At 37.5% G+C, this 288358-nt stretch overlaps 10 protein-coding genes and 4 long non-coding RNA genes across 20 annotated transcripts; 11 read left to right on the forward strand and 3 right to left on the reverse strand.

Annotated features, from left to right (window-relative positions):
- The first annotated feature begins 13073 nt into the window (after positions 1 to 13073).
- LOC148971026 (uncharacterized) lies at positions 13074 to 16998 on the forward strand. Of its 2 annotated transcripts, none has more exons than XR_016147159.1 (5): positions 13074 to 13204; positions 16139 to 16192; positions 16272 to 16388; positions 16479 to 16506; positions 16594 to 16998. It is a non-coding gene; the product is annotated as an uncharacterized LOC148971026 (long non-coding RNA). The 2 variants fall into 2 exon arrangements; XR_016147160.1 differs by having other exon boundaries at positions 16278 to 16388.
- A 3386-nt stretch (positions 16999 to 20384) lies between these two features.
- On the forward strand, positions 20385 to 42592 carry vstm4b (V-set and transmembrane domain containing 4b). Its single transcript, XM_039655339.2, has 8 exons — positions 20385 to 20499; positions 22716 to 23114; positions 33713 to 33769; positions 36467 to 36574; positions 36687 to 36720; positions 38482 to 38603; positions 38687 to 38751; positions 38867 to 42592. Exons 1-8 carry the CDS (start codon positions 20448 to 20450, stop codon positions 38990 to 38992), a joined length of 963 nt encoding a protein of 320 aa, XP_039511273.1. The 5' UTR covers positions 20385 to 20447; the 3' UTR covers positions 38993 to 42592.
- A 4977-nt stretch (positions 42593 to 47569) lies between these two features.
- Positions 47570 to 52489, forward strand: lrrc18b (leucine rich repeat containing 18b). The gene is made up of 2 exons (XM_039655369.2): positions 47570 to 47894; positions 50665 to 52489. The coding sequence occupies exon 2, from the start codon at positions 50670 to 50672 to the stop codon at positions 51435 to 51437; it is 768 nt and encodes a 255-aa protein (XP_039511303.2). The 5' UTR covers positions 47570 to 47894; positions 50665 to 50669; the 3' UTR covers positions 51438 to 52489.
- Positions 52490 to 61165: 8676 nt separating this feature from the next.
- On the forward strand, positions 61166 to 98059 carry arhgap22b (Rho GTPase activating protein 22b). Its single transcript, XM_039655294.2, has 10 exons — positions 61166 to 61445; positions 70462 to 70661; positions 77060 to 77147; positions 84994 to 85116; positions 86733 to 86940; positions 87026 to 87158; positions 90028 to 90101; positions 90185 to 90306; positions 94236 to 95079; positions 97389 to 98059. The coding sequence occupies exons 1-10, from the start codon at positions 61403 to 61405 to the stop codon at positions 97609 to 97611; spliced, it is 2058 nt and encodes a 685-aa protein (XP_039511228.2). The 5' UTR covers positions 61166 to 61402; the 3' UTR covers positions 97612 to 98059.
- A 1888-nt stretch (positions 98060 to 99947) lies between these two features.
- On the reverse strand, positions 99948 to 167476 carry mapk8b (mitogen-activated protein kinase 8b). 5 transcript variants are annotated; one of them, XM_089121765.1, is made up of 12 exons: positions 167345 to 167476; positions 113414 to 113592; positions 113175 to 113304; positions 111386 to 111444; positions 111054 to 111192; positions 109793 to 109958; positions 108992 to 109063; positions 107098 to 107280; positions 105495 to 105619; positions 105336 to 105399; positions 105086 to 105163; positions 99948 to 102368 (listed from the first exon to the last, which is right to left on the reverse strand). In XM_089121765.1, the coding sequence occupies exons 2-12, from the start codon at positions 113533 to 113535 to the stop codon at positions 102220 to 102222; spliced, it is 1287 nt and encodes a 428-aa protein (XP_088977891.1). In that variant the 5' UTR covers positions 113536 to 113592; positions 167345 to 167476; the 3' UTR covers positions 99948 to 102219. The 5 variants fall into 5 exon arrangements, with proteins under 5 accessions (XP_088977891.1, XP_088977893.1, XP_039511245.2 ...); XM_089121767.1 differs by lacking the exon at positions 108992 to 109063 and adding an exon at positions 109314 to 109385; XM_039655311.2 differs by lacking the exons at positions 108992 to 109063; positions 167345 to 167476 and adding exons at positions 109314 to 109385; positions 119122 to 119308.
- frmpd2 (FERM and PDZ domain containing 2) lies at positions 126565 to 171676 on the forward strand. The gene is made up of 29 exons (XM_089121768.1): positions 126565 to 126685; positions 126774 to 126937; positions 129937 to 130002; positions 130608 to 130781; positions 132897 to 132966; positions 133087 to 133156; positions 133956 to 134094; positions 135944 to 136015; positions 136123 to 136297; positions 137287 to 137422; positions 138861 to 138999; positions 139969 to 140121; positions 141271 to 141456; positions 144270 to 144429; positions 144523 to 144700; positions 146320 to 146405; positions 146484 to 146561; positions 147488 to 147595; positions 147702 to 147818; positions 154789 to 154967; positions 156128 to 156226; positions 160871 to 160964; positions 161158 to 161243; positions 163075 to 163261; positions 167367 to 167578; positions 167757 to 167823; positions 169357 to 169504; positions 169892 to 169992; positions 171593 to 171676. The coding sequence occupies exons 1-27, from the start codon at positions 126565 to 126567 to the stop codon at positions 169404 to 169406; spliced, it is 3366 nt and encodes a 1121-aa protein (XP_088977894.1). The 3' UTR covers positions 169407 to 169504; positions 169892 to 169992; positions 171593 to 171676.
- A 401-nt stretch (positions 171677 to 172077) lies between these two features.
- On the reverse strand, positions 172078 to 174232 carry LOC148971027 (uncharacterized). The gene is made up of 3 exons (XR_016146955.1): positions 173807 to 174232; positions 172607 to 172716; positions 172078 to 172347 (listed from the first exon to the last, which is right to left on the reverse strand). It is a non-coding gene; the product is annotated as an uncharacterized LOC148971027 (long non-coding RNA).
- Positions 174233 to 184956: 10724 nt separating this feature from the next.
- LOC120491911 (uncharacterized) lies at positions 184957 to 188301 on the forward strand. The gene is made up of 4 exons (XR_016146956.1): positions 184957 to 185269; positions 185704 to 185771; positions 186046 to 186097; positions 187752 to 188301. It is a non-coding gene; the product is annotated as an uncharacterized LOC120491911 (long non-coding RNA).
- Positions 188302 to 216761: 28460 nt separating this feature from the next.
- Positions 216762 to 225212, forward strand: gdf10b (growth differentiation factor 10b). The gene is made up of 3 exons (XM_039657657.2): positions 216762 to 217175; positions 218501 to 219372; positions 222603 to 225212. Exons 1-3 carry the CDS (start codon positions 216818 to 216820, stop codon positions 222792 to 222794), a joined length of 1422 nt encoding a protein of 473 aa, XP_039513591.2. The 5' UTR covers positions 216762 to 216817; the 3' UTR covers positions 222795 to 225212.
- On the reverse strand, positions 222650 to 245363 carry LOC148971028 (uncharacterized). Its single transcript, XR_016146957.1, has 3 exons — positions 245266 to 245363; positions 243884 to 244184; positions 222650 to 222784 (listed from the first exon to the last, which is right to left on the reverse strand). It is a non-coding gene; the product is annotated as an uncharacterized LOC148971028 (long non-coding RNA).
- gdf2 (growth differentiation factor 2) lies at positions 222652 to 231020 on the forward strand. 2 transcript variants are annotated; one of them, XM_089121769.1, is made up of 3 exons: positions 222652 to 222790; positions 225723 to 225989; positions 227260 to 231020. In XM_089121769.1, the coding sequence occupies exons 2-3, from the start codon at positions 225758 to 225760 to the stop codon at positions 228105 to 228107; spliced, it is 1080 nt and encodes a 359-aa protein (XP_088977895.1). In that variant the 5' UTR covers positions 222652 to 222790; positions 225723 to 225757; the 3' UTR covers positions 228108 to 231020. The 2 variants fall into 2 exon arrangements, with proteins under 2 accessions (XP_088977895.1, XP_039513596.2); XM_039657662.2 differs by lacking the exon at positions 222652 to 222790 and having other exon boundaries at positions 225575 to 225989.
- On the forward strand, positions 235829 to 239305 carry irbpl (interphotoreceptor retinoid-binding protein like). Its single transcript, XM_039657641.2, has one exon. It carries the CDS (start codon positions 236373 to 236375, stop codon positions 239097 to 239099), a length of 2727 nt encoding a protein of 908 aa, XP_039513575.2. The 5' UTR covers positions 235829 to 236372; the 3' UTR covers positions 239100 to 239305.
- On the forward strand, positions 241181 to 244169 carry rbp3 (retinol binding protein 3). Its single transcript, XM_039657643.2, has 4 exons — positions 241181 to 242637; positions 242710 to 242900; positions 243022 to 243164; positions 243844 to 244169. The coding sequence occupies exons 1-4, from the start codon at positions 241450 to 241452 to the stop codon at positions 244167 to 244169; spliced, it is 1848 nt and encodes a 615-aa protein (XP_039513577.2). The 5' UTR covers positions 241181 to 241449.
- A 3359-nt stretch (positions 245364 to 248722) lies between the features above and the next one.
- Positions 248723 to 288175, forward strand: antxr1c (ANTXR cell adhesion molecule 1c). Its single transcript, XM_089121770.1, has 18 exons — positions 248723 to 249384; positions 262961 to 263032; positions 263144 to 263215; positions 263291 to 263372; positions 263455 to 263485; positions 263564 to 263637; positions 263718 to 263786; positions 265684 to 265764; positions 267186 to 267246; positions 268750 to 268848; positions 268950 to 269019; positions 270795 to 270873; positions 273579 to 273674; positions 273959 to 273997; positions 276382 to 276480; positions 277377 to 277544; positions 277633 to 277713; positions 284167 to 288175. Exons 1-18 carry the CDS (start codon positions 249239 to 249241, stop codon positions 284419 to 284421), a joined length of 1674 nt encoding a protein of 557 aa, XP_088977896.1. The 5' UTR covers positions 248723 to 249238; the 3' UTR covers positions 284422 to 288175.
- The last annotated feature ends 183 nt before the right edge of the window (positions 288176 to 288358 follow it).

Here is a 288358-nt window from a genome sequence, read left to right on the forward strand (position 1 = left end):
TAGAATGTGTAACTGAAATATAAACAGATTAGGGCTCTGTTCGAGGACAAGTAACTAAAACCAATGCGACATGATGAATGTTTGTTTCCCAAACCATCTCAGAGTAACAGCTTACTTTTCTTTCTTACTATATTCTTTCTTACTATAAACTGTGCTGTAGAGCTTGTATCAGTCAAAGCAGGGTTACATTTTGCATGTCCTGCACAATAAACCTAAAGGCACCAGGGTGGCGGTGCCACCGGCTTCATATATATATATGTATATATACAGTATATATATATATATATATATATAGCTGTGATCCGCGATGAAGGGCCAAAGCCAGTGGCATGGCCACCCTGGTGCTTTTAGGTAACTAAGGAACCGGGGTTGCGGTGCCACCGGCTTGGGCCCTTCATCGCTGCTCGCAGCTATATTTATTATTATTATTATTATTTATACGACTATTCAGGCACTTTTGGGGCCCTTAACATGCTCAAAAACTCTTGAAACTTTGCACACGGGTCAGAACCCGCGGCCATCAGGGCCGGGCTGAAGATGGTACCCGGGCGTGGCAGGGGGGCTAGACAGCGCCCCCTGGAACGGGGTCCGAACACTTGGTCCATAAATCAAACACGCTTGCATGTAATAATATGAAACTCGGTACACATGTTGATCTCATCGTTTCATCTATACCTCGTGCTTTTACTTTTTACCCCAGCCCAACAGGAAGTCGGCTATTTAGGGTTGTTCGTAAAACACTCGCAATGGAATTTTTAATACTCCTCCTAGAGCTTTCATCCAAATTCGACGAAACTCGGTCAGCGTGAAGTCAAGACATTGAGGATGAAAGTTTGCGAGGGGATTTTTGATATCTCGAACGGTTTGGCCGTGGCGAGGAAACAAAATTATGGCGAGAAACGTGAAACAGGAAGTGTATCATAACTTCAGCACACATCAACCGATCTTGATGAAACTTCAGCAGTGTGTTCGTTGTAAGAGGACGATCACATGGATGTGACTATTGTGAGTCAAAGTTATAGCGCCACCAACTGGCAGCAGGAAGTGTGTCATTTTCAAAATGCTTTGAAATCACCCTCTAATTTTAACTCGATTTGCTTCAAACTTCATCTGTATAATGCAAATACATGGCAGATGAAGACCTGTAAATGGATTCTTGATATCTTTGAAACTGTTGCCGTGGCAACGCATCAAACTTTACCATTCTTTTAGGATGCTTTTGAGACTCTTAGCATGCTTCAAATTGCATGAAACTCGACAGACACATCACATTTATTAGCCAGTAGACATGTGCAAAGTTTCAGAAACGGGCGTGGTGAGGGCTCAGTAGCGCCACCTTTTGACAAAAGTGGGGTTGTTAGTTTTATCTACAGTTACAAAAATCAGTATGTATATTGTACTCCTCGAGCCGGACAACTTTCTAATTGACACTCATTAGCTAGGACCCACAGAAAGTCAGATATGTTTGTTTGAATGTAGAGAAAATCTCAGAATTTTGCCAGTGTCTCAGTGTCTCTCTGTGTGAGTGAGAGGAGGGGCGCCTGTCAGGTTAATTTTAACCCTTTATTTGCTGTGTGCAACTTCTCTGGCATTTTCGGGGGCCTTAACATCCTCTAAAACTCTTGAAACTTTGCACACGGGTCAGAACCCATGGCCATCAGGGCCGGGCTGAAGCTGGTAACCGGGCGTGGCAGGGCGGCTCGACAGCGCCCCCTGGACTGGGATTCAAAAATTTGTCCATAAATCAAACACACTTGCATGAATTAATATGAAACTCGGTACAATTAAAGATCACATCAGGCCAAACAACTTTCGTGCTCTAAGTTTTATGACAGTTCAAATGGAAGTTATTTATGAATTATGAATTATGGGTTGTTTGAATAATTGTCCTAGGAGATATACATCAAATCACAAGGCATGTGTTTACCAATCACAACCAAACTCGGTGTGCATGAAGTCAAGACATTGAGGATGCTCAATTCCGGACGGATTTTTGATATCTCGAACGGTCTGGCCGTGGCGAGGAAATGAATTTTATGACTAAAAAAGGACACATAAAGTGTGTTATAACTTTGCTCAATTTACCTACAGTTACAAAACTTACCACGTATATTGTTCTCGTCAAGCCGATCAACTTTCCAATTTAAAGTCATTCGCTCTGAGCAACAGAAAGTCAGATATTGTAGTTTGAATGGATTTATTTCCCCTGCGATTCTCTCTCTCTCTCTCTCTCTCTCTGTGTGTGTGTGTGTGTGTGGGTGTGTGTGTCTGTGTGGGGAGGGGAGGGCTGTTGTCTGTGTTTATGTGTGTGTGTGTGTGGCTGGCTGCGATTTTTCCTACAAGTCCTTGTCTCTAAGTCCTTGTCTTTTTGCTTAACAATTTTGCATAACAATATTTTTAAATGACAAAATAGGCATATAACCCCCATCTTTTAAATGTATAGTTTGCTTTAAATAAAAGTAAGATTGTATTTGTAATTGAAGTTGAATGAATTTAAAATTCATGTGCTATATTTCAATATATTTGTTTTCCTTAAGATTTTAAAACACTAACTTCATTCTTATCTGAATTACAAATATTTGTTTCTGTATAAAATAATACTCTGACTAAAAACACATTTGATGTTTTTTTTTTGGATTTTAATTTACATGTATTTATGTGTGTGTGTGTGTGGTGTGTGTGTGTGTGTGTGTGTGTGTGTGTGTGTATATATAAAGTGCAGGGGTTTTTTTAGATAAAGTAGAATTTCTATAACTATGTGTTGAACTAATAAATCACTCTTGTGTGTGTTAAACACAATCTACTTAATACAGACAACTTCATTATAAAGATAAATAACAAATCCAAAAAATATATGATTATAATCTATGACAAAAAAAGCCATTACAAACTATATTAATGGAAAATACACATTGCTCTTTGTATTGTTGTAAAATATTCATGAAAAACAAGATAACAAAAATCAAAAAGATAAATTATTTTAGATATAGCCATGTTTTAAATGTATAGCAGAGATGTTAATTGAGGCAGCAACATACAAACTTTCTAGAACAACATGGACCTGGATAGCTGGTTTTTATGGAGGACAGTGAAGAGGAAGAGGGTGCAAATCAAACAGCTCATTCTCAGACTACACAGCAAACAGCTTAAGTTTTTAGTGCTTTGTTTGAGGTTTTTAGTGCTCTGTCCTATCTATTATCAACATATAATAGATAGAACAGAACAAGAAAGGCAATTGATAATCTGTCATTGCGTCACTGCATTATGATATGAAAGGCTCAGTACAGTGTGGCACAAAACGCTTATGCGCATCCCGAGTGGAGAATGATGCGCTTGAAGCCACATGGAGTTACAGCGCACAGCGCATCGAGTCCGCATTGATGCAAGCTCTACAATACACTTCTTTTTGATAGTCAAAGCGGGGGTTACGTTTTTACACGTCGTACAGAATAACCCTAAAGGCACCAAGGTGGCGGTGCCACCGGCTTTATATTAAATATAAATATAGATGTGAGCAGCGATAAAGCGCCAAAGCCGGCGGTACCACCATCCCGGTGCCTTTGGGTAACTAAAGGCATCGGGGTTGCGGTGCCACCGGCTTGGGCCCGCAATCGCTGCTCGCAGCTATATTTATTATTATTATTATTATTTATACGACTATTCGGGCACTTTTGGGGCCCTAAACATGCTCAAAAACTCTTGAAACTTAGCACACGGGTCAGAACCCGCGGCCATCAGGGCCTGGCTGAAGATGGTACCCGGGCGTGGCAGGGGGACTAGACAGCGCCCCCTGGAACGGGGTCCGAAAACTTGGTCCATAACTCAAATACGCTTGTATGTAATAATATGAAACTCGGTACACATGTTGATCTCATCGTTCATATATACCTCATACTATTACTTTTTACCCCAGCCCAACAGGAAGTCGGTTATTTAGGGTTGTTCATAAAACACTCGCAATGGAATTTGAAGTACTACTCCTAGAGAATTCAAACACACGGCACGAAACTCGGTCAGCATGAAGTCAAGGCATTGACGATGAAAGTTTGCGAGGGGATTTTTGATATCTCGAACGGTTTGGCCATGGCGAGGAAACGAAATTATGGCGAGAAACGTGAAACAGGAAGTGTGTTATAACTTCAGCATACATTAACTGATCTTGATGAAACTTCAGCAGTGTGTTTGCTGTAAGAGGACGATCACATGGATGTGACTATTGTGAGTCAAAGTTATAGCGCCACCAACTGGTAGCAGGAAGTGTGTCACTTTCAAAATGCTTTGAACTCACCCTTTTATTTTTACCCGATGTGCTTCAAACTTAATCTGTATAATGTAAATACATAGCAGATGAAGACCTGTGAATGGATTCTTGATATCTTTGATACTGTTGCCGTGGCAACGCATCAAACTTTAAAATTCTTTTTTTTATGATTTTGAGACTCTTAGCGGCTTTTGGGGCCCTTAACGGGTTTGAAAACTCTTGAAACTTTGCACACAGGTCAGATCCCACAGCCATCAGAGCCGGGCTGAAGATGGTACCTGGGTGTGGCAGGGGGGCTAGACAGCGCCCCCTGGAACGGGGTCCGAACACTTGGTCCATAAATCAAACACGCTTGCATGTAATAATATGAAACTCGGTACACATGTTGATCTCATCGTTTCATCTATACCTCACGCTCCTACTTTTTACCCCAGCCAAACAGGAAGTCGGCTATTGAGGTTTGTTTGTAAAACGCTTGCAGTGGAATGTGCAATACTCCTCCTAGAGAATTCAAACACACGGCACGAAACTCGGTCAGCATGAAGTCAAGGCATTGAGGATGAAAGTTTGCGAGGGGATTTTTGATATCTCGAACGGTTTGGCCGTGGCGAGGAAACAAAATTATGGCGAGAAACGTGAAACAGGAAGTGTGTTATAACTTCAGCATACATTAACTGATCTTGATGAAACTTCAGCAGTGTGTTCACTGTAAGAGGCTGATTACATGGATGTGACTATTGTGAGTCAAAGTTATAGCGCCACCAACTGGCAGCAGGAAGTGTGTCACTTTCAAAATGCTTTGATATCACCCTCTTATTTTTAACCGATTTGCTTCAAACTTCATCTGTATAATGTAAAAATACAGCAGATGTAGACCTGTGAATGGATTCTTGATATCTTTGATACTGTTGCTATGGCAACAAATCAAACTTTAACATTCTTTTTTGATACTTTTGGGACTCTTAGCATGCTTGAAATTGCTTGAAACAGATAGATACAGATAGCTCGACAGATACATCACATTTATTAGCCAGTAGGCATGTGCAACTTTGGCAAAAGATTAAAGTAATGTCAAAAAAGTAAACACTAAAAGCCTCATATCTTCTAAAAATGTAATTATACATCATTTGTTTCTAAATTAAATTATACAAATATTATAATTAAAGCAGTTTTTCCCTTTTTTTCATTTAAGAATTATGTTTACGTTCAAAAACAGCCAGGTTGTAAAATTCAGAAGAAGAAAAAATAATCTGAGTCATACGTAGTGCTATACTGCCCTCTTGTGTTCAATATCAGTTAGGCCTATTGTGTATATTCCCACCGGTTAATCAACGTGTGACTCCGCTGGGACTCGGGAACTTTTAAATCGCTTACTTAAAACCGAAAGTCAAAATACAGATATCCGCACAAGACATTAATGTTGTGGAGTAGAGCAAGCATTTTAAATAAATTCCTATTAAGTAGGATTGAACTAAACAGAATGAACGTTCACTCTGTTCTGCTGGTTCCTCGCTGATGGCGCGCACAGTTATGAATGCTTGTGCAGCCATGAGTTTTAGTTTAATTTTAAAATTAGCGCAATTTCGGGATTTGTAGGCTATTATTTGAATTTATTTTTAAAAAACACAATGTTGAGTTTTATTGTAACACTGTTTAATCGCGCCCACGGTTATATTTTGTATATTATATATAATTATAATGTATTTCTGTATAAAATAATACTACAATAAAAAACACATTTGTGACCGACCTGATCCAGCAAAATTAGTCACAGTGACCCAAATTTAAAAATTGAGATTTTGATATTAATGGAAAGAGGACACTGTACGCTTTCAAATGATACCTTGGTCATACCTTGAATGGTTGTAAAGATATACAGATTTGAATTCTGGTCGTCTGCCCTTTTTTTCCAATTGAAAACCTAAGAAAATCGCTTTTAAAGTTTTTTTGCCCGTTTTTTTTTTTTTTTTGATAGGCCCTATCTTTCAAAATCCATAGCATTTTAAGGGATAAACTATTTATTTTATATAGCTTAATTTGACCAAATAGATTAACATATAAATGCAATTTAACGAGGCTGAAACTCAACTTATTTTTAATTTTTTTGAAATAAATAATTAAAAAGTCACTTTTACAAAAATGTTCTAAAATCAGAAAGATTGAAGAGGAGTCAGAGAGAAATTCAGTTTTAGCCCACATAAGCAGAGAGCAGTCTGTTTTCTTTCATTTTGAATGGTTGTCTTTAAAAGTAGACATTTCAATATATATGTCTGTGAGGATACCTTATACGCTGACTTTCGGTTCATGAGACTTCGTCTCCGCGTCGTGATTAGGCCTAGCCTATTGTCTGCAATTTATTTCTTATTATTAAATCCTAGTAATTGGTTGATGAAACATTGATTTAAATTAAGATAATTATTTTAAAACGAAATTTACTTTAAAGAAAGGCTTTGTGCTTGCATGTTTAAGCTATGTGAAAGTTTTAGTGCTGCTTCCAGAGAACGGTCACGTTCGGATTGTTTTTCCTCATAAATGCGAACACGGAAAATAAAATAAAGATTTTATGTTCTGGAGAGAGTCAACCCTTCTTCATCCGGTGAGTATTACTTTTGGTTTGTGCAGTGTGGTTCACATAGGCCAATTTATTAAACTATTTAATTATCTGGGAATTGGATCTCCTCCATAATGCTGAAATTGCCCAATTTTAAAAAATTTAGTAATAATTTAAGTTTTGTGGTGTAAGTCTACGTATTTTATAATGTTAACTTCAAATAATACTAATAGTAATTTAAAGATGTTGTCTAGCATTGGGTCTGGGCGTGAAGGATAACTTCGGGAGTTGAAGGGACGTGTCGGTGTCGTGATTCTGTCTTCTCACACCGCGACACAGGTTCGTGGATCTGAGTGTCGCGATCGTTACAGCCTTACATAGGCTATATTCTTCTTGCAGATAAATATACTCACGCAGTTTAGGTTAGAAGCCTCCAGTGAGTTCAACGTTTCAGGGGATACCCGGGAAATGCTCAGAGGTGACGAGGGGAGTTGAGAAGAGCAATGTTTATTTCAGCGAATTTAAAGCTTTGACAACTTTAATCGTTATTTAAATACCTTTACTCAATTATCTCGACTACGAAACCCTGTGAGATTATTTTTGAATGTCTGTTCTTTGAAATTAGCAAATATATATATATATATATATATATATATATATATATATATATATATATATATATATATTTTTTTTTTATTTCATGGTTTTTCCACATAATCGGCCCATATCTTAAAATGGAAGGTTGCAACTTCCAACTCATTTCGCCAGAGCGGGTCACATTTGATTTTTATTTTTTAAACAATGTAATGTGTAACCTAAAAATAAACAGATTATTTGATAAATGGTATATTTAAATCTGCATATTGTAGCCTAATCTGCAGGGCAGCCTAGTCTTAATAAATGTATGCTTCATTTTCCATTAGTAAATTTGATCAATAAATTCAATAATTTAGAATAATAAGACACTATAGGGCTGTTACCCTAGGTAAGGCTGATCAAATTAAATCGGTTACACAATAATGTTACGAGATTGGTTTAACAGGAGTCAATTAAAAATCGCTGTAAAGAACGATACTTTTAAACATAACCCTAAATCACCATAAGGTGTCGCCAGATGACCGTCTTAATGAACGAGTCATGGATTCAAAATGCTGAGACCCCGTTTACACCTGGTATTAAAATGCGATCTGTATCCAGATAAGTTATCCGGATAATAAGTACTGATTCCATTTACACCTGGCCACATAAATGTGTTTTTGCAAAACGGATATAAATCCGATCTTCACCTCCTGCGTTATATGCAAATTTATTGGATTGCACGCCACCAAAAGCAACAGATCTGAGCGGCATTTTATTGATCATCAGCTAATTTCCAAATCAGAGACATCAATAAGAGAGAGTGGCAACAGGCCTGGTAAGATAATTTCGTTTCTTTACTTGAAGATATGTTAACTGCGTCTGTGACTTACTTTCACTTTTATTTGCGATGTTTGCACGTTGAATAGACGCTCAGCTGCTCATCTGCGGTGATGCGTGTCGCGTGTCGCATCTGACTAGGCTATAACATGACATATAGCCTATATAACACGCTCTCACTCGTTTATTTTTTAGCATTTTTGGGAGGAGTAAAATATACATATGTGGTTTCAACAACCAGATTGCGTTTACACCTAGTAAAGATCCGGACACAATGCGAGCCAGACTACCTCCAGATGTGGTCAGGCAGATCCGATCGCGATCCGATCACAACGCGTTTACACCTTGCATTAACATGCGTTTTTTATTATCCGGATAACTTATCTGGATACAGATCGCATTTTAATACCAGGTGTAAACGGGGTCTCAGTAATGAGAAAACACATTGCTTTGAGGTCGCTGTGATCTTTGTTTAACTATTTTCTCTGCTGAAACAGAAAAAAGTCAATATTGCATCTAAAAAGTCAATATTGCATCTAAAATGTAAGTGACTTGACTTGTGTGTGTGACTATGTTTGTTGTAGTGATAAGAGTTGCACCCTTGTTAAAGTTTAAGGCCTTGTGTTTTTGGATATATATCTTTCTTTCTTTTTTCTTTTTTTACAAAATATGCATATAACCCATATATTTTAGATTTATTATTTGCTTTAAATTAAATTAAGATTGTATTTTTGGTAATTGAACCTGAATGAATTTAAAAATGAATGTGCTATATTTCAGATCATATATTTGTTTTTCTTAAAATTTGAACTAACTTTATTCTCAGCTGAATTATAAATATTTTATTTCTGTATGAATTAAAAACACATTTGATTTTTCTTTTTTAATCAATGTAGAATGTGTAACTGAAATATAAACAGATTAGGGCTCTGTTCGAGGACAAGTAACTAAAACCAATGCGACATGATGAATGTTTGTTTCCCAAACCATCTCAGAGTAACAGCTTACTTTTCTTTCTTACTATATTCTTTCTTACTATAAACTGTGCTGTAGAGCTTGCATCAGTCAAAGCAGGGTTACATTTTGCATGTCGTGCACAATAAACCTAAAGGCACCAGGGTGGCGGTGCCACCGGCTTCATATATATATGTATATATATATATATATATATAGCTGTGATCCGCGATGAAGGGCCAAAGCCAGTGGCATGGCCACCCTGGTGCTTTTAGGTAACTAAGGAACCGGGGTTGCGGTGCCACCGGCTTGGGCCCGCAATCGCTGCTCGCAGCTATATTTATTATTGATCTCTTCTATAAGGTTTGCGACCAATAAGCCAATTGCAACCAAATTCTATAAGGCCCAAAATTTGTGGAGTGTGAATAGAGTTTAGAACCCTATTTAAGTGTTTTTGTTATTTTCACTCATAAGTAAACATCTAAATAAAGGAAACAATCACAATTCAATCTCAATTCGGTTCAAATTCGTCTTTTATGATGGCCAATGGTCACTGTCTTTTTCAACCTCTTAAAGGGATACTCCACTTTTTTTTATTTTTCTAAATATCTGAAAAACTGGCTGAATGGATTCAAAAATGATAAAACTCAACTGTTAAACACTGTGGGAGATGTAAAATGAGCCTATTTCCAAAACAAAAGTGGAGTGTCCCTTTAAATGAACACTCAACCCAGACTCTTAACCCAAATATGAAAAAACCCAAATGTTGGGTTCAAATTTTAATTTACACTAAACCCAATGGCTGAGTTTGTCCATATTTGACCCAAAGATGGGTTAAAACAACAAAGCATTTTTAAAGTGAATAAGCACGTTAGAATTGAAACATGGTAAAGCATCTAGCGGAGAGTTTGCACTAGCTCTTGGTATATAGATAACTTTGAGGCAATGACGAGAACAAGTGACAATAAATGTTGCTAATTTAAACATAAGCAAGTCACTTTGTATGAACAGGGCTTACTATAAATATGTATATTATATATAACAACATCAGCCTGTGAAGCTCTCAGTGGGCAGAGTTGATATGAATAGCAGTTATGCAAAACCTCTGCACTAAATACATTGCTAACACCAGTGCTAAGCCCCATCAGATGACACAAAGATTAAAGCTGTAACACTTTACAAAAACGCCCCATTGTTAATGCATTCACTAAAAGTAATTTAGCAATTCGTTTTTATTAATTTTTGTTAACTTTGTGTAATTGCATCTTTTCAAACATAATTGTAACCAAAGATAAAACTCCTTATTTGCATCTGAGATTGGTTAATGCATTATACTTTCTAAATGTGTGTTCTCTAAATAAATAGATCAGTAGGCCTATTATAAGGTGCATTATCGTTAAATCATGATATTAGTATGCTAATCAAGTTAACAATGTGATAAATAATGTTAACAGCTTTCTAATTATATTAACAATGTGCTAATTCATGATAGCAAATGTTAAATTGTGATATCAACATACTAATCAAGTTAACAATCTAATGAATAATGCTAGCAACCTTCTAATTATATTACCGATAATTTATGCTAGCAACATGTTAAATCATGATAGCAATATGCTAATAATGCTAGTAACATGCTAAATCAGGCTAGCAATGTGCTTTATCATGCTGGCAACATGTTAAATATGGCTAGCAATGTGTTAAATCATGTTAGCATTGTGCTTAAGAATGCTAGAAACATGCTAAATAGTGACCAACTAATTATATTAGCAATATACTAATTAATGCTAGCAAGCAAAATACAAGCAAAAGCATGCTAACAACAAGCTAGTGGAATGTTAAATCATGATATCAACATGCTAATCATGTTAGCAATGTGATAAATCATGTTGGCAACATGCTATTCATGCTAGCAAAAGGCTAAATCGATGCTAGGAACATGCTTAATCATGTTAGCAATGTGTTTAATCATAGAAACATTTTACCAAAGTGCTAAATCATGCTATAGCAACATGTTAAATCATTCTAGCAATGTGCTGAAACTGGCTAACAACATATAAAATAAATCTATTTATCTGTCTGTCTGTATTGCTTTCAAAACATTCAAACTACTTAAAACTGAAAAACTTCAAACTGAAAAAGGCTTTCTCAAGCCAACTTCAAAGTTTGTCTTAATGAACTTTTTATCAAGTATATATATACAGGTTTTGATATTTCAGTAATTCAAATCCAGGTTGCAAACTACAAATAATTCATGAGTTTTTAGGAGCAGTGTGTCGCTATGCCAGAAATGCATCTCAAATGAACAAATATAGTTAAAATTTGCTTGTTTTAGCCCAAATATTCAGACCACAAATTAGTCACTCTGATTGTAAAAAACGAATACAATGATATCAATGTCGTTTTTGATGCCGATTTTACAGTTAAATTAATGTTTCGTGTGTAAATGTGAATCTTCCCGAATGAAGCCCGCACAACGCTGGGAGAACCCGACACCAGTTTGAGCAGCTGGGAGAACGGACGGCCAAGGCCATGATTATGAGTTGCTATGCGAGGCCAGTCTCTGCTGGCAGTTTATCGAAACAAGATAAAACGAGGTGGCATGTTTTGCGGTTTCTGAATGCTGCATTAAACATGCTCCGCCATGTTTGTTATGCCAATCTGTTAGTGCTTGTCCACAGCTGACCGAGTCAGGACCCCTAAGAGTGAGTCTGCATTCTGGCCAGAAAAACACTTGCTGTCCGTGACCTTTGGCTGTGTAACGAGAACCGGTTGATGGAAGCCTGTCCATTGACGGATACTATTAAAACCTGTATAAGATATTTTCAGTCTTCAGTGTCACATGATCCTTCAGAAATCATCAGTAACACTTTACTTGAAGGGGTGTGCAAGGCTACTGTCACATGACACATTCAAAACCATGACATGACATATGTTATGAATATGAAGTATGTTTGTGACGACTGTCATTAAGTGTCATTCGCTCAGTTATGACATTTTTAATGCAAATTTGACATTAAAGACACTGACAGGTTATGGTGTTATGGTTTATGTCAAGATGTCATATTTGATATTAAAATATGATGTCATTTTTGCATTAAAAATGTCACTTAATGACAGTTCATAAACCCTACTTCATATTTAACACACATGGTTATGAAGGTTTCATGTCAGTCTTATGAAAACCCCTTTAAGTAAAGTGTTACCAAATCATCTAATATGTTGGAAACATTGATTTTAATCAATCTTGAAAGCAGCTGTACGGCTAAATACACTAAAAAAAACATCACTTTATATGAACAGTTCATTTTCATTTAACATCATTGTATCAGGTTTCTCTTTCAAACACAATTGCTTCATTTTAAAATAACTAGTTTAACTCCATGTTATCATTTCAATGTTTCTACTTTCATTTGACTTGATAATTTCTAAGTAAAATAAATAATTGAATTAAATAATATATATTTGTGGAAAAAGTGATACAGAAAGTTCAAACGAACGGTATTTATTTGAAATAGAAATCTTTTGTTGCAGTATATAAATGCCTTTGAATAAAAAAAAAAGAAAGAATAGAAAAAATATTGTTCCTCAAGGCAAGCGCGTGTCGTGGTCAAAGCTCTAGTTGCAAAAAAATTTGGTGCAATAGATCTCGCATGCAATGCATGTAAATCTCAAAACATTGAAAAACTGGGTTCAGCCTGATGAACCCGCTCTGATTCTTTAACTAACACAAAGTGTGATGCTTAATGGAGATACAGCAAGCATTTTCAGAATGGACATCTCTTGTATCTTGATACGGCTTTTTAAAAAACAATGATCCCCTAATGGAAAGAACATCGGAGGGCTGCATGCATATCATCAGCATCATCTTATCTAGAAATCATTTGGTGAACGTACAGGAAATGGTTATATTTCAACAGCAGAACAGCAGTAAACCAACACAACCAGCCAGTCATGAAAAGACTTAATAATGTCTGAACATGCGAGATACTGCTCGGCCGTCTGCTTTATCTTCACCATCGGTAAGGAATTATCATTCAGTTTATGGAAGTTCTTGTTTTTATTGGTGTTCAAAACTGTGACGTCAAATTAAAACCGTAATTAAAACTGAATAATGGCGTTTATGCTTTCTGGAGAAGCTCTGCCGGACCGAGCGTGTATTGGACGCAGAAGCACATTTTGAACTAGAATATTAAATGAATTATTGACTGATAAAGGTCAACACATGTAACATTAAAAGTGTGACTGCATGCAAAGTATCATTGCAAATCTGATAAAACAAAACTAAATCGGACTACAAAACAAATCTGATGAAACTCTATGTGTGATATAATGTGTTGAATTTAGCATTTGTTTCTCTTTTGCATGTTTGAGAAAGGTTTGCACATGTCTCAGTGTGGTACGCTGATGTGTTAAGCAGGAATTGATGTCACAATCACAGATATAATCTCACTTCCTCTCAGTCCTCGGGTCTTAAATGGGTTTACAGGAAGCTGAAAACAGTTGAAAGAGACACTGATTTACATAACGCAGCTGAAAACAGGCTTACGTGGCGAAAGAAACATTGGTAACATTTTACTTAAAGAGAAATTAAAAACACTGCTTCGTGAAGCTTCAAAATCCTTGCGTATCTTTCAGTGTTGTAGTCGAGACCACCTCACTCGAGTCCGAGTCGACACCGAGACCAGAGAGAGTCGAGTCCGAGTCAAGACCGAGTCCATAGAGAGTCGAGTCCGAGTCGAGTCCGAGACCAGAGACGGTCGAGTCCGAGTCGAGACCGAGACCAGTGAGGCTTGATTACCTAATTTACTTTTATTTACTTAGAGAAATACTTTTTTTTTACTGAATGTACTTAGAGTTTAAAAAATATGATCAGTTTAGGGTAAAAAGGCCACATAGTAGGTGGTGTTTTTTGTCAGTTTGTTGCGCACTAGAAAATCACCAATCACTGGGCGTGTCAATCAATTTAAAGAAATATTTTATTAACATACATTAATAATCATAAAAAATATTTTTGAATTTAACTCGAGTGGACTCGGGAATAATTCCGAGTCCTAAAAACAAAAAAATGTTCGAGTACGAGTCAATTCCGAGTCCAAATGGACACGAGTCCATGACAAGACCAAGACCATTAAAATATGGCCTCGAGACCAAGTCCGAGACGAGTCCGAGTCTCGAGTACTACAACACTGGTATCTTTTGTTTCGATCCAACAGAGCCGATGCCGAAGTCGCGTGACTTTAGTAAACGAGGAATAGTTACGTCACGACTGTTTCGAAAAGTGTTTCGCCACTAGGGGCCGATGATCTCAGTCTATGCATTTTTTACCTGATCTCGGATCAGTTTCATAAACTTTTGTAATGACACACATTTGTATAATAAATAAGTAAGTGCAGTAGTTAATTGTCTCTTATTGGATTGACTATCCACACCCTCCAAATATATATATATATATATATAAGTGCATACATACTCTTTTCATTTCTGTGCGTGGATGCGCACCCACCGCTAGCCTAGCTTAGCATAAACACTGAAAGTAAATGGCTCCAGCTAGCCAAAAATTGACCCAATAACGCCAACATTTTCCTATTTATATGTTGTGATTTGTATAGTCACAGAAGTGTGTACATATAACAAGGTCATATGAGACAGCCATCTTTTAATTGTATATGCTGGGAACTATATTCTCAGAAGGCGAAGCACTGCTACTTGTGCGAAGCGGGTGCGAGAACACTATGTAAACATAAAACCATGTCTGCATTTGTGATTGTAAAATGACATACAACATTTTATACACTCACATAAAAAGGATTATTAGGAACACCATACTAATACTGTGTTTCACCTTAATTCTACGTGGCATTGATTCAACAAGGTGCTGAAAGCATTCTTTAGAAATGTTGGCCCATATTGATAGGATAGCATCTTGCAGTTGATGGAGATTTGTGGGATGAAGCTCCCGTTCCACCACATCCCAAAGATGCTCTATTGGGTTGAGATCTGGTGACTGTGGGGGCCATTTTAACATTGTCATGTTCAAGAAACCAATTTGAAATGTGAAGTATCCTGCTGGAAGTAGCCATCAGAGGATGAGGACATGGTGGCCATAAAGGGATGGACATGGTCAGAAACAATGCTCAGGTAGGCCGTGGCATTTAAACGATGCCCAATTGGCACTAAGGGGCCTAAAGTGTGCCAAGAAAACATGCCGCACACCATTACACCACCACCACCAGCCTGACCAGTGGGAACAAGGCATGATGGATCCATGTTCTCATTCGGTTTACGCCAAATTCTGACTCTACCATCTGAAATCGAGACTCATCAGACCAGGCGACATTTTTCCAGTCTTCAACTGTCCAGTTTTGGTGAGCTCTTGCAAATTGTCGCCTCTTTTTCCTATTTGTAGTGGAGATGAGTGGTACCCGGTGGGGTCTTCTGCATCCGCCTCAAGGTTGTGTGTGTTGTGTCTTCACTGCATACCTCGGTTGTAACGAGTGGTTATTTCAGTCAAAGTTGCTCTTCTATCAGCTTGAATCAGTCGGCCCATTCTCCTCTGACCTCTCGCATCAACAAGGCGTTTTGGCCCACAGGACTGCCCCATACTGGATATGTTACCCCTTTTCACTCCATTCTTTGTAAACCCTAGAAATGGTTGTGTGTGAAAATCCCAGTAACTGAGCAGATTGTGAAATACTCAGACCGGCCACGCTCAAAATCGCTTAAATCTCCTTTCTTTCCCAATCTGACATTCAGTTTGGAGTTCAGGAGATTGTCTTGACCAGGACCACACCCATAAATGCATTGAAGACACTGCCATGTGATTGGTTGATTAGATAATTGCATTAATGAGAAATTGATCAGGTGTTCCTAATAATCATTTTAGGAAGTAACTTTTACAAATGGTTTGACACTTTATTATCACTTAGATTATAAGCTCGACTGCTCTCTTACAGATTGCTTGTTGGTGACGCGTGTAAATGGACAAGACCCTTCCAGTGACGAACCAGGTAGAAGACTAAAGAAACTCACAATCCAAACCATACGTTATAAATCTGCTCTAATTAGAAGATGTTTTCTTCTCCTGAGCCTCAGAAATCAAATATGCTGTCATAGGAGCAGGGATTGGCCTCTTCTTCTCCATCTGTTTTCTGCTAATGAAAATCTACATCATCAAAAAGCAGATGCTTGACAATGAACCATCGGGTAAGTCCTTTCCTGTAAATCCGATTAAAATATTAAAGCTTTAATCAAAACGACATAATATTTATCATTTACACTTTAACATCTTTAAAGATGTATCACTAAGAAGAGCATCATCACGGTAAGGATATTGTTATTTGTATATTACACTATGATGAAAGTTTGCAGTGGAAGTGAATCTCATAAAATGATGACCTCTATTCTTTAGGGTCGTCGATGTGGAAAGCAGGAGGGAATGAAACTCTTCTGAGGATCAATTAATATTATGATATTAAGCTCAGAGAAAACAATCAAATATGTCAATTTCTGACTGATTTTATACTGATTTATTTATTAAATCAAATTCAGCAGATCAGCGTTCATTATTCGTTTTGTGCTTTTTACACTTTGAGAGCCATAACTGTATGTACATGAGTAACATGTTTATTTACAGTACATAAATGACGTATGTATCAAAAGCACAAACGATTTAAGCAACGTTTGTCATTTCATTTAAGGTAGAAAATCTTTAGTTTCATCTTTTTGCCTCTGTTGTGTGACAATAAAAATCACATGTGATTATGTGAAATCAAACATGACTGTATTTGCAATTTATTCAATAAAAAATGAACAGCTCATTGCAGATCAGTCGAATGAGTCTTAATTAGAGTCATTTATCTTTATTAAATTACATGTTATGACTTACGTTTTATTGATTTGATATCAGGTTAATGATGTTAACCTCTGACCCATAAACGTCCTATAACAGAAGCATGTCCAAAACACAGGATTTCATGATTTAAAGGAGTAGTTCACTTTTCAAAAAACTTTTGCTGATAATTTACTCACCCCCATGTCATCCAAGATGTCCACGTCTTTCTTTCTTCAGTCGAAAAGAAATTAAGGTTTTTGATGAAAACATTCCGGGATTTTCTCCATATAATGAACTTCAATGGGAACCAAATGGTTCAAGGTCCAAATGAGAATTTCAGTGCAAACTGCAAACTGTTCAAAGGGCTTTAAACGATTTTAGACGATGAATAAGGGTCTTATCAAGCGAAAGAGTCACAAACAGAGCAAGGTGAGCATTTGAGCTTATAAAAAGTAAATTTTGTTATTTATTTATTAAATGAGCAATCATTTCACTTGATAAGACCCTTATTCATCGTCTGGAATCGTTTAAAGCCCTTTGAACAGTTTATAGTTTGCACTGAAAGTGTCTTTTGGACCTTGAACCGTTTGGACCCCATTGAAGTCCATTATATGGAGAAAAATCCTGGAATGTTTTCATCAAAAACCTTAATTTCTTTTCGACTGAAGAAAGAAAGACATGGACATCTTGGATGACATGGGGGTGAGTAAATTATCGGCAAAAGTTTTTTGAAAAGTGAACTACTCCTTTAAAGGAAAACATGCGTTGGGTGATTTACAAGCCTTTGACCTATGAGGACAAGTAAAATATCCTCAATAGTCAGAATATGTTGTCACTTTTGAGTCTTGCATTTGTTTTCTTCTAATCGTTACACTCAATTTAATTAAAATATAAAAATCCACAGTCTCGCAACTCATGATCTTTTATGTACTATACAAAAGCAGAATAGTGCAGAATCTCTTTTCATTTTATAGAACATTTCTTTTAACATATATAAAATAACTTTTTTTCAAAAAAAAAATCCTAAACCTTTCGTTCATTTCCATCTTAAATCTCAGGTTTTCAATGTGGAGGCTTTTTTTTACCTTCTCATACAATGCCTCTCTTCATCCAGAGGAGGGCGCTATTGTTGCACAACTGTTTGCACTGTTAGCTGAAACACACGCCGCTTTAAATGACACTTCCAGTTCTAACCAATCAAAATATGAGTAGCCTATGTTATATTGGAAAGAAGAATACACTAAACATGGTTAGGGTATTAAAATGACAAAATTATTTGGCAAGAAAGGCAAACTCAATACGACTTTATCGTATTCTGTGCATTATCGTAACATGCAGTACATTGACTACAATCTAATCATTTTGCAGCAGCTGTTCTCCTGGGTATCGACTTATAAATCTTTGTGCATGTGTCGTGCTTAACTTCTTTTCAATCCTCCTTAAGACCTGGATTCCCAAAGGTTTTCATTGTCTTTAATGTCGAAAGACTGAGGCCGTCACTTCGAGCTTCGAGCATTGCATGCGTGTCGTGTTTGGGATCATTATCGTGCTGGAAAATACACACTTGATTTCCAAACTGATCCTTCAGAAGGATTCCCAAATATTGGTCTACATTCAAAGTACTAGCAACTTTGTAGATCCTTCCAACACCTTCTGAATACACGCGTCCCCAATACCATGATGAGTAATGGCCTATGCATTCGGTAGGTCTCCTACGAACATACCTGCTGACATCATTCAATGCAAGGTTGTTCAATTTTGAGACTTCACACTGCTGAACACAGTTACTACAATCCGCAAAGGTGTTTTTTTTTAATTCAGTAGATAAAACGAATAAATGGTTTCTTTACTACATGACCTCTCACAGTTCGAGATGAAATCGGACGTCTAATCCAGGTCATTTGAGGCGATTCCACATTCATCATCCTGTCGAAACGCTCACTAGTCGTCCTTGACCAGCCACACACTTCACATTAAGCATATAGGGCAAAAACATTATTTTGAGGACATTGTGACCATCCTACACACGAGCAATATCCAAAAACCGACTGAGCAGATTTAGCCATATAACCTTCTTGGTTGCAAACAACAACTCTTCCATCGGGCCATTTTCATGATAGATTACAGTTTACACTTCAGCCACAACTTACAACATGCATACTCAGGGATGGGCATAAATACATGAAAATGTATTTAAATACAAATACAAAATACTGTGTGGAAAAATGTAAAATAGTATTTTGTATTTCAAATACATGTATCTGAAATACTGCCCATATCAAAAACCATTAGTGCGATTACTTCCCTTCATGTTAAAGGAGTAGTTCACTTTTAAAAAAAAAACTTATGCTGATAATTTACTCACCCCCATGTCAACCAAGATGCCCATGTCTTTCTTTCTACATTTGAAAAGAAATTAAGGTTTTTGATGAAAACATTCTAGGATTTTTCTCCATATAATGGACTTCAATGGGGTCCAAAGGCTTCAAGGTCCAAAAGAGTGTTTCAGTGCAAACTACAAACTGTTCAAAGGGCTTTAAACGATTCCAGACGATGAATAAGGGTCTTATCATGTGAAACGATCGCTCATTTAATAAATAAATAACAAAGTTTTTAACAAAATTTTTCTCCATATAATGGACTTCAATGGGGTCCAAGCGGTTCAAGGTCCAAAAGAGAGTTTCAGTGCAGCTTCAAAGGGCTTTAAACGACACCAGAAAAATCTTTTTTCGAGTCATTTGGTTCACTCAACGAACAAAATAAACCAAATGACTCGAAAAAAGATTTTTTGAACAGGAGTTCGAACAGGAGAGTCACGTAAACTCATCACAGAACAGAGAAAGGCGAGCATTTGTGCTTATAAAATGTATACTTTTTTTTATTTATTAATTTAATGAGCGCTCGTTTCGCTTGATAAGACCCTTATTCATCGTCTGGTGTCGTTTAAAGCCCTTTGAACAGTTTGCACTGAAACTGTCTTTTGGACCTTGAACCGTTTGGACCCCATTGAAGTCCATTATATGGAGAAAAATCCTGGAAAGTTTTCATCAAAAACCTTAATTTGTTTTCGACTGAAGAAAGAAAGGATGACATTGGGGTGAGTATCAGCAAAAGGTTTTTTTTTTGAAAAGTGAACTACTCTTTTTAAAGTTTCTTCAAGGAACCTGTGTATGAGATGTTTCACCGGCAGTAAACCTTGTTTGTAACTTTCTCCAACTAAAACTAGATTTCCACCTTCTGAAGAGGAAATGACATCGTCTTCATTGAGTGTAGTGTGTGTAAGTCCTGTACAAAGGGGGAGGATAGAGGGTGTACACTAAGTAAAAACAGAGCGTGCCCTGTCTCGGGTTACACAGAAGAGAGAGAAAAAGAGTAGAGGAATTCATAGAGATTGAACTGGAGTTGCATGGAGCCCATGATCGGACTGGAGAATGAAGATCTCTGCAGTGCTAACAGCTCTCCTGACTAAACTCCTCTTTGGAAGTAAGTGCAGTCGGTTTGATTTGGACATGTGATTTTTCAGTATTAGAAAATCAGTCTAGGTGTTAAAAGTGACTTTTTTGCATGTAATGCATGTTTCTTTTTAATGTGCTTTTTGTGGCTCTGAGAGTTGCTGAAGGTCCCCAGACAGACAGACTATATAAATGCCTCAATATAAATGCTATAGGGCAGAATGAAGATTCAACTGTTCATTTGTTTGTTTTTTTTCCTGGTAATTCACTTTTTCCCTTCGGATACGAGCATGCTGTGGTTTCTGACTCCTCCTTCACAAGTATAGAAGGAACATCCTCACTTTTTGTCACACACATATCTGTGTGTGTGTGTGTGTGTGTGTGTATGTGTCACTTTGAGTTTAGAAATAGCACAACATCCTCGGAAAGAAGTGATACACCAGGTTGTTTTCTTCCTTAAAAATGCTTTCTGCTCATGGAAAATTGTGATTGTGACAGATTTTGTAGAAGTATGTTTACATCTACTTATAACTTTATATTAAGTCCATATTCAAATTTACATGACTAAACTTTCAAATTAATAGAATTTATGCCTGTATATTACGGTTTTATATACACGATTATTTCCAATTTGTATATATATTTCACAAAATGATGCTTGGGGAATTGACCTCAAAACCCCACAATAATAAAATAATAACAAAAATTATTTATATTCATCGAAGAATCCTTTTTTTGTTTGTTTGTTTAGAAATGTTTCTTGAGTAGCAAATCAGCATGATTTCTGAAGGATCATGAAGACTGGAGTAATGCTGAAAATTCAACTTTATCACAGGAATAAACTATACTTTACAATATGTTCACATAGAAAACTACGGAAGCGTATTGCATTCACTTGAAGAAAAAATCTACTCCGTTTTTCTGAATTAATTAGTTAATTATCTCAGAATTACGAGATAATTTTTCATGGAAAAAACGTTTTTGAGATAATCAAGTCATTAATTCAGAAAACAGAGCAAGAATAATTTTTACCATGAAATATTATCTTGTAATTCTGAGATAATTAACTTGTTAATTCAGAAAAACAGAGAAAAAACTTTTTTTAATCTCGTAATTTTGAGATAATTAACTCGTTAATTCAGAAAAACAGAGCAAAAACTTTTTTTCCATGAAAAATTATCTTGTAATTCTGAGATAATTCACTCATTAATTCAGAAAAACAGCAAAAAAAAATTCCCATGAAAAATTATCTTGTAATTATGAGATAATTAACTTGTTAATTCAGAAAAACAGAACAAAAACTGTTTTCCATTAAAAATTATCTTGTAATTCTGAGATAATTAAAACGTTAATACAGAAAAATAGATCAATTTTTTTCCATGAAATATTATCTAGTAACTCTGAGATGATTAACTCGTTAATTCAGAACAACAGAGCAAAAACTTTTTTCCGTGAAAAATGATCTTGTAATTATGAGATAATTAACTCGTTAATTCAAAAAAACAGAGCAAAAACTTTTTTCCATTAAAAATTATCTTGTAATTCTGAGATAATTAACCCGTTAATTCAGAAAAACAGAGCAAAAACTTTTTCCATGAAAAATGATCTTGCAATTTTTAGATAATTAACCCATTAATTCAGAAAAAAAACACAGAGAAAAATCTTTTTACCATGAAATATTATCTTGTAATTCTGAGATAATTAATTACTTAATTCAGAAAAACCGAGTAGATTTTTTTCTTCGAGTGAATGCAATACACTTCCGTAGAAAACAGTTATTTTAAATTGTAAAAATATTTCACAATTTTACTGTTTTTCCTGTATTTTTGATCACATAAATGCAGTCCAGGTGGGCATAAAAGACTTATTTCAAAAACAAATCTTACCGACCCCAAACTTTCGAAAACTAGTGTAGACACACACACACATATATATATATATATATATATATATGAATTTGTGGCGATGTCTGTCTGAGATCCACCCAAGTAATGTTCTCCAGATGGCCTGTCAAAAAGTCTCGTTAAGCAGAAGCAACAGGGTCTGGAGAGGCTCTCAGTTTTAATTTCCCAGCATGCATTGCTTTACAATGCTCTTAAAAGCCTCAAACAAATTGCTGTCTTACACGACGGAGACGCTAAATAAAATTAAAAAAAACTTGTGTTTAATCATTTTTCATCCAGTTAGCAGTCGTTTTTCTAAAACATTGCGCCTCCATCTGTCTCATCAGTGTCACATACTTTCCAGATGTGTGCTGGGCTCTCAACGTCACAGTGACTCCCTCTCCGTTCACGGTGGTGTCTGAGGGGGGGAACGTCACCCTGTCCTGCCAGCTGAGCCTGCGGCGCCGGTCCGCGAGTCTGCCTGTGGTGCGCTGGATGTTTCAGCCGGAGTCGGGGCGAGAGGAGCTGCTGGTGGCCCGGGTCAACATGCAGAGGGCCAAGTTTTACGGGAACTACACCAAGAGCTTCCACAAGCCCAAAATGAAACTCACAGTGGTGAAACACGGCAAGATATACAACCTGGTCATCGTGAACATCAGCGAGCAGGACCGGGGTCTGTACAGCTGCAGGGTGCAGGAGTTTAAGAAGCAGCGGGAACGATGGAAAGCTTTGACCAACGGCTCGGCCTCGACGCAGCTCAGAGGTTTGTCGAACGCACAGCGTGGGTTACTGATGGGAGAAAATAGTGCTGGGCGGTTTGATCAAAAATTTATAGCACGTTTTTGGTTTTGTTTTTTTTTTGTTTTTTTCAAAATTAAGCCGGTTTTATGTTTTTTTTCCATGCATAATAAGGTGTTCAAAGCATTTTCTACTGGTTGAGAGAGGAATTACTGCAATAAATTGACTTAGGATGGTCTATTTTACAGACATTGGTGAATATTGTAGAACAGAATAGTGCCCAGTATAACCTAAAATTGTTATTTCTTAACATTCTAATAACATTCTTATAACCAGAAAATAGCGTTTAAATACAACGTTTATATAACGGCAGAATTGAACGTTCTAATGACGTTCAAGCAAGAACGTTAATACAACGTTTATTTAATTGGAAAACTGAACGTTCTTATGACGTTTTGAATAACGTTCTTATAACCAAGAAATAACGTTAATACAACGTCTAAAAAAACGGACGTTTTGAATCATCCTAGATCATTCAGAAATAACGTGTTTAGTTTTCTAACTTAATGGAAACGTTATGAAAACGTTCTTATAACCTAAGATTGTTATCTAGGGAAGAGGAGAGATTCGCGAATGGTGCGCTCTCAACATTTGACAGGAAAATACAGTGTCGCGCAGCGAATGAAAAACAAAATTAATATCATAACAAAAATATACACTGGTTTTCAGTATGAACCGGTATAGGAGAAAATAAGCTTCAATTGCTTCACAAAATACTCCCTCAAAACGCCACAGGCTGGTGGTCAGTATGGTGTAAATGCAACAAAAGCCCACATTATGCATAAAAAACACCTTTTAGAAACCAATTGCAAATGTTGAACCTATAGAAGCAATAGGGCTTGGGTGCCGCATTGCATTCTGGGACGTGGCGGCCATGTTGATGGGCTCGCGAATGTAAACATACAGCAAATGGTAAATGGTAAATGGTAAATGGTAAATGGACTGCATTTATATAGCGCTTTCATAGACCCAATGGCCACCAAAGCGCTTTACAATTTGCCTCACATTCACCCATTCACACACACATTCATACACCGACGGCGACGGCAGCCATACAAGGCGCCATCCAGCTCGTCGGGAGCAGCCGGGGTTAGGTGTCTTGCTCATGGACACCTCGACACTTGGTCAGGTGGAACCGGGGATTGAACCACCAACCTTTCGGTTTGTAGACAACCTACATGAACCACTGAGCCACTGCCGCCCTCTATACCAGCAAGTCGAACGAGGAGAAGAAGCAAAGTTGGGAGAAAGAAAATAAAGAGAATTTCAAATCCCTAAAAGGATGTGGAATTTACCGAGATAAGTCAAATAGGGAAGCCAGGGACCGATATGTGGACAAAATCGGCACTATCAACGGTTTGGATCCAAATGAAATTTCCAACAAATGGCGCTTTTCCACTGCTGGTACGGCTATGGGGTGCGTTTCCCGAAAGCATCGTTAGCCAACTGTGGTCGCAAGTTCCGTCGTTCGCATAGTTCAACGAGTCGGTGTTTCCCGAAAAACATCATTCCAACGAACATTCGCAAACAGCATCGCAAAGTTGTGTGGTTTGAACGACAGCTCTCGACCTGCGGTTAGAGGGATCGTTTCTATATCGCATGACATTTGGACGTAATAAATCCTTATCTTGAGCAAAATAAGCAAGCTGACATTCAGTACAACCGGTGCCTTTTATTTAGTATACATTCAACTCTTATTTAAGTCTTTTAGTTTGTCAAAAGATTTAGAGTAACGTGTTTGAACAGTGTGCATGTGCGAACGTGCTCTACTATGTAAGAACGAGCCAAATATTGAGTCTGGTAATAAGGCAAAATAACTGAGAAATAGTCCTCAGATGACATGTTTGTAATTTATATAAAAAATCTAGCGTTAATTTGATCTCAATCAGTTTTCCACAACGCCCAAGCCCTATTAGCAAATCATCAAATACCACTAAATATGAAGTGTCTGTATAATACGAGTTATACCATGGTCTGGGTGAATACTCGATTCTGATTGGCTGCAGGGTGTCCGTTAAAAAGTGATAGAGGACACCTAGTAAAGTAGTTCTGGTGAAACTGCCTGTTTACCATTCGAAATTAATAAATAAATGCGCTGCCCACAACGGCTGTGAGTAACCATAGCAACAGGCAGTCACATGCTCTATCATCTAACGTTAGATATTATAGCCTAATACAACAATGAGCGACTTCGTGCTATTTCTTTTAACATTTATGGAGAATATGGCAACTTTGACGACTGGTATGCTGCTGAAGAAAGAAAAAATGTAAATAAAACGGAGAAAATTACACCGCTGCTGCTCTGCTCCATTGAACTCTATTGGTAACGACGTAACTTGCGACCATAGTTGGATAACGATGCTTTCGGGAAACGCACCCCTGAATGAGACCCTGCGGGAGTTTTACGCAGCTGTCCAGACAACCAAGGCTGGAGAAGGCTGGACGTTACAGCGTTTCAAGCCTAATGAGCCTGAGGCAAATGACCCTCTCTTTGATCTGATTAATTGCGAGGTGGGATGAGGTAGAGCTTTTGTGTGAGTGAATGTACAGTACATGTGTTGTATTATTTTTGTTTTGTCTCGAGGACCCCCTCGAAAACGAGATGTTTCATCTCAAGGGGTTATCCTCAACAACAACAACAATAAATGTATTATATATAATTTATTGCCCTCTATAACGTTAAGCGCAAATCGCTGGAGCTCAGAGCTAATTGTTTTTTTATTGTTGTTTGATTAATTGTTTTAGGTGTAATAAAAAAAACTATGCCTACCTTTGTGTTTCATGAAAAAAAAATGCATTTGTGAACCTGAAGGGATACGAGCTAAGCGGACTATAAATATCTCCGGTTGCTAGATAAACAGTCAGTCAAGTTATTATTTGTAAAAACTAGATTTAGCCTAATTAAAATATAAACTAATGTTTTAAAAATGTTTTATTTGGCAAGTGACCATGGTATAAGCGGGTTAATGCCCGACGAGGTGTCCATTGTCAGGTTTTACACCTTTTAGCCGGTTTACGCCTCGCCGTCGTCCATTAAAACCTGACAATGGACACCTCGTCGGGCATTAACCCTTACTTATTTTATTATTGTGTTGTTCGATTTAGAGAGCTTGGTTAATAACTACTCTCTGTGTCATTTTCGAAACTGTTATAACGCAACAAAGCCTTCTGAAATCACTTTTGCTGTTTAATACACCAAATCTATTTTTCATAAAGGCTTTGAAGCTTCACAAAAGCGCCCATCACTAGCACTATTCCATATGCTGTTGTGACTTTTCGTTGAGAGTTTCTCTCATCTAGACTCTTAAATTGTCTCGAGGTTTGAAACATCTGACAAAACACTCACCGCATAAGCGACATGTCGAGACACTGTTTTGGGGTTGTATGTGTTAGATTTTCCATTAAAAACATGTGGAAATGTGATCTAATATTTATGCGCTATATATCTGTCTTTTGGCCGTCGGGGGTTGACAGAAACAAAGTGAACACTGGCGTAGTGACAGCCAAACGCTATTGACACTGGCTGAGGAGTGGAGTTTTCCTTCACTAACTTACAGAAACACAGAGAGACTGTCGCTCTCGGGATCCAAGACTAAATAAGTCCAGACATATTTTTTATGTATAAAGGGGTTCACAGCAAAGCAGGAAGAGTCATAAAAGGCGAGGACCAGGAACAGATCAGCGTTTCCCAAAAAGGGGCACTGGTGCTCAGTGTGGGTGGCCGTCGCATGGCCTACTTAAACACATCAGGAATCAACATGGGATGTGTGTGGCTTTTAGTGCATGTGTGTTATCTACATGTGAGTGTGTACTGCCAAACATCTGCAGTCTTTCCCTTCATGAAGGTAAAACTAACAAAAACTATAGTTGACTCTACTCTGAGTCTGAACAAAAGGACGTATCCTTTTTTTGTGGTCAAATCTACACTGACAAGTAGCAAATCCAACAAAGGCTCATTGGAAAAACGGCAGAAAAACGTTCCTATGCAAACAATTCACTGCTGACATGAACACTAGTGGCAGTAAAACGGCAATTTATACACAAATTATGACTACAAGTGTGAATTATGTATTGATATAGAGACTAGACACTTTTCCCATACATGACTTGTAAACAAACACATTTTGATGTTAGCATCACATCAGCAGCTCCATATATTTGGCTTTTCTCACATCAGCCGCGTTTCTACCAAAATTACCCAGAACAATTTGTCCAATTTGTCCAAAACAACTGTTACTGCACGCACCGCAACAGATTAATAAAATGCTGAGTAGAGTCGACCAATGAAAATGCGGCATGAACTCAACCAATCAGCATGTTCAGTGCCCAAGTCCCACCCCTGAAAGTTTCTAAACTTTGAAACCTTGCAATCAGAGACTTTCGGAGCATAGATATCCATAATAAAGGCTGCCGGCGGCCATCTTGTCACAGGCAAGCTTTCTGGCGGGCTCTGTGGTTCCTGATGTAAGATGAGTGATCAACACGAACACAAATACTCTTATCTCGGTGAAATCTTGACGGATTTACAAACGGCTTGGTTTCTTACAAACGTTATTAACGTGGCTATAATTGTGGATGGTTATTTATTTATTCACTTATTATTCATACGTATGCAGTTTCATAACTACATCTTTGACATTTATAACAAACCAAACCGTTTGAAAATCGGTAGAAAATTGAGCAAGTTATGGTTATTTAAAAAGTACCATTAAAACACAATGTTACGCGTGAGCGAGCTGACTGTGGCAAGATGGCCGCCAGGTGTGGACGACGACCTCCATTGGCCAGCAGCGCGGACGAGACATCTAGCCTTTATTGTGGATATCTATGCTTTCGGAGGGGGAAATATTTACCCGTAATTTTATTCAGACCCTGGTTCCTGAGGAAAGTTCCTGCGGTGGAAACGTGGCTATAGTAAACTTGCTCGGTCACTCACCCGCTACAGCATTGCACTCGGGATGTGAAACGCTCGGGTACGAATCCCATGAAATTCACGATATTTGCTTCAGCAAATGCCTTCGTATCGCATGTTTGCTTTTGTTAATGCTGTCGGTCAGGTTTAGGGTCGGGTATTAGACAGTGTAAGTATGTCTATAGTGGCGCAGTGGATAAGACACATGCCTTTGGTGTGAGAGATCCGGGTTCGAATCCACTGTGAGACACCAATGTGTCCCTGAGCAAGACACTTAACCCCTAGTTGCTCCAGAGGCGTGTGACCTCTGACATATATAGCAATTGTAAGTCGCTTTGGATAAAAGCGGCAGCTAAATGAATAAAATGTACATGTAAATGTAAGTACAGCAATGGAGCTCGTCCAGCCATTTCATAGGCTATTCAATTTTAGAAGTGTAAAAAGACTTCTAAATTACTATTTTTTCAAATATTATTGAAATGTATTATTAATAATATTTAAAAAAAAATACATTTTAGTCTAACAAAGTGCATGACAAAATTTCACTGCTGTAATCTGGCGAGAGAAAAGGGATATTTTATCTGATTGTGAAAAGAGGGGATTACAAGTGAGAGCAGATTCAAGCGGTTGAGTGGAGAGCTTTAAAAGAGGGATTCATGATGACATCAGCTAAAAAAAAGGAAAGTCGTTTCATATGAACGATAAAAAATTACAAACACATTGTAGATCATTATATAAACTCTTCCATACTGGTACACAAGATAAGACCTTACTGTTAGAAATAACACTTAGTATGGAACAATTTATATCCTTCAGTTGATACATAGCTTTAACTACTAAACTCAATTTAAATGATAATTAGGTCATCCAACCATATAAGTGAGGTAGTCCCAAAACCAGTCCATACCACTAAGCTCAAAACTCTCTGTTCCTCACACAATCACATTTTCCACTGAGAGTATCTGTAAGGAGAGCCATGAGTGTCTCTGCCATGTGAGGGAGGATGTGGTGCAGATTTAAATACACACTAGCAGAGAAAGCAGGGAATACTGGCCGTGTTTCTGGGTTCGACAACAATAGCGAGATGCTTGGTATGAATCTTGTCAGCACGTGTTGCAAATCAGTTAAGTAGTTCACTTCTGAAAAACTTTAGCTGATAATTTACTCACCCCCATGTCATCCAAGATGTCCACGTCTTTCTTTCTTTAGTCGAAAAGAAATTAAGGTTTTTGATGAAAACATTCCAGGATTTTTCTCCATATAATGGACTTCAATGGGGTCCAAACGGTTTAAGGTCCAAAAGACAGTTTCAGTGCAAATGCAAACTGTTCAAAGGGCTTTAAACGATTCCAGACGATGAATAAGGGTCTTATCAAGCGAAACGATCGCTCATTTAATAAATAAATAACAAAGTTTAAGTTTTATAAGCTCAAATGTTCGCTGTTCTGTGATGTGCGTTCGTGACTCTCCTGTTCGATATAGTTCATCAAAATGAACGAATCTTTTCCAGAGTCATTTGGTTCATTCAATGAACGAAATGATCGAATTCATTCATTTTGATGAACGAGTTCGAACAGGGGAGTCTTTTGGACCTTAAACCGTTTGGACCCCATTGAAGTCCATTATATGGAGAAAATCCCGGAATGTTTTCATCAAAAACCTTAATTTCTTTTCGACTGAAGAAAGAAAGACGTGGACATCTTGGATGACATGGAGGTGAGTAAATTATCAGCAAAAGTTTTTTGAAAAGTGAACTACTCCTTAAAAGCTGTCCCTGCGGAAAAGCCTAGATTTAAAGTAAACGGGTCCATTTTTGCTGCGCACATCTTTATTTCCAATGCTAAAATGGCAATGCCATGCTGAATAAAAGGCACGCCAACCATTAAGCCTTAGTTGTCATGGGTAAATGTGATCATTCACATTGCAGAGACAAGGGAAGATGTTCAATTCCCTAGTTTATACTCTTTCATAGTTGAATGTGTTGTGGTCGTGCAATGAAATCATTAATGTCAGTTGATGCAGCTGCTCTATTGAAACATGCGTCTCTATTCATGCGTCTGTGAGGTCTTCAACAGATGACATCCTGTACAGCGACATTAGCCTTTAGTAAATCACTGAAGAGTTTGTATCTGGCTCTTATTTTGTCCAGATATAAGCCATGACTCAATAGAGCTTTTGTCCCTCCCCGGTTCAGTCAGGCATGAGCAAGGGCTCCAAAAATAAGCACATATCTCCAAGACCCATGAAAAGAGAAATAAATAGTAGTCCGTTCGCAAGCAGAAAAAGCAGAAGACATGTGTAACGGGGTTAATAAGAACGCATATAGTCAACTGGAAATGGTGTGCATGCTCTATTCTAATTCACGCAGTTCCTTACACAATACTATGTCATCATGACCTCAAAGCACCTTTCCCATTTGTAAACTAACACATTTGGCCTTTTCTCACATTGTAAACTTGCTCGGTTGCTCAGCTGGTACAGCACTACTCTCGTGACGTGAAGCGCTCGGGGACGAGTCCCGTCTCGATAAAAGAGTTGAAGAAGCAGATAATGACATGGTTGCTTCAGAAAGTGGGCTTTTATCTCACGTTTGCTTTTGTTAACTCTATCGGTTACAGGTTCTGTGTTATTATCAAACGCGATACTTACTGGACATTTTATTTCCGAACTGCCGTGATACATACACCATAAAAAAATTATTCAGTTGTAAATGAAACATTGTTGTATGTTGTGTGTTACATGTTTTACAAATCTATTTCAGTCTTTTTTTTTCGGTTTCTTGTAATTAATTGTACCATTTCAGAGTGAAAATCGTACTCCATTTTTTTCAGTGTACCACTACCAATGTAATAAACCAGTCAGATTCATGTTTTTCTGTTTTGAATTAAACTGAACATGCTTGTAGCGCCACTCATCTCTTTTAAAGTATCGTGTAACATGCAAAAAGCAATGTGATATCATTTTGGACAAATGTCGCCGCATTTTTCCAATGGGCCTGAGTTTATGATGTAATGATAGTTAAAAAAAAAAATAATCATGTTTCATAGAATAGTTGTTTCCATTATATTTTTTTAAAACTAGGGAAGCACAAAATATACATTGCTTAACTTAAACTTCTGCTGGCAAACTGTAAAAAAAAAAAAGCATTAAACTAAGTTAAAAATGAGTTTTATACTCTTATAACTTAAAATATATATACATATATATATTTTGATGAGTTAAAGCAGGGGTTCTCAAACATTTTGGTGCCAGGGACCCCTTTCAGGGGGAAAAAAATTCCAAGGACCCCCCTCATATTTATAACAGTTATTGAGCACAAAGTTAATGTGTGAGCGGCAAATGAAATATTTTTGCACAAAATGAATGGTCTCCACCCAGGGTACTATGCAGGAATTTCTAAATAGCCTACTGAGATAACGAAAGTGATCTTGCTAGGAATCACTTAGGATCCCTCACTTAGGAATTTTTGATGTTCTTGATCTACACATGTGCATTTTAAGGTGTTTTAAGGCCCCACAATTGGATAACTATAGATTTAGTAGAAGCATGTCAGTCAGTGGCATACATTTTTTTTTTTTTTTGTCAAGATGTCACGAAACACAATCACATATTCCAATCAGGAATGGCCTTAAAAGAGAAATGTTTCAATAATTAGGCCTATTCTGCACACAAATAAAGCCCATAAGCCTATAAATACAATGATAATGGCATTATGTTTAATAGGTGCGTGCGTTGTTAATTTGAGCTACTGTAATTAGCTAAAAAAACATACAGTACATGTTAAATATATGAATCCATAAATGTTAATCTCATGGGCACAGTATGTTTCTATTGACCTGCTTTTTCCTTTGTTAAAGTTGAGCTTGATTAATAATTTGCAAACTGATTGTTTCAGTCGTTTTTTAAAACTTTTATCTAAAACAGCTGTTTGTTAATTAAGGCCTACATCTTATCTCGCACTTTATGACCGTTGACTGAAACGTCGTGCGGGGAACTTTGAGTTCACTCCGACTCAAACATTTTGACATTGACGAGCTATCGTTGTTAGTCTGCTGAAGCACCTCAGACGAGAAGGTCAGTATCATCGCGATGTGCATCCTTGCAACCTCAGTTGTGGGTACGGCCCTGTCACTATGCACTTTTATTTTGATAATGATCAGACTTCTAATGTCAAATCTACAGTAGCAGTGCTAGAACTGACTATTGTGCGCGCACGCGAGACGCCGGCGCGCAATTACATGGGAATTTTTCCTCAGCAGTGGAAACAGGAATACTCTTATTTATGGTCATAGATAAGACAAGAGTGCATCATCCGAAACGGTAAAGTGTCCATTTTTTTTATTTGTGTATAGGCTACATTATAAATGACTACAAAATGTCATGCCTTTTAAAAATACAGAAAAGAACCGGATGCGGGTTCATGCCGTCTCTCTGTCTCCTTTCTGGCGCACGTCCCGCAAAATCAACAGCAGCGAATAGTCTACTTGACGCAAAGACATAGATTATCTATCTATAGAAAACTTTAAGTGTCTACTTTGTATTGTTTTATGTTAAATGCTTTATATAAGTTACTTAGGAATAAACAGCATGTTTTCAGATGATAAAGAAAACATGACTCATAGCATGGAAAAAAACGTTAGGTTGTAAATTATTTCGCGGACCCCCTGGCTTTAGGACCCCACTTTGAGAACCACTGAGTTAAAGCAATGTAAAAATATATGTTGTCATAACTTATTGATCATTGTTTACAGTGCAGAACCAAGTGTGCTGCACAAGCACTCAAAAGTGAATCCAAAACGTCTCGATCGCCCCCCAGTGGCCGGTCCTAGTATAGGTCATAAACCCCGCCTCCCTGTGTTATTCACCGGGACGTGAGACCAACTAAACAATTAAATTACACTTCACATATCTTTTTTCCAAAGATCGTTTCTGTCATTTACTGTAGTTTCTGTCACGTTGAAGTAATTTCAAGAGTTTGTTTTTAAAATAAGTAAATTTTTAGTTAGTTATTTGATGCTATAAACAGTGCTGTGACATCATGATTGACAGCTGTGATTGACAGGTTCTCAGTGCGACTTTTTTTTATAATGTTAACTGTGTGGTTAGTAGTTGTATTTACCTTATTTTAACGAGGTACTGCAATCAGCAGACACCAGGCGAGAGTGAGGGCGGGGCCTTGATTTCGCGGCTTTACTTCCTGCTCACGACTGCGCACGTCTGGTCCCGAAAACGCAGGTGCCGAGATGTCAGCGCCATATCGAGACACTGGCGGCTTCAGAGCGAAGTCTATGTGCAGAACACACAGGTTCAATTCAACTCATTTGATTCAAGAGAGTCAAATGAGCTCTTCAGTGGTCTGTTGCTCACCCAGACATGCGGCTAAACGTCCTCAGTAGCCGAGGTGGCTGTGTTTGTTCGGCCTGCTAGTCTTTCTGTCGTCAGCTGTCGTGGTTTCGAGTATTTCAGGGCGTCACAGTGGGTGTTAGCCACCATGAGCCAGGACCATATCCAGAGAGAGGGAAAGCCTCGCTGCTGTCATCCCACACACATCTTCCCCTGCAATTTACTTGATTTAACTGCATGTTTCATGTAATTATGAAGGTCTGGAGCCACCGTGATGAGTGTGCAATTCTCTCTTCTTCCTCTCGCAGTCCATGTTCTCCCAGCAGCCGGCCGACCAAAGGAGGAACTGTGGAGTCTGTTTGAAGGTAAGCCACAAAACTGTGTTCAGACATCTTCTCTTGAACCAAAAACTCACTAAACACGTTCTTTTAGATGCAGCAAATAATCTTATAGAGATAGAAGGAATGACGGCTTTCCTTAAAGGAGAACTCCGGTCAATTTTAACATTGAGCTCATTTTTTTTGTACATTTGAAGTGCTGTCAGTACAGACAAAAACGTCAAAAATCAGTGTTGCCTACACCGTGTTTTTAAAATTCGCACCCTGTTGACTTCAATGGGGCAAGCTCTAAACCTGCTTTTAGCCTCTTAACATCCTTCATTTGTCATTACGAGTGCACAGCCATGTGAGTGGTGTTATTAAGTCATGAACGTCATGAGCTATCCAGTCATTATATAGATCAGTGGTCCCACACTGAAGCCGCCTTTCCACTGCACACGACAAACGACCGCCGTCGGACCGGAAGTCATTCATTTCCAATGGAGAGTCGTACGGGAGCTGCGGGGAGTTCCGATCATATGCGTGTGCGGAAAATTCTGATCCGATTTGAGCTTTGGATCCGTTGAAATATCTGAACTTCTGCGGCTAGACCGTATGCGACCGACCGGCCAACCGGAAGTTATGTATTCTAATAAAAACTATGAGTGCGAGGCTAGAATTACAAATGTGTTAACTCTGTAAACAGTCTTTCTGTAAAATATTGGTTATAATTAACTATAGCAGAAAAAAATATTTTCTAATTATTAAATCAATATATTAATTAGCTCTATAAAATGTACTATGTTTTTATTTGAGATGTATTGAGGGTCATTTGTTTTGTGTAGATATTTATGCATGCATTACATTCATTAAAATCATTAATTTCACCATTGTGAATATCCGAGGGTAACGGTTGCTTCACGACCAATTTCGAAGTTCCGTGCAAAATTTTCGTATGCGTTTTTCCGTATTCGTGATTCGGTGGCTCTGAATTGTCAAAACACCATTCAAACTGCTTGCTACGGATGCGAAAAACACAGAAAATCGATCTCGATTCGATTTTTTTTTTATGACGGACGAAAGTTTTAGAGGCAGTGTGCAAGCGTGATTGACGTAACGTGAGGTCGTATTTATTTTTTAACCTACGAAAATTTCGAACTATACTTGTTAAGCCACTGATTTGCCGTCCCCTACAGGCAGTTCATTAGTACAATTTCATTTTCGCTGAGGGACTAAGATTGAATGCTGTTTTTGTTTTCGTTAGTGATTGTAACATTTATAAATAGTCTATTAAGAGCAAAATATGAGATAAAGTATCTGAGATAATGTCTTTATTTTCCCCTTGGACTGACATAGTTCCTTAATAGGTCACTAATTTCTGATAGTGAAACCTCTACATATGCATATCCAATAAGTTCAGCCGCAAAAATAACCCTGTCCACGCCTTTCAGCGCTAATTTTTCACTGCGTGTCTTTAGTAAATTCTGAGAGTCGTTTTAACGCCAAAGAGGGTTTGCGCTGGAGCAAGCGGTTAATAAATCTGCCCTAAACCTGTTTAGAAAACAACACAAAAAAGAAAACATGAAAGATGTAAGGTAAATGACTGAATTTTTACTTTACAGTCCCTCCAGAAAAACGCGATTATGCGATCGCTGAATTCAATGCAAAATCAGCCAAAGTCCGCATATTTATGCGGGGGCCGCATTTTTTCAAATACGCCTCACTTTCGCCGCATAAATTGCCGATTTCCGTGCAAAATATGCGGGGTTTGCATAATTTCATAATCCTCGCATTTTCGTTGCTAAAAAAAGTCACATGTATCTTAGCAGAAAGTTGAGGAATGTTGCGTTTGCTTCACATAAGAGCAGCCATTTCCCCTGTTTCCATGGGAACGTTATGAAGTGACGCAATTACGCGACGCCAGACAGACTCACGGAGGCGATTGACATCTCACAAATCGAACTCGTATAACTGTCTGTCGAACGTTCTACTGTCACATTGTTACTTAATAAACAACATAAGATAAAAGTAGTAGCATCAAACAGAAATTACCCGCACACATGGGGTGTTCGACAGTTCAACAGGGAAGAGCGCAGCTCTTAAAGGGGCCACACCTTATTTACACTCTTACAGTCTGAAATAAAACAAGATGAGAAATTAAATATTCCCAACACTTTCTATGATGTAGTATGCTTGTTTATCAAAGGAAGTAATAAGAAATGACTTATATTAACAGGATGTTGGGGGAATCACTTTTTTTCTCTTTTTCATCAAACCGCAATTTTTGCAAGTTCCCTCAATTTTTGTAAATTCCAGCAATTTCATCGCATAAAATTGCATAAATATCCCGCATATTCCATCGCATTTTTAAAGAAAACGGGCCGCATAATCAATCAATTTTTGCCCGCAACAATCACAAAAAAAAACTCCGTGTTTTTCTGGAAGGACTGAATACTATTATGGTAAATGTTAAATATTAATCGCAAATTTTTTCACAAATTTTTGGAAATTACCACCACAAAATCAGTCATTTTGATCGCAAAAATCACAAAAAAAAATCGTGAAATCCTGGAGGGACTGACTTTAGCTGAAATTTAGTTAATCCTTCTTTCTCTCTTTTTTTTTTTTTTTTTTTTGCTCGTTATTGCCAGGATATGGATAATACAGAAAGATTACACAGAATGTTGTGGATGTACAGAGTGCATGTTTTCGACTACATGAAGTGTTGTTTCCCTTGTGTTTCAGATGTGTATCTGTGTGCTGTGCTGGTGTGTTGTGTCGGGCTCTTGTGCATGTGCATGTTCACTATAGCTGTGAGCTGTCAGTATCTGCAGAGGAAGAGACGATTAAAAGGTAGGATTCTTGCTGTTGTTGATATCTGATAAACAATTAATGTGCATGTTAATCATGCTCCTCGTCATACAATATGCTCATTGACATTTTTTCATATGCTCCTTTTTGTTAGAAAACTATCATTTGGTCAAGAGCCCACAAAACAGGTGAGAAAATATGAAAAGATGAGTCAAGTCAAATCTATTGGTGTAGTGCTTGTCTCAACACAAGCAAGCAGCTTTGCAAAAAAATCAATATCTTCATGCCTTATAGTTGTATATAGCAGAATAGAGTACAATAATATAGTACATATTTTGTGACGATATAACCAATCATGCAGTTGTATACATACTTTATAGTACATATTACCCTAAAAGAGTTGCTGTATGCGGAAAAAGTTGGACATGCTGCTTATATGCAACTTTATATAGATAGCTGTGTGATAAGACAATATACACTCTAAAAATGCTGGGTTGTTTTGAGCCAACTTTGGGTCAAATATGGACAAACTCAAACGTTGGGTTAAAAATGTAATTAAAAAAATGTAACCCAATGGCTGGGTTTATCTGTTGGGTTGAAACAACCCAGCAATTTCTAGAGTGTAATACAATATAAACAATCACACAACTGAGATTTGCTATTTATTGCTTTACGGCTGTATTTATGCAGGTAAAAGACAAAAATAAAATAAAATAAAATGGGTAAAATATGGACAAACCCAAACTTTGGGTTAAAAATGTCATTTAAAATGTTAACCCAATTACTGGGTTTGTCAACATTTGATCCAAATTTGGGCTGAAATAACCCAGCATTTTTAGAGTGCAGGAAAAATGGGAACAAAATACTACAAAATAAAAGTCCATAAAACAAATAACAATAACAAACGTCTGCCAATGGGGTAAATAAAGAAACAGATTTTCCTTTTAAAATTAAGTTTATTTATCTTATCCTATTGGCAGACATTTTTTTCTACACTATACCTAATCATGTTTTAAGAATGTTTAGATATTTCTACTGGAAAAGTTTAAAAAAAATACTTATTTTGCAGTTTACACTCTAACAAACCCAAATGTTGGGTTAAAAATGTAATTAAAAAAATGTAACCCAATGGCTGGGTTTGTCTGTTGGGTTGAAACAACCCAGCAATTTCTAGAGTGTAATACAATATAAACAATCACACAACTGAGATTTGCTATTTATTGCTTTACGGCTGTATTTATGCAGGTAAAAGACAAAAATAAAATAAAATAAAATGGGTAAAATATGGACAAACCCAAACTTTGGGTTAAAAATGTCATTTAAAATGTTAACCCAATTACTGGGTTTGTCAACATTTGATCCAAATTTGGGCTGAAATAACCCAGCATTTTAAAGTGCAGGAAAAATGGGAACAAAACACTACAAAATAAAAGTCCATAAAACAAATAACAATAACAAACGTCTGCCAATGGGGTAAATAAAGAAACAGATTTTCCTTTTAAAATAAAGTTTATTTATCTTATCCTATTGGCAGACATTTTTTTCTACACTACCTAAAGTAATCTTGTTTTAAGAATGTTTAGATATTTCTACTGGGAAAGTAAAAAAAAAAATACTTATTTTGCAGTTTACACTCTAAACAATGCTGCGTTGTTTTAATCCAAATTTGAGTGAAATATGGACAAACATAAAAGTTGGGTTAAAAATGTAATTTAAAATTTTAACCCAACTTCATCTTTCACTTTCAACCGTAATTTTTTTTGTATTACATTTTTAACCCAACATTTAGGTTTGTCCATATTTGAGCCAAATTTGGCAGTGTAGGATTTACTATATATATTCACCTTACAATATCACTGGGTGATGATATAGTTTACATTTTTCTATGAAATAAAAATGAAGGAGGGCAACCTTCCTCAGAAACTGAGAGTGTGTCCATGTTTGTCCAGTTCAGGGGAGACGGTCACTAGTGTGGTCAGTCTGTCTCCAGCTCTTCCCAAGAAGGTGAGAAAGTACAAGAAAAATAAAAGTGTTGAGCAGCCAGATGTGCCACCGGAGATACCGGCTAAAGGTAGAGTGAAATTACTGACCTCTACATGTCACTGACGTGCAGACTGTGAATCTCAGTTTAATAACTACAATATTACATCTCAGCCCCTATTGCAGACAAAATGCGAAAGCCAAAGCTTTTAAAACCTCAACCCAGAAAAGTGGCTTTGGTAAGTTACTTTTGTGAAATACATAGAAGTTTGGTATTTGTATTGCCAAAACTGCCATGTTTAATATTTTATAAGCGAGCTGTAACTCCTCCACTGTTGTCCCGTCTCCCGACAGCCCAAAATTGCAGAGGAGAGTCTGACGTACGCCGAGCTTGAACTGATAAAGCCGCTGCCTGAAGTCAAAGCGGCAAACACAGGAACGGTGTACGCGCAGATATTCTTCCAGGACAGGCATGTGTAGCATTATATTTTCTTGAAACATTATTTATAATAACACAATGTTTGATTTTTTAAATACTTTAACCTCTGGTGAACTGTACATATTGTATATGTATATTCTTTACTTTTTTTTCCATATGTTGATACAAGTTTAGTAGCAAATCCAAAATACACAAGAAATTATTGTAATCTGAAAACTGCAAACTGTAACTAAAAAGGTGTATAAAAGCCAAGTAGTCTTGAGGGCGGGATCTGTTTATGAAAAACCATTCTGTTCTTTTTTTAACCAATGTCGACTGACGTGCAAAAGAAAAACCTACACTACAAATATTAGCCATTTAAATTTGCTGGAAATTGGACTCCTATCGGTTAATAAATGAATAATTTTAAGGAAATTTGCACAAAACACTTATAGCCACAAAATATAATTTCAGGAACAGTCTGGGTTCATTACAAATTCATCTTTATGCACATCTTCTGTGTCCTGCAGTTGACGTATTTGTGCTTCTATTAAAGTGCCGATTATGCTTTTTTAACCAGTTAACTGTCACCGTCCGACAGGTGGGACACTTGCCATTATATTTTTAAAACAATAATATCTTAGAAAAGACCTTAAGTAATATTGACAAACTATATATCATTTGAAAGCTTACAATCTCTAGTTTCCATATTTGGTGACTGATTTTCAAAATAATTTACACACGAGCCATAATTTATCAATTTGCAACAAGAATATTTTCATACTCATAAAGCGTGTTTAGACCTTTATTTTGAAATAGCAATGAACATGAAAAATCATGAAAAAAAGTTAGAAACCTCAGTTTGATTTCATGCCCAGAGTTCAAAAGATAGCATCCATTCAATTATTTTAGAAAAAAAGGTCTGAAAATGTTTTAAATATTACGAAAAAAAAATAGATTCACCATTTGTGTTATGGCAATAAGCTATAACGCGCATGCGTGTTCTTTGTATGATTCCTAGAGGTTGAATTCATATCAAAATCTGCCAAACTACCCATACTACTTCTGAATAGGATTTCTACTTCATAAATTGTGTGAAATTTGTAAAAATAATGGTTCAGATCACTCAAAACACATATGGAAATGGAGACGCCCTTATATGGGCAGTAATGGAGTCTGGTACCAAAAAAGTTTGGTACTGCGCCCAAACTAAATCTCTCTGAAAGCTCATTTTTTGAGATATCAACCTAAAATTTGAAACACAACTTGTTCAGATTTTTGGCTTTGATTTTTCTGCTGTTTTAGAGTAGCCCAGGTTTTGAAAATATATATTTTATATAAAATATGAACAATTAATTTTTTTACATTGTACATTTCTATAAACTCAAACTTCTATAACTTTTTTTCTGTTTCACTTTCCTAATTTATTTCACTTCGAGAAAAATCTGCCAAATGTCTTCTTTAAAACGAGACCAATCTTAAGTCTATATTCCAAAGCATTCTTGAATTACAACCATTTAAGATTGAAATGAGCATTTCCATGTCTATTAAAAAAAGGGGGGGTGACAGTTAAGAGGTTAAAGGTCGCTAATGTTGTTCTGGAGTGGTTTAGGTCATCCAACAAAACACACGAACAGCACAAACCAAACCCAGTCTCAGATAAACTACAGTGTTTGAGGGCGGAGCAATGCAAATCCTGTTCAGCGGCAGCCAATGAGAACCATAGACTGGCATTATGCAAATTTGCTCTATTGTTACATAGGTGTGTAATGGTGCATTCACACCGGACGCGAATAGCGCGTCAGGCACAAGTGATTTCAATGTTAAGTCAATGCAAAGAAGCGTTACACGCAAAAGAAATTCATGAAAGATTTCCCGTTTTTAGTTAAAGTGTCGTGTAAACGGCCCTTTACTCAGTACTTTTTTTCCTTTTCCACTAAAATATCTAAACAGAATACAAGATACATTAACTTAAGAACTAAATGATATAAAATAGACCAAGTCTTGCTTTCTGGAAAATGTATGAAAATTTCAAGTTCAAGCTAAAAAGTAGGAAAAAACTAGTTTTGTTTTGTTTTTTTTTACCTCATTTTCAGATATTTTTAAAGCTTAAATTCAATTCTTGTTTTATAATTTAAAAAAAGTAAGAAAACAAGACTTAATAAATCATGTCCTTCAGCTTTTCTTGATTTAAAGGAGTAGTTCACTTTAAAAAAAAAAAACTTTTGCTGATAATTTACTCGCCCCCATGTCATCCAAGATATCCATGTCTTTCTTTCTTCAGTCGAAAAGAAATTCAGGTTTTAGCCTTAATTGGCAAAAACGCCTTGCTCTGTTCTGCGATGCACGTTTGTGACTGTCCTGTTCAAACAAATCTTTTTCCGAATCAATTTGTTCGTTTCGTTCGTTGAATTAACCAAATGACTCGGAAAAAGATTCGTTCATTTTGATAAACGAGTTCGAACAGGAGAGTCACGAACGCACATCACAGAACAGCGAACATTTGAGCTTATAAAACTTAAACTTTGTTATTTATTTTTTAAATGAGTGATCGTTTCACTTGATAAGACCCTTATTCGTCATCTGGAATCGTTTAAAGCCCTTTGAACAGTTTGCAGTTTGTACTGAAAGTGTCTTTTGGACCTTGAACCGTTTGGACCCCATTGAAGTCCATTATATGGAGAAAATCCTGGAATGTTTGCATCAAAAACCTTAATTTATTTTCGACTGAAGAAAGTAAGACACGGACATCTTGGATGACATGGGGGTGAGTAAATCAGCAAAAGTTTTTTCAAAAGTGAACAACTCCTTTAAGAATGTCTGGATATTTGTACTGGAAACCAAGACAAATGTACAGCGTAAGGGTTTGTTGTTTGCTGTTATTTTGCAGTGTAAATACTGTATATAACTGTTAATGTGAATGAAGACTCCAGATTATTTCTGTGGTCATGGAAAGCAAGCCACAGAAGCTCAACTTACATTGAACCCAGAAAATGTCTTTAAATCTGTTGAAATGTTCAAGCCTGTTTGTTTTTCCTTTTCTTTTTTTATGACTTCTTTTTTTAAATGGAGGAATGTTTTGGATTTAATAATGGAAACGCTAATGAAATATCAGGGCGTATCCATATCTGGAACAGACATACAGGCACCGCTGATTCGACCCATTCGCTGTCCGTCTGAGTCTTTAAGAACAAATAAGACAGTCTCTCACCCCAAGGGTTTTCGACACCATCACAGACTTTAAATGTGTAATAAGTTCTTTAACTGTGAAATGTAAAGGGTCGTATGAGATCCCACTGCCTTCACCACTAACAAGAACCATCTGTGAATGACGTAGACCCTCTGTTTATCTCTTCTGTTTGTAAGTGTACTGTAAATTAAACATGTTTATGTGAAAGAACAAACTAAACCTCTTAATGCTTTTACTGTGTGCATCATTTGCAAACTCTGTATCTAAAGAAAAGAGTCGTGTTCAGTTTCTGAGAGGGTTCGTGTGTGAACTGTGATTTGTGGGATTGCATGAGGCAAATTTTCACATGTGTTTGTTTGTGTTTAAATGGGAGGTCTCGTTCAGAAGTCAAGAAAGCAGTGTGGAGAGAAATACGTATGTGTAGTCCTTTCATATTAATATAATTGTAAATCAGAAAGTGTCGAGCCGTGATATTTCATGCTGTCTCTTACTATTCCTGTTGACTATTGCAGTCTTAAAGAGATAGTAGTTAAGTTCACCCAAAAATGTTGACATACTTACTCTCAAAACCTATATTAAATGTTTTATTTTGAATATTTTGAAGAATCTTTTAAAAACAATTTTGGACCCCATTGACTTTCACTGAATAAAAAGAATCTTCAAATCAATCATGCCTTATAGTCACAGATTAAGTGACAATCTAAGCAATTAAGCAGTTGAGATGTGTTATTTAATATAATTGCCTACACAAACTGTTTGTATGTCGATGAAGTTAGACACTTATATATCCAACTTTACATAAAGGGCTGGGCGATAATTCAGTTACATTTCGTGACAAAATAACTAGGCCTGTCAAACGATTAATCACGATTAATCGCAAACAAAATAAGTTTGTGTTAAAATAAAAAAATAAGTATATGTGGGTACACTGTGTATAATTATTTTATATATATAAATACACACACATGCTTGTACTGTATATATTTAAGAATATATAGATTTATTTAGAATTTATATTATATATAATTATAAATATTTTATATATAAATAATTTTTTTTTTCTTAAACATACATGCATGTGTGTGTATTTATATATATATATATATATATATATATATATATATATATATACAAAATAATTATAAACAGTGCACTCACATATATTATTTAAACACAAACTTTTATTTTAGATGCGATTAATCGCGATTAATCGTTTGACAGCCCTAAAATTAACTTCTACAGAATAATTATTATTAATAATAATTCAGTTCTACAGAATAAAGAATTTCGTACTGGTTTGGAGGGTGAATAAATGATGACAGAATTGACATTAATGGGTGAACTATCCCTTTAACACTGCTAACAAAAGAGCAATGCCAGTGTATACACACCATCAATTATAGTCATAGTCATACATGCAAACAATATTTTGCTGACTGCAACCTGTGATTTACACACAACACAATTCGAGTTTGTTGAAATTTGTAACAGTCATGCGTCAATATTTCACCAGTTGAGGGATAAAAACAGCTTGTGTTGCTTTAACATGACCTAAATAAACCTAAAATAAGTGTGGGGAGACACGCCAAAACCAGTGAAACGTTATCCTAAAAGTAGACACGGTTTAAATTAACTCATAAAAGAAAGGTTTCCATTTTTGACCATGGGATGAGTCTCAGACTCGATTCTTTGAACGGGATCCAGGTAAACATTTATAAAGCAGGTCAGCTGAGGTCTGAGCAAAAACCACATCCTTGACTCAAACAAACGTCCATTTGCCAGTTTTCCAGACACCATCTTCGAGCTTATAACACACCTTAAAAAAAGTGTAACGGATAATACAAGACAGAGCTAAATCTGGGCTATTACTGAACAGGAAAGGGCGAATTCATAAAACCTGAAGTCACGTCAGTTATGAAGTGTGTGATTACACAAGGTGAGGGAAAGTCTTGCTTCCTGAAACAAATTAAAAATGCCTCTTTGAATTAAGTTCATGCAGTTCTGTATTTTTTTGCTAGTGATTTGGTGGTGGTTTATCCTTAATAATCCAGTTGAGTAAAATACATCTTTGGACAATGAAAACTAGTAACTTCTGTGCAAGAGTTATCTTCTGGGCAAATGATTATGTGAAAATAAAATATACATTAAAACAAGTCCTCATACCACATATCTAAATATACCAGAATTTCTATTTAGGGCAGCTTTTACTTTCTTAAAGATTTGACCTGCTCCTGGTGGATGAAAAAAAAAATCTGAATGACAAGATTTGTACATTTGTAATTACTTTCCCATCATTAACTGTTGCCAGCAAGCTTCATTTCCCAGTGGACACAATCACAAATCTCCAGTGTCCCATCATCACTGATCATCAACTGGAGACGACACAGAATGAGCCGGAGAAAACAAGAGGGTGTCGGGCTTCTCAGAAACCAGATCCTTGCGTGTGTGTGTGTAAGTGTGAAGCAGCGGTGTGTGAGGAAGCTCTGAAACGTCCCTTAGATCACCTTTCCCACACATGCACTTTGCTGATGGTCTTTTGGAGAGGAAATTAATGTTTAATTTAGCGACAGATGCACTAAAGCGTCTGAAGAAACACTAAGCCAAAAAAATAATAATAGATTGTTATAGTTTTAATGCTCAAAAATGCATGATTATAATTGAATTGTGCAATCTGCATTCATCAGTAGCCAAAATAACACAATACAAATGCAACAGTAAAGGTTTTGTTGGTCCTGGAGAAAATAAACACAGACATTATTTCAAACCCAAACCAGTACGTTGATCGGGGAACACGCCCTACTCAGCAGAACGACACGCGTCCTTAGCTAAATGAGGGGATATACTGTATATGATGCATCCAGACCAGCCGTCACCGTATCAGATGACCTAGATCTGACCTGCGGGTGACCTGAGGTGAAGGCTGCCCATTAGTCACACTCAATGTACTTTGCATTTTGATGAAAAGATGGATTAAGTGAGTCATAACTCACCTAGCAAACTTTACTAATGAACTCAGAGTTAAAAGTTTGAGGTGGTAAAAAAAACAACAAGCAAAGTTGCAGTTTAAAACAAAGACTTTAGCAATTACAATTATATTCGAGTGATTTGCAAGTAAAATTTCAATGCAAAAAAAGTACAATTTCAATGCATGCATGATCACAGGTGCATGCTTCTGAAATATTGTTGCAATCGGGTAAATAAACATCAAGTTTATGCACTGTTGGTGGCAAAATGCAATGACAAATGTAGTGATATTTTTGCATGACTGTAAGTCACAAGACTCACAACTCACCTAGACATCCATGACTCGGAGATTAAAGATTGAGGTAGTGTTGTCACGGTACCAAAATTTCAGTATTCGGTACCAATACCAGTAAAAATTCACGGTTCTCGGTACCAATTTCGGTACCAAAGCTTAGTTTAAATTTACATATATTTAAGTGTTTATCACGGTTACAAGTATGGAAACTGTACATTTGTATTATAAACACTTTAGAAAAAAAATAGATAAAATGACCTAAAATAAACAATAGTACTAACACATTGTTAAAGTTGTTTGTAAAGTTTTAATCCGTTAACATTTATTTAATGCACAATGATTGAAGTGAACAAACATGAACAATCAAGTGTTTCTATTAAATATCATTTACAAACATTAATTAATGTTGTAAAAATATATTGTTCACTCAATGTGTTGAAGTAGCTAATGTTGATAAATGGTATCTTATTGTAGCATTACCAAACTATAGGCTACAGGAGAAAAAAACATGTTTTATTTGATTTGACTGTACTTTTATTCAATCTAAAACTGCATTCATATTTAATTTTGAATAGGCTTTTTAAACCTGCTGAGTTATAAAGGCAAGAATACGCCTAGAACTGGCACTGACATTAAATGACATAAATAGGGATGCATCGATGAGTGTCGGTTGGATACTACTGTGCTCATGTACTCGTAAAACTACCCCAAAAAGCACTTTAGAGGCCGTTCACATGTCGCGCGTGTTTTTTATTATATTTTTGCGCGTGCTTATTCTCTCCAAAGCGCTTGCTCTCACGCGGCGTCTGTCGTTGCTATGCAACGAGTTTTTATTATGAGCGCGCTTGCCTCGCGCCTATATTTGAAATTGCGAATTTGCATGTAATCGGCCTCTTATGGCAACGTGACATTAGCCTAATCCAAAATATTTCCATATGTGGCTCTTTCCTCCTTTCGTGTCAACAAGTGGATTCAGAGAGAGAGAGCCATATCAGCGTTATGAAGAGGACGCAACTGTGCACCTAACAGACTGCGCGTCTAGAACTGGATTAACCTGGTATTCGGTACCTAGAAAAGCTGGTACCGTAACTTTTTTTAGTACCGACTTGGTACCGAAGTACCGAGTTTTTTGACAACACTAGATTGAGGTGAAGAAAAATAAGCAAATCTGCCATTTAAAACAAGACTTTAAGGCTGGATTCACAGGCAGGGCTTAGAGTAGACTAAGCCAGGATTAGGCCTTAGTTCAATTAGGGCATTTAAGTAGCTTTTATAAACGTGCCTTATAGAAAAAAACATTACTAACGTGCATCTTGAGACAAAACAATGGCACTGACACATTTTAAGGTCTGTCTGTGCACGTTTCTTTCAGTAACGCAGCTCTAACATGCATTGACATTGAGTCAGGGACACGTTTAAGCCTTGCGGGGGTTAAAGATGAAGTACATCTCATCTGTGTCATATTAGGCTACATTTATAAATTGTATTTCAAGTAATTTGCAAAACAAATGTTTTTTTTTTTTAGTGAAAGTAGTGAAATACCGATGCAAGTTGCATAATCTCTCATGAAAATACGTTTGCATCATCAATCAGATAAATGAGCATCACAGAAGTTTACTGCCCCCTCTTGGCGGTAAAATGCAATGGCACGTGTAGTGATATTTTGCGACTGTAAGTGAAATGTTATACTTAACAGGTCAAAAATAAATCTAGTTTGGATTCATACTGTCATATATATAATATTCCATGTATGACGATACTCTGGCATACCTGTTTTCTCCACTTACTGTAAAATATAGGTCATAGCTTACTACACTCTAAAAAAATGCTGGGTTATTTTAACCCAATTTTGGGTCAAATATGGACAAACCCAGGTGTTGGGTTAATTTTATAAATTGCATTTTTTTTAATCCAACAATTGGGTTTGTCCATATTCGACCCAAACTTGGGTTAAAACAACCCAGCATGTTTTAGAGTGTATGTAAAATGACCAGACTACTGTACAAACTAACAAAATGAATTAAATAAAACTGATGACGTCTCTGTGTATGTATGAAATATTAAAAATAGTTAAAATAGTTTAACTATTTAGTGCTGGTCTCAAAGTGAAAACCAGAAAGGGATCAAATATTATGTTACAATAGCATGCATACCTACAGTACTGACAGTTATGCACACATCTAAGCTCAGCAAGCCTACAACAAAGCAATAAAAGCAGCAGGCGGAACGACACATCTCTGTTGCCTGGAGATGGAGCAACACAACGCCATGGTTTCAGACTCCACAAGCAGTGCTCTTTACTCAGAGGAAATGAGGTGAGTCACGCTTACCCTGCTGGTTTTTACTTACAGGGTTTCGGAGAGAAGCTTGTGCATTATTCACATGGACGGATCCTTGACGCAGACGGCCTGTAATGAAGTGCACACATCACATGCTGTAGTGTCGTCGGAGACTTCCAGACGGGACTGTCTTCGGCTCTAAACTGCTCCGAGAGAAAGAGATACAATCACAGCAGGTAAGAAGCACGATTTCTCTAGTAATGTTGCCGTTTTGAACACTGTTTAGCTAGCTATATTAAAGGGTTAGTTCACCCAAAAATGAAAATTAAGTCATTAATTGCTCACCCCCATGCTGTACCAACCCCGTAAGACCTTCGTTCATCATCGGAACACAAATAAAGATATTTTTGATTGAATCTGAGAGCTGGATCTAAGGGACTGGCTCTTGCCGGCCCATAAAGTCATTAAAGAAAAGGTTTAAATATCCCATGTGCCTACAGCGGCTCAATTATAAGTTTATCAAGCGACGAGACTACTTTAATTTGATATTTTTTAAAATATAATAATATATTTGAATGTTTAATGATTTTTAAAAGATAGAAAGATGATGATAGATAGAATATGATTCAAATGTATATAGATAGGATTGTATATAATTCAAATGTAAAATGCCTAAAATTACAGATTAAAATTACTGTCCAAAATCCATGAAAATCTTGAAATTTGGCAATGATAATTAATATATTACGGGTGTATATATCAATATATTATGCTGCAACCGAGAAAGCCTTCGCTAGCTTTGGTCTGCAACTTTGCAGAAACAGCAACATTACACACTATTTAAAATGAAAAAAGTGAAATCGCAATCAACCCACTAATTATTGTTATTAAGTTGGCACAATGAGCTGTGTGGTGGCATACTAAGAAACACATTGGCCTTTTGATTTGGGCAGCGTTTCATTTCATTAGACAAAGCGCTCGTCTGTCCTTCAGGAGCAGCACTGATGCATGACAGTCACCTCGATCAGACACACTCACACACTTTGTCCCAATAAGTAGTGAGTCTCCAGGGACTTTCAGCTTGTGTATTTACACAAGGAAACTGTCAACATTGCATAACGTTGCTACCCACCGTGACGGATTGATTGGAATTTCACGTTTGCCCTTAGCATATTGCTAAGGTAACAATAAGAATAAGCTTAAAGAAATAAAACAAGACTCTTAAGATATACAGTTGTGCCCAGAATTAATCATACCCCTGCATGGTAAATATGATAAAAAATGGCTGTAAAAAAATAAATCTGCATCGTTTATCCTTTTGATCTTTCATTCATACCAAAAAATTGGCAAAATCCTAACCTTCCTGTGAAGTAAAAGAATTGAAAGTGGGGGTAAATCACATTATAAAATAAATGTTTTGCTCCAAAACACGTTGGCCACAATTATTCATACCCTTTTATTAAATACATTTTTGCCAAGATAACTGCTCTGAGTTTTCTGCTATAATGCCTGATGAGTTTGCCTCCAAACAGAATCTCTCCAGATCCTTCAGATTCCCAGATCCATGCTGGTGCTTCTTCTCTTCAGTTCATTTTCTATATGGTTCAGGTCAGGGTCTGGGACGGTCATGGCAGAAACTTCATTTTGTGCTCCCCAACACATTTTTGTGTTGATTTTGATGTTTGTTTTGGATCGTTGTCCTGATGGAAGATCCAACCACGGCCCATCATAAGATTTATAGCAGAAGCCGTCAGGTTTTGATTTTTTAAATGTTGATATTTGATACAATGTGACTTTATATCTCACAATTGCGACTTTATTTCTCAGAATTGCGACTTTATATCTCGCAACTGCGACTTTATTTCTCAGAATTGCGACTTTATATCTCACAATTGCCACTTTATTTCTCAGAATTGCGACTTTATATCTTGCAATTGCAACTTTATTTCTCAGAACTGTGACTTTATTTCTCAGAATTGCGACTTTATATCTCGCAATTGCCACTTTATTTCTCAGAATTGTGACTTTATATCTCACAATTGCGACTTTATTTCTCAGAATTGCGACTTTATATCTCACAATTGCCACTTTATTTCTCAGAATTGCGACTTTATATCTCACAATTGCGACTTTATTTCTCAGAACTGTGACTTTATATCTCACAATTGCGACTTTATTTCTCAGAATTGCGACTTTATATCTCACAATTGCCACTTTATTTCTCAGAATTGCGACTTTATATCTCACAATTGCCACTTTATTTCTCAGAATTGCGACTTTATATCTCACAATTGCGACTTTATTTCTCAGAATTGCGACTTTATATCTCACAATTGCCACTTTATTTCTCAGAATTGCGACTTTATATCTCACAATTGCGACTTTATTTCTCAGAACTGACTTTATTTCTCGCAATTGCGACTTTATTTCTCAGAATTGCGACTTTATATCTCGCAATTGCGACTTTATTTCTCAGAATTGCGTCTTTATATCTCGCAATTGCGACTTTATTTCTCAGAATTGCGTCTTTATATCTCGCAATTGCGACTTTATTTCTCAGAATTGTGACTTTATTTCTCAGAATTGCGACTTTATATCTCGCAATTGCGACTTTATTTCTCACAATTCTGACTTTATTTCTCAGAATTGCTGGAAGCTTGTTTCCTCCACTGAATTGAAAAGAGAAATTGTGAGAAATAAAGTCGCAATTGCGAGATAAAAAGTCGCAATTTTGTTTTTTAATTCAGTGGAGGAAACAAGCTTCCATTGGTTGCCCTTGTACTCAATAATTAGAATATTTTTATTGATTCATTTGTTGACTTAATTTCTCCCCTTTTGGGTGGATGTTTTTCACAGAGCTTGCCAGATCATTATGCGTTTAATTTTTCGCGAATGTTAAATGTGACGTTACCTTAGAATTTGACCAAAAGCACATCTGCATTGCATTAAATGATGCCCACTAGGCTCAGAAATACAGTAACTTACACAATGTTGCCTTGTTCATAGACACAATGGCGAAAGGGAAGAAGAAATCGAATGATCCGTCAGGTAGAAAAATCACACTCAAGATGGCGAAGAACGCTCTGAAGGTGACAGTAGACGGAAAACGTCGGCTCGACCTCAGCAACATGTCGATCGCCACATTTCCAAAGTGCATCCTGAAGCTTAACGACGTGGACGAGCTGGACCTCAGCCGCAACCTCCTCAAGAAGATCCCAGACACCATCGACAAGTTTGTGAACCTCCGTTTGCTGGATCTGCACAGCAACCACCTGGAGCAGATTCCCGCGGCTATAGGCCGTCTCCCGAACCTCTACAGCCTCAACTTATGCAACAATCATCTGACCACCTCCGGCTTGCCACATGAGCTCGGGCTCTTGAGGAACCTGAGGATCCTCAACCTGGGAATGAACCGCATCGAGTCTCTCCCTACATCTGTGGCTGCTCTCAAAGAGCTTCGGGAACTGGGGCTCTTCAACAACCTCCTGACACTGTTGCCCAAGTGTATCCAAAACCTCCCAAAACTGCAGAAGATCAACATCAAATCCAACCCCATCCCTACAGACGAGCCTCCAGAGGTGGACGGCATCCAGAGAGTCGAGGGTCTGTATTTAGTGAGAGAGGACTGTCTGTGCACCGACTGCCTTGAGAAGTGTAAGGCGCACAGGGAGAAGTTAGACAGTCGAATAAGTGCAGCTTCTACACCAAAGAAATCCATCTTTGCAGGTCTCCTAACGCCAAACTCTGTCGCACAAGAGAACCAAGAGTTGTGGAGGTGAACACTAGTCCAAATCATGATATGCAATACAATGATTATTGAGAGATGTACAAATAAACTTTCCTCAAAAGCTTGTTGTATCATACAAGATGTAGTGATGGACCTTCATAGGAGTTCATGTTAATGTATTTATGGACTTGTAAGTGGCGTTTATACTGCAATAGCTTCTATGTACCACTAGGGAGTAGCAAATATCTAAACAGCCTCGGTTCTCACTGCTGCCCCCTAGAGGAGCTCTACTGACATCACATCTGGAAAGTGTGAGTTCCGCACTTTTATGCTACACAAATAAATATAAATGCAAATTACTTGAAGCTATACATCTTATATTTATTCAGGAAATACCAAAGGACAATTAGCTACTTCAGGAATCACAAATGTTATGTCACTTTAAAGGGATGCACGTTCTTCTAAAATGAGTTTAATGACTGTAAATGGGGAGAGAACTTGTCAGCAATACCAAAATACAACACCTTCATGTACTATTATACTTTCACCATCTGTTCTTGTTGTGAAAAAAAGGTGCAGGTGAATATAATTATGTACATATTGATTTTTTTTTCATCTCGTTTCTCTCGAGGAACAGTTTCCTAATTAACACTCGGCTCAATTCTATTGATTTCCGCTCGTTTGTGCTGTTTTTGAAGATCTGCTCATGACCTGACAAAGTGACATTTTAAGATTTCTCTGTTAAACAGTGGAGCAACAAATACACAAATAACATTTACACCTGTGAGACTGTGTATCAAGATGCATGAATTGTCCAGACTTTTTCTTTTGGTACAGTTTATAGCGGTTTAAAGACCATGCATAATGTAATTTGAAAGAACTAAATTCCTCTTATCAAACCAAATGCGTATTGTTAACTGGATAAACACACATAAGCCTGACATATGAGGTTTGAAGTATTGTTATTTGGTGCTCCACATCTTGAAATGACTCATTTGAATGAATCTGGAGGTCTGTAATCCGATTACTCCCACCAGAAGTCAAAGTAAACAAAACTCAACCCTGCTATTAGGCTAAAGTGGATCAAAGTCAAGTCAAAATGGTATGGAGAACAGATATTTTACCCAGAAAATAGTCACAGACTCAGATGGTCTGAGCACGAGGTCTGTAAAATATCACCTGTAACGCATTCTACATCTGAAATTATGTTGATTCAATCGCAAACATGTTACTAAATTATCCTTATAACAGTTTCATTCAATAAGTCTTGTGATAATTAGTAAAATAAGGTCTGCATCATTATCATTTTGAAAATCTACCATAAACATCTCCTGTTGCTCCATCACTGCATGTCATGTCTCTGGAGGTGCCCTCCTAAATTATTAATACTTCCCAAAATCAATAAGTCATGTGACATCGCATCTCAGTCAACAGAGCCGCAGCTGCGCTAATCAGAATACTTCTGAAGGTTTATTGAACATTTGGTCCCTAATGTCATAATAGACTGAGGGTTTGAGACACTGCAACAACAATGTGTTAAAAATGCATGCCATTTTTTAATACTACAGTAAAAATATATATTTTTAAATGCACTGCAATCTGAAAGTAATAATCAAGGACCTAGCTATTTTGTGTGTGTGTGTACATATACACATCACACCTGATCTTTTCAGTAAAGCCACAAATAAAATGTATTTTCAGCCAAAGCAGAAAAGGTTCTTTAAGGAAAAAAGCCATATGAAAGACATGACATGCACCAGAAACTGCCCACTCGAGATCAAAGAATCCAGCCGTGGTGCTCTGATCATCCGACTGGAAAAATACATCCCCCGGAGACTAAACATCCTGACCACTCGCAATGCATTTTGAGAATGGACAAAGAAGCATTTTGAACTAAAACATAATGTAAACACTCATGAGGGTATTGAATGACCAGACAGTCAAGTGCATCCCATCTGAGTGGTTTAGGACGCGGTACGATGGTTTCCAAAATAGATACAGCATAAAAGCATCGGCCGAATGGGATGTTTATAGGAAATAAATCATTTTGTGAAAACGCAGATGGGCATTTTTCCGGGCAGAACTCACATTAGATAGACCACATTATTCAATTCCAGAACGATTTTCTTAATATATCAGAATGTCCTTGTACACACACACACACACACACACACACACACACAGTCAAACCAAAAAATATTCAGACATCATATACTTTTTTACAGTGCAAGACACTATAGTACATTTATGCAAGTTAGGATCTATCTATCTATATCTATCTATCTATCATCTATCTATCTATCTATCTATATTACAGTGTAAGACACTATAGTTCATTTATGCAAGTTAGGATAGGATCTATCTATCTATCTATCTATCTATCTATCTATCTATCTAACTATCTATCTATCTATCTATCTATCTATCTATATTACAGTGCAAGACACTATAGTTCATTTATGCAAGTTAGGATAGGATCTATCTATCTATCTATCTATCTATCTATCTATCAATCTAACTATCTATCTATCTTTCTATCTATCTATCTATCTATCTATCTATCTATATTACAGTGTAAGACACTATAGTTCATTTATGCAAGTTAGGATAGGATCTATCTATCTATCTATCTATCTATCTATCAATCTAACTATCTATCTTTCTATCTATCTATCTATCTATCTATCTATCTATCTATCTATCTATCTATCTATCTATCTATCTATCTATCTATCTATCAATCTAACTATCTATCTTTCTATCTATCTATCTATCTATCTATCTATCTATCTATCTATCCACCTATCTATCTATCTATCTATCTATCTATCTATCTATCTATCTATCTATCTATCTATCTATCTATCTATCTATCTATCTATCTATCTATCTATCTATCTATCCACCTATCTATCTATCCACCTATCTATCTATCTATCTATCTATCTATCTATCTATCTATCCACCTATCTATCCATCTATCTATCTATCTATCTATCTATCTATCTATCTATCATCTATCTATCTATCTATCTATCTATCTATCTATCTATCTATCTATCTATCTATCTATCTATCTATCTATCTATCTACCTACCTATCTATCTATCTATGAAATATATATATACATGTAAGATACAGACACTTAAAATGCCAAAAAGCAAATCCATGGAATCGACGCACCATCTGATCTGTAATGTAAACATAGTCTTGGAGTCTCAGAGGGCACGGTTTGACAGACATGCGCTGCGAGAGAACAAAGCGCTGTATTTGAGAGGGTAGAGTATATTTGGGAATTGGCAGGTCAGTGGTGGTTACCCTGCGCCTGAAGCAGCAGCTCTTGAATGAGGTTTTATTGCAGTCTCATTTAGTTCTCCGTCAGGGTGTTGCAGCCTCCCTCCTCCCGCCCCCTCCGAACTGAGGACCAGCTGCGCTCTACAGGGCCGAGCTTCCCGAGTCACACTGGTGGAGCCATGCTATTATCTGCCATACTGGGGGGGGGGCTTAGGAACAAGTCAGGGGGAGAAAATGAAGTCAAGAGGAGAAAAAGGGTGGGCCGAATATCAAATGGAGATCTGAGACGGGCAATTTGAGTAATATAGCTGTTGAGCACTCCAGTGTGCAGTAAAATAACACCAGTTATATCCAGTAGAAACAGGACAGTGTTGGGTAAGTTACTTAAAAAAAGTCATTAGTTGTAGTTACTAGTTGCTTCTCACAAAAAGTAACTGAGTTAGTAACTGAGCTACATCACTAATTACCAGAGAAAGCAACTATTCATACTTTCACGTGACTACCATGGATGCCTGGCGGGTATTTTCAACGTAGAGTCCTGTAGTTCCAGGTCTTTCTAGTAGCTATCAAGTCTGTTAGCGAGCTAGCTGCATAACGATGGACTATGATTAACTCCAAGGTGAAGGTAGTTAAATTGTGTAAAGCAGACAAGGTTTTTTTTAGATAATCGAGAAGTAATAATTCCTCCGTAAATAATCTAGTTGTACTGTTCTCAATGAAATCATAGATATCACAAACCCCAAAACAACATATCACACACTTTTGTTGTTGTTAGCAAAATACGACAGCTGCGTTTACACTGCCACCGGCGAGTGCGTCAAAGTGCCCAGAAGTCATTCATTTTTCAATGAATTTTGCCGCTCTCGCGGCGGCGGTGTGACCGTACAGTTAGCCTCATAACACAAACAGCTGACTCGCCGAACCAGCAGGTGGCGCTGATTGACGAAACTACAGGTTAACTTAAAGACACAATTAATTACATGATCATACACCCGTTGTATTCAAACAAATGTTGAAATGACCTTGAGTGATGGAATGATCACTGCACAGACGTGTAACGTTATACTGTGAAGGTCGCTTATCTCATCTGGTTAGTGCAACCAATCGCACAACTATCTAGCGTGTCATTTACACCTCGAAACACCAACTTTTGTATAAAAACTGGCGACGTCCGGGCAAGATCCTTGACTAGTTTACTGGGTTTCGTTACTCGAGAACGGCGTTCTTGCCCGCCAGTACTTGTGACGTCACGTGCAAAGTAGTGATCGACCGATATATCGGCCGGCCGATATATCGGGCCGATATTTGAGGTTTTTACGTGTATCGGAATCGGCCGATACACCGCTGCGCGTTCGCCGATAGTTTTTTTTTTCCCGCCGTTATTTATAGACAGGCGGCCACGGGCAGCTCCGTGCTGCTGGAGATGCTGCAGTTCACGTGCCCCGCCCTCCTCCACTAGCAGAGTGCAACCTGCTCTTCACGAGAATGGTAACTTAAACTTTCAAAGGATCTTTTAAATGTTTGACTCCTGAAATATTGTCAAACACTTTGAAAATGGAAACACGTCGCCCTATAACTGTTATGTGCTTGCAACTAAGCAAGTTTGTGGGTCCAAATGGAAAACGCGAATGCCTCATCTATAAAACTTAACTGCTTGCCATTGTATTAAGAAGCTGCAAATAGTTACGGTGTAGGTTATCCGTTCAGTATGCATTAGGACTGTCTATGAATATTCTACATTCGAATATCTATTAATTTTGAAGGTAAAAATTAATATTTGAATGTGGAAAAACACGCCCGCGGTTGCAGACTAATAACGTTACCACAGCTGCACAGCTCGCTCGGAGCGCTCACTGTCGGTTATATACTGTGAAACTTCAATCACTGAATGAACTGAAGCCTGCTATATTTGGGACAAGAGTCGCGACTCGCAACCTTAAATTGCTTGCACAAAACTCTTGTTTAGCACTCAACATTTGTTTGTTGTTCATTTAACCGACGCGCAGAGACCGTGAGGGCGAGAGAGAGAGAGAGTGCCTGAGCTAGTCCAGGGCGAGACAGAGTGAGCTCTGCGGTCTTGGCCATTAGTTGATTTACTTGCTTTTTAATACGTTGTCAAATATGTTTAAACTCAAATAAACCATCTAATACTAGTAGTTATGTCTCTTTTTATTAATGTGTCCTGTTATTGATGTAATGCGCGTCAACAACAAAACGCGCAACGGGATGTTCGAATATGTTTTTTAGAGGGAATATGCAAACGCCATTTGAGGAATTTTGACAGCCCTAGTATGCATACGGTCAGTGGCGCAAAAAGTGGGTATGCGCTATTTGCGGCGCATAGGGGCGCAGCACAATGGGGGGCGCCAAAGCGATGGTAAAAAAAAAAAATAATAATTATATATATGCTATTTTGTATTTCTATATGTAGCTGCCGTTGTGCCATTTCTGCATTCCTTCAATGTTATATAAAATTTTAGAGGACTAACAGCCAGGCTAGAGTAGGCGCCCTCATGGAGAAGGGGGGCGGGTAATATCGCGAGCGGGCGGGGGCGCCGTGAGCGCTGAGCGAGCAGGTAGTGAGGTACAAGTAGTGAGTTGTCGTCGAAAAAGATGGATAAAACAAAATGCTGTGGGGCTACAAATAGAAAAAGAAAGAGAGAAAAGGAGATGGCATGTAAATTGAAATAACTGCATGCATTGCTGAAAGCCAACAGGTAGGATTTAAAATGTGACATCCAGGCATGTAGGCTATCTATATCTCGGTGGCCATCGGGACTACCGGGAGATTCCCGCTGGGCCGACGTGCTTTTCAGCCAATACATTTAATCCTTTTTTAATTTATTTGTCTTAACGGCCAACAAAACTCATACATTTGTTTGTTGTTTGTTTTTGTTTTGTTTTTTGCTTAATTGGCGGCGCTGTGCTGGTGTAATGCATTGGTCAAAAAAAGTCAGCTTTAGTTTTTTTTTTCTGACACACTGGCCCATGAAACATGTCATTATGCGCTTATCAAGTATAGAAATTAGTGCAAAACTAATTATGAAAGTTTCCTTTATTTTTCTGTGCATTTGTTTTACAATAGTCTTTATGGCTATTACTATCATGGAATTAATATTATAACTATTATTATGTAGTAGTGTAATGTAGACAGACACTAACTAAAAGAGGTTCAAATTTTTCTTTGTTTAATTTGCACCCTGACTATGGGTTGGAGCTTTTAATTTTGAACTCTCAAAGTGCACCAGACTACTGAATTTAACATTACAGAACAAAAAATTTTCTTACGGGGGAGCATGCCCCCGAACCCCCCTAGAGAAACAGAGGTCCACCTACCACAGTTTTACCTAAAATCCTGTGAGAAACACTGGTATTGGTGTTACAATGGAGCTTATAGTTTTGTTAGGGGGGATCATCAAGGTGGAGTAGCTATAGTTTAATTGTGTTAATAAGTGACAATTTTGCACTTATTTTTTTATGTTAGCTCTCATTTCTTCCTACTCACTTATTACTCAGCACACTAACATTACATTTATTTTTCCTTTTTTTTTTTTTTTTTGGGGGGGGGGGGCGCTAAAATTGTTGCTGCATACCCCTCTGAAACTGGGTAGTTGCGCCCCTGCATACGGTAACGAACTCTGGTCATAGGATTAAGGAATGCCAACGTTATTCTGTGCTTTTTGTGGGAGATTTATTCAGCGCTCACCTGGCTGAGGTTTGGGGCGTGTGGAGTTTGTCTCCCTCGCAATCGCAGTAATATTAGAGACTAGACATGCTCATTTTATTTTATGTAGGAAAATTGAAACCATGCAGTACATAGTTCGTTTCTTTTAAAATGAAGTACAGTGTGCACTGTGCACTTTATTATGCTGGTTGCTACTGTGTGCAATAGTGTAATTATTTAATTTATGCTTAAATATTCATTTTCAGCACTGAACTTTTTTTGTTCTACTTCATGTTTTTAATATTTTTTAAATTGTTTATCTACTTGTTCTCACATGTTTTTACTATTTGTTAAATATTAATTTTTGAAGTTAGTTAAATGTTACTTTTATTAAATTGAGACCTGTAACATTTGTTAACATCATGTTATTTTTAAGATGTAAATTGAGGGAGGAAAATGTATCGGCTCCAAATATCGGCTCAAGAAAATCGGCAGCCCGTATCGGTCATCGGCTAAGGCTGATGGGAAAAAAATCGGTATCGGTATCGGCACTAAAAAATCCATATCGGTCGATCCCTAGTGCAAAGTATGAATTGTGTTATTTTAAATAAATAAATAAATAAAAAATTAAATATGTTAAATGAATGAAATGGACACTAAATAGCATAAATTATTATTATAAAACATTGTACACTAATCTACACTACTGTATTTTAATGTTCCTGTGGGACAATGTCAGAGACACCTATTAACCTATTAAATATATATTAAATATTATTCCCACACTGGTAATGGAGTACTTGAAAATCACTTAAATTGTATAATCTCTTAAAATGTAAAACAAATATGGAGTATGACGCATACTAAATGAGAAAATATACGGTTTTATTCGCAAACATTAGATGGTCACCGTTAAAACATTAATTTACCTTTTCTTATGTTAGTTCTTATAAGATATATAAAAATATGACTTAAAAGTATATTTCACCACCCAAAAAAAATAAAAAAGTAATTATTTACTCATTTTCCAAACATATAAAACAAATTAAAAATTGACGTCAGTTTAATGGTGTATATGTTTTGCAGCAAATTAAGATATGTATGTATGTGTGTGTGTGTGTGTGTGTGTGTGTGTGTGTGTGTGTGTGTGTGTGTGTGTGTGTGTGTTTGTGTGTGTGTATATATATACACACACACACATATTACTTTATTATCATTATCATATATATATATATATATATGAAGAGTTTGGTTCCAAAACGCTATAAATCCATTTTGATGAATTTGAGTAAAACTGTGTTTTCTTTAGCAAGAAAATGGGAAGATGAAAACCACTATTTTCGGTTTCAAATTTTCACATAGCATTTGTAGGTTATAATAACAATAAAAAATGAAATCCAGGTTTTGATTTCCAAAGATTTATTATAAAAAAAGATCGTTTTTCCCCCAAAATGCAATAAATCCAATAATTTATTTTTTTTCAAAATGCAATTAATCAAAAAAAATTTTATACACATTGAATTTCTTGTGCATACTATAAATCCATTGCTTTAATATAACAATATTCGGTAACACTTTAAGGGTTCATGTCATGAATTATCATGAATTCATGAATAAATGAATTATGCATTAATTCATATTAATATCATCAGGAACTATCAACGTTTTTTTTTGACAGTTCAATGTTTTTCATTCATGACTTCATGGATGAACAAAACCTTAATTAAAACATTAACTAAGACGAGCACATCATCATGAATTATGATTTATTAAGCATGATCTAACGTTATGCATATCGCTGTTGTCAACCTTGGGATGTCGCCGCTGAACTTTTTTGACGGCGATCAGCTGTAAACTGGCTTGGTCCTGCTCGGTTTTCATTGACTTTGAATAAAACAACTGAAAGTTTTCCAAAAGATCCTCTGGGGGTCAGTGTGTCAGCGTGACAGAAGTTTGATGCTGTCGTGTGAGAACAAGCAACAGCCGGCATTTCCTCCTCTCGAGTCCATCTTCTTCCTCACGTAAATGATTCGATTTCGATGTCACGTTTACCCATGCAGAATGCCTTACCCTCCGCAGGTTCACCAATGCTGTCAAAATTATTCATTTTTTTGTTTGTTTGTTGATCGAAAGGACAAAATAGAGAAAACCTAGGAAGCCGGGTTAGTTAAAGCGCTGCCGTTACTGTTTACATTGCGTGGAATGGTGCGTTGTGATTGGTTTAGCGGATATGTGGCATTTTGCAGAAAAGGGAGACTGGCGTTTGTCGCGGTTTGGAAAGAAAGGGAGAAAACATTACATAATAACACGGCGGATATCCCATTTTACGTAAAATTAAACATTGTTTTGTATCTGGTCGGTATTGAAAAGTCCGATTTTTGCAGTAACTCATTTTTTTTTTAAATGGCGTTTATCGCGTTTTGGAACCAAACTCTTCATATATTATATGTAATAAAAGTTCATATGTGTGTACTGTATGTATGTATGTTTGTATATATATATAAGAGATTGGTGCCTAAACATGCAATTCGCAAATAACTTGAGTATTATTTTACCAGTTGACTAATTTCTTGCAAGATAAGTGCTGGACTAGTCCAATAGTGCACATCCCTAATGGAGATGTGTGCACACACACACATGAAAGAGGCTTGCAGGGTGCGATTCCCCAGAGATGGAGGGAGCGCGAGCACACATGAAGGCCGCCAATTAGAAGGCGAGTGGCTTTGGGCAGCCTGCTGTAATCATACACACACACACACACACACACACTGACTGGTCAATGTAGAGGAGCGCATGATGAATAATGCAACGCTTGGTGGGTGTGGACCAGCGTGCGTGTGTGCGTCTGCGAGTAAGAACCGGAGAGTGAGCATGTGCACGCGTCAGTGTGTGTGTGAGGAATCCCTCCCCCAGCCCCCAACCAGCCGGTGCCTGCAACATGAGGTCAGCGAGCTAGCGGGGAAGAGCGGAGAGAGCGAGGAGGAGAGGAAGAGGGAGAATGTACAGAGAGAAGATCTGAGGAAGAGGAATATGCAGAGCAGAGGAAGAGGAGCCCATCGATGGCAGCCATGCTGAGTCCAAAGATCAGACAGACCAGGAGAGGTACAGTACGCTGCATTTGTATTTCATCATCCGTCACCTCTCAGGGGCCGCGACACACACACACACACACACACTGTACGTGCTTCGATCTCACAGCATCTCTGCTTCAGCTGCTCTCACCATATTGGCTGGATCTGCTCCTGATACTTTAACTGTGGAATTTAGTAACTGATCAAACAATCAAAAAAATTATATATATACATTTTTACATATTGATCACTTTTTTGGGATAAATATATGGGATTACATTTCAAAATGTGTTGCTTTCTCAACAGAGATGCCTGTTTCTCATTAAAATGTATATGATCATCATCAAAATAATTCTGTTCAATAAACTATACATTTTATATAGAGAGATGCATGCTTCAGCAAATTACAAAATGTAAAAAAAAATTCCAATAAATATTTGATTGTGAACGTAAGATAAATAGCGTAAGTAGATGATTTGTGACATATATATTGCCTTTATAGGCTAATAAAACTGCCAATATTTTGACATATTTTGATATTTTGTAATTATTGGCATTGGCTGATAACCATGTAGCTTTTTATTTGTAATAAAAATGTATTTTCAGAGTATGTGTAAATTGATGAGATTTGCCTTGCCATAATAAATACCCACATCGATCGACGACTATGGCTGTCCAACCTATGATCACCATCAAAAATTTAATTTAAAACAACTTGCAAGATAAAAAAATATATATATATTTAAAATGCACTCAAGAAACCCCACAATAAATAGAGCCCGTCGCTTGGCTCTCGTTGTGCTGTGGCTGACCACGACCATCCAGCGAAGCATATTACACCTCAACAGATGAACATCAAGCCACACATTCCACTATCATCCGCAACACACTGTGCAGCTTCTGCACACACACACACACACACACACGCCCACAGCGGCTGATCATCATTCATCAGCAGCCTATGGCACAGTCTTGGGTGAGATGTGAAATACAGGCAGGGGAAGATGTGAAGCACAAGGCTTCATTCATCATGCATCAACTTGATGGATGACGTTGTGTTAATAAGCAAAGCTCAATGCGTAGAGAAGCTGAGTGATTTACCCTTTTATGTATCCTCGAACCTGCTTATAGCTCCCTGCCCATCCCCCATCATGCCTTCTGCTACAGTACCTGCTGAACATCACGGCGTCTGCGGGGAGGAGATGTTAAAGCACCAAACATGAATTTATTTACACGGCACTCTGGAACGCTTTCCTCTGATTGGTCAATCATCGTATGGATTTGACCGTCAAGCTGTAAAACTGAATGCTGTCCCAACCAATTTCCAAAAAGATGATGTTAATGTTCCACTTTCTTATTAAAATTTATATTTCCATTAAAGTAGCTGTATGCAAGATTGTGGCCAAAACTGGTACTGCAATCACTTTCAAATTTAGGGTGTGTCCCCCTTCCCCCTTGACTCGAGGTTGCCAGATGTTCAGGAACGTAGGCTGCTACAGAAGCTTCTAATGGCGAGTGACGAATCCTACACTGTGAGTTTTATTCTGTTAAAGCTACACTGTGTGATTTTTATCCCCATCTAGTGGTGAAAAGGTATATGACCATCCAGTGAATATTAGTTTCTCTTCCTCTCAATTCTGATTTTGTTTTAACTCCTACGGAGGCCAATGTAGTCCAAGATTAACATGGCTTCCAGTTCGACCTCGTCCATGAGTGTTAACCGAAATGTAAAAGCGAAAGGCGAAGCTTGAATTAACGGGTATGTCCCTCTTTGGCTAATGTACTTTCAAGATGGTGGGGCAACATGGCGACCGACATTAGAACCCCTTACCCGTATGTATTTTCAATGGTATATTATACACTCACGAGAATACTTTATTACTTGAACGAAGTAAATATACATTAATGAGCACAAATGTTTTTGAAAGAACTGAGTGTTTTTAGCTAAGAATAATCTAAAAGAGTTACACAGTGTAGCTTTAATTATTAACTTCGGACTTTGTAACAAGGTATTTCGTATTCATATCGAGTTTTTGGGGGTTTCGCAACGTTAGAATTTTTTTATCCGATTCCGACACGTTTGTGTCTGCAATTGTGGTAACTAGAGAAGAGCTGGCAACCCGAATGCCGCAACACTACTGACTCCGTGATTGGTAGATCGGTGGAGGCTGGAGCATCAGACCAAAACACAACATGACAACATGAACATCAGTCGAGGGCTGCAACTGCACTTTTTAAATGACAATATCCTGGCCAGACCACTGTTGTCAGTATTTGAAATGAACATAATTTCTTAATGTCTAGTGATATATCAGGGAAAATTTATGATTAAAGGAGAACTCCGGCGCAAAATGAACCTTTGGTCTAATTACACATTGTTGCCTAGTCAACCGTTATCTGAGATTTGTTTTCATTATTGCCGAATGTAAATAGTTTAATCTCTAAAAACAGTTTAGCCTATAATGCTAGTATAATTCTAGTATATAAGGCACAGAGTAATGACAAATAAAAATTAGAGCCCGACCGATAAAGGATTTTGAAGGCCGATACCGATACAAATATTTTTGGGTTTTAAAATCCAATATTCCGACATATCGGCCGATATTTTATTTATTTATTTGAAACTGGACATGATAGTCACAAATTTTGTCGCTTATTTGAGTTGAGAGAACTGATGGGGATGTTCTTTTAATTGCTATTCAAGCAATGTATGTCTCGTGACCAACTCAACGAGTGTTGCCAACAGGGACGGTGTAGAGTGCCCTCTGGTGGACAAACTATACAACTCCAACACTCATGACATGTTCAAGCGTGTTTCGTCCGTTTTTATTTTATTTTTTTTAAAATTAATTTATCGGCCATTATAACTGCCGATACCGATAGTTTGGAAAATGCCTAATATCGGCCGATAATACCGGTCTGCCGATATATCGGTCTGGCTCTAATAAAAATCGCTTGTTATCACCACTAACAAGGCTCAAAATAGCCCCACAGTAACACGGTAGCATATTAAGGGTCCCTACATTCAAACCGAAGCATTGAGAACTTTGTCAGTGTCCATACAGTTTAATAAAAAGATATTTTATAAACACAGTCAACTTCGTGAATACAGGAAGAAGCCATCTTTGAAAAATAGTCAATACCAGTTGATCTACGAACACCGATCCAAGTATTTCTTTCATCCAGTCTGAAATACCACTGATGGCCCCCACACACACACACAGCTAATGCGAATTCTCCGGCCCCTCGTCAATATCAGGACCTCGTCAGTATTTCTTTCACCCTTTTATTGATGGACAGTGTTACATCGTGTGAGAGATTATTTGCTCCAAGTGAGATTGTTAGTGTGAAATTGAACACAGTATATATGCCAGTGTTGTTTTCCATAAAAAAAAACATTTGCACAAAGCAAGCCGATCCACTTTTCCATGTTGATAAGGGCATTAAAAGAATGGGACAAAAAGAAATCAAGACACATTTATAAAAGATCAAATATGTGAGATTAATCGCGAGTTAATTAACCAAGTATTTTAATCGTTTGACAGCACTAATTGCTATACAAAAGCAAAACGGCAGTGGGTGACATGGCGGTGGCCAAGTAATGCAATCACCGGTAACACCGATTACCACAGCAAGCCTAACAATTACTTGGCCATTTTCGCAAAAAAAAAAAAATTATTGCATCAGGGTCTTGCATTACCCTGAAGGGGTTTGTTTTGCAATTACGACCAGCTGACTGTACATTATACTTTCTTTATTTCCCGAAGGACTTATATGCAAATGCTTTAATCCAAAGCCATTTGCATTTACATTGCAAGGTATATATTTTATCAGTTTATCATGCATTTCCTGGGAATGGACCCTATTGTTGAAGTTACTTGCTCGATGTTGGAATGCAATATGCTGTTACAGTCACATAAAGTAGCCTTTTAAGATATGAATGTAATCAAAAATCTGTGCATTTTTAATATCTAAACATATATAATTAGATATCTATATAATTATATACAGGCTATTTCAAGACATAATTTTCTTTTATATAATAATATAAGAGCCAATGTTTTAGAAAAGAACATATAATACAATATAATATCAGCCCTGTTTTGTCTTAAATGAAGCTGCCATTACATTTAGGGGTTCATGGGGTTGAACAGTTTGCTCTAGTTTGTGTCTTGTAGTTACTAATCTTAATCTGAGGTGCAGTTTATTCTAAGGGTGCCAAATTTAAATGCCACAATAGTGGCACCAGTGCCACTGTCATCATGCACAACTTGAAAACATTCTTTCCAGTATATTTTAATTGCAACTTTAGAGGCAAGTATTCTCCGAGTTGATCCCCTCCGAGCCAAAACAGGCAGTTTTGGTGACCACATCCTAGAAACGCCCCTGACAAAGTGGGAAGGTATGAATCATTGTGTAGAGAGATTTGCACACTGGTTTCATTTGACTTCGGCACTGAAATGCTTAATCCTTTCAAAAACTAATTGGCACAAAACATTTGAGCGCAGTGAAAACGTTTCAGCCGTGAGGTCAAATTTACAGCTGTTAGGGAAGGTTTTAAAAAACATTGAATGTTTGTATTTCTGCTGAACACATCAAAGCCGTAAGGTTCAATTTCTCCATAACATTAACAGAAAATAAAATTAATACTCGTACAAGCGAATATCACACTAGTGTTCACCTGTGATAGAATAAAATGCTAATTTAGCATTATGTTCAACTTGAACTACAAATGATCATCACACCAAGTCATAATCAAAATTTAGTGAGTGAATAATGTTAAATACTGAAAGTTGAGAAGTTCAGGGTTAGAGCTGCAGAAAATGAAGCATGCAACTCTCACACAGGAGAACAAGACTAACCACATACACAACTGCAAAAAACAGCTGTTTTCCAACTTTATGGCCCTGTTGACACTTGGTATTAAAGGGATAGTTCACTTTGAAATTAATTTTTGATATGTTTTATCTTACCTCAAGGGCATCCAAGATGTAGGTGTCGTTGTTTCCGCAGTAGTTTCAATTTTTAGGTCAAACCGTTCTTGTCTTTCAGTCATATAATGCAGGTCTATGGTCACCACCTCAAAGAGCATGCACAGAGAAGTCCAAATTAAACGTGATTTAATGACTCGTAAATGTAAGTACACATTGATGGCCTAAGACACGAAACGAGCGGTCTGTGTGAGAAAACGAACAGTATTTATATCGTTTTACCTCTTGTAATCAGAGTCACGTCCAAGTGATCTGAAGGCACGGGTGCTTCGTTCTGGTTTATTTCGTCCTTCAGATCAAATCTGGAAAAAAAAAACATATATTTACCTACTAATAGACCATCCCCTCGAAGAAATCAGGACAGAAATGGTTAAAAGTGGACAAAAGAGACAATAGGTGCAAACAGGAATGTGTCTCCCTTGTCTACTTGAACCAAAATGCATCTTAATGCCAGAGATGGCCAACTAACTAAAATTGAGTATAATGGTAACTAAATGTTGGCAGTTCGGGATTTTAAACATGTTCTGGCTATATAATAACCATATGGAGAAAGCCCCCTGTTCTGCCAATGCAGACCCTTCCTCTTCCTCTGGCCTCTATTAGACCGAGCATCGCTACTGAACCCCCCACACCCAGAGACACAGCTAATATAATCAAGAAGCCGGCAGCGCTGGTCAGGAGGAGACATTATGGAAAAAAGCCATTGGAGACAGACCCAGCAGCCATCACACATTTGTTTCACTAAGATCCTGACTCCGTAGTAAACACTTCATTCTAGTGGACATGAACATTGTTTTTGTTAATACCAACAGAAGAAAAATTAAGGCAAAGAGTAAAGAGAAAGGTTGTAAATCCAAAAACATTTGGTCTTTTCCTTACACATACAGGAAGAGTGATATGAGAGTAAAAAAAGTTCAGGATAATGGTACATTATACAATTCAGAGTCATTATACAAAAAAAAAAAAAAAAGAGTTGAGAATGCTGTGACCAATAAGAATCAAGAATTCGAGAGAACCGCGTAATAAGAGTGCAACGGTGCCTGCCCACTTTTTTTAGCGACGTTGGTTCGGGAGGTTTTTTAAAAAGTCATTTTTAAAACGTTATGAGCCAAGAACCGAACAAACCAGATATAACAATATTACAAACTTTGGTTTAAAGCTGTGACCAATCAGACGCAAGTATCTCATATTTTAGCGCTGTTGATTCTGAAAGTGGGAAAGCTACTGTGCAGCTCACAGTACGTCTGTCTTTAAAGGGATACTCCACTGTTTTTTCATATTAAACTATGTTATTCCTTTAACTAAGACGAGTTGATACATACCTCTCTCGTCTTGAGTGTGTGCACTCAATCGCTTCTGTGGGTTGTGTGTGTGTGTAATACAGGCAGGATTGAACGGATACTGCGTAATTGCGGCATAAAAAAAAAAGTTTGTTCTTGCGTTGCCGCGGTGGGCAATTGATGAAACCGGTGTTGCGACTGAACACGTAACACCGGTCACACCGACTATCGTAGCAAGCCTGGAGCTCAACATTCATGTGCGAGGTCGCATATTGAGAGAATAATTACGTCCTGTCCTGTGTCCTGAATGTTCCAGAACAAGTTTTCAAGTTTTTGCACTTCAGTTAATGTGTAGAAGATAATGTTTACAGAATTAAATGTGACATTTAATTAAAGTGAGTTTTAGCAGCCTTATTTTCCTCATTTGTTTGTAATGTCTTTGAATAATATGGGGAACATGAATCGCAATACTTGCTTGTATCGCAGTATATCGAGAATCGCAATAATATTGAATCGTTGTCCAAATATCGCAAAACTATATAATCGTCACATTTTTGCCAATTCCCACCCCTAGGGCTAGTTAAGTGCTATCAAAGTGTCTCGCACACCAGGGGTGCGTTTCCCGTACAACGACGTAGTTCGCTGATTCACCACCATAGTAAAGATGCATCGTTGGAAAAATCAACTAGCTAGTCACGACTGTTTCCCGAAACCCACTGTCGCAACGATCGTTCAACCACGTTGGTTTCGCACGTGGTGGAGTAATAACTACTTTTAATGAAACTGTTTGAGATCCAATTAACGCTAGATTTGTTTTATATAAATTACAGACATGTCATCTGAGGACTATTTCTAATTGTTCTCAGTTATTTTGTTTTATTACCAGACTCAATATTTGGCTCGTTCTTACATAGTAGAGCACGTTCGCACATGCGCACTCTTCAAACACGTTAGTTCAAATCTTTTGACAAACTAAAAGACATAAATCTTTAAATCTCGTTAAAAAAAAAATTGCTTATTTTGCTCAAGATAAGGATTTATTACATCCAAATGTCATGCGATATAGAAACGATGCCTCTAACCACAGGTCGAGAGCTGTCGTTCAAACCACACAACTTTGCGATGCTGTTTGCGAATGTTCGTTGGAACGATGGTTTCAGGAAACACGACTCGTTAAACTACACAGATAACGACGGAACTTGCGACCATAGTTGGCTAACGATGCTTTCGGGAAATGCACCTCAGATCGATTGAGTATGCATCAACTCGTCTTAATTAAGAGAATAATATAATGAAATATGAAAAAACGGTGGAGTATCCCTTTAAAGGTTTATTTTTATCATTCAAAATGGATTTCCCTATGAAGAAAACGAATGGGACTTCTACTTTTCGAACCCGACTGCTGCACGCTAGCCTATATGCATGAATTCGAGACACTCACCATTGGATTGGGAGTGAAAAATAGCATAAAAAAGTCACACATGCATTGATTTCGACACTACAACCCAAAGGCTTAAGATGATTTGTGCAGGACTGACTGTAATAAATAATCCATGGTGACATAAATTGCTCATAAAGCCTCGAGCACCACCGTGTGTGTGTGTGTGGCCTCTGTCAGAGCAGCCACATTTTAAAATCGGTCAAAATCTGTTCCCAAAATATTTTATATATTCAATTCCATTACCGAATAGTTAATCCTCCAATAATCTTAGTTTGACTACAAAATAGTGTTGTCATCTCTATATTATGTGAAATGGCAAACTGCAGAGGTTTCTATATCAAGTGCGCCTCTGACTAAATTACACTCTGGAGATCCTATTAGAGGATGAGAACTCACTCCCTTCGGTCATGAGAAAACAAGCACCTGATACAAGAGAACCCCAGATACATTTACCAGAGGGCAACCGGTACAGACAAAAGAGGATGATGGTTTGTATTCTGCTGCAGGAGATGAAGCTGAACACAAAGCAAACAAAGAACAGCCAATATAAACTAAAATATATAAATAAATTAAGAGCTGCACGATTCTGGATAAATTGAGAATCACGTCTTTTTTTCTCAAGATCACGATTCTCTCAATTCTGAATAAACAACTAAAGAAAATAACATGTAATTTACTTGAGGTTCTAACAGGTTTAATGGCTGCAATCTATTTCAAAATGTTTAATTAATTTGAATTATTTTTTTTTAATTAGTGTGAATACACGATTCAATGACTTACTTATCACGACTTCACTTGTTTGAACCAGAGTTTTTGAACGAATCTCTTGAATGAATGATTCCTGGCCTACTGGTGTAACAATGTAGTCAATATAATCATTAAAGAGCCCCTATCATAGCATTTGAAATGTTCCTATTTTTTTTTCATAAATAATTATTTAGCATCATTCACTGAATATTTAGTATCGTTCACTGCCACGTTTCACCTCATCCTTGCTACATGTTTTTGGTGAAGCTTTCTTCCGTTCATGAAACACAAAGAGGACTTTTAAAGAAACGTACTGATCACTTTTTCCATGCATGTGTGCCATGAAAGGAGACTGACGCTGTCAAACTTCAAAAAAGACACAAAAGCACAATCAAATTCTCATAAAAAATGGTTGGTATGACTCATGTAGTCTTCTGAAGCCATATAACAGACTACAATTCCCCTTTTGTGTTCCACACAAGAACAACGTGAGTAAATGATGACCATGTTCCCCTCTGCCTCTGTGTTTGTCATCCTTAAATCATGGAAGTCTAGATAGATCTTATTGACTGTGCTCTTCACCAATAGCCAGGTCCAAGAGCATGGTGATGGGAGAGGCATCACGTGGCTCATGTCGGCCCACCTCGCCAAGTCTCCAAGAGGGGGTGCTAAAGGCTGGCTGGCTGAAGAAACAGAGGAGCATCATGAAGAACTGGCAGCTGCGCTGGTTTGTGCTTCGTGCTGACCATCTCTACTTCTATAAGGATGAGGAGGAAACTAAACCACAGGTATGTCCAGCTTTAGAGATTTACTCTATGCAGAAACAAAATTAATTTGGGCTTAACTACTGCCACATTTGCACCACTGCACTATGGAGAGATGGTTTTCCAATGGCTGCTACAGTCCATGTAAAGTCCTGTACTGAATTAGACACTAGAGCCAGACCGATATATCGGCCGATATTAGGCATTTTCCAAACTATCGGTATCGGCAGTTATAATGGCCGATAAATGTATATTTTAAAAATAAAATAAAAACGCACGAAACACGCTTGAACCATGTCATGAGTGTTGGAGTTGTATAGTTTGTCCACCAGAGGGCACTCTACACTGTCCCTGTTGGCAACACTCGTTGAGTTGGTCACGAGACACATTGCTTGAATAGCAATTAAAAGATCATCCCCATCAGTTCTCTTAACTCAAATAAACATGACAAAATTTGTGACTATCATGTCCAGTTTTGCTGCTGTTAAATAAGCCGTGAGTGAAGCGGAATTAGCTAGTAATATTAGTTGACTGAATGTCCTTTTATTTTTTGACAATGTGACTGAAGTATTTCTTTAATAGCACGTGACGGTTATAGCAATGAGACGTATCATCTCTCCTTGGCCTGTTATATTGAAAATGTACAATGTACAATTTGCAGAATGACTTTATCCATTGTTAAATTATGGCTCATCATAGACTAGCTAACCACAAAGCTAGCTAATGCCAATATCATCAGCCTGTTCTGTTGTGACAATAAATGAAACAAGTTTCTTTTTAAAATGCATTATCATATTATTTTAGTTAAAACTCATAAATAACTACAAATAACTAATGTTAGGGAAATCTGTTAATGTTTTGTTGTGTGTTTCTGAAAAAAAAATATATATATATATATATATATATATCGGCCGATATATCGGAATATCGGATTTCAAAACCCCAAAATATTTGTATCGGTATCGGCCTTCAAAATCCGTTATCGGTCGGGCTCTATTAGACACACCCATTCGATTAGACACGCCTCTTTCCAAAACTCTACCATACAAAGATGCTACTGAGACCACTGTAATCAAAGACTGAGTCATCTCAGAGTTGACTAAAGTAACAGCAAAAACATACAACTGTCTACTTTATTACGGAGCTGAAGATTGTGCTAAACACACTTCACTTGTCACATAGCTGCACAAAGGCCTGATGAAACTCAAAGTTTTCTGATTGGATTGCACTTGCACTTTGAAACCAGTTTGTAAAAGTTTGACTTTTCACCCTGATTTCCTGGTCCCCTTGGCATGCTAAAACGTATATATGAAGGGGAATGCAATGCACTTCAGAGATGTTATACTCAAAATAAATTCTAGGCCCGCCAAATTATTGTAATTTCGCCAATTCATAATGTATTTTCCCCCCACTTTCAATTGTTTTCCTTCAGTTAGATTTTTGAATGAAAGCGCATTTGCCAAACATATTGGTAGCAGTATACATTTTTGTTTTTGTCAAATAAATATCTCATAACGGCCATTTGTTTTGAAATCAGAAATTTGATTTGATTCCGTAAAAAGATCCAGCTCATAAGATTGCTGAATAAATGTATATCTTGCATGCAGTCAGTGTACTGCAAGTTGCATCCTATTAAGCGTCTGTCTATTAACATATGTAAACGTTCATGTAGATTCACAAGCGGTGTTGTGATGCTGCTGAGAAACCTCTCAGAGTATTGTAATTGATCTCAGTGCAAAGAATACACAATCGAGAATCCTTAACAGAACTGAATATCGTTACACAAACACAAATACAAAAATAATTATCTCAGGGAAACTGAAAATTGTCACAAACCGGCTCTTGTTAGACATGCCATCAACAATATATGGCAACAGAAAAAAATGTCAATAGGTGTAACACAACAAACTGAACTGCTTTGAACACTGACTACACACACTTTTTTCACTTTTTTGACCTTAAAATAATGTTCAGTGGTTAATCAAGTCGTAACAGGGTGAAAGGCACTTCTGGATTTGATTTGAATCCCTATATCTGCTATTACCGCGCTATGCAAGATTGCAAGATCGGATCGTGTTTCTGTAGTTCAAATGAGACTTAAGAAAATTAGACATTTGACTTGCTTTGCGTCAAGCGTTTCGATAGTCATATTTGTTTTCTGCGACAGTAAGCTACGGTTAATAGGGTTAAATTATTACCGAATTATTTATAAATTATATACATCATGCTTTCGTGAAATCATGCAACCTATTCTACCTTGTCGGTGGACATAGTTTATTCCAAATTATTATTATGCTAGATAAACAGCGATAGGTCAAATTGCGTTAGGTCAAATTATTTACGACAGTGCTGGATAATTACGCTCCCAACCTGTAGGGCGACTGCAGAGGAAAAGTTATTTAAAGGTTCAGTATGTAAGAATGACAACTAGTGGTTGAAATAGGTACTGCAGTCCAAACTCATAATATTGGAGATTGTCGTTTCACACGCCTCTCGCTCCTCAGGCTGGGCGGCGCTCACACGGGTTGCCAGTTTGAGCCTGGAAACACTCATTTCAAAGTAAAATAACTGGCTTTAGAAGTGTTTTTATGTGAACTTAGCATGTGTCCTCAATACATGCAAACATATTGTATTTTTATGCTTCAGTAGAGTGAAAAAGTTGCATTAAAAGAAATGTTCTAGACTGCACTAAAGCATCATGTGACAAAGAGCTATTGAACAGTGAGTGTGAGCTCTTCCATTTATGCCAAGTTGTTTTACATTGCCACCACAATATAAGCTTGCAAATTGCTTTTAACAGGTTTATGACCATTTATATTAAGCAATCAATACCATCCAGCCGCGTCAGTAAGACTGAGGTGTGTGATGAGCAACTAAACCTCACAGGAGACTGTCAATACTCATCCAAGCACCATTAATCTGAGCCCATGCTGTGCTGGCCAGGATGTGTGTGAAAATGTCAATCCCACCCCACTTTTCCTGCCTTTAATCAATGGGATTCAAAGTGGAAGGGCTGTGTAGGGAAATCTCATAGCAAATAAACACACTGAGATAAAAGGAGTTCATCACACACATCTTTTTTTTTTCTAATGGTTGTTCACAAAGAACATTTTGCATTCCCAAACATTTCTCCACAAGACAAAACTTAAGAATTTGAATTCCTGAAATTGCCTTAAATCGCCATAGTCAAAACATCTTTGAGCGTCCAATAAAAGGAAAATGTCTTGAATATTGCCAAATACATTTAGCTAAAAGCACTGGGGAGATTCTGACCCCAAATACATAGGCGTCATTTACGGGGGGGACGGGTGGGACATGTCCCCAACACTTTTTGCCAGGGTCGATTTTGTCCCCACCACTTTTGAAACATCTCACGGCACAGATGTACCAATACAAATAAAACATCTCCAGTTAACAGCATTCGTTTCATTTGTTTGTTTAATAACAGGCGATCCAGCACTGAAATGTGTTGTCTTCTCTCGGAAACGCGCTTCAATCCGTTGCGGAGATTCGTTCCAGTGAAATCACAAATCAAAATACACACAAACGTGTCCCTGTTTCTCATGGGTTCTGATCCGCTCTCGTATATTTTTTATCCCTCATCAAAACATATACAACCACTGATAAACATTATATCAATTCAACCTAGGGGTGGGCGATATGGAAAAAATATCATATCACGATTTTTTTAGGAAAATCACGATCACGATTTTTTATCACGATTCTTTTTCAAGTTGGTTTTAATATTTTGCAAGTGGCTGTTCATTACAGCCAAACTAATGTCCCTATGTTAAAAACAAAGCCTTAGGTAACAAAAGAAAAAAGAAAGGCATACATTTAGGCCAGTGGCGAAGATAAAAATCTTTGTCATTATTTTCTTTGTTATTAAAAAAATAAGACAAGATAAACATTACACAAATTAATATTCAAATTAAATAAATAATGCTTTATTTTTCAGATGCACTAGGTGTATTTAGCAGTAGCATTGAAGAAAGTAATTAAATTAAACAAATATGAAATTAAAACACTACAGAGACTTCACTGAATAAATTGATTCTTATTAAAGCTACTATTAAAGTTCTCAGTCAGTGAGTGATTTTCTCCTTGTGTTTTTTTTTTCTTTTACTAACGAGATAGTTCCCTCAAAAATGAAAATGGTCTTAATTTACTCTCTCAAGATGTTTTAAACCCGAATAAGTTTCTTTCTTCTGTTGAAAATAAAAGTTATTTTGAATAATGTGGGTAACCGAACAGTTGCTGGTCCCCCTATAGTTTTTTATAGGTTCTCTCCTGGAAGTTAATGGGGACCAGCAACTGTTTGGTTACCCACATAAAAAAAAAATTGTTCTTTTGTGTTCAGCACAAGAAAGAAATTAATACAGGTTTGGAACAACACTAGAGTGAGTAAATAATGACAGATTATTATTTTTATTTTTTTTGGTGAACTATCCCTTTAAGGACGTGCGGCACTACTATTTATTCCCGTCCCTTTTAGACCAGCACGCGACGCGTTTAATATAGACGCATATTACACCAGATATTCTCTCAAATGTTTGCTTTCACTTTAGACATAGCCTGTTTATGTAAACATTGTGTGTATTTAACAGTATTAGCATAATAAGACTCGAAAGATAACTTAGTCCAGTATTCAGGCGCTGTTTGACAGGCTTCTTCTAGTGCCTGTGATTGTCGTGGGTAATTTATGCGGTCAGGAAAGCGCACGTTAGAACTACACATCAGCGCGTGAATTAAATGTTTAACCGGCAAGGCTTATGCAACTAATGAACTTTTGTGAATTTCAGTGTCCCGTACCTGTTCATTAACGTGTGATGTGTAGGCTGCGTCGCGTTGTACAGTTGAGACGGGGCGCCAGAACTGAACTGATAGAATGCACTGTAACACGATACTACGATATTTCTTCAAAAGCAGATCGTGGAGACATTTTAATCGTCCACGATTAAAAATCGTCATATCGCACACCCCAATTCAACCACTGATAAACATTATTGGTTTTGATGGAGGGGGAAAAAAACTATTGAGAATGAGGAGTCACGTGCCGATTTGGGCGGGGTCTGAGCCGGTCGGCCATGATGGTAGGAGACGCTATCGGTTACCAGGGGCAATGCCTTTAGAACCCATAGACAAGACTAAACATTCCAGAGCTCTTTAATTTTCGCGCATTTATTATTTTGGCAGGACAGAGACGGATCTAAGAATACGAGAAAAAAAGGAAGAGAGTAAAGCGATGCTAAAAGATAAGGCGAAAGAAAAGGGACCTTACAGGAACAAACTGTAAGTGCAAAACAGCTGTATTTGGAGAAGCACCAACAAGATATTTGTTCTTTTGCACTAATAACAGTATTATTATTTTATTATTATTATACTTATGTTGTACATGAAACGTATGTTGTCCAAATAGCCTATATGTTTCAGTTCTCAATAAATATTGTTAAGCCATATCAAGTTGTTTCAAACATTTATTTCAATGAAATAAAAAAGTAATGAACAAGGCACTCAAACAACATTTTTGCATATGTTCGTTAAGGCACAGCAAACAGTGAAAATCGTATACTAAAGGCATCAGCAAACCCAGCAATCCGGCGTCTCCTCGTCAGACTCTCCCTGCTGTGTCCATTTCGGTAACCCCAAAAACTTAATTCCCTTGTTCCTATGTTTTCCATATGTATCGTGTGAGTTACTGGAGGAGTTTTTAACGCAGCAGTTACTTCCAGACATGGTAAAACAGTGCGGTATTGCGAGAAACTCCTCTACTACCAAGCTAAAAACACACGTAATCAATACTGTTTTGCCGTGGGAATCCTGCCAACATGGCGGAAAGGGGAGGTAAAATGACGTGTAAAATGACGTCAACTCCTCATTCTCAATACGAGTGCGGATTAGATCCTAGAACCTCCCGAGTCCCGACACGCTAGGCAAAAATTCTACCTCTGGACCATCACTGTACATATGCAATGAAGAGCGTATATACTCACTCACTATACTCGGACATTGTGCTCATTTTTATTTGTGTACATCGGGAAGCTACAGGACATCGTCTTTCAAAACATGACCTACTCGAAATAGAAAAAAAGAATGAATGCGTCATTGTACCCAGCACTTTTGAAAATGCCCTTCCGAATACGTTTCTGTCCCCAGCACATTTCAAACCAAACTGACACCCATGCCCAAATATACATGCAATTAGTTGCCCCGGTGAATAATCTCTAGAATCCGTTCAGTTTATAGTTCATCTAATTGAAGGAGGCATTCAGAAAACGTGTTCTCAAAATCCCTGGTTACACATTTCCAGATGAATACTTCATGCTTATTAAAGAATTACATTCAAGAGCGCATGGTAATTACGTTTGACTGATTTTTAAGTGCTTAGGTGACATATTTGTTGAAACTATGCATCTGTGCAGGGATGCATCTCACTGAAGGGCAGCCAAGTGAATGAGCTGACAGCCAACCCAGAAGAACCTGGACGACACCTTTTTGAGATCATGCCAGGTGAGAAGCTCTTCAAATCATCGCTGCCCTATTCTGAAACCAGCATAATAACAGTCAATATGGTTTCTGAGTGAAATCTAATGGGCCTTCCAGAATATTCTGATTGCAGAGGGGTCATTTGGGGTCAACTTGATTTACTGATGCTGAATGTCTGTTTGTTTTATTTATGACAGTAAACAACACATCAGTGTGACACCCATCAGAGCTCTTGAAGACATGCAATTGGGGTTGCAGTGATTACAGTGTTTTTTTAACAATATAGGAAGGAAAACAGAATAATTAATTACAGCTGTGCCGTAAACTACATGCCTATCAATCGGCTATAACTGCAGCAAACCTCCAGTGTTTACAAGATATAAATTCTCTTTAAATCCTTAAGATGATGCCTGATTAGGGTTGGGTATCGTTTGAATTTGAACGATTCTGATTCCGATTCCGATTCTTTGTTTCGATTCCGGTTCCTAACGATTCTCGATTCCGATTCTTTTAAGAGGCAGGGTCAAAAAAGTTTAGCTAATCTTGCTAACCAACGGCCTTTCTGAAGGAAATACTCCTTCTGTAAAAATACTCCTTTTGTCACAAATTTTGCATTTTGCCGAGATTTCGTTATTTTTAAAAAAGTGAAGCCACACTTTGGATCGCCGACGTAAGCTACTCATGTTCGACTCGCGTGGTTATGCCAACACTTCCGGTAGACGCTTCTTCGTTGGTGTTGTTCAGCGGTTTCTTCTTCCGCTCGGCGGACTGTGAATATCGAAACTAGGAATCGAAATTTTAACTTTTGAACGATTCCGGGAAAAACGAAAAGTTAGTCCCGGTTCCAATCGATACTCGATTCTCGATACCCAACCCTATGCCTGATGTGATGTGTATCCCACTTTCTCTCTCTTGCACATGCTAATCACATAAAAAAGGGATATTATATCTCTGAAAATGCATCCCTGGGTTGTTCAATTCAGAGACAGTGATATAACCAAAAATAATGAAATTCAAATCTAACTGTGCAGATCTGGTTAAAAACTAATCTTGTTGGTTTTATGCTGTATTTGTTTCCAGAGCAATGTGCATTAGGGTTGGTAATATTTATGCACAAAAACTAAATAATATAATATGATACCTGATATGATGAGATATGATTTTAATACATTCATTATGCCTTGCAATGCAATAATTGTAACTCTTATAATACTTATTAAATGCTACATCTTTAGAAAGAATAGCCTTGATGCATTACAACACGACAAACAACCAATTTCAGATGTGACCAGGAATCTGCAAATATTATAATGCATTTTAACTTTGGAAATATTTTTGAAAAGATATGCATTACAGTGTACATTATGAGTGTATTCATAATCCATTATACATAAAGGTTTTTAATGGTCCACTCTAGACATTCTAACTACAAGTACTTTTGCAGCATGTCAACTAACTCTCATTAGAGTATTAGTAGAGTATTAGACTGTCTGCTTTATATCTGCTAACACTATTTTAATCATGGTCCTACTATGTTACTTTGCAAGTAGAGATCAATTTGTTCTAACCTAATCCTAATACTAATATAGTGACTGTAATAATGACTGCTAGTTGACATGTAGCTAGTATAGAATGGTCCACTTTATACTATACTTTATACTATGAATTAAGTGGATGAGACACATGCCTTTGGTGTGAGAGACTCGGGTTCGAATCCACTGTGAGCAAGACACTTAACCCCTAGTTGCTCCAGAGGTGTGCGACCGCTGACATATATAGCAATTAGGGATGTCAATTTTCACAAATTCCCATGATCGATCGTCGTTTAAATTAACAATCAATTAATCGATTAATCGTTAGCATTAATGACAATTAGCATTACAGGGTCAACGCTGCTCAAAAAGCTATGTTCCCCATCAAATGAATAAGAATGTTTTTGAAACTAAAAAAAACGTGATGCACGTGCATCATCCTGCTTATCGATTAAATGTGTTATCGACTAGGGTTGTGCCGATAGACGATAGTATCGTGTATCGACGATAGTCTGAGATATAGCCGATGGCAGATGCCTTTGACGATATCAATATGATAATTGGCTCGTTTTACCATAATGTATTAAATTATTATTATTAGGCCTATTATTATTATTATAAAGCTAGTATTGTTATTAAATTAGTATATTAGGAACTACAATTAATTTGCCTTGCCTAAATTTACAACGACATCACCACATAACAATTGCAACAACACCGTCACGCACTAATGAGGACTCCTCTAAGAGAATGTTTTTAAAACAGACTAAAAAACTACATCCCACATCAAAATTTAATTGCAAGGTGATCCATTCACAAATTATCAAGAGTGCTCGTTTTAACAGACGCATAATTCTTATACAGATCCAAGATGAAAATGGCATTGGTGTTCCGTAACACATTAACAAAACGTTTAATGACACTAACACTAAAAACAATACAATTACTAAATATCAGTATTATTATTAATAATAATAATAATATCACTAAAATAGTATTATAGCTACCGTTATCATTGTCGTCTCTGAGAGAACGCAGCGTTAATGCAGATGCCGAAAGCAGTCCAGAGCACGTTTACATGCGACGACGTTCTTAACCCGATTATGTTGAATAAACTTGACAATGCATGTGGTCATGTAAATTTATTAACCCGTTTTTCTTTATCAGAGTCAAGTCATAAGTATAAGTAAACCGATCGACTCAGCTAGACGTTTGCCCCTTGCTCTGATTTCTCCCGGCATTTAAAACACATTAACCCGCGTACTTCGTGCTTACTGAAGTGCGCATGTGAAGTGCATCCAGACAGAGAGAGCACTGCAGGAGGAAACATATCGCAAACTCCGACTCTTTCTGACCCAAGAAATTATTAAAACGTGTTTACATCTCGTGCAGAAATAGTCCCTAGTCAAAATGCTGCATCTAACGGCATGAGTATAGGCTAATGTGTCCGTAAATTTCCCGTTGACATACAAAAGGGTTAGGATCTTTTTTTTAACTCATAACGGGAAATAACCTGATCCTATTAATAAACTCCACCTTTGCTAGCAAAATAGAAAAAAGATTCTAGTATATAAAACGAAGTAGGCTAATAAAACAAGCAAATTAATGAGTAAATAATCAAGTTAATAATCAAATAAGTAAGCCCTGCCCCCTCGCGATAATATCGTGTATCGCCGATCTCACAGGATGACGATAGGACGATATGAAAATGGAGCACATCGCCCAACACTATTATCGACAATTAATCGATCGTCGATTAATCGTTGACATCCCTAATGGCAATTGTAAGTTGCTTTGGATAAAAGCGTCAGATAAATGTAAATGTTTTATGTTTAGGTAAGTAAAGTTTTACTGCATTTCAGAAATAATAATTATGTATTTAAAGTATGATTATGAATTTTGGTAGAATCATCCATAATCATTTAAGAATCAGAGTGCATCAGCAAAAAGTTCACCCTTCATAAACATTTAGATAACTGAATTCTCTGTTAGCTAAAGTAATGCACCAAATAAAAATAAAATAGCCAAACACACAGCCGTTTCCCAGCCCCCGACACCACTTTCTCGTGCCAGATCAGTCAACACACACCATCTCCTCCCGAGAGAAGAGATCTTAACCACATGACCAGCATGCTTCAGCTCCTTTGAGTTGAGTCAAACAAACTTATTGACAAAGTCCCTTTTCCATGCAAAATAAACAATAACGTGACAAATAGAAATGATTGTGTTGTGACTCCGAAAACAATGGCTTACAGCTAAATCTAAATCAGTCTGAAAGGCTAAATCAAGGGAAAACTAAGATATGGAAACATCCTTATCATGCTGCGCTGAAATACTAAAGCAATCATATGTTGTTGTTGTTTTTTACATCCAACAATGGCACAATTCATTGCAGGGAGGTTAATGACAAGTACTACAAAAAAATGGGATCTAAACCAATGGGAATTATTTTGGAGACTTTTGTGTGTTTTGCGTGGCATTCAGAATGCAAAAGCATCGAGCACAATTGTGACCCAAGTCCTAGCAGGCTCTGGTCTTCTAACCCATGCTTGCTTCCTCTTGCCTCCACAAAGTTTTGATATTTAGTTAGTGAGGATTTCCCCAAGTATCAGGTCCTCTGAGATTGATGCATCTGGTGTGCTGGTTGTTTGCATAAGTGCAGTGAGGTGTTTAGAAAGGACTAACAGAGCAGGCCGTCTCCTTCTGTCAGTCTACCGTGAGAAGTCAGTGGGAATGAGAGAAACAGAAGTGAAGACGACAAAAGTACTTTCTACTCACTGGGTTAAGGACGTACTGTGTGGACTAGCGTGTTCCAGTTTTTTTTTTTTATATCCACTCTGGGACATGTTTAAGATGCAAATGAGAGTGTTTTATTGAAGATTTGATGGTTTGAAGCACACACTTCTGCAGCATGTATTCAGTGTGGTGTGAGAACTACATGTGCCGTGTTGGGGTTCATGGCAAATCTGTTGGAGTAAGAGATATAATGGCACAACATTAGTCTTCTATACAAGCTCAATCCCTCAAGTGCATCATGGGGCAGGGCTGCTGTAAGCCACGGAGGCACAAACCACCACTACCCCAAGGTAATGCCTTTATTCGTGCACGTAGAAATCGAAGTGACGATGATTTTCTGCCATTTTTTTTTATAATACTGTTAGTGCAATGTTAGAGTATGGGTCGATACAAACATGAGCTAGAAATACTGGGTCATGAAGATTTATTATTTTCATCCAGAACAGTTGCACTAGGGATGCCACAACATAAAAATATTTCTATTGTTTTTTTGTTTTTTAATATAGCCGATAATCAAAATGCTGTCCGAAATTGTAAATCTAAACCCCTTTTGAATGCCATTTTCAGGTGTTTATGATGATCGTTAAAAAACAAATCAGACATTGCAACATTTTTACTAGGGATGGACCGATATGAAAATTTTGGCCGATACCGATAACCGATAATTCTTTATATTTGAAAGCCGATAACCGATATATCGGCCGATAAACTTAAATCCAAATTTTTATCTAATTTTGAGAGCCTGATTACAAAAACAAAAGTCTCACAATTAAATCCATGTCCATGTTATAGTGTTGTATAGCCGATATGACAGATTTGCACTGCACATGTTGTACCGAACCGTATTTTAATTTTTTGAAGAGATTTCAATCATATTTCAAGAAATTCAAAAACATAAACAGTGCTCAACAAGTGTCTCAGCTGAAGGGAATAATACTTTATTTATCGGCTTTAATATATCGGTAATAATATATCGATACATTTTCTTACCAGGCCGATAACGATAACATTAAAAATGAACATATATCGGCCGATACCGATATGCTAACCGATATATCGTGCATCCCTAATTTTTACGTATGATTAGAAGATTAATAGGCTTAACTGTTTTGTACATTTTGTAATAGGTACACATAACTGCAACTCCAGAAAGTGAAAAGGTGACGAGTTTCTAGTAATCAGCAGTTCATATAATTTGAGAAAATTCTGAATTCTGATATTTCTGTTGTTAAGGTTGCAATGTTAAATCACCACGAATGTCTGTGGTAACATCCTAAGCTGTAAAAAGTTGTTTTGTTTTTTTACACATTTTTAAAAATGTACACCACAAAATAAACCTCACATTTCAAACTAAAAAAATATTCAGTATGTTACATAATTGGTCTGAACATAATATTTAATTGTTTGAACATATAATTGGTCTGAACAAAATTGATAGGCGCAGGGTTCCAGACTGCGACCAAATTGGTCGCAAATGCGTTTATTTTTTGTTAATTTTATGTGGTCGCATACAGTATGTGCGAGTGGAAGCTCGCGCAAAAGAACGTCGTTGTATCCGCTGCTGCAGTCCGTAACTTGTGTTCAAAATGAACGAGTAGGCTACATCATAAATACGTTTACCAAACCGTGTTGCCAATAATAAGGGTTTATATTCGGACTATATTATCCCGGGGTCGACTCGGATGCGGAGTTGCCCAGTGCCTACTTGATTCTCCATAGACATAAATGGATAAAAGTAGCTCCGGCTACAGTGTTCTTCCACAAGACACATGCAGTTTATTTATTGACGAACGTAGACGTCATGTGCGATAGAGCGATAGAGCGATAGAGCGATAGATAGATAGATAGATAGAGCGATAGATAGATAGATAGATAGATAGATAGATAGATAGATAGATAGATAGATAGATAGATAGATAGATAGATAGATAGATAGATAGATAGATAGATAGATAGATAGATAGATTATGATTCAAATGTAAATAGATTGTGTATAATTCAAATGTAAAATGCTTAAAATTGCAGATTAAAATTACTGTCCAAAATCCAAGAAAATCCTGAAATTTGACAATGATAATATATCACAGGTTTATAGATTTATACTGCAACCCAGAAAGCCTTTACTAGCTTTGGTCCATTAAAACCACTATTCATCAGCATGCATTGATTAATCCCATGGCATGTAGTAAAAAAAAAAAAAAAAAAGGTGCGACCAAATGCTTGTGCGACCAACTGAGAAAGTTGGTAGCACCAGTTCAACCAGTGGAAAAGTTAGTCTGGAGCCCTGTAGACAGGATGAATGAAAATGCAAATTCACTCTCTGAAAAGCAACAATACTGTACATAAATAAGAGCAGAACAGTACTAGTTCATTAGGCATCATAAAGAGGTAAGATGAAAATATGACAATCAGTTCTCTTCAGATCATATAACCACCCCAAATAAAACAGATTTGCCAGAAATAACCCAGAATGCTGATGAGTGTGTATAAAAAAGGGTTTACTGTTTGAATTGAAAAAAAGCCCTCACATTGCCAGTCAGAAACCAATCATTTAAAAAATGGTGATGTAGTCAACATAGTGCAACGGTTGGGGATGGTCTCAGCTTGAATAAATCCCCAGAATTCACTTAATCAGATAACAGTTGCATACTTTCGCCACAAGCCTGTTTTTCTTTTCCCTCCCAGAATATCAGCAGTCATTCTGACACTTCCTAAAGAGACATGAATGCGAAACAAAATGCCACACCATGGTGAGAAATGATTCTCATTATGCCTTCCACTCTGTGAGAGAGCGTTAGCCTCAGAGGTCTCGTTTTATTTATCTTAATTGCATCAGTACTTTGTTTAGCAGTTCAGTCGATGTCTGCTGTGAACACTTACCGTCTCAAGACTTGTTACTTCAGACATTGTGTCTGGCTGGCAGAATAATAGTTTTGCCTTTATCATTGTTAAGCTCTAAACTGAAGCCATTAGAGGTTGTCCTTCTTATTATCCTTTACTGTTGCAAACCATCTCTGCGTTACTTTGGCTCTTTCTTTCAAGGTCTGCTTTAAGTCATCATGATTTGTGATTTTGCTCAATGATGGCCAGATGGACTGAACCAGTTTGATACTACAGATTTAAAGTACTGCTGAAATATATCTTTCTGCTAAATTACATTTACCAATAAGAGATACATAAAATGTATTTTCCTATTTAAAAAAAAAAACTTCAAAATCATAACCACTTACAACACCTAAATGAATATACACTTCCATTTATAATTTCAAACTAAAATATTTACAGCAGCACCAAATTTTGCTTTTAGAAATTCACATTTCTATTTTTACCTGGGCTAATAATCTTGGTTGCAACTATAGCAGCCATGTTTAAGACTATTTAAATAGCCTTTTGCAGTACATGCTAAATTTATTTTACATGAACACTAATTTATAAATTAACTAAGCAAGACATGTATGGAGACATGAATTTTTGAGTAATAAACAGTGATGTTGAGGTGAAAAACTCATCTCACAGATTGCCTCTCTTGATTTCTGTCTCAGCTGGTGAGAAAGACAAGGCTGCGATGAGCCATGAGTCTTTTCTGCTCATGGCCAACTCCCAGAGTGACATGGACGACTGGGTGAAGGCCATCAGACGGGTCATATGGGCTCCATTTGGAGGAGGTAAATACCAGGTGGACCACAAGCACAGCAACCAATATAAGCCACACTAAACACATAACATATCACTACTGTGTTGGGAAACAAGTGAATACGTGTCTATGCCATTGGATATTTCTTGTATGTTAACATGATAGGCTATGACCAGGACATGCTCACAAAAATATCACTGAGCAGAGTAGGATCCCTCACTACCCAGAGATTCAATTACAAAGGCCCTGTTATTAATAGAAAGTTCAAGTAATGAAAGCAAGTCCAAGATATCTGCTCTCAGTTGAGAGACAATGTGGCAACGTGTCTCCAGCAGTTTCAACAGCAAAAGCTTGTACAACATGTTGATGTTATCTTTTGATATAGTCTACAATAACACCATTTTCTTACCGTGGTCTCGAAACCGGCGGGAATGCTTCACAAGTGTCTCGTGTCAACCAAACTGGCGCCAAGATTAACTGACTTTTTAAAGACCTTGCTTTTTTTATTTGTTTGGATTGATATAATTAAGAAAAATTTAACAACTATAACCACATTATCTGTGTTGTCTTCTTGTCGTCAGTGCGGCTGAAACGCATCAATATTTCGCGCGACTTTCTGCCTCAAACAAGAACATTAACGTTACCTCAGAGAACCCGGATGCACAGGATGCGCTGAGAGGACCTCGATGGAAAGAGAATATATTCGTGAAAAACGAGTGTTTCTTTGTACTTCGCGTCCTTCGAAATACTTCGATGGCCACTGTAATTGTGAATCTTCTAGCTGCTGTCCTGTTGTCGCTTGGAGTAAAGCTGTCAGTCAAAAAACTGCAGGTGTGGTAATTGCAACAAAGTCACGTGATCATTAACCACAGACTTGATTTTTAAAAGGCTATCACACATGGTACAAGTAGGCTACTATGTTTTGGTAGCATAATTAAATATATAATTAAATATATTATACATATAGTGGATTTCATGCAAATATTTTGTGAAAATATTGTTGCATTTCAGCTTAGCTTGCCTATTACGCTACACTATAGTGTAGCATCTGTAAATAAGCTCTTTAGTTGTCAATATCGGGGTCTGAAATCCAGTACAATTTGTTTTTTCCAGTACAATTATGATTAGCCAACCTGAAATTCACACCTTACATGCTTAAAAATAAGGTAGTTGTTGGGTTCCCCGGACATAGTGATTGGTGAAGGTGAAAATATATAAGATGGGAGGAAAAATTATTTGGCAATGCTTTTGCTTTCTCTCATTCCCCTAGAAACTTTGCATTCACTCAAAAGCTTTGCGAGCGAACAACACAAATCACTGCCAAATATATTTTTTTCTTTAACATATAGCCTACTGTACAGTATATTCTGAATATTTCAGTGAAATAGGTTTTTTTTTTTTCAAATAAATAAAAACTTTTTCCACTATAAAGAACTTTGTGCAATGGAAAATGATTGTGCATTTAAGAAACATCTGTTTGCCCAAAGAACCTTTCAGTGAACCATTCTTAAAATAAAATAAACATTATTTGTGAAGAACATTTTACTAATCTAAAGAACCTACAGTAAATGCCATGGTCTGTCTTGACTGCTCATTTACAGTATAAGAATCTGTGGTTTAAAAAAAAGAACTGATTCATCTCTACAGGCATATTTGGTCAGCGTTTGGAGGACACTGTACAGTATGAGAGGAAGTTTGGTCCTCGTCTCGCCCCTCTCTTGGTTGAGCAGTGTGTGGATTTCATTAGGGAACAGGGGCTTGATGAAGAAGGACTGTTCCGGATGCCAGGACAAGCGAACCTCGTCAAGGACCTTCAGGAGGCCTTTGACTGTGGAGATAAACCTCAGTTTGACAGGTACCACCAACTACTCCAAGCAAAGACATGAAACCAATTAAACCTCTCCAATTGTTGACACTAACCCTATAATTGTCCTCTATAGTAACACTGATGTTCACACTGTGGCTTCCCTGCTGAAGCTGTATCTCAGGGAGCTGCCCGAGCCCGTCGTTCCCTTCTGCAAGTATGAGGATTTCCTCACTTGTGCTCAGCTCCTGGCCAAAGATGAGGAGGAGGTTAGTGAATTAACAATATCTGAACATATGAAATGCAGAGAAGGAACTTAAAGGAACAACATTTAGATGTATTTGAAATCTTTAACTAGAGTACATTTTCCACAGATGATGAGTGGAAAGAGGTGTGGAAGCTTGTTTCCGCCACAAAATGAAAAATAAAAAAGGTAATTGCGACTTTTTATCAAACAATTCAGATTTTTTTTTTCACAATTGCGAAATATAAAGTCAGAATTGTGTGACAAAGTCGCAATTGAGTGTTATAAAATCACAATTGAGTGTTATAAAGTCAGAATTGCAAAATATAAAGTCAGAACTGCGAAATATAAAGTCAGAATTGTGAGATATAAAGTCAGAATCGCGAGTTATAAAGTCAGAATTGCGAAATATAAAGTCCGAATTGCGAGTTATAAAGTCAGAATTGCAAAATATAAAGTCAGAATTGCGAGATATAAAGTCAGAATCGCGAGTTATAAAGTCAGAATTGCGAGATATAAAATCAGAATCGCGAGATATAAAATCAGAATCGCAAATTATAAAGTCAGAATTGCGAGTTGTAAAGTCAGAATTGCAAGATATAAAGTCAGAATTGCGTGATATAAAGTCAGAATTGATTGATATAAAGTCAGAAATGCATGATATAAAGTTGAAATTGCGTGTTGTAAAGTCAGAATTGTGAGATATAAAGTCAGAATTGCGAGATATAAAGTCAGAATTGCGAGTTATAAAGTCATAATTGCGAAATATAAAGTCAGAATTGCGAGATATAAAGTCATAATTGCGAGTTATAAAGTCATAATTGCGAGATATCAAGTCAGAATTGTGAGATATAAAGTCAGAATTGCAAGATATAAAGTCAAAATTGCGAGATATAAAGTTAGAATTGCGAGATATAGTCAGAATTGCGAGATATAAAGTCATAATTGCGAGATATCAAGTCAGAATTGCAAGTTATAAAGTCAGAATTGCGAAATATAGTCAGAATTGCAAGATATAAAGTCAAAATTGCGAGTTATAAAGTCAGAATTGCAAGATATAAAGTCAAAATTGCGAGTTATAAAGTCAGAATTGCGAGATAAAGTCAGAATTGCGAGATATAAAGTCAGAATTGCGAAATAAAGTCAGAATTGCGTGTTGTAAAGTCAGAATTGTGAGATAAAGTCAGAATTGCGAGATATAAAGTCAGAATTGCGAAATAAAGTCAGAATTGTGTGTTGTAAAGTCAGAATTGTGAGATATAAAATCAGAATTGCGAGATATAAAGTCAGAATTGCGAGATATAAAGTCAGAATTGCGAGTTATAAAGTCAGAATAGCGAAATATAGTCAGAATTGCAAGATATAAAGTCAGAATTGCAAGATATAAAGTCATAATTGCGAGATATCAAGTCAGAATTGCAAGTTATAAAGTCAGAATTGCGAAATATAGTCAGAATTGCAAGATATAAAGTCAAAATTGCGAGTTATAAAGTCAGAATTGCCAGATATAAAGTCAGAATTGCGAGATAAAGTCAGAATTACGAGATAAAGTCAGAATTGCGAGATATAAAGTCAGAATTGCGATATAAAGTCAGAATTGCGTGTTGTAAAGTCAGAATTGTGAGATATAAAGTCAGAATTGCGAGATAAAGTCAGAATTGTGAGATATAAAGTCAGAATTGCGAAATATAGTCAGAATTGCGAGATATAAAGTCAAAATTGCGAGATATAAAGTCAAAATTGCGAGATATAAAGTTAGAATTGCGAGATATAAAGTCAGAATTGCGAGATATAAAGTCAGAATTGCGAGATATAAAGTCAGAATTGCGAAATATAGTCAGAATTGTGAGATATAAAGTCAAAATTGCGAGTTATAAAGTTAGAATTGCGAGATATAAAGTCAAAATTGCGAGTTATAAAGTCAGAAATGCATGATATAGAGTCAAAATTGCGTGTTGTAAAGTCAGAATTGTGAGATATAAACTATTCTGAGGGGGAAAATAGTTTTTTTTTCCTTAGAATTGGCCTGATAACTTGCAATTGCGAGTTTGTATCTCACAATTATGAGAAAAAAGTCAGAATTGTGAGATAAAAAGTCTCAATACTGTCTTTTTTTCTCAAAATTGTGTCTTTATTTCTTAGAATTGCGACTTTATATCTCGCAATTGCGGCTTTATTTCTCAGAATTGCGACTTTATATGTCGCAATTGCGACTTTATTACTCACAATTCTGACTTCATATCTCGCAATTGTGAGATAAAAAGTCGCAATTATTATGTTTTTTTATTATTCAGTGGTGGAAACAAGCTTCCATAATGAGGTGTTTAGCCTGGGATGTTTAAACAGTTGTTTTTGTGATTGTTGCCATATGTCTATGAATAGCGTATAAAATCAAAAAATTGTAGGGTTGCAAACCTCAAATTTGTCAAACTAACCCCTTGGAACAACTATATAACATTAAGAAAATTAACAGCAACAACAAAAATTTTCATATTAAGCAAAAACTTAATGAATTACCATATGAATAAATATGGCTGCTCTGACCTGTAGTTGCTTATAGAATTTGTTTTTGTGGTGAGCTTTTTGCTGGTATTGGTGCCAATTATTTCTGCAGTTTTGTCAAAAAGTATGTTTGTGTGCTCATAAAACAGAAAGCTGTTACAGTCAGTATGCGGTTTGCTAGCCAATGTTCCTCCCACATATTTCCCAGCTGACATGATGCGATGCACAGATTCAGAAGATGCGTGAAGCGGAAGTCATAATTTAATTACATTATACATATTATCAAAATTTCAAATGCATAATTTTCATGAAATGTGGAAAAACAGAATATTTTAACTTGATTTCGAACCACAGGATGCCGTGGTCGCTTCAGTGATTTCATGTTTCCACAGGGAATACAAGAATTAGGGAAGCTAGTGACGACGCTTCCAGCTGCCAATTTCAACCTTCTGAAATATATATGCAAGTAGGTCCAACATAATCATTTCAGACACATTCTTGTCAGTCCTTTTCATGGTTCAGTGCTCAAAGTGAACTCCATTTTTATAGATTTCTGGATGAGGTGCAGTCTCACTCAAATGAAAACAAAATGGGTGTGCAGAACTTGGCCACCGTGTTTGGACCAAATATCCTTCGTCCTAAAATGGAGGATCCAGTAACTATTATGGAAGGTAAGCTCTTATCGAATTTCAAACCAATTAGTTTGTAAAACAAGACACACTTCAAAACTGGACAGCTGTTGGATGGTTGCACCAGCTATGCCTAAAACGAAGCGTGTATATGTTACAGAAATGCAATTATAACATTCACAACTAAATATTATAAACATATACAGTATATATCCAGAAATAGATCACACACACAAAAAATATTTGTATAAGTATTTATTTATTGCTCCTTTTGTATCCTTTTTAGATACAGTCACATTTAACCCTAAAACCGTATTCTGGACAAATGTGGGCAAAATAGTTTTGATTTATTTTTTAAAAATATACTTCCCTTGATCTGAGCGGTACAAGACTTGGCTACTTTTCCTAAGTTTGCCTCCTGAACACACACTATTTTTTTGACTCAATTCTACAATGTTAAGTGGCTGAAAAAAAAAACCTCCTTAATCTTGTATTTGGGTCAAAAATGGGCACCCATAGAAATGAATGGGAAAAACTGTAATTTAGAGCATTCTAAAATAAGCCAAAATAAGACAGCAGGTGACAGCAAAGTCACTTCATCTTTAGGTTTTAGCTCTAAGAACTTATTGGAATGATATTTTAATGTAGTTAAAAAAATAAAATAAAACATAAAAATAAGCATAATTTACATAGAAAATATAGTACTTTTTGAGGTATATAAATTCAAAAATACCCCCAAAATAAAAATAAATACTACATAAATGGATAGACAAAACTTTATCGAAGACAGTGATATAACATTTATAATAAATAAAAATTAGGATCACACCTGAGTCCTCTGTTCCCACATTTGTCCAAAATTACAGGATGGGCTATAAAGTGAATACTGTTTGAGGGCTACATATACTAATTTTTTGTTAACAAATTTGGAGGCTTCTTTTTGGATTAAAAGTAGTATTATAATAAATGTAGAATAATAAATGTTGTTTATATGATATTTTTCATTCATGTTCTGTTCTGAATGCCGTTAAATTTAAAGGATCTGTTGTGGAGTGAGAGATCCGCGTTTATAATGTTTGTAAACATTTTTTTTTTTGCAATATTTTCAGAATGTAATAATACAATTAAATTTCTCTCAACAATGCAATTACGACTCCACGACTTATAGTCAGGTGCGCCTTATTTTTCTGAAAATATGGTAAATGTTATAATGTGCAACTACATGAGCTTGAGTTGATCCTTAAGAACAAATGATGCAATGAAAATAAGCAAACTAACCATAATGTAAATTAAACAGATTACCAAAGTACGTTTTACAAAAAAAAAAAAAAATGCTATTTTAGTCTTCTACTTCAAAAGTTCACATTTAATTATTTGTGAAATTTACTAGCAATTTCTGAGTGAAAATAGTTTCTACGCCAAAGTCTAAAATGATTGTGATTTTAACTGGTTAACAAGTTTCATTTCTATCTACAGTGAAGAACTGTAATACACTGTAAAACATTATATGATCAATAAGTTATGACAAAATCTTCCATTGCTTTAACTTATCAAAAAATTAAATAATTTTTAAAGTGAGTTTAACGTAATTTTAAATTTAAAAGTTACCTTAAACATCCAAGCTAAGCAACTTTTGTTTACAGTGTAGATCTAACCTCATATTTAATGTAATTTGACAGTAAAATAGAGGTAAATTTACAATTTTAAGTCATTGCATAATTACAGTGAAAAAAAACATAAATTTACATTCCATGCGTGATACTTAACATTTGATATATTTTTAGTTTTTCTTACCAGTTATGTACATTAGGGTTTCAATGTTACATGTAATTGTGTTAAATTAATGTTTATTGCATTACATTAGTGACCAGGATGGGGTTTAGTATTGTGTGAATGACACTGTGCAGATTTTATGTAGTCAAATTGACCTTCTCAGCTTGTGATAAGCTTTGATTCATCATGATTTCTCATCACCACCATTTTTTGGTGGCTGTCAGTGTTATACAATGGTACAAAACAGATATTAGTACTTCAATAGGTTGGTATATTTACATTATATCAGTTAATGAAATACTGTACATTTACTTTAAAGTCTCGAGCCCTTGTAGCCAATAATTGTATCTCTTTAAAACTCATCTTTGATCACCAAAATTACACATTTAATTTTTTTTTTCCTTGAAAAAATGTCTTCATGTCTTAAAATAGCTTGAATGTAACTCGACACTAGAGCCAGACCGATATATCGGCCGATATTAGGCATTTTCCATAATATCGGTATCGGCAGTTATAATGGCCGATAAATGAATATTTAAAAAATAAAATAAAAACGGACGAAACACGCTTTAATCATCTCTCCTTGGCCTGTTATATTGAGAATGTATGTTTTACAATTTGCAGTATGATGTTATCTATTGCTAAATTATGGCTCATCATAGACTAGCTAACCACAAAGCTAGCTAACGCCACTATCATCAGTGGAAGACCGCTAACGTTAACATTAATGAGCTTGGAAACCACAATGAACTTTTTCTGCCTAAATAAAGTAATTATTACTGTATTTATAACTAGCATATCTCTAGTTACAGTCCCTGCATTGTAAAATGTAAGTTATACTTGCGAGGAGTGAACATTTAGACATAGAGAAAAAGTATCGTATCTTGTGTAGAAAAGTTAGCTTTTCTTTTACACGTGTGTGAAATCCAACAATATTTTAAAAAAAAAAAAAAATCGGAAAATTTTATAAAATTTTAAAACCCCAAAATATTTGTATCATATCGGCCTTCAAAATCCTTTATCGGTCAGGCTCTACTCGACACCCTCGCCTCACTAAGTATACAAGGTTTAATGAATATGCAAATGAGCCCCGCCTCCACTCACTCACTCAGAGATCCACTCGTTGCCGATCACACGTTGATCTGATTCGTTACACGGTAGTTTGTGACGTCAGAAACACCAGCGATTTTGAACCCATTTTTGAGGTTACCGCAGAAATGCTGTCGACTTATGAATTTACACATGATTTGTCTTAAAGCATATTAAAAACACCACACAGACATATAAACAACATTAAAGGGTTAGTTCACCCAAAAATGAAAATTCTGTCAGTATTTACTCACCCTCATGTTGTTCCAACCCCGTAAGACCTTCGTTCATCTTCAGAACACAAATTAAGATATTTAAGATATTAAGATCGCTCCTGCATACTAGTCCATAGGCTTCTTGAGGGACTGGCTCTTGCTGTCCTCGAAAAGTCATTAAAGACATCGTTAAAATAGTCCAAGTGACTACAGGGGCTCAATCTTAAGTTTATCAAACGACGAGAACACTTTTGTGCGCAAAAAAACAACAAAAATAACGACTTTATTTCAACTATTCACTTCCTTCTCCATGGGCCTGTAGTCAGTTAACGTAGTGTGATTGCGTAGAGCTACGTCACACGTAGGCTCACTATTGGCCGACGCTGGTCATGTGTGTGATGCGTGTGACGTACAATAACAGAAGCTTACGCTATTAAACTAGTAACCTGACTCGCGCAGAGGGAGAAATAAACGAATAGTTGAAATAAAGTCGTTATTTTTGTTGTTTTTTTGCGCACAAAAGTGTTCTCGTCGTTTGATAAACTTAAGATTGAGCCACTGTAGTCACTTGGACTATTTTAACAATGTCTTTAATGACTTTGAGGACAGCAAGAGCCAGTCCCTCAAGAAGCCTATGGACTAGTATGCAGGAGCGATCTTAATATCTTAAATATCTTTATTTGTGTTCCGAAGATGAACGAAGGTCTTACGGGGTTGGAACAACATGAGGGTGAGTAAATACTGACAGAATTTTCATTTTTGGGTGAACTAACCCTTTAAAAGCTTGATTTTCACCACAGGGGGACTTCAAATCTGTAAATGTAATCCCAATGTAGGAAGTACATTAAATGAGGCTGATGGATACAGCATTACCTGTGCTTGTGTGTTTTACAGGCACCTCCCTTGTTCAGCATCTCATGACGTTACTGATTAGCAAGCATGATCGCCTGTACACTGAAAAAGACTCTGAAACATCACAGAACCAGATGGAGGTAAAGGACCAAAGCCAGCAACATCAGCAGTCCACCCTGGTCGACTGGATCTCCGAGGAGGATCTCCAAACCTGCCCACCCACAGCCAAGAATGACCCGCCCAGTAGCAGTGCCTCACCTGTGGATGCCGTTTGCTCCTCGAAGTCTGTGCCTCAGGGAAAGGGAGAGACGGCCGTCAGCCCCAGTAAACAGGTCAAGACTCTTCCAGGGTGGAAGTACACCTTTAAAGGCTCCTCTCCCCGGCCACAGTCCGCCAAAGTCTCCGCGGTGGACGTGAGCACGGGCTCCAGCGGGAACTGGCTCATGAACGGGCTTTCCTCGCTCCGGGGACACCGACGCACCTCATCCGGAGAACGCTCCAGAGATTCAGGCTCCTCTCAGAGACTGTCCACCTATGATAACGTCACGTCTTCGTCAAGTCTGGGCAGCGTGTTGAGTATGGACAGCACGCCTTGGTCCACCTCCTCATGTGAGATCTCGGTCCCGGACTCCGGAGGCGAGCCGTTAGGGGCCGAAGACGGGCCGAGCGCTCAGGAGGAACGAGCCGAGGAGGAAGAGAAGCCCAACGAACAGATCGAGGACATCGGCGGCACTGAGGAGAACCAGGCGAGTGGGAACGTGGCACCGGTCATTCGAGTTGTGGATGAAGACGCTGAAGAAACCTCCTCATCTCTGGTCAGCGTCGTGGCAGAGCTGAAAGAAGAGCTGAGGAAGCAGAAACAGACTTATGAATCTAGAATTAAAAAGTAAGGCTGCTGCTTCTTAAAGGAGTAGTTCACTTTTAAAAAACACTTTTGCTGATAATTTACTCACCCCCATGTAGGGCCAATCCCAATTCTACCCCTCACCCCTTCACTTTCCCCTTCCCCTCCGTTTTGCGCGTCCACGTGAAGGGGTAGGGCTGTCCCAATTCTCTTTTGGTTGGAGGGGGAGGGCTAGGGTGAAGGGCCAGATAGCCCTTCAAACGAAGATTTTTCGGGAGCACACTTCAAACGAAGGGGTATGAGAAGTGTCACTGCTAACCCAGGCTGGCTGCCCAAGCGACAAAGGAGACCCATAAATTTAAGTATTTGTGGCTTTAATAAGTATTATAACGACAAATAATAATTTGCTTTATGTTACATTCAATATTGTGTTCATATTTACGGTCAGTTTCTTCACAGAAACGTTTGTAAAAAAAAACAAAAAAAAAAACGCTAAAATGACTGTAGTTTGCTAACGATAGTCCCGCAACATATTTTCGTCGTCTCCGTTGTTTCCTGCGAACTTCACAAGATGCAAGAAAATAGCTGTAACCCACGCGACTGAGATAACTGCAGCTGTCGACGGCATCTTGGAAGTTGTGATAAACATCGGCGCATCTCCTGTGACGTAGGCGCTAGCGACGACTTATAATGACGTTTAACGGAGGCGTAGTGGTGTCCCATTTCTTAGGGGAATATTTTCACCCCTACGCATTGCCACTCTGTTTCAAGGGTCAAGGGGAAGGCGAAGGGGTAGGGTTAGAATTGGGATTGGCCCGTAATCCAAGAGGTCCACGTCTTTATTTCTTCAGTCGAAAAGAAATTAAGGTTTTTGATGAAAACATTCCAGGATTTTCTCCATATAATGGGAACCAAACGGTTCAAGGTCCAAATGAGAGTTTCAGTGCAAACTACAAATTGTTCAAAGGGCTTTAAACGATTCCAGACGATGAATAAGGGTCTTATCGAGCGAAACAATTGGTCATTTCAAACATAAATTAAAAAGTTTAAGTTCTATAAGCTCAAATGCTCGCCTTGCTCTGTTCTGTGATGCGCGTTCGTGACTCTCCTGTTCGAACTCGTTCATCAAAATGAACAAATCTTTTTTCGAGTCATTTGGTTCATTCACCAAATGACTCGAAAAAATATTCGTTCCTTTTGATGAACGAGTTCGAACAGGAGAGTCACACAGAACAGAGCAAGGCGAGCATTTGTGCTTATAAAACATATTTTTTTTAACATAAATTTATTAATTACATATTTTAACATAATTTAACATACATTTATTAATTACAACATTACATAAATTTAACATAATTTTTTTTTTTAACATAAATCTTTTAACATAAATTTAATTTTTAAACGAGCGATCGTTTCGCTAGATAAGACCCTTATTCATCGTCTGGTGTCGTTTAAAGCCCTTGAAGCTGCACTGAAACTGTGGTTAATCAAATCGCCAAAAAACATGGTTACACTTTACACACACCATGGTTTATTTTCGTAAGGGATATGGAAAGCAAATGAAAATATCAACAAAAAAGTCAAGCACCACAAAATAATATGACTCTTTTGCAAGGGTCCAAGGGATATTATTTGTTTCCACCAAACTTTAGAAAATAATTATATAAAAAAAAATAATTTGGGGGTCCTCAGCCTTTGTATACTTTTCCAACTCGATACATTAAATTTGAATTAATTAATGAAAATATATATTAGGGCTGTCAAATGATTAATCACATTCAAAATAAAAGTTTGTGTTTACATAATATATGTGGGTGCACTATGTATAATTATTTGATATATATATATATATATATATATATATATATAAATACACACACGTGCTTGTATATATTTAAGAAATATTTTCATGTATATACTTATAATATATAATTATATATATATTATATAAATAATATTTTTTTCTTAAATTACATGCATATGTGTGTATTTATATATATACAAAATAATTATACACAGTGCACCCACATATATTATGTAGACACTTTGCAGACTTTTATTTTGGATTAATCGTTTGACAGCCCTAATATATATGTATGTAAAGTCATATATTTGACTAAAGCACTATTAGTGTTAGATGTACGAACCTTGAAAATATAACTGTGTTGTTATTTGTCTGCCGGTAGGATAAAAAAACAACGTATTAATTTGACCAGTCTACGATCTACGAATAAATACACTTTTTAAAGTAATTTTTTTTCTCTCAAATTGCAGGCCTTGAGTTTCCCCTAAACTGTTACTGTTGGTGGTGATATTTGTATTGACTCACGGCTGTGTTCTGCCCTCTACAGGCTGGAAGACTCAAGTGCAGCCCTGTGTGCGCAGATGGAGAGACTCGAGCAAGAGATGGAGCAGGAGAGGAAAAGAAAACGAATGCTTGAGATCAAACTGAGAAACTCTGAACGAGCGCGTGAGGACGCGGAAAACCGCAATCGCCTCCTCGAGAAAGAGATGGAAGACTTCTTCTCCACGCTGGGGGACCTGGCTCTTGGAAGCCGCACCAGTGACATTTAATGCAAAAAAAAATAAACACAAGGACCACGCAAGATGATGTTGTCTCAGGCCATCTCCATAAATTATATGGACAATTTTATGTCTGCAAAATTCCACTATCACTAATTCAACCAGTCACTTTTTCACCATTCCAGCAGCGTTACGTTTATTAAACCAGTTTACACCTGTCGTTTTAAAGCGACGTCTTTTTTCAAGGAGTGGAACATCTGAATCCGGTCGTGAAATCACGCATCGTTTGCATGTTCGAGGTTCCCAGTCTGAATGCTAATATGAGCAGATCTGGTGGACATTAAGCAGACCACTGGCGCAGAAACGTCACTTATAATGACATCGGGACAGTGACTTTGTCAAGGTCTTAAAGGAGTAGTTCATTTTTAAAAAAAACTTTTGCTGATAATTTACTCACCCCCATGTCATCCAAGATGTCCAAGATTCTTTCTTCAGTCGAAAAGAAATTAAGGTTTTTGATGAAAACATTCCAGGATTTTTCTCCGTATAATGGATTTCAATGGGGTCCAAACAGTTCAAGGTCCAAATGAGAGTTTCAGTGCAAACTACAAACTGTTCAAAGGGCTTTAAACGATTCCAGACGATGAATAAGGGTCTTATCAAGTGAAACGATCGCTCATTTCAAAAATAAATAACAAAGTTTAAGTTTTATAAGCACAAATGCTCGCCTTGCTCTGTCCTGTATTGCGCGTTTGTGACTCTCCTGTTCAAACTCGTTCATCAAAATGAATGAATCGTTTTCTGAGTCATTTGGTTCATTTTGTTAGTTGAATGAACCAAATGACACGAAAAATATTTGTTCATTTTGATGAACGAGTTCAAACAGGAGAGTCACAAACGCGCATCACAGAAAAGAGCAAGGCGAGCATTTGAGCTTATAAAACTTAAACTTTGTTATTTTTTTTTAAATGAGTGATCGTTTCACTTGATAAGATCCTTATTCATCATCTGGTGTCGTTTAAAGCCCTTTGAAGCAGCACTGAAACTCTCATTTGGACCTTGAACCGTTTGGACCCCATTGAAGTCCATTATATGGAGAAAAATCCTGGAATGTTTTCATCAAAAATCTTAATTTCTTTTCGACTGAAGAAAGAAAGACATGGACATCTTGGATGACATGGGGGTGAGTAAACTAAATTATCAGCAAAAGTTTTTTTTTTTTAAAGTGAACTACTCCTTTAAAGTAAACGCAAGCATACTTGACTACAATAGCTCCAGATCTTGGCATTCGGTGGTATTTTGAGAGGTCATTTAAAAGAAGCTAGAAATGTGACTTTTGTCAATTGAGCTCATTTTCTATTTATTTTACACTGTTGAAGTGCTTAGAAAGTCTAGAAATGCTCTGTGGATGTTTCTTAAAACGAGTGGTCAGATACTGTGTCATAGATTATGTAGACTCGGCTCATTCTCTGAACTACTGCACAGTAGGTCATATTATATATTAGCATGATGGCCGTAGCCTAATGGTCAACTTTCCAGGCTGCTAATATGAATGTTTCAGGTTCAAGAAGAAGAGACCCAGAAACTGGACATCACCACTGTGCCCTCAAGCTAAGTGCTTTCTGCTGCTCAACATGTTTCACTTGGATATTACCAGAACGACAGCTTTTACAAAAGTCTTTATGCATATTTAGAGTATGTGAAGATGTTATACATCATTATGATTCGACTATTATACTGCGGTCATACGTGACGATTAGTCTTCTGTGCTGTGCTGAAATGTTCCCATGTGTCACTGTGGTGGTATGTAATTATTCACAAAGACCTAAATTAAATTGTAAACTGAAAAAAAAATTGAAAGAGCATACATCTTGTAAAAGCGATCTGATCATCTACTTTATGTGGCTGGTTTGTCATCTAGCACAGCTTATACACATACAGTGTTAAAAGGGATAGTTCACTTTGAAATTAATTTTTGATGTTTTATCTTACCTCAAGGGCATCCAAGATGTAGGTTTCTTTGTTTCACAGTAGTTTCAATTTTGATGTTTTTAGGTCAAACCGTTCTTGTCTGTCAGTCATATAATGGAGGTCTATGGTCACCACCTCAAAGAGCATGCACAGAGAAGTCCAAATTAAACATGATTTAATGACTCGTAAATGTAAGTACACATTGATGGCCTAAGACACGAAACGAGCGGTTTGAGCGAGAAAACGAACAGTATTTATATCGTTTTTACCTCGTGTAATCCAAGTGATCTGAATCAGTTGTTCAATGATTTAATCAGTAACGCCACTGCTAAAAAAACTAAATAACTCACAATATTCAATCTAAAACATACATAAACTTCTCGTATATTGAGCTGCAATGAGACAAGGGAAAATGATTCTGATTCAAACTGGTGTTTATTTGCAGTACATGTACAATTGGTATCATAAGATCCCAGTGCATTCTTTGTGCACACTTCTCATTGTCTGTATGCTGTTGAGTGCACACAGAGTTAGCAATTTAATAATAGCTGGCGTTGCTAGCAAATATTACATACCAGCACCAAATCTTAACATATTGGTAATTCAAGATATTTTACAGATGTTTTTAAATTGAACTTACCAGGTTGATCAAAGTCCTGTGGCTAAACATGAAACCTTGCTAACATCAGCCACAGAATTTAGTTTTTGGTAAGACAGGTTATGTAACATTGATGAAAAAAAGCCACAAAAAAAAAAAATCCAGATTTAAAAAGACAAAAAAAATGTGTTTATCAGACAGTACCAAACATATCTCTACCTCTGGGTACATATTTAAAACTAATAAGTCTAGATCTAGCGATTACAACTAGCATGACAGCAGTGGGTATTGCACAACAACTGTAAAAAAATGAGTACAAAGAAAATTAAAAACAAAAAGATCAAATTTACATTTCAGTTCTTTTACTTCTAGGTGAAGTATACATAATGTACAAAACTATACGTTGCCTACTATTGACAATAGTTCACTTTAGAAATAAATAAATAATGAAATCTGTATTAACATTTTACGGGCAACTACGTCGGAAAAAAAAAAATCTAGAAATTTTGAGTGAGGTAGTTCATCAAAGCCTACTTTGATCTGAATTATAACATTTTTGAGAGATGAAATAAAAGGAAAAAAAATCTAAAAGTTAAAATTCATTAGCCTAAAGACAGTGAAGAAAAAATTAAGAGCACTTAAAAAAAACGTCCGGGATGCGACTCAAATAAAAGAGTATATATGCCGATCATTATGCAAACACAAACCTTCGGTTCCTACATCCTTTCAACCATCACCATACATACGCATGTCCGTTCGAGAGCATTGCATCATGGGAAATGTAGTTCCCACCTACAGCATTTGTTGCAATATCTTGCACATTTCCCTAAACAAAATAAAGCTGCAAACCATATATGCATACCAAAAATGTTCCAATTTGCTATCACTTTGATGAAAGACCTTGCTTGAGGAAACGTCCCTTTCTCAACCTTTCGATCTACATCACACACACACACACACGTCCAATACAATAGAAAAATAGACACTCCAACGTGATATGAACAGGATTACTTTGAAAAACCTCACCCAAATTTCTTCATCTTTCTAATCATTCAGGAATGAATGCTGGACTCAGGCACTTTCTCCATTTTGAAAACAAAATAAAAGCCCAATGATGAATGACACCTGATGGATTTACCTTGTAGTCATTGTATTCTTTACAGTAGGAGGAGTAGAGTTTACACTTCATACACTAAGATATAATTACATTCCAAAACATTACATAATCAAAGATTTTTTTTTTTATAAAATGATTTTTTTTTTAACGTTAGATTGCCAAGTCCTTTCATTACGATCTATTTTAAACCGTTTTCATTGCTGCAACTAAAATAACATCATTAAAAAAAATCTTTTTTTTTTCATAGCCTAACGAATAAGATCACGTCGGTATACGCAGTTTGATTGTAGACACTAAAGAAATCAAAAGCGTTTCTTATGCAGGGACCAAATATCCAATTTCGGTTTCATATCATATATTGAAGTGTTCAAACAACTGTACAGCGCTGAAAGAAAGCTTAATGAAATATGTACAGACTAGATTACATACGGTGACACTTAAAAACTTGTGTTTTTACAGAGAGTAAATGGTGTACATTTGAAAAAGAGTAGCTTACAGACCCTAAGAGCGCTTTAAAATGTGTTTTTGTAAAGCCAAACCAAATAAAACGTCCATCATAGACCGATCAGATGCGTTTTACACGGCACCGACTCCCAAACACTAGTAACAGTGTGGAAACGTTAATTTATCCAGGAAGAACCTCCACTAATTAGTGATTCAAATGACTCTCAAAAAAATAAAACATCTCAAAAATATATTCACCATCCATCTTTACAAATAAACTACTCAAATCATTCCACATCCAAATGGCAAGATGACGTCGCACGGGGCTAGCTTCAATCTGATGCGAAATTAAAGTACAGCAAATGAAAGCAGTCAAAGTAATGCTGGTTTGGTGCCCTCAACAACTCTTACCTCCGTTCTTAAGCTTTTTCGATTCAAAAGAACTTGTCGAGTTTGAGAAAGAAAGGAGGACACGTGTCCGTTTGCCAGTGAAGAGGGATGTTAGCGGGAACGGGATGCACGAGGATGGTCATCTACAGCAGCCCAGCGGTCCTGTGGTCTCCTGACTGCTGTCCGTGTCCGAGGTCACGGTGGGGTCGCTGGACATGGACGACGCGTCGTTTGTGGAGGAGGAGGACGTCGTCGAGGGCTCCTGGGAGTCTTTGCTCACTGCTGCACCTGTGCTATGAGGAACACAGCACATTTTTATCAGACCGGTACGACTGATGAAACCGTGTGAACGTGGACAGGTTTTAACCAGTGAACATCTTTACAGCATGATCAATTTACAAGCAAGCAAGAGATTTAGAATTTATGCTTAAATTCTAAAAAATATGCTTAAATTTACATATTCTTAATATATTACATTATGTTGCTTTTCAAGTAAATGGATCTGGTAGATGTTTAGACATTTAATGGGGGGGAAATGATTGATAAATTGTAAATAAAAGGTTACATAGCCAAACTTTTGTAATGTTTCAATGTACATCAGAAGCAAGATTGTGTAAGATTTTAACCCTCTGGGGACTAAGCCCTTTTTGGTCCGTTTTCTCTATTTTTACATTTGGGCTTGTAAACTATAGACCTTATGCACCAGCAGGTCATTTTTTACGAGCAGTTCATTCATACCAATGCAAGATCGCTGTGGAAATACAAAAGACAACGAGCGCAGTGCTGAAAAGGGGCGGGGCTACATAAGGTCTATGTTATGGAGATGGAACGCTGCCTATGTGTTTGGTATCTATGGATTCAGAAGACTCTAAGCTAACATAAGCACGCATGTAATGTGTTTAAAAATGAAGTATGAGTGAAAAATGTACAATAATAGTTAGGGCTGTCAACTTTAGTCGTTTAGTCGACTAATCGGTCGATGCCAACATTCTTATTGGTCGACCAGTTGCATTTTTTTTTTTCACCAATAGAAAGAATTTTTCAATGATTTACTCCTTGATATTTATTCATTTATAAGCAGTTATTTATTACTGTATTCTAAATATAATTAGCCTATGTTTTGTCCCCAACTTTAAAATGCTTTAATTTAGGCTATTTTTGTAACTGCGCCACAGTTTAACGCACACACATAATACACTCGGGGACCGCACCTGTGGCTGGCTGCGCTGCTGCTCGCGCTCGGTAAGGGATGCTGTAGTCATTCAGTTAGAACGCTGCTTGTTTTGGCTTTAGTCGATAAAATTTCCAGGAAATCTAAATCTTATGTCTTGCTGCATTTTAAAACAAAGACGACAAGACTGTGGAGGGAGGCGATCGCGTTGCTCCATTATGAGCGCGCAAGTCGCGCGCCTACATTTGAAATCGAACTTGAGCGCGCAAAAGACGTGAGCAGCCTTTTAACGGCTATATCATGCGGACTCAATAGATTGTGTTTTCTTAATGTTTTCGTTTTTATTTGTACACTTGACGCATTTGAAAATAGCCTAAATAATGCAACAAAACGAAAATAAACCTATACGCGGTCCTACAGCCTATTATTAGGATTGTTTTTAAGTTATTTGGGTTTTTGTGTGTTGTTTTAAAACGCCTTGATCGTCAGGACGAAAGTTAACCCATAGCTTTGAAAGTAAAGAAAAATATAAAGCCTGTATAAACGAGAGCTTTTGTTGGGATTTTTCATATTTTTTGCAGCGTGTGGTGTGGTCAGGTGCGCGATTGTGACTGTTATAGACGTAGGACAGAGCTCTTCACTTTTTGCTAAAAGTTAAAAAAATCACTTAATTTTCAAAGAATTGTATTATTATTATAGTTTTATTTATTTGTGATGTTTTTTCGTTGTTGTTTTATAAATGCTCAATGACAATTGTTTAAAAAATGTTTAATCAAAACATCAGGTTTTTTTTTTTTTTTAAGTCGACTAATCGTTGCGCAGGACTCGACTTTGGTCGACTAAGGATTTCTTTGGTTGAATACAGCCCTAATAATAGTAGAGAATTTCAAAAACAGAAAATCGATTTTTGTCATTTATTTCTGAAAATCACACATCACACAACAATAGTGAACAGTTTTTGAACAAAAAAAATATTTGTCAAAGCCTTTGCTTGACAGACATGTGTAATTGTTAAATAAAATGTGTAACGAACAATGAAAAATCTAACTTTATTTACAAATAGTCCCGGGTGTTAGAATTTTCTAAACAATGCTTTCTCCTCGTCACTCTCTCCAGTAATTGTTCCAGAGCCTGTTCCATCGTAAATCGTTTATTTTGGGCGGTACCGCCCAATCCGTCCCCAGAGGGTTAAAGAGGACCTATTGTGCTTTTTTTTTTTTTTTTACATGTTCATCTTACTTTAGTGTGTAATGTTGCTGTTTGAGCGTGAAAAAGCTCTGAAAAGTACCAGCGCACACAGTTATTCTCTATATCAGTGTTTGTGAACTCCCTGAAACGCCTCCATTGTAGTCTTGAGTCACAATATTCCTCATCTAAATAATTAATACACAGAATAAAGGGGCGAGTCCTGGTTGATTAAGTTAGTAGTGTGTTAAACTGGTGGTTATGGTAAGGGGCGGGGCATTTCCCAAACACACTCGAAGCACTCGACAGTGTGCTTTTCAGAAGGAACTAAACGGAGCATTACTGACAGACAGAGAAGAGAGGAGCTGCAGCAATGGAGAATCTGTGAAAAATAAGGTGATTTTTGAACATTCAAGCATGATCTATTGACCTCTTCTAGTAGAGCCCAAATACATACTGCCGAAAATAATTGTAAACATAACACTTTATCAAGATTTCAGTTAACGCATTAGTAAGTTCTTCTATTTCTAAACCTGCTTCAGAGCAAAGCTTCATAATCCAGGGTTAAAACGTAAAACAATTAACCCAAGGTTAACCACAGTGTGAAAAGCCTAGAAAGTTCATTTCATAAATCAAGGAGGAAACTAACCTAGTGAGGCCGGCGGTCCTCGGATCACTCCGTTTTTCGTTCGCTCCTCCAAGTCCAGCACTTCCTTATATATCAGCTCTGATCAGGGAACAGATACAGAGGAGCACCAGATTAGGTCAGGAAACATGTCGTCGTAGGTGTTACACAATTTATTACAAATCTTATATTCAAGATCTAAATAAAAAGGCAAAAATAATCATGCGTTTGACATATCTTAAAATTATGAATGACAACATATAAAAACAAGCACCTTTCCACTCTTCTACTGTGTGTTCTCTCTCATCTAGTTGTTTATCCGTGATCGCCGGTGGCGGCTGAAACCAAGCAGATAAAGGTCAATCGGATACATCACAAAGGAAAGATAATGATACGTCATGCGCTCAGGAATAATGAGCACTGAAGCACTTACCGCTTCCACCTCTGACGGATCGTACCACACGTTGATGTAGGGGTGCTGGAGGGCCTCGTCCACTGAGATTCGCTTCGACGCATCTATTACCAGCATTTTGGATAACAAGTCTCGGGCCTGGCTCGCTGAAAAATAATTGCATTTAAATCAGAAACTGAATCGCCATGGACAGTCATGCTGATCTAGGATTACTGAATTTGATGGGAGTTTAATGAAGGCAAACAAACACAGTTCTGTGTCTTTAGAAGCCAAGTTGAAACAGCCAAGCAAAATTAAATGATAATTAAATAAAATATATAAAAATAATAAAATGAATTAAATGCACCTTTAAAGCTGCACTGTGTGATTTTTATGCCCATCTAGTGGTGAAAAGGTATATGACCATCCAGTGAATATTAGTTTCTGTTCCTCTCAATTCCGATTTCGTTTTAACTCCTACGGTGGCCAGTGTAGTCCAAGTTTAACATTGCTTCCAGTTCGACCTCGTCCATGAGTGCTAACTCAAACGTAAACGCGAAAGGCGAAGCTTGAATTAACGGGTATGTCCCTCTTTGGCTAATGTACTTTCAAGATGGAGGGGCAACATGGCGAACCCCTTACCCGTATGTATTTCCAATGGCATATTATACACTCACGAGAATACTTTATTACTTGAACGAAGTAAATATACATTAATGAGCACATATATTTTTGATATATATAAGTGTTTTTAGCTAAGAATAAACTAAAAGAGTTACACAGTGTAGCTTTAATTAAAGCAATGAGCTAGTGGGAGTCATGGATTACAGTTGAAGACCCCATGAATTTTTTTGTTATAGTTTCCTTTCTTGGCACATTTCCTTTTGAAACAGGAGAAGCGGCACATTTTAATAGGCTCAAGCCTTTTTATATACAGCCAATAGTTTATGGCTGTAAAATATATATATTTTTAATTTGTAATTGGTTTCGGTGGACACTTTTCTTATCTAGAAATGGCATCAAATGGTGCAAGAAATCTGAAGCACTTTAAGATCTCATCTTAAACATTTTATTTTCTTGGATGGCTTATACTCGACAATTGGCCTACTGGTTTAATATGCATTTTCATGTATAAATATTTGTATTTGTTGTATTGTTTCTGTTGTTTTTAAACGTATGACTTATTTTTTATTGCATTTGTTTTAATGTTGGTTCATTTTATTCTGTTTGGGGGGGTTAAACAACTTTTTAAGTCGCAAAATAAAGTTATTATAATTCATAATTTAAAAAAATACACCTGCCACTAAGAACCCAGTAGATTTGACTTTGCTACTCGCATTTGCTAGTCAGTGGCAGGTGGTATTAGTTTACTTCTATAAAACAACAATATAATAAAATATACCATTATCCTAAAATAATTTCAGGTACAAATTAAAACAATATTTGCAACAAATATAACAATAGTCTAGCATCATTCACCTCACAATTGGTAGTCTATGATCGGTTCCACATTCAGTCAGAAGTTTGCATTTATCTGCTATTTGCATCTTTAAACATCCAGCAATCCATTTCTAAAAGCAACATTTACAGTGTAACAGCACTATAAAACAATAAAAGGCCGAAATATTGAAGACGTATCCCTCACCTTTGAGTTTGTTGTGGTCAGAGTCTGCAGGGAAGAGCACGTCAGGGAAGAGCTTCTCAAAGCTGTATCCAGCATAGCGAGGTCTGTTCTCCACGTAAGTCCTCACAGACTGGTTCAGCTTCAACATGAACTCCTGTGCCGGTGTGCCCAGCTGCTCGATCACCTTGTTCCACTGGTCAATATCTTCATATCACATGCTAAGGAAAACTACTGACTGGAGGCACATCATCATGGCTCTCTCTTACCTGACTAATATATTTGGGTGACTTCCAAGTCACATACATAAACATAATTACCCTAAGTGAAACATTTTAAGCAGTTAACCTCTTTATTATTTAAGAATGACTCTAGTACATTTCCAAATCCAGCGTGATGTGACAAGTCTACATACATACACTCCCCTAAAGGATTATTAGGAACACCATACTAATACTGCCTTAATTCTACGTGGCATTGATTCAACAAGGTGCTGAAAGCATTCTTTAGAAATGTTGGCCCATATTGATAGGATAGCATCTTGCAGTTGATGGAGATTTGTGGGATGAAGCTCCCGTTCCACCACATCCCAAAGATGCTCTATTGGGTTGAGATCTGGTGACTGTGGCCGCCATTTTAGTACAGTCAACTCATTGTCATGTTCAAGAAACGATTCGAGCTTTGTGACCTGGTGCATTATCCTGCTGGAAGTAGCCATCAGAGGATGGGGACATGGTGGCCATAAAGGGATGGACATGGTCAGAAACAATGCTCAGGTAGGCCGTGGCATTTAAACGATGCCCAATTGGCACTAAGGGGCCTAAAGTGTGCCAAGAAAACATCCCGCACACCATTACACCACCAACACCAGCCTGCACAGTGGGAACAAGGCATGATGGATCATGTTCTCATTCTGTTTACGCCAAATTCTGACTCTACCATCTGAAATCGAGATTCATCAGACCAGGCAACATTTTTCCAGTCTTCAACTGTCCAATTTTGGTGAGCTCTTGCAAATTGTCGCCTCTTTTTCCTATTTGTAGTGGAGATGAGTGGTACCCGGTGGGGTCTTCTGCTGTTGTAGCCCATCCGCCTCAAGGTTGTGTGTGTTGTGTCTTCACTGCATACCTCGGTTGTAACGAGTGGTTATTTCAGTCAAAGTTGCTCTTCTATCAGCTTGAATCAGTCGACCCATTCTCCTCTGACCTCTCGCATCAACAAGGCGTTTTCGCCCACAGGACTGCCCCATACTGGATGTTTTCCCCTTTTCACACCATTCTTTGTAAACCCTAGAAATGGTTGTGTGTGAAAATCCCAGTAACTGAGCAGATTGTGAAATACTCAGACCGGCCACGCTCAAAATCGCTTAAATCTCCTTTCTTTCCCATTCTGACATTCAGTTTGGAGTTCAGGAGATTGTCTTGACCAGGACCACACCCATAAATGCATTGAAGCAACTGCCATGTGATTGGTTGACTAGACAATTGCATTAATGAGAAATTGAACAGGTGTTCCTAATAATCCTTTAGGTGAGTGTATATAGACCATTTCACAAGATGTAAACAACACTGGTCCAGAAACACTTCCTGTTTCAGTTTGTAACTGTTTTCTTTATTTTACATGTAAAGAAAAAATCTTAAAGATGTCTGTTTACATTTTTGATTCAGTTTTAAATGTTCTGTTGGTTGTATTTTATCCCAGCTTTTATGTAGTGTTAAAAAACTGAAACAGGAAGTGCTTCTGGACCAGTGTTGTTTACATCTTGTGAAATGGTCTATATGAATGAGACATTTTAAATCTGGATCTTCATTTCAGCATTTCAATCCTTTTTGCACATCAAGGAAAAAACACATATCACGGGTAAAATAACAAAACAAACACTCACAATGGGACAGTAAAGACGACCAGGTAAGGATACGGTCTGTGCCAGGAAACAACACACTACCTCTGACCATTTCAGCCATGATGCATCCAACAGACCAGACATCAACTGAAAAATGAAATGACAACCAAATTAAACTGCCAAAAATCTTACAAATGAAATGGCATGATCAATACGCATAAAAAAAAGAGAAAAAAACACACAAGAACAGGGTGCACTGATGTGGATGCAACAGACGTGACAGGACGGTGCATGCAAACATCTCAGTGTGCATCAGGCAGGGTCACGGGCCAGATCAAGACATCCAAGTGTGCCTACTCTTCACAAAACAAAACAACTAGAGGCTGAACAAGGATACAGTCTCTCCCTGGAAAAAGGATTTTGTGCCGCACCATCTCTGCCATAATGCAGCCAACAGCCCAAATATCCACTACACGAGTGTAGCATAGAGGAAAGAGAGAAGACATAAGCAAAGCAAAAAGGGCAGCGCGACTTTTCTGAGTTTGACCCGCTGCCAATTTTTCCTCAGCGCTACCGACTCGGACTAAACGTCAGCATTATTGGCCTTCAAATTGATCTGTTATTTTCGCACTGCAGTGATCCACTTTCACTTCCCAAGTAAGACTCAGTGACTAATGCTCAGTGCTACAGGCAAACCCATCCAGTGTGCTTGTGCATGCAGAAACTAGTTCAGCTGGACAAAAGAATCCCTCAAGGGTCTTTAACGTTAAATCACCACAGCCATTTGGTGAGATCAAGGTTGTTTTCAGCAGAATGATGTGAAGGGTCCCTTTATGTGGGCATGCTGCAAAGCAGTGACATCAGGTTAGCACTCACCATTGGCTTGGTAACCCATGCCCAGGATGACCTCGGGGGCACGATAGTAGCGCGTCACCACATAAGGGGTCATGAGGAGGCCGGTGGCGGCCGTCCGGGCCAGGCCGAAGTCGAGGATCTTCAGCGTACAGTCGGATTTCACTACTATGTTACTAGGTTTCAGATCCTGGAAAGAGAAGAGGTTAAGGGTCAGCAGAGTGGTCACATTCTCACTGTAGGGGAGTTCAGAAACTATAGCCCATTTTTTCCACGTTAGTTTTTAATATAAGCAAATTTGTAATCATTACATCAAATTTCACGTCTGTTTCGTTGAAAGGATGAAAGGTATGGACTTTAACGATTTATTGAAAGCTTGAAAAACGCTAATTCAGTTTTATTTTCCCAAATTCCCCAGTTTAATTCGATTTTTTATTAAGCAAATTTGTAATCGTTACATCAAATTTTAGTAATCAAATTTCACGTCTGTTTCATTGAAAGGATGAAAGGTACGGACTTTAACGATTGCTTGAAAAACGCTAATTCAGTTTTATTTTCCCAAATTCCACATTTTAATTCGATTTTTTATTAAAGTTTATTTCGTTTTAATCATCAAAAAGCATGTGTAATCAATTGATTTTTTTTTTTCTGAGATTCTGTGTTGTCGGTTTTATTTTTTCTAGATTTATGAAGAAAGTGTATCATCATTTAGAAAAATAGTGGTAATCAAATAAAAGCATTAAACATGTGATCTTTTAAAATCGGATTTTATATTTTTTCATTGAATGAAAGAACAATTGTGTGATATTCCTTAAAATATCATAATGCCGAAAAGAAACATGTGAGGGTCCTAAAAGCATCACTCCCTACATCAAGTTAACACATAATTGGCAGCTAAATTATGAGGTCTTAATAAAATATCAGATTTTGGCCAAAATTCAAGGCAGCATTACATAAATCTTGAAACTCTTGCAAATGCATTGAAACAGAGTAGGGGGAAAAAAATGTTGATTTTCTAGGTAATTTGTGTTTATTAAGCCAAGCCTTAAGGACGAGAACAATAACGATAAAGATATAGTTTTAAAACCCGTTCTAAATATAAAAGAATAAAGTCAACAGCACAATTGAAATGATGAACATTGACAGCCAATCAGAATCAACCCTTCTTTATAGAGCTTGAGCGTTGACCGTTAATGTAGCATTTCAAAGCCAGTAACCAATGGAGAAGCTTCCTATGTAGAAAGAAGACAGTTCACTAGGCTTTGAAGTGTGTGTGTGTGTGTACCCTGTGTATGATGCCGGCAGCATGTAGGTGTTTGATGCCGCAGAGCATCTGATAAAGCAGGTAGGAGAGTCTCTCGTGGTCCAGCTCCATCTGAATGACCTGGCACAGGTTTGCATCCATCAGCTCCATCACCAGATAACTGCGGACAGGAGACGAAGGTAAACGAGTGAGGAACACACAAATAAACAAGCATACACTCACATATACACACTGTACAGCCCTCATCTTGTTACACAGTGAATTTGAATTAATCCAAGGCCAAACATATATCATGTGTTACACATTTTACAACTCAAAAGCCATTCTAATTCACAACAGAAAGTTAAACTTACACATCCTGGAATTCCTCAAGTGTCTTCTGTGGTGTGAACACATTTAACAAGCCAATTATCTGTGAAATGAAAGCACACTGCATGAACGATGTGCTCCGGTTGAACTATGAGGATATCAAGTTCTTACCATCCAAAATGTATACTTATATTTACCATGATACACCACATTTCAGTGTGATTTTCATTATTTACCATGTTCCCGTATGATTCGCCATGAATCTAGCATGCTTTACCATAGTTTCCTGCTTGAACACCTAATAAGAATGAGACCTTTTTGACGGTTATAGCGCCACCTATGGTCCGATCTCCACGAAACTTTCCATGCTTCCTGACCATGTTAGGACATATATGCTCTTCAATTTTTGTGAAGTTATGAGTTTTCCATTAGGATTCATAGGCTTTTGGGTGCATTTTGTCACGCCCCTTTTCTAAATAAACCTGTTATAGCAAACCAAATGGCAAAGTTCAACTTTTTTTTCCAATAATTATTAATCTAGAGAGTCCAGAGAATTGTTCTAGAGTGGTCTGGTTCCGATTGGGGGGAAAAACAGGGACTAGTTCGTAAAAGTACGTTTTTAACATATTTGTAAGTATTTAATTAACGATTCGATTGACAGCAATGGTTCTAGAGGCAACGTTGTTCAGCATGAGGAGATTTATCAAATGATATGCATTTTGTGGGGGTGTGCGCAACACCACGTGTTTACAGTGGGCATAAAACTCGTTAGCGCCAACTAGTGGCTGATTTCTTTCAAAATTCTTACAGACCTCTTTGGTCATGAGTCGAACATGCCCATCGAGTTTCGTTCCGATCGGCCTCCGTTAACCTTGTCTCATAGGTGCTCAAACTTCATTGGCCGATGGCGGCCATGTTTTTTGAGATACGCCAATGTCCTCAAATATATATACATGAGCCTTGGACCAAGACACCGCATACCAATTTTCAAGTATATCGGACTAACGGTCAGGTGGTCATAGCCCTTTTTATGTTTTTTTTTAATGTTATAACGCCACCAAGTGGCTAATCAACGCCGATTTCTTTTACTGTGACCTCAGAATGTCATCCTACACATGTCTTTTGAGATTGGTGAAGATTTCTCATTAACTTCTAGAGTTATTGCCATTTTAGTAAAATAGGAACCTTTTCGCCCCCTAGCGACCGTGAATCAAAATTTCAACTTTTTTTCGATAATTATTCACATTCAGTCTCCAGAGAACATTTCTGCAATGGTTTGATTCCGATCGGGTGAAAAACCAGGGACTAGTTTGCAAAAGTAGGTTTTGGACAAAATCCAAAATGGCGGAAAAATTTGCATATCGGAAATGAAATCGGAGATATTCTTCATGTGTCCAGCTTTCCAATGAGACACTTGAGTCTACGACTTACTGTCTAAGAGTTATGGCCAGTTTCGCGCGTTTCGTTGCTATAGCGCCACCTATGGGCCAATCGGGCTCATACTCTCTGAACCTCTCCTCGATTTTTGTACTACCATCTGACAAAGTCTCAAGTCTCCAGTCCTTACGGTTTGGGCTGCACGATGCGTTTTACGGCAGAAGAATAATAATAAAAACCCTTACAAATACATTAGGTTTTCAGCACTTCGTGCTTGAACAGCTAATATTGTATTTATGAGAAGCAAATCAGCATATTAGAGTGATTTCTGAAGCATCATGTGACACTGAACACTGGAGTAATGATGCTGAAAATTCAGCGTTGATCACAGGAATAAATTACATTTACATTAATAGAATTAAATACATCATTAAATTGAAGCAAAACATGGCTTACGTTTTTGTGGTTGACACATTTCATCAGGACCAGTTCTCTGTAGGCCCGTTTGGCATGAGTTTGGTTCTGAAAGGGTCGGCTAAGTTTCTTAATTGCAACATTTCGTTCAAGGACGTGGTCATACGCAGAGCTAAAAAGAAAAACGGGTTTTTAATTTAACACACTTTCTTTTATGAGCCATCTTGATGATAATCTGCTTCTTTCATATTTGACAGGCTAATTAAATTCATTAAACTTACCAGACGATGCCTTGAGCTCCAGACCCGATTGGTCTCAGATTCTGATAGCGCTTCAAAACGGTGAATGTTGAATCTCCTACATCTATGCTGTAATACTCTTTCTCACGCTTATTCCTGTTCATGTTGAAAACCGTACTGACTGTTTCTTGGGCATTCAAGAAAAACTTCAACTTCAAAATCTGAAAAGACAAAAAGAAATGAGTGAGTAGAGGACTTTCATCTGGTCCTGGTCTGGACTGGTTTTGTGTTTACCATTGAAAAGAGAGATATAATATATATATATATACCATATAATCTGGTTTGCGATCAAAGGAACTTGACCTTCAAAGTTAGGTTTCATAAATTCATAAAAGCTGCTGCATGTAACATACAGAGTGTCATATATAGAAGATATTTAAGTATAAGAGCGCAATAATTTGCATATTGCAATTAATTTTATTTTGCAATTAAACTTTATTAAAATTAAGACTAACTCTGTCATTAGACTAGTTAGGCTACTTGATCTTTCACAACCTGTGAGTTTATAAGATTAAGTATGTAAGATCAAAATATGTTCATTTTTAAAGTAATCGTTATCAGCCAGATAAGAAAATTTGGCCGATGTATAATAGATTTCCTTAGCTTCAGATGCTCAGTTTTGAATTAAGTGTAAATATAGTCTGTCATGTACATAAAATTATAATGAGTACATGTGTAGAGAGTGGCTATTAATGGTGAGATTTTTGTTTTTGTAATCAGGCTCTGAAAATTATACGAAAATGTGGATTTAGATCAATCAGGAAATATATTGGCTTTAAAGGGATCAATTTTTGGTATGTTTTAGCTTACCTCAAGGGCATCCAAGATGCAGGTGTCTTTATTTCCGCAGTAGTTTTTAATATTTTAGATTTTTAGGTCAAACCGTTCTTGTCTGTCAGTCATATAAAGGAGGTCTATGGTCACCACCTCAAAGAGCATGCACAGAGAAGTCCAAATTAAACATGATTTAATGACTCGTAAATGTAAGTACACATTGATGGCCTAAGACACGAAACGAGCGGTTTGTGTGAGAAAACGAACAGATCACGTCCAAGTGATCTGAAGGCACGGGCGCTTCGGTCTGTGCAAGTGCCGGAAGTGATCTCTCGCACAGTTGCAAAAAAAATTCAACGTTGTCTGTTGATATATCGAAATCGTCTTCCATTGCGATTTCCAGTATAAATATGTTTAGATCTTCACAGTGAAAGGTAACACTTCCGAAATCTCTGTGTGAACATGAGTGAAGCACGCACGCGAGAGATCACTTACGGCGCTTGCGCAGACCAAAGCGCCCTCGCCTCAGACAGTTGGCTCTGGTTACAAGAGGTAAAAACGATATAAATACTGTTGGTTTTCTCACACAAACCGCTCGTTTCGTGTCTTAGGCCATCAATGTGTACTTACATTTACGAGTCATTAAATCATGTTTAATTTGGACTTCTCTGTGCATGCTCTTTGAGGTGGTGACCATAGACCTCCATTATATGACTGACAGACAAGAACGGTTTGACCTAAAAATATCAAAATTGAAAATACTGCGGAAACAAAGACACCTACATCTTGGATGTCCTTGAGGTAAGCTACATACCAAAAATTAATTTCAAAGTGATCCCTTTAACGATCGAAGAGGCGATACAGAAGAGACGCGTGCCTATGGTGGTTCAGGTACGTGTGCCAAATGGACAGTGCCAGACTGCCATTCAAACTACTCTGGTGCCGACGACCACCAAAGTGGGGAAGCAAGTCGAAGACGACCTTAAACAATTCGCCGTCTTACCCTTGTGGACGCCGATCGTCAAGTTTTGAAAGAAGCCGAAAGTCAGGAAGATAAAGAGAGAAGAATATGATGAAATACATGCTTTGTTTTTAACTAGATGAAAGAAGAAGTCCAGAGCAAAAGCATAAATATCAAGATAAATATTGAATGGTGCAAAATATCAAAATATTTTCTTCATGCACGCCACGAAAGCGCTGTGGAAAGTGGGTGACGAATCTGACCTAAGAAGCATCAGCAAAGCCTCATCATCTTAGCGCATCGTCAGCGTTATAGTGACTTGAAGCAGAAATACATATTTAAACAGGTACACTGCTCCGGGAACTGTGAAAACAAACGACCGTCATTCCTCAAATTTAGCATATTATGCTGAGGATGCTGCAGTGACAGACGCAAACACGATTGCCCTCTTTACACCGGTATTTCAGGACAGCCTGTGGTTTTCTGTTCATAATTCACATGGTGCATTTTTTCCACCCAAGGCATTTATCAAGGATCTCAACATGACATTACATGTCTTTGACAAATGCTTTAAGGAATCAGAATAGCAGGAAAATAACTCATTAAAAAGCATTATACAGTACAGAATAGAAGACTAAGCGCTGCAACTAATGATTATTTTAAACATCTATTGATTGATTGATTGATTGATTATCTGTTGGTTATTTGTTTCAACGATTAATCAAAAAGTTTTTTTTTGTATAATAAATGTTATTCCACATGCTGAAAAAACAAATATAGTGAATGTATCTCTGTGTAGGCGATCTATGCTAAACACAACCTGCAAAAAATGGAAACATTGCATTGTAAAATCAAAAAACAACTGCTTGTCCATCATATTTAAGTTAAAATCAATAAACATAAAAATTATTTTAAAAAAGAAAAACGAACGCGTAGATAAAATGTTAACTGGTATTACTCTTACCAGACCCACTGTTATTGGAATATTACAATATTATTGGTGCGTTCAAGTCCAAGTGCGTTATTTACGACGAAGCAAGAAGATGGCGCTGTACCTTCTAAAAATTAAAGGATTAGTTCACTTTTGAAAAAACTTTTGCTGATAATTTACTCACCCCCATGTCATCCAAGATGTCCATGTCTTTCTTTCTTCAGTCGAAAAGAAATTAAGGTTTTTGATGAAAACATTCCAGGATTTTTCTCCTTATAATGGACTTCAATGGGAACCGGATGGTTCAGGTCCAAACAACAGTTATAACAGTTTCAGATGCAGCTTCAAATGTCTTTAAACGATATCAGACGATGAATAAGGGTCTTATCATGCGAAACGATCGGTTATTTCAAAGCTTATTCCAAAAATGTAACTTTTCTAAGGACAAATGCTAGCCTTTCTCCATTCTGTGAGGCGCGTTTGCAACGTCACGTAATACATAATTACGTTTAAAAGGTCACGGGCGACGTAGCTGGAAGTACAGAGTCAGAGTGTTTACAAGTTGAATGCATAGGTTGAACGTGAAAACTAACTCAAACGCCGTTTACAAAAAAGGAATTAAAAGGTAAAACAACGATGTCGGACGATTTTGACTCTGTACTTCTGGCTAAGTCGCCCGTGACCTTTTGAACGTAATTACGCATTACGTGACGTTGCAAACGCGCCTCACAATATATTACAAGGCTAGCATTTGTCCTTAGAAAAGTTACATTTTTGGAATAAGCTTTGAAATAACCGATCGTTTCGCATGATAAGACCCTTATTCATCGTTTGGTGTCGTTTAAAGACATTTGAAGCTGCATCTGAAACTGTTATTAAATGTCGTTTGGACCCTGAACCATCCGGTTCCCATTGAAGTCCATTATAAGGAGAAAAATCCTGGAATGTTTTCATCAAAAACCTTAATTTCTTTTCGACTGAGGAAAGAAAGACATGGACATCTTGGATGACATGGGGGTGAGTAAATTATCAGCAAAAGTTTTTTCAAAAGTGAACTAATCCTTTAACTACACAAAATACAGCAATTTAAAAAAAAAAAAATCTACTTTCATTTTAAATAGTTAAAAACGAGGAATGTGCATATCGAGTGTTTTGCTTTTTATGCTTTTAATTAATATATGAAGTCACTGTTAACTTTATTTTTTACACATTTTACAATCCTATTTTGTTGTAAATAAAAAAATTCAATGTCACTGCTTAATATCTTTAAGTATTGCTGTATTCCGTTTCTCACTGACGTGCCTCCAATTTGTAAACTCAGGGCTTAAAGGGTTAAATATGGTGGACAAGCAGTTGTTTTTTGATTTTACAATGTAATGTTTCCTTGTTTTTTTGCAGGTTGTGTTAGTTCACCCAAAAATGAAAATTACGCTTTTTGCTAGGGCTTTCTGTCCCTCCATTGTAAACATATGTTCGGTATACTGTCCTTGTCCAGAAAGGATATAAAGACATCACCAAAGTAGTCCATGTGACATCAGTGGGTCAGTTACAATGAATTTTTTTGAAGCGTCGAAAATACATTTTGGTCCAAAAATAACAAAAACTACGAATTTATTAAACATTGTATTCTCTTTCGGTTCTGTGTTCACGAGTGTCAGGGGTTCACGATGTCAGGGATGTGTTATCTGGTTACTGGTTACCAGACACATGTCAGCAGTGTCTTACATCAGCAAATTAAGTATTCTTTAAGTTCTGCGGACAGAACCGGAAGACATTTATGTATGTACATACCGTACATACATTCCCAATGGAGGGACAGAAAGCTCACAGACTAAAACTAAAATATCTTAAACTGTGTTCCGGAGATGAACGGAGGTCTGACGGGCTTGGGACGACATGAGGGTGAGTCATTAATGAAATAATTTTCATTTTTGGGTGAACTAACCCTTTAAAGAAAATCCAGAGCTTAGTTCCCACTCGTATTTCCCACTTTTTGGTGGTGTCGGTTCAACTCATAAATTCAATCTTTCCGAAATGACCTTAATGCACCATATGTCCTCCGCTATATTTCAGATGCGCTTTGTTTGTCCATAGAGATGTGTTATTCACTACTGTAAACTTAACTGATGATCAAACTCGTTGCTTATTATTTTCATTATCCTTTAGGCCTAGTAGCCCTAAACTGGACTAAATCTCAGCACACTGTTCAATGGTGCATCAATACCTGAGGGATTAGGTCTTAATTGAATTTTAATTCATACTTCATATTTCAGGGACTGCATTCTTTAACATCAATGTGAATGGAAAGTGTCAATCATCTCCTAAAATAATTTTGAGAACCGCACCCAAATGCCCTGAATTCAACATCTCACAACACCATCCATCCATTTCTCTGATCTGACTCCTCACACCTCCAGATGGGTCCATTACACTGCATTGAAATCAAATCAAAACTGCTGTATGTATACTGCGAAAGACAATCTGTTCTGTACTATCAGAGCACAGCCAGTTCTGCATGGCTGTCTCTCAAAACTCAATGAGAATCCTACATAAACAGCATTTTTGGGGCATCATAGACAGGCGTGTTAAGAAAAAATGCTGTCAGCTCACTAGGTTGAGATCTCAAACTTGCACATGTCATTTACAGAATGACAAATGGGTAGATTTACCATGTTTTAGTACCAAAAAATGCCATGTTTAAGACATTTGCTCTGACATTTGATCAAAGTACCATGTAAATATGATTGTATTCAGTGGAGTATACGTTATATATACAAGACGTATTACTACCACGGTTATCAGTCCATGTGCCATATCGATTTGGCACATTGTACAACATACTGTAAAACATAATAATGCACAATAAGTGAAATAACGCGCTAAGATATTATTCTCCCAAATAACCAGCTTAGACTAGCGAGTCAATGGTGTTTACTGTGGTGTTTTACAGCAGCAATTCAGGGTTACCCTCCCCCACAGCCCACCTTAAAAACATTAGCGGTAAAACTGCAAGTGTTTACTCACCCTCTTAAAAGATATACAGACAATTCAAGAGATGATTCATAAAATGACAAGTGTCTTCTTCACACAGAGCACAGCAGTTCGTTGTATTCGTCTTGTTTTCCACTTGGGAGACACAAGCTCTTCGCTCACTGTGCTTCCGTCCACTGGCAGGCCTTGAGCTGCGGACACTTGCGTACTACGTCACCGTAACTCTGCGTGAATGTGACGTGCGCAGTTTCTGCGCTCTTCCCGAAGTCATCTATCCCTTTTCCACCAAAGCAGTTTGAAGGTGCGTTCATGTGCTATGGAAAATAGGATATTTTTCACTTGTGAACTGGTATTTACCGGTGTGTTGCGTTCAAGTGCTTTTGTTGTCGTAATGTGGTAAAAAAAAAAAAGATGGAGATCCAGACCTGTTATTTAGATAAAACTACTTTAGATTGCTTAGAGGGTTAGTTCACCCAAAAATGAAAATTCTGTAAGTATTTACTCACCCTCATGTTGTTCCAAACCTCTATGTGTTTATTTGTTCTGCTGAACACAAAGATATTTGGAAGAATGTTTTAATCAAACAGATCTCAATCCCCAGTGGCTACCATAGTAGGAAAAAATACATACTATGGTAGTCAATGGGGATTGAGATCTGTTTGATTAAAACATTCTTCCAAAGATCTTCCTTTGTGTACAGCAGAACAAATAAACACATAGAGGTTTGGAACAACCTGAGGGTGAGTAAATACTGAGAGAATTTTCATTTTTGGGTGAACTAACCCTTTAAGTCATCTGCAACAGCAAGAAAATTATTTATCAAAACTCAAAAGGTAAATAATATGCTGTATATTTTCTAGATCATGAATAGTATATATTTTTACCATTCACGACTCCACTGTCTAAGCACGACTCTTGCGGTGCTCTCCGCCATTTTGAAAAGGTCAAAGGTTATTTCATCTCGGCAACTCGTCCATCAAAATATTCTACGAGTTGCCCAGTGGAAACGTTGGCGTTTGGTATTTGCCATAATTATCATAGCACATGAACACACCATGAGAGCCGGTTCGGAGCCGGTGCCTGCGCGCGAACCAGTTCTTTGTGTTTCGACAGCCAAAGAACCAAAGCTGCACCAACTCTTTGCTGGACTAGAACCGTTCTTTTACCAAGTCATGCTTACGTCGGGGGCTGGAGCAGGTTTAGATGTGCTCTAAACATCTTTTCTGACCATAATAAAGGATCGCAAAGCTAGGAGAAACATTTGCAGAAACACGATGGAGTTCGTCTTTGTATATCGCAAGAGTTTCAATGTGTATCGCGAGTATGTGTATCGCAAGAGTTTCAATGTGTATCGCAAGAGTTTCAGTGTGAATCGCAAGAGTTTCAATGTGTTATCGCAAGAGTTTTAATGTGTATCGCAAGAGTTTCAATGTGTATCGCAAGAGTTTCAGTGTGAATCGCAAGAGTTTCAATGTGTTATCGCAAGAGTTTTAATGTGTATCGCAAGAGTTTCAATGTGTATCGCAAGAGTTTCAGTGTGAATCGCAAGAGTTTCAATGTGTTATCGCAAGAGTTTCAGTGTGTATCACAAGAGTTTCAATGTGTATCCAGTTTCAATGTGTAGCTCAAGTGTTTGAATTTGTATCACAAGAGTTTCAATGTGTATCGCAAGAGTTTCAATGTGTATCCCAAGAGTTTCAATGTGTATCCCAAGAGTTTCAATGTGTATTGCAAGAGTTTCAATGTGTATCCCAAGAGTTTCAGTGTGTATCACAAGAGTTTCAATGTGTATCCCAAGAGTTTCAATGTGTATCCCAGGAGTTTCAATGTGTATCGCAAGAGTTTCAATGTGTATCGCAAGAGTTTCAATGTGTATCGCAAGTATTTCAATGTGTATCCCAAGAGTTTCAATGTGTATCCCAAGAGTTTCAATGTGTATCCCAAGAGTTTCAATGTGTATCCCAAGAGTTTCAATGTGTATCCCAAGAGTTTCAATGTGTATCCCAAGAGTTTCAATGTGTATTGCAAGAGTTTCAATGTGTATCCCAAGAGTTTCAGTGTGTATCACAAGAGTTTCAATGTGTATCCAGTTTCAATGTGTAGCTCAAGTGTTTGAATTTGTATCACAAGAGTTTCAATGTGTATCCCAAGAGTTTCAATGTTTATCCCAAGAGTTTCAATGTGTATCCAAGAGTTTCAATGTGTATCCCAAGAGTTTCAATGTGTATTGCAAGAGTTTAAATGTGTATCGCAAGTGTTTCAATGTGTATCGCGAGTATGTGTATCGCAAGAGTTTCAATGTGTATCGCAAGAGTTTCAATGTTTATCCCAAGTGTTTAAATGTGTATCCCAAGAGTTTTAATGTTTATCCCAAGAGTTTCAATGTGTATCCCAAGTGTTTAAATGTGTATCGCAAGAGTTTCAATGTTTATCCCAAGAGTTTCAATGTCTATCGCAAGAGTTTCAATGTTTATCCCAAGAGTTTCAATGTTTATCCCAAGAGTTTCAATGTGTATCGCAAGTGTTTCAATGTGTATCACAAGAGTTTCAATGTTTATCCCAAGAGTTTCAATGTTTATCCCAAGAGTTTCAATGTTTATCCCAAGAGTTTCAATGTTTATCCCAAGAGTTTCAATGTGTATCGCAAGAGTTTCAATGTCTATCGCAAGAGTTTCAATGTTTATCCCAAGAGTTTCAATGTGTATCCCAAGTGTTTAAATGTGTATCGCAAAAGTTTCAATGTGTATCCCAAGAGTTTCAATGTTTATCCCAAGAGTTTCAATGTGTATCCCAAGAGTTTCAATGTGTATTGCAAGAGTTTCAATGTTTATCCCAAGAGTTTCAATGTGTATCCCAAGTGTTTAAATGTGTATCGCAAAAGTTTCAATGTGTATCCCAAGAGTTTCAATGTGTATCGCAAGAGTTTCAACGTGTATCGCAAGTGTTTGTATCGCAAGTGTTTCACATGTCTGTGCAAGTCTAATGTGAATGTGCAAGTGTTTCAGTGGTTTTGTCTCTTACAGCCTCCCATAAATCCATGCGACAAAAGTAACGCATCCGATGGATATCCGTCTAAACCCTTTCAATACACAACATCCTGTAAACGTGTCATGTGACTGCATCATGAGAATACACTGAACAGGACAGTAGTGAAACTGTCACAGTTCACATCTATTGAGTTAGATTAGTGAAGGTCTGGTGGTGGGGGGGTCGGACACACTGATTGGTCGCCCGGGCCTCTTCTAATCCAATTGAGTTCTTATAGCTGGGCTCTAAGAATAGGACTAATTAAGCTAAAACACAGCAGCGACAACATTTCAATGGAGGAAATGCTCCTGTACAATAACGGTGATATCCATCATTATAAAAGGAGTGTTTTTTGTCGGTATGTAGGCTAATTGAGAGGGACAGAGCAAGATGCTTGAAAGGATTTTTACTGAGCTGAAGATATCCGGAGGACAACTCTGCGTATATCGAATGAAGAAAGGTAAGCATGCGTTGCAACTTGTCCTTGAACGTTTAACGTTACATAGTCATAGATAAATACAATGTCTTAGCACACACAGAGAAATGGGGGAAGCACAGTATTAGTGGCGAACATAAAACTGGAATGAGATGGCCATCTTCTCGACATATTTAACAGCATATCATCTTAATAACAATTATTTTTATTTTCCCTTAGAAAAACAGTTTAAACCCTCTGGCACATTTATGGCGGGTACAATAATGAAGATTAGAGTGTTTTGTCTATTTATACATGGCATTTGCTTGAGAAACAGTAGGATAGGCCTACATCTGATTCTTTTAAACACAATATTAACATATACACTCTTAGAAGAAATGGTTCTATTTAGAACCAGAAATGGTTCCATCCCCCGCTTCATATATGGAACTCCAAAATGGTTCTATATAGAAAGGTTCTATAGGTAAAAGGTTCTCTTGGCCAAGTACGGAACCCCAGGGTTCTATAGGGTTCCATTGACCCAGGGAACCTTTTCGTCTAAGAGTGAAGTCCAGAAAAGATAGGTGATGCTTTTTGGCCAACATTCTGAAAGACACTGAAATATATTATTTTAATTATGAAGTTTTTAATCACAGTATCATTATGTCAAGAAGATAAAATCATGACAAACACTCATTTCAAATGTATACGGTTGAGGTGATGCTCTTGAAATTAGTGTTTTGTAGTAACTTAAAGGAAATACTGTTTCGGTCATACTTTAGATTTGTGTCCAATTCTTACTATTAACTAGTTATAACTACGACTTTTGCCTCAATAAACTCCTAATTATTGCTTATTAATAGTTAGTAAGATAGTTGTTAAGTTTAGGTAATGGGTGATTAAGGGATGTATGTGATCATGCAGAATAATATGTGCTTTATAAGTACTAATAAACAGCCAATATAGTGATATGCATGCTAATAAGCAACTAAACTAAAGTGTTACCACTGTTTCTACTCCATGATTCAATGCAAGTGCACAGTCTGAGGGGCAAAAGTCATGCTAATCCATTACGGAGGGCAACCGGCATGTTACTGCATAAATGCAATTACAAATAAATTCAAATTTATTTATATAGCGCTTTTCACAATACATATTGTTTCAAAGCAGCTTTACAGAAAGTGCTTTTCAGAAATGTACATGAAATCATTTACGGTATTAATTTAGGGTATAACATTGAGTCGTCTCTTCACAGGCGTAGAGTCGTCTCATTTAGTGATATTAAAATCACTATAAATCAATCTTATACAGTAGACCAAGATGCTTTAAAGTGATATTGAAAATATTTAGACTCAATCTTTGCAAGCCAATTTGCGCGTTAATTTGTACTCCAGCAGAAGATCAACTGATTAACCTTTCTTTGAGCCTGCATCCAACTGGAAAAAACCTCATTCATTCTTTTGGAGGAAATTGTCATATGTTGAAAAATACAGCATGGAAGTCAATGACAACTGTCTTTCAATTAGCATTTTTTTGGTGCTTTAACTTGAGTTAGAAGTCACATTAGAGCAAATCCACCAGGCTCTGTCAAAGCCAATTACTGGAGACGTCTTGCATGCAAGTGTGCAAAAGCGAGACTGACATGATAAAGAGAAGATGTGCAGTGTTTAGTGCTTTCTTACGTTCTATGCAAGCTAGGTAATTCCCCCATTTAACTCCTTTACTATGGATATGTTGCTTTCGCTAATCATAGCTTGCGCAAATGCAAAAAAAGCGCAAAAAAAAACCTTTTAAAGTTTAGTCATCTGATTTCATTCAAAAATGTAAATTCTCTCACAATATGCTCACACTCTTGTCATTCCTAATGTGTAACACAAAAGAAGATGCTTAAACATGTGTCCATGCTGCCTTTTTCTCTAAAAAATGAAAGTCAATGGGGTCCAGTGTTGTTTTGGACCCCATTGACTTTCATATGGACACTCAAAATGGTACTCATATATGTTGCTAGCTTATGGAAGGGAGTGCTTGAGGAAAAAGTATGTGAATTAATATGGGTTTTTCATGGATTTATGCATACATTGGTCATTAAATGGGATCTGAACTTCAAATTAGCAACAGCCAAGATAGTCTGCAAGTAAAACACAATGATATGTGAACAGATTCTCTATTGTTCTCAGTGAAAGGTGGAAAGGGTGTGTGAATTCCTAGGCTAACAATGTCACCAAAAGTTAATTGGCGTTACGAATCAAAGAACCAAGAGTCTAAAGAAAGATTCAAGGTGTTTCCTGCCAAACAAGGGAAAATAGTAATGAAATCCAAGGCTTAGTTGAGTTGAATATACTTTGTAGCAAGTTCAAATCGTGTTTCATAAGTACATTAAAAATGTGAACTCTGTAATAATGTCAAAGTACATTTTGACTCATTACACTGTAAAAAAGTATACGATCAATAAGTTATGACATTGCTTTAACTCATCAAAAAAGTTCAGCATTTATTTTAATATTATTTAAGTTATACAAGAGTCAGAAATGTGTCAGTTTGATGTAATTTAAGTTGAAATGACTCAAACAGCCAAGTTGCTTTTACTTAAATTTAAGGCAGCCACCTTTTTTTACAGTGTAAGTTTGATAATCATGCTTTACTAGAGAAGTACACTTATGTTCATGTGTTGAACAGACTAAAGCACATACTTGATTATAAAACTTGATTTAAAAATTACTTGCATGATTTAACTGTAGTGTGTTATCTGATATTGCATTTAGAGTTAATGTATTTTGAATGTACTAAATTTCGACTTCCTCACAACAAATGTGTAGTTAACATAAATGTAAAAAATAAATAACCATGACATACAAGTTACAACAGAAATGGCATTTAACTATATTTTAGTTTGCCATAAACGCTAAATTGCCATAAAAGTAAATATGAAATAACTTTAAAAGATCAAAAAAGCAACTAATAGCATTTAATATGAATTTTAACTATAACACATTTTCATTCAATAGTAAATACACACTCAGAAAAAAAGGTACAAAAGCTGTCACTGGGGCTGTACCTTTTCAAAAAGGTACATTTTTGTACCTAAAGGTTGCATATTGGATTTTACCTTAGTTGTACTTATGCATATTACCTCAGTTGTACATTTTAGCACCTAAAATGTACACATTAGCACCTAAATTGTACATATTAGCTATATTAGCACCTAAATGTAGCACCTAAAAATGTACATGTTAACACCTGAAATAAGCACCTTAGCTATATTAGCACCTAAAATGTACATATTAGAACCTAAATGTACATATTAGCACCTGAAATGTAAATATTAGCACCTAAAATGTACATATTAGAACCTAAATGTACATATTAGCACCTGAAATGTAAATATTAGCACCTAAAATGTACATATTAGCACCTGAAATGCACAAATTAGCACCTGAAATGCAAATATTAGCACCTAAAATGTACATAAAATGTACAAATTAGCACCTGAAATGTACAAATTGGCACCTGAAATGTAAATATTAGCACCTAAAATGTACATATTAGCACCTGAAATGTACAAATTAGCACCTGAAATGTAAATATTAGCACCTGAAATGTAAAAGTTAGCACCTGAAATGTAAATATTAGCACCTAAAATGTACATAAAATGTACAAATTAGCACCTGAAATGTACAAATTGGCACCTGAAATGTAAATATTAGCACCTAAAATGTACATATTAGCACCTGCAATGTAAATATTAGCACCTAAATGTACATATTAGCACTTAAAATGTAAACATTAACACAAAAGTTTACCTTTTGAAAAGGCACAGCCCCAGTGACGGCTTTCGGTTTTTTTTTTCTCTGAGAGTGTAATATGCAATTAAGTGTCCAAAAATTACATTCAGTTCACACTTTTAAAGTGTATTAATTCCATACTCTTTTTTAAAGTATGCTAAAGTGTAGGAAGGGAGGGAAGACCAGTTATAAAATCCAGCTCAACCTTTTCATGCATGTGTGTGCTCTTGTAATGTGCTTGTGTGTGGCAGAATGAGCATGTTTGTGACCCTGGCGGAGGTGCTGGAGTCACGAGGAGCACCTCTGGAGGAGGACGAGGTCTGGGCTCTCCTCCTAGGGGCGGCAGAAGTCTTGATAGACATCTCCAGTAAAGGTAGAACGCTCTTTCAACTCTTTTGCATGCTCTTCTCCATCATTGCCAACACAATCTTTCACCATTGTACCTCCTTCCCTTCATCCAGATCCTGGTAACATGTGCTGTGTCATCAGCCCCGGCTCCATGCTCCTTTCTGCAGTCGGCAGGATTGCCTTCAAGACCTGTGGCCGATCTGAGGCCGTGGGATCCTTCACTTCCCCAGAACTGTCGCAGAGCAACTCTTCCCCCAGGAGACCGGCCACGGAGAAGGTGAGTTGGCCAACTGACCTTCTTGCTGAATGTTAAAGGGACACTCCACCCATTTGCATTAAGATTTCCATTGTTAGAAATCCAGTCATACTATTGAATGGTCGTGCAACACTCTCATTTTCCCCTAAGGCGAGAGAAATCCGCTATTTACCCTTTTCACTTCCTCCCACAATGATGCAAAAAACGTCATTTTACGTCATTGTAGGAGGAAGTGTATTTCGGGAAAAACTACAAGCACTAGTTCCCACCCTTTCAAACTCGTCCAGGGGGTTGGGCCTAAAGCGCTAACAGACCAATCACAGATCAGCGCCAGTGCGTTTGATTTCACCGTGTTTTTGAAAATATGGACGAAGGTACTGAAAACGCAGACAAATGCATTATGGATAGTACGGATGCACCGAATATTCAGCCAACGAAAAGTTTTGGCCAAAAATGGCCCAAAAGTGCATTTTTGGTTTTCGTCCGAAAGACTTTTATCACCGAAACAATGACGGAAACCGCACGTGCTTGTGTGAAGCAACATGTCTCGGTGTAAACACGTGAAGATAAAAAGATAAACACGTGACAATGTTTATTTTTTAGAATACCACCACCAATACAAAAATAATCAAGTAAAACCCAGTAAGATTATTGCTTATGACATTACAAAAAAAAAAAATATATGCTCTTAAATATTTTCTAATTTCACCAAACATATTTCATTAAGTTTCCTGTACATTTGTATTAAACATGGACCTTTGTTCATTAAAAAGGCTTTTTATGCTATAGAGGGAATGCATTGATCCAGTACACCCCCCTCAGCCTGACTGAGTGGCAAAATATCTGCTGTGTGACTGGATTTAATCGGGGAAACTGCGAAAATGCGACTAAAACAAACAATTTTATCAATTTAAACTAAATGTTGGACTCAATATAGTGTTCCTTACTAAAGATCCAGTGATCCATGGATATTGACATGCAGCCAGGAATCGTGTTGCCTGACATTTATGTTTGCCTGATTTCCACACCGGGGAAATAAAAGCAATATAGACAAAAGCAACATAAAGCAAATTTGCCTGTGAACGCTTTATATAAATACAATATAGGTCTAAATCCGAGTGATCACTTATATTAGTGTTATACTGTATATAGCCTATTAACTTTATAGTTTTTTTTTTTTTTGGTCAGTGTTTATTAAAAAAAACATCCAATAATAAATATTTAACTGACATATATATGCTATATATATAAAACAATACAAAATATATGGGTATGGTTTTCCACCTAAATTCAGCATATTGACAAAATGATAACTGCAAATCCACCTTTCGCTGACTGGAGTCCAGTTGTTTCTGTGAATTGATCCATTTGCTCCTATCGCAGTCTGTAAAAATATACCTCCGATTTTTTGTCAAATCATGTTGTCCAGTCAATCTCAAAGCTCTTTCCCACTTTATTTGTGTTGTGTTTGTTTTTCGCGACATTAACGCTGAAAACTAACACAGCCGCTCAGACTTTTTGCCACTCACTGTGAGGAACTGCATGCACTTCGGCCGGCGCTGACGTCACGAGCATTCCCTCAATTGTATGCTCATTTTTAAAAATGTAGCAACTAATTTAGACATGCAAACTGGGTGCTGGTGTGATGAGAAGTTCGTGCTCGGCTTTGTTTTTATGAGAGGACATTTCATTTAAAAAACCTTTCTGCAGACCAGTAGATTTACTGTACACATGAGTGGGGTCAAGACAAGTTAAACATTTAAGTTTGAATTTTATTTTATACTGTGCATTGTTGCAATGTTCTAAATAAATATTTGCACAATTTGTCATTGATTTATTCTTTTAAAAAATGTAGACTAATTTATGCAATTGCAATGCTTTGATTTTAGTAAAGTTTGTACACAGTCATAGCCATAAATGCAATGGTACTAATAATTGGCATAATTTATTTCGGTGTTTCGGTTTTCGGTTTCGGCCAAGAATTTTCATTTCGGTGCATCCCTAATGGATAGGGTTGGGTACCAAAACGCGGTGCCAATAGGGAACCGGTTCTGACGTAACGGTAATAACCAGACCGGATAAGAACACAAATTTTAGTGCCTGAGTCTCTGTGTCATGAGGCGCACACACGTAAAGTCTCTCCCTCTCCTTCGTGCGCGCACTATACGGTGTGGAGCGCAGTCTGATCCGTCTCGCATGCGCGCTCTTGCTCGCTCGCTCTAGATTCCGGGAGATTTTAACTCATTTGCGGGCGTCATGGAGCCGTTATCAATATGCGGGAGACTCCCAGAACGTCTGATAGTGAGGGGATTAATGAGTAATTCATGTCGTTCCAAGACTTTTATTTCATCTTCGGGACACAAATGAAGATCTTTATGTTGAAATCTGAGAGCTTTCTATCCCTCCATTGACATCTACACCATCTACACCCCAGAAAGCCTGTAAAGACACTATTAAAGTACCGTAAAACTACAAATAATAGCCGAGTCCCAAATAGACGCCTGTCTCTTTTACACGCCTGGTGTGGCTGCAGGTTTTGGTAAATAAAGTTTAAAAATAAGGTTTTTGAGGACACATTTCAGGATTTTTCTTCATATAGTGACTTCAATGGGGACTGACAGGTTGAAGGCCAATCGTGACCTTTCAACGTGATTACAGCTAGTGCAAGATGAGCATTTGTGGTTTAAAGGTATAAAATTTAAGAAAATGACAAACGGTTTGGCTAGATAAGACTCTTATTCATTGGCTTGGATCATGTAGAGGTCATTGAAGCTGCTCTGAAACTGTCTTTTGGACCTTGAACTGTTTGGACCCCATTGAAGTCCATTATATGGAGAAAAATCCTGTTTTCCTCAAAAACCTTCATTTCTTTTGACTGAAGAAAGAAAAACATGAGCATCTTGGATGAAATGGGGGTGAGTAAATTATCTAGAAATGTAAATTCTGAAGTGAAGTAGAAGATGCACTTTTCAAGCATGTTTTATGGCAAATAATTTAGCATTTGTTTGCTCTGATTATAGATGGTGGTTTACTCACTAGGCATGACTCTCTACTGGGCAGTAGATTATCAACTTCCACAAAACCAGGTGGGTTCCTCTTCTTCACAATATCATCTCGTGGTCTTTGGTCATTTTAGACAGAAAATATTTTTGGAATGGACTTGGACATTAATAGAAATAGAATAGTCACACTTGGGATCTTCAAAGTCAAAAATGACTACCAAAAATTAAATGAATTGGGAAATACCAAAAAGGTATGAAAATACAGTGCAATTTATTAGGTACAATCTACAAATCAGCCACGATGAAGTACTCTTTGATAATGTCTAAATATACATCCAAATGTGAACCTATTAATTATGTCTGAAATACTCATATAGGCATCTTGGGAATACACAGCCCTATTATGTATGATTTCCTTATTTCTCCCACCAGATGACACCAATCTGCTTGAAATCCCATTTTAAATTCAGCTTATTATGTTCAGTCTGTTTTGATCACAAGTGTGACCTTGAGGAATAGCAAAGGGTAACGTCAACATCAAATCAAATGTAACTCTTTTTGATGGAAGGAATCGCTCTTAAAATTAGCATTTATATGCATCAATGATCAAAACTAGCTAACGTCCAGAGTTTATTAGTTTTCCACTTTTAAAACTCCTTGAACACGTATTGCACCTCGTCTCTCGCCAGCCTGTCCAGCTCAGCGACGACCTGAACAGCCTTTTACTGAGCATGTGCGAGGACGTGGCTCACAAACGGGTGAACCTCCTGATGTTGCTGGAGACGTGTGAACATCACCATAAGACTGCTGTCCTGCCCCGGCCAGAGAAAGCCATCAGGCAGATGGCCGAGGATGTGCTGCAGGTAACGCCGATCTACAGTGATTTAAACATTTAAAGGGTTAGTTCACCCAAAAATGAAAATGATGTCATTAATGACTCTCCCTCATGCCCGTCAGACCTCCGTTCATCTTCAGAACACAGTTTAAGATGTTTTAGATTTAGTCCGAGAGCTTTCTGTCCCTCTATTGGAAATGTATGTTCAGTATACTGTCCTTGTCCATAAAGGAAATAAAGACATCATCAAAGTAGTCATGTGACATCAGTGGGTTGGTTACAATGTTTTGAAGAATCGAAAGTACATTTTGGTCCAAAAATTACAAAAACTACGACTTTATTCAGCATTGTATAGTCTTCCGGTTCTGTTGTGGATCTGCGTTCAGTGACGCGGCTGATGTGTGTCTGGTGCGGCTGAGCTTCGGTGACAGTCTGAGGGAGAGGCATGTTGTACAAAACAATCTTCACAAACATGTCTAAGGATTTCCACACAGAGGAAGACTTGCATTTTTTGCCCAGCCATATTTATTTGAACCCGAATATACGGACGCACCAGACACACGTCAGCCACATCTTACGTCAGCAGCGGCACTGAACGCGGATCCACAACAGAACCGGAAGACTATACAATGCTGAAAAAAGTCGGAGTTTTTGTTATTTTGTGTTTCTGTCTCGGTTTGTCGGTTGTTGACTTTGCACGTTGTGTGAAACTGTTCCTGTTCCTCTCCCCGTTCCTCTTCCCATTCCTCTTCCTTTTCCTCTTCCCGTTCCTCTTCCTGTTCTTGTTCCTGAACCTCTTCCCGTTCCTCTTCCTGTTCTTATTCATGAACCTCTTCCTGTTCCTCTCCCTGTTCCTCTTCCTGTTCTTGTTCATGAACCTCTTCCTATTCCTCTTCCTGTTCATCTCCCTGTTCCTCTTCCTGTTCTTGTTCATGAACCTCTTCCTATTCCTCTTCCTGTTCATCTCCCTGTTCCTCTTCCTGTTCTTGTTCCTGAACCTCTTCCTATTCCTCTTCCTGTTCATCTCCCTGTTCCTCTTCCTGTTCTTGTTCATGAACCTCTTCCTATTCCTCTTCCTGTTCATCTCCCTGTTCCTCTTCCTGTTCTTGTTCATGAACCTCTTCCTATTCCTCTTCCTGTTCATCTCCCTGTTCCTCTTCCTGTTCTTGTTCCTGAACCTCTTCCCGTTCCTCTTCCTGTTCTTGTTCATGAACCTCTTCCTATTCCTCTTTCTGTTCATCTCCCTGTTCCTCTTCCTGTTCTTGTTCCTGTTCCTCTTCCTGTTCTTGTTCATGAACCTCTTCCTGTTTCTCTTCCTGTTTCCTGTTCTTGTTCCTGTTCCTCTTCCTGTTTCCTGTAATTGTTCCTCTTCCTGTTTCTTGTTCTTGTTCCTCCTCCTGATTCCTGTTCTTGTTCCTCTTCCTCTTCCTGTTCTTGTTCCTTTTCCTCTTCCTATTCCATGTTCTTTTTCCTGTTCCTGTTCCTGTTTCCTGTTCCTGTCCCTTTTCCTGTACCTGTTCCTGAACCTCTTCCCGTTCCTCTTCCTGTTCTTGTTCATGAACCTCTTCCTGTTCCTCTCCCTGTTCCTCTTCCTGTTCTTGCTCATGAACCTCTTCCTATTCATCTCCCTGTTCCTATTCCTGTTCTTGTTTCTCTTCCTGTTTCATGTTCTTTTTCCTGTTCCTCTTCCTGTTTCCTGTTCTTGTTCCTCTTCCTGTACCTGTTCCTGAACCTCTTCCCGTTCCTCTTCCTGTTCTTGTTCATGAACCTCTTCCTGTTCCTCTTCCTGGTCTTGTTCATGAACCTCTTCCTATTCATCTCCCTGTTCCTATTCCTGTTCTTGTTCCTCTTCCTGTTTCCTGTTCTTGTTCTTGTTCCTCTTCCTGTTCCTCTCCCTGTTTCCTGTTCTAGTTCCTGTTCCTCTTCCGGTTTCCTTTTTATTTAATTCAATTTGATGGAATTTTACCATACAATTGAAAATCTTAAAAGCAGCTGAAATATTTTTTTGAGTGTAGGTTAACTAAAAGTTGTATAATATCTTACATTTTAGTGTTTGTAGTGGAAATATTTTAAAACAATCTATGCAGTTTTCCTTTTGAATACGGATCTGCCATAATTACTGAGCACTGTTTTTTTTCTCTAGTCTGAAAAAAGCCCAAATGATTCTGCTCATCTCGTAGGCCGAAGCCAGATGGTTAGAGAAAGACTTCGGGGTATGTTTCTCAAAAGTCATTATTTGATCAACTGAAGTTTTTTTTAAATAACCTCACCAAGTGGTGCTACTCTTACAATGAGGGCAAACACTGCCGTATAAACGCCTTTATGTCCGTTAGGTGCTTCCTGTCAGAACTCAGTTTGGCCTCTGAAAGGGAACAGCACACCATCACCAGCAGACTTCAGCAAGTGAGTAGCACTCAACTCATCCATTTCACATCATGAAAACAAAAGTAAGCCAGGAATTTCATCCATTGGGAATTGACTGGATCATGGAAAGTGGGAGATCAGAATGATTGTTGGATGGAAGGAGTTTTGTGACATAATTCAAGGAAAGTTGCCACTTCCAGAGCCATTTTGATAAAAGTTTATGAAGACAAAGTTGATTTGCACTGATGAATTACACAGTTAGACCAAGAATGTGTATCAATTTTCATTTAATGTTGACTTTTATGATTTAATTGAGCTTATGTGCATTTATTCCTGTCTCTAATTTAAATGAGGAAATAATTTGTTACATCATAAAAAATAAGGTCCCATTGGATAACATTGGTTAATGCATTAATTATCATTAACTAAAAATACATTTATTACAGTATTATTAATCTTTGTTAATGTTAGTTAATAAAACTACAACTTTGTTTTAGTTCATGTGAGCTCAGGTCCATTAAATAACATTAGGTTATATTAACATAACACATTACCAAATGTTAAAATTAACATTAAATTGATGCTTTTAGAAGTGTTTTTCATCATTAACTAATGTAATTAAATAATGTTAAAGGGATTGTTTACCCAAAAATGAAAATTTTGTCATCATTTGCTGACCCTCAACTTGTTCTGACTAAAGGACTTTAGCCTGTATGAGTTTCTTTCTTCTACTAAACACAAAAGAAGATTTTTTAAGGGATGTTGGTTGGCTTTTGTGTTTAACAGATTGTAAAGTGTTTTTAATTAAGATCTAAATTCACTCCTATTTGTCTTCTAGAAGTCATAGTTCACACCAAAGGAGCAGAAACAACACATGGCTGCCCCAAAGTCCTATTCTTGACAGACGGCGTCCGTTCAACTCAAGGCCAAATCAGTTGTTTGGCTCTTCATTTAGCCTTAATGAACGGAAAATAAAGGTAAGGAACTAAGGGCCTGATTTACTAAACAGGGCAAATTAAAGTGAGAGCATAATCCCATAAAAGCGCACATGGGAGTGGAAAGTTCTGCAGGTGATTTACTGACAATGCTCACATCAAATAACACAGACGCTGCCCGATCAATGTTTAAATGTTAATGTAAATATATTTTTTTTTAAATATGCTCCATGTCCCACCCTGTCTTGCTGTTTCCTGGGAAATGGTGCACATTTCAAGGCCCTTCAGTGGTAAAACATACTGTTAATTGGGCGTTAAATACACTCTAAAAAATGCTGGGTTGTTTTAACCCAATTTTGGGTCAAATATGGACAAACCCAATTTTTGGATTAAAAAATGCAATTTATAAATTTCACCCAACAGCTGGGTTTGTCCATATTTGACCCAAAATTGGGTTAAAACAACCCAGCATTTTTTAGAGTGTAATAGCACAAACACCAGTAAACTGACAAGCGCAAACCTTAGTAGATCACGTCGCATGATTCATCTAAATACTTTCATCCTAGAAATATTACGTCTGGCTTGTTTTAACCCAATTTTGGGTCAAATATGGACAAACCCAGCCATTGGGTTAAAAGTTTCCCCCATGTATAAAATGGCGCAGTGGATAAGCCACATGCCTTTGGTGTGAGAGACCCGGGTTTGAATCCACTGTGAGACATCAATGTGTCCCTGAGCAAGACACTTAACCCCTAGTTGCACTCTAAACAACGCTGGGTTGTTTTAACCCAAATTTGGGGCAAATATGGACAAATGTTGGGTTAAAAATGTTCTTAAAAAAATTAAAGTTAAAAGTTAAAGTTTAAATGGCATTTTTAACCCAACATTTGGGTTTGTCCATATATATTTGACCCAAATTTGGGTTGAAACAACCCAGCATTTTTTAGAGTGGCATGCAATAGCTTGGATGCCAGCCCGAAATCCCCCCACAACATTTTTTGGTCAGGAATTTTCGGTCGGGACTCGATCCATTGAGGAGTAATTATGATCAGACAAGAAACGTTCGGGCCAATCAAATTGCCAGGGCGGGCTTTATACGATGATTGACAGATGATCTGCAAGGACGTAATCATCACGTTATCAAAGAGCGAAAGAGGGAAAATTAATTTTAATAGACAAACAGAAAACTGCAATCAAGGCATTTGTCGATCAGAAAGATATTTTTGCCGTCCTTCCTACATGATTCGGGAAAAGTGTAACTTATCAGCTGGCTCTGACGGTCGCTAAGAAGATGGGACGTAATGAAAAGCCTGTGGTCGTTGTGGTTTCTCCTTTGGTGGCACTCATGGAGGACCAGGTAAAAGACGCAACACTCGTTATTTAACTTCTAAAATAAGTAAGTTCTGTAGTTGAAAACTGCGCTATGCAAAGTTGTTGAGTTCTGCGTTGCTCTGATTGGTTGTAGGTTTACCGACTATCCAATTGAGTGCAGAGGTTTTGTTTTTCCTGGTTCGGTTAAGACACGCCTCATAATAGCAATTTCAGGCTCATATTCCGACAAGAATATGAGTATGACGCAGTCAGGCTAGCGTGCAACCTCTGACATATATAGCAATTGTAAGTCCCTTTGGATAAAAGCGTCAGCTAAATGAATAAATGTAAAATGTAAATATGTAACCCAATGGGTGGGTTTGTCCATATTTAACCCAAAATTGGGTTAAAATGACCCAACAGTGTAACCCTGTTTCTGCACTAATTTTTCACTGCGTGTCTTCAGAAAATCCCGACGGTAGTTTTTTAATGCCAAAAGAGGGTTTGCACCGGAGCAAGCTGTTAGTAAATCTATTATTCAGGGATTTTGACTGTTTCGTGTGTGTGTGCTCGTCCTCAGGATACGGGTCCAGAGTTCATCCGAATGCTGGAGGAGCCTCTCGTCGTTCTAGAGCTGCCTAATTCTATTGTGGTCAGTTTGATATCCTAAGAGCGAGAGTTTTGGCTCTACACCAAGCATTGGCAGTCTGGGTAAGAAGGATCACTTAGTGCTGATTTCCTCTCTCTCTTTCTGAACAGTCAAACAAAGGGCGTTCGAGTTCCAACCACAGGGACTTGAGAGTCATGATGCCAAATGGACAGAACATTCTGCTCAAGTGTGACGTCAAGTCCAGAGGAGGAGACGTCTTTGATATGATCATCGCTCATGCAAACCTCGTGGAACATTTTTACTTTGGCCTTGCATATAGTGACGGTAATTTACCCCATGCTTTAATATTAATATTAATTTACTATTATAGTTTTTATTCATTTAATTTTCAATTGAAAATGTATATATATATTAGGGCTGTTCAAAGATTAATTGCGATTAATCCCATCCAAAATAAAAGGTTGTGTTTACATAATATATGTGTGTGTGCTGTGTATAATTATTTTGTATATATAAATACATATGCATGCATGTATATATTTAAGAATTATTTGCATGTAAATACTGTACGTATATATAAATACATAATCTGTATTATATAGAAATATAAATATTATATATAAATATATATGAATAACACATTGTCTTAAATATACATGCATGTGTTTGTATTTATACAAAACAATTATATACAGCACACACACATATATTATGTAAACAGCCTTATATATATATATATATATATATATATATATATATATATATATATTCCATTTTCATTTAAGTTAAATATTTAGTCATTTTGTTGAGTTTTAAATATAGCTTTTATTCATCTTTATTTCAGTTTTAGTTATTTTAGTTAAACTAAATGAAAATTTGATTTTATTTTATTACATTTAATGTTTATTTCTGGTAATGATTTAGTTTTTTATAATTTTAGTTTTAGTTTTTCTTAATAACCCTGTTATTTTAAACATAATAAAAAATATTTATTTAATTTAAATAATCAAATAATTGTAATATATACATAATTCAATATATATTATATAAATAATTTACTTATATATATATATATATTATAAATAATTTAATTATATATATATATATAATTAAATTATTTATATAATATATATTGAATTATTTCTATTCACATATACACGTGTATATATATATATATATATATATATATATATATATATATATATATATATATATATATATACACACACATGTATATGTTTCTATGTCTGATATTGATAATTGGGTCAGTGTGTCAGCTGGGTTTGTTCACAGTATTGTTTTCTCTTTTTCAGATAATGAATTTTTCTTTCTTGACAATGACATGAAAATATCCAAAGTTGCCCCTGGCGCCTGGAAGAAAGTGCCCACTACCACATTTGTGCTTCATTTCCGCATCAAATTTTTTGTGCCGGACGTCTCTTATCTTCTGTAAGTCTCTTCCTTTCCCTCATTTGTGACCCTGGACTGGTACAGTTTTTTATATTGAGATCTATACATCATCTGAAAGCTGAATAAATAAGCTGTTCATTGATGTACTGTTGGGATACGAATATTTGAAAATCTGGAATCTGAGGGTGCAAAAAAAAATCGAAACATTGAGAAGATCGCCTTTAAAGTTGTGCATTTAAGTTTGTGATTGTGCTGCATTCACTCACAAAAATCAATGTTTAATATATTTATAGTAGGAAATTTACTAAATATCTTCATGGAACATAATTTTTACTAAATATTCTAATAATTTTTGGCATAAAAGAAAAATCCCTAATTCAGACCCTTACAATCTATTGTTGCCACAAATATACCAGAGTATATTTATATATCCAGGGTCACATTTGATAGTGTGTTTTTACCTGTTCCTGTTGGCCAAGTCCCGTTTACACGACAATATTTTCAAGTAAAAACGTAAAACTTTTTTTTACGTTTTAGCCGCTCATTTACCGTATGTCAACAGCGTGTAAATGCAAACATCTGAAAACGGGTTTCAAAGTGCAAGTTTTTGAAAACAATACCGTTATCGTCTCATTGTATCGTCTCATCTCTTATCGTCTCATCTCATTACATGTTAAAGGGATACTCCACTTTATTTTGGAAATAGGCTCATTTTACATCTCCCCCAGAGTTAAACTGTTGAGTTTTACCGTTATTGAATCCATTCAGCCGATCTCCGGTTCTGGCGGTACCACTTTTAGCATAGCTTAGCATACATCATTGAAGTGCACAAGACCATTAGCATTTCTCAAAAATGACCAAAGAGTTGATATTTTTCTTATTTAAAACTTGACTCTTCTGTAGTTACATCGTGCACTAAGACCAACGGAAAATGTAAAGTTGTGATTTTCTAGGCTGATATGGCTAGGAACTGTACTCTCATTCCTGCGTAATAATCAAGACACCTTATGAGTGCAGCAGGCGTAAGGATATGACGCAGCTCCTGAAAATAGTCCCCAGCTTGGTATACAGAAGAGTCAAGTTTTAAACAGGAAAAATATCAACTCTTTGGTCATTTTTGAGAAATGCTAATGGTCTTGTCCACTTCAATGATGTATGCTAAGCTATGCTAAAAGTGGTACCGCCAGAACCGGAGATCGGCTGAATGGATTCAAAAACGGTAAAACTCAACAGTTGGGGAGTTGTAAAATGAGCCTATTTCCAAAAAAAAGTGGAGTATCCCTTTAAAGGCACATATAGTGTTTCTTTACAAAGTGACATCGCCATCTACTGGCCTGGAATATGCTTTAGTCGTTTTTGCAGATCCGTGTGAACATTTACTTAGGTTGTCGTCTGTAAAATGCATATGAAAATGTTTCCGCTTTTAGTGCATCGTTGTCGTGTAAGTGTGCCCTAACTTTGCCCTTCGTCGTGGCAGACACAAGCTGACCCGTCATCAGTACTATCTCCAGCTGAGACGGGACGTCCTGGATGACCGGCTGCCCTGTAACGAGGAGACCTGCTTGTTTCTCGGTGCCTTGGCTCTTCAAGCCGAGTTTGGGGACAGTATGCCTGAGGTATTCCAGATCAGTGTTGTTTTAGTATCACTGATATATTATTATTATTATTATTATTATTTTAATAATATATTACATTTCTCATTTTCATTTAGTTTAAGTTCAAGAATAACTCAAACAAATAAAAAGAATTATTCGTCAATATTAGATATTGTATTTATTGAATATCAATATTTATTTATTTATTACAATTATTTGAAAAATATTATTTATACATTCCCAGGGTGAGGTGACAACTTTAATTATATAAATTAATATTTTGAATTAGTTTTTGTTAGTTTTTTATAATTTTCCATTTTAAGTTTAGTTGAACGTTTTGGCATTTTGTTGTGTGGTTTATTTATTTTTGTATTTAAATTGTTTTTTTCAGTTTTAGTTATTTTAGTCCATCAAGATTTTATTTTTAAAAATTTTAGATTTTATTTGATCTCAGTTAACAATTTTAATTTTTTAAAAATTTTTTTATTTTAATTTTAGTTTTACTTAAGTAATAAAACCCTGGTCTGGTATTTTAAAATTAATATTTAAAACAAATAAATAATATTTTTCAAATAACTCTTAAAATAATAATATAATAAATAATGATATATAATATATTTTTAAATTCCAACATTAAAGAATGATTAGTTTTAGTTATGTTAATACTTCAACTGAAACTAAATGAAGATGAGAAATGTTGCCTTGGCGTTTATCTGAAATAAACACGTGACGGTGTTTCTATGATTTGTGTTTATTCTCAGTGTTGCTCTGCTATACTGTATATCTGTTCAGTGATGTCACACCTATAAATGGTGCCGAGCGTTTATAAATAATACGATTACAGGATGCATTGAGAATGTATCAGTTCCAATATATATTTAGCTGATGCTAGATAGTTATGTAATGCACTCATTTATATCATATTTATGTGTGTGGATACTCGTTTTAGAACGATTTAAAGAAAAAGCATGTTTTCTGTGTCTTATGAAGGTCTATGGGAAGAACTACTATCAGCCGGAGCACTACGTTTCCAAGAGTGTTTTGCAGAAAATGGCAATGCCTTGCCTGAAAGACGAGTTGCTACGGTTACACGCCAACAACGCAAACATGACTGCAGAGGAGGCTGAGATCGAGTTCCTCAAGGTTATATTTACTTCTGTTCTTATTATATGATTCCTTATGAAAGTATAAACTTCACCTTTATATGAAGTACAGTATGTAGGGTAGACTGAGACTTATTGTCACACATTTATATTTCTATTGAACATTGAACCATTGAAGCATAATAATGCTCATTATTGGCAAAAGGGGCATGTTGTCACACAGTATGGGGCAAGTTGTCACAATAGAACCTGCCATTAAATTGAGATTTTCAACAAAACGAAGACAGTAAAATAATTATGAAACAACAACAATGCAAAAGGTAACAGAAATATCAAATTTAAAAAAATAAAAATGTTAATAATAGGCTAAAATAAAATTAAAATATTGACTTCACATTTATTCCAAATTCTAAATCTTGAGAATATGAATAATTCAAATAATTAAAAATATATAAAAATTAATTTTACATTTTATATATATATATATATATATATATATATATAGATGAATAATTAGATCAATGTGTCAGCTGGATTTGTTTAGAGTTAAATATTTTTTCTCTTTTTCAGATAATGAATTTTACAAAAATATCCAAAGTTGCGCCTGGAAAAAAAGCGCAAAAGTGCATACATTTGTGTAATTAGACTTTTGACTCAAAAACTCATAGTTATTGAGATATAGGTATATTGTGATAACCAGTCTCAGACGCCCCTATATATTAAAGTCATTTAAGACACACTTAAAATATCAGAAATATAGATACAGTACATTTTACAAAATGTACTGTATCTATGGTATGAAACAACAGATATACAGTTTAAGACAAAAGTATTAGGTAATATCTAGGTTAAAGTCTGAAAATTGAAGTTAGATCTGAGATAGTTCTTGGTTTAACTTCTAATGCGATGAAATTCAGACATTTTTAAATTTGGGGGCCACAAGTGGAGTGAAAATAAAGAATGAGAAGGGTGGGAAATGTGACAGCTGCATTTGTTTGTGCTGCTCTTCATCCTCCTGCCATCTATTGGATTTATTTAAACCCATAATGACTCAGCGGGCAACTGGCCAAGTATTTCACGGACACCCTTAGGTCTGAACAGCTTTTCTGGAGCGACGATTGGCAGTGGGTGTCCTACATTACATAATCTGTCCAATTGACTTGGCAGCACTGCCTCGACTCCCCCACAGAGCGTTCAGCAGCTTCCGGAGTACGGGGAACTGTGTCACCGCGCCGCCCGTGAGAAGAAGCCGGTGTTTGGAGAGCTGGTCCTGGGAGTGTGTGCCAAAGGCATCATCGTGTATGAAGTTATAAATAACTCACGCACCACAAGCCTTAGATTCCTCTGGAGAGAGACCAGCAGTATCACCTCAGCCGTGAGTCCACACTAATGCAGAACTCTGTATCATCTTCACAGGTTTATTTGTATTCTCGTTAAAATAGAAAACATACATAAAAACGTTCAAAGATGTCCTCCTATCCAAGTTGATTGTGCACATTGGAAGCATTTTAAGTAAGCTATTCGTACGATGATTTTTTCCTTAAAGTTCCTATAAAGTTTTTTTTTTATTTTATTTTTTTTTTTTATCCAGATGTACATTATTTTAAAAAGTCAAAAAACTATATATATATATATTTATTTTGGATGCGATTAATCGCATCCAAAATAAAAGTTTATGTTTACATAATATTATGTGGGTGCACTTTGTATTATTATTTTGCATATATATTTAAATACACACACATACATGTATATTTAAGAAAAAATATTATTTATATATCAAATATTTATATTTATATACCATTCATATATAATTCCATTTACGGTATATACATGAAAATATTTCTTAAAGATATACAAGCATGTGTGTGTATTTATATACGAAAAATAATTATACACAGTGAACCCACATGTATTATGTAAACTCAAAACTTTTATTTTGGATGCGATTAATCGCGATTAATCGTTTGACAGCCCTAATATATATATATATATATATATATATATATATATATACTTTTTCATTAACTATACATTTATGACTTCAAACCCCACAGATATGGAGTTAATATTGTGCCATAACTAAAACAAATCCAGGATTTTGCAAGCAAATTAGATCTGCTTTGCAAAGGAAAATTCGGCTCGAAAAAAGTAATGTGCAAGCGCTAAATTAATCCCCCAGTTTAGCGCCATCTACTGTTTTAGAAGAGGAAGTTATGGAAGCTTGTTTCCGCCACAGATTGAAAAATAAAAAAGGTAATTTCCACTTTTTATCTCACAATTCTAACTTTTTTCTCACAATTGCCAGTTTACATCTCGCAGTTCTGAATATATGCGAGATATAAAGTCTGAATTGATTGATAAAAAATTGAAATTGCGTTTTGTAAACTCAGAATTGTGAGATATTAACTATTCTGAGGGGGAAAAAGTTAAGTCTTTTTTTTCCTTAGAATTGGCCTGATAATTATGTGTTATGAAGTCAGAACTGCGAGATGTAAACTCGCAATTGTGAGAAAAAGTCAGAATTGTGAGATTTCACTGAATTGCGACTTTATATCTTGCAATTGTGACTTTATTTCTCAGAATTGTGACTTTATATCTCGCAATTGCGACCAATTCTCACAATTCTGACTTCATTTCTCGCAATTGTGAGATAAAAAGTCGAAATTTTTTTTATTTAGTGGCTGAAAAAAGCTTCCATAGGAAGTCGCTCAACTGCATTTGAGAGAAAATCGAGCCGAGATCTCATAAAAAGCCAATTGTCTCACAATCATAACAGACTGATATGCATTTGTATGCACTAGATTTGGAATTTGTTCAAAAGGTTACATGCAATCTGTATTTATTTGTGAAATATTATCTATGCTCATTTATTTATTTATAATTTTTTACTTGCACTTTGCTTTCTGTTTGTTTGCGAGTCGAGTTTTCCTTTGCAAAGCAAATCGAGTTTGTTTGCAAATGCTGGATTTGTTTGTTCAATTATGGCACAAAATTATCTCCATACTCAAAGAAATATCAAAATTGAAGGAAAGAAGTTAAAGAAACCCCTTTGGTACAAGTAAATTGTAGTTAGTATAATTGTATTACTGTTTTTTTTTTTAAAGAAATGTAGTAAACCAGGTAAATGGCACATTTTGTCAAATGGAGTATATTAGAAAAGTATATTTGTTAATTATTATTCTGTAAGATTTTTTAAAGTTTACATTTTTGTAAATCTCTTCTACTCGCCAAGGCTCCATTTATTTGTTTAAAAATAGTAAAAACTTTAATATTGTGAAATATTATTACAATTTAAAATAACGAATATGTAAATATTTAGTAAAGTATATTTTATTCCTGTGATCAAATCTGAATTTTCAGCATCATTACTTCAGTCTTCAGTGTCACATGATCCATATGATGATTTTGTTTAATTATTATTGGTGCTTGATGTATTAATAATGTTTAAAATAGTTTTTTCTGCTTTTTGAGGAAACTTTGATACTTTTTTCAGGATTCATTAATGAATAAACTGTTCAAAAGAACAGCATTTACTTGATGTCTTATAAATGTCTTTACTGTTACTTTTAATTTAATATTTTCTACTATATATATATATATATATATATATATATATATATATATATATTAGGGCTGTGCAAAAATTAATTGCGATTAATCGCATCCAAAATAAAAGTCTGTGTTTACATAATATATTTGTGTGTGCTATGTATAACTATTTTGTATATATAAATACACACACATGCATGTATATATTTAAGAAAATGTTATTCATATATCAAATATTTATATAATATAGATTATGTATATATATATATATATATATATATATACAGAATTTAAGCGCAAATAATTCTTAAATATATACATGCATGCATAGGTATTTATATATACAAAATAATTATATACAGCACACACAAATATATTATGTAAACACAGACTTTTATTTTGGATGCGATTAATCACTTTTGCACAGCCCTAATATATAAATATATATATATATATATATATACTGTATATATAAATATATATATATATATTGATAATTGATAAGGTTGATAATTTTTAGGTTGAGTGAATTAAATTAAACTGAATTAAAAATCGAATAAATCGAGGACTGTATGATTTAATCTGATGACGTTGGTCAACATAATAATTCTTACTCCTTTGCTCTCATCACCACAGCGACGTAAGTTTGTCATTGAGAGCAGCACCAGTAAAAAGAAGTACACCTTTCTGACCGAAAAATCAAAAGTGGCCAAATACCTCTGCGAACTCTGCTCCGCACAGCACAAGTTTCACAAGGAGATGAGCTCTCGCCAGCTCACACACAGCCTCACCTCAGGTTAGTCCACATCCACTCCAATAAAGATTCCCTTTAGATGGGCTTTTCTCTGTTAGTGGCTCACGATAAACAGCAGTGTGCACGTGTCTGTAGAGGACAGTATTGTGCAGTACGCAGCCGTGTGTCGAGCTCAGAACCACGAGGTTGCGCTCAACGACGACAGACGGCTCGATCCCGCTGCCGACGACTCCATGAGCAAACTCTGTGAGGACATCGCTACCCGCCTCGAAGCCAAGATCAAACTACAGAGAGACTTATTAGACTTCACCGGGTGAGAACAAACTCATGCATCCCATGTGCTACGACCATGAACCATGTCTGTCTTTGTGTTAAAGAGGTGTTTGGGCTCTACTAGAAAAGGTGTTTTCCCAGTAACGCTCTGTTTAGTTCCTGTCTATCTTCTGAAAAGCACACTGCGCTCTGATTGGTCAACTGGAGCAGTGTGTTGTGATTGGTCAAGCACTTCAAGTGTGTTTGGGAAATGCCCCGCCCGTTACCATAACCACTATTTTAACACTCACTCAACCAGGCCCCGCCCCTTTATTCTGCATCTTAATTATTTAAATGAGGAATATTGTGACGTGTTCGTTCCCGGAAGAAACTCAAGACAACAATGGAGGCGTTTCAGATGCTGCGCCCCAATTCGCTTACTTATACTACGCCCTAAAAGTATGTACTCTTTTTGTGAGGAAAAAGTACATACTTTTGAGTGTGTAGCAAAAGAGTAGGCAAGCTTTGGGACGTACTATCACGTCATCTTTAACCGTGCATCCTGTCACCGTAAACTGCCCTGTCAATCAGTTAAAATCCTCCATTCTATCTAATTTTATTTCCTACCGTTTCGGAGAGCACGTTCATCTGTCAGTTGTGGGTCTTTCATGCTCTCCTCGTGTTTGCAATTTGAATATGATGATGCATTTAAAACGTAATGGCTAAGCGTGTCTTTACAAAAGTTCACAATGTTGCTGCAAATGCAGTATAATGTGGACAACATTGAATAAATTCATTTTCGTCAGTTTAGATACTGATAATTTCACTCACAGCTCTTAATCTAAACCTCTACACAACCGCGGGGACTGGCGCGTCCTCCGTATCGACTACGTGTCTGTAGTTTTTTAACACTTTTTACTCGTGTTTGTAGTTCTAACCGAATCCTCGTCCAACGCGCAATGGTTTGTGGGCAATATCAGCCGTTAGAGTGTGCATCGATCTACACTTCGGATTCGGACCGGAAAAAGTAGACCATCCGGGTATCCTTGAAACACTCATTTCAACATACTACGATTTGGGACGTACTAATTCTATTTTCGAATACTATTTAGGACGGATAGTATGCGAATTGGGACACAGCAAGAGAGTTCAGAAACAGTAATATAGAGAATAACTGCTTTTGGAGGGACTTTTTCACGCTTAACCAGGAACTTTACACACTAAAGGAAGATGAACATATAAAAAAAGGATAATAGGTCATCTTTAAGGCAAAAATGTTTGAAACCACTGGTTAGTTTTGGGCTATTTTGCTTCTAATAACATGTCGTCTTTCCAACTGTTGTAAAGAAAACATTCAAAATACACATTTAAGTGTTGATCTTCTTAATCGAATCTGTAGATTTTAATTACAATCAATCTCGGCCGTGAGTTTTTCCTCAGAAATCTCCACATATAAACACTAAACTTTACTGTTTTGTTCATATTCTGAAGTTTCGAAACTGAGGGGTTTGTTCATATATATCCTTCACCTGGTTCATAGCACATTTTACTCTTAATAACATGGTGGAAATGGGGATTTTGGGGTTGTTTTCTGATTTATGTAATGATAAACCCAAATCCCCTCTGTAAACAAAGTCATGTTGATCCATTCTTGATCCGTGTCTTGTCTGTCACTTCTAGATCCCTAAGTCCAGCTCTACGGGGAAACTCTTGTAGTTCTTGGAAGGATTGCTCTGAAATCCCTTCATTGTACTCTCCTTCAAGAGGTAGGATTGACCATCAACCCATAACATGAACCTGTGTTATTGGGAAACAGCGCAATGCATTGTGTCCTTTTCTCACAGGTACTCCAACAAGTTCCCGACCTCCAGAGAGGGAAATAATCTGTGTTTCCCTCAAAAAGGACCCCAAAATTGGCCTTGGTAAGTGGATTATGGATCATTACTAGCTGATATGGATTGAACTACTCAAAAAAAAAAACAAAAAAACTGTACTCTATTCTTATGGGTTGATTTAATTCCATGTTTTGAGTAAAGACTACCTTCATTTATCGGCCATGACACGCTAAAAGAAAATAGCTAAAGTACACTTAACATTTGTCAATACATTACAAAATTACCTTTCAAAAATTAAGCAATATAGACTTTAAATATCCACCATAACTGAACACTATCAAGTATTTTCTATTTATTCAAAGAGACATTAACTATGTGTAATGTTGCTGTTTGAGCATCAAAAAGCTCTCTCAAGCGGGACTTATTCTCTATATCAGTGTTTCTGAACTCCTGAAACGCCTCCATTGTAGTCTTAAAATTTTCTTCCGGGAACGAACACGTCACAATATTCCTCATTTAAATAATTAATAAGCAGAATAAAGGGGCGGGGCCTGGTTGAGTGAGTTGGTAGTGTGTTAAAATGGTGGTTATGGTAACGGGCGGACCATTTATCAAACACACTCAAAGCGCTTGGCCAATCAGAGCGCAGTGTGCTTTTCAGAAGGAGGGGCTTCATAGAGACAGGAAGTAAACAGAGCGTTACTGACAGACTGGGAAGAGAGGAGCCGCAACAATAGAGAATATGGGAAAATAATGTGTTTTTTGAAAACCTATGAGACCCCAAAAACAAAATCAAGCCTTTGAAAAAGGGCATAATGGGTCCCCTTTACATAACACTACTCTCATTGGAAAGCACGCTGGGAACTAAACATCCATGCAACAAAAAAAGATTCAGATAGTCCCAACACAAATGGATAAAGTAAACCTCAATTTTACATATTTAAGTGGATTAAACACAATAAAAGTACATTATTCACAGCATGCATATAGAATATGATATTATTTGCCTCTAGGTATTGTTATTGTTGGAGAAGACAACACAGGGAAACTGGACCTCGGTATCTATATTGCATCAATTGTACCCGGAAGCCCAGCTGACCGAGATGGACGCATCAAACCAGGTGAATCCTTACAATCATCAGATTATTGTGTGTTAATAACATCAAGACATGACCTCAGAAGTCGCTGTATGAACATTTGTGAAGGCGAGCTCCATGTTTCCGACAGGTGGTCGACTGATCTCTCTCAACCAGCTCAGTCTGGAGGGCATGTCCTTCAGCGAGGCCGCCGACATCATGCAGAACAGCTCCAGCGAGGTGGAGCTCATGGTCTCGCAGCCAAAAGGTACGATCATGCCGTTAAACTAGTTATATTCTACTGCACGTACTCTAAAAATTGTTCCACTGTCAAGAATTTCACTCAGAAATTGCTAGTACATTACATTTCATTTCATAAATTATAAGAAACGGTGAGCGACACATTGATATGAACTTGACATTTGTTAGACTGAAAGAGTCTCAATAATCTTTGCAACTTAATTTTTTTTACAGTGTACAAGAAAAAATTGTGCTAAAAGAACTTAAATTTTGAGTAATCAACTCAAACAATTGTGTTTATACTACAAATTATTAATATAAGTTGACTAATTTTAACCAATTTCAACATAATTGAGTGGTGACCCTAGAACCAAACCAATGCATCTTATCATTTATAATTAATATGATATATTAATATAATTTATAAATTATAATTTATTATAATTATGGACAAACCCAAATGTTGGGTTTCAAATTTTAAACCAACTTCAACTTTCATACATTTTTTAATTGCATTTTTAAACCCAACATTTGGGTTTGTCCATATTTGACCCAAATTTGGTGTAAGAATATGAAACAATAACTATATAAATTAATAACAATAAAACTTTTTTAATCTATTATTTTCCTTATCCTATACTATGCGCATGATTCAAATTTTCACTCACCAAGTTATCAACAATTTCTGAAGTAAAAAAAACACATTTAGGCAGACATTTCTAATAAATACACTCTAAATAATGCTGGGTTGTTTTAACCCAATTTTGGGTAAAATATGGACAAACCCAGCCATTGGGTTAAAAATTTAATTTATAAATGTAACCCAATGGCTGGGTTTGTCCATATTTTACCCAAAATTGGGTTAAAACAACCCAGCATTTTTTAACATTTCAGTTTAGATTAATGTAATGATCAACACATTGTCAACAGAACTCATAAAATTGTGTTTATACTACAAATAATTAATATAAGTTGACAAATTTCAACCAATTTCAATATAATTGAGTGGTGACCCTAGAACCAAACCAATGCATCTTATCTCTATCAGTTTATAATTAATAATTACTTTAAACGTAAAATATACACTCTAAACAATGCTGGATTGTTTTAACCCAAATTTGGGTAAAATATGAACAAACCCAAATGTTGGGTTTCAAATTTTAACCCAACTTCAACTTTCATACATTTTTTATTTGCATTTGAAGAGCTCTTTTCCAAAACGCGTTAAACGACATTTTTAAAAAAAATGAGTTTGTCGTGTCATTCTGCTGTGGACAGAACCCTTTCACTGCTCTATCAACGTTTCATGCCGAATCGCTATATTTCCTTGTTTAAAATGTACTGCAAGATACAGTTTCTTTCCAAACCACGATAAGCGCCAGCCCTGTTTTTAGCCTAAACACGATAAATCCTCAAATTCAATGAGCGCTCTACACAATCCAGCACGGCGGCACTCTGAACAGAGGTTTATTATTTTCATTCATTCCTCAAAATGAGTCCTAGTTTTCTAGTCGACTAGTAGTAGATCATTTAAGCCATTTGTATTATCAGTAATCACATATATTGATTTAATTAAATGGGAGAGAAACCATATGAGCGTTTTTAATTGCATATTCCGCATCTCAACGTATGCATAAAGCTTGCCACAAAGAACCGGCAAAAGTAATGATTATGCATGAAACATTTGAATTGTTTATTAATAAACTAGTGTTTTCTGTCAGTGTCAGCAACAAAGATAAAGTTGATGATGCTTACTCGCCATCTTCGCAGTGAACGCGCAGAGAAACGCATACTTCGAATTAATTAGCCTACATACGCAGAGAGTTGCCAATTTATTTTAGTTTTTAATTGTTTTGTTTAAAAGTAGATATTTAAAGCTTTCTGTAGCTTAGTTCTCAGGCCTGTGTGAGGCAAGCATCGCGGTGTTTCGGTTCATATTATGAGACGCGCTCCGGTTCACCTGCGTGCCTCTGTGTCCTGATTATATTGTCTGATATTTACTGATATTTCTAATGTATTAATCCAGTCAATTTGTCGATGAAACATTTATTAAAATGAAGATACAATTTATATGAAACGAAATTTACAAGCTTTCTACAAAACAAAACTTAATAAGTGGTCAAAATCATGTCTGACGCACTCCAAATATTTTCCGATATTGGGCAGCTTTTGAATTTTGATCCTATCTTACTCATCTCATGCGGTTCCCTTTTCATAGCCTACTCAACAATAAAAATAAGTAATGTAATATTATTAAAAACAAATGTGAAATGTTTATTTTTTATTTTTTATTTTTTTAACTTATATTTAAGCGTCATGCTGCTCCGCTTTGCTCACATGTTATGTAGCCTGTGTGTGTGTGTGCATGTGCTGGAGGGGTGCCCATCCCTTTTTTGAATATCGTTATCATATATTGATCATTTTTAATAATTCGTTTTTTTCATGCATATGTTGAAATTGGTATTAATAATTTGTTTTTTTCATGCATATGTTGAAATTGGTACTATTTGTTTGAGGTTTATTTCGATTTATAGCGTTTTGGGAAAAAATAAAATTAACTTTTAAGTTATCATTAACAATATTGTTGTTTGATTTAATAATTATTGTTCAAAATGTTCAGACTGAACCAATAAAACATTTAAACAGGATAATTTGAATATTCACAAAATGTGTGGGTCTAGGTAAAAAATGTAGTTTTCCTGAAAACTATTGAAATGGATTTATAGCGTTTTGGAAAAGAGCTCTTCATTTTTAACCCAACATTTGGGTTTGTCCATATTTGACCCAAATTTGGGTTGAAACAGCGCAGCTTTTTTCGGAGTGTAAGAATACACTCTAAAAAATGCTGGCTTGTTTTAACCCAATTTTGGGTAAAATATGGACAAACCCAGCCATTGGGTTAAAAATGTAATTTAAAAATGTAACCCAATGGCTGGGTTTGTCCATATTTTACACAAAATTGGGTTAAAACAACCCAGCATTTTTTAACATTTCAGTTTAGATTAATGTAATGATCAACACATTGTCAACAGAACTCATAAAATTGTGTTTATACTACAAATAATTAATATAAGTTGACAAATTTCAACCAATTTCAATATAATTGAGTGGTGACCCTAGAACCAAACCAATGCATCTTATCTCTATCAGTTTATAATTAATAATTACTTTAAACATAAAATATACACTCTAAACTGTCACATCGGGTCAGGAACGAGACAGAAAGTAAATCCAATCGCAAGCATTTATTAATCACACTAACAGACAATCCAGGGACCTCAGAACAGGACAGATGAACAGGCAAGAACCGAGTGACATTAAACAACAACCGACAACCAACAACTGAAACACAGGGGTATAAATACACAGACAAACAAGCTAATCAAGCTAACAAGGGGGTGTGGTAAATAAGAAACACCTGTGGACACTGAGCAACATCATAACAAAAGACAAGACACATGGTAGGATCACATGACAAACAAGGAAACACGTGATACACAAAGCAAAACAAAACCCACAACGTGACATAGCCTCCCCCCTATGGGCGGCTCCCGACGCCCCTAGTGTAACACCCAAAACAAAACCCAAAACACAAGTTCAGGAGGGTGGTGACGCGGAGGTGGTCCTGGGGGAGGGAAGGAGGGCCAAGTCTGTGCAGGGGAACAGGACCAGACTTGGAGCAGACGACCAGGCGAAGGCCAGGGCGGAGCAGGACCAGGCGAAGGCCAGGGCGGAGCAGGACCAGGCGACGGCCAGGGCGGAGCAGGACCAGGCGAAGGCCACGGCGGTGAAGACCCCTCGGGCGGCCAGGGCGGTGAAGACCCCTCGGGCGGCCACGGCGGTGAAGACCCCTCGGGCGGCCACGGCGGCGAAGTCCCCTCGGGCGACCACGGCGGTGAATTTCCCTCGGGCGGCCACGGCGGTGAGAACCCTTCGGGCGGCCACGGCGGTGAGAGCCCTTCGGGCGGCCACGGCGGTGAGAGCCCTTCGGGCGGCCGTGGCTGGGACACTGGGCCCCCCCCCAAAAAATATTTGGGTTGAGTCCCCGGGTGAAGGGCAGATGGGGAGTGGATGGTCTCGGGCTGGACGGTCTGGACGGTCTCGGGCTGGAGGGTCTGGACGGTCTCGGGCCGGACGGTCTGGACGGTCTCTGGCTGGACGGTCTGGCCGGTCTCTGGCTGGACGGTCTGGACGGTTTCTGGCTGGACGGGCTGGACGGTCTCTGGCTGGACGGGCTGGACGGTCTCTGGAGGGCTGGACGGAACCAGCAGTAAAGAGCATCCAGTCTCTGGAGAGCTGGACGGAGCCAGCAGTGAAGAGCCTACAGTCTCTGGAGAGCTGGACGGAACCAGCAGTGAAGAGCATACAGTCTCTGGAGGGCTGGACGGAACCAGCAGCGAAGAGCATACAGTCTCTGGAGAGCTGGACGGAACCAGCGGTGAAGTGCATTCAGACTCTGGCGAGCTGGACGGAACCAGCAGTGAAGAGCATACAGTCTCTGGAGGGCTGGACGGAACCAGCAGCGAAGAGCATACAGTCTCTGGAGAGCTGGACGGAACCAGCGGTGAAGTGCATTCAGACTCTGGCGAGCTGGACGGAACCAGCAGTGAAGAGCATACAGTCTCTGGAGGGCTGGACGGAACCAGCAGTGAAGAGCCTACAGTCTCTGGCGAGCTGGACGGAACCAGCAGTGAAGAGCATACAGTCTCTGGAGAGCTGGACGGAACCAGCGGTGAAGAGCATACAGTCTCTGGAGAGCTGGACGGAACCAGCGGTGAAGTGCATTCAGACTCTGGCGAGCTGGACAGAACCAGCAGTGAAGAGCATACAGTCTCTGGAGGGCTGGACGGAACCAGCAGTGAAGAGCATACAGTCTCTGGCGAGCTGGACGGAACCAGCAGTGAAGAGCATACAGTCTCTGGAGGGCTGGACGGAACCAGCAGTGAAGAGCATACAGTCTCTGGAGAGCTGGACGGAACCAGCGGTGAAGTGCATTCAGACTCTGGCGAGCTGGACGGAACCAGCGGTGAAGAGCATTCAATCTCTGGCGAGCTGGACGGAACCAGCGGTGAAGAGCATTCAGTCTCTGGCGAGCTGGACGGAACCAGCGGTGAAGAGCATTCAATCTCTGGAGAGCTGGACGGAACCAGCGGTGAAGAGCATTCAATCTCTGGAGAGCTGGACGGGACCAGCGGCGAAGAGCATTCAGACTCTGGAGAGCTGGACGGAACCAGCGGCGAAGAGCATTCAATCTCTGGAGAGCTGGACGGGACCAGCGGCGAAGAGCATTCAGACTCTGGCGAGCTGGACGGAACCAGCGGTGAAGAGCATTCAATCTCTGGAGAGCTGGACGGAACCAGCGGTGAAGAGCATTCAATCTCTGGAGAGCTGGACGGGACCAGCGGCGAAGAGCATTCAATCTCTGGAGAGCTGGACGGAACCAGCGTTGAAAGCTCGGGCTCGGCAGGGCTGACGGTGAGCGCAGGCTCGGCAGGGCTGACGGTGAGCGCAGGCTCGGCAGGGCTGACGGTGAGCGCAGGCTCGGCAGGGCTGACGGTGAGCGCAGGCTCGGCAGGGCTGACGGTGAGCTTTGGAATGAAACTCTCTTCACAAACGAAGATCGCCTCTCTCCAGTTCAGACCCGAGAGATTGGGGAGCTCCCTCGGGTTGACCTCCTTAGCCCCTAGCTGGTAACACAGCTTAATAGCCTCATCACCGAGAGAGCAGGAGGCAGCGAGAGGAACAAACCCCCAGGTATACTGGAACAAATCACAGCTATTCAGGGCCAAGGCCGCAATCTGACCAGCAAACTCCCGGATTTGTGCTGCTGGATTCATTTGAGGTCGGTTGTTCTGTCACATCGGGTCAGGAACGAGACAGAAAGTAAATCCAATCGCAAGCATTTATTAATCACACTAACAGACAATCCAGGGACCTCAGAACAGGACAGATGAACAGGCAAGAACCGAGTGACATTAAACAACAACCGACAACCAACAACTGAAACACAGGGGTATAAATACACAGACAAACAAGCTAATCAAGCTAACAAGGGGGTGTGGTAAATAAGAAACACCTGTGGACACTGAGCAACATCATAACAAAAGACAAGACACATGGTAGGATCACATGACAAACAAGGAAACACGTGATACACAAAGCAAAACAAAACCCACAACGTGACATAAACAATGCTGGATTGTTTTAACCCAAATTTGGGTAAAATATGAACAAACCCAAATGTTGGGTTTCAAATTTTAACCCAACTTCAACTTTCATACATTTTTTATTTGCATTTTTAACCCAACATTTGGGTTTGTCCATATTTGACCCAAATTTGGGTTGAAACAACGCAGCTTTTTTCGGAGTGTAAGAATACACTCTAAAAAATGCTGGGTTGTTTTAACCCAATTTTGGGTAAAATATGGACAAACCCAGCCATTGGGTTAAAAATTTAATTTAAAAATGTAACCCAATGGCTGGGTTTGTCCATATTTTACCCAAAATTGGGTTAAAATAACCCAGCATTTTTTAGAGTGTATGAAACATTATCTACATAAATTAATAACAATAAATAATTAAACTTTTTTTTTAATCTATTATTTTCCTTAACCTATACTATGTGCATGATTCAAATTTTCACTCACCAAGTTATCAACAATTTCTAAACATTTAGGCAGACATTTCTAATAAATACACTTTTTGTTTTAACCAAATTTTGGGTAAAATATGGACAAACCCAGCCATTGGGTTAAAAATGTAATTTAAAAATGTAACTCAATGGCTGGGTTTGTCCATATTTTACCCAAAATTGGGTTAAAACAACCCAGCATTTTTCAGAGTGTAACATTTCAGTTTATAGATTGATGTAATGATCAACACATTGTCAACAAAACTCATGAAAAATTCCATTTTGTTTGATTAAATTAATAAATTTGGATTTTTAAGATGCAACCATACATGTAGGCTATATGAAAATGGCGTTGTGAAATCCTCAGCTGTGCACAAGCGTGAAGGCGCCGGTCGTCTGGCAGAGAGAAACTACACGTCGCAGAGCACGATACCGGCTGACAGTCGAGCAGGGGACGAGTATCTGGACGAGCTGGTCAGTGTGATGATGACCCCTAAAGGCACCAGTAGGCTTCACATCCCTGAGGTCCGAATTATAAACGCACAGGTACTGAACATGCTCCCTTTTATGAATGTGTGTATATTTGTGCTGGATGCATGATTGTTTCTTTATCTATAGGTCATTTTGGCCTAAAAATTGTTTATTAAAATAAAAAATGTAAATACATAAAACAAATTTAGTATTTTATAGGTTCTAAATACACATGACACTTTTAGCTTAATTTGAAAATGTATAAATTCTTTAAAAAAATCTTTACTTGTTTAGAAAATATGACTTTCACTGTTTATATCAGCAATGTTTTTAAAATGTAATAATTCATATTTTTAAAGAGTAACTAAACCCTAAACCAACTTTTTTTAGTTAATGATCTGAAGAATGGAATCTATATTAACACCAGTCATTGATTCGAGTAACTTTTTTGACATTTGTGTATAAAGTGTTTTATTTCTACAATATATGGTGTAAGACTGTCTTAGTGCTGCCCTCTTCAGGTTGAATGTAGCTACTGCAGTTGGATGTTCCGCACTTCGTGACGTACGCAGGTTTCCGTTCACCGCGCTCTTGGTACGAGCGTCAGTATAAAAACCAGCTTGTTTCGTCAAAACCACTGTAGCGAGTCAGGATTGAAAACGATCAGGATAGAGTGTTTTAGCATCTATTTCGTTCCCGGCCTCTATCTCCGCTGGTGTCCGCCCACTTTTTCAGCATTTTTCAAATATTGCCAGTGGGTGGAGTCAGGCTCTGACCAGGGGTTTAGATACCCTTTAAGGTGGATTTAAGGGGGATACTTTACAATAATGTAGCATTTATTAACATTAGTTAAGTTAACCTGAGCAATACTTCTACAGCATTTATTAATCTTAGTTAGTGTTCATCTCAACATTTACTAATACATTTTAACATTAGTTAATGCACTGTGATTTCAAGAGAAATATGAAGCAGCACAACTGTTTTCAACACTCAATGTTTCTTGATCATCAGATCCTCATATTAGAGTGATTTCTGAAGGACTGAAGACTGGAGTGATGATGCTGAAAATTCAGCTTTGATCACAGGAATAAATTACATTTTAACATATATTACAAATATAAAACAGTAATTTTGGTGTGTGAATATGGTTAAAGAACCGTGTGTGTGTGTTTACATATGAGAGAGATAGAATCATGTCTGATAGTTGTGTCCGTTGTTTCTGTTTGTTTTGACAGGATGATTATTCCAGGTCAGCGTCTCTGATCAGCCTGAGACCTGAAGAGTTCATTGTGATGCTTCAGAGATCTGGAGGTAGCCTGGGCATCAGTATCGCGGTAAGCGCACTGTTTCATAGTTTTATAGGTTTCGAGAATTTAAAAAAGTGGGGAACGTATAGATTTCATAAAATAAAAAAATAGCAATTCAGATGACACGGCTGTCTTAGGGTTTGGTTATGTTAATGCTTTCTTGTCTTTTATTTCGATATTGGTCATAGTCTTGTTTCCTGGTGGGTCATGTGATTTCTCCTCATGTGACCTTGTCTTTTGGTCATTTAGTGCACTGATTGGTTCTTTTGTCCAATGTTCTCATTGGTTCATGTCCATTAGTTCCAACTAAAAAGGTCTCAGGATCCGACGCAACTGAGTGATTCATAAGACAAGTTTCGAATTGCTGAGTGCGGATCTAATAAAAGCAGCACACAGAAGTCTGTCACTGCAGATCTGAAGCATAATGTGTGTGGAAATTAGAAGAAAACAGCCTATAGACATCAGCCGTCATGGCCGACCACATCGCAATCCACAAAAGATATGTCGAAGCGTTTGAGACAGGTAACTAAGATGTCAGACTCCTCAATAGGTGGTTTGCAGTCACGTGATTGTGTTGACGCGCGGAATGCAGATGGAGGGCAAGGAGTGAAGAGCGCAATGGACGAGATGGAGGAAAATCCGTACTGTACTATTAGACGCTATTACAAGAGAACTATATAAACAGAAAATCGAAACATATGTTGGACGTGATCCTTAAGTTATGAAGGACCGATTTTCAACTGAATTGAGAGATTTGCCTGTAGATATCAGCAACTAACTCGTCTTACAGACATACTTTGACTTTACAAAGTTCGGAAACTGGTGCGTTACACAAACAGCCACATAAGTGTATTTAAACACATGAATAATGTAATTATAAGCCACATAAATAATGTATTAACTCATATTTGACATGATCACTGCACACACACACACAGGCATTTTCCCATTCAGCTCCTCCCGACCGCAGACGTAGGTTTGCAAGGCATTTTTCCCGGTGTTTTTCTGTCAATTTCTTGTATTTTCCCCCCTTATGAACAACAACTTTTGTCACACGATAAAAACTCCTCGTGGTTTGATCGATTTGAGCAACCATAAACGACGCAAAACACAGGCATTTTGAGTGTGTTATAGACCTTATGTAGCCCCGCCCCTTTTCAGCGCTGCACTCGTTGTCTTTTGACTTCCGGTCTGTATTTCCACAGCGATCTTGCATAGGTATGAATGAACTGCTCGTAAAAAAAATCCCGTTCGACATTTGTTAAGACATCTGCTTTACAATGCTTATGATAAACATTACAAGGCTCATGATAACTCTTGTTAACTCTACAATAAGTAAATCCACTTCACCAGCTAATTACTCCTCGTCCTCGACAGCAATGCCATAGAAATATACAGAACCGGAAGTTCAAAGACAATATTCTAAAGATGACGACGCCCACGTTTCTCTGGTGCATAAGGTCTATAGTGCTTCCTAATGTAGAAAATCACATCGCCATGGCAACGCAGTGGCGTGACGTCACGTGAAAACAAGCTATTATGTTGTTCTGTGTGAAAATATTGTAGGCGGTGTGAAAACCTCGGAATACAGTCATTTTAGTCGTTTTCGAGGATCTGTGCGAATGGGAATCATTTTGACAATTGTGTCATCTGTGTACACTTGTGTATATTAGTTGTATACTTTAAACTAGTTTATATAAGAAAAACAAAGGAAACTATTTTCCATTTTTAGTCCATCGTTGTTGTGTAAACATACCCTAAATGAATTTTAAGTTTAAGTATATTTTCCATGTATACTTTATGTAGCAAGTATATTAGTGTACTACATAGTGTACTTATACACCCTAAAAAATGCTGGGTTGTTTCAACCCAAATTTGGGTCAAATATGGACAAACCCAAATGTTGGGTTAAAAATGCAATTAAAATGTATAAAAGTTGAAGTTGGGTTAAAAAGTGTAATTACATTTTAAACCTAACATTTGGGTTTGTCCATATTTGACCCAAATTTGGGCTAAAACAACCCAGCATTGTTTAGAGTGTATTCAATGTACTGGTAGTATACTTGTATGTGTACTATTTCAATACTTCTATCGACTAAATTGGCCCACCTTTTAATTGTAAAAAAATTGAGTGCTCAATTAGTATACAACTAGTATACACAAGTGTTTCTTTAGGATTGCAGCTATACGACTACAAAATGTACTTTTATAAACTACAAAATGAGTTAGTAACTGGTAAACTAACAGTATAACTACATGCCAAGTATACTTAGAATACATAATTGTAATCAGTTAAGCAGTATACTTGTCCATATAAGCCAAGTAAGTATAATTTTAGTTACATCTCTGATGTGTAGACTGATTGTATACTCTTATATTTATAGTTTAAAACAAGTAAGCTAATAGCAAACTTTAGCCAACCTTGGCACCAGCAACGTCATTCACACCAGTGAAACTGAGCTGTTGTAGGCTACGTCTGCTACTGCATTGGCTTCCTCAGGGTCAGTAGTATCACAGAAGGTCAAACAGAATCGGCTGCCAAAGGGCAAAGAGAAAGAGTGGTCACATGACTCTTAACGTGTGACAGGGCTATGTAGGCTACGGCTAATCTGTCTAAATGGGGTTAAGTAGCTTGAAATGCTTTTGCACTAAACGTCCGTGAGTTTAGAAGACCGTACCATCCGACACGAAATCCAACCCTGAATCCATTATTCTGTGCTCACCTTGGGAGGTCACCTGTGAAAAGTTCACTTTAGCATAATTGTAGTATGACCTGAACGTAATGTTTTCGGACACTTAATTGCATCTTCATTGTTATAGTGTAATTATATACCCAAGTACTCAGTAATATTAATTAATAACATGTAGGGTTAGGGTTTTGGTAAGGGTTAGTTGCATAATTATGCATAATTTACTGTTCTAACTATGGTAAGAACATGGAATTGTAAAATAAAGTGTTACCAAATGTATTTCTATTAAATGCAATGAGTTGACGTTAAGAGTGACCCAGTAGGACTTGAGTACATCTTTATATGTAATTTTATAATTACTCTTAAAGTATTTGAAATATGGCTAAAGTGCTCTGATAAACTAAAATATACTTTAATTCCAATTCTATCGAAAATTGTATGTCATTTATTAAATTGTTTGTAATTACACATTTGTAATGATGAAAACGTTACACTCTAAAAAATGCTGGGTTGGGTGATATATGAACAAACCTAGCCATATTTTTAAATTGCATTTTTAGTCCAACATTTGGGTTTGTCCATATTTTACCCAAAATTGAGTTAAAACAACCCAGCATTTTTTAGAGCGTACAGTTAAAATTGTAATCAATCCTTTAAACACTCTAAACAATGCTGGGTTGTTTGAACCCAAATTTGGGTCAAATATGGACAAACCCAAATGTTGGGTTAAAAATGAAATTAAAAAAAAAAACTACAGTTGAAAGTTGGGTTAAAATTTGAAATTACAGTTTTAACCCAACATTTGGGTTAGTCCATATTTGACCCAAATTTGGGTTCAAACAACCCAGCATTGTTTAGAGTGCATGTGCTTCTAGTAGATGTACTTTATAGCATGACAAAAGTATTAAATAGAGCCCGACCGATAAAGGATTTTGAAGGCCAATACAGATACAAATATTTTTGGGTTTTAAAATCCGATATTCCGATATTTTATTTATTTATTTGAAACTGGACATGATAGTCACAAATTTTGTCATGCTTATTTGAGTTAAGAGAACTGATGGGGAGGATCTTTTAATTGTTATTCAAGCAACGTATGTCTCGTGACCAACTCAACGAGTGTTGCCAACAGGAACTGTGTAGAGTGCCCTCTGGTGGACAAACTATACAACTCCAAAACTCATGACATGGTTCAAGCGTGTTTCGTCCGTTTTTATTTTATTTTTGAAATATTCATTTATCGGCCATTTTAACTGCCGATACCGATAGTTTGGAAAATGCCTAATATCGGCCGATAATATCGGCCTGCCGATATATCGGTCTTAAAACAAATATTTCAATGTATTTTTCAATGTAGATTTTACATTTCTACAAAGTGACTGTTCTAAAAGTGTGTAAAGAAATCTTGGCATGAAAGTGTACCCTCATTAAGTAGCCTTTAATTGTATTACACTCTAAAAAATGCTGGGTTATTTTAACCAAATTTTGGGTCAAATATGGACAAACCCAGCTGTTGGGTTAAATTTATAAGTTGCATTTTTTTTAATCCAACAATTGGATTTGTCCATATTTGACCCAAAATTGGGTTAAAACAACCCAGTATTTTTTAGAGTGTAACATTATCTACAAGAACAGTTAAAAAGTACACATGAAGAGTTCAGATGCAAAAGCCTCTAAGTGCCATTTGAAATTTTCTTCTAAAATGACAATTTTTATCAAGCTTGTATATTTAAGTTCAGTAATTTCACTTAAATGGCAATTAATAGGTAATCTTCATTGCCATTTAAGTGAAATTACTGAACTTAAATATACAAGCTTGATAAAAATGGTCATTTTAGAAGAAAATTTCAAATGGTACTTAGAGGCTTTTGCATCTGAACTCTTCACATTTAATGCAATCTAGCACACTTATTTTCACAAGGGGTTCTTATCAAAAGACGGTCAAATGTATGACTGTCTGTCTTGACGTCTGAATCCACAGGGAGGAGTGAATACCGGTCTCCGTTACGGAGGGATTTACATCAAGAGTCTGATACCCGGTGGAGTGGCCGAACAAGATGGCCGAATCCAGACAGGTACATGTGCAGTTACCGTTCTCACTGCCTTACAGAGGCTGGGGAAAGTGTCATGGATCGGGACTGAGGTTTAGTCCTCTCATCTTTTCTTTAGTTCAGTAATTGGATGCAAGAATGCGTCGGTTTGGTTGAGTCACTTGTGACGACGAGGGAATGATGATTGTGTGTGTGTGTGTGTGTGTGTGTGTGTCAGGAGACAGGCTGTTGGAAGTGGACGGCACCAGACTGCAGGGATTCACAGATCAGCAGGCGGCTGAATGTTTGGCAAGAGCAGGCGAGGTACGCTATCTCTCTCTCTCTCTCGGCATCTCAGCTCAGCTGTGATCCCTATAACCCTATAAAGCCTATCATATTTCTTACGTGAATTTGTAAGGCCTCTAAATTTTCGATATGATCAAAACTTTGCTGAAAAGACCTGTTGCACACAGTCATCCGGTTGAAATTAGCAAGTAAAATATGCATTTTAGAGTCATTGTTAAAACGTCCACCTTCAGCTCGTGGTTCACATGTCTTTTTGCTGTGAAGTCTTGATTGATTTTTTATAAGTAAATGAAAGAATAACTTTAATATTGTCTTTTATATTGCAAGAAGAACACTTATTGGATTGGCGCAGCTTTGGATTACTTAAATATACATACTTTTCTTTTTTTATCTTGCCTATGATCATCAGGCTTTTGGGGAAGGTTTATTTGTTCATCTCTGAATCATTGCATTGCTTTATATGTTTTAAAACTCATAAGCATTTAAATATCATCTTACAACATTACTTGCAGATATATATATATATTAGGAATGGACAACGATTAATTGCGATTAATCGCATCCAAAATAAAAGTTTGTGTTTACATAATATATGTGTGTGTAGTGTGCATAATTAATTTGTATAAATACCCACACATGCATGTATATATTTAAGAAAAATGTGTTATTAATATATCAAATATTTATATTTAGATATAATATTAATTGTGAATAAATATATATATGCACATATTTCTTAAATATATACATGCATGTGTGGGTATTTATATATACAAATTAATAATAGACACTACACAAACATATATTATGTAAACACAAACTTTTATTTTGGATGCGATTAATCGCGATTAATCGTTGCACATCCCTAATATATATAGTGATGATGAGTCTGATGACTGATATTTATATGCATTTTATTGAAGTAATCTGATGTTATTAAGATCTCATTGACAAGCTATCAGGATTTCATCTTTTTGGTCATATATATTAATAAATGCACCAAATTGCATATTTTTGGTTCTTTTTAGCACCCCTTTTTCTCCTTGAGCAAAAAATGCATAAAAGCATGATGTATCAAATATGATACGAAACATGAAACAAACCTGTATACTGCTATTTTTGAATGTATGCTTATCTCCATTGTTGTGGCAAAAATCATCAAACATCATCACTGCGTAAGAGACACTCAGAGTCAAATTGTTAAAATATTTTAGCCGTCTCTTACCAGAGATATCTTGGTTGCCATGGTTTCGCTCTCTTTAGATTCCAGTGGAGCTTCTCCCAGACCCGATAGCGGTCGGCCTCTCTCTCTCTCAAGCTTATGAGGTAGAGCTAGGTGGCCAAACACCGTCCGCTCTCGGGTCCAGAAGGCATTTCCAAGGAATCCCACTCTTCTGACACCAAATTGTTGTGGCAAAAATCCAGGGAGACATTAGACAGCTCTTATAGTCTTGCCCGCTGTACCTTTCACCCACCCAGACAAGGCCCTTACTTAAGGACACAAACTGGTACTGAAATAAACTGGCCAAAACTGGCCGTCCCTAAGGTCAGAAGTCCTATCCCATATATGTTCCCCGAAACGTCACCCACAACCACATTCACATCTATATTTTACTCATAGAATAGGTTCAATGGAAACACATGACTCAGACCACCTAGTAATCTTCACTAATGATTAAAATTCCCACAATACCATACAGTTGATGAAAAAAGACCAAAAACTAAAGGTTTTCACAGAATTAAGGCTATTGGCTTCAGAAATCTAAATCATATGGACTAGTTTTATGATGGTTTTTGTAGCGTGACAGATGCAGTCAGTACTCTTCAGCTGAATAGTGTGTGTGTGTAGGTGGTGTGTCTGGTGCTGGAGCGGGACGGAGGCTCAGTGCTGACGCGAGGCCCTATAAACCCTCAGTTACGGGACACACTCGCTGTCCGATTACCGAATCCCACAGGGGTGAGGAACAGCTGTCCTGCCGTCACCATGACCAGACCCTTTGGCGTCAAGCCCAGAGACTACAGCTTTGTGTCGGACGGTAATCAAAAGATGCATGGAAATGCACCACTTTAATGGTATATACGCTGATTCAGATTCTGCGCTGCTTTTGCAGAGCAAAGACTGCTTACTACACCATGTGGTGTTTAAACTCTTTTAATATCTTAGAATATTGAAAATCATCAGAAGACTAAAAAAAAAAATATCAGGATTTATGCCTTTATCTCTGAGTTCATTCAAACCTCACTTTTAATAACTAAACTAGAGGATTTTACTAGGGCTGGGTATTGAGACAAATTTCAAAATTCGATTAGATTTCGATTCACAAGCTTGCAATTTGATTCGATTTCGATTACGATTCGATTCAATATCGATTATTTTGGATATCAGTTACAATAAATGGCAATTTTTCTCTAGGGAATCAAATCTCTTTACTAATGCTGTAAACTATGGGAGTCTAGTTGTAGCCTATAGGCTTCATTAGCCTAATATGAAGGTAATAATGAACTGTTTTGTAGCTATACAAACACTTAAATTACACTTTTATATATTTTTATAATAGGAAGATTATATGAAATATAAACATTTAAATGGTGGCTGTCTTAAAAACTTGCCAGATTTATTCAAATTTGCATTCAATATTGAAGAACATTAAGATTATAATGCATATGTAATATGGTGTATGTATTTAGCAAAACGCTCCTCTCTGGAGTTATTTTTTCTAGCTGACTAACGAGTTTATGTGGGTTTTCTGAGGTAAATATGATGATGACATTGATTACAAGCTGTTTAACTGACGTCTTTCCACGGTTGAAACGCTGATTGAGCGAATCAATGTGACATGATACGGATTTCGATAAGTTGTACTCTATCTTTTAACACACTTTCAGATGCTCATTCATGTTTATTTGGCGCTGTGACTGGTATTATTAAGCCGGAAGAGAGATCAGCGCTGCTGCTTCTCTTGAGCTGCGCCAGAGCGATCTCACGCCACAGCGCCAAAACGTTATTTATGTTTTTGAATTTATAAAGAAAATGGACGTAATTTGAAAATTGAGACTTTGTTTCATATCAATAGTAACAAAGGACAAAGATTATTTTTGGATGCGCGCGGCCGGATGACTAATCGATTCTTGAGATTTAAGAATCGATATCGGTTCGTAAAAATGAGAATCGATTAATATCGAGAAATCGATGTTTATTACCCAGCCCTAGATTTTACCATTGAAATCAAAATTGACAATTCTTATATTTTTATGGAATATTGCTGTATTTATCATAAACGATTATTTATTATCCCTAATAATGCCCTCCCTCTTGCAGCATCTCGTCTTCTCTGATCTCCAAATGCCCTTTCACTCAGATATTCGTCACAATAGGAAAGAAAAGACTATCACAACGACTGTTTCATTACAGTTTTAACTCTTTGCCCAGCATTTTTGATCATTTTCATAAAAGTTTCATGGCCCCCGTCCCCCGGAATATGTTGTAGTATGAATATCTGAACATGTAATATATCAGCCTCTATTTTTAAAGCCACACTATGCAGGATTTCTGTTTTTGTCAAACTGTGACCCCTAGAGACGCCGTGGAGTACTTGAACTGTCGTAAATGGCACTAACGCAGAGATGTCTCTGCACTCACGCACTGCGAGACGCCCAACATTCAACTCGAAAATAGTCATGTAACCATTGCAATAACTCCGAAGCTATTCAGTTAAGGTTAAAAAACTGCATAGTGCTGCTTTAAACAACTAAAAGCAAACATTTTATTCTAGCTTCATGGATTTCTTTTCTATCAATACTTGAATGTGGGTTAGTTTCATAAAAAAGATGTGTAATAGCGCCCCCTATCGTACAACAGTGAAAACATGGATGTGTGAAAATTCAGTCAATGGCAGGGAAAGGGTTAAAACCTGGGAATCACTGAGAAATCTTTAAATGTCTTATTCCCTTAAAGGGTTAGTTCACCCAAAAATGAAAATTAAGTCATTAATTACTCACCCCCATGCTGTACCAACCCCGTAAGACCTTCGTTCATCTTCGGAACACAAATAAAGATATTTTTGATTGAATCTGAGGGCTGGATCACTCTTCCATAGACAGCCTGAGGGACTGCCTCTTAACGGCCCAGAAAGTCATTAAAAGAAAAGGTTTAAATATTCCATGTGCCTACAGTGGCTCAACTATAACTTTATCAAGCGACGAGACTACTTTTTGTGCGAAAAAAAACCCGTAAATAACGACTTTATTCGACTTCCATTACTTCCTTATGGGCGCATGCGCGAGAACTGAGACGAGACCGTTCTTCTTCGACTACTTTTTGTTACCGGCTGCTCACCGCTTAGGAGTTTTACCGCCCCCTACCGTATAAGATGACCGTACTGCTTGTAAACAGAACGTTTTGCGCCTCCAGCTATATCAGTACGTCATCTTATACGGTAGGGGGCGGTAAAACTCCTAAGCGGTGAGCAGCCGGTAACAAAAAGTAGTCGAAGAAGAACGGTCTCGTCTCAGTTCTCGCGCATGCGCCCATAAGGAAGTAATGGAAAGTCGAATAAAGTCGTTATTTACGTTTTTTTTCGCACAAAAAGTATTCTCGTCGCTTGATAAAGTTATAGTTGAGCCACTGTAGGCACATGGAATATTTAAACCTTTTCTTTTAATGACTTTCTGGGCCGTCAAGAGGCAGTCCCTCAGGCTGTCTATGGAAGAGTCATCCAGCCCTCAGATTCAATCAAAAATATCTTTATTTGTGTTCCGAAGATGAACGAAGGTCTTACAGGGTTGGTACAGCATGGGGGTGAGTAATTAATGACTTAATTTTCATTTTTGGGTGAACTAACCCTTTAAACAGACAGAGATAACACTTTATATTAAGGTTTATATTAATTAACGTGAACTAACCATTAGCAATACATTTGTTAATAAAAATACAGCTGTGCATTGTTTGTTCATGTTAGTTCACAGTGCATAAATGTTAACAAACTAATGTTAACAAGATTTTAATGAAGTATTAGTAAATGTTGAAATTAACATTAACAAAGATTAATACATGCATTATAAGTACAGTTCATTATTAGTTCATGCTAACTAATGTTAAAAATGTTAACTAATGAACCTCATTGTATAGTGTAACCCAAACAGATGCACTGTACACTGTGCTTCAGGGTTACACACATTTAACATTTAATTTAATATTAAACAATATTATTGATCTGCCTGCATTGTCACTGACATCAACCCAGATAGCAAACTGACATTGAATCAACGTGGAAACATGACATCGAAACAACGTTGATCTGACATTGTTTTGCTCATCGAATTAACGTTGAACCAACGTCAGACGCGTCATTCTTTCAAAACTAACGGAAAAACAACTTGAAATCAACGTTGTTTCAACGTTATGAAAGCAAACCAATTTTCGATTTTCATTTCCCAGACAGCAAACTGACATTGAATCAACGTGGAAACGACGTCTCTCATGACATTGAAACAACGTTGATTTTGCTCATCGAATTAACGTTGAACCAACGTCAGACGCGGCATTCTTGAAAATCGAAAATTGGTTTGCTTTCATAACGTTGAAACAACGCGTTGATTTCAAGTTGATTTTCCGTTAGTTTTGAAAGAATGACGCGTCTGACGTTGGTTCAACGTTAATTCGATGAGCAAAACAATGTCAGATCAACGTTGTTTCTATGTCATATTTCCACGTTGATTCAATGTCAGTTTGCTATCTGGGTTAGCTTTGAAGAATGCCGCGTCTGACATTGGTTCAACGTTAATTTGATGAGCAAAACAATGCCAGAGCTACGTTGTTTCGATGTCATGAGAGACGTCGTTTCCACGTTGATTCAATATCAGTTTGCTGTCTGGGAAGGTTTAGTCCAGAGCGGCTATATTTGTATTATATAATATATAAAAGAACTAAATTAATAACTTTTTTAAAACAAATAAAAGAAACATCACTGAACTTACGTAAGCCGGACTGTGACGCTATTTTCTTATGGAAACAAACGCTGTTGCATTATTTTCCTGTTCTCTCAGTAAAGCTGCTTTGAAACTGTATTTTAAGAAGCACTATATAAATAAATGTGATTTGACATGACACACACACTTACTTGTGTCAAATTCTGTCCCCAGAGAACATTCAGGAGGTGAAACTCCAGAAGACCCTGAACGGTCTGGGCTTCAGCTTCTTCATCTCGGAGCTGGACACGTCCCTCGACTGTGGCTCGGTCGTGCGAATCAGAACGCTGTTCCCAGGTCAGCCTGCGGAGGAAAGCGGCAAGATTCAGGAGGGAGACGTCATTCTGTCGATTAACGGGCAGCCGCTGAAGGGATTGTCCTATCAGGTCACAAGAGCTTTTCTTTAACCGTTACAGACATGATGGGGAATATTAACGTGAAGGGCCATGCAGGATTTGTTGATTATAGTAATAATTGTTCATTTCTGGGCAATCAAAATTAAGGCAGCCAAGACCATATTTACTATTAAACTTATATTTGTCCTGTGAACTCTGACCCCTACAGCAAGTGCTGCAGTGTTTGAGGATTTCTCCTTCAGTGGTGCAGCTGGTTATCTGCCGTCCTCCTCAAGGTATGGAGAGAACGCACAACACTGACAATACACTTAAAGGGATACTTCACCTCTAGAAAGATGAATGTGTATTTAAAATGGGTCATTTATGTAGAAGAAATATGAAATCATTTTTGAATTTGGAGCTTTCTAGACTGAGAAAAGGCAGAAAATGTATTTTTGGCTTATGTGGAAGAAAGACAACAACTCCCAGAATGGACTTGCTTCACTGCCCTAGGAGGCCACGCCTACCGGTAACAGAGCGCAATAGTTAAACAACAAGTGTAAGCTACTAGTGAGTCTCCGTGATGAGTCGGCCCGAAAATGTGTTTCGAGATTGGGCAAAATGTTGGTTTTTTTGCGTTTTGCAATCGCCATTCATCATGTTTACTGTGGCGAGTGGGACGAGTGAGGGCCGCGGGAGAACGGCGCGAGTCATGTTTGTTCTACAAAACGTAATGCCAAATCCTGAAGTATCCCTTTAATCTGAGAATCTTTTTTATTTAGTGATGCACGATATATCGGCCGCCATATCGGTATCGGCCGATATATGTTAATTTTTTGTGTTATCGTTATCGGCCTGATAAGAAAATTAGGCCGATATATTAAAGTTGATAATTAATGTATTATTTCCTTCAGCTGAGACACTTCAGATGCACTGTTCAACATGATGGTTTGGAATTGCTTGAAATATGATTGGGAAAAAAATGAAAATATAGTGCAGCACAAGTCTGTCATATAGTCCATGTAAACTATATGATGTGATTGGGATATGGATTTTAATGGTGAGACTTTTGTTTTTGTAATCAGACTCTCAAAAATGCAAAAAAAAAAATTGGATTTAGATTTATCGGCCAATATATCGGTTATCGGCTTTCAAGTATAAAGAATTATCGGTTATCGGTATCGGACAAAATGTTCATATCGGTGCATCCCTATTTTTATTTATTTTAGATTTTTGATGATAATAATTATATATATACACACACACACACTCTCTAACTCTACAGGTCAAAAGTTTGGAATCAAATTTCAATCAATTTTAATGTGTTTTTTTAAAGAAGTCTCTTATTATAAAATAACTTTTTGTATTGTAATATATGTTAAAATGTAATTCCTGTCCTGTAATTTCCAGCATCAATACTCCACATGATCCTTCAGAAATCACTCTAATATGATTTGATGCTCAAGAAACATTTCTGATTATTATTAGTGTTGAAAACCGTTTTTCTGTTTGATTGTAAAGAAACTCATGGTTTTATTCAGCAAGGACACTTTACATTTGATCACTGAAGACTGGAGTAATGATGTTGAAAATTCAGCTTTGTATCACAGGAATAAATTACATTTTACAATATATTACAATAGTAAACTGTATTTTTGATCAAATAAATGCAGCCTTGGTGACTTCTCTCAAAAACATTACATATCTTAAATCCTTTTGACTGGTTTTATTGCCTATGCAATTTCATATTTGTGTATTTTTAATAAAATATCCAGAGATCAAGGTCACTGATTGGTGTTTACAGTAACTTCATGTTTTATGTTGTTAAGGAACACTTCCACCAATATCCGAGAAAATAGGCCAACTGACCTGCAGCTGATCCATGAATGATGTCATATATGAAGGTCTTCTCCTGAAGGAAGGAAGGTCATAGAGGAATCCTGATGCATTATGGGAGAGGATTGATCCTTCAGAGGGGTTAGAAAGTTCAAAACTGAGTTTGATTTTCCTTTATGTGATTTATCTATACAGCCAAAATGATTTCTGTGATTTTACCCGAATTATTTGAACGGGAAAATCGAGTAAATAGTTCTCGCACTTTAATTGTTGAATTGTTTTGTACGTTAAAACGGCATTATAGACATTCACACACACACACACACACACACACACACAAAGACAACCCTGAACTTGTGAAAGCAAGGTCAACATGTGAAGGATCTCAGCACTTAATCTAGTCACACCTTGACTAAACATGTTTTTGAGCGCCGGCCAGACTTTACTATCAGAATTACCACAGCACTTTAAGAAATCACATAGAAAAGTGTCTTTTATTTGATTAAAAGAATATTGTTTTGTCTTAAGGTCCTCCTGTCAAATACAAAAAGGAAGCAGACTTAGAGTTTGAAATCCTACAATGATCCTTTCCTGCTCCTTTACTTTACTGGATGAAAAGGCAAGTGTCGGTAAGCAACTTTTTTATTAATAATAAACTATTTGAATGATGCTGAATTGACAATAACATGTAAAATGTGTATAACGTTAACCACCAGCAGGAGAGCAGTGATGGGTAAACTAAATTAGCTGACTACATTGTGTAACATAATGATTTTTTTTTGTAGTAGTAGTAGTAAATTAAGGCTTTCAGGTTTGCACTTTGCAGACAGTAAAGTATATGAAATAATCAAATTACCACAATATATTGAATATGAGAAGCTCACAGCAAACAAAGTGGTCGTCATAATTACCCATCATCATGCAGGAAAGTAGAAGTCAGACAAACACCGCTTCGGTTCACTCTTGACGTGCTGTTGTTAAGATGGTACCGTCCTAAACCCAATGAAAGCCGCTGTTAGTGTTGGTTTCCTCGTGTGACGGTTGAGGAATATCTGAGAACTGAGATGTGACTGGGATAATCTAGTGATAGTGTGAGTTAGCCATAAACTGTAAAAGTGAAGCGCCCCCCGCTGGTGAGTGTGGGAACTTACAACAACAAAACATTCCTCTCTGAGCTTTTTTGACCGTGAGAATGAAATTTGGAGCCCTGTTTTTATTATACAAAATAGGTACATACAGTATACTGGTAAAAAGTCTGGAAACATTACTATTTTTAATATTTTTGACAGAAGTCTCTTCTGCTCACCACGACTGCATTTATCCTTTCGGACTTGTCTCTCGGTCGGCTGCTCGTAGAGATATTATAAGGCTCATTTCGAGGAAAACTGGATGTAGCTCGTTGTCTACGTTACTATTGGAAAGATGAGTCTTTGTGTTTTAACAGAACTGACTGTATTTCTTTATACTCAAGTCCAAGTTCAAAATAAAACACTCTGAACCGCTCCACTGTTCACATCCTGAGCTGAAACACTGCCCGCGGGACCATAAACAGGAAGTGTTTCTCCGAACTCACAAGTTTTTTGAGCAAAAGCAAAAGCTTTGAAAACTGTTTTTTTCCCCTCCCATCCCATATTTTTTCCACCACCATGTTGGCTCCATACATTAATGACAGTCCTGTATTGTTGAACTAATGTGGTTCCTCAAACGACAGAGGTTGGTTCGGGAAGTTGGTCAATTTCTCCAATGATTCATCAGTTATTAGAGAAACAACACAACACTGTTTACTTCCTGTCTCTATGAAGCCCCTATGATTGGAGCAGTGTGTTGTGATTGGTCAAGCGCTTTGAGTGTGCTTGTGAAATGCCCCGCCCCTTACCATAACCACCATTTTAACACACTCAACCTGGCCCCACCCCTTTATTCTGCATATTAATTATTTAAATGAGGAATATTGTGACGTGTTCGTTCCGGAAGAAACTCAAGACAACAATGGAGGCGTTTCAGGAGTTCAGAAACACTGATATAAAGAAGAACTGTGTGCTTTGAAACTTCGCAGACGTTCAAACAGGAACATTACATGCTAAAGAAAGTTAAACATGTAAATAAGCATAAAAGGACCACTTTAAAATATGTTTGTCTTAAGTAAAAAATTCAGATGTTCTAAATGACTAAATATACTGCCTGATAAATTAACTTTAGTAAACTCAGTCTTTTGTTATCTGCCAACAGCTCGAAGCTCAGTTCCTGCAGTTCCAGAAGATTTCCACAAGATGGCGATACCGCTTCAGAAACTATTAATGTGACAAACTCTTAATTGTTTGACTAATTTTTGTCTCTTTATTTTTTGTTCTCTATTACATTACTGCTTTATGAATTCTGTATTAACTCTTAAACCATTATAACAGGCACATTTTAACCTTGAAACTCTGTTAAAATGTCTTTCTGTAGCATTGACACTTACCCAGTGTTTCTAGAAAAGTTTGTAAAACTGAGCACGAAAACAATGCTGAAGGCAGCTACACATTTACCTTAACTGCAAAACAAGTTATGATTTTTGGTGCCTTGCAGTCACTACAAGATATTACAACTTTGACAACTTTCAGATATGCCTGTTTTGATAACTGAATTATGCACTGTACGTTTTACATCTTCAGCCTGATCCTTAACTTTGCAATAAAGATTGAAGTGTTTATGCATGTAAACTTTATTCTTTTTTAAAGAAAAATAAATATTGAAGACAGTCAGATAGATGAATTGATATTTCTCCAAGGGTTTCACCTCGTCTTTATACTGGCTAATCAACACACACTCAACATAGGCCTACTGTTATTCCTACTCAATAATATCTCAGTTTCTTTGGTTCTCCGCTTCCTGAGGAGAAACATCTGCTGAATCCATCACAGGTCCTGCGGGATCTTTGGGTTATTTTTACAGAACCGCTCTTGCCCTGGATTATGGGCAGAAACAGTCCGCCTGTGTCCATCCTGTCAGAAAACACACACACACACACACACACACACACACACACACACACACGGGACTTGAACAACTGTTGAGGTCACTGACATCACATATTTCACTCAATCTGTCATTAAAACTCAATTCTTTCAAGAGTTATAGTAAGGGTTACTCTACACCAGTATCATTGACTAATTACTTATTAAAATGAATCAATAATAATCCACAGCTGTTGAATATGAGAAGCTCACAGGAAACAAAGTGATCATGTGACTTCATAGTTACCCATCATGACCTGCAGGAAAGCAGATGCTGTTTTCTGCAGAACCGGTCAAATACTCAGACAAACACTGCTTCGGTTCACTCTTGACGTGCTGTTGTTGTTAAGATGGTACCTACACACAATGAAAGCCGCTGTTAGTGTTGGTTTCCTCGTGTATTGGTTGTGGAATATATCTGAGAACTGAGATGTGACGTATAGCCTAATAATCTGGTAATAGTGTGAGTTAGCCATAAACTGTAAAAGTGAAGCGCCCCCCGCTGGTGAATGTGAGAATTTACAACAAAAACTAAGACATTCCTCTCTCTGGGCTTTTGACCATGAAAATTAAATTTGGAGACGCCCCATAACAATTTGTTTTATTTAAATATTATTATTAATTTACAAAATATAAATTTTTAAATGTAAATTATATTGATATTGTCTACTTTAATTTTAATCATACATGGTAGGCGATATACATAAGGTAGACATTCATTACTCGAATCATTACTCTAGTCTTCGGTGTCACATGATCCTTCAGATATGTTGAAAAATTTTGTAACAATATAAATCTTTTCTTTCACTTTTTATCAATTTAACACATCCGTGCTGAATATAATAATGAATATTGAGGGATGGGCCTACTTACCCAAAACTTTTGAACTGTAATTTATATTGTTATAAAAAATTATTATTATTTATATTTTTAAATAAATGCTGTTCTTTTTAACTTTTTATTCATCACGTGACATTTCTGAAGGATCATGTGACACGACTGGATCCTTTGATCACAGGAATAAATTAAAATTTAAAGTTCAAAACAGAAAACAATTATTTTAAATTGTAATAATATTTAACAACAGTACATTTTTTTCTGTATTATTTATTAAAATAAATGCACGATGAGCATAAGAGACTTTTATCAAAAATATTAAAAATATTAATGTTTCCAAACTTTTGACCGGTACCAAATTTAATTTACTAATTCATATTATATATATATATATATATATATATATATATATATATATATATATATATATATATATATATATATATGGTCTTGAACCAGGCTGAAACCATACACAATTTCATACCAAGCCATTCAAATTGACACGATAAAAAAAGGTAACTCGTGATTTTTAATGTAATAATAATAATAATAATAATAATAATAATCAACACTGGGTTAATAAATGTACAAAAACCATCAACAAACGTACCAGAAGGACGTCATTCACCGAAGCATCTCGTGTGTTTTCATCATCTTGTGTTGTGTAGAGTTAAAGAAATCCAGCTTTTGAACACACACCCCGAGACCCCGTGATCTGTCGTTCTCCGTCCAGCTGTTCCCTGTGAACTGAGGAACGCGAGGAACCACCAAACTGCGTTTACAGGGCTTCGACGATGATATTTTACATCCTCTATATTCTGTAACGTTTCCCACAGGAGTCGACGGCGGGCCAGAGCAATAAATCATTCCGCTGTATCTGTCGATGGCGGATCATAAAACGCCTATTGCTCCCAATAAACGTTCACTTTCATTCCCACACTGGGATGGTTTTGGGTGGCCTGAGATCTTATAGTGTGGATACCCGTGTTTATTGTATGGTGTGTGGAGGCTTCATGAAACACACAGCGCAAGCGTCCCGACTGAGGAGAGGAGTCAACCTGAACATCTGGAGCGCACACACACACACACACACCGCTGACCTGAGACCAGTTCAGCAGATCTCAGACATTACTGTAATATGGCTAATGTGATGGACACACACAGCTGTACATCAGTGTGATTCAGAATCAAAGTGACCCTAAAATTGATCTTGAGTTTATTGCATGAAATAACCATTTCAACATAGACAATTGTTCAAAAGTTTGGGGTCTCATTTCATTTTTTAATGTTTTTGTGCTCCTCATTATTTCAAAAATGAATGTGTGTGGCCTTTGCAAAAAAAAACAAAAAACAACAACAACAAAAAACACTAATAATTTGCTAATGCTTTAACAAATGCAAATGATATGTTTATGACTCGAGTAACTGACCAGCAGATGGTGCGAATGAGCCATGAAGAGTTATTTGGAGAACAACAGCAGATGTTCAGGGTTTTCTTCAGTCAACACACACACAGTCAAATCTCAAATTTCAGTGTGTCATTTTTATAAATCCATTGTGAAACGTATAAAGAGACGGGACCATGTGGCAAGGAATTATTCACCAAAAATACAAATCAAGATGTCATTTACTGTTGTTATTTTTTCAGTTGAACTCAAAAGGAGAATTATTTTAAATATAATGAAAAGAGTCCATATAAATTTTGCACTGGAGTTATACAAGATTGGATTTATTGTAGGTGGTTGCTTATTTATTAAACTTAAAATAAAATCCTATTTCGCTGGTTTGCTTTGTGTCATTTTATGTACATTTCAGTCCATATTTTAAGTTGTTTTGTGATTGTGTTGTGTTTTCAAACTCATGTCGTGGCTTCAGGGTTATTATCGTTAACTAAAAAAAACTATTAAAAAAAACATTTCTTTTAACTAAAATAAAGCTTAAAATAAAGTCAAATATTGATATTAGTTGAACTTAAAAATGAGAAATGTTGTCAAATTATTAACTGGAAATTAATAAATAAATAACTAAAACTATTGGTTTTAACAGAAGAAAAAAGAAAAAAAAATATTTAATAGAATGTTACATATATTTACCAGTAAAGTCTGCATTATTATCCTAACCCTGGTAAGTTCATGTGGTTGATTAATACTGAGTGTGTGTGTGTGTGTGTGTGTGTGTGTGTGTGTGTATATATATATATATATATATATATATATATATTATTACAAACAGATTTTTGTAATTTGAACAGTATTTTACTGTAATATGTACAGTATAATACTGTTAAATGTGCTAACAGTATAATACTGTAAACAGCCAAGGATTATGGGAAAATATGTGTTTACTACTGTAATTATTTTCTACTGTAAATCGTAAACAAAAATCTAATTATGTAATAGGAAATAAATTCTAATACTGTAAATGAAAAATACAGTACACATACTGTAAATATTAATACAGTATATGATTGTATTACTGTAAATTAAATTACACTACTAAAACGAACACTTTACAGTACTGATACTGAAACACTTTTACAGTAACGATGCCAGTAAGTTACTGTAAAATTTACAGCAACCCTTTTAAAGTGATATTTATTTGTATAACACTGTAATACTCAGACCTTAATGTAAAGCATAACGCAAAAAATAAGATAGATATTTGGGTGAACTTTTCTTTCAACCAAATCTTTTGATTGGGCAGCGTTGAAAAAGTTGTTGAAGGAAAGCTGATATATTATGATTTCCAGACAGAACATAATTGCTGAGCTCATATTGCTGTACTCATATAAAAAAGATGTACAGGACTCTTTAAAGATAACAGTCAGTTCAATTGTTATTTATGCTGTAGCAAACATAACAAATGATCACAATGAAAGTTTTATCTTTATGATAAATGCAATATTCTCTCTGCAGCGTTATGATTTGCTTTGAGAGGCCAGAGCTCCAAAAACAACAATAATCAAAGCGATCAAATCAAACAAACGCTGATTGCTCATTCCTCAGTCATTTTGTTATCCGAAATCCAAATATATGTCAAACATTGTCTGGCTTTTATTCATTTACCTCCATGAACTTTCTTCAGTTCTGTCACTGGTGTGATGAAGCCTCACACTCATAAAAATGACTAGGAAAGTTCTGCACGTTACATAATATATTTATATTTAGCTTACTGATAATAATTGTGTTTTTTGACTATAATTTGTCAATATTCATGTCTCAACTTAACAAAGCAAAATCCTAACACGTTGTCTCTAAACACAAACCATTTCTGTTAAATAAAAAATTCGTACATCCAGAGGGTGGCAGTACAGTGCGAGCCGACTGCCATTTTGCCCAAATTTAATTTGATTGTGTTCAATCTGCTTAAATATATGTACATTTTAAGTTCATTTAATCCGTTTGTGTTGGATTACATGATTGATTTGTGTTGCATTAACTCAAACTGCTTGTTAGTTCGCATGCTTTGCACATGGTTGAATTAAGTGAGAATAAATGTTAAAACTAAGTGTTATTTTATGTTGTTTTTTTTGAGAAAATTAGAAAGGGGAAGACTTGACAGTGTGTAATAGTGTTTAATGTTAAATTACATTGGAATTATTAGAACCATTTAAATTACAGTGGGTTACCAATGCAGTATTTTGTTTGGCTGTCAAATTATATAATGCTTTGTCTGTAAATGACGGTTTATGGATGTTTTAGAAACTCTTATGGTGTGTTCACACACCATACGCGAATTTAATTATTTACGTGAGTAGATTACATACAAAGTCAATGCAAAGACGTGAATAGACGCATTATTCACGTCGGGCGTCACGAATGCCGCAAATTGGGTGACGCGTTTGCCGTTAACGTCTACCGCGCAAGTTGAAAAATTTGAACTCGAGCGGAATATTCGCATGTTGCGCCAGCCAATCAATGAAGAGCTAATTGATACGTCCGGTCTGTCACAGTTGTCGAAAATGGAGGGGTTGTCGTCTGTGGACAGGCCTGACAAAACAGACGTACTAAAATTCAGAGTATATAAATCAACATAATTCATTTGTTTCAGCATATTTTTCATACTTTTATTTTTTTAATTTAAATCACAGCAAAATGATAAGCTGCATATTTATTGGTATTGCCGTTATTTTATAAAACTGCCCCTGACCCGGGACAGATGGAAAGGTAGCTAGCAGGTTATCAAATTGGGCACCCATCATTCTCAACTAGCGCTGGGAGCGGCTGTCATCCAGGCGCAGTTCCTGGAGAAGCCGGTGAAATTAGCCGAGTTGAGTGCGATGGTGCTGTGAACCCACGTGAGTTGGCACGGCGCGTTTCGGACTGCGACAGCGGCGAGGAGAGTTGAAACAGAGTCCGTCTAACGGAGAGCCTTGGCACTTCCTATTAGCCCCGTTGTGTATCATCCTGGTTGCAGTTCCATTAGAATTCCACTGGAGGTGATCGCGGGCGAGAGCAGAATGAATGGGAGTCTATGGGGCTAAACGGCTAAATGTGTCTCTTTCACCTGCTTGTCGTTAAATTAACATAGATTTTATTGTTGATTCCGCAAGTTCAATATAGATTATAGGCCAAAAGTCGAATGAACGAGTACTTATGTCCTTTTGATCTCCTACAGGTTAGGCCGTTGTTGTCCGGAACATGCTAGCATTCTGCTATTGTGTGACGTCATCACAGTTTTGAACGGATTTTTAGAACAGATAAGTTCACTTAAAAATGCAATTTTCAGCTGAGTGTATTTTCTTAGCCCTCCCTTTTGAATGCAACTTTCAAATTACTTGACAAAAAATTACATCCTGAGAAAAGTGGATTTATGGGGGTGAAACCCCATTGACTCCCATTCATTCTGCACTCGACCGCGAGCGCCCCCGCATGGACAGAGACGTGTTACTGCAGCCAGTCCAGAACCCCGAAGTAACCAGCAAGTGCCAATTCTCTTCAATTAGACATTCTCTGGTTGAAACAAGTTCAACTTTATGGTAATAAGCAATGACACGGTTCGGCGGCAACCGGCGGCAACCAATCGGAATGTAGAAGTGCTCCGTTTGAGAGAATCCCAGAGAAGAGGGCGCGCAACACTATAGGCAAGATTTTCGTCCTAGAACACTTTTTCAGCGGGAATGCAAATTATAATAGCACTTAAAGGGTTAGTTCACCCAAAAATGAAAATTCTGTCAGTATTTACTCACCCTCATGTTGTTCCAACCCCGTAAGACCTTCGTTCATCTTCGGAACACAAATTAAGATATTTAGGATATTAAAATCGCTCCTGCATACAGTTCTTGAGGGACTGGCTCTTGCTGTCCTCGAAAAGTAATTGAAGACATCGTTAAAATAGTCCAAGTGACTACAGGGGCTCAATCTTAAGTTTATCAAACGACGAGAACACTTTTGTGCGCAAAAAAACAACAAAAATAACGACTTTATTTCAACTATTCACTTCCTTCTCCATAAGCCTATAGTCCGTTAACGTAGTGTGATTGCGTAGAGCTACGTCACACGTAGGCTCACTATTGGTCGACGCTGGTCATGTGTGTGTGATGCGTGTGACGTACAATAACAGAAGCTTACGCTATTAAACTAGTAACCTGACTCGCGCAGAGGGAGAAATAAACGAATAGTTGAAATAAAGTCGTTATTTTTGTTGTTTTTTTGCGCACAAAAGTGTTCTCGTCGTTTGATAAACTTAAGATTGAGCCCCTGTAGTCACTTGGACTATTTTAACGATGTCTTTTATGACTTTTCGGGGACGGCAAGAGCCAGTCCCTCAAGAAGCCTATGGACTGTATGCAGGAGCGATCTTAATATCTTAAATATCTTAATTCGTTTTCCGAAGATGAACGAAGGTCTTACGGGGTTGGAACAACATGAGGGTGAGTAAATACTGACAGAATTTTCATTTTTGGGTGAACTAACCCTTTAACCATGAACACAAAAGCCACGCCACACCACACATGTGGCTTTTAATTTGTTTATTTCATTAGCAAACATGTCACTATAATTTTAAAGTTATTTCCATCAATCAATTTTCTGCAAAAATAATGACCGACATGCTTGTTTGCTTCGTGGCCCCTTTAAATACCGTTTTAAAAAAACATCACGCATTCGATCTATGTCAGAGCATCAGAGCGTCCATGAATCTTTCCACGGCGTCGTTGACAGAGCGGCAAGATCGAGCGAATTTTGGCGGCGGCAGTGTGAACGTACGGTTAGAAGAAATGGTTCTATTTAGAACCAAAAATGGTTCCATCCCCCGCTTCATATATGGAACTCCAAAATTGTTCTATATGAAGAGTTCAGATGCAAAAGCCTCTAAATGCCATTTGAAATTTTCTTCTTTAATGATGATTTTTATCAAACTTATATATTTAAGTTCAGTGATTTCACTTAAATAACAATTAATAGGTAATTATCATTGACATTTAAGTGAAATTACTGAACTTAAATATACAAGCTTGATAAAAATGATCATTCTAGAAGAAAATTTCAAATGGCACTTAAAGGCTTTTGCATCTGACCTCTTCATATAGAACCATTTTTTTTGGGTAAAAGGTTCTATTGGCCAAGTATGGAACCCCAGGGTTCTATATAGAACCCAGAGGAACCCATTTTTAAGAGTGTATAGAACCTTTTAGGGGTTCCAAATTAGGGGTAGCGCTGATAGAACCTTTTAAGGTTCTATATAGAACCTTTTCTTCTAAGACTGTGTGTGTCTCTCACGCACGGGCCGTGATTTGGACCCAGACTCTGTGGTGGGCCTGTGTTATCAGGGGAGCATTTCTGTGGCGTCCAGGCACCCGGTGTGGGTGGTCAAGAGGACGACCACAGGCCTTCAGTCTGGCAAAACTCCCAACCCGCAACACACCCCTGCTGCTCCCCGAAAACAAACAGCTCTAAAACACCCTTTGTCTTTTCATTACACACTTCCATTCCTCAAGCTGAGCTCTGGTGGCTTAGTAACAAAACATCATACCATCGAGGAAAACTGAAAACATGTCGCATCTTTTGCGGAGGTGCATGCAAAATATGCGCTCGTCATCGCCCATTTCAACAATTATGGCGTGTAATTTTGCAAGTTAATGGGGAATGAAGAAAAAACAGCCTGCGGCGACTTCTGGCCTAGCGTCAGAAAAGTTTGTGGCTCCGAGTCAACTCTTTCTGCAATGTTTTCGCATGCAAAATCAACTACCAAGCAACACTGAATCGCTGTCTCGCATGATAGCTGTTATTCATTACAGATTTCCACAAACAGATAAAGTAGTAAAGCTTTGATTTTTTTTCTCCTCCTTTAAGAAATATTTTTTATTTTCCTTGTTAATTCCCCAAATTCCCAGTGATGGTATGGCATTAAAGCTAGGCTGAAAGCAATTGAATTTTGTTTTACAATATGTTACTGCTACAGCACAAGCTTTGTGAAATATGATACATTATACTTATGTTTTCCAGTTCAATATATTGAAATATTGACATTTCAAAAGATTTTATGCTTGAACTTAAAGGGGTTTGAACTTGAAAACACAAATCAGTGCATGTGTTGAGTTGTAGATAAAACTGAACCACGCATATTTTATTTATTTAGACCTACATATAAAATACTGTCTGGAAATATCAAGGCAAGTTTCTAAATCTACTCTTGCAGCTGAACGACAGTGTGTGCAAATTGTAACTTTTGCAAGGCACTAACAAAACCATCTCTACCTTTCAACGGGGAGGAAAGCAGGCAGAATGCAACTGTGGCTCTTTTGTGCTCGAATCCAACCAAGCAGAACGATCTGGAGACGAGAGATGGGTTTAATGGATGAGAAGGAAAAAACCAAGAACTTTATGACTTTGCTTTGTCTCGTTGTTCTGACAGTCAGAGGAAGAAAGCAGCTTTTACATGTCTGCCACAGAATACTAATGATTCCTGTTAACAAGACTTTCTTTTGTCTGTTTATCTCTGTGTGCAGTGACATGTTCAATACATTGAAACTCCTGCAGCAAACACAACTATTATTAAGAGCTTGTTTAAGACTTTGGTTATTGCGTTTAATGCTTTTGTGATGTTACTCTGTGTCCATCCAGACTCAAGTCACATCAACGACCATGTACTTCCAATTAAATGTCTGACAACAATACTTGTATTAGGGATAGTTCACTTTGAAATTAATTTTTGGTATGTTTTATCTTACCTCAAGGGCATCCAAGATGTAGGTGTCTTTGTTTCCGCAGTATTTTCAATTTTGATATTTTTAGGTCAAACCGTTGTTGTCTGTCAGTCATATAATGCAGGTCTATGGTCACCACCTCAAAGAGCATGCACAGAGAAGTCCAAATTAAACATGATTTAATGACTCGTAAATGTAAGTACACATTGATGGCCTAAGACACGAAACGAGCGGTTTGTGTGAGAAAACGAACAGTATTTATATCGTTTTTACTTCTTGCAACCACAGCCAAGTGATGGGCTTCGTTCTGCGCAAGCGCCGGAAGTGATCTCTCGCGGGGTTGCGAAAAAAATTCAACGTTGTCCGTCTTCCATTGTGATCTCCTGTATATCTAAATATGTTTAGATCTTGACAGTGAAAAGTAACGTTTCCAAAATGTCGTACACACTCTTTGAGGTGGTGACCATAGACCTCCATTATATGTCTGACAGACAAGAACGGTTTGACCTAAAAATATCAAAATTGAAAATACTACGGAAACAAAGACACCTACATCTTAGATGCGCTTGAGGTAAGATAAAACATACCAAAAATTCATTTCAAAGTGAACTATCCCTTTAAGTATATTTTTGCATACTTAGGACTCTTTTTAAAAGTATGCTAAAGTCTACTTTTCCATAAAGGTCGGTTCTCCCAAAAATATAATTCTGTCGTTCCAAAACACGAATTAAAATGATTTTGCTCCCACGGAAGAAAGAAAGTATTGCCATTTTGGAATGACATGAAAACTTAATGACAGTTTTTATTTTGTGGGGTGGGGTGAACTGTCCGTTTAGAGATGGCAGTCTGCATGATATTGGAGAAAGTAGCACTTGCTGAAACTCAGTACAGTTGCTATATTGTTTCTCTTCTGATTCCCAGAGAGGGAAGTGACAACATGACGGAGTGATTGGGGACAAATTCCTGCTCCTGCCTTGACAACTTCCCAGCAGGGCCACGTCTGCTTTGTGTTCGCTACAGAAATCTTACTGTGATGATCTTTCTGGACCATCCCAGAACCAGCGTCCATGAAGAGCCTCAACTTCCTCATGCGTTGAGAACATTAATGTTTCACCCAAAAATCTTCAGTAATGTCATTATTTACTCACCCTTTCAACCCTGTGTGCTGCAGAAAACCACCATAATCAACTCAACACTATCACATTTTTCCTTTTAAGTCTTTTAAAGGTGCATTGTGTAACATTTCATGTTAAAAATAGCAATTTTTTTAACCCATACATGCTTAAACAATTGCCTGATGGTGTGAATGAGCACTTCACTGATCACTGTGATTGCCTCTATAATCCTGTACAGTAAAATAAATAAGAGGGATTAGGGACGGAGTTTGACGCTGGGCGTGACGTCATGCACTCTTAGAAGAAAAGGTTCTATATAGAACCTTAAAGGGTTCTATCAGCGCTATGTATTTGGAACCCCTAAAAGGTTCTATACACCCTTAAAAAAAGGTTCCTCTGGGTTCTATATAGAACCCTGTGGTTCTATACTTGGCCAATAGAACCTTTTACCAAAAAAATGGAGTTTCATATATGAAGCGGGGCATGGAACCATTTCTGGTTCTAAATAGAACCATTTCTTCTAAGAGTTCACGCTCGCCTGGCGATGTCTGGCAGGATTGTGTATTCACCGCCATTCTCCGTATCAGCGAAGACAACTCGAGCGACACAACTTTAGTCAACTTTCCACAAAAGTAGAAGATGGATTCAAAGAGACCGGCTTGTAGTTCATTTCAAACCCCAACGCAAACTCCACGTAAGACAAAGAAAATAAAACTTCTGTGTAGTGCCAGGCGTCGGAATAAGACGAAAGTCAACATCCTGTACAAAATAATAACTTATATTGTTCATGAACGTGTTTCCATAATAATAGACTCATAAGTGGATACAGTAAGCACATAAAACACTTCAACATGGAGATAGTTGGAAACAAAAAACGAAGTTTTTGTTCACGTAAGTGTGTAATTTACTCAGATGCCTTTGCTTTCATATATTTAAAATGACTTGCAGATTTATAACTTTATTACCTCATTATGACTGTAACAATAGATTTGTGCGGCTGATGCTCCTTTGGTTATGAACAGCTCGTGAGTGTGTGTGTGTGTGTGGTCCATGAGAGTGCACACCTCTGGTTGCAGTTTCTCTTGTTGCCAGAGGGGGCGTAGTTCTGACAAAAAAAAACTCAAAGACTTGCGCAATGCACCTTTAAAGTCATGCAATGGTTTTGTATGAGGAAAAGAGCAACATTTAAGTCAAGTTAAATATTAAAACATGCACACTAAAAATTGCATGGATACAAAGTATGCGCGAACCAATGCTAATAAGATTTTGAATATTGTCAGTTGTCAACAAGGACAAAAATTTCAGTCTGTCCCTCACATATGATTTCAGATGACTTGGAATATAGTGTATTCTGAAAACTGGTGGATAATCAATGGCATGTCAGTTTCTGGCCCCTCACCTGATTATTTACCCTGTCTGGTGAATGCAATGCATGACATTTACATGCAATGGGAGGAAATGCAAAGAAATACAAGCGTAATATCACTAAACAGTTTGCTTTTGAGAGTATTTGCAATGTTATGACCAATAAATTTGTAAATATTTTTATTTGGGCACAATAAATGCACCCTATAAAGCCCGCTGTATCATATTTGATATGCAAAAATCGAATGCCTCAAAATTATTGCTGATAAACCTGTTGCACACAATCTACTGCAGTCCTTCTGTCGTCTGACTGTTTTAAGCAAGTTAAAATTAATTTTAGTATAATCATAAAAACGTCCACCTTCACCGTCTTTTATAAAGTAGACTTAAGATTAACTTTCATATTGTTAATAACCCACTAAACATTGGACGTCGGATAGACGTGCAGATCATGTCTATATTGGGTCCGTCGGTCCATGACCAATTGTGGACGTCTATTCGACGTCCAAACTAGGTCTGTTATTTGGACGTCCAACCATGACCCAACTTGGACGTCATCTTGACGTCCAACATTTGACCTTAAACTGGGTAACTTTTTTTGGACGGCATTTGGACGTCTTTTGACAGTTGCTGGAAATTATTGATTTGTAATATTTGTTTTATTTTTATTTTTTTATTTATATATAAATAGGCCCCCCTACAATAAAAATAAAATCAAAAGCAAATATGGTATACAAATATCATAGAACTAAAAAATTTGTTTTAACTTCATGATTTAATATTAATGACATTATACATTATTATTAGATGTTTTTCTTAAAGATGAACTGAACTGAAATTTGAGAAAAGGTGATATAACAGATGTATTTTATTTATTCTCATTGGTACAATTTTTAAATGGCAGAATTTGTTAAAAGGGATAAAATGGTACATTGAAAGTGTTGTTTTTGTTACACGGGCGCCGCCATGTTGGATTTCAACGTTCGACTACGTCACTGGCATGGTAAGCCACTCCGTTGCCTACCCGCACCAGCAGAACAGCCGTAGCTTGTAAACAGTCTGAGGTGCGCTGACATGGCTGAGGAAACAGATTTTTTAGCGACACACTATTTAGAGATGTGTACTTTCGTGCGTGCCTTTGATGCGCGTGCGCGTGAACATTCAAATCACAGGAGCGCGCGAGCAGTTTGAATTGAAACAGGAAGCGTCGTGCCGTCGTCAACTGACAAACACCAACTAGCGTCTCTCGCTGTTGTCACTGCGTTCAGGTAAGTTAAGTTAACAAAATCACACAAATACTACATAAAAATGTTCCTGACACCTTTATTGCGTGTAATTGATACGCTTCTGTTGAATATTTACTTTATAGAAATGATTTTGGGTCTTGGAAAAAGTCCGTTAGCATCTCAATCGTTTTCAGAAGAGGCTAGCAGCTAAGTTAGCTAAGGTAAGTTACTCTGAAGCTGTTTTGTATAAGTTTGGGGTTTTATCTTTGTGTAGATAATAATTTTTGATAGTTTTTTTGCTGGTAATTTACAATGGGTGATTGGAAGTAACGTTAAGCTAATTTATTTAGCCTAAAATAATGCGATGTATTATTAATCAGTGACGTCACTTAACGTTACAAAGATTGATTAAAAAAAGTGATTTCATGAGGAAAAAACGTCCACAATAAAAGGGGGATTTATTGTTTATTCATGATAGTAATGTCATATGCATTTATTTAATAATATTTATGTATATACTTTCTCTTTTCTTAGCTAGAGGAGAGGTGAAATGCAGAAAAGAGAAATTATATATGCTTGCTTCCTTGTAATAAACCCTATGTTCTAATCCTATGTAACATTGTTGGCTGTGACACATTGCATGTTATTTTCTAAGATCATGTTGATGTCCTAAGTTACTGCACCCCCTGTCCAAGACAATCTCCACGGCTATGAACTCGACTAGTAAGCAAAACCTCAAACATACTGTACTCTACTGTTCAAAAGTTGTAGGTCTGTAGGATTTATGCTTTTGAAAGAAGTCTTAACCCCAGTTTTTTTTGTTTTTGTTTTTGTTTTGTTTTTTGTGAGATTGTCCTTAAGAAGCCTTTAGGCTTAATAATCAGCTAAATAATAGATGGCAAATATCATGTTATAAAGGTCATAATTATAATAATGAATTTAACTATTATGATAACAGAATATCATGGTCATTGGTATTTTTATTTTATTTCTCTAGGTGTGTTTTGAAATAAGTTGTCCAATGAGACATCGTACTGTCCAACTCAAAGGTATTTATTTATTTTTATGTATTTTTTTACTGATAAATACTGAAATTCTTTTTACTTTTAAATGCTGAATTCAGGGGGTCGACAACTTTAGGTACGCAAGTTATTTTTCACAGATATCTGGCCAGTTTACTCATGGCTCATACTCTTAGCCTTTATGTTTAAATGTTTGAATTTATATCTGCAATAGAATATTTGCAATGTTAACCCTATCAGGGGGTAAAGATATCATTAGAGTTCTTTAAGGAGTAGTTAACTTTTGAAAGCTTTTGCTGATAATTAAATTTACTCACCCCCATGTCATCCAAGATGTCCATGTCTTTCTTTTTTCAGTCAAAAAGAAATTAAGGTTTTTGATGAAAACATTCCAGTATTATTCCAGTATTTTCTCCATATAATGGAGTTCAATGGGAACGGTTCAAGGTCCAACTGAGAGTTTCAGTTCAGCTTCAAAGGGCTTTAAAAACACCAGACAATGAATAAGGGATGTTACACTCCCGTGGGACCCGGCGGTACTCAATCCCAATGCAGCCCTCTACCAAGCACAAAGCTAACTTTTGTAAATTGCACAAAGCACAACAGGTTGATACAACTGAACGTTATTACAAACTGTTATTTCAGTGTTTTAAGTAATTTATAAGTGGTTGATGATGAACTAATCATATACAAAACATTCATAAATGTTTAGCAAGTGATATGCTAACACTTCATGTATGTTTTGTTAATTATTACAAGTCATTTACAATTGAATAGTCGTGTTTTGTAAATTATTAATCATTACGTTTCATAAATGTCAGGTGCCTAGTGGTTAGACTCCTTGTGTTTTAGAGAAGACAGCTGTCTACAACCTCACTAGTCAGCAATTACACTGCAGTACACACTACAGTGTTCAACACCTGTTATAGATGTGTAAAGGCATGAATTAATCATTTACACTTTCTGCATAAAATGTGAACTATTCATCACTTGTAAATGTCTTACACTTCATTCGTAGATTACCACTTCAAGAATCAATAAGGCATAAGATCTACGCATGCTTTGTAACACATTTACTAGCGATTACTATACACTTTAGATTAGGGGATACAGAAAGTGTTGTAAATGACTTATTCATGCATTTACACACTGTTAAAAACTGTTACTTACCTGTTTCAAATGATATGTACATGAATACAAGACATTTACAACACTTTCCCCCTCTAATTGCTAGATGCATACATTATTATTTTTTTTCATTTATGAAACGTATATTCATGTTTTATACATTAATAATTTACTAATAACTTGTAAATGACTTGTAACGGAATTGACAAAACATTCATAAATGATTAGCAAATGATACTAATATTTTCAAAGTAGTTCATTAACTAACCACTTACAGACTTACAGCTGAACGTTATTATAAGGTGTTGACAATGGTCAACATTCTAATGCACACATTAAAGAATGCAAGCTTTCTAAAAAAAAAGTGCAGTCTGCTTAGTGCCTCTTTGTAGACAGTGTGTTAGTGTTAGTTAACAGTTGCTGAGATGGCTTAGTATTTATCCAGTAATGGATGCAAGGAAACATATTTTTGCTTACAAATGTGGGGCCTTTGGTGAATGATTGCAGATTGCCGTTGCATATATCTAAATCATATATTTTTCTGCTTGTGTAGGAGGGATCATGAAATTTGATTCTGCAGCCACAGAGAAGTAAATCAAGATGCATGTTTCTGAGCACCTCAAGCACGCGCCGCAAAGATTGGAGGTAGAGGATTCACAACTCCCTGATGAGCCAAGACGAGAGGACTTGAATTATAAATTAAATTACAATCTAGTTATTTGTTCATAATTGTGCTTTACTGTGGCCCTTCAATGACAATCTAATTATTTGTTCATAATTAAATTAAATTACAATTTTACACTACAGTGTTCAACACCTGTTATAGATGTGTAAAGGCATGAATTAATCATTTGCACTTTCTGCATAAAGTGTGAACTATTCATCACTTGTAAATGTCTTACACTACATTCATAGAGATCTACTAACTAATTATTTGTTCATAATTGTGCTAGATATATTTGGTGCCCTTCAATTGCAATCTAATTATTTGTTCATAATTAAATTACAATCTAATTATTTGTACATAATTGTGCTTGATATGTCCGGTGCCCTTCTGATGCTATTCATGGCAATTTATTTTTGAATAAAGATTAAAATGGTGATTATTGAATTGTGATTTATTTGTATGTGTATTATTGTAATGTTGTAAAGTTATATAAGTTAGAAAAACGACGTATAATATAAGTCTAAATTTGACGTTGAAAAGACGTCCATAAGTAACCACATTTGGACTATAAATAGCCCTTACACGGAGGTCCCACAGACGTCCAAATTAGACGTGCAGTTGACGTCGAAAAAAAGACGTCGTCTGGCGTTACAAAACAACCCCTTCATTGGACCGAATTTGGACGTCCAAAAATGACACGAAAAAGACGTCACCTCGACGTCACGTTGCGCAGTGGGAATATTTCAAACTGAACACTTGACTGAAACTGAAGCAAAAATCGTTTATAAGTTCATTTCTCATTCCTCATTGAACTGCATTTTATGTTTAAAGAGATTAAAACTATAAGCATTTAAATATCATCTCACTTAGGCATAATTTGGGTAGATATAGATATTTATGTTCATTTTATACAGTAATCTTGTTATATCTTGATTTGTCCCATTTAAAAAATATATATTTTTCTGATTATTGCTTCATATGTCAGGGTTTACAGGGTTGATAGCTGAAACAAAAAATCTGTCTACACTAAAAAAGTAATGACTTTTGAGTCGAGGCATAAAGAAAGATCACTGTACGAGAAAGGGACAACTAAAATGTGGATGGGAAAAAACAAGACGAATGCGTTTGCGTGAAAATGATCCAGAGTAGGTGTGAACTGGGAGTGAAGGACAGGATTTTCTGGAAGCTTTCCTGTCGTAATATCTCACAGTTGCCTCTCGTTATTGTTTCTTCGCCTGGTGGTCTAAGCTCAGAAAGCTCTAGTTCAGAGGATAAATCTGGGCATGTAAGTGAATCCGCACCAAGAGATTCAGTTGTGATCTTAGTTTTCACCACTCGAGATTCGCATGTCGCCCCAAAATACCCGTTAAGCCCCGTCCAGACAGTGACACATTAGTGCGAAGGAGCCAAACCACATCAGTGTGCCATTATTAACAGCACATTTTATGGTTTTCAAAAGCTGAGAAATACGCTCCTTGTTTTTTCAGCGTAGTGTGAGCGTGAGCTTCAATCTCCTGACTTACGCTACACCAGATGAGGCATCCTTTCTTCAGCCAACTCAATATACAGAGGACTGAACTTTAAGACACCTTCTTCTCTCTGACGTCAGAGCGAACACATGGTATTCACATCGACGGCTGACATGACAGGAGCTGCGGCCGTTCTCCCATGCATGCCTTCAGTCCTCAAGAACGACCATGGATCTTTGTGGCATTTTCAGTGGGATTGATTTTGCCGTATTGTTCGGGACTGTAACGGAGGAGGGGGATGATGACAGACACGATCCATGCGTTGCCTCTGAGTTATTAAAACTTTGATTGAAACAAACACGTCAACATTCAGACCCAATTGGGGCCCCAAGAGATGGTTCATAATAAATGAGAAGATTTCCATTTCAAGTCATTTCACCCATTTTACACTCGGTCATATGTCACATTAAAACACAGTAAACTGGACTATCAAACACACACTAATACAGCGAAGTGTGCAATGCGATTTTTCAATCACTTTTGCATGTAGTTCTACGGAGGCGTATTGCATTCACTTGAAGAAAAAAAATCTACTCTGTTTTTCTGAATTAATGAGTTAATTTTTTATGAGAAAAAAAATTTTGCTCTGTATTTCTGAATTAATGAGTTAATTTTTCATGAGAAAAAAAATTTTGCTCTGTTTTTCTGAATTAACGAGTTAATTTTTCATGAGAAATTTTTTTTTGCTCTGTTTTTCTGAATTAATGAGTTAATTTTTCATGAGAAAAATTTTTTTTGCTCTGTTTTTCTGAATTAATGAGTTAATTTTTAATGGAATTTTTTTTTGCTCTGTTTTTCTGAATTAATGGGTTAATTCAGAAAAACAGCAAAAATAAATTTTCTCATGAAAAATTAACTCATTAATTCAGAAAAACAGAGCAAATTTTTTTTCTCATGAAAAATTAACTCATTAATTCAGAAAAACAGAGCAAATACAAATTTCTCATGAAAAATTAACTCGTTAATTCAGAAAAACAGAGCAAAAAAAATTTCTCATGAAAAATTAACTCATTAATTCAGAAAAACAGAGCAATTTTTTTTTTCTCATGAAAAATTAACTCGTTAATTCGGAAAAACAGAGTAGATTTTTTTTTCTTCAAGTGAATGCAATACGCCTCCGTATAGTTCTCCACAAATTGTTTTTAGTTGACTTTGAATTTTTGTTGCATTAAATAAACAGTTATGCACTGCACAAATGTTGTCAGGAAACAGGGAAAAAAAAGTAGTGGTTAAACTTAAAAATAAAATATTGAAAAAAACAAAAGCACAATAAAATGGAAATAAAATAAAATATGTAAAAAGTTATATTTCGAAATAAGAAAAAAGAAATGCTTTGATTCAAAGTAAAAACTGATTGAATGTGTCAGAGCCATTGAAAGTTTAAAACAAAAATTTGTATTCCTATATTTTGTGAGGTGATTTAAAATTGATGATGCACTGCTGAACTGATTCTTTTCCCCCACATCGAATTCTTTTATACAAGTGGGGTCCATTTTCATGATTTTGCCTTGGGCCGCATGATCTTCAAAGATTAAAACGCTTGATATCGTCTTGAGAACTTCACATGAGAACTCCCGCCCAGCTCATATAGTCAGTTGGACCGTCCTCTCTGCTTCAATCCTAGCACATATAAGTTGGTGTGGTTTTGTGCATTGTGTTAAGGGGTGAAAATTCTAACCTACACACACACACACACACACACACACTAATAAAACATTCATAGGAGGACAGGAATGTCCCTCTGTCTGTGTAACTGGCTTCTGACGGGACCCCCTACTGCCCTCCTTTCTGTGTGCAAAACAATGACCCAGTGTTTCATCACAACTATAGATATCAGAAATACACCTCGAATAATTACTTAACATACATTGTAAAAAAAAAAAAAAAAAATAGGAGTACATTTTAAAAGAAAACACTATTTCATTTTTTTTAAACTTCAAAATATAATGTTCATAATGTTAACTAAACGTTAGTCAACGAGAAGAGTCGACCAAAGTTTTATTAGTTGGTTAGTCACAGAAACAAAAACTCCAGAGGAAGTGGCAAAGTCACCCAGTCCGTGAAGGACAGATTGTTATAAAGTGTTAGTTCACCCAAAAATGAACTAAATCTCCCTCATGTCGTCCCAAGCCCGTCAGACCTGTGTTCATCTTCAGAACACAGTTTAAGATATTTTAGATTTAGTCCGAGAACTTTCTGTCCCTCCAATGTAAATGTGTGTACGGTATACTGTCCTTGTCCAGAAAGGAAATAAAGACATCATCAAAGTAGTCATGTGACATCAGTGGGTTGGTTACAATGTTTTGAAGCATCGAAAGTTCATTTTGGTCCAAAAATTACAAAAACTACGACTTTATTCAGCATTGTATAGTCTTCCGGTTCTGTTGTGGATCCACGTTCAGTGACGCTGCTGACGTGTGTGTAGTGTATTGAATCTGTATTGTAAAAAGCGCTATATAAATAAAGGTGCAACTCATGTTTCATTGTGATTCATCACTCCACACACTCACAACTTCCCATATTTGGCCACAAAACTTTTTCTGGAGTGCAAGTAGTGCATTTGCTTAAATTTTGCTAATTTCCTGACCAATGATTTGTGGTTAAGACAATTAAAAGCCAAGTGTTTAACCATTTTTGGGCTTGGCCCATTTTATCTAGGATAGCACATTTCCACATCATCATAATACGGCAAACCCTGCATAATACCACAGTTTTTCAAAAACTCATAAAGTCAAGTTTCCTCGCAAAATTGCATGTAATGCAACGGCCTCGAAGTAATGTTATACTGACACAGCCTCATGTTGAGCACAAGGCATATTGTAAATCTGTCTGAAAACCACAGCCTCATGTTGAGTTCATTCACATCCAAGACTGCTTGACCTTTCCCTCATTAGATGCCTGCAATCATACTGAGCTAAACACCTACAGAAATAATTATGTTGCACAGGTTGCCAAATTCATTTTGGTTTTACAATGCCAGAGAATAGCCTGTGTGGTTGACATTTCCTGCAAACAAAGAAACATTTGTTCAAGTACTGGTAACTCATAAAACTCTATTGCAAAGTAAAAGGAAATAGCTTTTTTTTATATAGAAATCATATGACAGTTATGGATTTAAAATGGCAAAGAATTGTTGTAATTAGGCTGATTTGATTACAAGCTTGCCCATCAACTTTTCTGACTAGATTTTCCTGTTTTATGTCTTAAGCATGGATATCAGCCTGAGACACATCATAAAAACTCACACTGTTATTTACTGGCAGTAATTGTTGCGGAGCTATTGAAAAACTCTTGTGTCTCGCCAGATGTGTGCAGATTGGCTGACCACTTCTAAAACTCAAAACACAGACCACTGTATAACACAACTCCCTCCATCAATCACCTATAAGTGAAGTCATTCATTTACAGCAGAATTCTTTCTCACAATACACAGTCTAGAGCTTTGAAGAATCGAGTTTTTAGAATGATTGAGTTTTGTTTCTGTGATGAAACGCTAGATTCATTGGTATGGGATCTACAGATGTCAACGTTCTGCCGCAGTAAATCAGTCGGATAAAGACAGAGACAGATGTGAGACAGACGAGGGAAAAGATGCCAATGTCCCGATTCCAAATGGACCGTGATCACTGGGAAAGTGAACTGTGCCTCGATCATTTTGTGTCAAAGCACCAAAATCAAAACCTGGGAAACAAAAGAGTTTTGGACTCTCTTCTTCTAAAGAGAAGCTGATTGAATGCAGGTCTATGGAATGCATGACCATGAGAGGAAATATCAGTATTGATGGTTTTGAAAATAAATGCAGATTATTTAAAAAACAGATTCACTGAACTCACCTAAAATGATCCTTCAAGAACTCAGATATTCAAAATAAAATTTCCAAGCCACTACTAAAGACGTGACTGGAAAAGCTGGTTGGGCTTATCTGCGTTGCTGGTTTTACATTGGGTTTGCAGACTCCTCGGCGAGCCAAATTAGGAAATTAGCTAGTTTATTTTGTATTTGTACGCTGCGTCCAAAATTGCATACTGTAGGTACTACATTTGGTCGTTGCGTCCAGTGTTAAATGTATAGCATGAATGTAATTTGGACATATCCTTCATCCGCCATGTTGTTATTATCATGTGACCGTCATGTCACCTCCATTCACAGATTCTCTCCTGTGGCCTCATGGGATAGTAAGGTGTCGTGATTTTACCAATTCATGTTCCTGGATCAACATTCCAATCGATTCTGAAACAACATTCCAATCAACCAATCAGATCCAACCCGATCTCACGGCAATTCGTACAAATTTTACGAGGAGGCTAATTCGTATGAATTCGTACAAATGACCTAGCCCTGACCCCGCCCCTAAACCTACCCATCACGTGGGTTTAGACAAATCGTACGCATTCGTACGAGTGAGGTCATATGAATTAGTATGAATTAGCCACTTTTTAATCACTCATACGAATTTGTATGAATTGGTCCCCAGCAAACAAATTTAGGTTCTGGGATGAGATCTGAGGGATGGAGTTGGGTAGGTTTAGGGGTGGGTTTAGGGATCAGGGGGTGGAGCTGGGTAGGTTTAGGGTTGGATTTAGGGATCAGGGGGTGGAGTTGGGTAGGTATGGGGGTGGGTTTAGGGATCAGGGAATAGAGCTGGGTAGGTTTAGGGGTGGGTTTAGGGATCAGGGGGTGGAGTTGGGTAGGTTTAGGGATCAGGGGGTGGAGTTGGGTAGGTATGGGGGTAGGTTTAGGGATCAGGGGGTGGAGCTGGGTAGGTTTAGGGGTGGGTTTAGGGATCAGGGGGTGGAGCTGGGTAGGTTTAGGGGTGGGTTTAGGGATCAGGGGGTGGAGTTGGGTAGGTTTAGGGATCAGGGGGTGGAGTTGGGTAGGTTTAGGGGTGGGTTTAGGGATCAGGGGGTGGAGCTGGGTAGGTTTAGGGTTGGGTTTAGGGATCAGGGGGTGGAGTTGGGTAGGTTTGGGGGTGGGTTTAGGGATCAGGGGGTGGAGCTGGGTAGGTTTAGGGATCAGGGGGTGGAGTTGGGTAGGTTTAGGGGTGGGTTTAGGGATCAGGGGGTGGAGCTGGGTAGGTTTAGGGTTGGGTTTAGGGATCAGGGGGTGGAGTTGGGTAGGTTTGGGGGTGGGTTTAGAGATCAGGGAATGGAGCTGGGTAGGTTTAGGGTTGGGTTTAGGGATCAGGGAATGGAGCTGGGTAGGTTTGGGGGTGGGTTTAGGGATCAGGGAATGGAGCTGGGTAGGTTGAGGGGTAGGTTTAGGGATCAGGGGGTGGAGTTGGGTAGGTTTGGGGGTGGGTTTAGGGATCAGGGGGTGGAGTTGGGTAGGTTTAGGGATCAGGGGGTGGAGTTGGGTAGGTTTGGGGTGGGTTTAGGAATCAGGGGGTGGAGCTGGGTAGGTTGAGGGGTGGGTTTAGGGATCAGGGAGTGGAGCTGGGTAGGTTTGGGGGTGGGTTTAGGGATCAGCGGGTTGAGCTGGGAAGGTTTAGGGGTGGGTTTAGTGATCACAGGGTGGAGTTGGGTAGGTTTAGGGTTGGGTTTAGGGATCAGGGGGTGAAGTTGGGTAGGTTATGGGGTGGGTTTAGGGATCAGGGGGTGGAGTTGGGTAGGTTTGGGGGTGGGTTTAGGGATCAGGGGGTGGAGCTGGGAAGGTTTAGGGGTGTTTTTAGGGATCACGGGGTGGAGTTGGGTAGGTTTAGGGTTGGGTTTAGGGATCAGGGATCAGGGGGTGGAGTTGGGTAGGTTGAGGGGTGGGTTTAGGGATCACGGGGTGGAGCTGGGTAGGTTTAGGGTTGGGTTTAGGGATCAGGGGGTGGAGTTGGGCAGGTTTGGGGTTGGGTTTAGGGATCAGGGGATGGAGTTGGGTAGGTTTAGGGTTGGGTTTAGGGATCAGGGGGTGGAGTTGGGTAGGTTTAGGGTTGGGTTTAGGGTTCAGGGGGTGGAGTTGGGTAAGTTTGGGGGTGGGTTTAGGGATCAGGGGGTGGAGCTGGGTAGGTTTAGGGATCACGGGGTGGAGTTGGGTAGGTTTAGGGTTGGGTTTAGGGATCAGGGGGTAGAGCTCGGTAGGTTTAGGGGTGGGTTTAGGGATCACGGGGTGGAGTTGGGTAGGTTTAGGGGTGGGTTTAGGGATTAGGGGGTGGAGCTGGGTAGGTTTAGGTATATTTAAGGTGGATCCAGATCCAACTCCTCCCCCGTGGATTTCATCTTCTGCAGTGAGGACCATCTCCAGATCTGGCCCACATCTGGGCCTTGTGGAATCCACGTGTTCCAGATGTTGGCCCGATCTGTGCCAACATATAGTTGTCTGGGTCACTATTCCCTACATTACTCCACTAATATGTTCACTTTGAAGGAGTGAATGAAAATGAGTGAGTGACTTGAGGGCTGCCGCTCTTTCTGTTTAATAAACTGGCATGGACATTAATATGTATAAAGCTTAACTAAAAAATGGAATTCATACCTGTATGATAGTACGCGGTGTTTAGAAAATGGATGGATGGATGATTCATCTTGCGACACGCAGGAAATCCTTTCACAACTCTCACAGTGCATTATGGGTATTCTCTAGCCGTTGAACATACATCCGTTGTACGCTCATTTTTATAGTCGAGTTTTTATTCTGTGGCGGAAACAAGTTCATACTTGCAGCCAGTTCCCCTCGATCAACTTCAGTTTAAGTACTAAGCTGAAAGGTCCAAGGATTGTGATACTTCTTTCATCATCCCTTCTTTAGAGGTTTGAAACTAAATCTTTTCAGCCACCCAAATATATTCTCAACTGTACCAGCTGATGAAAGCATGTTAACCCCAGCCTCAGCTGTTAACTTGAGGCTCAGATTCCTCATCTGGTTCAAATATCTCCCTTTGATAAACTGGGCAAGTCTCCACCGCACCAAAAGCTGCCCATGCGGTGTAAGTCTTGGAACAACAACGTATTTATGAGTGCCCATGGTCAGGATTTTGTAGTTCATTATTTCATTTTATTATTATTATTTTTGTAACAGTGTTCTGGAGTTTCACAGTATTGTCTACTCTTCTTTGGCAGCAGGACTCGTGTAATCTTTAGCAGTTCCTCAAGGTTCAGAAGGGACCGTCGGATGTTATGATGTCTGGACAAAGGTGTAGCTGTGCTTCATTGTTAGCTTTGAAACACAATCTAATAAAACCTAGCTCTTGACATGCCATGACGTACGTCTCAAGCAAGTCTTCTTGGTTTCCTCTCGTATCTACAAGGTCATTTTGAGTGTAAGTATAGAATTTGCGCTACAAAAAGACACAAGATATCTATGTGAAAAATTATACTTTAACCACAAACTTCCTCTGAACAAATGTTTGCCAAGTCGCAAATTAACATTGATTTAGTAACAACAGAAGCCTTTTGTTTAATACCTCTCCCGAAACAAAAAAAAACCAACAACAACGTGCTCAAGTTTCCATTTTGTTCTTTTCTGCACATAAAAATTTAATGATGAAATAAAGCAGTTCGTGCATAAGGTGGGGAGATGGACGACTTACTGGTTTACTCAACTGGTCAGCGCACTTGACTGATGGCCGTTGCACAAACAATGTCATCTCTCTGATGGAGCGGGAGCGCTGTTTAAATAATCACTTATCTTATTGAAGTAGTACACGGTTTCACACACACAACCCACGCAGCCATATAGGCATTCGAGGAGAACAAGAGATGTGAAGGAAAGGAAACGTCCTCGCAGAAATGTTTGAACATTAGATGTTTATCGAGAAGGAACCAGAAAGGAAAAGAAAAGTGAAAGAGACGTCCATATGGAAATGAAGAACTGGAATGTTATCCATCCCCAGACAAATAAATTACTGACTCAGTCTTTGGGAACCCGACCCTGACGTCTGGGGAATCTCAAAAAGTAACGATAATCAAATATATCAACTGCTGTGTTTCTATTCATCCTGCGGCGGGCTGTATTTCACAGAGCTGCTGGATGGGAATAGCAACAGGCCACATCATCTCTGCCCAAACGTCTGATCAGCTTCACATATGCTGGCTGGACCTTTGCTTTTGATGGCCTCCGATTCAAATCCTTCATTGAGGAAAGCGAGAAAGAGCAGGTGGAGAAAGAGAGAATGAGGTGGAGGAGCAGTGACGAATGTCTAGATGCTCAGCCTGATCTCATGAAAAGAGTCTCAGAGCACGCATTGTAGTTATTGTGCAATTTATACGCTGTTTTTGCATGAATACGATACACACTTTATGGCGTGTAATACGCACAAACCCCAAACCACTAATCCTACCCAAGGGGTTTACAGTGCATATCATATGCACAAAAAAAAACATTTTGCGTACAAATTGAACGATAAATAGATCGGATAATCTACAGATCAGATAGATGGACGTAAAAATCTATCTGTCTATCTATCTGTCTATTTATCTATCTATCTATCTATCTATCTATCTATCTATCTATCTATCTATCTGTCTGTCTGTCTGTCTGTCTGTCTGTCTGTCTGTCTATCTGTCTGTCTGTCTGTCTGTCTGTCTATCTATCTATCTATCTATCTATCTATCTACCTACCTGTCTGTCTGTCTGTCTGTCTGCCTATCTATCTATCTATCTATCTATCTATCTATCTATCTATCTATCTATCTATCTATCTATCTATCTATCTATCTATCTATCTGTCTGTCTGCTTGCCTATCTATCTCTATGTCTGTCTGTCTGTCTGTCTGTCTATCTATCTATCTATCTATCTATCTATCTATCTATCTATCTATCTATCTATCTATCTATCTATCTATCTATCTATAATTTTGTCTCATCTATCTCTCTCTGTCCATCTATTTATCTTACTTTAATTTTGTCCATCTGCCTGCCTTTAATATAACACATTATTGAAAGTACTATTCTTAAATTATAAAACCTTTTTTAATAGAAAAAAGAAAACTTTAAATCTTAGTGAAGCAGAGTAGATTGTGGCTGGATTCATTGATAAATCAATTGTGAAAATCCCTTTCTGATATTCTATGGCTTCTCTTTAATCAAGAGATCAGCTACCGAGAATTGTGACTTTATCTGGAGATTAAACCTTGAATGTATACTTGACACAAGGGAACAGGAACATGCAGTATAACCGCACTAAATCTTTGAGGCACCTTTCAGCTTAATGACAAACGCAGCAGTCGCCGCAGCGCACTCGTATTTTTCAATGATTCGATGCTGAGAGTTCATCCAAGGGTCGGACAATAATTCTTGGAAATCAGCAAAGGCCCACAGCAATATATAGGATAATAGGGAAATAATTCAGGTAAAACAAGATATTGTGGTTGTTGAGCCCTGAGAAAAGAGAGCTAGACAAATTGAATTGAAGATTTGGTTTTCTTCCATGATGTTTTACAATGAGTCACCAAAGAAAACTTATCAAAAACAGTCTCATAATAATTATATCTTATTTTAAATTAAATTCAGCACACAGCAACTTCCTTTTAAAAAAATTAAAAATGTCAAATGTGTACATTTGCAAATTATTTATTTTTCATTGATGCCTAACCAAGTTGATAAGAGGTAAGGCAAATAAAAATAAGCAGATGCTTTTTTGGAAAACCTTGCACAAAATGAGTATTTAAAAAAAATAATTTTAAAAAACACTTTGCAGTCAATTCTGAGACATTTTCTGAGACTTGTTTATTTTAAAAAGCATAGCCTACATGTATTTCACATTGTCCTTTTGGTTATAGTTTTACATGACTTTTACATTTACTCTTGACTGAGTAATTTATTTGTGTCTTAAGGTACACTGTTTAACTTTTGGCATGGTTTTAAAAAAACAAAACTGCCTGCATTTTTCAGGAGAAAATGTTTTGTTTGGGCGCTTTGTATGACTGTGCATAAAACCTTCAATATTAGGTTTAAAGGGATATTTCACCAATAATAAAAATTCCTCACACTCATGTCTTTACAGAGACTTTGGTTCATCTTCGAAACACAAATAAGGATTTTTTTTTTTTTTTGATGAAATCTGAGAGATGTCAGTCCCTCTATTACAGTAACAGCTACCCAACTAACACTTTGACACTTCAAAAATATTCATAAATAGTTCATAAAACCAATCCATATTAATTGATTTAGGCTTTTACTCACATGTACACATTGATCAGCAAACATAAGCAGAAGTTCAACCAACACACCATTGAGGAAGCTCAAACGTGCTGAATGAAACTCATTGGTTCTGATTTATGATGTGTGTTATGAATGTTTATGTGAATAAAATTCAACCTGTTCATCGTATAACGCGATCAAGTCTCTTCAGAAAATTTTGGACTAAACCGCTCAATTCATATAGATTATTTTTACAATCTCTTTGTCAGCTTTTTGAAGCATCAAAGTTTCAGTTGCCAAGCTATAAATTGAGCGACAGAAATCTCAAAGATTTAATCCAAAAGATTGTTTGTGTTCCAAAGATTAACTAAAGTCAAACGGATTTGGAACGACATTAAGTTGAGTAATTACTGACCAAATTTTAATTTTGTGTGAACTATCCCTTTAAGAGATTTAACCTGATCAGCCGAAATGATCGCAGCTGAAGATGGTGGGCCTACTTTTGAAAATAATTTCCAGCACAGCCCTACAACAGACATAAGGAAACGATACTCACCTGTAGCCTAATAAAAACGTCATCTCCTCGTCGCTTTTACAACATTTCAAATCCCTCATTTCCAACCATCTCTGAGAAGCCAGAGCCAATGTTGATACTCGTTGCGATCTCTATCGCGTCTTTTTCCCCAGCAGACTCTCCTCGATTTTTAAAAAGGGTCGCTCGATTTCTGTTTACAGATTTGACAACACGCACTGAGATGATGACACAAGATGGCCGCGATTACTATTCGACAGGACTACAACAACAGGCTCCATAGGGAATCAGGGTAAGACAAAAACACGTTTTGGAAGAAGGATTGATGATGAATTAACTCAATATTTAAATGTATAATTATTTTTAATAAAAAAGTTACATAACAGCTACATTTAATTGATTACATCGCATTATACATTTATGAAAAGTAGGTCAACTGGTAGAAATTTACAACAGAGAATTAGAACCGAAAGGTACAATAAATCATTGTACCTACAGCGATCAGTTTTTATAATGATCAAGTACATCGCAAGCTATCACATTTTTAAATACCTGATAATATTATGCTTTTTTTAACGTTAGATGTTATGATTGTCTTTTCTGTTGTATTGTCATTTCTTTTATATTGTCATTGTTCATTTCTGTGATTGCATGTGTTTGTTTTTAGAGAATATGTTGTGACAAGGGTGCATTTAAATGAATAAAAAAAAATAAGCTCAAATAGTTGCACACCACACCACGGAGGTTTATATGGGTTGAGTCTCTATGCAGCCACACAAGCATAAGGTTCAGGGCAGCCATATTAAAGCAGAACTAATTCTGACTGACAGCAGTGCACAGTTCAAAGTCCTGATGCTGAGCAGACTGTGTTCTGTGGGATGAAGTCACATCGGAGAGAGAAAAACTACCAATTGATACAGCTGTGTGATCATTTTTACTGACAATTCTAGTCCTTCAATAACTGTTAAAGAGATAGTTCACTTTGAAATACATTTTTGGTATGTTTTAGCTTACCTCAAGGGCATCCAAGACGTAGGTCTTTGTTTCCGCAGTATTTTCAATTTTGATATTTTTAGGTCAAAGCGTTCTTGTCTGTCAGTCATATAATGGAGGTCTATGGTCACCACCTCAAAGAGCAAGCACAGAGAAGTCCAAAGTAAAAAATAGTTTAATGACTCGTAAATGTAAGTACACATTGATGGCCTGAGAAACGAAACGAGCAATTTGTGTGAGAAAACGTACAGTATTATATCGTTTTTAACTCTTGTAACCATAGCGCCAGAAGTAATCTCTCGTGCGTGTACGTCACTCATTGTTTACACGGAGATTTCGGAAGTGTTACCTTTGACTGTGAAGATCTAAACAAATTTAGATGGGAACATATTTACAGGAAATCCTAATGGAAGACGATTTCGATATGTCAACAAACAACATTTTTTTTTCGCAACCGCACCAGAGATCACTTTTAATTTTTGAAAAACTTTGAAAATTACCTTTGAAAATTAATTTCAAAGTGAACTATCCCTTTAATGAACTTTAAAGTCATTTACATAATAAAAACGCTGTTAATCAACTTTTAACAAGTTAAATGCAAGCTAAATTAACCCATAAGCAATGGGTTAATGTTGTTGCATGTTATCACAAATAATAGAAAAAGAAAAGCAGAATTAAGATATCAAATACAATCAATATAGATTGTCTCACCTGTAAGAATAATTTCATGCAAAAGAATAAAATATATAAATATACAGAAAAGCAGCATCTTTTTTACATTACCGAATGGTTTCATCTGACCTGTGAAGTTACACAGCTCACGCACCATACTGTGCTAACAAAAACATGCTGTGAACAAAAAAATGGAAAATCATTTCACAGTTCTGCGAAATCCAGCCCAGGCAGTGAGTGAGGGTGATTTATGGAGAATGAAACAAGCAGATATAGTGAGGTGCAGAGAACAGTGCCAATGGTCAGGCCATTCGCTGCATTAATGTGGAGTGTAATGGTCTTGCCGACGGAGTGATGATGGGAAAATGGCCTTCCTGTTCAGGAGCCCTTGAAGTGATTGATAACGGTGAGGAGAGAAAACAATGGCCTATGACCAGTCACACTCTCCTTTAGTCAACGCATGTATACACAAACGAGGAGGGAGGAACGTCTTGGCCTCTTCTTTGACTAGCTGTCCCACAAGACATAGGAACAGCTGTTATATCACCACATCCACAGACTACAAATGGCGATAAGTGATAATGATCATTCACAGAACTTTATTTTGACCCTCAGCAGAAAACATATCACAACTATCTGTTATTGAACAGAGTGGCTGATCCATTAGCCAAAAAGAGTTCGCACTCAAGTAGCCTATTTCCCTTTTCCCCCTCAAAATGTACGTGAGCCATTGTTTTATTTCATCACACACTCTGGTTTCATAAAAGAAAAAAAAAACTAGTTTTCCATTCGACAAAAGGTTCATTTCGATTTTTTTTAAATATTCTTCACACTAAGAAAAAAAAAAAGGTTCTTTAAGGGACTGAAAACTTACCTCGTTTCCACCAAAAAAGGTCTGGTTATGAACTGGTGCTCTCTCAAAGTTGGTTCGCATCTCTCAGAACCTGTTCATTTTCATTTCATTTATTTATTTATTTCAACAGGGACAATGTGCAAAAAAACATTAATTAAAGATGCTTTGCACCAGATTTAGCTTAAGCTAGTTTCCATCTGCAGTCCCCGAGCAGGTGAATTACAATACAAAATATACAATATAAAATGTTATAATTAGTCACTCAAATACAACTATCTATCAATTCATTCATTCATCATTCTCTATTTCAACCATCAATAAAACCTCAATAAAACCTCACTAAAAGTCATATTTACATACATACATCAAGCCCGATTGCAAATCGTTGAGCTCGCCGACAGCTCGTGAGCAAGTCGCGCGGGATTAGCGGGCGACGAATCTTTTACTATGAAAGAGCCAACAACGCATCAAAGACGTTCACAGACGAGTCGCCGAGCCCAGAAAATATTTAGCATGCTAGATATCCAGAGCTGTCGCACGACTCAAACTCGTGTGATGTCATGAGCTACAGCCAATCAGAGCAAGGCATGGGTTGAGGTCACCGAGTAAATCTTATTTTTTTGCATTTTTTTCTCAGAGCAAATCATCGCGCAAACAGTTTGCAACACTAGTTTCTGTCTGACGTCCATATTCGCGTGTTGTCTTCTTCGCTGGGTATTGGCACGCGTGCTGTTTCTCGTAATTTCCGGTTCATTTTATCGTGTGTGTTTTTTTTTTGTTTGTTTTTTTGTGGTTTGTAGACAAGATAGAATCGTTGGGTGACACAGTTGTTGTCAACTCGTGTAGTGCGTTACCTCCTGTTGCGGATCAATCACGTTGTGTCGTGTGGTGTGAACACTCCTGATTTCACAGAGAGCAAGTCATGAAGTGTGAACCGCACAGTTCAGCCCGACGTGTTAAAATCGTGTAGTCTGAACAAGGCTTTAGCCCGACATGAGCATGACGTGGTAAAAGAACAGTTCTAGTTAACCATCTAAAAAACTCCAACGCGTTTCGGCTACATAACTTCTTTTGGGAGTTAAACAGATCTCAAACCAACAGAGTTTTTAAACCAACAGTCCACCAATCAGAAATCTCCATCTGTCAACAGAGGTGCTCAGGTAACAGTACACAAATGGGACTGATGTCATCATTACCACTACTTAACTAATTAATTAAGTACAACCCAACAAGGTGAGAGGGAGAAAAAAAATAAAAATAAATAAATGAACAAAAATAAAATAAATAAATTTAAAAAATAAATAAATTATATATATATATATATATATATATATATATATATATATATGTATACACACATAGGCTATACATAAAAAAAAAAAAAGGAAATGAATTCAAACCACACATATAACAACTGAACATACAAGAGTCAACATACTACTGTTGACTTTGAAAGAGTTGGTGCCGCTTTGGAAACAATTTTCCTGGCCCAGAACCGGTCCTTTGGCTGTCGAAACACAAAGATCTGGTTCGCGATTAGAAGAGATGAGTCCCCCTGAAGAGATGAGTCCCACCTTAGGACCCAAGCGATCCGATTGGTTCAAAGCTAGTTTTATGGGTAAATGCTTTAGTGCCTGGTTACAAATTAGAGAAAATCAGTTTATTATAAGAGACGTTTGAAGTACGTTATAAGGAGTCATTAATGTATTTTAACTTATATGTTTCATATACTAGTATATAACCGAAGCTGTAGATTGTAAATTTAAACATTTTTCGTTCTTATTGTTTTTTAGTTAGCTTACATAGTAGCATAGCATTTATCAGCGGCAAACGTCAGAATGACTAGCCGAGTTAAGGCTGTTCCAGGCGGGCTAGTTAGATGTGCTGCTGCTGATCCCTGGTTCTGACAACTCCAAAAACGTCAGTACAATGTTTTAAAAAGGCGCAATCTTTATAAATAAACCACAGATTTGAGCTTTAAACAACTATATTCTCGACTTAAAAACTCTTAAAATTACATTTCATGATACAATAACAGTAATATTTTTAAATTTCGCGGACTTTCTCCTCTGCTGTTGACGCAACCTACTATGAAAAGCGCTAAACAAATAAACATATAACTTGATGGCAACTGCTTTTATCAAGTTATCGCGAGAACATATTTAGATCAGGCATACTATGGGGTCCTAAGGTGGGACCCATCTGTAGGAGCCTAATTTTGCTTTTGTTCAGTGACAATTATTTCATATTATGTGTTGTATTTCAGTATTTTAATATTTGTGTTTTTATTGTAACTTTCTTTCTTTGGGTGTACTAATTAGACAAATATTCTCTATATTTACCTTGAAATTTGGTATGTGTAAAAATTGTACTCTGGCCCTTTAAGAATTGCGACGGGAAGTGAGGCGGTGGTGCGTTCTGTAGAGAAAATAGAGTGGAGTCGCACAGTTTTCTTTACGCATCCGTGATATTTAGGATTTAAGACTATATCTGGTTTCTTTTCTTTGTTTTATTTATTAACGAGTTGGATTAAAGGAAGAATTTACATCAAGAAAACGGTGCATGTGAATTATTTTTGTTTTAATTGGACACGGAGCGAGTTGACTGGAATTCTTGCGATGCGCACTCACATTAGTAAAGAAAACTTACTCCAGATGGATAAGGACGTTTTTGACACGAAGATGTTAAAAGGAACAATGGATCTTGAAGTGTATGCCAAGTGGAGTTTCGTTGGAAAAGGAATTGCAAGGATTACCTCAGATGTGCGTGATTATCTACATGCAATCTAACGGCGCTATTCAATTCAGGAAGATTTCTGAGGTAAAAATTGAAACGTGACTGAACAGTTCGATATAAAATGTGAGTACAATGACTTCATTTGATGTTGAAGCTTAAAAGAGGATACTATAAAGAAAACTGTGCGACTCCACTCGATTTGAAGAAAACTGAGGATTGTACTCGTACTAAAAGGTCAATAAAAATGACTGAGAAAGCAAAGGAAGAAAAGTTGCAAAGACTTGTGCAATCAAGGAAAACTAAACTAGCTCAGCTCATAAGTAAATCTAAGGAAATCGAACAATTAATGGATGATGCTGCACATTTTGACGCTGTTCGAACCAAATTAGAAACGGAATACAAAGATTTGCATAAAGATTTCTGTCAGTTGAATCATACTATTGAGGAATGTATGTCTGATGAAGATTATGCAAAGGACCAGCATACATGGTTTGAACCAAGAGCCTCATCATGTGAAAGATTTATTAATTCAGTCAACAAGTGGATGAAACAGGTTGCAGAAAATGCTGAGCAATCAAAACAGTGTGATCTAGAAGTTAATCCTGAGGATAGCATTTCTTCTGTGTCAGTGACTTCAAGTAAGAAGCATAGGAAACATGGATCAGATGGCAGATCTACAACTTCTACAACTTCTTCTGCACGCATATCCGCTGAAGTAGAAAGAGCTGCACTACTTGTTAAACATGCTGCATTGAAGAAGAAACAAGCTATTGAACGACAAGAAGCTGAAATAAAGGCTAAAAAGGAGGAATTTGAGTTAGAAGTGGCCCTTGCAGCATCTGATGCAAAAATGAAAGTCATTAAGCAATATGAAAGCAGTCGATCTTCATCTGTATGTCACAACGAAATAGATCTGGAGTCAGGTAGTATAACTGCTCAAGAAGATGAACTGAAACAAGAAAGTCTGCTGGATAATGTGTTTCAGCCTCTATGGCCTCAGTCAACTAATGACACCATCCCAAGAGAGCTTTCTTCAAGTAGAGAGGGGGACATGGTTGATACATTATGTAATGTCATGGAGCGGCAAGCCAATATCACTGAGTGCTTAGTGAAGCATCAAAAGATGTCTATGCTTCCTTCGATTGACATACCCATTTTCAAAGGAGATCCTCTTGATTATAAGCTGTTCATTCGGGCCTTCGAACATGGTGTTGAGGATCGTACTGAATATGATAAGGATCGCTTGTACTTCATGGAACAGTACACAACCGGAAAACCAAAGGAATTGATTCGTAGTTGTCTACATATGAACCCAGCTGAAGGCTATCTTAAGGCAAAGCAGCTTCTGAGAGAGCATTTTGGAAATGAGTATCAGATTGCAGTAGCATATATGAACAAAGCTCTACATTGGCCCTCTATCAAACATGAAGACGGAGAAGCACTTCACTCCTTTTCATTGTTTCTGTCAGGATGTTGCAATGCAATGTCAGATATAACTTACATGGAAGAGATGGATAACGCAGCAAATCTCAGAGCCATTGTGGTGAAACTTCCATACAAGTTAAGAGAAAAATGGCGATCTGTGGCATGTGAAAAACAAGAGAAGCAAAATGCTAGAGTGAAGTTCAAAGATTTAGTTGATTTCATTAGCAAGCAAGCGAAGATTTCTCTTCATCCTGTGTTTGGAGACATAAAGGATAGTTCTACAACAAAAGGACAAGATAAGCTACATACAGAAGCAAGTGTTTACAAAAGGGCTGTTACCAAAAGGGTCTTCACGACTAGTGCCGTACCAATTGATAGAAAGGTTGAAGATGGCGAAAGACTTTCATTTCAAAGATCACAAAATAACCATCCAAGCAATCAGAAAAAATCATGTCTTCTTTGTAAAGGACTGCAGCACAACCTGGAATCGTGTAGAAGTTTGAGAAGCAAGACACATCAGGAGAAAATTGACTTTCTGCGAAGTAAGGGCTTGTGTTTTGGCTGTTTAAAGCATGGTCACATGAGTAAACAATGCAAAGAAAGACTTAGCTGCAGTGAATGTTCTTTGCCTCATCCAACCATACTGCATATGAAACCAAAGGAAATCGCACGTCCTCAGGAAGATAGAACGGATAACTGTGATAGACAGTCTGTTACAAGTGCATTAATTTGTGCAGAAAAGGACAACAGTGGAGTCATTGATTTTTGTGAGAATGACTGTACTTTGTCAATTGTTCCTGTACAGGTCAAGACAACGAAAGGTACGCATCTGGTCAAAACGTACGCCTTTCTCGACCCAGGAAGTTCAGATACTTTCTGTACTGAAGCTTTGATGTCTGAACTGAATGTGAATGGAAGGAAGACTGATATACTTCTGAGAACAATGGGAGATGAAAAACAAGTCAGAACTCACATAGTGTCTGGGTTGGAGATTAGCAGGCTAGATGGTGATATGTTCATTCAACTTCCAGATGTTTTCACACAAAGAACAATTCCAGTTCACAAGGGGAACATTCCACAGCAAAAGGATTTGGAGAGATGGCCATATCTTAAAGAGGTTTGTCTACCTAGCATCGAAGCAGAAATCGGATTGCTAATAGGATCTAATGTGCCTGAAGTCATGGAGCCTTGGCAGGTTATTAGTAGTAAAGACAATGGACCTTTTGCGGTAAGAACCAAGTTGGGCTGGACAGTTAATGGACCCCTCAGGAACAGTAATGACATCACAAGAAAAGGAAGGAATGTTCAAGTATCCGTAAATCGCATATCAGTAGCCAGATTAGAAGACTTGTGGCAACAGCAATTCAAGCAGGATTTTCCTGAAGCAGAAAGGGATGATCAGTTGGAAATGTCCAAGGAAGACCACCAATTTATGAAAATGATGTCTGAGTCAGCTAAACTTGTAGATGGTCATTACAGCTTGTGCCTACCTTTGAAGAACAAGACTACTCGGATGCCAAATAATCGAGTGATTGCTGAACAACGGGCTCTGAATTTGAAAAGAAAATTCATCAGAAATCCTGAGTTCCACACAGAGTATACATCTTTCATGAACAGTCTCATCAGAAATGACTATGCTGTTAAGCTGACAGAAGACAATCACAAGCAAACAGATGACAACATATGGTACATACCTCATCATGGGGTGTACCATCCCGTCAAACAAAAACTGAGAGTTGTTTTCGATTGTGGGGCATCTTTTCAAGGGATGTCGTTGAACCAACAACTTTTACAAGGCCCTAACCTCACAAGTAATCTTGTCGGTGTCATTACAAGATTCAGACAGGAAAGTATCGCTATTATGGCAGATGTGGAAGCTATGTTCCACCAGGTTCGTGTCCATGAAGAGGATTCAAATCTTTTAAGATTCTTGTGGTGGCCTCACGGAGATTATAATGGTGACTTGGTGGAACACAAAATGGTTGTCCATTTGTTTGGCGCTACTTCTTCGCCCAGCTGCGCCTGCTTTGCTTTGAGAAAGTGTGCTGAAGATCATAGTGCATTATTCAAAGCTGATGTTGTTGATGCTGTTCAACGAAATTTTTACGTAGATGACTGTTTAAAGTCCACAGCCACTGAGACACAAGCCATAGAGCTGTATCAAGGTCTACGAGCAATATGTTCCAAAGGAGGTCTCCGTCTGGTGAAGTGGACAAGCAACAGTCGTGCTGTTTTAACAGCTATCCCTGATAATGAACGGGCTGATGGAGTGAAAAACTTGGATCTTGATCAAGAAACACTGCCGGTGGAAAGAGCATTGGGCATCCATTGGAATGTTGAGTCAGACACATTTCAATTCAAAATAGTCATTAAAGATCGTCCATTCACTCGAAGAGGATTGCTCTCGATTGTCAGCTCTATTTATGATCCATTGGGGTTTCTTGCACCTGTAGTTCTACCAGCAAAGAGGATCCTGCAGGAATTATGCAGACTGAAAATAGGATGGGATGATGATCTTCCAGAGCAAGTAAAGCAAAGTTGGACAGACTGGCTCGATGGGATTCATCAACTTGAAGAGTTCAAGGTGAATAGGTGCATTCGACCAGCAGGGTTTGGAGAAGCTGTCGAGGCACAGCTACATCACTTCGCAGATGCGAGTGAGGATGCGTATGGTACAGCAAGTTATCTTCTTCTACGTAACCAACAGGATCATGTGCACTGTGCATTGATGATGGGGAAGGCTAGGGTTGCCCCTCTAAAAAGACCTACAATTCCACGAATGGAACTGACAGCTGCGACAGTTGCAACAAAAATGGATCTGATGTTACAAGGAGAACTACAAATGAAGCTTAAACCTTCAGTCTACTGGACAGATAGCACAGTTGTGCTTAAATATCTCAGAAACGAGAGCACAAGATTCAAAACATTCGTGGCAAACAGAGTCACAAATATTCTGAAAATGTCAAAGATTGAACAATGGAATCATGTTGATACTGCATCAAATCCAGCAGATTGCGCCTCCAGAGGGCAGAAGGTTAACACTTTCTTGCTGAATGAAAATTGGATTTCAGGCCCAGAATTTCTTTACGAATTCACTGATGAGTGGCCAAAGAACATGGATCAAATGATGATATCTGCAGATGATCCAGAGATCAAGAGGTCAGTGTTGGTCAATTCAATACAAGCTCAACACAATAACAGTTCAGTTAGACAACTGATGAATCATTTCTCCTCTTGGATAAAGCTTCAGCGCATTGTAGCGTGGATGCTAAAATTGAAAAACATGCTGTTGGAACTTGTGCAAAGGAGAAAGACTCTTACTGCTGCAGAGACTTTAAGCAACTCAGGTAAAAGCAAGCAGATTGTGGACAAAAAGATGCTAGATTTTAAAGCTAAATGGAAAGGAAGCAACATTTCTGTTGATGATTTGAAGGAGGCTGAGCTTGAAATAGTGAAATTCTGTCAAAGAGAGAAGTTCTCTGAAGAAATTTCAGCACTGCAAAGTGGACATGCGACAAAGAGAGGCAGTTCGATCTACAGGTTAAACCCCCAGTCGCATAATGGAGTTTTACATGTCGGTGGAAGACTTAGCAATGCTGCTATGCCAGAAGAAAGTAAGCAACCTATGCTTATACCAAAGGATCTTCATGTCACCAACTTAATCCTCCGGAATGTTCATGAGAAAACAGGACATGGTGGTAGAAATCACATGATTTCAACACTGCAACAAAAATACTGGATACCTGGTGCAAAGTCTGCAATCAGAAAAATGCTGGCAAGATGTGTTATTTGTCGCCGTTTACATTCCTCAACAGGAAAACAAATAATGGCAGACTTACCATCAGACAGGGTATTGCCAGATGATCCACCTTTTACCAGAGTAGGTGTAGATTATTTTGGACCATTCATGGTTAAACGTGGAAGAACCCTTGTCAAGAAATATGGCGTTATATTCACTTGCTTAGCAATCCGTGCAGTGCACATCGAAGTTGCTTCTTCACTAGACACTGATTCCTGTCTAAATGCTATACGTCGGTTTGTAGCCAGAAGAGGACAAGTAAAGGTTCTCAGGTCAGACAATGGGACCAATTTTGTAGGTGCTGAGCGTGAGTTACGGCAATCCATTGAAAAACTGAACAGCCAAAAGATTGAAGACCATCTCAGTCAGCAAGGAATTAAGTGGGTTTTCAATCCTCCCACTGGATCTCATCATGGCGGGGCATGGGAGAGATTGATACGCTCAATAAGAAAGATTCTTAATGCTACAATTAGAGAACAAGTTCTTGATGAGGAATGCCTTCAAACTGTTTTCTGTGAAGCAGAGGCTATAATCAACAGTCGTCCAATCACAGCAGCATCAAGTGATGTAAATGATTTGGAAGCTTTGACTCCAAACCACTTGTTGTTACTTAAGTCACAGCCATCGTTGCCTCCAGGACTGTTTGATAAGGATGACCTGTATTCTCGGCGCAGATGGAGACAGGTTCAATATGTTTCGGATCTATTCTGGAAACGTTGGTGTCGAGAATACTTGCCACAGTTGCAACAGAGACAAAAGTGGAACAACAAGACAAGAAACTTCTCTGTTGGAGATATTGTTCTGGTAGTTGATGACTCCGCCCCCAGGAATTCATGGGTATTAGCAAGGGTCATTGAAACCATTCCTGATAAGAAAGGTCTCGTCCGACAAGTCCGCATTAAGACCAAAACTAACATTTTTGAAAGACCCATAACAAAACTTTGTCTGTTGCAGGAGGCAGAATGTAAATAGTGAAGGCAATACATTTTTGAAAACCAAATTTGCCTTACTTTGGACTTTAATAATTCACTAAAGATATTGAAGTAATACGGCTCCTTCTGTTTAAATTTAAGTAATTGTTTCAAAGAGTTTGAGAACAATTAGAGGTCGGTAATGTAGGAGCCTAATTTTGCTTTTGTTCAGTGACAATTATTTCATATTATGTGTTGTATTTCAGTATTTTAATATTTGTGTTTTTATTGTAACTTTCTTTCTTTGGGTGTACTAATTAGACAAATATTCTCTATATTTACCTTGAAATTTGGTATGTGTAAAAATTGTACTCTGGCCCTTTAAGAATTGCGACGGGAAGTGAGGCGGTGGTGCGTTCTGTAGAGAAAATAGAGTGGAGTCGCACAGTTTTCTTTACGCATCCGTGATATTTAGGATTTAAGACTATATCTGGTTTCTTTTCTTTGTTTTATTTATTAACGAGTTGGATTAAAGGAAGAATTTACATCAAGAAAACGGTGCATGTGAATTATTTTTGTTTTAATTGGACACGGAGCGAGTTGACTGGAATTCTTGCGATGCGCACTCACACCATCTCTTCAGGGGGACTCATCTCTTCACCACACAGGCTCCAAACCGGCTCTCGAAATGCTTTGGTGGGAAAGGGGTAAGTAAGTTCTGAACCAAACATGGTTCTTCTATGGCATCGCTGTGAAAAAAAAAAAAAAAACCCTTTTGGAACCTTTACTTGTACAAAAATATGGTTTGGACCCTTTACTTGTACAAAAAATATGGACCCCAACAGACACCATAAGAGTCTTACCTTTTTTTTTTTATTAAAATACAGAGGGACCTTCCTGAAAAAAATGGTCTGGCACATTTTATATTATCTATATTAAAAAAAATACACTTTAATTTGCTCAAGCTTTGATTTATTTGTCTATTCATATTTTTGTGCACTTCAACTCTTATCTCAGTGTTCATAGATATCACTTAATAGAAGCAACCCAAGTTAAACTGCCATCTGTATAGCATATAGATCATGTCCAACTTCATAACTTCAAACCATGATCCGACTTGTCCTTTGACACAGCAAACCTGCTTTTCATTGTACTGATGGTGAATAAACTGTGATTCTGACAGGAAAATTGCTATAAATTATGACCTTTGCTTTGCTTTGGTGGGGAGAATTGCACGGAAACGTGATTTGAGAAGTGTATGGGTTAGAAGATGATTCCTGAGGATAACTGTGGTGGACTTTTGTAGACAGAACGTGCCTCTGGTGAAGGGCTGTCACTTTTAAAAAAAGACAACGTTCCTGGTTATCCCTCCTTGCGGTCGGCGTTCCAGTGGTCTCTGCGCTCGTTAGGATATTCCTAATGATTGATGATCTATTTTTATGTCTCCGGATGTTGTAGAATACAGTCAAAACCGAAAGATTTTTTTTTTTCCAAAATGACCGATTACAGTGATGTCATTGAAATGTATGCATTTCCATATATATGAGTTGATTCACATTATGCAAAAAACAAAAGCGCGCAAGTGCCTTGCCAAAGGTACATTTTCAGGCAGCTTTGAATAACAGATTACTCTTTCCTTCAGGAAATGCAAATATAGTTTATTTGGCTCTGTTCATAACTCGTTTTGCACGACCGATCTCTATATGCCGGATGTTTCTGAGAGACTGGAGCTGTCAAAAAGCAAGCCACTGATGAATCTTGGCACAGATGAGGTGGTTGACAGAGGTTTTCATGGCCCACGGACATCCATGACCGAATCAGTCAAAATGGTTATTTAGCTGGAGCCAGCAATCTGGGAAAAAAGTAGGAGGTTGGTGAGGGTCCAAAAACAACATCGCTTACACTGTCTTTTGGTTTAGATGAGCACTCGGTGCAAAAAGCTTGAGAATGAGAAAGAACTTTCGGTTTTAGAGAGGCTTGTTGAGATTTATTACAGGGCACCAGACATATTTGTCCTTTTCAGACTAAAACACTGGAAAGATTTGGTTGGTTTACCTTATTTTAGCAGCCATTTATAACTCTGAAACTTTACTGTAAATGCCTGACACCTGGACGCTCTTGCTTCGGAGAGTTTTTCTTTCTTTTTTTTCCATTGTACATAATTTAAAGTTAACGAATGGCACATTATTACATATTCTACAATATTATTCAACCTTTCATTTGAGTTTGCAAACAATTTTCTGCCCCTGCAAGATGGATCATGGTTTAGAATCACACATATTTATCATTATAAAGACTTTATGATTATTTGTTCTGTTCAGGCGAATTAAGGGTCAAACTCTGCATCTAAAGTCCTGTTTTTATCTTGAGTGAAGGCGTGCAGACAGAAATTAATGTGGCGTTGTAAGATGTTGCATATAATCACAAACCTTTTTGCTCCATCATTCATTATAGGGCAAAGTTGAGAACAAACCGAGGTTCATGTAAAGCCCAGTGTGAAAAGAAATCCCAAACTGTGCTGAACAGTTCAGCTGGAAGTATTTTAATGGCTTGTCACCACCTCCTTCACAGGCCTATGAGCAACCAAACTGTTAGAATCCAAGGAAATAGACTGAAGAGGTTACATTTACAATTACTTTCCAGAATGAATGGATGTCCCACGTTATCTGTCCTCGTCACTTAATCAAAAAAATGCGGTGCATTTTACAAGCATTTACAATGTATTTACTGACTTTGTGACTACTAAAGGCAGGTGATTTGTTTTCAGAAACCTTTTTTTTTACGCTGGTTGAAAGTCTCCTCACATTCCTCTCCTCACATATATATTATGCTTGTAGTCAAGACCGCCTAAACCGAGACCACGACACTACCAAGACGAGAGGGTAACAAGACAGACCAAGGCCGAGACCAAGAGAGACCAAGTCAAGACCAAGACCAAGACAGACCAAGACCAAGTCAAGACCAAGTCAAGACCAAGATCAAGACAGACCAAGACCAAGACTGACCAAGTCAACACCAAGACCGAGACCAAGATCAAGACCAAGACAGACCAGGTCAAGACCGAGACCAAGACAGACCAAGTCAAGACCGAGACCAAGTCGAGACCAAGACCAAGTCAAGACCAAGACAGACCAAGTCAAGACCGAGACCAAGTCAAGACTGAGACCAAGACCAAGTCAAGACCGAGACCAAGACAGACCAAGATCAAGACCAAGATCAAGACCAAGTCAAGACCGAGACCAAGACAGACCAAGTCAAGACCAAGATCAAGACCATGACAGACCAAGTCAAGACCCAGACCAAGACAGACCAAGATCAAGACCAAGATCAAGTCAAGACCAAGACAGACCAAGTCAAGACCGAGACCAAGACAGACCAAGATCAAGACCAAGATCAAGACCAAGTCAAGACCGAGACCAAGACAGACCAAGTCAAGACCAAGATCAAGACCATGACAGACCAAGTCAAGACCCAGACCAAGACAGACCAAGACAGACCAAGTCAAGACCGAGACCAAGACAGACCAAGATCAAGACCAAGATCAAGACCAAGTCAAGACCGAGACCAAGACAGACCAAGTCAAGACCAAGATCAAGACCATGACAGACCAAGTCAGGACCCAGACCAAGACCATGACCAAAACCAAAACAGACCAAGATCAAGACCAAGACAGACCAAGTCAAGACCAAGACCGAGACCAAGACAGACCAAGTGAAGACCGAGACCAAGACAGACCAAGTCAAGACCAAGACCATGACCAAAACCAAAACAGACCAAGATCAAGACCAAGACAGACCAAGTCAAGACCAAGTCCGAGACCAAGACCAAAACCAAAACTGACCAAGTCAAGACCAAGACCAAGGCAGACCAAGTCAAGACCAAGTCCGAGACCAAGACCAAAACCAAACCAGACCAAGTCAAGACCAAGACCGAGACCAAGTCAGGACAAGAGGGGGGGAAAAACAGACTGTTGTTGAAGCTAAGCAATAAAATCTTGTTTTGCATTGCTTGCCTATCTCTGCCGATTTTTAAGTCTCCAAATTTATCCATTCTGCAAATTTTAAATACATAATTACATTGTTAAAAACTAATATATATATATCTATCCCATGACATTACACTCAGAGCGGTCGAATTTATTAATTTCAATGGAACCACAATCAATGCTGAAATGAATCTGCAGCAGTCAGGTGGTACAGGTCAGCAGTTTATGTTCATTAATATTGCAGTTTTATGTGCTTTGAGACATGAGGTAGTTTAACGTCATATCTCGTCTCGCTCCTCATGTGTTTTGGAGGAGCCGTGGCTTTGGAGACGCTCTGAAGGTGGGATATTGATTCAAAGCTAACTTGCTATTGCTAGGTGCTCCGAAAAGAATTGCCTGCATGCCCTACCTTTAATTCTTTGTGATGCAAAATGATTTTATCTTCAGAAGAGTTTTTTTTTTTGGTGAATTTGTTCATACATGCCACATCCAAGGCTTTTTCTGAGATTTCTGACATTTGCAAAGGTCATCAACATCGTCATTAAAACAATAAATGGAAAGAGGAACAGTATATATAACACTTATTTTTTGTTTTTCTTTTCCTCATAAAAAGTTTGTGCAGTTTGTACAATTAACATTCAAAGCATGAGTATGATTTTCCTTTAGGCTACATGACTTCTTTATGTAGCCATCTTTACTGTAAATATACCGCAATATAGTGCATAAAAAGTCTTTGTTAATACTATTTTCAACATTTTTGAATAAAAACAACAAAAACTTTTAAATAACCTACTGTGAGTATGGGAAATTTGGGAATTATAATGCCAAGGGAAATAAACAATAAAACTCGAAAGCTAAACTGCCTGATTCTTTGTTGTCTGCTTGTCCGTCACTATACGAAATATACACTCTTAGAAGAAATGGTTCTATTTAAAACCAGAAATGGTTCCATCCCCCGCTTCATATCTGGAACTCTAAAATGGTTCTAAATAGAACCTTTTTTTTTTTTGGTAAAAGTTTCTATTGGCCAAGTATGGAATATAGAACCCAGAGGAACCCTTTCTTAAAGAGTGTTTAGAACCTTTTAGGGGTTCCAAATACGTAGCGCTGATAGAACCTTTTAAGGTTCTATATAGAACATTTTCTTCTAAGAGTGTACGTATTACATTTTAAAGGTATAGCTACAATTATATCTGTCTTTAACTTATAACGCTTCATGTGTTTTTTTTTAAATCCCACAAATTGCAAAAAAAGTGCAATACAATGAGAGAGGATCGTGGTGTGGAACAGCATGAGCAATAGAGGTGTGTGTGTGTGTGTGTGTGTGTGTGTGTGTGTGTGTGTGTGTGTGTGTGTGTGTGTGTGAACTGCATCGCCTCAGAAAGATGCTTTAAGCTTCTCGTTGGCTGCACGTCATCATCTGTCATCGCTTCAGAAGTAAGAAACAAGTGTATGAGCGCGAGACATCATCATCATCATCCTCATCCTCCACCGACTCAGTCCTTCTCACGCAGAGCTTTCCACTTTCGTCTAGTTTACTCGATTATAAAGGGATCAGTTGCGAATATGGCATCAATTTGTGCGGTGGTGGCTCACATTTTTCTCTGTCTAAACATCGTCAAAGTTTGCTTAGTGAACTCGTCAGAGCTGACCGGAGATATTCCTGCAACAGAACCGTCATTCCACAGTCCTGCTCGAGACATGATGACTGTTAATATGTACAGAGTTTATGATAAATACAGCAAGAAGCATCATCATCATCAACCTCGACAGAACGTCAATACAATCCGAAGCTTTAGAGGAGTCCAAGGTGAGTGAAACTAACAACTAAAAAACGATTTAAAATACAGCAATGCATGTTTATACTCCATATTTCATATCACGCTGTGTTTGGGCTTAAAAATGCAGGCTATAGGCTATTTTAACTTTTTATAAATTATCTTTAATAACATACATTCAATTGTCAAAAATACAATATGCCTATAAAAATACAAGACATTACATAAATAATTCATAAAATACAATCTAATTTTGTTTTATGCAGTCATTAAGTGTTTACGCTTTAGTTGTTGATTATTATTTAACTTATTAGCATGCATATTAGGATATTGGCTGTCTATTAGTACTTAATAAAGTACTTATTAATGAACAATCCGAAGCTTTAGAGGAGTCCAGGGTGAGTGAAACTACTAAAAAACGATTTAAAATACAGCAATGCATGTGTATAGTCCATATCACGTTGTGTTTGTGCTTAAAAAAATATAGGCTATATTTTAACTTTTTAAAATTATATTTAATAAACAACATTAAATTGTCAAAAATAAAATATACCTATATAAATACAAGACACATATAAATAATTCATAAAATACAATCTACTTTTGTTTTATGCATCCATTAAGTGTTTACGCTTTAGTTTAGGGTCCAGTTCTCCTTATTAAGGTGTTGCTTATTAGCATGCATATTAGGATATTGGCTGTTTATTAGTAGGCTACTTAAAAAGCACATATTAATGGTTTATTCTGCATGATCATATTCTACATCCCTTATTCACCCAATACCAAATCTTAACAACTCCCTTATTAAGTATTAAGAAACAGTAATCAGAAGTTTGAGGCAAATGTCATAGTTAATAATGAATTGTGAGGCCCTAAACTATTGTGTGGCTAGTATTAATTATACTTATAAGGGAAAACAGACCCATAACCCATCTTTTGAATATTCATTACATAAGCAAAAAATCCATATGCACCTGGATTAAAAATGATTTAGCCTATATGTGGACAGATAGCATTTTCCCCATTATTTCTGTGTTTCAGAGCTGCTAAGTTTCCACTGGAGGTGCGCTATTAAAACACACAGAGGGTATTAGTGGAAACAGAAAAAAGAAAGAAAGAAACCTTGAGAGCGGCTCACTAAACACTACCATATGGCCAGAGACCGATTCAGGAGCCGTGTTTATCTTTTTATTAAACTACCTCGTAAACCATAGATTGTGGTCGGATGTTAAATCTAAAATGTGAAAAATGTGTTGTTTATGAGGATGTTGTCTGGAAACTTTACTGGTCAATCACATGCGTGCATGAGCGTAAAACCCACGAGCAGCAATTAATGACTTCAAATGCCTTATTTCAGAGCTGTCCCACCACAAAGTTGTTTTCCGCTTCAACCTGACCTCCATCCCCGATTCAGAGACGATACTGACGTCAACTCTACACTTTCTTGACCAGCAAGTTCGTCAGCGGCCTTGGGCCTGCCGTCGTTCCCGCGGATCCGCGTGCCGTCTCCAGCACCTTCAGTCCCTCGCCGCGACACATCTCATCGTTAGAGGAACATCGCCAAACGCTGCCGTCCCCTCTCAGCTGTGCAACGTCACACTGTCCCCGAACAGAAAGCTGCTTTGGCAGGTGACAGACGTATCATCGGCCATCAAACAAGCCCATGTGAACGGCGAACTATCGATCGCCGTTGAGTTTGACTTCGGTCACCACAGACGTCATGATCGCTTGCCTCCTCACAGTCTGCCGTTCATTCTTGTATACGCTGACGACGTTACCATAACTGAACCAAACAGCATTGCTATGAGTTTACAGAGATACAGTCCGTCCACTGTGGTTGAGGAGACCCGGACCAAAGCGCCCACTGCTTCTTTAAACTCTAGAATCAGAAGGGAACTGGATCACTTGGAGAATAACTACCTTCCTGACGTCCAGTACAACGACCTGAAGAGCAGGGAGTTATGGGACGGCGGCTTCTTTGCGAAAAAGCCCAAACCACTGTCAAAAGGCCAGGGCTATCACGAGGGATTGAGAGGGTCGCAGGAGCTCACCTTTGACGAGAAGACCATGAAAAAGGCGAGGCGCAAGCAGTGGAGTGAACCGCGAGTGTGTGCGCGCCGTTACCTGAGGGTGGACTTCGCAGACATCGGTTGGAGCGAATGGATATTAGCGCCGAAAGCATTTGACGCCTACTATTGTGCAGGAACCTGTGGATTCCCGATTCCAAAGGTAAGGGAATAAAAGTTTATGTTCTATATTTCCTGAGCGCCACTAGGGGGCCTCGCAATGCTTTCACACAGGACGCGGAATGCGCTGCGCTGGCCGCTGGGTTGAGCGTAGCCCTTCAGATACAACGTGATTTGCGCTGCGCTATGCCATATTAGATATGTGTATAGATAATATGTGTGTGTGTGTACACATATAACATAGAAATCAACACACGAATCATGAGCTCAGTTCTTTTTTAGAATAAAATATTTATTTAAACATTAAAGCTGGCAACAAAGGAACAAATTATATCATGTATTAAAAAAACACACCTGACAAGCCAGCTTGAATGGAGATATGTCTCAATGACACAGCTTTTCTGACGATGTCAAAATTGTCTCGTACAGCTCAGGAAATTCCAACAGTACTAACCGTTCATCCATTTTGATTTCAGTGTTTGTTTCTATGTCCCGTTTCTATTGACTGCACTGATAATCACAGAGCGCAGCAGCAAAAGTTAAACTATTTTGACCGCGGCGTGCGCACAAGCAAGTCAATGATGCGCTGTGCTTTGGTTGACGCAGCAACAAAACGTCTTCGCGCGGCGCAAGCCATTGAAATGAATGGGTTTTATAGCGCAGCGCATTCTGCGTCCTGTGTGAAAGGCCCATAACCGGTTTTTTTTAATAGGGCTGTAATCTCCCAGTCGATTTATTGGTTGATGCGTTCTGGATCAACCAAAATTCGAATTGGTTGATTTTTTTTTTTTTTTTTTGACGTGTTAATTTCATCAGGTGGAAGCACTAATTGCTAACGGGGGTGTTTTCAGAGCGCCCCGTTTACACTTTTTTGGATTAGCCCAATCTACTGGAGACAGATTGAAGAAAGTACAAATGGCATCTCACCTAAAATCGATGAGCTAACTTGTCTGCGTTAAGTTGCCCGTCTGTTTTGAGTAGGCTATATGAATGGGTATATAAGAATTGGCCTAAAACATTGAAATATGCCAATTGGTAATAATCGTTTTTATAACTTCAGGCGCACCCGAATGCAACTACAGTATTGCGCAATTTTTGAGCCAGTAAAAAAAATTAAGTTAATGATCTCCATATCTTCACTTATCTTTATTTTTATTTAATATACCCACAAACTAAATTTACACTTTATTCAACAGATTTCAATGTAATAGAGTGCCGAAGTTATGACGTCACTTTGTAGGACAACTCGGAAGCTAGTGGCGCATGGGTTCCCTCGGTCGAAAAGCTATGCATTTTCCCCATAGACTTTTGGAAAATCGCAAAAAAATAAGATCTGTTTTCAACAAAGAGTTGTGACCCTTACACGTTTTGTCTAGCAAGATAATCTTTACAAGTTAATCCAAAATGTATAAATTTTGAAGCCTATATAAAGATTTTAAAAAACACAATCAGACACAATAAAGTTTAAAAAACCACAAGCAGGTTATAACTGTGCGTTTTATGTCATAGATCAAAACGTGACAATATTTAGAGGCTTTTGTTCACCACAGACCTTATTTCAGGCGATTTAGCAAAAACCCATTCAAAAATCCCATAGGCTTTAGAGCGAGGGAACCGTAATGCTAAAATGCTAACTCACTTTCGCGTTTTGTCCTACAGAGTGACATCGTAACTTCGGCACTCTATACCTTTTAAAGCAACGCCAAATAACTTTTCCTCTGCGGTCCCCCTACAGGTTGGAAGCGGAATTTTCCAGTTATGTTGCAAATTCCTCAACAGTTCTTGTGCTGACAAAGTACTATTTTCGGCTATATTGCGCAATTTGCGCACGTGATGCAACGCAGTACGCAGTAATTTCAGTGCCACATAATTAGGTCAAAAACGATTTAATATACTGCAAATAGCCTATTAGTTTTTTATGTTATGTTATGTTTTTTTATGGGGGGGCTCGCACCCCACCTGCGACGGCACTGTATTTTTCAGTTAGTTTTGTTTATAATGACCGTCTGAATGTACACTGCCCGCCCTTAGAAAAAGTCGCTGTTTGTATTTAAATAGGCCTATGATTGGATCATTATTACAGTTAGGGATGCACGATATATCGGCCACCATATCGGTATCGGCCGATAAATGTTAATTTTTAATGTTTTCATTATCGGTCCAATATAAAAAAATTGGTTGATTATATTAAATCCGATTAATAATGGATTATTTCCTTCTGCTGAGACACTTCAGATGTGCACTGTTCAAAAGGCTACTTAAGTGAAACACAAGTCTGTCATATACTGTAGGCTACATGAAATTATAATTTGATCATCATTATTATTGAATGTTTGGGACATGGATTTTAATGGTGAGACTTTTGTTTTTGTAATTAGGCTCTCAAAAATTATATAAAATGTAGATTTTTCGGCCAATATATCGGTTGGCAGCATTCAAATTTTTAATTTTTAAACAGTAATGTGGATCTATTTATGTCGCCAGTGTCAAAGATACATTTCCGCTCTGTGACAAACAGAATGGACAATAAAGTTCAACTCAACTCAACTCAAATATAAAGAATTATTGGTTATCGTATCGGCCCAAATTTTTATATCAGTGCTTCCCTAATTACACTGATTATTATGTTCCTGGCATGTTATATGTTTGGCAACAGTTCTTCAAACCCTAATTGATGGAGTGTGTGACTTTTCATTTCTTAAACACACATGTATGAAGATATATTCCAGGATGGCAATGTCAAGATTCATCAGGCTCAGTGAAGGAATGGTTGGGAGAGTCATTTTCACACATGAATTGGCATGTGATGTTGTGATGTTATTTCTTTCTTAAACACTTTCAGTGAGTTTAAGTTTCAGTTTCAGTTTCTTAAATGATTCTTCATGCTCTTCCCATCCATTCCTTCACAATCTGAGCCTGATGAATCTTGACATTGTCATCCTGAAATATGGACATGTGTCTTCCTACATGGGTGTTTAAGAAATAAAAAGTACACTCTTAGAAGAAATGGTTCTATTTAGAACCAGAAATGGTTCCATCCCCCGCTTCATATATGGAACTCCAAAATGGTTCTATATAGAACCATTTTTTTTGGTAAAAGGTTCTATTGGCCAAGTATGAAACCCCAGGGTTCTATATAGAACCCAGAGGAACCCTTTTTTTTAAGAGTGTATAGAAGCTTTTAGGGGTTCCAAATACGTAGCGCTGATAGAACCTTTTCTTCTAAGAGTTTAAGATGGTTAAAAGACAGTCGTTTTTCTTCTCTCAATGCAGGTTGTTCATCCGTCCAATCATGCGACCATCCAGAGTATAGTGCGAGCCGTGGGGATCGTGCCTGGCGTCCCGGAGCCGTGCTGCGTTCCCGACACCATGAGCTCTCTGGCTGTGCTGTTCCTGGACTCCAGCAGGAACATGCTAGTGAAGGTCTATCCCAGCATGTCTGTGGAGACCTGTGCCTGTCGGTAAGGAGAGCAAGCTCAATAATGGACATATAGATAAATACAACCTGCAAAACTATGAACTCAGCTCAAGGGACGGCCGAAAATGAACTTTATATCTCTGCAAATAAGACCTCGACACCTCCAATAATATTGGATCTTTGCACACAAACATTGTATCCTCTTTCCACTCTCATTTTTTCTACCGAATTGTATATAATCCTTATTGTAACATATAGTAAGCCAAGCTGTTTTTGTTTTGAGTCAAGCACAAAGCAAATTTAAAAGAAACTAGTGATTTAAACCCTCTAAAAAATACCGGGGTTGTTTCAACCCAAAATTTGGGTCAAATATGGACAAACCCAAATGTTGCGTTAAAAGGTCTTTAAAGTTGGGTTAAAAAATGTTTTAAGTTGGGTTAACATTTGAAATGATATTTTTAACCCAACATTTGGGTTTGTCCATATTTGACCCAAATTTGGGTTGAAACAACCCAGCGGTTTTTAGAGTGCACTTTATTTTAAGGATGACGTAGTTACACGTTACTACATGCATTTACCGTAGTAAAAACAGTCAATTATGCAATTACAAGTAACTAACCCTAAACCAAACCCTAACTGTAACTCTATAGGAAGTACATGTATTTAATTAATATTACTCATTACTTATTTAAGTAAGTCACCTTAAAATAAAGTGTAACCAAATCCGGTAACTTTACATAAGGTCTCATTTTTTAACATTAGTTTGAATGCATTAGTTAATATGAGCAATATATTTTTACAGCATTTGTTAACCTTTGTTAATAAAAATAAAATAGTTTATGTTATTCATTAATTAAGGTTTTATTTAAACACTCTAAACAATGCTGCGTTGTTTGAACCCAAGTTTGGGTCAAATATGGACAAACCCAAATGTTGGGTTAAAAATGTCATTTAAAATTTTAACCCAACTTCAACTTTCACTTTCACATTTTTAACCCAACATTTGGGTTTGTCCATATTTGACCCAAATTTGGGTTCAAACAACCCAGCATTTTTTAGAGTGAACAAATCTATTAATAAATGTTTTATTTTACCATTGATTATGAAATGCTGTAGAAGTATTGTTCATTTTCAGTTCCAGTTAACAAATGAAATCATATTGTAAAGTGTTGCTATAAATCCTTATAAGCATTTGATTTGATTTGTAAGCTTGTTAGATAAAGTGTAACCTATAGGATCTAAACACCTGGGCTCGGTTTTTCAAAAGTAATCCACTTGGATTTTGGATAATGGATTGGATCAAATCTTGGAAAATGGGTTTTCTAAAAGAAAAAAAAATGATCGTTTCGCTTGACAAGACCCTTTTTCGATCTTCTGGAATCGTTTAAAGCCCTTTGAACAGTTTGCACTGAAACTCTCTTTTGGACCTTGAACCGTTTGGTTCCCATTGAAGTCCATTATATGGAGAAAATCCTGGAATGTTTTCGTCAAAAACCTTAATTTCTTTTCGACTGAAGAAAGAAAGACATGGACATCTTGGATGACATGGGGGTGAGTAAATTATCCGCAAAAGTTTTTTTTAAAGTGAACTACTCCTTTAACGTATTCAGCCTTTCAGTATAGGCCAACAGCAAAGTAGAAAGAGTTTGTCCTCATAAAATAATCCCCCAAACAGCTGTCAAAATTGACCAAAAACAATTTTATTCTGTCACTAATTGATATAGAATAGAATTCTAGAATAGACTATTTATTAGTGATGCATGCAATGATTACAGAATAACCCTCCAAAAAATGCAAAGAATGGCAATCAAAGATTTTTGAAATCCAAAACAAATCCAAATCAGAAATAGTGTCTAACTATTGCATCCCTTGTTGCACGTCCTGTTTGCTCCAGTTTGGTGATCCTGAAAAGTTCCTATACGGATCAGATTGATCCAATCCGATGTTGCTTTGAAAAACTGGCTCAAAAGCGAGCTAGATTACGTGATCATGGATCGCAAAAAAAAAAAAAAAGAATTACTAAATCCAGATCAATTTTATCCGGATTAAACCTTTTGAAAAACCAGGCCCCGGATCTTGCATGAAAAGAAAACTGCGGATCATTTTTGGTCGTTTGTGAGGAGAAAATGCAGCGTAATGCTGCCATCTAGCGCTTTTGTGATTTGGCATAATATTATTTGTCCCCTATAAGTTAGAACAGATGGATTGATTAGCCATAGCTTTAGAAAAGTCATAAGATTATGGATTTTATAATAAAATAATAACGTCTCATAGGTTTTGTGAAACTTTATCAAAGGAGAGTTTTGTATTTTTATAGCAAGCAATATCATGTCATTTATAATTATTTATTTTTTTCTTCAAACTGTACTGTATTGACTTTTTATGCCGACATTTCTTAAACCAGGCTCTTCTGGTGTATAAGCTGGTATGTTTTTGTTTTGTGAATAAAGACCTAATGAGTTGTATTAGGAACATAGATTGTTTGCAACAAAGGGTCAAAGGTCAACGCTGACCCATTAACCCTTACACGGCTGAATGAAAATGAATCCAAATGAAAGGAATCTATAATGTTAATATTTATCATAGCCGAAGCTGATTAGCCGAAGCATCTCACATGTGCAGACACAAACACATTCAGAAGTCTGACCCTGTAAATAAGGGTTTGTCCAAATCACTCTCATTAGTTTCCAAAGTGTTTACAGAACCCTCATTAACTACAAGCTTCCTCCAGATAACAAAGCTCAAACCATGACTTTGGTGTCAAAGATAAGAATAGCTATGCTGCTATTTTGGTTTGTGCTTAGCGTGGGACGTGGGAGTGAACCTGAGGTTCGCTTGAGGAACCCCGATTTCAAAGGATCTTCCACAAACCAAAGTCAGATGTAAAACTCGCCTATCCGCTTTGGGAACCAAACGAAAGATGCGGGGTTTACGATATCTGCTTCTTCTGATGTCCATCAATTTTGCTGCTTCAGTTCAGGGGAAATCTTTAGGGAGTCTGGAAGACACGATGTTCATTCGGGGAGAAGAGCAAAACCTTGAGGGAGAAGATGACTTCAAGTTGGAGAGCTTTCTGGGCTTCAGGAAGGAAGACTTTCTGAGGAAGCTGAATTTATCAGGCGTGCCGCACGAACACAGAAAGGTTCAACCTCCTCAGTTCATGATGGATCTCTATAATAAATACGCATCTGATAAGACTTCCATCCCTCGGTCGGATGTCATCCGAAGCTTCATCATACAGGGTGAGTATCTCTGAGGTAGATGCAACTCTCACCACTTGTATATGAATGAATTTAAGGAGTAGTTCACTTTTTTTAAAAAAAAAAACTTTTGCTGATAATTTACTCACCCCCATGTCATCCAAGATGTCCATGTCTTTCTTTCTTCAGTCGAAAAGAAATTAAGGTTTTTGATGAAAACATTCCAGGATTTTTCTCCATATAATGGACTTCAATGGGGACCAAACGGTTCAAGGTCCAAAAGAGAGTTTCAATGCAGCTTCAAACGATTCCAGACGATGAACAAGGGTCTTATCTTATCATGACTCTCCTGTTCGAACTTGTACATCAAAATGAACGAATCTTTTCCTGAGTCAACTCTTCGTTGAATGAACCAAATGACACGAAAAAAGATTTTGATTAACGAGTTCGAACAGGAGAGTCACGAACGCGCATCACATAACAGAGCAAGGTGAGCATTTGAGCTTATAAAACTATCTTATCGTTTCGCTTGATAAGATCCTTATTCATTATCTGGTGTCGTTTAAAGCCCTTTGAACAGTTTGTAGTTTGCACTGAAACTCTCATTTGGACCTTGAACCGTTTGGACCCCAATTAAGTCCATTATATGGAGAAAAATCCTGGAATGTTTTCACCAAAAACCTTAATTTCTTTTCAACTGAAGAAAGAATGAGATGTTGGATGACATGGAGGAGAGTAAATTGTCAGCAAAAGTTTTTTTTTTTAAATGTGAACTAATCCTAAGGTTTTTGATGAAAACATTCCAGGACTTTCTCCATATAATGGACTTCAATGGGGTCCAAATGAGCACCTTCAAAGGGTTTTAAACGACTCCAGGTGATAAGGGTCTTATCTATAGCGAAACGACCGGTCATTCAATGAACGAAATGACTCAAAAAAAGATTCGTTCATTTTGATGAACGAGTTCGAACAGGAGAGTCACGAACACGCATCACAGAACAGAGCAAGGCGAGCATTTGTGCTACCTTATTTTTTAAATGATGGATCGTTTTGCTAGATAAGACCCTTATTCATCGCCTGGTGTCGTTTAAAGTCCTTTAAAGCTGCACTGAAACTCTCATTTGGTCCTTGAACCGTTTGGACCCCATTGAAGTCCATTATATTTATATTTTCATCAAAAACCTTAATTTCTTTTCGACTGAAGAAAGAAAGACATGGACATCTTGGATGACATGGGGGTGAGTAAATTATCAGCAAAAGTTAGTTTTTTAAGTGACCTACTCCTTTAATCTCTATTTTCTGTTCTTTACAGATGTTATTTATTCCATCCGACACGGCAACAAAACTCGACACAGGCTCCTATTTAACGTTTCAATCCCGAATCACGAACAGATCACATCAGTCCAGCTACGGCTGTTCACTCTCTGGGAAAGAAGTAAACGCACCTGCGTTGACCAATTCACATCCATTCATGTTTATGGCGTAGAATACAAGCAGGATACAAACATTTTACAGCTTCTGGATGGGAGAGACGTCACTGAGGCCAGAAACACGTGGGAGGCTTTCGACGTGACCAGCGCCGTCAGGATTTGGCAGGATTCTGGACACGGGGCGGGTGAACTCCAGGTGGAAATCCAACAGAGCTGTCAATCTCTTGACATAAGCACGGCTTTAGAGGACAACGGCTCGGCGGTCATAATAGTTTTTTCGGATGATCTCGGGAACAGAAAGGGAGAGTCGATGAGTGAGGTCAAAGAGATGCTTCTTCACGAGAAGGAGCGGATATTTGTGGAAAATCCCGTTCCTGTGGACAAGCACCTCAGGAGAAAGAGGAAAGCAAAGAACAATTACTGTCGGAGAACTTCGCTGAAGGTGAACTTCAAAGACATCGGGTGGGATAAATGGATCGTGGCTCCGTCTGAATATGACGCTTATGAGTGCAAAGGGGTGTGTTATTTCCCCCTGACGGATGACGTAAGCCCCTCCAAACACGCCATCATCCAAACTCTGGTTAACCTGAGCAATCCCAAAAAGGCAAACATGGCATGTTGCGTCCCAACCAAGCTGGACCCAATCGCCGTCATGTACCAAGAAAGGGGTGTCATCACGGTCCGACACCTGTACGAGGAGATGAAAGTAGCAAAGTGTGGATGTAGGTAGTGTTCGGCTGCTCGCCCATTCGTTTTGGGCTCCCCAAAGGACATTTCAATAACCTTAAGAACCTGTTAAAGGTTCTTCATGGAACCATAAATGCCAATAAAGAACCTTTTTAAAGAGTGTAGCATAATTAAAAAGTACTTTTAATATAAAAGAGCTTCTTGAGTTTAAAGTCAGCTTCCATTATAAAGTCGATGTCACTTATATTTGCAAAAGAAAAAAAAGTATTGAGCAAAAAAAATAAAGAATTGATGATGAAAAATGAAATATTGAGAGAGAAAGAATAAGTTTTGCTAACAAAAATAAAGATACAATTAATTGCAAAAATCAATAACAGCTGTAATCAATTCCCCTGTAGTCGATTATTTTATCCCTTAAAACTCAAAATGACGTATTTAATAGTTTTTTTCCGTGAAACACATTTATTCATGTCTAAAAATAGCTTGAATGTAATTCGACACCCTCGCCTCATTTAGTTCTATGAATATGCAAATGAGCCCCGCCTCCACTCACTCTCTCACTCAGCTCAGAGATCCATTGGCTGGCGATCACACGTTGATCTGATTGGTTACAAGATAGTTTGTGACGTCAGAAACACCAGCCATTTCAAATCACGTTTTATGATGAATTTGCACATGGTTTGTCTTAAAGCATATTAAAACACCACACAGACTTATAAACAATATTAAAAGCTGGATTTTCACCACAGGGGGACTTTAAGAACTTTGATCCTATTTTACTTGTGTAGAAAGTAGCCTCGAAAACTAATAATAAACTCCAATTTAACTGATTGCTGCAAAAAAAAAAAACTGTTGCAGAGATAAAATAGGATCAAAGTTCTTTATTTTATTACAATTCTTTATTTTGTTTTTGTTTTTTCTCTCAACACTTTATTTTTCATTTGCAATTCTTTATTTTTGAATGCAAAACAAAAAATTTTCCTCAATACTTTTATTTTTCTTTTGCAATTCTTTATTTTTGAATGCAAAACAAACTTTTTTTTTGCTCAATACTTTAACTTTCTTTTGCAAAACAAAACTGTATTCTCTTTTGCAGTGCTTTATTCTTTTGCGAACAAATGTGGCATTATATTGACTCCATTATTCTGTTTTCATTTCACTTACACTCTAAAAAATGTTGGGTTGTTTTAACCCAATTTTGGGTAAAATGTGGACAAACCCAGCCATTGGGTAAAAAATGTAATTTAAAAATGTAACCCAATGGCTGGGTTTGTCCACATTTTACCCAAAATTGGGTTAAAACAACCCAGTATTTTTTAGAGTGTACGTCAACTAGCTGAGGACATACCCAGGGGCGTTTCTAGGATTTGGCAGCATAGATCAAAACATCAGGGGCGATATTCCCCCTTAGAGATTTTTGTTTTACATTTTAATACAGCAACACACTCTGCAAAAACAGATGTCAATGCTAGCCCTGTGCACTGACTGCAAGCATGCGGTCCAGTTGTACATACTAGGAAGAAACCTCAAGGTGGCGATAGAGTAACACCCACAAAAAGCTGTAAACATGTTTGTAAGATCTACTCTGCTCACAACTGATATATGACAGTGCTCTCAGTGTGACGTGTACATGCACGTACTTTGTGTTTGTTTCAGCTCTTCAAAGCACTTTAAAACTATACCTAGTTCTTTATTAATAAATTAAAAAAAGTAGGCTTTATGGATGGGGCATAATGAGTATTTAGCACAGCAAAATCCCCAGTGTTAAATTAACACTGAGAAGTGTGAATTATATAAACTCTGAGCAGAGTGTTAAATGAACACTGAAGCAGTGTTAAAGTTAAGTAGATAATTAAGTGAATAATTGAGTGATGATTGAGCATTATTAAAGACGCTTTATGTTAACAAGCAGAATCGCTGAGAGAGAAAATTTGAAGTCACCATTATGGTGATCAGTGTTTCCTTTAGTTGGGCTCTTGATCCTCAAGTCTTTAACTTTTGATTTTATTCGGCTGCAGTACATGAGTTATAACAGCCAAACTGTTTATCTACTGAATTTAGCTTTTCTATTTGTTCATCTGGCTGTTATAAGTCGCATACAGCAGCCAAACAAAATCTAACGTTGACACTGATCACCATAATGGTGACTTCAAACGGTTATCTCCTTCAGAGATTGCTCTGCTTGTCTTCAATCATCACTCAATCATTCACTTAATTATCTAATTAACTTTAACACTGCTTCAGTGTTCATTTAACACTCTGCTCAGAGTTTATATAATTCACACTTCTCAGTGTTAATTTAACACTGGGGATTTTGCTGTGTATAGGGCCAATGCCCCTGTGGCCCTGCTTCAAGATTGACCTATTCTGGGTAGTTCCAGACAAAAATGATCAGGGAAATGCTCTTATTGACCATTTCGCGAGATGTAAACAACACTGGTCCAGAAGCACTTCCTGTTTCAGTTTTTTAACACTATATAAACGTTGGGATAAAGTACAACCAACAGAACATATTCAACTGAATCAAAAAGTTAAACAAACATCTTTAAGACATTTTCTTTACATTTGAAATTAAGAAACCATTCACAAACTGAAACAGGAAGTGCTTCTGGACCAGTGTTGTTTACATCTGGTAAAATGGTCTATACAACAAACAAAACTTACGCAATACCTCCCTCTAGAGCTACGGAATGAAACATTCAGGGCACTATTGACGCTTGTGGATATAACTTAAAATTGTATTCTTTCTTCCTGTTATATAACCGGATCTAATTATTTTTCTCTTTCTTTTTTTCATTAATTTTATTATTTTTCTCCCCCCACAAAAAGATTTGTATATAATCCATTGTATGTCCAGCATATATATATATTTACATACAAAATATTTTGTTTTACAATGATGTAATTTGATTCACATTTTATCAATAAAGTCCAATAATTATTTGATTGCAAGAAATCATGCATCAAAGTAATTCCAGTTTGGGCTTTTCCTAATACATTTTTAGCATTGTGGAGTGTGTTGAGCGCTTTCTTTCTGCTGCTGGTGGAGCTTTTCAGTCAGGTAAGCAACTGGTACATTGTTTTGTAATAGCTTAAAATGCCTGTAAAATTCATTAGGTCTTAACAATTACTAGTCGCATGATCCTCAAATGATAAACAAAATAATGGAATTTTATAAAGGCACAAACTTCATAGGATTTGCATGGTTCTGGTGATATATATATATATATATATATATATATATATATATATATATTGTTTCTATCTCCAGCTCAGAAACATTTTCTCCCTTCAGATACACTAGTCATCTTAAAATGAGATTCCCAATCTCTGATTGGCCACATGGAATCATCAGATAGAATTGCATAAGACTGAGCATTAAAAGATAAAGCAAGATTAACAGTGCAGCACCAATTAGTGTTGAGTGAATGTGGGGTTACATAATTTCATCCTGTAAAAGTGGCAAGGGCCTCTAAATTCACACTAATGCTCTAATATTTAGACAAATGAAAAGAATGAAGCGGGGAAATCTATAAGAAGATTAAAAAACAATAACTATTCAGTAACTTACAGTTAATAAATGAGCCTCTTTTAGAAAAAGTGTAATGCTCTGATGTTATACAATCAAAGCCATTGTCTAAATTGCCTGGTAAGAAAGATATGTTATGGTTTGTTGCATATACAAATGCATTTCTATCCTGGTGTTTATTTGACAGTCACCTGTTCGGCAGTGTAATCACATCATTAGCCTGACCCAGACTTCCCCTTTGAAAGCTTGACCTTATTTCCCTCATGACGACAGGGCTGACACGACTATAATCCAAAAGCAAATGTGTAAAGAGACACATTTACAGGAAAATAAGTCCCCAAATTTCACTCCAATTGTATTGTTCTTAATGCTTAAAATGGTTCCAGGACCCCAAAAACATTGAGATTAATTCACACTGAGATGATTTCACTTTAATTTATATTACATACACTTATACTTGAAAGTACTGGGTATTATAAGGTAACAACATGGGTATAGGTTAGGTAAATTTATTGCATTTATTGTACATTATGTACATGGGGAACAGGACTGTATAATAAAGTGCTGATTAAGACACAAAAATGACAGATGAACCAATAAGTACACAGTACTTAAACATTTTGCCTTCCATAAAATGATTTACTTACGATGATTTACATTTACTCTCGTCATTCCAAACCTGTATGACTTTCTTTCTTCCATGAAACAACAGATATTTAAAAAAAAAACTTTTTTTTTTTAAAGACATTGTTTATGTTCCACAGATGTAAGTAAATGAGTAAGCAAATCATACACTCTTAGAAGAAAATGTTCTATATAGAACCTTAAAAGGTTCGTATTTGGAACCCCTAAACGGTTCTATAATAAGAACAAGGAAAAAGGTTCCATATGGAACATTTTGGGTTCATTCATTATTATTATTTTTTGTCCTTTCCGGATTAAATATTTCATATTATTGACAAACATCAAGACTCTAAACTGTATTTATGAATGCATGTGAATGATCACAAAATTCAAGAGACTGTATGTACACTGTAAAAAAATATTGATGGTTTAACTTAAAGTAAGTGTAACGTACGGACAGAGACGGTCGGATCCATGTGCAGCACTTTATTAAGACAAGCAGACATGAAAACTGGCAAACAGTTAAACAAAGGGGCAATCCAGAAACTCGTGGTCTAAACAGGCAATGGTCGAGGCAGGCAGCACAGGTTCAAGAGCAGTCCAGGAAACAGGCAAGGGTCAAGAGTCCAGGGAAACACGGAGACACAGAACAGGGAATAACGCTCGGAATTGTACGCTTACAGGGTAACAAGACTTCGCAAGGGACACAGGGAAAACTCAGGCTTAAATAAGGAACTCAATAACCAATAAAGAAACACAGCTGAACATAATGAAACACAAAGAGTCCATGGGGAAACAAACATGGGGAGAGGGTGCCCTCTAGTGGCTCTCGAGGGCACCACGGCTGCTGATCGTCACATAACCCCCCCTCTAAGGAGCGGCTTCCAGACGCTCCTAAGAGCTCCGGGGGGAGGTCAACGGGGGCTGGGATGGAGGGCCAGGCCCATGGAGAGGCAGGAGGCCAGGCACATGGAGAGGCCTGGGGCCGTGGAGCGTGGGTGACCAGGAAGGAGCAGGACGTGATGGCGGCCAGGGCGGAGCAGACACAGACGAGGTCCATGACAGCCTCGCCTCCATGGCCCTCACGGACTCAGAGGTCCATGTCAGGATCACCTCCATGGCCCCCACAGAGTACCTACTGCCCCCCCCCAAAAAATACTTGGGGAAATTCACGGGAGGAGCCTCTGGGTGGTGAACTGGTACAGGAAAGGCCTCCCGGAGCTTGAAGGGTGCAGGCAGAGCGAGGCGCAGAGGCGGGGCCGGCAGGGCGAGGCGCAGAGGCGGGGCCGGCAGGGCGAGGCGCAGAGGCGGGGCCGGCAGGGCGAGGCGCAGAGGCGGGGCCGGCAGGGCGAGGCGCAGAGGCGGGGCCGGCAGGGCGAGGCGCAGAGGCGGGGCCGGCAGGGCGAGGCGCAGAGGCGGGGCCGGCAGGGCGAGGCGCAGAGGCGGGGCCGGCAGGGCGAGGCGCAGAGGCGGGGCCGGCAGGGCGAGGCGCAGAGGCGGGGCCGGCAGGGCGAGGCGCAGAGGCGGGGCCGGCAGGGCGAGGCGCAGAGGCGGGGCTGGCAGGGCGAGGAGCAGAGGCGGGGCCGGCAGAGCGAGGAGTCTGGGCACGCTCACCGGGGCCTGGCGAACCAAACGAGTCCTCCTTCTCCTCCTCCTGCGGCGGCGCGTCACAGGGCTAGACACACTCGCTGGACTGAACAACTCACTCACTTGAACTGGAGATGCAGCGCTCACCTGAAGAGGAGATGCAGCGCTCACCTGAAGAGGAGATGCAGCGCTCACCTGAAGAGGAGATGCAGCGCTCACCTGAAGAGGAGATGCAGCGCTCACTTGAAGAGGAGATTCACTCACTTCAACAGGAGACTCGCCCACTTGAACTGAAGACTCACTGGACAGACTAAATTCAACACTGGGCACACTTGATTCACTCGGCTCAGCACTTGACTCACTTGACTCGGCCCTCGATTCACTCAGCTCGGTATTTGACTCACTTGATTCACTCAGCTCGGCACTTGACTCCCTCGAGTCGGCTGGCACGCGCTCAAACTCCGGTTCGACCCGCGACACCTCCGCTGTCTTAGGAACAGCACTTTTAACAGGGCCAGTGCGGGATACGGGCTCGAGGGGTCCGACATGATGAGTGGTTTTGGCAGGAACGATATGCTTAGAAGCTCCTCTGACGGTCCTTAAGGGAGGATCAAACAGTTTAGCGAGCTGAGGCTTATGCGGCGTGCGGAGTGAGTGAGAGAAATCCGCCGCATACGAAACTCCCCGGCGCAGGGAAAAGAGCAGTTCCTCGAGACCCTCCTTTTCTGCGGGGAGTTCAAAAGCCTTTCTGAACAGGGCGGTAAACACGTCGAAAGGAGGAAACGACATCCGACCTGGTTCCCAAAACGTGCCTGCCCACTCCAGAGCCTTTCCAGTCAACAGTGAGCAGATGAAAGAAACGCGGTCGGTATCCGAGGCGTATAACTGGGGCCGATGACTCATGTACCAACTGCACTGCTGCAGAAATCCTTCACACGCTTCAGGTGAGCCATTAAACTTCTCGGGAAACGGCGTACTGGAATTACTGCATGCGGTACTCACACTGGGTTGCGGTGGAACAGGTGCAGCGGGGGTTTGGGCTTGATTAGCCGCTGTGCTTGAGCTCTGCGGAGACCATGATTGCACGGAGCTTGCTAGTTCCTCGAGGAGAGAAGTTAGTCTCGCCAGCTGAGAACTATGAGAGGCTAGCATAGAAGCTCGGGTCTTGACCACGGCGGATAGATGCTGAAAGTCTGCTGGATCCTCGTTTGGCGAAGTCTTCTGTAACGTACGGACAGAGACGGTCGGATCCATGTGCAGCACTTTATTAAGACAAGCAGACATGAAAACTGGCAAACAGTTAAACAAAGGGGCAATCCAGAAACTCGTGGTCTAAACAGGCAATGGTCGAGGCAGGCAGCACAGGTTCAAGAGCAGTCCAGGAAACAGGCAAGGGTCAAGAGTCCAGGGAAACACGGAGACACAGAACAGGGAATAACGCTCGGAATTGTACGCTTACAGGGTAACAAGACTTCGCAAGGGACACAGGGAAAACTCAGGCTTAAATAAGGAACTCAATAACCAATAAAGAAACACAGCTGAACATAATGAAACACAAAGAGTCCATGGGGAAACAAACATGGGGAGAGGGTGCCCTCTAGTGGCTCTCGAGGGCACCACGGCTGCTGATCGTCACAGTAAGTAACCTGGTTGCCTTAAAATTTTAAGTTGATTGAACTGGAAAAAGTGAGTTAATACAATGAAGGAGATTCATTTAATCATCAGAAACTTAAAATAATAAGTTATCTGAACTAAATAAATTATTTTAAGTTGATTTGACAAAAGAAAAAATGTTGTGATTACTACACTGTAAAAAAAATATTGTTGATTTAACTTAAAAAAGTTTCAACTTAAAAAACCCTGGTTGCCTTAAAATTTTAAGTTGATTGAACTGGAAAAAGTGAGTTAATACAATGAAGGAGAATAATTTAATAATCAGAAACTCAAAATAATAAGTTATCTCAACTAAATAAATTATTATAAAGTTGATTTGACAAAAGAAAATATGTTGTGATAACAAATCTTGAAACTATTTTTTACAGTGTATAGATTTATATAATTTTACAGTAGTTATTATCAAACGAAGAGTGTCATTTCAGTTTTTCTCCCCCAAACATCAGCATGATTAAAATGTGATATTAGCAGTTTAATAAACAGTAATTTAAATGTTGTAGAATAATGTAATAATAGCACCTTTGTGTCAAAAGGGTTCTTTCTTGTCATTATAGAACCTTTTTTTTAGCATAAAAGGTTCTTTGGAGTTGAGTAAAGAACCCTATGCTTCAAATATAGAACCCCAATTTTACAAAGAGTGTATGATTTTGGTTAACTGTCCCTTTAAGTCACGATGAAGCTGTGCAGTCCTCTCCAACATTTTCCATATTTATTGATTTTGATCGGTCAATGTCTTGCTGATGCACTGCAGATAATGCGATTAAAGGTTTATTCGGAGCAAAAGCCTCTTATGTGGTTGCTGTTGTCAAAAACCTGTTCTATCTGCCAAAGGAGCACCAAATGAATGGACGAAAACCTCTGGCATAGACAAAATTCAACAACCAACGGCAAAAGATGGCAGCTTTTGGCCTGATCATAGTCGCTTGTCAGGTTCTGTTCATCGGCGCATCATTTCAGTCTGCTCTTGTCTTGGATATGGCTAAAATTCTGCTTGACAACTATTGCCTCCCAGAGAATCTAGTCGGTATGCAGGAGGCAATCCAACAAGCTATAAGCAGCGGAGAGATCCTCCACATCTCCGATCGGAAAACACTGGCATCGGTCCTGACTGCGGGCGTTCAGGGCGCACTCAATGACCCCAGACTGAGTGTGTCTTACGAGCCTAATTACACTCCGATCACGCCACCTGCACTTCAGTCGCTGCCTACTGAACAGCTGATACGGCTAATCAGGAACACGGTTAAACTGGAGGTGATGGATAACAACGTTGGCTACCTGAGGATTGACCGTATTATAGGTCAGGAGACGGTGTCAAAGCTGGGACGCCTCCTTCACGACAACATCTGGAAGAAGGTTGCGCATACGTCAGCGATGATCTTTGATCTCCGTTTCAGCACAGCGGGAGAGCTCTCCGGCCTCCCATACATTGTTTCCTATTTTTCCGACTCTGAGCCACTTTTGCACATCGACACAATCTATGAGCGACCCACTAACGCCACGAAGGAGCTGTGGACGATGCCGACCCTCCTAGGGGAGCGATACGGGAAAAGAAAAGAGTTGATCGTTTTAATCAGCAAGCGCACCAATGGTGCGGCGGAAGCGGTTGCCTACATCTTAAAACACCTCAAAAGAGCCGTTATTGTTGGAGAAAGGTCGGCCGGAGGCTCCGTTAAGGTTGAAAAGTTAAGCGTTGGGGACTCTGGGTTTTATATCACGGTCCCGGTCGCTCGATCTGTCAACCCTGTGACAGGACAGAGCTGGGAAGTCAACGGGGTTTCGCCATCCGTCACAGTCAACCCGAAGGAAGGAGTCGCCAAAGCCAAGTCCCTCATCGCCATCAGGAAAGCCCTACCAAGAGCAGTTAAAAGAGTGTCCGACGTCATTAGGCGATTTTATTCGTTTAAAGATAAAATCCCTGCTTTGCTAAATCAGCTCGCGAAAACAGACTTTTTCACAGTGGTTTCTGAGGAGGACTTGGCAGCGAAACTCAATCATGAGCTGCAGACCGTCTTTGAAGACCCTCGTTTAAATATCAAGACGATGCAAGGGATGTCTCTGGGAACGCCAGACGACCATTTTGATCATCTTAACGACCCATTATTCAAGTTGGAAATTCTCTCGGGGAACAATGGATATTTGCGTTTTGACAGGTTCCCAACACCCACCGTTTTGATACGACTAGAGGATCGAATCAAAGAGAAGGTCTGGCAACCGGTCAAAGACACGGAGAACTTGATCATCGATCTGCGCTATAACACCGGCGGATCCACCGAGGCCTTGCCGATTCTGCTTTCCTACATGTTCGACATCTCATCAAACACTCACCTCTTTTCAATCTACGACAGCATCCGGAACACGACTGCTGATTTCCACACCCTCTGTAACATAAGCGGGCCTTCCTATGGTTCTAGAAGGGGTGTTTATATATTGACGAGCTATTACACAGCAGAAGCTGGAGAAGAGTTCGCTTACCTGATGCAGTCCTTGCACCGAGGCACCGTCATAGGGGAAATCACCTCGGGCACACTCCTTCACTCCAAAACGTTTCAAGTTGAAGAAACAAACCTTGCCATTACTGTCCCCATCATAAATTTCATTGATATCAATGGGGAATGTTGGCTTGGAGGCGGTGTGGTTCCCGATGCCATCGTGCTCGCCGAAGATGCAGTTGAGCGAGCTCATGAAATCATTGCGTTTCACAAGGATATTCAGCCTTTGGTGCAAGAAGCTGGAGATCTCTTGGAAAAACATTACACTGTACCTGAGGTCGCAGCTAAAGTGAGTCGACTGTTGCAGTCCAAACTAACCGAGGGACTGTACCGCTCAGTTGTTGACTATGAATCTCTAGCATCTCAACTCACTGCAGATCTCCAGGAGACCTCGGGGGACCACAGATTACACATTTTCTACTGTGAAATTGAATCCCTTCACGACATCCCCAAAATCCCTTCCCCTGAAGAGGTCGGGTTCATCATTGACGCCCTGTTCAAAGTAGAGGTGATGTCTGGAAATATTGGCTATTTGAGAATCGACATGATGGAAGACGTAAAGGTCGTGCGAGCAATCGGTCCCCAGCTCGTCAAAGCTGTGTGGAGCAAGCTGGTAAGCACAGACATGCTCGTAATTGACATGAGGTACAACACGGGTGGCTATTCCACGGCTATTCCTCTCATTTGCTCCTATTTTTTTGATGCGCGACCCTTGAAACACCTTTACACTGTTTTTGATCGCTCCACAGCAACTGTGACAAAGGTTATGACCCTTCCAGAAGTGCTGGGACAGAGGTACGGCTCTCAGAAAGACATTTATATCCTTACGAGTCACATGACCGGATCAGCCGCTGAGGCATTCGCTAGAACAATGAAAGACCTGAACAGGGCCACTGTAATAGGAGAGCCCACTATCGGAGGCGCACTCTCAAGTGGGACGTACCAAATTGGGAATAGCATCCTATACGCTTCCATTCCCAATCAGGCGGTTTTGAGTGCAGTGACTGGAAAGGCATGGAGTGTGTCAGGGATTGAACCACATATAGCAGTTCAAGCAAGTGATGCACTGAATGTTGCGCAGAAAATAATTGGCAAAAAACAACAAAAGAAAAATTCAGGGAAATTGAACTAGGGGCTTCGTTGTTCTTCTTCTTCTTTATTTTACAGTCGAAACATTGTCGAAAGGAATCCAACTTTAAGTTGTTTTAATGTTTTATGTGTATGTAATAGAAATTGTGTTTTTTCAAATAAATGCTGGGTTGTTTTAACCCAATTTTGGGTCAAATATGGATAAACTCAAACATTGGGTTAAAATTTTCATTTAAAAATGTAACCAAATGGCTGACCCAAAATTGGGTTAAAACAACCCAGGGTTTTTTAGAGTGCATGTCTGACATATTTGTGAAATTGTTTAGCATAACTTTCACCAGAATGCTCTTTTGATGATGTGCTTTTGTGAACTTATAATAATGTAAAAACAGACATGCAATTGAATAAAATAAAAAAGAAAATATCAGTAATTTTTTCCTTTTCTATATACTGTAAAAATATTTAAGATTTGTTATCACAACATTTTTCTTAAGTCAAATCAACTTAAATAATTTATTTAGTTCAGATAACTTATTATTTTAAGTTTCTGATGATTAAATCAATCTCCTTCATTGTATTAACTCACTTTTTCCAGTTCAATCAACTTAAAATTAAGGCAACCAGATTACTTATTTTTTTTAAGTTAAACCAACAATATTTTTTACAGTGTATAGCCACTAAAATTACAACATACTGAAAAAAAAATATTTTCAAGATTTGTTATAACATTTTTTCTTTCGCCAAATCAACTTAAATAATTTATTTAGTTCAGATAACTTATTCTTTTAAGTTTCTGATGATTAAATCAATCTCCTTCATTGTATTAACTCACTTTTTTCCAGTTCAATCAACTTAAAATTTTAAGGCAACCAGGTTACTTATTTTTTTAAGTTAAACGAACAATATTTTTTAACAGTGTATCTTTTATCCACTGAAATTACAATAAACTGTAAAAAAAATATTTTCAAGATTTGTTATCACAACATTTTTTCTTTCATCAAATCAACTTAAATAATTTATTTAGTTCAGATAACTTATTATTTTAAGTTTCTGATTAAATCAATCTCCTTCATTGTATTAACTCACTTTTTCCAGTTCAATCAACTTAAAATTAAGGCAACCAGATTACTTAATTTTTTTAAGTTAAACCAACAATATTTTTTACAGTGTATAGCCACTGAAATTACAACAACATACTGTAAAAAAATATTTTCAAGATTTGTTATCACAACATTTTTCTTTAGTCAAATCAACTTTAATAATTTATTTAGTTCAGATAACTTATTCTTTTAAGTTTCTGATGATTAAATCAATCTCCTTCATTGTATTAACTCACTTTTTTCCAGTTCAATCAACTTAAAATTTTAAGGCAACCAGGTTACTTATTTTTTTAAGTTAAACGAACAATATTTTTTAACAGTGTATCTTTTATCCACTGAAATTACAATAAACTGTAAAAAAAATATTTTCAAGATTTGTTATCACAACATTTTTTCTTTCGTCAAATCAACTTAAATAATTTATTTAGTTCAGATAACTTATTATTTTAAGTTTCTGATGATTAAATCAATCTCCTTCATTTTATTAACTCTCTTTTTTCCAGTTCAATCAACTTAAAATTAAGGCAACCAGGTTACTTATTTTTTTAAGTTAAACGAACAATATTTTTTAACAGTGTATCTTTTATCCACTGAAATTACAATAAACTGTAAAAAAAATGTTTTCAAGATTTGTTAATCAAATCAACTTAAATAATTTATGTAGTTGAGATAACTTATTATTTTAAGTTTCTGATGATTAAATCAATCTCCTTCATTGTATTAACTCACTTTTTCCAGTTCAATCAACTTAAAATTAAGGCAACCAGATTACTTAATTTTTTAAGTTAAACCAACAATATTTTTTACAGTGTATAGCCAATGAAATTACAACATACTGTAAAAAAATATATATTTTCAAGATTTGTTATCATAACATTTTTTTTTCTTTAGTCAAATCAACTTATTATTTTAAGTTTCTGACGATTAAATCAATCTCCTTCATTGTATTAACTCACTTTTTCCAGTTCAATCAACTTAAAATTTTAAAGCAACCAGGTTACTTACTTTAAGTTAAACCAACAATATTTTCCAATAAAATACTGTATTTAAGAAACACACTTACAAAGGTAAATACAAATAAATACCATTCATTTAACTACAAGTGGTTCACATTATTGTAACATAACGTACATTTTAGCTTGTTATTTTCTATCAGAAGAACTTTGGCTAATGAGATTAAGGTTTTATTGTGAGGGAAAGCTTCTTATGCATGTGATAACAGAAACCTGACTGTAGAAGCAGACTCAGTTGACAAACCTCTCTGCAGAAGGAGAGTTCAGTCAGTCTGCCAAAATGGCTCAAGTCGTAGTTCTACTAGCGTCGTTGTTGGTCTTCAGTAATGTGGCTCACTGTGCTTTCTCCCCAACACTTATTGCGGATATGGCAAAACTACTCATAGACAACTACTGCTCTCCAGAAAAACTCGCCGGCTTGGAAGAGGCAATTGACGCGGCGAGTAGTAACACGGAGATCCTGGGCATTTCAGATCCTACCGTCCTTGCCGGTGTTCTGGCGGATGGGGTTAAAAAAACGATTGGTGATTCCAGAGTGAGCGTCACATACGAGCCAGGCTTCGTTCCCGCAGCACCGCCGGCCATGCCCGAGATCCCACCGGAGCAATTGGCCGCAGTGATCAAAGGCACGGTCAAAGTTGAGATCCTGGATGGCGACATTGGCTACCTGAAGATTCAGCACATCATTGGTGAGGAGATGGCTCAGAAAGTTGGGCCTCTTTTGCTGGAGTACATCTGGGACAAAGTGCTCCCAACATCTGGCATGATTCTTGACTTCCGCAATGCTATCAGTGGCGAGCTATCCGGAATCCCATATATTGTGTCTTACTACACTGATCCTGAGCCATTAATCCACATCGATTCGGTGTACGATCGCACGTCCGACCTCACCGTAGAGTTGTGGTCCATGCCGACCCTGTTGGGAAAAAGATATGGAACCTCCAAACCCTTGGTCATTCTGACAAGCAAGGATACTCTTGGGGTTGCAGAAGATGTCGCGTATTGCCTTAAACACCTTAAAAGGGCCACAATCGTTGGGGAGAAAACAGCTGGGGGAACTATGAAAATGGACAAAATCAAAGTGGGTGACACCGACTTCTATGTGTCTGTGCCAGTTGCCAAGTCTATTAACCCCATCACTGGCAAGAGCTGGGAAATCACTGGAGTGGCACCAGATGTTGAAGTTGCTGCAGAAGACGCCCTCGATGCTGCCATTGCAATCATTAAACTTCGCGGTGAAATCCCAGGGTTGGTTCAGGCGGCAGCCACACTGGTTGCAGACAACTACGCATTTCCAAGTGTCGGGGATGACGTCGCTGAGAAGCTGGGAGCTCTCGCATCCAGTGGGGAATACAAACTGATCTCCACAAAAGAAGAACTGGAAGTAAAGCTCTCAGCGGACCTCCTAAAACTGTCAGGGGACAAATGCCTGAAGACCACCAGCAATATTCCTGCACTTCCTCCAATGGTGAGTCACTATTTTTTTTTTTTAGATGTATATCAATTCCGAGATGAACGCAAATTTTTCTTTAACTTCCAGAATCCCACGCCCGAGATGTTCATTGAGCTCATCAAAGTTTCATTCCACACTGATGTATTTGAAAACAACATTGGTTACCTGCGCTTTGACATGTTTGGAGATTTTGAGCATGTCGCTGCCATTGCTCAGATCATCGTGGAACACGTCTGGAATAAAGTGATTGACACCGACGCGCTGATCGTTGATCTGAGGTGATTCTTGTCTTGTATAGTTGTTTCTCGGTCTAACCAGTTCTGAATGAAATTCAATACACATTTTTAATCCACCGGCTTTGACTATAAAATAATTTTCTTATTGTAATTTTCTTTCAAGGAACAATGTTGGTGGACCTACCTCTTCTATCGCTGGCTTTTGCTCATACTTCTTTGATGGTGACAAGCAGATTGTGCTGGACCGCGTTTATGACAGACCCTCCAATACCACAAGTGATCTTCTGACCCTTACACAACTTACAGGTACATTACTAAACTGACTATACACTAGAGCCCGACCGATAATGATTTTGAAGGCCGGTACCGATACAAATATTTGTTGGTTTTAAAATCCGATATTCCGATATATCGGCCGATATTTTATTTTTATTTTTTATTTTTCACTGAAACGCGCAAACAAAACATTAACAGATTTCCCTAACATTAGTTATTTGTAGTTTAAATAAAATGATATGATAATGCTTTATGATAGAATTTCTCCCCTCACACTTCATGAACATCGAGAGAAAAGTGTATGGCGTTTCTTTAGTGTGACTGTCTGAATCAATAATGATTTACTACTCCAACACTCATGACATGGTTGAGGCGTGTTTCGTCCGTTTTTATTTTCTTTTTGAAATATTCATTTATCGGCCATTATAACTGCCGATACCGATAGTTTGGAAAATGCCTAATATCGGCCTGCCGATAAATCGGTCTGGCTCTACTATCCACTAACTTATTATTTTTTCTCTTTGTGCAGACCAGTTTCAATAAGTTTTTTGATCTAAAGTGTCCTGAAGTAGATGATGTGTTCCCAGACAGCAACGTAGTGTCGTCCCAGATCCGGTACGCGTTGAATCGGCATGTTCACTATGTTGCTGTCTGGGTTGTATGCATATTTCATACTGCAAAATTAAGTTTGCAATTCTACTCCATCTAGGCAAGAGATATGGCAGCAAAAAGAGTTTGATCATCCTCACCAGTGGTGTGACTGCTGGAGCTGCTGAGGAGTTTGTTTTTATCATGAAAAGGCTGGGACGTGCAATGATCATCGGCGAGACAACCCGTGGAGGTTGTCACCCCCCAGAGAACTTCCGTGTGGGCGAAAGCGATATCTTCCTGTCTATTCCCATCAAGCACTCGGACACTGCTCAGGGTCCGGCCTGGGAAGGCGCTGGCATTGCCCCACACATCCCAGTGCCCGCTGACGCTGCCCTCGACACAGCCAAGGGCATCCTCAACAAGCATTTTTCCGGCCAAAAATAAGTTGTTCATCTGGGCCTGTTACGGAAGCCAAATTATAGCAAATTAGTTATTTAGAAGGATGACGTATTTTTGTGCAGATCATTAAGGTAATGTTTAGAAAGTACAAAAGGGGGTGATGAACTGAGAAATCAAATTTTCCTTGAGGTTTTGACATCTAAGAGGTCATCATATTATAAGAATGTCCTGTAAGTTTCAGAACTGAAAACGTCTTTGTTAGTCCAATAAAAGCTTTTATTGACACCAGCCTCAGCAAACGACTTGTTTTTCAAAGTGGGGGAACTATGACGTCAAAGAGGATAAAACGCCACACCCGCAGAAGAAGATCAACGCCTACTTCAACACGGCGGTTTAGCCCCGCCCACCGATTCGCGCATTCACGCGCATTCGAAACTCATTATAATATGCAAAACTGTTCTTCACTCACAGCAGTGGGCGTTTACTTCCAAGTCTTCATTCAATGCGAGATGTCCATAAAAATCGAGCGTTTTTGAGCTGGGCTCAAAACTAGGGTAGAAAATAGCATATTACTTACTCATTTTGATGTTTTTTTTAATGTAAAAACCAAGGGAACATCATAAGTTGACCTCAGACAACAATATAGAAAAATTAAAAAGCCAGTTAATGACCCTTTTAAGCTAGTTCAAATCTTTTTCTATTTTTCTGTATTATTTCTAACCCATCCAATCTAAAGCTTGCAATCTCTAAAAGCAAACTTGATGCAGGTAACATTCTCCAATATTCAGATTAGGCCTGGTCTGAACTTGAAAATAAGTGTTGGTGTAGCTACTAGTTTACTTTGTTCACGTTACAATGTGTTCATGCTTGTGTAGGCTATGCTTGTCTTGTAAACTCATGCATATACTGTAAAAAGAAAATGATGAAAATTGTCTTGTTAATGTAACTTAAATCTATTTGTGGTAAATCGCAATTGAAACTAGATTTTAAAACTTAATAAATACTGTATCACATGAATTTTTCCTTACAACTGAGCTAAAATTAGCTTAGCAAACATAAACCAATTCCAGACGCGTGATTATTTACCTCTTGCAATCGCAACTAATTTTTAAAATCACAGTTAGAACAAAAACACACTTACCTACACAGAATGTAAGCAAAAACACTTCATATTTGGTAAGTCTAAAATGCACTTTTAGCTGTTTTGACCGTCATTACAAAACTATACATGGATTTACTGCATCTTTTAGAAATTATCATCAACAACCAGAAGATGGCAGCATATCTTCTTCATCCAGCATTGGACCAAAGCATGCTGTCTAATATCCACTGCCATACTAAAGTTTCAATTATGGAGCACTTTTTGTCAACAGGACTTACTAGGAATAAATTATCTTCAACACACTATAGTGAAATGGCGTGTGTCAAAGTTAGAGATCAACAATAAAAACTGATTTCTGTATGTACTGTGTTAACTCGTTAGATATGTTTTGGGCACGGTCATACTGATTTTGGCCGGTTAGTTAGTTATACATGGCTACACTGGTCATGGTGGTTTACCTACTAACTTACAACAGCAAGCAGAACCAATGGTAGTAATATACAAGCATCTAAACCCATAACATAATCCACTGGTCTAAGCAGCTCAGCAATTACGACATCAAGTTAGGAATTCGAATGAGTTCACATGAGTTCGTCATTCAGTCTGCTATTATGTTCAGTTTTACCTTGCACTTCGGTTTATATTAGCTTCAGCCGGTCACATGTTGCGGAGTGTGTTGGGTGTTTTATTAAAGTCCCCATGAAATCGAACTTTAAAGTCCCCGTGAAATCAAAATTGAACCTATTTACTTTGTTACCGCATATTACTAGTCTTGTGGTGAACAATTAATCCGTGCAAGTGAATATATATTAAAAAAATGTTTTACCTTAGTAATCTTTAATCAAAATCTGAAAAGTTACTTCCGGTCTGGAACGGTTTCTTTTTCTGATGACGTAGGTTTCACAGTTTGGGTGGGGAAACGCTTAACCACTCCCCTCAAACCGTTAGTTTGCTATGAGCGAGAGATGGAGAGGAGGAGGAGAGGAGGAGCGCTAGAGTAAAACCCTGCCCTCTGTTCAATATTCCGTTTCACTTGGAAATACGTCACAGCACTGGAGAAAAATCGTTTGCAACTTCCGGTTCACGGGGACTTTAAGTTTTTTGGCTTTTAGAGTGAATATGTTAGCCTTATTGGTATCTATAAGCTAGTGTGCTCCAAAACAATGACAAATTTCACATTTAGAAGATATAAGCAATCAAAACTTACAGTCTGCCAATATGGATCAGTGATTTTGATGGCATCACTCTGCACTTCAGCTTCTCATCAGATTTTCTGTCCAATCAAATGCTCTCTAGAATTTGAAGCTCCGCCCCCTGCATTATAAATAGAAGCTGAAGGGCTGTGTAATCAGTCACTTGTTCACACATTTACTATTTTCAATATGGTGAATGGCACATAGTGCCACAACCCTTATTGATGTACAAATGTGGCCTTAAAATGTAAATGTAAAATGTAAAATGATATAATATTGGCCAATATGACGTTTTTGCATGAAATCCACAGCCCCCTGCGAAGCACAATATTCAGATATATCCAGATTGTCCGAATTTGTTCACTCATTTTTATTCACGCCATCCTCATATAGGGGATATGACAAACACTATATTAGAAATACATTCATTTAGTTCGTTATGTGATCAATATTGTTCATTAACAAGATGTCAACGGAAGAAGTAGGTCATTTGGGGACTTTTTGCCTACTGAGTACTCAGAAATCAGACATACTTCTTTTGTCACATACTTTTTTTCGCCTACTATGTACTGTAGTATGTGTGCGATTTCAGATGCAGCCTTGGAGATTTGGCATAAAAAGGTACTCATGCTTAACATATAAGCAGAAACTGTCTAACTAAAGCTTATTTGATGTCCATTTTATAGTAAAAACTTTATCATCTATTTCGTCTGTAACAGTAGGCTGTGCATCTGTGCGTCCGTTCGTTCACACACCCGATTCATATTTAAACAGTCTTTTTGGTTTTACAGATCAGTATAGAACAAATCTCAGTAGCCTATAGTTTTACTAATGTAGGAGCAAATGTGATTGAACGCACAGCGCGCAAGGCCTGTCTGTGTGCGCATTTCATATTTAAACAGTCTTTGTGCAGTTAACAGACACTGTTCAATAATGCGATTAGAACAAAGCACTAAAGAATAAATGACTTGCATCAGCTGAATCGGTGCTCCTCGAAATGAAACAGGTAACTGAGGTAACTTTTCCAGGATTATAATGACCGTATTATTCCTCACAGCGCAGCAACACGAGGTAAGGTTAGATTTGTGATAAACTGGATGTTTTATCCAGCTGATGTGGGCGTTTTCATGGCTTGCCTCAACATTGGCATTTGAATAGCGCGCGCTCTCAGTGGGCGGGGTCACAATCACATTAACCGTCATACGCTATAATTAGGTGAAAAGAAAAAGACTGACATCTCTCTCTTTCATACAGATTACATCAACTGAGAATAGTTGCTGCTTTTTATATAAATACTTCATTTAAAAGAAGAGAATTTCAGCTTCATAAAGAGATCTTTCGTGTCTCTGTGACAAGTAGCTATTTACTGAGTTACAGTTAATTTTTCAGACACGTTTCAGAAAGATGTTTTGCGGAGACAAGCTCAAAGCGCACCCTGATTATTTTATTTATTTTACAAAAATGTTAATTTATGTTAATAAGATTGTACACAAAAAAGAAAACCCTCTATAGTTTATAATCATGTATTGATTTTATTTATATGACCATTAATGATGTAGTATTTTAAGTCTATGTTGCAGCTATGTGAGAAAAAAAAAAAAAAGATCAAAACCGGGACGGGTTTTTGGTCCCCAGGGGGTTAACGACACCTACTGGTATATAGTCAAACGATTAATCGCGATTAATCACATCCAAAATAAAAGTTTGTGTTTACATAATATATGTGGGTGCACTGTGTATAATTATTTTATATAAATATAAATACACACACTTGTATATATTTAAGGAATATTTTCATGTATACTGTAGCCTATATATATTTATATAGATTTATATATAAATATTTTATATATATTTTTTTTCTTCTTAAATAAACATGCATGTGTGTGTATTTTTATATATACAAAATAATAATACACAGTGCATCCACATATACTATGTAAACACAAACTTTTATTTTGGATGCGTTTAATCGCGATTAATCCTTGGACAGCCCTACAGCTAGGCTATGGATATAAACTGCTGACAGGGTAGAAAGGGGAAAATAAATAAAATAGAAACATTAATTTGTTAGTTAATTAATCTTGACCCAACACCTGGAAATTGCACTTAGATAATTGGTTTATACAAAAATAAGAAATAAAGGTAAGCCTTTTGTAAAATGCTTAAAAATAAAAATTATAGCCTACTCTAGTTTTAATTTTCTGTTTTATTTTATTATCGTCAAAAGCAGACGACAGAAAACAGCGAAAAGACATCGCAAAAAACACATATTTTGAATATCGAAAAAGAAAGGGAGGAAACCTTCAAGGAGCAGGAGAAGAAACTGCCCCAAATTTTTCCTACAAGGGTCGAAATTCGACACCAGATCCTCTGCCAACTCTGAGCTGGGCTCTTTTCTCTAACGACCCAGTCTTTGCTTTGCACATTTACATTAAATAGCTTTCAAGCGCTTGGGGAAAAAATACATAGCCTTGTTACACGTGGATTTCGTGCTTCAATAGTTCTTCAAACTCCCCCAAAACAGCAAAGTGTCCCGTGTTTTATATCAAAAACACCAAACAAATTTTTTCTGAGGTGTTTTTTTTCCCCCTGGACATCGGCTTTCTGTGCAGTGGATATTGGGAATAGCGTCTTATCTGAAGTTTTCAGACTGATGTGAGTGAGTAAGGACTACGTCAACATCCGCAAAAACTCCTCTTCTTTGTGTGCATCCTTCCCTCAGGATCTCAGCAGAGGCTCATTTCAAGTTAGATATTAAAGATAATGTGAATGGCCATTTGTTTGACTGAGGATTGATGTTTTTGCGATAAGAAACGATGGCACGTTTAGTCGTAGAAATGTGTCTCGTCGTGCTTTTCTTTGGACTTTTGTTGTTCACGCTTCCATCTGCCGGAGCCGAAGAAGATGTGGAGGAGGAGAGATCATGTCAAGGCGCATTCGACTTGTATTTTGTCCTTGACAAGTAAGTAACAGTTATTATTCAATAGTTTTGCTCATTATTTTAAACAAAGAATTAATCTCTCTCGCTCCCTCGAACTTAAAGGAACGATATCTGTAAATTATAATCTTTAATCTCTTTGGTTTTGCAGCTGCTCTCCAACATAAACACGTCAATCACATTTAAAGGCAACTTGATCTATATGAAGTGCAAATGTTAGGGATGCTTTTGGTCTGTTGGCCTGATGTTTTCCACATACTGCCTGGATAAAATAGGCCAGTACATTTCCACTCACATCCTCTGTATTTTCCCCAAACATTCAGAATCACCAAAATAGATATTCACCAGATGTCCATTGTTTGGTAGGCTATCACTTGTCTGGGTTCAATTAGAGTTCAAGGAGAAATGCTGTGCACTGCAGTATTAAACAAAAACATAACAAAAAAGGTTTTTTGATTTGTTGAATGCTGTTTCAGATTAACAGTGTTCTTTGTGGAACCTAAAATGGATCTTCTATGGCATTGCTGACATTGCGTAGTGTAGACAGTGACAGTTTGCAGAAGTCACCCGGTTTATTTTTGTATTGTGCCAACTTGTTGATTTGTGTGTGTGTGTGTGTGTGTGTGTGTGTGTGTGTGTGTGTGTGTGTGTGTGTGTGATGATGATGAGAGCCGAGGGGTGGTACATGTGAAGTTTGCTGAATAAGCACTTCAGTCAGTCACAACTTCATTCCTCTGTGGTTCTCTTTTCCTGTCTCTTGTCCTTCACCATTGTTTAACAGACTACATCCTTTCCCATGATCTGTGTCGGTCTGGGAAGATTCTTTACAGGATGTTTAATCCAATTGCACATTTATTTACATTAAACACCTTTTTTTGTACGTGTGAGTTTGAATGTAAATATAAGTTATGCTGGCACATATGAGACTCCCATTAGAATGTGTGGGTTGTCTATATTATTGCTATGAAGGACATAGAGTTGAAGTATGAACATAGTATGAAGGCATGAAGGACTCTAAACAATGCTGGGTTGTTTGAACCCAAATTTGGTTAAAATATGGACAAACCCAAATATTAGGTTAAAAATGCAATTTCAAATTTTCATTTCACTTTCAACTAATTTTTTAATCGCATTTTTAACCCAACATTTGGGTTTATTTTTTATTTTTTATTTTCCATATTTAATTTTTTCCATATTATTAATTTATTTTCCATATTATTTTCCATATTTTACCCAAATTTGGGTTTAAACAACCCATCATTGTTTAGAGTGTATGAATATTATGATAAGATATTCTTTGACTATGTGTCAGGAAGCATTTAGGGTATATTAGAAGAATCAAATCTGTTAGATATTTAAGTTTTTACACATTAGAAACCAGTAAATGCGTCATAAATCCTTTTTCATGTGTCATGCAACATGCTCTGGAAGTGTTCAGCCGAGAGCAAGCAAAAACATCTCATACGAAGTCCCAGTTTTTCCCATGATGTGATGGCAGAAGACATAGCCAACCCCAACACCCCCCTTTTCCTCTTTACAGACTTCGGAAAAACTGACATTTAGTAAAATCACATGCACATGAACATCTGCAGTCCTCTAAGAACATTACAAGCCTTAAACAATTTAAGCAATTTCATTTGCATGCATTATTCAGTATTTTTAATCACTGTGCCGTTGCGTGCATAGAGGTCACAACACTGAATGCATCAAAGCATCACAAAACAACAGCTGTATTGCACAAGAGTTTTTGGCTTCAGGTGCTCCATTATTGGGCTTCTGGATCTGTTTTTTAGGAATCGCTCCATTATTGGGTTTCTGGATCTGTTTTTGAGGAATCGGCATGTTTGTCTGGTTTTAAAAAAAGTATTATTTTGACATCTTACCTCAACAGTCCCAATCCTAAACTTTATGGTCATTGACACGCAACTATTTTGGAATCTTAACTTAATGACTGATGGCAAACTGACCAAAAGATTGCTTCATTCCTCTTTCCTATGTATTGTGAATCATTTCAGAAAGTCCCGCTATATATATATATATATATATATATATATATATATATATATATATATATAGTGGTATGAATACGTTTTGGCACCCATGCTAAAGTTGCCTAAAAAGAGGAATAAAAAATCATCTTTTGGATATTGATTTTAATGCCTTAATTAGAAAAATGAGGAAAAGTCCAACCTTTAAGGACACCAATTTTCTTTGTGAATGAATAATGTATTATAAATAAATAAATGTTTTTCCTTAAAATACAGGGTGCATAAGTCAGGGCACCCCTATGTTAAATTCCCATAGAGTCAGGCAGATTTTTATTTTCAAAAGCCAGTTATTTCATGGATCCAGGATAATATGCATCCTGATAAAGTTCCCTTGGCCTTTGGAATTAAAATATCCCCACATCATCACACACCTTCCACCACACCTAGAGATTGGCATGGTTTTACTTCAGTTAGCCTAATAGCTGGTTTGATTTGCATTGAAAGATGATCTTATGGAAAGTACCCCATGCCAATCTCTAGGTGTGGTGGAAGGTGTGTGATGATGTGGGGATATTTTAATTCCAAAGGCCAAGGGAACTTTATCAGGATGCACATTATCCTGGATCCATGAAATAACTGGCTTTTAAAAATAAAAATCTGCCTGACTCTATGGGAATTTAACATAGGGGTGCCCTGACTTATGCACCCTGTATTTTAAGGAAAAACGTTTATTTATTTATGATGCATTATTCATTCACAAAGAAAATTGGTGTCCTTAAAGGTTGGAGTTTCCCTCATTTTTCTAATTTAGGCATTAAGATCAATATCCAAAAGATGATTTTTTATTCCTCTTTTTAGGCAACTTTAGCATGGGTGCCAAAACTTATTCACACCACTGTATATGAAGAGTTCAGATGCAAAAGCCTCTAAGTGCCATTTGAAATTTTCTTCTAAAATGATCATTTTTATCAAGCTTGTATATTTAAGTTCAGTAATTTCACTTAAATGACAATTAATAGGTAATCTTCATTGCCATTTAAGTGAAATTACTGAACTTAAATAAACAAGCTTGATAAAAATGATAATTTTAGAAGAAAATTTCAAATGGCATTTAGAGGCTTTTGCATCTGAACTCTTCATATATATATATATATATATATATATATATATATATCAATGGAATATTGGTTACACAATTAGCAAATGGCTAAAAAAGGACCAGATACAAGTCTGGCATCATTGCTTCCACTTCTACTTTCATGTGGCCCAAAGGCTTTCTGGGAAGAGCCAGCCTTGGGTAGTGATTCAGAATCAGTCTAGCAGCCCGTGGCCTGCTGTTTAACAAGTGGAATAAAACAAAGAAGTTGTCCGTGGGAATGCTTAGCGTGGTATTTGCACTGCAGCCCTCAAACCAGACGTCCTTAGAGAAACTGAACTCTTGAGATTTTTGCTGGTGCAACTTTAGAGGTTTAAAGAGATAGTTTACCCAAAAATGATGTCATCTTACTCATCCTCTTGTCTGCCCAAACCGGACTTACTTTATTCTGTGAAACACAAATTATATATATATATATATATATATATATATATATATATATAAAGAGTTCAGATGCAAAAGCCTCTAAGTGCCATTTGAAATTTTCTTCTAGAATGATCATTTTTATCAAGCTTGTATATTTAAGTTCAGTGATTTCACTAAAATGGCAATGATAATTACCTATTAATTGTTATTTAAGTGAAATTACTGAACTTAAATATACAAGTTTGATAAAAATCATCATTAAAGAAGAAAATTTCAAATGGCATTTTAGAGGCTTTTGCATCTGAACTCTTCATATATATATATATATATATATATATATATATATATATATATATATATATAATACATTGATGTAGCTTACACAGGGTTATGGTTTTGATTCCCAGGGAAATGCTTGAACTGATAAAATCTTTTGAATTGGATGTAAGTTGCTTTGGAGAAAAGCATCTGCCAAATGCATGAATGAAAGAAAGCCAATAAAGTCTTTAACGACATAACATTTGCTTTCTTTGTGCATACAAAAAAAAAATACTGAGACATCTTTTTAAAAAAAAAAAATGTCTGTTTCTGTTCCACTGAGGAAAATAAGTCATATAGGTTCGATACGAGATTTTGAAGCCGTTGCTATTCAACCCAATCGTCCATTAACCATGTCTGAACACATATCCTGGTCTGATCTACTTCATCTTCATAAATGTTTTGAAACAAAACTGTGTTAATCATAGTTTTGCTTCCAGTAATTGCTGTTTAGCTTAAGATAACCCAGGCATTGAGTCATCTGTTTTAAAACATCTAGGATAACAGCTGTATTCTCTGAGAGCCATGTTGAGTTTTCCCAATGCGCTCAAATTCAGCTTTACCTGCCGGTGAAGGTCCTGGAACAGTTTTAGGAGACATGCATTCCTAGTTAAATGTTATCACACACCACAAATATGCTTTCTGGATGCAGACCAGAAACTGCTGTGAAGTTTACACAGGGCGTTAAAAAGTATTCGGATATGCTAAATGGCTTGTGTTTTCAGGCCAGAACCGAATACTGAAAGACTAAAATCGTAGAAAATCGCTCACATGACCAGCTCAGATCTGAAGCTATTGTGGGTTAGTGGTTTTCAAAGCCCAGTCAGTTGAACCGGAGTGGAGTCATTCATCGTCTTAGGGTGGGATGCACTACTCAAATATGACAATTTTATTCTTTTTATGGGTTTTTCCTCACCCCTATTCTTTCAACTACATGCCCCCTTTGCAAAACCCCGCCTTCCAAAGTCATGTCAGCCAATCCAAAGTCTGCAAACGGGCAGAGAGTGCTTCTGTAAATTAATGCATACCAAAATAAATCTCCAGTTCAGTATTTGCTGTAACTTTTTTTTTTATACATTTTTCTTTCCTCTTTCGGGGTGAGGCCATTTTTTATTTTCAGCTTGTAGCGACATTTCTGCAAACTATTGTTTCGCTGCACTTGCAAAATGTAAAATGTCCAGCGAGTTGCACTAAAAGAGGGTTTAGTTTCATCTAAAACAGATGAATGTGAATCTGGCAGCGTTTTATGTTGGTTGTTGTATGTATTGAAGCAATTCAGAAATAAAATGTCTGGCTAGTGGTGCTAAAAGGTTAAAAATAACGTCCCATCTCTAAGACCTAACCGATAGTGTTAACAAAAGCAAATGTGAGGTAAAAATGCATTTGCTAAAGCAACCATGCCATTTTATCTGCTTCTTTAAGTCTGATCTTGTGTTTTGTTTCACAAGACTCGTATCAGAAAAGACACACATATGGAGCTGATTGTGTGATGCAAATGCCATTAGTTTACAAATCATGCATGTGGTAAAAGTGTATTTAGGTCATAAAATAGGATAGTGAGGAAAAAAACAATTAAGTCTTTCCAAATCAATCTAATCTGCCCCTGTAATCATAATTGACCTGAAAAGGAATTGAAGTTGTCTATGATTCACTGCCCCTACACCCCTAAAAAACAATTTGTTTGCTGAACAACCATTACTTATAAAAGTAATTAGATTAAACACAAAGAATTAAGTATTCCAATATTTGAGTTCATGTGACTTAATATTTTAGTATTAAATATTAAAATTTAAATATTCCATGTGACTACAGTGGCTCAAGTATAAGTTTATCAAGCGACGTTTCATTTTTCATTTTTGGGTGAACTAACCATTTAAAAAGAAATGCATCCCATTACATATATTTTTAAGAATGTTGCGTCAACTCAAATATTTAAGTACATACAACAAAGGTTTTCTTGTTAACTTTAAGTAAAATTATTCCAAGTTGGGATTACTTAAAAAGCATGATGCAAAAAAGGGTGCATATATAATTTAAGTAAATCCAACACATCATTTTTCAGCTGGAAACAGGTAGAGGCGTGTTTTTCAGGGACCTACTGTACTTTTTGTGTCTCTGTTGTCATTTACAGAGTCTAGGAGTGTCAGAGACACAGTTGGGATATCTCACAACAAAAATTTAATGGGCCAGATTTTCATTTATTCTGAAATGCAGTGAAAAATTAATTAGTGCTAAAAAAGGTGTTATTTTTGCGGCTTATTGCATATGCATATGTAGGAGTTTCCCTTTCAGATGCAGTATTTATGGGAGGAGAGTGTTTAAATGAATCACACAAAGTGATTACATTCGTCAGTTTACTGGTGTTTGCACCATTATTCATTACCACCCCCCCAAAAAAAACGTGTTAAACAAGACGCTAGCTGGTAGATTGTGGAAATGGAAATGATCCTGTTTTGTCTGTGTTTTTTAATTTGCACGTCGTCAGCAGAACTTTCCATTCGGTGCTTTATTTGAATTGCACTTTCATGCTAATTTTCCCTGTTTAAAGGAGTAGTCCACTTTAAAAAAAACTTTTGCTGATAATTTACTCACCCCCATGTCAACCAAGATGTCCACGTCTTTCTTTCTTCGGTCGAAAAGAAATTAAGGTTTTTGATGAAAACATTCCAGGATTTTCTCCATATAATGGACTTCAATGGGAACCAAACGGTTCAAGGTCCAAATGAGAGTTTCAGTGCAGCTTCAAAGGGCTTTAAACGACACCAGATGACGAATAAGAGTCTTATCTAGGACCCTTCGAGTCATGACGCGAAAAAAAATTCGTTCATTTTGATGAACGAGTTCGAACAGGAGAGTCACGAACGCGCATCACAGAACAGAGCAAGGCGAGCATTTGAGCTTATAAAACGTAAACTTTGTTATTTATTTTTGAAATGAGCGATCGTTTCGCTTGATAAGACCCTTATTCATCGTCTGGAGTCGTTTAAAGCCCTTTGAAGCTGCACTGAAACTCTCATTTGGACCTTGAACCGTTTGGACCCCATTGAAGTCCATTATTGGAATGTTTTCATCAAAAGCCTTAATTTCTTTTCGACCGAAGAAAGAAAGACATGGACATCTTGGATGACATGGGGGTGAGTAAATTATCAGCAAAGTTTTTTTTTTTAAAGTGAACTACTTCTTTAATAAGTCTTGCCCTTTGTCTACTATCCCAAAAAAATACGTACGGCCCCTTTAAGGCTGTTTATAAACATGGAGGAGATCATCCAGACTTGTTCTGTTAAACTGCTCTAGGCCTAGAAGATGTTTGAGGACCCAGAGGAGCAGTTAAAACAGCAGTGTCAGGGAAATGTCACCGTAATATTCTTACCATGTCTCACAAAGCAGGAGGAAAGGGAGGTAACGCTGACTTCACATAAACCTAAACCGACACGGTCACGTTTGCCGGTCCTCTCGATTATTAGCGTTAAACAAAAGTCCTTTAATCTGACGTGCCAACAGGTAACTGCTCTCGACAGCATGGAGAAACCGTGTTTTGGTTTCTGGTTCTGGCAGAAACGCAGATCTGAAAAGTCAGTTTAGGATTCGATCTCGGGGGAAGAGATTGGAAGACTGATCTCCGAACAGATGAGACCTTTAAGAGGAACACACTTTTCTAATTATCCCCGTTCCAAATATTGCTCCAGTGAGTCTTCCTGTCTTGGCTCTTGTTGCATCAAACCGCAATGACTTTCACATGTCTTAACATATGTGCAATTATCCATGTATACGAAGAGTTGTGTAACGCGTTTTGAGGGTCATTTAAAAGATGACGTTGCTTTAATTCCTTTCCCTGTGGATTGGGATCATCTTCAGAGTGGAGTTGAAATCTTGCTGTATGTCTTTATATGGTTTAGTATAACCCATTAAAATTAGATCAAAGAGGGGCACCGCAACATATTTCATCAAGGATCTCACTTGAGAATAGACCGCTTCCTTTCCTAATGCTGTTTGCACAGGTGAGAAAACTGCAAGCTAGGCACCAATCCCATGATTGCTGTTACCTCAAGAAAGTCGTGCTTCCAACACAAACAGTGTCCATTGTGATGTTCGAAAACGTGAAGTTGAAAACTGTGGCAAGGCCTCAGCATGACCTGCGTATTCTTGCCAACATTCACCTCCCGGTCTGTTTTGCGCGCTGGCTTTGTGCTGGCCCGTCTTTTGTTGACTGTGTTATAAAAACATCTTCCTCCCACGCCGGTCCAGAAAGAGGTTTTCGGGAGCATTCATCACCATACTTCAGGATAAAGTCATTCGCTTAGCATTTCTCTAGAGGAACACTTCTTTCTTTTTTTAAATAAAAATGTTACTTTATTTGGATATCTTTATGAGGATTTGGTCTGACTGTCACTTCTTGAAATATTAGAAAATAATCAGCCGCTTTCTCCTCTGTCATTTAAACAGCCTGATTTTATTAAACCACTCCCTCAGAAACAGGCAGTGGGCTCAGATTGGTTAGTTTGGGCCGGTGTGTTGTGATTGGCTAAACTGCAGTGCACATTGTCCGGAAAATTCATGCCCATTACCTTTACGGGCGAAGTTGCATGTGTTGTTCCTGTCAAATGTTAATAATGGTGTCGATACTGCCGTATTAGTATGAGCCAGAATCAGACTCAGAAAGCCGCGATGAAGAGAGGCAAGCAGAACCTCCCTAAAGACGGCTCTGAATTGTAATTTGCCTATTTTTTTTTTTACTTTATACACGTTTGTTTTACACAATAGCATTGAACTGACTGGCTACTATATACACAAACAGCGTTGGCATTGGTTTACGTTCTTGATCAAATCGAAAAATAACGTCATAAAGTATGAAAAATACATTTACAACATTAGTACATATACAAAATTCAGGTCCAAAATGTTTATACGTTTTTGTCGTAGACACAAAATAGTATAACTAGTAGCCTAGTGGCTATAAAGCCAGTGCTGGCATTTGATAAAAGAAATACATGCAAATACATTTAAAATGATTAAAGGGGACATATCATGCAAAATCCACTTTTTTAGCCCTTAAATGCATTTTGTTGTATATTTGGAGTGTTTATAAGTACAGAAAAGATGAAATTATTCTCTTCAGGTGCTTTTTTTATTTACCTTTATTTTTTATCATTTACCTTTATTTTACCAGGAAAAAGACTCACTGAGATTAAAATCTCTTTTTCGGGAGTGTCCAAGATAAGCAGCTTAGTTTACATGGACATTTAACATCAAAGTTACAACACACAGACATAAATCTCATTACAAAAATAAAAATATAAAAAAATGCACCTAGTTACAAACATTTACACACAATTAATTTACTCTGATGATTATCTAATAAATATTTAAATTATTTAAAAGAGGTTTTACCCATCTCGGTTCTGACAAAAGGCACACGCAAATTGTAGATCCATTTAGAACGTAATGAATAACTACCAGGTGACTTCTGTTTAATAAGACAACAAAGATAAGAGGGTAAATAACCCAATATAGCTTTGTAAATCAATTGATACCAGTGCTTTTTCCTTCTAATGCTCAACGACGACCAATCTGCATCCAGTTATAAATCTCAATATTATATCTATATAATATATAAATCAGAATATTATATCTTTATATTCTGTTTTGGTCATATTTTTCAACCTGTTCAGATTTTTCTGTTCTCTATGACGTTTTTTGAACAATTACGTCACCGTATTTGTAGCGGAACTGCCAAATAAGGACATTGACTACCGGCCCAACACTTCGAGCAATCCGCCATTATTATTTCTCGCTCCGATTTTGTAGTCCAAACTCAATGATGCAGAAGTTACGAGAGGGCAAGTCAAAATGTTCGGTTGTTGGATGTACGTTAGTGACCTGAAGCACTTCAAGGATTCCCACTTCAACAACATATGCCAGTATAAAGAAGGGTTTGCCGATCGACTTGATCGTCTGAATGAGGGGTAAATTCCTTCTATCAATTAGCTGCTGTGTTTTCTGATGCTTTTCTACACGTAACTTATTATATTATTATTAATACAGATTTTTAGTGGTAAGATTAGACCGTAGTCATTTATCTTGTCAGTGTGCTTGTTTTAACAAGAGAAATAGTCGACTTTCACTAATAACACAAAATAGTTAACTTACATACCACGGCATCCGTATGGAGACGTTGTTCTGCAGGTTCGCCGTCGTCTTTTTCAACTCGCTCGCTCTGGCTCGAATATGTAACGTTAAGGCTTGATGGACAAGTCGTTGACATTTTGTTAACGTGTGAATAAAAATGTTCTTTGAAGCTGTAGTAATCGTATATCTCTTATCAAACTACAATAATGGCCGAACGTGAGGAGTTGAACCGACCGTGAACTCATTGACCTGGAGAGCGGGCGGGGTATGACGCATCTCCTTTTTATTTAAAGGGGCCGCTTCGAAACGACTTGCTCACAGAAGCATATCAGAAAAGGGGCCTGTGGAGCTATAATAATTATGAATTCAGACCCAAGCATTGCAGTTATGCTTTATATAGACCACAAATGTATGATTTATAAGTAAAAATTAGTGATTTAAAAGCATGATATGTACCCTTTTAGTCTTAGCCTACTTACAGGTTGTGGCCCAACAACTGCTGCCTCTGGTTTTAAAGTTGGATCTGCTTCATGTTTTAGTAACAGTTTCTTGTTGAATCCGGTGTTGAACTCGTGGAGATTCTGGAAGCTGTCTTCCGTAAAATGCGCAGCACAGAGAGCTAAAGTACGATTGTAATTTTCAGGAACATTATTACAATGTTTGCAAACTACAGCATCCGTGGGAAGCTCGAACACAGAAGACAGCTGGGTAAACATAACACACTCGACGAGCCACGGAAATATAGCCAAGTTTTTTGCATATTCCGGAGGGAGGGTTAATGCAAATGTATGGGTTAGTGACGTCTAAAACCCGCTGTAGTCCCAGTCGTTTTTGTAGTGCAACTTTGCAGATACTGTTCATGCACCAGCAGCAACATTACACACTATTTAAAATGAAAAAAGTGAAATCGCAATCAACCCCCCTTTAAAAACTTTTTCAGAAGCACCCCTAATTTCACAATCTTTAGAAAGGCCTAGAAATGAAATTCAATTCTGTTTTTCAATTCTTCAGACAACGTTTATTAAATCACGCCTCTGGTTTATGTGTGCGCACGCTCTTCCGGGAGAAGTGCCCATACAAGGAACTGCGCCCCTTATGATGTCATACAGGGCCATATTTGGGGAAAAAACGTCCAAAACTTTTTTTTAAATCACGAAGGAGCACATGTATTTGGCACAGAAATGGTCATACGTCCAATTCGTTTATTGAAACTTTGGCCATTGTTAAGCATGAGCAGAGATGTATAAAGTACTAGAAACCCGGACTTGAGTAAAAGTACAAGTGCTCTATCAAAAAAGTGACTTGAGTAGAAGTTGAAGTGCTCTTTAAGCACCACACTTAAGTAGAAGTACTAAAGTATTCAACATTTTTTGTACTTAAGTATTGCAAGTAGTTTATTTTAAAATTCACTACTTAAGTACTAAAAGTAAAAGTACAAGTATTGCGTCATTTAATGATTAAATAAAGCAGTCAAAAGTTTGAACTAGCAATCAAATAAGGCGCTTTGGCGGGATACAAATTTGCTTTGGTTGCCATTGCAGGAAAACCCCTGCATTAGTTGTCAATGTGTGTGTCAATCAATACCATTACCCTATAAAACTGGCGTGTGATTTAGGCAGCATGAAAGCCAACTTGCAACGAATGATTAGGAGAATTTTTATAATTGTAACGAGTAACTAGCAGAACATTAAAAAAATATCGAAGTAAAAGTATTAAATTCATCGAAAATATCTACTGAAGTAAAAGTAGAAGTATGAGAAAAAAACAATACTCTAGTAGAGTACAGATACAGCATTTTAGTACTTAAGTAGTTCTACTTCGTTACTATACATCTCTGAGCATGAGAAACTCTAACAGTGGAAATAAGAGAGAATGTACACATCCCCTTTAACCACTATTCAAAAGTAACGATCCCATGCAAAATCAGGAAACGGAATGTTCCCTTAAAATGGTCGTTTAGAACGTTCAGAAATAACGTTTTCTAAATGTTCTTAAAGAATCTTAGCAAATTGTACTTGGAACATGTTTACGTTGGGTCAAACTGGCACAGGCACCGGTTTCATAAAGTGACCCAGTTACTGTTATGTCTGGCTTTCAGACTAAACGCGTTACACAGGCCAGACACGGAGCCAATTTCTGCTGTGTGTTTCATTAAGTCAAACTGACTCAAGCTCAGATCAGTAGACTCAATTAGTTCATTTCCCATTTGTCATCCAGCACTAATGAATTAGCACGGGTTGGGACTGAGACAGGAAATGACCAGCTTTTACAGCTGCGCCTCAAGGGTCAACGTTTGATGGCTCTGTTAAAAAACTGCCTCATCCTTTCCGGAATTAGTTAAAAGCATTGATAATTAATTTGAAGGATTCTCAGTTGTATTGATCTAATGCATTTAACCCTCTGATGGTCCTCGGTCACTTCTGACCGAATAATTTTCTGTTTTTTTTAATTATTAAAAATCACAGCTTCACCGGAAGGTTATGATACTTGGTGACTTTTTTGGCAATTGGTATGTGAATACAAAAAAAAATTGAGTTCATGATCTGAGCATGCTAAGTGGTCGTAAAAAAAAAAAAGTTACTTTTGTGGTCTTCGGTCAGAAATGACCGACCCATAGGAAATGAATGGAAAATTTACACACACAAAAAAACAAAAATTCTCTGAATTTTTGTTTGTACAATCTACAAATCAGCCACGATTCTTAAAAGAAGTTTACCGCAGTAAAGGGGTGACACTCTACAACATCAAGAGTGCAAAAAATGTACACACACACAAATACAAACACACTTTTATACACATACACACCAATAAATTCAGACTACCTAATAATCTGTTTTGAATTTTTAAAAATCACAGCTTCATTGAAATGTTACGAAACTTGGTGATAGTTCTGGCATTAGGTATGTGAACACAAAATAAAATTGAGGTTATGATCCGAGCATGCTAAGTGGTCATAAAAAAATTTGTCACGATTTTGGTCTTTGGTCAAATTATGACCTCCATAGGAAATGAATGGGAAATTGACAAAAACACAAAAAATTCACAATTTTTTATTTATTTATTTATTTATTTATTACAATTTTTTTAATAAGAAATAGTTTTTGAGATTGTTTCAATTATATATTCAAATCCACCAAAAAAAAATGTGTTCATAAACAGCTGGGGAATTCACATGCCTCTCTATAGAGAGCTGTACAGTGGTTACACCATGATTCTACGCTTTTTCTCTATACTGTAACCAGATGGTGCTAATTTTCTTCAAAAAATATTTTTTTTCTGAAGGCCTAGACTCTATATTAAACAAAAATACTGCATTAATATTAAAAATAAATAAATAAATAATATATATATTGAAAAATATACATATATTTCCATTGAAAAAATAGACCATAAATATTGCATAAATATTCATAAAATCAATCAAATTGTCTCAAAATACTAAATTAAAAAGAAAAAATATTATAGAACAAAAATAAATTGCATTGGTTTTACTGGGATGGAAGAAGTTTCATTTTTAGGTGTCCGGTCACTTCTGACCGGGAAGGCCCAGGACGTGACTCATTAAGGAAGACCATCAGAGGGTTTAAAGGGTAAAAGCAGGAGCATCCCATTTATTGATTTTCTTTTTTCACCTCTTTCTCCTCAGGTCAGGAAGTGTCAAAAACCACTGGGATGAAATCTACGCTTTTGTTGAACATTTGGCTGAGAAATTCACCAGGTACCAAACTGAATGAATGGCGAATCCCAGTTGCATAAGGTTTCTAATGTGTGTTATAGATGATTTCACAAATTTGTAACCCTGTCGGGTCTGTTTTTCATCGTCTCACAGTCCTATGCTGCGAATGTCCTTCATCGTCTTCTCAACCAGAGGGACCACAATCATGAGACTCACAGAAAACAGGTGCAGAAAGACACGTTCTGTAGTGCTTCACATGTGTAGAATTGAAATTCTCATTTTTATTTTCATTTTTCAAAGGGAGACCATAAGAAAAGGCCTAAATGTACTAAGACGAGAGATCCCAGGTGGAGATACATTTATGCATCTGGGTCTAGAAAAGGTAAAATGCTCAAATTAAAGCTGTTTTTCACTCGAATGTGCTCGGCTTCTTTTTAACAATGTTATCGAATCTCCATTCACAGGCAAACGAGCAAATACACCAGGAAAACTTTGGTAGGCTTCGTTTTAAGACCACTGATGTTATTAAAGTTTGTTCTTACCAACAATGACGATCTTCGCTCCACTTTGTAGGAACTGCGAGTGTCATAATTGCATTGACGGACGGTGAGCTTCAAGAACATCAGCTGATAGCAGCTCAACAGGAGGTAACTAGCCTTCAGTCTTCATTATTTAGAAATCTAATGGCTTGTGTTTTCTAATTAAGAATGTTTGATATCGAATCCAGGCAGCACGAGCTCGGGGATTGGGTGCAATCGTGTATTGTGTTGGAGTTAAAGACTTCAATGAAACACAGGTGAGGATGATGGCTTTTGTTGATGGTTTCCTAAACTTGTACACATGGGGCCGGATTTACCAAACAGGGCTAATTAGCGTGAGAACGTAATAGCGGCGACGGAAGTGGAAAGATCTGCGCGTGATCTAAATTAAAGAACACTTTACGTGCTTTTTTGGGGCGGTAAATAATGGCGCAAATTGTAAATAGCAGTAAATTGATGAGCACAAACTATAAAGAATACCCTTGCATGATTAATTTCTTACTCCTACCATCAATTTTGCGTCTGAAAGTGAAACTCCTACATATGCATGTGCCAGAAATGTCAGATGCAAACATAACCATGTCCACGCCTTTTCAGTGTTAATTTATCATTTTATCAATTTTTATTATTTGTCTTACAGTAAGTAAATCCTGACAGTCGTTTTTTTAACCCTGGTGCAAGTTACAAATTAATCTGGACTTAACAGTCAGTTATTGGAGTGCTTTTTCATTGCCTTTTTTCCCCATCTCATTTTTTAGAAATCATCATAAATTACTAAATTATTCGAAAGTTTACAATTTCGAAAGCATCATTCAAAAGCTTAAACATCTTCCTGTGAAAACTGTTTTGAAATGTAACTTTAAATTGAAAGTTACTTTTAGTGGGCTTAAAATATTTGTGATATCATCTTCAAATTTTGAACACAACTTAGTTAGACATATATTTTAGAGTCCAAATTATTTGGATAATTGTATAAAATAAAAATGTTTGCTTTACAGTAAACTTAAACTTCTATAACTTTTGTACACTTTCATTATTTGAAGCTGCTGCAATAATCTGAGTGTCTTCTTTAAATAGAGATCAGTTTTACCAAAGCATTCATGAATTACAACTATTAAAGGAGTAGTTCACTTTTGAAAAAACTTTTGCTGATAATTTACTCACCCCCATGTCATCCAAGATGTCCACGTCTTTCTTTCTTCAGTCGAAAATAAATTAAGGTTTTTGATGAAAACATTCCAGGATTTTTTCCATATAATGGACTTCAATGGGGTCCAAACGGTTCAAGGTCCAAAAGACATTTTCAGTGCAAACTGTTCAAAGGGCTTTAAACGATTCCAGACGATGAATAAGGGTCTTATCAAGCGAAACGATCGCTCATTTAAAAAATAAATAACAAAGTTTAAGTTTTATAAGCTCAAATGCTCACCTTGCTCTGTTCTGTGACGCGCGTTCGTGACTCTCCTGTTCAAACTCGTTCATCAAAATGAACGAATCTTTTTCAGAGTCATTTGGTTCATTCAACGAACGAATTGACTCGAAAAAAGATTTGTTTGTTTTGATGAACGAGTTCGAACAGGAGAGTCACGAACGTGCATCACAGAGCAGAGCAAGGCGAGCATTTGAGCTCATAAAACTTAAACATTTCTATTTATTTATTTTGAAATGGCCGATGGTTTCACTTGATAAGACCCTTATTCATCGTCTGGAATCGTTTAATGCCATTTGAACAGTTTGCAGTTTGCATTGACACTGTCTTTTGGACCTTGAACCGTTTGGTTCCCATTGAAGTCCATTATATGGAGAAAAATTCTGTAATGTTTTCATCAAAAACCTTAATTTCTTTTCGACTGAAGAAAGAAAGACATGGACATCTTGGATGACATGGGGGTGAGTAAATTATCAGCAAAAGTTTTTTGAAAAGTGAACTACTCCTTTAAAGTCTATGCTCAAAAAGGAGGGAGGCAGTTAACAGATGAAACTAGTATCAATAAGTTCTTCCATCTAAAAAACAATGTTGGAGACTCTTCCTAAACCCTCAAGTGTGTACTTACCGGAGAATGTAATTCAGTATAAGCCATGCACTTTATATGGTGGAAACCAGTTGAAATCAACCAGTCGCAACTAAATAAACATCTGTTTTTCCCGTTCTAGCTGGCTACCATTGCGGACACCAGTAAGCATGTGTTTCCGGTGTTGGGAGGATTCCAGGCACTGAGAGGAATGATTGACTCGGTAAACTTGAAGCTTGTGGAAGATTCATTAAGAATGCATTTTGTGACTCTTTCTTATTTAAAGGAGTAGTTCAGTTTTAAAAAAAACTTTTGCTGATAATTTACTCACCCCCATGTCATCCAAGATGTCCATGTCTTTCTTTCTTCAGTCTGAAAGAAATTAAAGTTTTTGATGAAAACATTCCAGGAGTTTCTCTATATAATGGACTTCAATGGCAACCAAACGGTTCAAGGTCCAAAAGACAGTTTCAGTGCAAACTGCAAACTGTTCAAAGTGATTTAAATGATTCCAGACGATGAATAAGGGTCTTATCAAGCGAAACAATCGCTCATTTAAAAAAAATGGCTCAAAGATCTAATGGTCGCATTGCTCTATTCTGTGATGAGCGTTCGTGACTCTCCTGTTCGAACTCGAATCTTTTTTTGTGTCATTTGGTTCATTCAACGAACGAAATGAACGAGTTGACTCAGGAAAAGATTTGTTCATTTTAATAAACGAGTTCGAACAGGAGAGTCACGAGCATCACAGAACAGAGCAAGGCGACCATTTGAGCTTATAAAACTTAAACTTTGTTATTTACTTATTAAATGAGCGATCGTTTCGCTTGATAAGACCCTTATTCATCGTCTGGAACCGTTTAAAGCCCTTTGAACAGTTTGCAGTTTGCACTGAAACTGTCTTTTGGACCTTGAACTGTTTGGTTCCCATTGAAGTCCATTATATGGAGAAAATCCTGGAATGTTTTCATCAAAAATCTTAATTTCTTTTTCTTTTCATTTATCTTCATTTATGATCTCTATATGAACATTATGAGTTTTTGGTGAGAATGGAGGGACATAAATCTTAATTTGTGTTCAGAAGATGATTTGGAAAGAAATGAAGGTGGAATCAATTATTTTTTGGGTGAACTTTCCCTTTAATGCTGAAGTGTGGATTTTTTTAAAAAAAAAATCCAAGCTTAATATCCGCCTTATTTTTCAATGTAGAAGTAAGGTATTTCCTGTGAATGTGCCAGACTACCAATCATTACTGTAGCTACTATGGGTAAATAACTACAGTAGAAGAATAACAAAGTGCAGTAAATGGTAAAACTATTTGCACGACAAACCACCAGTGTGTTTATAATTACAACAAGACATGTAAATAATACAGTCAGAAATTGTTTGTTTGTAACATATCAAGCTAAAAATAACCAGAAGCGAATGAAACTGGAAGCCTTGCACATTTGTAAACTGATTCACCCGAAAGTTACACTGTGGTATTTTCCAAACATCAGAAGTCTGCATTTCACAAGACCATCGGAAGATAAAGCTTATCGCAGAAACCAGAAATGAATGACACACTTTAGCTTTAATAATAATTGCTAAATGCATTTTGAACAAATTATTATTAAATAACTCATAATTGTTTTTCTTTTTTAGATCATCAAAAAATCTTGTATCGAGATCTTGGCAGCGGAGCCATCCAGTGTATGTGCAGGAGGTATATATTTACATAAAATAATAATAATGCCCTTCATTTCATGTTCCTTCCACATTCAATTAATAAGATCTGATCGTTTTGCTGTTGGAAATATGGATTCTTGTTAACTTACTGTCTGGCAGTTAATTATGTACAGTAATAAATCTTTAATCTTTAAGTCAATATATAATTTAGCTCAGGAAAGGCCTGTTCACACCAAGGACTAAAACTAAAGATATTGTTTTGAAGTAATAGTTCACTTTTGAAAAAACTTTTGCTGATAATTTACTCACCCCCATGTCATCCAAGATGTCCACGTCTTTCTTTATTCACTCGAAAAGAAATTAAGGTTTTTGATGAAAACATTCCAGGATTTTCCTCCATATAATGGACTTCAATGGGGTCCAAACGGTTCAAGGTCCAAAAGACATTTTCAGTGCAAACTGCAAACTGTTCAAAGGGTTTTAAATAATTCCAGACGATGAATAAGGGTCTTATCTAAAAAAAAAATAAATAAAAAAAAGTTTAAGTTTTATAAGCTCAAATGGTCGCTTTGCTCTGTTCTGTGATGCGCGTTTGTGACTCTCATGTTCGAACTCGTTCATCAAAATGAACGAATCTTTTCCCGAGTCAACTCGTTCATTTCATTCGTTGAATGAACCAAATGACACGAAAAAGATTTTTTCGTTTTGATTAACATGTTCGAACAGGAGAGTCACAAACGCGCATCACAGAACAGAGCAAGGCGACCATTTGAGCTTATAAAACTTAAACTTTGTTATTTATTTTTTAAATGAGTGATCGTTTCGCTTGATAAGACCCTTATTCATCGTCTGGAATCGTTTAAAGCCCTTTGAACAGTTTGCACTGAAAATGTCTTTTGGACCTTGAACCGTTTGGACCCCATTGAAGTCCATTATAAGGAGAAAAATCCTGGAATGTTTTCATCAAAAACCTTAATTTCTTTTCGACTGAAGACATAAAGACATGGACATCTTGGATGACATGGGGGTGAGTAAATTATCAGCAAAAGTTTTTTTTTAAAGTGAACTACTCCTTTAAAAATCATTCCAGATGTAAAATAATAGCAGTGTTCACACACACCACAACTATAACGATAACGGCACAACCTGAATCACTTTCAGAACAATTGTTTCCAGCAAATGAGTGATAAAAGCACTGACGGCCAATCAGAATCAATCCTGAGCATTTAAAGCGGCAGATCTTATCTTTCTTGGTATGTTGCACACATTTACTGTATGTGTCATCAAATAAATAATTACTGGAATTGTTGTAAATAAATATAAGCACAATATAAGCAATTCCAGTGTTGAACTTGACAGTCTGTGAGATGCATTTACCCAAGAGGACAATTCATTGTGGTTTTATAGTACCCAGCATTACTTGCGCCGCTGAAAACACAGCGAAGTTGATATTTTTGTGGGGAAATGGTGTAATGAAATGTCTTTTGTGAAGATTTATCACTCTTTTGTTGAGCAGCAACTGTGGGAATCTGTGTTTCAGAGTCTTTTCAAGTGGTGGTGAGAGGGAACGGCTTTCGGCACGCCCGAAACATAGACCAGGTCCTGTGCAGCTTCAAAATAAACGACACCGTCACGCTCAGTGAGTGTAAACATTCCCACAGAGTCGGAGCACTTTCTCATTTCTCATCAACATAGTTGCATTTAATCTGCTTCACTAAGCTTTTACTCTCCGTATAACAGATGAGAAGCCTGCGATCGTCGAGGACACGTTCTTGCTGTGCCCTGCGCCTGTTATAGATGAAGTGGGAAAGTAAGTGAGAGGCCGATGGACGGGTCTGCCATGCATTAGCTCGTGTTTATGATCGCAGTCAGAGGTCACATTCCTCTTCCTTACGCAGCTCGCTGTTTTGTCCTGTTGATCCAGTGTTTTCCAGAAACTGCCTGATTTCATGAGTTCACAGAATCAAAGCCTGAGCTTCAGATGATGTCAGAGGCTCTGAGGAGCCGTTAAAGCAGATCGCTTTCAGAAATCACACCCACTCTCGGCTTTTCTTTCGTCTTTTTCATCTCCATTATTTCCTTACTGCGCCCCTAGACCTCTCTCTCCCACTTGTTGCAGTTTTCTTGAGTTTTGTTATGTATTCATATATTTATGTTCTTCATAGACAAGGTTTTCTAAGGAAATATAGTTATACAAGGACATAATAATACAATACAGGGCTGCACTAAAATTTTAAATCTGGTTGATATTGATGAATTGATAAATATATTTAAATTGTATGGCAGATGTGCAGAAAATGTCAAAACACTAAATTTTAAAAGCTTAGTGAATTTAGCCATCACAATATCATAATCTACAATATACTAAGGAGAAAATCATTTTGAGATCTGCTAAAGATTGCAATTAAAAGTGTCATAATAAATGATTAATATAAATAAGTCATAATTATCAAATATTACCTTTAAATTAGCATTATTTGGTGGCAGAAATAATGTTAATGTGAAATTACACAATTAAAGGGAGAGTTCATTTTGAAATTAATTTTTGATATGTTTTATCTTACCTCAAGGGCATCCAAGATGTAGGTGTCTTTGTTTCCGCAGTATTTTCAATTTTGATATTTTTAGGTCAAACCGGTCTTGTCTTGTCTTGAGGTCTATGGTCACCACCTCAAAGAGCATGCACAGAGAAGTCCAAATTAAACATGATTTAATGACTCGTACATGTAAGTACACATTGATGGCCTAAGACACGAAACGAGCGGTTTGTGTGAGAAAACGATCAGTACTTATATCGTTTTTACCTTTTAAAAAACGTTGTCTGTTGATATATCGAAATCGTCTTCCATTGCGATTCCATATATCTAAATATGTATCTTTAGATCTAAATATGTACCATATATCTTCCATATATCTAAATATGTTTAGATCTTCACAGTAAAGGGCAACACTTCAGAAATCTCTGTGTAAGCAATGAGTGACGTAAACACGCGAGAGATCACTTCCGGCGCTTTCCAGCGCTTGCTGTACATATTTACATATCCATCTAAACGTCGCTTTTGACGAAGAGAACTCCGCTGTGCGTATCTCTGGGTTTTAGTAATAATTGTCTGTCAGAAATCAGGCTGTTTATCAGTGTTTTTGCCCAGAGGAATGTGAACCTCAGCTAAAGTAGATGCTCTTCATCAGGGAGAAATGACTTATCTGTCAGAAGAGCAGGCTTAACCTCTGTCTGTTCAGACACAAACCTCGGCGGGAATGCTGAACATTTGGAATGCTGTTTTTATCAAATGTTTGAGACACTAGACAGCTGACTACAACAAAAGTTAACCAGCACCCTGCAAAGCGCTGTATGGGTGCCAATTATGGTCTGGAAGGCATTTAACACAAAACTAAAGATCTCAAAAATGTCACAAAAATGTTGTCTTTGGCACATATGCCTGATGTCTTTCTAGTCTAAATGGTGTCTTGTGTGTGTTTTCTTTCTGCTTTTATGGGTACTTCTGTGCAGTGTTAAAGGGTTTGCCAGCTTTCAAAGTGACAAATATGGGTATGAAAATGTATGTTTTGGTGTTTGCGCTCCAGGGTGGTGTACCTGCAAGTCAGCATGAACGAGGGTCTGTCGTTTATCACCAGCTCCGTGCACATAACCACAACAGAGTGTGTAAGTCTGACCGCAAACACACACCCAGACAAACTACTATCTACAAAATGGAAATCAATTTTGAGATTTGCTTAAGATTACAAATAAAAGTGCTAATAAATGATTAGTGTTGTAAAATATTACCTTTAAATTAGTATTAAATGGTGGCAAACATGTACACAATTAAAGGAGTAGTTCACTTTTAAAAAACACTTTTGCTGATAATTTACTCGCCCCCATGTCATCCAAGATGTCCATGTCTTTCTTTCTTCAGTCGAAAAGAAATTCAGGTTTTTGATGAAAACATTCCAGGATTTTCTCTATATAATGGACTTCAATGGGGACCAAACGGTTTAAGGTCCAAATGAGAGTTTCAGTGCATCTTCAAAGGGCTTTAAACGACACCAGACGATGAATAAGGGTCTTATCAAGGGAAAAGATCGCTCATTTCAAAAATAAATTAATAAGTTTAAGTTTTATAAGCACAAATGCTCGCCTTGCTCTGTTCTGTGATGCGCGTTCGTGACTTTCCTGTTCGAACTCGTTCATCAAAATGAACGAATCTTTTTTCGAGTCATTTGGAACGATTCGTTCCTTTTGAGTAAATGAGTAAATTATCAGCAAAAGTTTTTTTTTTAAAAGTGAACATAGGTGTCAATACTATTAGATTTTCTTTGCATTGGCTGATATCAGTATGTTGTGCATCCCTAGTTGAATTTATTAATAAAAATTCTTCCAAACCTCTCATCTAATCAGAATTAAAACCTTTTTTTCTTCTAATAGCTCCCTTTATACTCTCATGATCCCTTTAGCTCTTCACGTAATAAATGATCTTCTTTAAATGCTGTGATCTGTCCCAAACCCAAATCACCTCATACAATTATGGCATTAGTGAATGTTTTTGGGTGTTTTCTGAACTCCTGAAACGCCTCCATTGTAGTCTTGGGTTTTCTTAAGGGAACGAACACGTCACAATATTCCTCATTTAATTCAATAATTCATAATAAAGGGGCGGGGCCTGGTTGAGTATATTAGTTGTGTGTTAAACTGGCGGTTATGGTAAGGGGCATTTCCCAAACCCGCTTAACGCGGTTGACCAATCACAACACACTGATCCAGCCAACCAATTAGAGCACAGTGTGCTTTTCAGAAGGAAGGGCTTCATAGAGACAGGAACTAAACAGAGCGTTACTGACAGAAAAAAAATAGTTTTTTACGCATTCAAGGATTCTAGTAGAGCCAAAAACCTAAATCAAGACTTTGTAAAAGTGTATAATAGGTCCCCTTTAATTATATATGATCGTAATTATGGTGCATTGTAATCATTGGAAAGTTATTTACAATAAATGGGTGGTCTTTGATGTCTTAACCCCTTATTTTTATAGTATTCTCCCCTCCTCACGTTTAGGTCGTCCCCCATCATCATTTTCTCTTCACAACACACCCCATCCCCCCAATAACACACAGATCAAGGGCCAAACCGCAGGGGTTCAGCACGTCCCCAGACAAGAGCCCCGAAAAGATCCTGTCTCGGACTCTCACTGAGCCGGCTTCTTGCCCGCAACCACAAAATAACTTTTCATGAAGCATTTCTTTTCTAAATACTTTTTTAAAAAGCAGTGTGCTCTTCCCATTCTTTTCCCATTACATACTTTTTAACAGTGAGAATGCTCACTTTTTGGTACACTCAAAAATATGCTGGGTTGTTTCAACCCAAATTTGGTCATATGGACAAACCCAAATGTTGGGTTAAAAATGTAATAAAAAATGTACAGTTGAAAGTGAAAGTTTAAGTTGGGTTCAAATTTGAAATTACATTTATAACCCAACATTTGGGTTTGTCCATATTTGACCCAAATTTGGGTTGAAACATCCCAGCATTATTTAGAGTATAGTCATAGCTTGTCTATTGATGTTCATATATTTAATTTAATTTTATTTATTTATTTATTTTTTTCGTAATTTTAAAATAATATTGAAAAATTATTTGTCATGGAATATTAAATATTTTTACACAATTTTGCAGACAAAAATTGTGTATTTTTAAAAATATTTAAACACTATTTCGTCCTGTCAAATTTCAGACCATTGTACATTTTCATGAAAAAAAGCTGGCAATTTTTTAAAAAAATATTTAAACATTATTTCATCATGTCAAATTCGTTAATTTTACACAGTTTTACTGACAAAAATGGTTTATTTTTGATAATATTATTTTATGTATTCATTTAATATTATTAATTTATTCATGTAATGTAATATTTATTCATTTATTAATGTATTAAAAACATAAATCCAATCAAACTATGTTATTTAGTCAACAACGTATCATATCTTTTCGTTGACAAAATTAAAATATTGGTTCTTGAAGTAACAAAGTATAAATCTCAAAATAACGATAAGTCGATATTTTTTTGTTAGTGAAGTATATTTTTGATAATATTATTTTATTTATTCATTTTAATATTATTAATTTATTCATGTAATGTAATATTTATTCATTTATTAATGTAATAAAAACATAAATCCAATCAAACTATGTTATTTAGTCAACAACATATCATATCTTTTCATTGACAAAATTAAAATATTGGTTCTTGAAGTAACAAAGTATAAATCTCAAAATAACGATAAGTCGATATTGTTTTTGTTAGTGAAGTATAAAAACGGTTGTTTATCCTTCTCTCTCTCAACCTCTCCCACGTCCTCTGTCTTTTCCTTTGCAGTTTGATGGGACGATCCTGCTGATCACCCTGCTGGTGTTGTTTCTATTATTGGCTCTGTTGTTCATGTGGTGGTTCTGGCCGCTTTGCTGCACCGTAGTAAGTCATCGCCTCATTTCCCATCTTAAATATCAGCCTTCACACAGGACGTTCTCACGACACATCTTCCAGTATTTTTAAAACTGGGAGCCAAGGCCTATGGATTTGCGGTAAAAACTGAAGTTGAGTGATTTAAGGTGGAAAATTGGTCAATTCATCTCAAATGAGCACACACTGTATAACCGGAGGTCATGATTTAACCCGATATTCTAGATTATACATCACTTGTGTTTTTGGTTGTGTGATTTGACTATTCCACACAACATCTATGTGTCTTTCCACAGGTGATCAAAGAGCCTCCACCTCCTCCACCGCCAGAGCCAGTGAGTTATACTTACACCTCACTTTATCTGTTACAGAAGGGTTAAATGTCACTGACGGGATCCACCAGAGATCTCAAGGGTGTTAGGGGGTCTGTCTGTGTAAAAGTTCAAAGAAAAACAGTATAAATATTATATTTACAATCTTAAAAATATACAGTATATCAAATAATAACAATTGTTATTCATTTTAGTATAATTATTATCAATTGTTATTACTATTATTGGTAGTTGTAGTAGCGGTATGTCAAATTAAAATTAATAATTACATAAAAAAAGAACAAAAATGGGGCTTTCGAACCGGAAGAATCTTTTCATAGTTCCTAGAACTATTGCTGGAAGTTCCCGGTTTTGACGTGTTCGCACCACAGGAACTAGGAACTATTTTAGGTGTATAACTAATTTTGGGCCTAAACCAGCGCTATAGGAACTATCCATGACGTTAGTGTATGCTGATTGGACGAACGCAAATGAAACACCAGCACCTCGCCATTTTTTAAAATTGTGTAAACACACAGATTATAGCCTATACACTCACCTAAAGGATTATTAGGAACACCTGTTCAATTTCTCATTAATGCATTTATCTAATCAACCAATCACATGGCAGTTGCTTCAATGCATTTAGGGGTGTGGTCCTGGTCAAGACAATCTCCTGAACTCCAAACTGAATGTCAGAATGGGAAAGAAAGGTGATTTAAGCGATTTTGAGCGTGGCCGGTCTGAGTATTTCACAATCTGCTCAGTTACTGGGATTTTCACACACAACAATTTCTAGGGTTTACAAAGAATGATGTGAAAAGGGAAAAACATCCAGTATGGGGCAGTCCTGTGGGCCAAAATGCCTTGTTGATGCGAGAGGTCAGAGGAGAATGGGCCGACTGATTCAAGCTGATAGAAGAGCAACTTTGACTGAAATAACCACTCGTTACAACCGAGGTATGCAGTGAAGACACAACACACACAACCTTGAGGCGGATGCAGAAGACCCCACCGGGTACCACTCATCTCCACTACAAATAGGAAAAAGAGGCGACAATTTGCAAGAGCTCACCAAAACTGGACAGTTGAAGACTGGAAAAATGTCGCCTGGTCTGATGAGTCTCGATTTCAGATGGTCGAGTCAGAATTTGGCGTAAACAGAATGAGAACATGGATCATCATGCCTTGTTCCCACTGGTCAGGCTGGTGGTGGTGGTGTAATGGTGTGGGGGATGTTTTCTTGGCACACTTTAGGCCCCTTAGTGCCAATTGGGCATCGTTTAAATGCCACGGCCTACCTGAGCATTGTTTCTGACCATGTCCCTATCCTCTGATGGCTACTTCCAGCAGGATAATGCACCATGTCACAAAGCTCGAATCGTTTCTTGAACATGCCAATGAGTTGACTGTAGTAAAATGGCCGCCACAGTCACCAGATCTCAACCCAATAGAGCATCTTTGGGATGTGGTGGAACGGGAGCTTCATCCCACAAATCTCCATCAACTGCAAGATGCTATCCTATCAATATGGGCCAACATTTCTAAAGAATGCTTTCAGCACCTTGTTGAATCAATGCCACGTAGGTGAAAGAGGGTCAAACACAGTATTAGTATGGAAAACAGTGAGAGATGAGCCGCTTAACTTTTACGCTGAAGAGAAAACCCAACGCAACTCTTGATGGGACCAAGAGGAACCTGATTATGTATTTCTTCTTAGCTAGCATCACTGGACATCAACCATACGGCGTACGCTAATACCTTTTTTTAATACTGTCTACGTAACAATTCTATCTAATATTAGACAGGACTGTAACACAGAGGTCCGCCGCTCCTTCAAAATAAAAGTCACAACAACAAGTTTTATTCTGCTCTGAAAACATGAGATTAATCTGTTGACAGCCATAGTTAGTACTTCATAGAAACTACTTTGAAGATTATGCAAACCTTTGACACATATTTATAATATATAATTTATTTGTAACAGTAATGAGTCTTCATATAAAACACTTGCTTCTTACTTAGTTGTTAGTATCTTCGTATAGCTAGCAACTGAGTATAACTATGTTTTCAAATATGTCACTGTGGTTTAACTGCTTTAAATAATGAGTAGCTTGTCTTCTGGAAAGCTACAGTTGCAAAGAATGTTTTAAGGGATGTAAATTGGCCTTGTCTCATAATCTGTATTCGGTAGCAAATCCCATGTCAACATCTAAGCCACAGCAGGGTTAGAACAAGGAACTGAATTTTCTTAGTGTGAGATTCCTGAATAGACTTTAATGAAAAACATCAGATGACTGTGAGTATAACAACATCAACATGTGAAAAAAAGCACCGGCAGTTTATTCCTGTGAGCAGATGTTTCGTACCTCTCGCGCTCGTGTGCGTAACGTGTTTTTCCTCCTCAGGAGTCGGATGATGAGGACGGCATGCCGAAGAAGAAATGGCCCACGGTTGACGCATCTTATTATGGCGGTCGAGGGGTTGGAGGAATTAAACGAATGGAGGTAATCTGTGTTAATTTTAGGGCCGGTATTTTTAGATTTGAATGTGGTTGGAAACTGAAAAGTTTTCACAAACTTTTTTACAGTTTTCACAAAAATATGAAGCAACATAATAATCATAAATGTTTCTTGAGCAGCAAATCATCATATTAGAGTGATTTCTGAAGGATCATGTGACACTGGAGTAATGATGGTGAAAATTCAGCTTTGATCAAATGATTAAATTACAGTTTAGTATATATATTCACAGTTATTTTAAATAGTAATCATATTTCACAATATTACTGTTTTTATTGTACTTTTGATCAAATAAATGCAGTCTTGAAATGACTTCATTCAAAAACATTAGACGTCTTTAACTATTGCAAACTTTGACCAGTGTATATAATTAAGAAGATAATACTAGAATATATAATAATATAAGTTGCTAAAAGTGACCTAGAAGTGAAACATCTAGGGCTGTCAAACGATTAATCGCGATTAATCGCATCCAAAATAAAAGTTTGTGTTTACATAATATATGTGGGTGCACTGTGTATAATTATTTTGTATATATATAAATACACACACATGCATGTATATTTAAGAAAAAAGTATAAAAAAATATAAATATAAATGATGTATAAATCTATATACATGAAAATATTTCTTAAATATATACAAGCATGTGTGTGTTTTTATATATATAAAATAATTATACACAATGCACCCACATATATTATGCAAACACAAACTTTTATTTTGTATGCGATTAATCGCAAATAAATCGTTTGACAGCCCTAGAAACATCAAAGCATCTAAAAAAAAGTTGAAAAAATAAAACTGAAAGACTTTTGCATTTGCTGAAGATCTGTAACCAGTTTCATAAGAAGTGATCTAATGTGTGTGTCCTGGTCCAGGTTCGCTGGGGAGGGAAGGGCTCCACTGAGGAGGGAGCGAAACTGGAGAAACCCAAAAACGCTGTTATAAAGATGCCTGAGCAGGAGTTCGAACCCTTTGAACCCAAGCCCAGAAAATCAGACAACAGGAAGCAAGCTCAAGACAGGAAGTGGTATTCTCCCATCAGGGTAAAGATGCTTTGTCATCGTCATCATTGTTTATTTGTGTGTCTGTTCAAAGCATGCTTGTTTTTAACAGCACGTTTCTCCTCTTCAGGGTAAACTCGATGCGATCTTGGCTCTTTTCCGCCGTGGATATGATCAAGTGTCACTTATGAGGCCACAACCAGGAGATCACGTGAGTAACCAGGTCTTGATGATCAAAGAGTCTTGGCTTAGCATTTTCTTTCTTGTATGTCAAAAAAAACACACTCCTTCAACAACAAACAGTCTGACCGGTCTCAACCGAAAGCTTTCAAGGCGTTTGGACCTCATAAATCCTCGTCCTGTGGGTTTTTTGACTCATTCCTCTTCGCCTTGGCCAGACGTTTCCTTACCTTTCATTTGTCGACCCAGACCAGCAACGAGAGGGTGATGGGTGCCAAGACACATCATAGGCACAGCTTGCCACCTGCATCAAATCAGTAGCCATAAAAATGAAATGAAACACAAATGTAGGCACTTTCCAGACAGATAGTCTGCACTTTTAAAGGCCCGACGCTCACATATGCAGAGCAGCCACATGGTTTGATTTTTAATGTCAAATTGCAGGTTATCGGCTCTTGATGCATCTTTCACACAGACGTTTTCATCCTGCTGAGATGAACTATCTTCAGATGCTAGCTGGGTATTGATTGACACACATCTCATGATTCTATTCGATTTTGATTCACAAGCTTGTGATTCGATACGATTCCAACCTCGATTCAATTCACTTCGATATTGACTCATTTGATTGTATACAGTAAAACAAAAATACTGTCATTTATACAGGGAATCCTGTAAGTTGGTACATTAATAATATTAAAGGTTCAATTTAACAAAAATTGTAAAAATTTAAATTACACATGAGAAAATAATGTTAAAATATACAAAAATTCAATTTAATAATTTAATTAAATAAAAATTGAATAATAACTTTTCAATTATATAAATGTGTTTCTAAGTCAATTCGTTTTTTCATATATATATATATATATATATATATGGTGGCTGTCATAGCTTGTTTTCATGATGGATTTATTCAAACGTACAAGAACAGGTTAAATATAATGTAATATGGTGCATATATTTATCAAAATGCACTTCTCTAGAGTTATTTTTTCAAGCTAGCTATCAAGATGGTCATTGGTTGCATTTTGTCTGTGTACCTTTGTGTAGTTTTCTAATTTTTGTCTTTTTTTAATGGACTGTTTATTATAAACTCTTTCTGCGCCATTGATGGAAATTTCCATCATTTATGAGACGCTTCCCCGTTATCGATTGAAATTTGCGGCTTTCTGTGTTTTCACTGTTATAAGGTAGGGGGCGCTATTACGCGTTTTCTGAAAGAGAGCTGAATCTCCTGATCAAAACACAGTCGAAGAAAAGTAGAAACGAGCGATATCAGAGCTGCAAGCAACATTTACCGGTGTTCAAGCAGTTAAGGCCTTTAAGCACAAAAGCATCAAAAGACATTAAGTTTTATGTAGCAATCATTTAACCTCTGAGATCATAGATGGAATAGACCATATTTTAGCATGATTTACCATGATACACCACATTGCAGTGTGATTTTCATTATTTACCATGTTCCAGTATGATTTACCATGAATCTAGCATGATTTAGGGATCAGGGGGTGGGTTTAGGGGTGGAGTTAGGGATTGGGGTGGAGCTGGGTAGGTTTAGGGGTGGGTTTAGGGATCAGGGGGTGGACCTGGGTAGGTTTAGGGGTGGATTTAGGGATCAGGGGGTGGAGTTGGGTAGGTTGAGGGGTGGGTTTAGGGATCAGGGGGTGGACCTGGGTAGGTTTAGGGGTGGGTTTAGGGATCAGGGGGTGGACCTGGGTAGGTTTAGGGGTGGATTTAGGGATCAGGGGGTGGACCTGGGTAGGTTTAGGGGTGGATTTAGGGATCAGGGGGTGGAGTTGGGTAGGTTGAGGGGTGGGTTTAGGGATCAGGGGGTGGAGCTGGGTAGGTTTAGGGGTGGTGGTAGGGATCAGGAGGTGGAGCTGGATAGGTTTAGGGGTGGGTTTAGGGATCAGGGGTGGAGCTGGGTAGGTTGAGGGGTGGGTTTAGGGATCAGGAGGTGGAGCTGGGTAGGTTTAGGGGTGGGTTTAGGGATCAGGGGTGGAGCTGGGTAGGTTGAGGGGTGGGTTTAGGGATCAGGAGGTGGAGCTGGATAGGTTTAGGGGTCGGTTTAGGGATCAGGGGGTGGAGCTGGGTAGGTTGAGGGGTGGGTTTAGGGATCAGGAGGTGGAGCTGGGTAGGTTTAGGGGTGGTGGTAGGGATCAGGAGGTGGAGCTGGATAGGTTTAGGGGTGGGTTTAGGGATCAGGGGTGGAGCTGGGTAGGTTGAGGGGTGGGTTTAGGGATCAGGAGGTGGAGCTGGGTAGGTTTAGGGGTGGGTTTAGGGATCAGGGGTGGAGCTGGGTAGGTTGAGGGGTGGGTTTAGGGATCAGGGGGTGGAGCTGGGTAGGTTTAGGGGTGGTGGTAGGGATCAGGAGGTGGAGCTGGATAGGTTTAGGGGTGGGTTTAGGGATCAGGGGTGGAGCTGGGTAGGTTGAGGGGTGGGTTTAGGGATCAGGAGGTGGAGCTGGGTAGGTTTAGGGGTGGGTTTAGGGATCAGGGGTGGAGCTGGGTAGGTTGAGGGGTGGGTTTAGGGATCAGGAGGTGGAGCTGGATAGGTTTAGGGGTCGGTTTAGGGATCAGGGGGTGGAGCTGGGTAGGTTGAGGGGTGGGTTTAGGGATCAGGAGGTGGAGCTGGGTAGGTTTAGGGGTGGGTTTAGGGATCAGGAGGTGGAGCTGGATAGGTTTAGGGGTGGGTTTAGGGATCAGGAGGTGGAGCTGGGTAGGTTTAGGGGTGGGTTTAGGGATCAGGAGGTGGAGCTGGATAGGTTTAGGGGTGGGTTTAGGGATCAGGAGGTGGAGCTGGGTAGGTTTAGGGGTGGGTTTAGGGATCAGGGGGTGGAGCTGGGTAGGTTGAGGGGTGGGTTTAGGGATCAGGAGGTGGAGCTGGGTAGGTTTAGGGGTGGGTTTAGGGATCAGGGGGTGGAGCTGGGTAGGTTTAGGGGTGGGTTTAGGGATCAGGGGGTGGAGTTGGGTAGGTTGAGGGGTGGGTTTAGGGATCAGGGGGTGGAGCTGGGTAGGTTGAGGGGTGGGTTTAGGGATCAGGAGGTGGAGCTGGGTAGGTTTAGGGGTGGGTTTAGGGTTCAGGAGGTGGAGCTGGGTAGGTTTAGGGGTGGGTTTAGGGATCAGGGGTGGAGCTGGGTAGGTTGAGGGGTGGGTTTAGGGATCAGGAGGTGGAGCTGGATAGGTTTAGGGGTCGGTTTAGGGATCAGGGGGTGGAGCTGGGTAGGTTGAGGGGTGGGTTTAGGGATCAGGAGGTGGAGCTGGGTAGGTTTAGGGGTGGGTTTAGGGATCAGGGGTGGAGCTGGGTAGGTTGAGGGGTGGGTTTAGGGATCAGGGGGTGGAGTTGGGTAGGTTGAGGGGTGGGTTTAGGGATCAGGAGGTGGAGCTGGATAGGTTTAGGGGTCGGTTTAGGGATCAGGGGGTGGAGCTGGGTAGGTTTAGGGGTGGGTTTAGGGATCAGGGGTGGAGCTGGGTAGGTTGAGGGGTGGAGTTAGGGATCGGGGTGGAGCTGGGTAGGTGTAGGGGTGGGTTTAGGGATCAGGGGGTGGAAATGGGTAGGTTTAGGTACATGTAAGGTGGGAGGAGTTGGATCTGGATCCGACTCCTCTCCGTGGATTTCATGTTCTGCAGTGAGGACCATCTCTCAGAACCACCAAACCAACATTTGAGAAGCTGTACGATGCAGTTGGTCTACTGTATAGTCCAGTTATCCAATCACATCCTCTGATGAGAAAAGTCACATTTTTGTGTTACATTATGGGTCGGTAAATGTTTCCATCTGAGGTAAATGTAAAGTTACATGACATGGTTTACAAGCTGTACTGTAACTGAGGAACTGTGATATTATCTGCGTAGAATGGCTCTTGTCATGTTTTTGACCCGACTGGTTTGAACAGCCCCGAGCGAACGCTTGCATGATGCAGAGGAGTGGTTTCACCTCCTGGTCCTGTAATGGCGTGGGTCTCTGCGGTTTGTGACGAGAGGGCTGAAAAATGCCCAGACTGACTCTTTTCTCTCTCGTTCTTTCGGAGTATGGAAAACAAATGTAACGGGCGTCATTTCCTGTCTGCAATTGCATTAAGAGGACTTAAAACGCATCCAGCAGTGCCTGTGCATGAAGAACTCGCACCACCGCCATAAGTTGAGAACAAGGTCACGGCAATGCTTTTACGAGTCATAATGCAATCTTTCTCCGTCTTAAACAAGCATATTCCTGTCACCCTTCATCTTTCTGTGCTTTCCTCACAGGTTTTGGCTTTACCTAGTGTGGAAACATGTTGTTTCGATTGAATTCTTTTGGTTGGTTTCGGAGTATGTGTGCATGTTTGTCTGACGTCTATAGTGTATCATTATCTCTCCCCGATCTGTTTTTCTCATCTGTGCCCTGGTTAAGCTCTCTTCCTCATGCCTCTGTCTTCAATCCCATAATGCACAAGGATCAGCTTTCCACTGGCTGTCCCATCAGCTCTGACGTGAAACCTCAGTTTTGCACAGCACTCACTTTACACCCTCGCTCTGGTGGAGGTTTGAGGATGAGGTCATGAATAAAACGGCCACATCAAACATCTACGGCGCGGTCTTGAGACTGACTTCAGACTGCTTTATGACCCGGCTATAAAGTTGTGTCAGGAGGTCATTTTCCTCTGGCATATTTGTTGCTTTGCCACGAGGGAAGGACTATTACAACAAACATCCTTCAAAACACCTACTTCACCTGTCATTATGCAGGCTTAAATGGGATTTGACGTTAAGGTCAACTCATTTTACTTTCATAATGTGACGTGTAATGAAACCAAACAGTTGAGTTTATCCATCAGGAGTTGATTGGATGTTGAAAAGGCGTCTCTATATGAGGAGATGGGTTATAACTAACAGCTTGATGATGTCAACCAAAAATAATTTTAAAAAAAGTTGTTTTTCTATAATAAAATAACACGCACATAAGATTCATACACAATAAGACCAGAAGTAAATTAAGTAAATAAATCAAGAATTGATTGATGTCGTAGTGTCATGTATATTTTTTTTGTCTGTTGCTGTTTTTGTTTTAATTTTGCTTAAAAGCAGATTGAATCATGTACTCTAAGACCAGAAATATTAAGTGAATCAAATAGGGCTGTCAAACGATTAATCACATCCAAAAATAAAAGTTTGTGTTTACATAATATATGTGGGTGCACTGTGTATAATTATTTAATATATATATATAAATACACACACATGCTTGTATATATTTAAGAAATATTTTCATGTATATACAGATTTATATATAATTTATATTATATATAAATATAAATATTTTATCTATAAATAATATTTTTCTTAAATATACATGCATGTGTGTGTATTTATATATATATACACAAAATAATTATACACAGTTCACCCACATATATTATATAAACACAAATTTTTTTTTGGATGCGATTAATCGCTTGACAGTCCTAGAATCAAAATAGATTTTAATTGAATTAATTGTAGTGCATATGAAAAGAAAAGAAATTGACCAGTTGTATATTTAGTCCAGGAATATTTAGTTTTGATTTCATCTTTGGTTTCAGTTATCCTATATTATATATGAACATAGTATTAAATATAGGTAGGTAGATAGTAAATATAATACTATACATCACATTATGAAAGGAAAAGACAGCAAACAGATAAATTAAAGTTCTCTATTCTAATTTCATATTATATAATTTCAATATAGTTTTAAATATAATATGTTATAAATAATGTCAAGAATTTAAAAATGTACACAAGGTGGTTAACTGTTGATTTGTGCGCAGTAAGATTTGGAATATTTATTAAGAAAGTAAATGTGCAAATATGAAATAGTTTTATTGAAAATTGTATTTTATTTTTATGCTTTTAGATTTCAAATGTTAATTTTATTTTAATTTTTAGCAATTTTGTTATGTGTTTTTTTCATTTATATATATATATATATATATATATATATATAGCTATTTAAGTTATTATTTTTCTGTTTTAGTTTCTGATTAGTTTTATTTCCTGTTAATAATTTTAGATTTTTAACTAATATTTATTCCAGCTTAATTTCAATTAATAGAAATATTTTTAATATTTTTATTCGTTTTTTTTTTTGTAAATGATAATAATTTCTGATTTCAGGTTTAATTGAATTATATAATCGATGTAAAGCATATTAAATATATATTTAGATGACTATTCTGTTTAAAAAAAGCATGATGGGTTTTTTTTTTTTTTTTTTAGAGAGAGAGAGAGACAGAGAGAGAGTGCTTTGGTGACTTTCCATGATGCATAATTTACAACTGTGGGTGATTTCATCTGTGGTTTTCACAGCGCTGCGAGATCTTGTGTGAGCAGAGAGCCAAAGCAAGAGCGACTCTGGGTGTCATTCTGGAAAATAGGACGAAGCAATGCTTGCGTATTGGAAAGTGGCCACCTTCAACAGAGCAGATTGCCTCACGTCGTTTCTCTTGTTGTTCTCTCCTCAGGGTCGGTGTATCAACTTTACACGAGTGAAGGAGGAGGCGGCGGCGGCAGCTAAAGCTCCTCCGCGAGCTCAGAGCCCACCTCCACCAGACTATCATCCGGCTCCCAGTCCAGTGTCCTCTCCGCCCAACAGCCCTCCTCCGAGAGGACCACCCCTAACCCAATCTCCACCGGGTCCCCCACCCGCCCGAGTCCCACCCGGACCCCCCTGTCCCCCTCCGTCACGGGCCCCGCCCAGCCTCGACGGCAGGCCATGAGAGAAAGATCCAGCCTCCAGTGCAATTCATCCCTACAGCCAAACAAAATGCTCCTCTCGCCAAAAAAACGCACGTGGTATTTATCGGTCAGGTTCGATTAGATGGATGTGGTGTGTAGTTTGTTGCTGGACAGCAAAAAAAAAAAAAAAAAGCAAAAAGTCGTGACAAAAAATTCAACTACTGAGTTTTCCATACGCAGATTAAGAGGGACCGTTTTTAGCTTTAGAACGACTGAAGTGCTTCTTTTTATTGAGGCTGGACGAATCATCGTAATTATTACCATTAAACCAAAATGACGCTTTCCATATCATGCCCAAAATAACCAGTATTAGATGCTATGTTATATTGTGCAGCATCCTGTGCCTCTCCATTTAATTAGTTTTGATTTTATTTTTTTATGTTGAGTCAGTTGTCGAGTTGCAGGTTCTCTCAGGTGAGTCTCTGACCCTGTACGAAGGTCCGAGTCCATGTGGCCAAAGGGAAATATATCATAGCCTGGATGAATGCAAGTGATGAATGTGTTAAGGCATTTTTTTTTTACTGTAGTATCGCAATTAATGTCTTATTCCTGGTTCAGACTACACAATATCAGCCCGATTTTGGCACAATCCATTTGATGAATGTGTGTTGTGGTGATTGGTATACAAAAACGGGTCCCGGACCGCAAGAATCAATCTCCAATAGTGTGTCATCATAGTGCAGTGGTTCCCAACCTTTTATTGTCCCCCTCCTCTCCCAAGAAAACATTTTAGGGTCCCCCTTCACATTTAATTATATTATCGCTAGCGACAAGAATGACAAAATGTGTTGTTTTCAAACAAACGGTATGTTTTTAGGCTAAGGCTAAGCAGCTATGTTTATCCATAAATAGTAGCCTATAATATTGAAAATACAATATAACAAAACATTCTAATTTTAAGAACGAAGCCTAGGATAAGTCTGTACAATACAAATTGTCCCTATTTGAAATTAAAACAACAAATATTCACGCTGGTGTGTAGGTAAAAAAAAGAAAAGAAAGAAAATAGGCTATTACTAAATGACAGCTGTCTGGGGCCTCGATACTTGCTAGTTATTTGCGAGGCTTTATCAATGCGAGGCTTTATTTATTTTATTTTTTTTACGTTTTTGGCGCTTCAGCGTCTTTCGGAAGAACATTGTAGCCGGAACTACTTCTCTCTGTGTACGTCTATGACGAGTCACGCAGGTACTGGGTTACTCCGCAGCGGCAGCGATCCGAACCAGTGTAAAATAGTCCCTATGTAAACACGTATTATATGTGTACCATAGTGGTTCAGGATCAGACGAAAATACGGATTGATGAATTTTGGACTTTTATGTAATGCTCATTGCTCAAAACCTTTCAAAATATGACGCGACCCCCCACAGAGCTCGCTGAGGCCTTCTTGTGGGCCTGTTGGGAACCGATGTAGTGGATGGAAACTGATGCCGCAACGTCCTGACAGAAAGACTAATGTTTAAATTAGTTTGGTCCTCCACAGTCCTCGTTTGTTTACGCTGAAGTAAATCACTAGTTCTGCCTTCTTGATGACATAACTCATCGTTAAAGACGGTAAACGATGATTGAACGTGTGCTTCCCGTCACTGCCTGTCATATATCAGACGCGGTGACTATCGTAACACTGTGTAGTCTGAACCCGGCATTAGTATGTCACAAGATCTTTGGTTTTGGTGTGCAGGATTTGTCTCGAATCACTCGGTTGCTGGAATTATGACTGATTTTTGAAGGTGCAAAAGTATGTTTTCAACTCTATTCCAGATCTTTCTAGGGTGAATCTCATGAAAACATGCCCTGTGGCCGGCTGCTTCTAATGCTACTACTTAGACGTCTCCTTACATGTTAGTCATCTCATTGTTTTTTCTTTAAGACTAATTTTAGTCCGAAGAATAAGACTGATTACTCATTGGAAAACTGCTAGTTGGTCAGACAGTCGTATAGTTATGCAACTGGACACAGGTTACATGATTTCATCCCAAAATGAAAAATACATTTTTTTCATTTTTTGCATAAAGAAAATGAAACCTAGTTTAAGGACCGTTAGGCAGAGCTGTATGATTAATGTACAAGATTGTGATCTCGATTCAAACACCCACACAATCTCATTCCTAAATCACAAGGTAACAAATATTAAACCTTTGACAAACTCACTGGAAGATTCAAACGCGATTACGATTATTGATTGTATCGATTACATTGTTACACCAGTAGGTGGTGACAAATAACTGTTAAAAAATGTATTTGTCATTGAATCATTCGTTCAAGAGATTTGTAAACAAATCAAAAATGCTGATTCATCCAGTAGGCTAATCAAACAAGTGAAGTCATTGAATCATTCATTCAACACATTTTTAATTAAACATTTTAAATAGACTGCAGCAATAAAGATTAGTCGGAACCTTTTTGTAATTGTCTGTTCATGTTTTTGCAATTAAGCACATATCACCCCACAATTTTTTTTTGTAAATTAATAATAATAAAAATAATTGACATTATTTCCAGTTGTGATCTTCATTAGATTGCCAGCATCGTAGTACAATAACAATAAGTTTATGTAATGTTGCGAAGAAAAAAAACCTCAAACTTGCATCATTAGTGCATTTTATTAGCAATGATTAGCGAGTTTCATTTTATATTAAGTAAATATTAGTCACACCTAATGATTCAGGTGTGCGAGGCAATATATTTTCTATGCAATAAATTTAAGCAATGTGTAATTTGCTTTTTATTTATATCAACGTAAATTAAAGGATGCACAACAAATATCACAATTTTGTATAAATACTAAAATGTATCATCATTCCATACAGTTATTTATTTTATTTTATTATTATTTGTTTTCATTACAGTAATGAGAATATGGCGGCATCCTAAATGGTCCTAAAGACAGGCTTCTTTTTCTCTAAGCAAACTAAAACATTTTCTTTTTTTTTCTTGTGTATCTAATGTTCTTGGCAGGTTTCAAGTTTGGTCATTGTAAAGGTTAGAGCTCTAAGCAAATGCAAAGTCAGGTCAGTTGTTGTCTTGTTTTCTGTTTTCCGCAGCTGTACTGTACGTATGTTGATATTCATCATGTTTTCATTTGCATTTCATCGTCAAACATATTGCAACTGCAGGGCAGTTCACAGCATTTAATTTATTACCCCCATGCCTGAAGGAAGGTACTTGAATATGACAAGGTGTCCTCTGTTACAAGCAGGACACTGTGCATGAAACCAAAAATATTAAAACGAAAAAAAAAAAAAATCACTTTGCCTCAGATAACAGCCAGTGCCTTCTGTGTGTTTCATTGTTTTTTAATTACCTTTCTTTTTTTACTTCATTCAAGTATAATGCAGTAGCACTGTTTATACGTTTGTTTTAATGAAAAGATTGGTGCATGAATTTCGTTTTACCCCTTTTTGTCAATTAAAAGTGAAACATTGTTCACAAGACTTTCACCTCGCCTCCTATAATGCGGTCCAAACCGAAGCTAGTGATGCCGACAACTGCAGTATGATGCTATAGGTTTGTGCTTTTGTTTGGATTTTTGTTTTATTTGCTTGTGGCAATCATTTGAAACATTGTCATCTGTACTATTCCACACAAAAAAAGTTGATACCAGAATTATAAATCACAATTATATTGTGTTATGATGTAATAAGTGTATTAACAACAATACTGATGCATCTATTGAAAGGCTCATAAAGTTTACTTTTTTCACAGTATAAATAAAGGTCGACTTTCAAGCTTTTACTGCATTTGTCTGGTTATTGGGTGGTATACGTGTAAAAAGTGACGTGTAACGGCTCACACCCTGAATTAAGCACCTAAAGCTGCTTTTGTGGCCTTTGGAAATAGTTTGCTTTTGTAATGCTAACTGCTCAGTTCAGAGACTTTGATGAAGTCGTATGAAGATGCGTGGTTTATGAAAAAACG

This window comes from Pimephales promelas, chromosome 17 (genome assembly GCF_988280905.1).
Source record: "Pimephales promelas chromosome 17, fPimPro1.hap1.1, whole genome shotgun sequence".
NCBI lineage: Eukaryota > Metazoa > Chordata > Actinopteri > Cypriniformes > Leuciscidae > Pimephales > Pimephales promelas.

Bases quoted from the DNA above. Each gene is read 5' to 3' on its own strand.
- vstm4b (XM_039655339.2), top strand. From the start codon at position 20,448: ATGAAGATCTCTGCAGTGCTAACAGCTCTCCTGACTAAACTCCTCTTT. The intron at 36,575-36,686 runs GTAGGATTCTTG...CCTTTTTGTTAG, and splicing joins GAGGAAGAGACGATTAAAAG to AAAACTATCATTTGGTCAAG. The intron at 38,752-38,866 runs GTAAGTTACTTT...GTCTCCCGACAG, and splicing joins AACCCAGAAAAGTGGCTTTG to CCCAAAATTGCAGAGGAGAG.
- lrrc18b (XM_039655369.2), top strand. From the start codon at position 50,670: ATGGCGAAAGGGAAGAAGAAATCGAATGATCCGTCAGGTAGAAAAATC.
- arhgap22b (XM_039655294.2), top strand. From the start codon at position 61,403: ATGGCAGCCATGCTGAGTCCAAAGATCAGACAGACCAGGAGAG. The intron at 90,102-90,184 runs GTAGGTCCAACA...CCATTTTTATAG, and splicing joins CTTCTGAAATATATATGCAA to ATTTCTGGATGAGGTGCAGT. The intron at 95,080-97,388 runs GTAAGGCTGCTG...TGCCCTCTACAG, and splicing joins TATGAATCTAGAATTAAAAA to GCTGGAAGACTCAAGTGCAG.
- mapk8b (XM_089121765.1), bottom strand. From the start codon at position 113,535: ATGAACAGGAATAAGCGTGAGAAAGAGTATTACAGCATAGATGTAGGA. The intron at 113,305-113,413 runs GTAAGTTTAATG...TTTTCTTTTTAG, and splicing joins GGAGCTCAAGGCATCGTCTG to CTCTGCGTATGACCACGTCC. The intron at 107,281-108,991 runs GTATCCTTACCT...TGTGATATGAAG, and splicing joins GTTGTTTCCTGGCACAGACC to ATATTGACCAGTGGAACAAG.
- frmpd2 (XM_089121768.1), top strand. From the start codon at position 126,565: ATGAGCATGTTTGTGACCCTGGCGGAGGTGCTGGAGTCACGAGGAGCA. The intron at 147,596-147,701 runs GTGAATCCTTAC...TGTTTCCGACAG, and splicing joins AGATGGACGCATCAAACCAG to GTGGTCGACTGATCTCTCTC. The intron at 167,824-169,356 runs GTATGGAGAGAA...TATGTTGTTAAG, and splicing joins TATCTGCCGTCCTCCTCAAG to GAACACTTCCACCAATATCC.
- gdf10b (XM_039657657.2), top strand. From the start codon at position 216,818: ATGAGCGCGAGACATCATCATCATCATCCTCATCCTCCACCGACTCAG. The intron at 217,176-218,500 runs GTGAGTGAAACT...GCCTTATTTCAG, and splicing joins AAGCTTTAGAGGAGTCCAAG to AGCTGTCCCACCACAAAGTT. The intron at 219,373-222,602 runs GTAAGGGAATAA...CTCTCAATGCAG, and splicing joins GTGGATTCCCGATTCCAAAG to GTTGTTCATCCGTCCAATCA.
- gdf2 (XM_039657662.2), top strand. From the start codon at position 225,668: ATGCGGGGTTTACGATATCTGCTTCTTCTGATGTCCATCAATTTTGCT. The intron at 225,990-227,259 runs GTGAGTATCTCT...TGTTCTTTACAG, and splicing joins CCGAAGCTTCATCATACAGG to ATGTTATTTATTCCATCCGA.
- irbpl (XM_039657641.2), top strand. From the start codon at position 236,373: ATGGCAGCTTTTGGCCTGATCATAGTCGCTTGTCAGGTTCTGTTCATC.
- rbp3 (XM_039657643.2), top strand. From the start codon at position 241,450: ATGGCTCAAGTCGTAGTTCTACTAGCGTCGTTGTTGGTCTTCAGTAAT. The intron at 242,901-243,021 runs GTGATTCTTGTC...TTTTCTTTCAAG, and splicing joins GCGCTGATCGTTGATCTGAG to GAACAATGTTGGTGGACCTA. The intron at 243,165-243,843 runs GTACATTACTAA...TACTCCATCTAG, and splicing joins GACCCTTACACAACTTACAG to GCAAGAGATATGGCAGCAAA.
- antxr1c (XM_089121770.1), top strand. From the start codon at position 249,239: ATGGCACGTTTAGTCGTAGAAATGTGTCTCGTCGTGCTTTTCTTTGGA. The intron at 263,373-263,454 runs GTAAAATGCTCA...CTCCATTCACAG, and splicing joins TGCATCTGGGTCTAGAAAAG to GCAAACGAGCAAATACACCA. The intron at 263,638-263,717 runs GTAACTAGCCTT...TATCGAATCCAG, and splicing joins TGATAGCAGCTCAACAGGAG to GCAGCACGAGCTCGGGGATT.